This window comes from Phaethon aethereus, assembly GCF_964289735.1.
Source record: "Phaethon aethereus genome assembly, chromosome: 2".
Lineage (NCBI taxonomy): Eukaryota > Metazoa > Chordata > Aves > Phaethontiformes > Phaethontidae > Phaethon > Phaethon aethereus.
In genome coordinates this window covers 152,817,303-153,105,660 of record NC_138582.1, presented here as the reverse complement: position 1 = coordinate 153,105,660, position 288,358 = coordinate 152,817,303, and the positions used below count along the sequence as shown (strand labels likewise).

The window sequence follows — 288,358 nt, the reverse complement described above, 5'->3', positions numbered from 1 at the left end:
TTCCTATGCAGAAAGAATCCCTTGCCTTATGATACCGACATACAAAAGGAACATCTTGTTTATGTGAACATACTCCAGAAAAAAAAGCTTAAACATTTACAACTTTGTGAATATGTTCTTGTCTCATAAAGTGAAGATAGTCTTGCTTGACAACACTGTATACCACTTTTCTTCTATAAGGGTCATATGAAATGAAAAGTGTAATCCTCTTCAACTAAACCCGAAAATTTCCATAGATTTAATCTCTTATGGGCATCTTTTCCCCTAGTAACTCTGGGCCTCACATTCTTCAATGTATCTGCCTCAAATATTTATAGAGGATAAGGAAGCCTGCTCTTTCCTTTAAAGCACAGAAGACTAAAGCAATGGAGAGTGAGGTGAAGGAGCTAAATGAGGGTTTGGAAGACCCGAGTTTGTTTTCTGAGTCTGCCACTGGACATTTGTGACCAGTTTGCTAAAGGCATTTAAAGCCACCTAAAAATGTCAAAAGAGCTAAATATTGCCTTAGATTATAAAAAATATTTGGGTCCCATCAGCTATGTGACTGTGCCTAAATGCCTGGAAATGTGCACCCTAACTGCCTTGAATCAAATCCTTATGGGTGACGAATGGGGAGGTAACACTTCTTTAGGTCTCAGATGTGTTCTGAACGTACCTGCATTGGACTGTGACCTTCTCAGAAACTCTGGACAGGTCAGTACCTCAGCGAGCTAGATAGGTGATTTAACCACAGCATAGAAACTCTAATGCAGTTCCTGAAAATACTGAGCAAACGCAGGATGTAAGTGAAACTAGTGTAGTACATGAGAAGAAAGACATGGATATTTAGCCTGCTCAACAGCCTTTTTCTTTATAGAAACAACATTTTTGCCAGGTTAATATTATTTCTAGAAACAGAGGCCAAAACAAACACTCTTCTTGGACTATCTGATGAAAATATATCTTGAGTAGAATAAACTCAGCTGGGTCTTGATCAATCGGTGTTTGAAACATTTCCAGTTTGACTGTTAGTATGTTTTTTTGCCAAAATCTTAGGCTTTAAATTTATTTTAGAACTACATTGTTGAGGAAAAACCTTTGTAATTGATTCTAGCCTATTTTTAGGATTACCAAAATAAGGTCTTGGGTCTTGATGGTGGGCAAATAGCCATACTGAAAAAAGATCCATAAACATGTCACAGCTTGGAGCAAAGATCAATGTAAACTGTTTACAAAGGGTATTTGAGAGACCACCAGACACTGGAGCATTATGGAGAAGAACCTTGTGAGTTACTGAGCAGAATTCTGCACTAGGAGCCAAGGAAGCTAATTTGCTTTTCTCTTATGCAGCAAGTGTGTAGTTCTTCTCTTAAGGAGAAAACTGAACCCTTCTTATTGGTAGAAAGGCACTAAGATAAGCTAATAGGGGATATTTGTTGCACGAGGTTTTATAATAGGTTGGAAAACACACAGAGCACCTGATTTACATCTGTAGTAAAGCTCCTTCACATGGGGTAGATGAGGTTCAGGTCTACAGTATTTAGTAGCTTAAACAGTCTTAATTTAGTCGTCTTTCCGAGAATAACCTCCCTTTTTAAAAAAAATCTAGGCTTGCATATGGAAATGGACAGGTCTAAATTATCAGCTGCTACAATGCTGCCTATCTTTGCAGAAGACATTCATGGTGATGCCCTTCCCTTGGGCATGTCTGAAAAACTTTTTCCTATGTATGAAAAACCTCAGTTGTTCTTGGATGAATGAAGATAAAGAACTGGAAACCTCTAAATGCTCCATGGTATCACTCCTGTGCTGTTTCTCCTCTTGTTAGTCTGGAAAACTAGAAATTCTCATGAATTAAAAGAAAGGAAAAAAGTGTCTGTAGCAATTATTACAACTGAAGTTTTCTTGCCATTTTCACCCTGGAGGCAAAAAGGCACAAGATGCATTCCCATCTTTCTTGTAATTCTGCTGCCTGGCTTTTTTGAAATTACAGTGTTAAAAGTTGTGTGCAGAAAAATTTTCTGGGATCTATCTGTCTTCTTTTTTTGTTCTCTTTGGCACTCTTGAGACTGAATGGTGATATTTTTCAGCATTAGTGAAATATAGACAACACTCAAGAATTGGTCATTTTGAACTCTAGGTTCAAACCCACGTTTTTAATGGTGATTATACACTTGTCTAAAACGAAGTAGAAACATTATCAGTTTCATACCTGATGTATCTCTATTCTGGAGTGCTCACTGGAAGATTTCACAGCTAACACTTTCATTGGTTAGATTTCATTTCTTCATTGTTGGTCAGTGCTTGACATAGTCATGGTTTCTGACTGTTAGACATAAATTGATAAGAGGGAACGTTGCCAAAAGCTTTTCAAATCATTAAGTATATAATTTCAAATACAGTTGCTTTTTTTTTTTTTTAAAGTTTCAAGAAGATTAATCTTAACAGAATCCAGCAACTGAAGTAAAATATAAATAGGACCATCTTGTCCATATTGACAAGTCCTGGTTCAGAAGTTTTGGAAGTGAATGTTAGATCTCTTAGTCTGTTCTTTTTTATAACACAACTCAAAAACCTCAACAAATATAGTCTGTACTAAGCCAAATATTTTTTGTTTTGGAAAAACATTGTTTTGTGATTTGAAGACTTTTAAAGGTAAAGAATCCAGTCTTGCACCCAGCTAGTTTGAGATTTTCTAGGGGTTTAGGTTTTTTTTCTGCTTTGGTTTTCTGTGTGAAATGCTGACAGTATTTATAGCTCTGGGTGCTTTACCATTGACTTTAGTGCATCCAGGACCTTTTCCTCGTTTTTCACTCATATTAGCTTTTAAAAATATTTTCTTTAACTACCGTCTCTTTTCCCTCAGGGCTCTTTGATGTTCCAGGAGTGGTTGATCTTTTTAGTCCAACCTATACCATACTTACATATGTTTACTTTTGCAGGGGTCATGGAGTTTTGATAGGTGGTAACCTACCAGTAACTTATTTTATACCGAATATTTAACACATAAGCATATACAAAACCAAAGCTTTTATTAAGGCTGCAAAATAAAACTTTCATGACTTAGGAAATGCCAGAATTAAGACTGCTGCTGTAAATGAATTTCTGTCACATTCTTTGCATACAGTATATAGCTTTATATATGGCCTCTACACTTTTTTCCATAGACCACAGTCAGAGGCAAAAACCTACATGAGTATGTATCTGTCCAAACAGTTAAAAACTGGCAAAAGTATAAAAAACTCAAACCAAAACTCTCTTATATTGAGAAAATTTGAGACAGTTTTACTAGTAAGTGATAATTTCTGCTACTCCTGTAATGAAAAAGAGAGACAACAAGTTAGATCTGAGGTTGTCCTCTAGCCATTAGAAACAATATATGAAAGGAGATAGAGCAGATAATATGGAACAGTTATGCATTTCTTGCACTAGATGACACTTATTTAAAAATATTATTTATGTCCAGCAGGGGACCCTGCTCCACAGTTCACAGTAGTCCAAGTGTATGTGAGTGTGATGTACCTCAAGCACACCTTCTTGATCTTCTGTATGAAGGCTTGTGAAAACAATAGGGTCTTCCAAAACTTAACTCTGGAGTTGCTCGAGAGAAATCTTTTCTCATCACTTGCATGCTGTTCCCACTACCATGACATAGGGACGCAGCAGAACAAAACAGACTCCTTGTTAAGGTGGTTTGATCAGGAGAATTTCCGGGCAGCCTGGCAATCTGTATTTAATTATAAGCCTTCAAAGTAGAATGCAAAGATCTCTGTCGAAGAGATCCTCTGCTGAGCTACTAGTGCTCATGTGTGACATTGCTGAAGGAGTGCAATCAGCGATCAGGAGAACAGAAGGTGACCCAAAGGTTGTTATTTTAGGATGCTGAGACTTGTAGAACTGAACTAATGCTGATCAGCTAGTGTAGCCAAGACTGAGATGTTTTTATCATTGTGTCATCTGGCTATGAACGCATCTCTTTGGAAACACCATTCTGCTGGAATGTTTTCTGTCAAAAGTTGCTGGTTCATTGAGAGTGAAACATTTCATGAAAGCTTATCTCAGCAAGCCTTATAATGGAATACAGATAACTTTTGATAGTTCTTTTCTAGGTGGGTCAGCTGCCAGTTTTCCATTCAGTCAGATCCACTCCTGTATGGTGGCCTCTTCCTTGTCTCGGGCATCCAGGGACTACAAGGACCCCCTGGGATTCAGGACTCCAACACTTTAGAAGAAATTGTTGCATTTTGGAAATGCTGTGGATCCTTTGTTTTCCAAATGTAGTTACTGGAATGTCTATTTCCTAGGGAATATTTTAACAATTTTCCTTCTAAATGGGGACAATTTATTATTTCAAAGTGGTTCGATTTCTCAGAAAATGTAAATTCTGAGCCATGACCAATTCTAACCATGAGCAACTTCTAAGTATTCGTAATAATGCTCCAACTGTAAAATCCTAGAATGGACAGAGCCTGAGAGCTTGAAGGCTTATCCACAGGGCAGATGCAGCTCACTTGGAGGAAGCAGTTGCAACACAAAGCACATCTGCAGAGCTGTGTGCAGCCCTGTGAGCCAGTGGCAAGCAAATCAGCACACCGATACAAGACAGCACACTGTTGTGCAGAGAAACCACACTGGGTTGCAGAAACAGTGAAATGGTATCAGTAACCTGCCAGGCTGTGGTGGGTGCATTCTCCTGCTCAGCTAGAGTACAATTAAGAACTGCATTGTGAAAAAGATCTAGTTTTCTCTCAGCAACTGGAGAAAAACATTTGTATTTCCTGTCTTTGTACTATGTTAACCACAGAAGTGTTACTTAAAAAAACTAAACTTGTTTTGCTTAAAAACTACCAGCGTAATTTGATGTGCTTTTTTTATCAACTTACACAAAAATTATTTTAGGTGATTCCTTAAAATTGTTTGGATAATCAGGTCATTCCCAAACTTACTTAGAAAAGGGGATTCCACTGCTGTTTGTAGCCACACTGTGGAATTGTTGCTATTGCTTCTGTGCAGGTTGGGGTTGGCAGTATGGGTCATCTGAGATCTATGTCATCAATCTTCTCACACAGAATAACTCATCTTTTTTCCAAATCTCAGTACCCATATGCCAAGGTAACAACTTCTTATGCGCAACTTAGCAACAGTAAAGTATATCCTTTGAACTAAGTTGTTTCCCTTTTTTATTGTTTGCATGAAAACCTAGCATTTCTGTGGGGCTATTGTTTTATTATTGTCATTACTGAGTGGGGTTTCTGCATCTTCTCCCTTTGGATAGCTGTGAGTTTACATTTCTTTCCGCATACCAACTAGATGGTAAACTGTTACTTGTAAAGGGATGGTGGTCGAGACATATACGGGAGGTTGGCTATCTCATAAGATTTGATGTCAGTTCTTTACGGAGGACATAGCAGAGAGAAGTACTACTTCCGTGACGTGGCTTGCTCTGCTGTTTGTCTAATTGTTCAGTCCTCTAAGGTATAGTTACAGGCAAATTAGTCATCATGGATATCATTGCATGCCTTTTGCATGACATGAAATCATTCAAGGAAAGAAGGAACAGAAGTTTGAGGTCTATCCACTCTGTATCAGCAACCGTAGGTGATGGCGCTTTCAGGAGAAACTTGTCAGTCCCTAGACACGTACTATTAATCAGCTCATCTATACTTTGATTAGGAATCCTTTTATAATGTACAGAATAAATTGCTTGGAAGTCAGTCAAGAAATAAAAACTAAAGGTTAGTAGACATTAAAAAGAATTTCTAAACAGGAGACTTAGCAGTTCTGAAAATACTGAAAACACCTTGGAATTTAAATTTGATAATGCTTTGAAAACCAGTGAAGGATACAAGGCATTGAGCAAAATTAGGGTGTTTCAAGTGCTGGCTGATAGCGAGTTAGATATATTCTAGCAGAATTTGTTTGTCCTTATTGTCTTTTTCTTTCTTTCTTAGTTAATGATCATGCAAAAATCCTAATAGCTTTAATAGAAAAACTCAAAACTATTCCCATGCTTTTCATCTGGTACATAATTATTTTTTTATTTAACTATCAATCTTCTTTGGAAACCAACATTTACTAAAAATGACAGTAATATGTGGAATTTTAACCTGAAAAATAAAGACACGTTAAAAATAATTGAAAACAACCAGACAAAAATATTTATTTTGGTTTGGTTTGGGTATTGATTAAAGAAAAATGCGTATCGTGAAAGAGATGCACTGTAAGCAGTCCTGCTGGATGTAATAGTAATTCAGATTGCTAAGTTAAGCATGTCTGTAAAGCCTGTAGGATCAAGTAATTGTAGTACATTGCTATTGTAAAATACTGTGAAAGGCAGGAAAACAAAATGGGGTTTAGATGGCACCTGGCATGGAATTCTTCCAGAATGGTTAAACTAGAGATTTAAGAAAAATTAATCATATTGAGCAATCATGTTTAGGTATGACTGCTTTAGATGTTTTTTGTTATCCATGCTGCACAATACTGTCCAACTTCAAACATGCTTAATACAGGTTGTTCGGACTTTTGCAAAATACTGGCTCATGCAGAGAACACACAAAAAACCGACATTTTACAGCATCCAGCTGCCTCAACTGATTAGAAACAAGAAAACAGGCAGCAAAAAAATGTGCTGCTCAGGTTTTGACAAAGCAAATGGCCTTTAAGGAAGCGGCGCCACTCAGGGCCCGGTACCAGGGGTCTGGGCCTCGCTGTACGGCATCGCCAGACCCAAACCACCGGCCATGGGGAGCAAAGTCGGAGGGGAAAGGCGGAGAAGTGCGGGGGAAGCGATTTCCTCGCTCGGGACGGGGACGGGGAGGGGGACGGGAGCGGACGGGGACGGAGCCACGGGCAGGCGCGAACTCTGCTGCCCTCTGCTGGCTGCCGCCCCGCCCCGGCCTCGCCCCGCGGGGGCGAAGGGCCCCGCAGGCCCCTCGGCCCCGACGGGCTCCGGCAGGCCTTGAGGAGACGGTGGGCCTCTGCAAAGGGTCTCTTTGGCCTCGGTGAGACGGATTTCCAGGGGAGTGAAAGCCCACCTCCCGCTGTGCAGGATGCACTAGAGCTGCTGCATCTGCTTGAAGGTGATGCTAAGCAAGTGGATTTTGAGTTCTTTCTGGGTTCATGTGCTGGTTTGAAGCAGCACGGTGGTTTTGAAGCAATTATCCCAGTCTTCTTCACCTATCGCATTCAGTTTTGGTGCTTGCAGAGGGGGTCCCTTTTGAGGAACCTAACACATAAGCTCTTTTCTGGACAACCACCAAATGGGCACCAGCACCTGATGGGGGACATGGGCGTCCAGACCAATTCTGTATGAATTTTAATCATTGCAAAGTCTGAAGTTCCCTCCCCAAACCCACATAGTTTAGATGTAGGGGCCTCCTCACCTACTTCTTTGATCTGAGCCACTCCTGTTGTGCTAGTGAACACAGCTGATACGAAAAATGCCACGAAGGGAAAAAAAAAGCCTCGCACCAAACCATCTTGCAAACACGTGAAGTATGGACTCCCTCTGCTTACGCAGAGCCCATGCACGGAAGTAAAGCAACAGTGGGATAGATGTTGCTTTATGTGTATTGACATACAAGTCACAGACTTCAATTTGGATCTTTGGCACATTTGGTGGGTGACTCTGTGGCACCTATGGACCAGTAGACGGTACCTACAATTAGTGTCATTATAGCTTATATGCCATATACTAGACATCAGCAGAACATCTTTTTTTTTTTTCTTTTTTCTTTTTTTTCCATCTGTATTTAATTGATGCACAGTTTTTCAGTCAGAAAGGATAGCATACGCATGTTTATATTGCTTGTCAAACCAATGGCAGCATTTCACACTGCTGCATTCTGCAGCATAGGCATCTCCAAAGTCAAAATGCATGAATCGGTACTCTTGCTTGCACTATCACTGATACGATGTTTGCCTATCCAAAGGCTTTTTTTTCCCTGCAAATATATTGTTATTAAGGTTCAGGTTTTAAGTTAAATTCTGTTCCTATTTTTCCAGTAGTATATAAACAGCTCAATTTTAGTAGAGTTGCTCTCGATTTGTGCTGTAACTGAGAATATCACACATCTCCTGTAATTTCATCAATTATTAGACTGCAGGTGTAGCTATTCTGGGAATCCTCCCCAACCCTACAGCTTTTCTATGTCATTTCTGAAGATGATCCAAAGATGAGTTTGCATCTTAGGTAGCTTTATATGCATTGGCGTGAGTCCCCAAAATAATACAGCTGTGGTAGCAATGTATTGGCTGCAAAACTATCAAGGAACCTGAGAAAATACAGAGGTATTAATTCAGAAGAAAAAATTAGTTCATGCTGAGCTCCATACTACCACAGCTCGGCTGTGGATTCCCTGGAGGGACAGATCCTGGAGGTTTATCTCCATTAATTCCATGTCTTTTTGTGGTAGAGATATTTGAAATCATAGGAAAAACTTGGATCTCTCAGGAGTAGTTGATCATGGAGTCCTACCTCAGTTGAAGGTCAAGGCAGAGAGTCTAGGAACTGTTGGGTGTTTCATGTAGGACTCTGTCTGACAGGTCTTCCAGCTTTCCCTGTCCTGGGAAGCTGGCAGGTCAGCAGCCCTGCAGAATTCAGCTGGGGGTACCACCCCTCTGCGCCTCAAGCCTTTTGCTGCTGCCCGGCATTTCAGTTTTGACAAGCTGGTGTTTTCAAAAGAAATAATGCTTAGTCAAAAAATGGCCATCCAGTTGTTGGTGATGTACTTGGTATGCTTTTTCTGTAGCAAGGGAAACAGTAGATCATCCAGGCTGGATTTAAAAACATGGAGATTCCCAGCAAGTTTCAAATAGAATTTGCAGGGGGAAAAAAAAGAACAACATGCTGTTTCTCCTCTTTCCAGTGTAAGTGATTGCAAAGGGGCTGGGTGAGAGGATTGGAAAGATACTCTGAGGGGGTTTACATGTGCATGAGCCGGTGGATGGAAGGAAGCTGATGATAGTGAATCAATAAATAGCATTTTCTGTAATTGTTCTTCTGTCCATAGCTGTTGTATCCGTGCTGGCCAACTTCCCACAGGCAAAACGCGGCATGGCAGTTCATGCTGAAGTGGACACATACTTGGTGTCACTTTCTCCCAGTAGCATGTGGAAGAGATTAGATATGTGAGGTGGCTCCTGCTGCGGGTAGTTATTCACGCTTCGGAGCACTTGAAAGGTATGCTGCTTCACACACAACGGTGTGAGCGCTGCCAGAAAGACTCTAGGAAAGCTGCTTTATCAAAAAGCAATACACATTACTACTGCTGCGTGGCTGAGGTGAGGTGAAGTCAGAATCAGTCCTCTGCTTCAGTTTATGCTGCAGCTGTAGGTAGCCTCAGAGAAAACGGCAGCTGCCCGTCGTGGTTATCTTTGATGTAGGTTCGTGATCATCAAAGTGAGAACCAAGAAATCCAAACTACCAGTAACTTTTTCCAGTTTATTGGAAATTGCGTCGCGTGTCTACTTTATTCGTGTTGCATTGGGGTAATTTTTTTTTTTTTCAGACGAAATAAAACCACTAGGAACGAAAGCCAACCTTTTAAGACGTGTACATATCCCTGCCGGGCGCCTTGGGATGGCCCTGACCGCCAAGAAGCGCCGGCCGCCCCGCGGGACAGCCGGAGCCCGGCGGGAGCCGCGGGGCTGCCGCCTCCTCCGGGCAGCCGGGAGGGGCTGGAGGAGCGAAGGAGTTAAAGGGAGGCGCTTGGGAAATCTGATGCTAACGAAGCCCCAGGAATGTTGCACATTTCCATTCCCCTCCAGCTTTCGGAGGAGGTCAGTCCCCGCTACGGGCAGCCGCTCCGAGGAGCTCAGCCCCGAGGCCGCACTTGCTCCGGGCGCTGCCCCGCACCTTCCCGCAGGTTACGCCGGGGACGGACGGGACGGGATGGGACGGGGCGGGGGGCAGAGGGTGGGTAGTGTAAAAAGTTTTTCCTGGATTCGAGATGCTCTGGCGGGACCTGCAAAACCGAGGCGGGGAGGGGGGGTGGGTGTCCGCGGCTCTGCGCACCCCAGGCTGGGGCGGAGGGAGCGGCGGGCTCGGGCCGCCCCGCAGAGAGTGGCAGCTCCCCTGACCCGCCGCGGCCTCTCTTCTCTTGCAGGCGCGGCCGGAGATGCCGGGGAGACGGCTGTGGTGGGCGCGCTGCTGGCTCGGCGTCTGCCTCTCGCTGCTGGGCGCGGGGGGCGGCAGCGCCGAGCCCTGCCGCGGTCCCCCCTGCGGCGGCGGCGGCGAGGCGCCCCCGCCGCCCTGCCGCGGGGCCCGCTGCGGCGGCAGGGCCGGCCGCCCGGCGCGCTCCTTCCTCCACACCGCCACGCCGCTTCGGCCGCCGCAGGGCAAGGCGCCGCCCGCCGCCCCTCACGCCGCCCCGCCGCCCCGCCCGCAGGCCGGCGGCGCCCCGCACCCCGCCGCCAGGGGGGGCGCTCCGGAGGCCTGCCCCGGCGGAGACTGCGCCGCCAACGGCACCCGCCGCGACTGCCAGGGCCTGGAATGCCGGCTGCCGCCCCGCCTGCGGCCGCGGCTCCGCGGCCCGGGCTGCGCCGGCCCCGCCGAGGGCTGCCCGGAGCCCGCCCTGCTGCGCGCCGCCGAGAGAGCCGCACAGTTCGCGGGGGACGACTTCGCCTACGCCACCCCCGAGCTGGGCGGCGGCGCCCTGGGGGTGCAGCTCACCTGCGACGTCAAGCCAGGTGCGAGGCGCCCTGAGGGGGCCTGGAGGGCAGGAGGGTCCCCCGGGACGGCGAGCGCCGAGGGCCGGGGCTCTACCGGGGTTCCTGCGAGGCTCGCCGACAGCTGCAGGGGTGGTGGGTCTCCTTATGCCTGGCAGGAGTCTGCCGTCCCGAGGGTCTTGAGCACCTCAGGGAGCCAGGCCACAGGGGCGCCCACACGGGTACATCAGACCTCGTTTTGAGAGAATTAGGAGGCAAATCTGGCACTGGTCTTTGTAATGGAGGGGGGAACTGCTGCCCCGGCTCCCCTCTCTTCTCCCTTCATCTCCGCTCTGCACCCACGTGTGTGCATAGGAGGCCCACAGCATATGAAACGTGGCAAAACCTTTTTTAGTGCTATTTTTGAACAAGTGTAAGACCTCTAACTGTCTCTGTCTTCGCAGTCTTCTATTTCCGGGGTCTTTAATTTATAGCAACGTCGTACAAAGCTTCAGTGGGGTGTGTGCACGTTCCATACCCGCTATGGATTCACTGGTGCCATTGGCAAGAAACTTGCTGTTGCTGGCAAATTGTTTTGCTACAATAGCCAGCAAAATAAAAAAAAGGGAAGAAATTGCAGAGCTACTCTTACTGCACGTCATTCTGAGCATTTGTCTGTTGATGAAAGCACAGCTCTTGGTCAATTCAGGATCCTTGTAGGAAGCCAGGTATGTCCATGGTTATACTCGCAGATCAGCAGAAAGTGTTAAGTAATTGCCAGGGATATGTGGATTTACCCACATAAAAAGCACCAGCAGATCTTTAATGACTGCAAAGCAGTCTGGGTTTTGGTTTAATGCCTTATCTGAAAGATATAAAATGTACAAGGAAGGGTGATTTATTTTATTCCCCATTGATGTTAAAAGCTAATGGAAAGCATGAAGAAGGTCGTTTAAACTTTGTCACATCCATGTGGCTAATCTGAGGGTTGTGGCCGCTTCAGACACCAAAGCGCCTGCCAAGCCTCATTACCAACATCTATTTAGTGAAGTGACATCTCCTCCAAAGCAGACTCCAACACTTAGTGGCGATTCTAGTACAGGGCTGAGATTTAACCTCCCCTGTGCCTAATGCAGTGACACTGTCTGCCTTCATCTTGCCTGACATTGCCCCCAGACAGAACTTACTGCCCACCTTACAGAACCTCTGTAGGCTCTGTGACCAAAGAGATGTTAGTATGGTTAGCCTCCATTTTCACTGCTTCTGTGCATACTCTGTACTGTCAGTGTAACTGCCATGCCTCCCTTTTGCAAAAGGACCCAGCATATTTGCATTTTCTTTGTCCTTACCAAAATACATCTCTGTGTAATACAAGCCCTGGCAAATAATAAGGGCATTCTGCTCAGACAGAAAAGACTAATGCTTCCTGGATTGTGCTGAAACCAGACATGCTGTATCTCCGTGAAGGTGTTACAAAGGGCATCCAGCTCAGCACGACCTCTTTCTCCAAACATCCTGTTATTCTTTGGCCAGCTTTGGAGGACCTGGATCAGTCTTTGCTGCCCAGTCTCCAGTACCATCAGCACTTCCAGCTAACATGGTGAGTTACATGCACCCCTCATCTCCTAGGCCCTAGAGTTAGGTCCTGTGTTCCCTCTGACGTGAGTCAAAGGAAAACAGAATAAAGGAAGTTAAAGCAAAAGGATCAGAGAGTGAATATGCTGGGGATTTTGGAGACTGGATGCAGAGTTCACTGTACTCTTTCAATTTTATGCTCCTTGCAGGCCTGATGCCCGGTGAAGTGTTGGAGGAACAGAAGCATGGTTAGAAGTTTCCCTTCACAAAATCCTTGAATGCATCAAGAATGAATTATACCTTATGATCAGTGGCAGTCATGGATTTGTGCATTCATCTCCTTCCTGAGGCAGAGAAGCATCCTATATGTTGGAGGGAAAGCATGGTACAGCACTGTCCACTAAACCACGTAATCTCATGGAAGGCGCTGTCAGCATGGAAGCACACAGCAAGCAAACCTGTGATAACACATGAGCTTCTGTGTGGGAGAGAGAGTTCTCAGATGAGGACATCTGCATCTCCAGAAGTTCCCCCCTCTCACTGTTTTTGCCTTGTGGCCAGCAAGTGACATTGGTTTGTGCCAGACCACACCCAAGTCCACTGCAGCAATCATGGCTGCAGTTGGTGTGGATGAGACCTGCTGTAGACTGACTTCCGTCCAGACGGGACAAAGGACATATATATATGTTTTGCCCATTCCAAAAACTGGACCTAGGCCTTCACAAGGCAGCTTTCTCGGAGTGGAAGAATAGCATACTTGATTCATACTTGATTCATCACCATCTAGCAGAAATTCCATGTTCTTGGCATCAGGAACAAAAAAATAAGCCAGGCTTTGGTTTTGTTCAAGTCAATGTACAGGCAAGCATGCAGTATTCTGCTCTGTCTGCAACATTTAACATTCTCTGCAGTTGCCTGAGACCTTCTTTTGAACACAGGTCAGTGGGTTTCCTGAATTAGTGCAGAGAATACCTGATTCAATCCCCATTTGCAGCTGAAGTGGTGAGTCTTGGAAATGAGCATGGTTCTGCATAGCAATTCCAGCATGGCTTGTCTACTAGAACAAACAGAACAACAAAATGTGATAAGACAACATTTAATTAGGGGAATTGCACTTACGGTTGTCTGGGGAGAGCTGCTACTCAAACAGCATGCGGTGAACACGACAGGGCAAATGCAGGTAAGGATCATGAAGAGCATACTGCACTTCTAATCTTCTGAAGAGCCCTGCTGTGAGAGACTGAGAGCTCACTCAAGTGCTGTGCCCGGTCTGTGTGGTGGAGATGGTGGCTTCCCTGCCATGAAATTTTGTGGCTAAATCTCATTGTGCAGGTGTGGCTGGAGTATGTCTTACAGATGTGCAGTACAGATGTAACTTCATGGAGAAGAATGAGATTCAGGGAGAATTGCCTGTGGTGGTCAGTAGCGTGTGGGGACCAGCAAGAGTACCTCTGAAGGAAATCTAGGGACCTTTTGAATGCAGCAGTGAATATGCTGCAGACAGGCTTAGCTGAGCTCTGGGAGTCTCTGGGGTTAGTCAGAGTGCACAGAGTTGCCTCTAGTACTTGGAGTGGTTGTCGTGTGTTCCCAGTCCTCTTTGCAGTGTCCTCTAAGATGAGGCTGCTCCATGTGCTCAGCATGTGACTTAAAGTGAGCAGGAGGCAAAGAAAAGACCTCAGTATTTTTTTACTGTACGCAGTACATGTTTTGCATGACTGGAGGGTGATGTCTATACGTTTTATGGACAGCGCAGGTGTATGCCTACAGCGCAGGCAATCGTACATTTATTTTAGCCTCCAGGAACTTGTCACACAGTTGGAAAGAACACAAGTTTATGACAGATTACCTGCCACCTCTACATCCTCACCCATCCTCCTAATTCTTCCTCAGTCACCCCAGAAGAGGAGGTTTCCCTGGCAGCCATGTGCAGAGAATTCATCTTGGGGATTTGTAGTGTTTTTAGAGCAAGCATAAAGGTACAGCTAGTTCCTGGTGGAAGAAAGAAACAGAAGGCTGTCCGGCCCTTCAGTTTCACATCTAAGGTGCTGTAGCTGAAAAGGGAGGAAATTCTGTTCAGGAAGAAACAGGTCAGTGACTGTTCCTGTCTTGCTTTTAGGGGAACATTTCAGTCTGGTTACTGTTTCAGCACATCACTCCAAGGCCAGCCACATGGGGTGTTTCTTTGCCATTGCCCTCTCCTCAGACAGCAGGGGAGCTGGAATACACTGCCTAGGTGACCCTAAAGCCATTTTCCTGCCTGTGTTCACCATCCGTGGGTGGAGGCCTGGTGGCCCACCCCAGCCTATGACTACCAGCTCTGTGACAGTGCATGACTAGATTTGCAATGGCTCCAGTCACTAAGAAAGACCTCCCCTCCAGGTTGCCTGGCAGAGGCAGCTGTGTTTTGCTGAGAAGAATAATCTTTTGTTCAACCTGTTGTGTAGCCCCATTCATGTGAGGTGCAGTTTACTTGAATGCTTGGTAAAGACCATGCCTGATGATACAGGCCAGCATCAGGGGCTCTAGCTGATTCCCAGCACTGTGTCTGTGTTTGCAGGCTCATCTGCATGAGGCAGGTTACTGTTGCTCTCCACCAGCTGCCTGCCAGAACCAGCACAGGCCTGCTGTGGGGATCACACAAATGTCTTCATCATCTTTTGAGCCAGCATCACCAGCACCACAGCTGCTATCTGGAAGGCTCCTGCTGCAACTGCAGCTGAACCACCACTTCTGTTGGCCAGGTGAAGATGCTGGAGTGCAGACTTACACTCTCTTTTCAAATCAGATGAGCCCATTCCTCTGCAAGATTGTCACTGCCATTTCTCAGCAGCACTGAGTACACATTACTTCAGATGAAAGACTGACATCCCAAAAGAAGGAATGCACGGGACCTGTTTTTGTTGTCTTATAATTTTGTATTCCTCTGTGTTTCCTCACTCATTAATTGCCATTAAACCCTTCATTTTTCTTATCAGAACCATCTTTCTGTTGTTTTCTTTTGTGCAGACTTCTCTGCAGCTGCGAACACCTGCATTTGGGCAAAATAGGTGCAGCTGCCATATCATGCCTGCCAAACCTGGTGAACAAGGTTGTAGGTTCTCATGCTGTTGCTATCTGTGCACTGAGCAGTGCCTGCAGCCCACTGCTCTCCTCTCCTGGGGTTGCCAGGACTGACTGGCACCATCAGATAGCCCTGTGCTCTCCGGCCCTAATCAAGATCTCACCTTCTCACCTTCTCACAGTAGGGTGACTGCCCGCTTCTAGCCTCTGCCCCTTGTGCAGTGCCAGATAGTGCCTGAGGGCTACCTTGTCCATGCAGTATGCCCTCAGGATGATGGGTCTTTTCCAGGCACACTAGGGAAATGTAGCAGAGATTTGTGTGTGATACTATGCACCATATATTGATGCTGGAACCTTGGGGCAGGTGTCTGCCGTGGCTGTGTGTGGCGTGCGTGTGCAAGGAAAGTAATACTGCATCTGTGGTCATGGGAACATTGGAGTGTTGCTAGTGGTTGTACCTGTTTGATGCTTGTCTGGGCAATGTGGAAAGGTACTTACCTGGGGTTGCTGGCATCTACTAATGTGTAAACATCACTTGCAGTGGAATTCTTGTCATAATTTTAGATGTCTGTGATAGAGGTCACTCCATCTGGCATGTTCACCATGCCTGACCTTTATATAGTTAAATGGAGAGAAGCAAGGCCACATTTAGGGCACTGCATCTGAGCTATTTCAGACTTCTCCTTTGGAATTCTTTTGGCAAAGAAGATATCCCTTCTGCTTAATTGGATGTAGTTTATTTTTGGTAGAGTCTTCTTTTTTGTGCCGGAGCTTTATTATCCTCTCTCTTGCTCTGGCGTTCTGAACTGCCAGTAGCATCGACTGTACTGTGCAGTGAAGGGCCTCTTGTACTGGTAAGTGTAAGTTTAGTCATAGTACTGCAAAATGGATAAAAATGAGAGAAAAACACAGTCACAAAGGATTTTTTAGGCCTCATATTCTCACCAGCTGAGCTTTAGACAGCCAAAAGGAGCAAAGCTAAATTGACTGACTGGAATGTAGCTGTTCTTACAAAATTCTGTAAGGCCATTTAGGGCAGAGATAATAGAAAGCCGGTCCATCATGTCAGTAAGCTTCACTGCAATCAGCACTTAAAATTATAGCCATTGTTACAACCAGCAAGTCAGACAGTTACTGGTTGAAGACAATGCTCCTTAAGCATGTGCTTAAAAATAAGCTCTATGTGTCTTATTGAATCAGGGTGTTAGTTAACCTTTCTTTGCTGTAGTAGTTTTGCTTGTGTGTGGGAAAAGCCCAGATTCCCAGGATGGGAAGAGCCCAGTAACCCTGTCTTAGAAGAGTCTGTATTCTCTCTGTCTATAAATTTTTGATGGCTGGAATCATTCAAAATGTTACTGTTATTGGTCCCTGAATCTCAGCCACTGAGAACTGGAGGAAAAGTGTTTTATATCCTTGACTATAGGATTCACTCCCTCTCAGAGTTCCCCAGAGGCAGTTCGTGGGCTGACTTTTAAATGGTGCAGTTGGACTTTTCCTCACCTCTGTGAAGGTTATTTCTTTTTTTTTTTTCATTGAGAAGGACAGTCAAAAGGCCTAGAAGAAGGGAGTTTAATGCTGTTATTTTCATCTTCATTTGTTCCTTACAAACCTGGATTTGTTAACATTTCAAGCTTGAAGTCAAAATCATCTCTTTCTGAAGTTATTGATAAAGGCAGATGTATACGCAGCTCATTTGACAGTAAATGTGGTGGCTATTAGTACTATGTAGCAGTTTCCTAGGGGAGTGCATTTAGATTTTAGGTTTTCCGGTATTATAAGAATATTGTGATCATTATTTACTATGTATATATTATTTTTATTGATAACTGTATTGCAGTACTAGCATGGAGCTCTGTTCTTACATGTGATCCCAGTATGTAAGAAATCATATTAATGCAGAATAAGAGGATGAAGGTCCTCTCAGAAAACTTACAGGGAGATCTACCAAGGAACAATTAAGTAGCAGGAGTCAACATGGTAGCCAAAGCCTCAATATGGCAGCTTTCATCAGCTATTTTTCTAGGTGCATATGCTTTATTTGGCCAGGAAAGGGCCACCCTTTTCCTCTCAGACTTTCTGTCTGCTTTGAAGACGTGACTCTTGCTGATACATGGCGTAGTCCTTTTTTGCGCTGTGTTGTGACTTGTACAGCCAAAATACTTGTCAAAGACCTTTGCTCTTCTGTCTGAATTCTGTTGTAAGCCAGACTTCTGAGAGCAAAAGGGAGCCCATGTAGGTTAATGAAGAATCTTGACAGATAATCACAGTGTGCTGGTAACTCTCTTGCTGCCCAGTATCTGTCAAACCTGTGGGTTGATTTCAGGCAAATTTGACAATGGGTAGAGGCAAAGTTGTATAAACTTTGTAAGAGTTGATTAAAGAGAGAAGAGAGTGGAATATGAGCATTTGAAAGTTTGCCTCTAGCTGGTAATCCTTTCAGCTGGTAGGACAAAAACAGCTTGGTTTTTGCTATGTGTTCTGAGGAAGAAAGGTAGTGAAGGTAGCGCTACTTATTTAGCCAGTCACATGGAAGACACCAGTCCACAGAGAATTAGATGACATTGGTTCTGCTCTTCACAGAACTACTTGTTCATGTTAGATGGAAGGAGATCTGAGGGTATAATTTACCAGATATTTCAAAATACGGAATTTCCAACTTGGATGGGGAGTGCAGCCTTTCCTGTATCCTGGTCTTTACTTTCTCAAATCCAAATCCCTGCAAACTACCTTAATATTTAAGTGAATACTGAAAAATAAAAATGAATGTGTGCTTTATGCCATGAATATATGTAACTGAACAGCAAAATATTTTAGGAACCGCAAACAGGAACTGGCTATGGTCTCATCCTTGATGTTCTGCACTTAAAAGAAGAAAATTCAGTGCTGCGTAAGAACAGATGAGTGACCATATTGGATTCAGGATTCTTTCTCAGGCAGTGTCCAGCAGTGGATGCTGTGGAAAGCGTGGCATGGTATTTGCCTAGATCATGTTTGCAGCTCTGACAGTTTGTTGTTCAGATTTCATGAACCTGGTTGATGTCTGTGTATCTTTTAGCCCCAAATTGGTTTTATTTTATATATTTGGCCAGCAACTTTCTAGACCCGGTTAAACTTTTAACATGTATTGAAACTGATGCTTTCATTTAATGTCCCCTTAATTCTTGTATTGGAAGAAAGAGTGAAGAGTCTTTCCATATCCACTTGCTTTATGATACCTCTAATATAGCACAGTTGTTTTGTTTATTTTTTTTTCCCAAGCCTGAAAAGTCCTCCCTACTTTCTTACATTGTAGCAGTATCACAGTTAGATTTTCCTTGCTGCCCTTTTCTGAACTTCTCAAGTTCTTCTGTGCCCCTTTTTGAGATGGGGAACCAGGGCTGCATGCTGTATTAAAGATGCTCTATAGATTAATACAATGTCATAATGATACATTCTCTTCTGTTATGTATTCCTCTTTCAATTAGTCCTCGCATTTTATTTGCCTTTTTGACCTCTGTTGGGCACTGACCTGATGATTACATGGCTCTGTAGCCCAACATCTATATCTAGATATATTACCTCAAGATCATTTCCAAGTGGTAATAGTAATCTACAAGTACAACATCTGATATAAAAGACTTAGATTTTTTTTTTCCAGTGGGTACCTCATTTCACCTTTATCTCCTTTGAGTTTCTTTTTGCCGTTTTATTGCTACTATTCAGTATCATAGACTCCTTTTGCAGCCCTTTGCAATTGACACTTACTTTTACTACCATTTATAGCTTAGTATTCTCAGCAAGTTTTATCACTTCATGTTATTGCCTCTACAGTGAAAATTGACCATTTACTCTTTACTGTATTTGCTCACATACATAGGAATGATTAATCTGTTATTGAACCCCAGTGATGATTAATTTATGACCTGAAGTATGGGGCTTGATTATGACTTTTTTAATGTCTACAACTATAAATCTTGTTGCTTATGAAATGGAAGACCTTGTAGTCCCATGAAGGAGCTACAAAGACAGTAAAGGAACTGGCCTTAAAATCATGACTTGAATTTAGTGAGAATTTTTATTAACTTACTCAAATTTGAATGCCTTTGAAGAGATAATACAGCAAGCTGGAAAATTAATTTTCTTGGACAATAATCGATCATTTGTATTTCAGGAGAAAATGAAGTTCCATCTGAAGATGCCCTAATACTACAGCTGTACCTTGCAAAAGGGCATGAGAAATTTACTGAAATGCTAAAAAGCCAACAGCAGATCATTGTTGATTTGCAGCAAAAACTTGCTGAACAGCAGCACATATTGGTTAGCCAGCAACGGGACATTCTTGAACAGCAAAGAAAAATGTATGAGCAAATGGATCTGATCAAAGTCCAGTATGGCATGCTTTTTGATACGGTGAAAAAAATGTCATTTCAGAGTTTGCAAGAAGATATTCAAAATTATTTTGAAAGTCACCTTCAAGGACTTCAGAACCAGGTCAGAAATCATCTCCAGAAGTCATACTCTGTGCATAAAGTAGAAGTGGATGCAAAAGTGATTAATGTTGGGGAGTCTTTGCTGGACTGTGGCCTTTGTGAAAGTGATGAATTTTGCAATTTCCAAAAGACACCTTCACAATGTGAAAAATGCACATTGTGTCCTGCTGGTTTTTTCCAAATGGCCGAGTGTTCTGCAAACTCTGATCGGATTTGCCAGGTGAAATATAATTCTGTATCTTTCAGTTATTGCTTACGAAGTATTGTGTTGGACATATTGGGATAACATTCTGCAAAGACCTACTTGGAGGGCTAGAGAGATCGAGTTTGAAGCATGTGCTTTACCAAATGGGTCTATGGCACTTCAAAGTCTGCCTCAAGTTTTTTGTGGGTTTTCTCTTTGCCATTTACTGCTCTAAATGGGGCACTGGGTTGTACCTGTTGGGTGTGACACTTTCCCAAACCTGATAGCTGGCAGGACTTTGATTCTTTTCATGATGGTAGGAAAAGACATTCTAAAACATGTGTACTTATGCATGCTGAATTTGTTTATTTAATCACAGTCCACTCTACAGGAACTTCTAGACATCTCTGAAAAGCAGAGGAAAGCTTTACTAGGCTGAACTAGAGGTTAGATATTTATTTATAAATTTGGAAACAAACATTGTCAGTTAAAACAAATGTAAAAGCTAGTTGCAGCTTAAACATAACATACAAACATATAAAAATATAGAACATGATGCTTTTATTATAAAATACATTTTATTATAAAATATATTTTATTATACAGTACATTTTATTGTACAGTACAAAACCAGCATGTAAGCAAAATGAGATGGTTCTTTGGTCACTTTCTGTCATTTAGAAGTCTTAAGAAGTATGGGGGACTTGATATTTAAAGCAGTGTCTTGTTTGCCAAGTGTTTCCCCCGGTTCTTAGCTTAACATGAGCCCGAACATCTGGTGACCTAAGCCCAAGATACTGACAAGAAACCTCAAAGAGTCTGTCCGGTTTGGTCTCTGCTAGTCTCCTGTTATTCTTTCCCCTCTGCCTGCTGTAGGGTGAAATTAGGCTTGTTGACAGGAAATACTACTTTATCATTTACCTTTCTAGTGTGTTTTTCAATTAGCGTCTTCCTCCCAGAAGGTGGAGGAAATCCACCTTGGTGGATTTCTTAAATGTGGAAAAGGTGGACATCTTGAATGTCTTCAAGATCCTTTTCTAACACTCTTGATTGTTACAATGTCCTTAAGACCAATCAAGTGACGCATCGCTCTTAGGGATGTGGTATTGTCTTACAGATCATACATCGTAACAAGTGTTAGTTGTACAAGCAATCCATTTAGCTCATCATCTGCAGAGTACTATCTTTCTGTGGACACCATGAAGTCTTGTTAAAACAGGTGACAAATCCAAAACAAGTTGTATTGCTTCAACATGCTTATGAGATCAGCTCCCTCTCCATCCCCACGTATGCCTTTTACTGACAGATGGGTGTCACAGAGCCTGAAGAAGTGCCTGTTTCAAATTAAGTTGTTGTGTTAAAGTATTTCAGTATGATTCTTGTGATTTACAGGACAGAGATGAATGCACTGAATCTCCAAGCATTTGTGGTGAGAGGATAAAATGCCTGAATACTCCGGGTAAGTTATATTATCTGATAATTAAAGAATGAAGATAATTAGATCTTCAGGAACTGGCCAAAGAGATAGATAAGGATTCAGGCCTGTGTTTGTCAGTAATGACATGCTCAGCTTGCTGGAATCAAAGGGGTTGAAAAACACTCAACTGTAAGTTGATAGCAGTTATTGTGGACAATGGGCTATTTAGGACATAATATCCAGTAGGAGCATTGGATGGTTCCCTTTTTATCGTATTTTTGTGGGGTTTTATATGCTTTGGTTATAATTTTCACTTACGACCTGACTTTCTTCTTGTTTATGTTGGTGCAAATGGGGTCAAAATCAAAGATACTGTTCCTAATGGAGAAAAATAGTTGTCATTTTCATTATGCTGCACTGGGGTAGATTTTTTTATTTGATCTAATGAAGGTTCATATAAGGCCTCCCTCCATCAATCTTATTCTCCTTTAGCAACAATATTGTCAAATACTGAGGAACAGTCAACGGTTTCCATAATTTGTGGGGGCTTGGTGGAATTTTTCAGACGTTTAAGAACAGATTTGACTGGAGTTCTGCACTGCAGACTGCTTTCATTATTTCTCATGGCAGTCAGACACGAAAGAGCAAAATTAATAGACATACTGAGCAAATTATATCCAGGTACTAGGTTTCTTTTTGGTTGTCTAATTTTTGGTCACACAAAAAACTTGAAAGGAACTCTGTGATCAAATAGAGCATTTCACCAGCTGTGACCTCTACCTGAGGGCTCCCAGTCAAATAACTGAGGGAGAGCTTCATTAAGTTTTATGTTTTTCCTCCTCTAGACTTCTTACTCATAAAAAGAGGGTGGCCTTTCTGAGGGGTAAGGGCTGTTTTCAGCTGATTGAGTGATTTTGTACTATTCCTGCCCTGCCACTGGTGGAGAATAAAGTGGGAGGGAATTGGTCCTAGGAGAGGGTTAAAAGAGGACATGGGCTCACTTATATGGTCCTTACTTCCTCTGGGCAGGAACTGTGGTGGTTTGGATGGTATTGCTACAAACACCACAGGAAACTGGAAATGACTAGAGTAAGGGAGCACTTAGTGTTGCCTTATGTGGCAACTGCTGTAGAGGAGGTACCATCAGTCTTACAAAAGAAGAGGCAAATCACTTTTAGACAGTCTTAGTGGTGGGCAGTTAGAGGCAAGACAGCTTAGGGCACAAAATTTGAGACAGAGCGTTGGAAAGGTATAAGGCTTTGTCTCTTCTTTAGTAAGAGACTGGGTTTGGTTGAGTTGGTGGTTTTGTGGAAGGAAGCTCACAAGGCCCCAGCCCTAGAAAAGGAGAGCCACCAATGTGGTAGTCCTTTGGTGTTGCTCTAGTCTGTGGCTTGGAAGAGGGAAGGCTGTGAGGAATTTATCCAGTGGGTTTTGTGGTGGTGGGACCCAGACTAAGACCAGGTCTATACAACTGCTGCAGGAAAGTGGGAGCAAAATACTGCCAAGAAACAGATGGATGATGGTGGTGTGTCAGACCACAAAAAGGCAGTAGCAGTGTATTTAAAAGAAAAGGATTCTTCCCTTGATTCCTCCTCTCCCAGTTTTAATGGTGTCTTGTAAAGATGTGAAAGCAAACTATTTCCTATCACCTGGATCAGGAATCAATGTCCTGTCAATGTCGTCCCCATCTGTTATGGGAGAGAGAGCATTCTTTTTATTTTTTATTAGAGAGGACTGCTACTTTCGGCCTGTCTGTTCATGATAGGTCATTATCTTATACAAGTGCAATTAACTTGTCAAAAGAGAGGCTGAAACTGACTGTCTGCTTTGGGTAATGCAGGGGAGATGGGGATGTGATCTGACATACGAGTTCCAGATGTTGTATGTGGTTTTTTGAGCTGCACGCAAAGGTTGTTGCATCTGTAGCAACTCATGTTCACTGTACAGTGTGAAGGGAGACAGAGCAAATAACAATAAAGAAACATGCAACTGGGAGCCTCTCTTTCTTCACTCTTCCACTTTTCTCTACATCATATGTTCTTCCCCTGCTGCTTTTTCTTGCTTTTATCTGGGATGAGGGTTGATAGACTATTTGATTAAAGGCTAGTCATCAAGGAGCAATGACAGTTGGAGGTACCTAATCAGCAAAAATGGAGTCCAGTGCATTGTTTCCTTCTTAGACAATCAGGGGAGAGTGGTCAGACTGCTGTCTTTGGTGTGAACCCAGCAAGTGGAGTCAACCAAAGACACTCTCTCCAGAATGCCATGCAAGCTAAAGAGGACTTACTGTAGAACTTACTGTGGGATGCAGGGGGAAGAGGAACAAGAACCTAGACAGATAGCCTCAATTTGTAATTAGCTGTGTTGATTTGTGATGTTCTAAATTTGACGTAGGGGGTTCAAAAAGATACGGATTCCCATACTTAATTTGCTTGAATGTCACATTTGCATCAGGCAGTTATGAATAATAACAGCAGAAAAACATATGCATGGCTTACTCTAATTGCCTTGCAATTGCCCGGCCTCCAAGAATGGTGAAAGCTGGTGAATGTGCTGCAGAGATACTTGATTTCACAAAACCAACTTGAAGTACAGCTGGGCTGCTCACTGTTAAACCAGGTGCAGCAGTGCCCAGAGCAGGAGCCGGGAAGAGGTGGGAGAGGTGGTCAGGCAGTAAAGGGAAGTAGGAAGCAGTCACAGCATGCTGCTGTGCTGGCTTTCTGATGTTTGGCTATCATTTGCTGTGTGACCCCTTCTGGGCAAGGGGTAGGATGCTGCTCTTGCCACTGTGTCCACAGTATAAAGTGGCCTGTGTGCTGCTTTGAAGTCACCTGTTTGAAGTACACGCAGGGGGAACACCTGCTGCAGATCTAACCAGCCAAAGACTAGACAGCAAATTGATGGGAGTAGTCACCACACATATTTGTAAAACTTGATGTTTATAAAAATCCTTAAATATTCATCAAAATATTTTAAAGCAGCAAATAGCATAGGAAGTATTTCTGTGCACTACTGAGGATCTTCTCTGCTATGTGAACCAGCTGTATTTGTGTACTCAATAGCAGTTCATCCAGTGTTTCTCAGTGATGGGGGAGCCATGGATATGAGAAATAGAACTGGTTAAGGAGTGCCATGCAAACAATTACACCATGATTAAAACTGATTTCAAAAGGAAGATTTGCCTGGGATCTTTTCTCTGTATTCCCTCTAGAATGTTCTTAGTTGAAAAAACATGATCCTATTTATTTAGCGCTTTTTTCTCATAAAAAAGCCAGGCACTTTCAAGGGGAAAAAAGTGTTAAGGTTCTCTTGACTTTTCAAATGGAAAAAATCTTACTGTTTTGCAGTGAACAATTTTGAGATAATGATACCTGGTCTCAGAAAGAATGTTCTCACATCATAAATTTTGTAGTCCTACATATCAGTGTTAGTAGAGAACCATCGCTTAAGTGAATGAAACATAAATAGGCAAAGAGATATGAGGGTGAATATATAAAGCCTGTATAAATTAACACAGTGTCTGATGTTCTCTGCTGAATAATGTAGAACCGAAAGTGAATTTTAGCCAATATTCTAACCTCCCTTGTGGGCCAGGTGCGTGTATACTGTTCTGTCTTGCATTTTGCAGTATGTGTGGAGTGCTTTTCTGCCTGCATCAGCAGTCTGCATAGCCAGCTCCACCCTGGGGTTAGCAATGGAGAAAAATGGCTTGTTGGGGTCCATGTCAAATGCTTGTATTCCCAGTCTCAGAGCAAATCCCAGCCCAGATAGAGCAACTTTCCAGCTGAAGAATAAAGCAAATGTATGACGCAGTATTTAGATTAGTAAAGGATATTTAGGAAGAGCTATTAGAAAGATGATTATTGAGTTTTGATTATGGTGGTAAAAAAGAAGTGAATGCATTAGTAATTAAGCTTTGAGGAACAAACTGCACGTGGTTATTCTTTAGGGTGCCTCAAATCTTAAGTGTTGATTTAGATCCTGAAGGCTCCGTGCACAAAGGTTTTGGGCACCAGTTGCTACAGCTGGAGGCATTGGCAGCTGGTGGTGCTCTTGGAAAATTACCATGGAAAATTACAGACTGTTTTTAAAACCTGCTCTTTGGGTGTGCATTCTTTGATCCACTGAGGTCATGGTGTACCGTTTAAGAGCACGAAATTGCTTTTTGTCAAATTTCAATCACCTCTAGTTATTCTCTTTACTGTTTGCAGCAGTGTTTTATTTTAACTTTAGACTGTCACAACCACTTATGTCCTGTGTCTTAGTGTATTTTAAAATATATTTAGATATTTAAATATATACTTATTTAAATATTTAATTTAAATATGAAATATTTAAAATATTTAAATATTTTAAAGTCCACCTTTTAAATATGTGGACTTCTGCATAATGACTTTAAGCCTGTTGTTTACAATTCTGTTTTTCCTGCTTGCCTCTTGCAGATTCTTTAAAAACTGTACACAGAATGCCCGGGGTCCACATCCCTTGCATTGAAAAGCACTGCTTTAGCAATCACAGCTACAGCAGTGCTACCCCATAAGATGGCTGGGCAGACAGCGCGCATTTCTCCTTGTATAGGGGAACTCTCCATTAGTGGAAAATATCTTTGCTGCTCAATGCAGCAGTTAGTCACCATGCCTTTCACCTAGGGGAAGGGAGAGAGTGCCTTTCCAGCAACATCATTGTATCTGATCTATTACAGCATTTGGTTAGAATGGCCCCCATGCAGCCCTGTCTTGTTCCTTTCCCACTCTAAACCACTGGATTTGACTTAGACAAGGTGAGTTACCCCTAGTGTTTCCTCTGTTTGCTGTCAAGGATCCAGCACAAAGTGATCTAACATCATAATTGTCTTCTATTTTCTCTCTTATGATTTGATGTGTTATCAAAGATAGTTGATATGTGGAGCTATAGTGTTCTTAGATTTATTGTTTTAAAGGTATGACAATAAAAATTGTCTGTTTCCTGTAAACAGGTGGTTTCCGATGCCTTGGAATTGCTGAGAAAGATGCAGCTTTGGGACTGTGTGGAGAGGAATATTTCTTTAATAAGGAAATGCAGGAATGCCAGGCGTGCTTAAAATGTGAAGATGGAATGGTAGCCATGCCTTGTTCCACTATCAGTGATACAGTTTGTTCAGCAACCAGTGAAAACAAGCTCTCAGAGTCTTGGGCTGCAAACATCTTCCTACCTTCTGTAAAGTCTGGCATCTCTCAGGTCTACTCTGGCTTGAACTTGAAGATAAAGGGAAAGCTTCCCTGTGAAATCCTATCCATTGAAGATAACAGCCTGGTATTCAGGCAGCATGGTCTGTTGTGGACTGACCTAAATTTTGCAGTAAAGCACAACTGCAGGAATTTTTTGCAACTTTCCTTAAAGCTAAATGGCAGTGAGGAAGGCTATGAACTGAGTGGTGTTCGCATTGAACAGCCTGAAGGAAAGTATTTCCAGAGCACGAGTTTAAGCAGTGCTGCTGAAGTGGAGCCCAGCCAAACTCTTTCTGTGTATTTGAGGAGCCCAAATCAATTCTGCAATCAAAGTAAAGATTTAAATATTTATGATCTTAATACCCCACTCAGTTTGTTTTGGTTGTCCCATGACACGGGTGCTGTGGCACTCAGTGCACAGATGTCAACAGCAATGCATTACCAAACTAACTATCGACCTACCTTTAAAATAATATCTGTTTCTGACCCTTACATGCTAAGTTTATCTCATGATGGCAGAGCTATAAAGTTCACTGAAATGGGTGTTGTCAAATTTGTGTTCCACCAAGCATTGTATTCCATGGGTCATGCGTGTGTCCGGGAGGGCTTCTCCTTAATTTCTTATATCAATAGGAATGGTACCAACAGAGAATTAATGAATGTATTTAAATCTGGAGTAAATTACAGAGACACATCAATATCTGCTTCTGGGGCCACAAAAGTTGGTGCTGGAGATCTGATTAGCTTTGAGATACTTTCTGCTGCACAGTGTAATGTTCGGTATTTTGGAGATAGCTCTGGAATTAGTATGTTTAGCCTCATGTGGATCCCTTCAGCGGTTTCTAGTGCCATATCAGCCACAGTTTCTGTTACTGGTCTGCCTACTGGAGCTGTGAGAAACAAATTACTGGATTTCACCCAGGTCTCATCCAATGAGAAACAGATACAGCTGGTTTCTTCTGGACAACTTGCTCAGAAGTATTTCATTTTTACTGAAAAGGGAGTTGCCAGCCTTGCATTTAACTTAAAGCTAATCCACTCATGCAGTGTGCTCAAAATGACTCTTAATCAGTTGACCATGGATCACATGCAACCCACAGCAATTGCTCAGCAGATTGGAGGTCAGATGCCAGAGGGAAGCATATGGACCAGCGTGTCCCTTCGTGCATCTTTTGAAGTACATAACGGAACACTGATATCAGTTTCTCTTGACTGTGTGCGTGGAAGGATCAATCAGATCACTCATGAACATGGAACCAGTATATCTATTTTATGGATTTCATCTTAATTTCTGTACAGTGAAGGTAGCACAGAACTGGGGTTTAAATTACATTTGGATTCTACTCTGATTCTATACATATTTAACACCTTATACTGTGTCGACATGAGCAGATTGTCCCACTAAAACGTTCTCAGTTTTAGGAATATTTAAATATAATCTTAATTGAGTGATCAGTATTTAAAGAAAAAAGAGCTTTCAGTGTTCCAAGATTTTACTTCTTTTAACATCTTCAGGCAGGGGAACTTTGAATTCAGGTCAAACTCTCTTATTTTTAATAAAGCAGTCTCTTAAAATGAGTTATTTATGGACCACAAGAAATTGCAGGCTCGGGTAAATACATACCTTTTAGTACTGCAACTGAAAGGAGCGCAGACAAATAATGGAAACCTGCTTTCATTTTCTTCACTGCAGCAGGCTAATAGCAAGACTAAATGCACTTTGAGGCTAATTTGTCTACATCTTATAAAAGGTTGTGCTTTCTCTAAATGGAACATGCCTCAAACTAGAGGTTGTGCTATGGTGACACTGGAGTATACATGTTTAATATTATAGAAATGGACATGGGTCAAAAATGGAACATTGTTTTTACAAAATATAATAATTGCTCTCAACAAAAACAATAGAACTAATGACTCTTCTAATTTCATTTGGAAATAATCTGCATTTAAGTAATTTGGGAAGTCTCTTTCCCGTTTTTAGGTTTTGCTACTGAAAAGTTGCAGGATGAGAAGGAAGGAATTCTTTTCTAAAATGTAAGAGTATGTAGGAGAAAAGAAACGAGTCTTGAAAATGAGACTTTTGGAAATTAAACAGATTTTTATTCAGTTTCTTATAAATGACAAATTTTTCTGACCAAAAAGGAGCACCATTCACAAACATACTTATTTTGCTGAATAGGTAGTTAACTTAAAAAGGTGGGGGTTTTCTTGTTAAATCACTCAGTTAATTCTAAAAAGAAATTATGTATTCAGTGACACTGATTTTTGTCTTCTTCCAACTCTTCCATCAAACTATTCTTTTTCTAACCTATGTGTAGAGTGGTTTCTCTCATTTTCTCCTTTTTCCTCCACAAATGCTGCTTCACTCTCCTTTCTCATTTCTTGTGTTAGGAGTAAATGGCATGCCCTGTCACGCAGCTCAAGTCTTTCCAGCCTTCTTTCACCATTCCTACTAAAGAACAGATGTATGTATGTCACATGCATCATTACAGGAGAGAGGCGCTAATAAAGCACTCTCGCAGGCTGCCTTACATCAACCTTACCGACAGAAGGAACACTATGCACTATTTAACTTTAATGTAGGTGTCTGCCTGAGTATGTCTATTTAAAATATTGCACTTAACTGTGGTCTTCACCTGTTTTGGAGTTTGTCACGCTGCTTTTGCTGTGTAGTCTCCTCCTATAATTTTCTGTTCTTGTTCATTTTTTCTTCAAGTTTATACTCAAAGGTATGCAGGCTTTGGACAAATGGCTGTCCTGCTCCAAACAGAGAGCAGTAGCTTTTCGTGCTTCCAGCTGCAAAGTCTAAGCAGTCCATCACAAGATACCTCACTGAGTGTTGTGTTGAAGCCAGCATAAGTATGCCGACCACAGTAAATTCAGTTGTGGCATCCCCGAAGTCTGTGACAGAGGTCTCGGTGCCTTTGTGTAGCCAGGCTCATTCGTTCTTGCAAGGACATAAGGAAGGATAGAGTAAAGCTAATATTAAAGGTGGTCAGCATTTGCGAGATACTGTTATTGTTACCGAAGATACTTAGTAGTGGTAGAGGAAGACTTCTGGAACCAGAGCACATGTATCTATTCTATACAGAAGAGCTGCATTACCTAGGAGCAGAGCAGTTTTTCTGGGTACTTCACTCTGGAAGTTTATTGAGACTGAACAAAGGTGAAGTGCCACAGGAGTTAAACTTTTCCGACATATCCATCTGCTTAGTAATGCAAACTAGTGAAATGATTCCTAGGTGATACCAAGGCCATCATACCTTCTCGAACAAACTCCTCTCTACAAAGAGGTCATTTTGCGAGGGAGGGGTCAAAGGGCTTCTTCCTCACAGAAGCAGGTAGCTCATTTCTGTACAAGGATGCACACGACATAAGAGGAGCTCTGCGGAGAGCAGACCTGGGTATTTCTTAGGTAAGATTTCAGGGGAGGACAATGTTGAAATGGTATGCTTATGGTTTTGTTTTAGAGGAGGTTAAGAAATTCACTTTCTCACAGATAAGCCCCCTTATTTTTCTGCGCTGTTTTGCTCTACGCAGTTGTGCTAAAGGCTGCCGCTCCCCAGTATAATGACAACTTAAGAGCCATTCTAGATTTAAACCTGTGTAGCAGATATCAGAATCTGATGTTAGACATGATCTGATACGTCTTCAGCAAAGTGCAGCTGTTACTTGAATCTAATAAGCATTTGCCTGTATATGCCTATTTGCATACATATGCCTATTTGCATATAACAAATCTAATGGCACGATTTGTATGAGTATGCTTTATTTGCGTGAGATTGTGATATCATTGGAATTGCTTGAATATGGAAGAGACTGATGCTGAAATCCTGTGTTATGCACATGTTGGTGTTACTTGCATTTACGTGCACCATTATTAAAGGGTGCAGAAACTACTAGGGAGGTACAAGTTAACACTATTACAGCTAAGAGAGATTTCAGAGAGTGAATTCTTCAGTGTAGCAGATCTTCTCTGAGGATTCAGGGAGAGGGGGAGTGCCCATAATTGGCCTTAAATTCAGAGTAGATTTTTAGATGCACAATGACAGAAATGCAGTATTTTGCACCCATCTGGTGGTCATAATGCATCTAATACTGTTTTGCTAATGTCATCTGTGATAAGGTACTCACATGGTAAAAAAAGTCTTACTAAATACAAAGTAATAATTGCAAGTTACAGCAAGCTTAGCCTTATTTCAAGCAAGAAAAGGCTGATCATTTGAGCCTCTTTTGCATCTCTCCCTTTCAAGAGAAAAAAAAAAGGCTGAACCATAATTCAGGCCACCTGCTGACCTTCGTTATAGTAACATGAATTTGGAGTAAATGTGTTGGAATCAGTGTGGATTTATGGTAGTCTAATTAACAGCACAATATATAGCCTTTGCATCTATGAAAATGATATATATTGCCTCGTACCATGCAACATTAAGTGGTGCACTGTGATCCTAAGTAAGATAAAGTTCAAGAGGAATCAGACAATATACAATGGATGCTAATTTTATGGCACTTATCCCATTTGCTGTAATAAATTGCATGTTTTATTGACAGGTATATCTTATTAATTCTATTTACAACTTTTGAACTTTTTAAACTCATTTTTTCATATGGTTTCTTTCTATTAGTAGCACGATATAATACTGTGAAGTACAGAATTAATTTAAAAACTTCTCTTTTGCATTTTTTGATACCGTGTTCATGACTGTGGTTAAAATAGCTAGAGACAGTCTCTCCAATTCTTTCTGCCAGAGAGCTTTCCAATGGAGGTATTCGTAAAGTAATAGAGTAAGTATGAGGCTGGCAGAACCTGGCTGTACAGAAAGAGTTGGAAGTTAATACATCCAAGAAGGCAGGTAGTTATTTCATTTATGTTATGCAGATAATGGGCAACAAAGTTGTTACAGAAAACATGACCATTACAGGAGGAAAATAATTTAGGTTGTATAGTACTACTTATACAAGAGGAAAAAGGATTTGGCTAACAAAGGCCTGCATCATTTTGTATTGTGAAACATTTTGCAAATTCAAAGATTTACCTGAATATATTTTATGCTTTCTATGAAGTCAAAACTGAACAGAATATGTAAAGTCTATTTTAATATTGTGGATGCTTCCTCTGTTCTGTGGTCTCTGCAGATTGCAATACACTGTGAAAACTACACTAGTTTCAAGTGGTGCTTTTTTATGAAATATCCTACTTTGAAATATTACCTTGTTTTAAAAATACTGTTTAGACACTTGCCTCTGTTAATATTCTATTGTAATATGTTTTAAGAGAACTTTACTGCAATAAATAAACCCATAAGGCTTCATTGGTGTTTGTGCTCTGTTCTGAGGAAGGCTAATTGCAGCTATTGTGATTTTTACCACTGACTCTTTTGGGGCCAGGATTTCACAGATGTTATCTGAATTAGTTACCTGTGTTTGCTGAAGTGGCATTAAACAAGGACAGTAATAGTACACATTTCTAGAGATCATCTAGTCTACCTGTTTTCTGTTCCCACTGTTCTAACTGGATCTGAGAAGACGATGGGTCTTCTCAGAAAATAACTGGGTCAGAAAAGCAGTACAGTTTATCTTGGTTATTGCTGTGGTCACCATAGTAATACACAGAAGAAAAATGAGAATACTTTTTTAGAAGAAGAAATGTGTACTGCCTTGGTGCTTCATAGGCTCTGTCATATGTGGAAACTATAGCAGTGTTGTGAGGGGTTATCCTGGTCAGACCTTTGCAGTCTTTTGTCAGGGTCTGTGCAAGTTGAAGCTCATGTGTTCTCAGTGGAGACCTTTTACAATTATTTTAAATTATACAACTGTTTATTCTTTTTGGAGATGTTATTGTTTATTAAAGCTGAATGAAAGAGAAATGCGACCAAATTACTTCCATTTAGGAATAATGTTGAAACTGGTTCCTCAAAAAAATTTTTTGAGACCAGTTAGTATTTATTTTGGCTTTTTCCACTAAAAGGAAAAAAGAAATTTTACATAGTGTGTTTTTCACCAAGTGCATTTGCACTGATTTGAAGGACTTGAAGAAATAATCACTATAAGAAGGGAATTACAGACATAATTAACATAGCCGAAATTAGCCAAGGATGAAATTAGGAGGAAGGCAAAAAGACGCATTTGTGAATTACTGGTGAAGAGAGCCATCTTCCTCCAGGCTGGATCCAAAGCTGCCCCTTCTGGCCTTCAGCAGTTGATACGGTTTATGCCCTTTCCACAACAGCCCAAACTATCTTGATCTTTGACTGCTACGTACAATGGTGCTCTCAGATTCACCCTATGTTTCTCTTCAGGAGTCTGACCTTCACTTGTGCAACATACATACATGTCTCAAAGCACGCTGTCTGACTGTCGTGGTTTAGCCCCAGCCGGCAACTAAGCACCACGCAGCCGCTCGCTCACTCCCCCTCCCGCAGTGGGACGGGGGAGAGAATTAGGAAAAACCTCGTGGGTTGAGATAAACACGGTTTAATAGGACAGAAAGAAAGAAGGGAACAACAATGATAATACCAACAAAGGAATGTACAAGAACAAGTGATGCCCAATACAGCAATTGCTCACCACCCCGTGATCGACAGCCCGTCCCCGAGCAGCGATTTCCGCCCCCCGGCCAACTCCAGTTTATGTACTGGGCATGACGTCGGATGGTAGGGAATATCTCTTTGGCCAGTCTGGGTCAGCTGTCCCGGCTGTGTCCCCTCCCAGCTCCCCGTGCACCCCCAGCCTGCTCGCTGGCAGGCCAGCACAAGAAGCTGGACTGTCCTTGACGGCTCAGCAACAACCCAAAACATCAGCACATTATCAACAGTTCCTCATCCCAAATCCAAAACACAGTCTCACACTGGCTTCTGTGAAGAAAACCAGCTCTATCCTGGCTGAAACCAGGACAGTGACCAAGTGTGGTGTCCTTTCATCTGCTTGGAGAGTTTGCCATAAAATCAGGCTCAGAAGATATTAGCTGTGGTAGTGGCAGTGCCTTGTGCTGCTGTGGCAGTGCTGCCTGAAAAAATAGGTAGTGAGCATGCCTCAAAACAGCCGAGTTGCCAATTTGCTGGCCTTCAGCACCTCTGTATTAATACACATGTCTCATGGTCTGGCTCTTGATGCCTGAAAGCCAAATGTCTGATATTGGGGGATCCAAGAAACTCTTGTTTGCATTAAATAATTGAATCATTATTGCTAAAACGGTTCCTTGGCCAGCTGCTGTTTGAATAGCCTTCTTCAGTCTTTCCTTGGAGTTCTGCAAGCATGCTGGGACCTGCAGGATTGCATCTTTTGTTTATAGGCTCTTCAGAAGAGAAACTAACTGCTCTCCAGACAGTCTAGTGCAATCCTGTTAAATGGCATCTCTTGAAAGTAGTCTTAAAAGGCTGGATGCAATTTCCTTGCTAGAAGGGTGTTAATGCTTGGCTTTAGCAGAAACTTGAAGTAAAAGCCTGTCATGTTAAAATATGTGTATGTCCTTGGGTTAAACAGCATTGTCTCTGAAAGAAGAACCGTGGAAAAAGGATTTTCAAAATTTTCTACATCTTATGAAAACAATTTCTCTGACTTTCCCCTTTGCCTTTTTTTCCACTGGAAAAGTAGAGGAAAAAAAGGAAAATAAGAAAGTGAAGGTGGGGGGAATGGAGATAGAAGGGGAGAAAAGCTGGAGAAGGAAAAAGCAATTATCTCCAGTGTTTAGGTAATTTAATGTATGAGAATTTAAACTATTTTTCTTCAGAACTTTCTGAAAGAAATTCTTTTTGTCTCAACCAGTTGTAGTTGAAAATTTGTTCTACTGAAAATTAATTCTATCACATTTGACTTAATTTCTGTCTCTTTTCATCAACGCACTTCCTACCTACCAACTTCTGTAAACTTCAGTAACGTTAGAGTATTCTGAATATGCTTAAGTATTTTGCTGAGCTGGAACATTAAGTTGGGTAATTGGGTTAATTAAGTGCCAACTTATATTGAGAAACCTCTGGATACACTTGTGGGTTTTGGCATGCAGACCTCAGTTTTCGCCATTACCTCTTAGCTATGTTTATATTGGGAACTGCTTCTCATTAGATAAATGAGCCTTTTCTGAGCTCTACGTTATCATCACTTGATTGCTAATGGTACCTAATGTTGCTCATTTAAGTCTCCTTTGGGTATTTTTCTATTATATGGCAGTCAATAATGTAGACATGTAGTAAGTGTCTTCAGGACCTCTGTACATGTGGGATGTCAACAGAGTGTCACAGTTATTTTTTCCTGACTTGTTTCATTGTTTTAAATCACAGGTTGAAATCAGTTCAGGAGTCCCGATCATATGATAGATATGGGCTTTCAAAGCAAATGTGACCTGTTGAGCGATTTAGACTGGTAATCACACCGAGTTGCATGATTGCAGCCTTCTCTTGCAGAGTATAAAAAACTTCTGAGAATATTCATAGATTAAATGCAGGTGTCTTGAGTAAAGAGCTGGAGATGCTTTGCATCAAACTCAAATAAAAACCTCATACTCTACTCAGAAGGTCAAAAAAGTAAAAAGATTTAGTATATACTGTAAAATATGGTGTTTGTTGAAGGAGAAGTACATTTGTTGGTTTTATTAGGAGAGGAGAATGAAAATGTGTGCTTTATGCCAAGTAGATAAGACAAATTGCTTAAGATGCCTTTATGCCTGAAAACGCTCTGTACTTCACTTTTTCTTGAACACATACCTGGATTTGTTTAAACCTTTGTTTCAAACTACTGCCATATCAATGATTTAATACAGGCTTTATTCATGCTAAAACCTCTTTGCGGATATTTTTCCCCCCATATGCCAGAAAAACATAATACACTTCAAACACATCTGATCAATCCTTGGAAAATTGTGTCCAATACTGCAAGTCTCCTTAGAGATTTGCGTCCCGTGATTCTGGCTGAAAAAGCAGTTGTTATCCTCAGCTGCTTCAGCCTCCTGAAGCTCTTGTCCCGAGGTGGTCAAGCTTTCCCCCACCTCTAGCATTGCTAGAGGGGTGCAATGACAGCTGTCTTGCCTGGGAAGCTGCAAATACTTGTTTTGGATCAGCCATGACTGGTTTTTTTCCTCTGATGTTGGCCATTCTGCCTTCCACCCTCCTTTCATGGTTAACCATGAGGCTGAATATCCACCATTCCCACATGTCCACCTCTGATGTGCACCTTTACTTCTGCTCTCTCATGTTTCTCTGTGTGACTGTGGTTTGAATTGTTTTGTTGGCTGTAGGCTTCCCTCTCATGCTCACCTGAGAAGCACCACAGACACTTAAGCACCACATACCACTGAGAGGCTTAGACATGTGCATAACCAGAGATGTTTTGTCCCCTTTGGACTTGCCTACACCCTTGGAAGACCGGCGTAGTGGCATTCTGCAGGAATGGTGGGAGTCATAACAGCAGCATTTGTGAAGAGCGTAAGATAGTTAAAAAGCATGCAAAACCCCTCCTCCAGTCAAGACTTGATTTTGATATTCTGTGCTTTGACTGTCATCAGGAGTTCCCTCCTTTGGTTAAAAAAGGAGGTAAAAGCTCTTATAATGCTGAGAACAAATATATATTTTTCTCTGCCCAACTTTTCTCCCTGTTATTTGTGTATCTCAAGCTAAGGCAGCGAACAGCCTGCTTTCCTTTTGTACAGTGTCACTGTGCTTCATGCTGCAAGCTTTGAGAACATCTTGGCAAACCTGATCCTGCTAGCCTGCTCTGAGCCTTGGAGAACCACTTCATAGCCAGAATACGTAAGCCAGAGCCCGAAGTGAAATGGGGAAAAATCAAGTGGACAATTTTATGTTATCTATCAATATCATACAACTCTGCTCCTAAGAACAGTAACTTTTTATGGAAATGACGTTTGGTAAAGTAAGCCGTAAAGATCAATCCAGAGCCTACAATGTGCTTGCTACTGTGACAAAGCACACAGTAATTTATCTTCTATTCCATAGCTTGGAGTAAGATTCAGTGGACTCTGGTGCACCATTCATCCATAGGCCCTGTTCTCAGCAGAGGTTTTCATTTTCTATGTTCCCCCAATTCACTAACAGATTCCCAGAGTTCTGCTTTTCATACCTAGAGATGACCTGTTTCTGTACCAGTGCATTTACAGTGTTTCACACCTCTTGGTACCACCCCTTGCTCTAAGTAAGACTGATGAAACACTGATGTCCTTGAAAACTTCTTTCAGGCCCATGTGTGTGCACGTGAACTTGAGAATTCACTTATATCCTGGGAGAAGAGGGAATACCTCTCTGTTGTTACCAAAGTCAACTATATAGAAAAGATCTGCTTTCATCCAGTCTTCATGGCACTCGATTTCCCAAGGCCAAAACACAAAGCCATGTGTTTCCTATTCTGCGTACAAGATCTTGATAAATACCTGCAATATTATTGGTGTGCTACTGATATAACCTATTTCAGAACTGATAATCAAGGTAATCCAAATCACCAAATACTTCAGCTGGTTTAATTTTCACTATAAGGTTATACTCCAAATCTCCTAATACTAATGTTAATATTCTGACTAATAAGAAATACAAGTTCTTTAAGATTTGCAATACATGGTTGGGGAAATGGACATTTTAGCTCGTGGCACAAATTAGCCACAAATACCTTTTATAAAGGCTGTTTTGGTGAAGACTATCATAAAGATGCTTTTTTTCCCAACCCCACTTATTTAGATATGGTTTCTGCGATTATGGCAACTACATCATGTTGAACAGTTTAGGGCTTTTTTGAAGCTATGCCAGAAACCATTTTATTTCTAGTTGCTCTTAGGGCCATGAAAGTGCACGATTGGATTAAAATTTTCTTTCTACCAACCTGCTCTGCTCTACACAGCTCATCTGGTATAAATCTGGCAGTGTTATCGGCTCTGAGTTGGATTTATACACAGTAAAAGTTCCAGTGGGCAAAATAAATGGAACAATCCTTGATACCTGCTAACAGTGGTTGGACAGTTATTTCACATGAAATATGCCCTTACCAAAGTCCCTTCAAGTGAACTTTATGTGATGAAGAAAATATTAAATGCAGATATTCTGAAAGGAGTATGTTTGTATAAAAGGCATTGGTATATGTAAGTGTAAAAGTGTAAGTCCTAGAAGTAACAGGAATACTCATGTGCACAATGAATGTGGCTGATAGGACCTGAGGGACTCGAACTGTAAATGCATTTAATGTACATAAGGCAAATGCGGGAGGCATATGATACTTAATGACTGGTCTGTGACCCTTGATCTATTGGCTTGACACTGTAATTTGCTAAAAGACACCTTAAGTGTTAAAGCACTCTGTAACTTTGTCTTCGGACACAAGGACTAATGAATTTGGCCAGCTCTGCGGGCAGTATTTAAATCACAGCACAGGTATCAAAGTCTTTGAAGTTTTATTCCTGACCAAGCTGGGCACAGTATTTTTTGACCAGAAACAGGTCAGAAAGCACTTGGAAACACTGAGTAAACAGGCCAGGCTGGCTCTGTGGGAGGGACCCCTTGCTGAAGCTCAGGAGTTGGCATGATGGAGGGTCCTACTGCAGCCTGGCTCTCACAGGAGCAGGAGTACATGGGACCTGACCAGCCTCCAGGAAATGCTAAGCTTTAGGTATGGCTGGGGTATGTTGAGGCTCTTTTGCTGTTGTAGCATTTTTGTTGCCGATTGCTGTACTCCTAAGGGTAAATAATGCTTTGCTTGGAAGGTTGCCCATATTCCATGCTGTATCTAACTGCAACTTCAGGGAAATTTGTTCCAGGAGCCCAACCTGATTTGAATATCTGAGCAAAATGCCTAGAAACTAAAGACACTGTAGCATGGAGATATTCCTGAAGTGTGTTGAATTTTCACATGTCACTAGGGGCACAGGGCATGCCACTTGACAACAGAGACTTAGGCTGGAACTGTAACATATACTCTCAATTTTGTAGTGTAAAAATGCCACCTGGTGGGTTCAGCCTTCAGTTGGTCTTAAGGCCACAGGCACCCTGTACAGCATCCAGATTATACCCAAGGTCAGCTAACATAGCTCTATCATTGTGTGTCTAGTGTGAATACAGCCAGTTCAGCTAGAGAAAGCTGAACTGAAAAGATAAATCTATCTGTCTTGCACCATTTGGTCTTGGTCTCTCTTTTATTTAGCAGTATAGATGCACCCTCTGAGGCTAAACAGGGTGGAGAGGTAACAAGTGGACATTCATCATCCTAACTTTTTATATAGGCACTTATGTAGTGTTGTGCTCGTTTACCTGTGATCTTATTTCAGGTGCCTGAGAGACCATATCTAAAGAAAGACTTGTCCAGCCTCCTGACTGTGCCTTTGAATCTCTGTTTTCTACTGTTCTTCAAGGTGTTTTGCCAAGAGTTTCTAATGCCTTGAGCACAGCAAGCAATGTGGCATGCTAAACTCTGCAAGTATCCAGTCTGAGGTCTGTGTTAGGGCTGGGGGTAACCTTGTGAGTATCCACAACTGATAAGTAAAAACTGGTTCTGGCGTAAGTCAATGAAGAGAGTTCATTCTGTGTGTGCTGCAGTTCTCCATATCTGTAGCATGTGCTGCATACCATAGTTCCTCCCACGAAGCCAGTGGATATAAATTCACTGGACTTCACTCTGATGGCGGAGTGTTGAAGTCTCCTAGTCACGTGCATCTAAATTTATGGAGTGAAACTTATGAAATCTCTTCTGCAATCATTATTTTCCTTCCAACTATCTAAAAGATCCACATGGATCTGCTCTCTTCTAATAAATAACCACTCTGAAATAGGTATTTGAATTACAGAATTTTTGGTAAATTGAAAATCCTTACTTCAGTAGCACTACTGTTACTAACTGACAAGCTACATCACTGAGGTCTGGATCCTTGCGTCAAGTGACAGCTACTCAATCTGTATCCAAGCTCAATGCAGACTTCAAAACTAAAATACCCAGACCCATCACCAAAGTAGCACTGTAGCCCTGTTAATGACAGTGCCTTAGGAGCTGGGCAGTAGCAACGGCTGTCACTAAAACACCAGGAGAGCGAGTAGCTATACATAAGTGGGACCTTGCAAAAAGTAACAACCCCACCCTGACATGTCCCCACTCAGTAGCAGAAGCGCACGCACACGACAGCAGCGTTTCCCCCGCTGCAGCGGCCCCAGCTGTGCACAGGAACTTCTCCCCAGGTTGCATGCCCTTGCAGCCAGCCAGCTGGAGGGGGAAGCCGAGCCAGGCACTGCCTGCAGCGCGTGGCCACCCAGTGCAGTTCCCCCTTGTCCGGGGAAGGCTGCAGATGGAGGGGTTGCAGCAGCCTATTGAGAAACAGAGCCAGGAAAGAAGTTTTCTGGTTTCAGGGCTGTTAAGTGCTAATTGCATTCACGTTGCCCCAGAGGTGTTTCTGTGCCCATCAAAGCTGCCAGTAGTAGGTTTGACTACCAGAGAGGATTTTTTTCCTTCCAATGAAAAGCTCCAAGCAGGGGAAGGTCTTATTTATCACTGCCTCGGCTTAGCAGTCATAAAAGTGGCAATAATATTTAGCTGATAAGAGCAATAAAAAGGCAGGTCTCTAACCCTGGGGAAGGTTTTGACAAATGGCTGCTCACTAGATTGGAGGTGTTGCTGGCTTGGAGACAGATGGGCTCATCATATGAATGTACGTAACGCTACAGGTAAATGATAGAGAAATTACTGTAGGCGTAATTGAGGTAGTTACAACAATCTCTTCATCTACTGTTGGCATCTTTTGCCTTCACAGTTAACTCATTTTTCTTTTGAAGAGGCCTTCAGCGACCAGGGAGTGAGGGATGGCTGAGCTCTTTGGGCACAAAGAAAAGGATATCTTTTGACTTGGGTGCCATACATTAAACAGCCGTGTTTGTTACAAGTCTTTGCCCCAAATTACTTTGTTGTAAGTTACATTGTCTTCTGATTTGCAATCAGTTAATGACAGATTTTCTTTGTAGTCCTTGCTCTTACAAATTTTTGTCCTTTCTCTTTCCTTAAGTGTATCACAATATGAATCAGCTGATATTCACTGTAACCATTTGTTAGATATTTCTGTACAGAATTAGATGAGTGGTAATTGAATGTTAAACCCCCATACACACTCATTTGCTCAAGGAAAGGCATACACAGTCTGAGGTTTGCCTTGTACAAGATTTTGAGCAATGCATATTTTGTTATATTTCTCCTCTCATGTTTCTGAATGATCAAATCATTGTAAAAATAAATGTTGTGTTTCAGGTAGCTCTTCTTTTGGGCTTGAGTTCTGAATGTGAACATCCATAGTGACTTGCTTTAGGTGCCCTGAGGTCAACACTGTATTCTTCAAAGACTGAATTAATCTGACAGGAGAAAATACTGCAGACACTGAGGATGTAAGAATGAAAACAGAGGAGATCACAGTCACTCCGTTCCCTCAATTTCTGTGGGTTCCAGCTAAACCCTTAACCTCATTTGATAGAATGGGATGTGTTGGTCTGCTTTATTAGAAAGAAAAAGCGTGTGTGTAGGAAGAAATCTGGGAATTTCTACATCACAGGCCTTGAAAGTGTTTTGGGGCTTAAACTTTCATGGCAGAATTATTTAAGAGTGTTTCCAAAGGCAAATTAGATGAGATTCTGTACTCTTGACATTTATTTATTTTTATTTGTCATTTTGAAGTTTGTTCATATTTTAAATTTGAGAAAAATATTTCTCACAGGAAGATGAAGAAGTTCCTTAAACAAAAATAGACAGTAGACATCTTCAAAGATGGTTCTAGGACATAGGTATTTTCCCTTTTTGAGGACTATTGAAGTCAGGCCTGTATTAATAATGACAGAAGTGTCATCTTCAACCATCTAAGTGAATTAATGCTCAGTTACCTATTTGTTCAGACAAGACAGTCTAAGAGTTGGTCTTTGACACAGTAACCAAAGACTGGAAGAACAGGACATGCCATTCCATTCCTCCTTTCCATAGCTCACGTTGTGCGATTGTGCCACAGCTTAGAGAACTCCCTTGTTTTGAAGAAGTGATGTTGGCAAGTTTTTGAAACAGGTTTTCAGGACAGGCTCTGACACACCAAGCTTGTAGCAGTGACTCTGAACCCATCGTACACCTTGAAATCACTATAGACTACTCTATTCACTGTGGACTTAGCTTTTTCTGGTACTATTGCTACTTATCTCCAGATTTCTTAAAAGGGAGTGAAAGCTTATTACCAGGGCCTGTGTCTTCAGTGTATTACCTGTCAATCACAGCTTACCCTGAGAGCCTCGTGCGGTTTATTCTTCACTAGGAAGCTAAAAAATGCATGTCTCAGCATAGCAATTTCTACTATAAGAATAATGAAAAATAATTATTGTTCTAATTGTTTCGTTGTTCTAGTAAGAACAAAGTTTGCTGGGCATGTGATACACTAGAAAAGAAAATTATAATAAAGGGCACTGAAAATACAGTCTGACCATTAGGTAAGCATATCAGATAGTCTATTTGCCTATGAATGGGCCATTCCTTCATCTTCCCTCAGCAGAGAAGAGCTCCCACCCTTTCTTCTCTTCCAAGCTTACAGGGAGCTGTGCTGTTTTGAAGGCAGAAGTGAATGGAGCATGATAAAAAGTTTAATCTTGATGGGTAATGTCTGCTCATTTCCTTATCTCTATCCTTCCATGGAATTTTTAATAAAATTGCCAGTATGCTTATGATAAGAGGTTTTTCCTGTACATTTATTTCATTCTGAAGTACAGAGCCCCAAACCACATCCATGTTTCCCTGTTACATTCAGGGAAGGAAGTGTCATATACCTGGAAATGAACCTGGCACCATTCCCTGGCAATGGTCTGGTGGCCAGTATCAGGAGCTGGAGCTTTGTTATCTTTACGCTCTTCCCTAATAGTTTATTGTTGACCCACATCAAAGTCATGACACTGGCTGGAAGACGAGTACAACTGCTGTGTTCTTATTTAGATTTCAGGGGTCTGACCACAGAGTGCTGGTATGGCTGGGCAGGTGGCTCAATCTATTTGCTTTCGCTCCTTTAAAAATTGGATAAAGTGCCACTGTACTACAGGGGTGTCATGAGGGTAAAATTCATTACTAATGACTGTGAGGTATTCAGATGCAGTGGTAATGAGGCTATATGGATGTCTGCTTCACTGCACATCTGAAGCAAAACATGTTGGTTTCCTTGACAACCCCTCTGCACCTGTACCATTGTAGCTGCTCTCCACCACAGGTGGAAATATCAAGCATCATTACTGAAGCTTGCTCACATTTTGCTCCATTCGTATTCTGCTATTAAAAAAATTCTGTTTGTGGCATTAACAGTGTGCTGCTCTGAATGGTGCTGGCCTGTTCCTCCCTGTTCCTTCCTCTCTTCCCCCCTCTCCCTCCCCAGGGATTCAGTCCCCTCTTTTTCTCCACCATCAGGATCCATGCTCACCCCTTTGGGGCGTCAATTTGGTTCAGTTGACTGGTAGCAAACTAACCTTGTGCAAAAATGAAATAAAGGATTAGTTTTCTGCTGAGCTGCCTTTCAGAGGGTCACACAGGCATTTGGTGCTGCGGGGATAGCAGGGGCCAAGCAAGAGCAAGGAGAGGCAGGAGAGAGGGAGCCATGGAGAGGGAGCGCAGCTTAGCCCTCTTCTCTGCTTACAGCAGAAGCCTTCAGGGTCACCCCACCAAAGGAGGGAAGCAGCAGCACTTCTCTAAGTGGTGCACCAATGTGGTAGTAGAGAAACATATCATGTCCATGTCCATGCCATGCCCTTGAGAAAATTAAAACAACATGAACTTTCTGAACAACAATTAGCGCTGCCATCTGTTACTGTCAGCAGATGTACGTGATAACCTTGTGTTCGCTTCCTTGGACAGAGCTGTGCGTATTTCACTTACTTACCCATAAATGTTTTCCTTCTGGCGATGTAGAGATACGTGATACTATCGAACAGCTTTATCTGGACATGTGCCATGGTTGTATGAATGGCTTTACATAAAACAAATATCAAAGAGATCTCCTGCAGTTCTGAGCCGCATACGGTCACTGTTTCTAGACAAGTAAGAGTTTATAGCCCATGGAAGCCCAAGGACTGCTCATGTGAGAAAGTGCTAACTACAGCGTGGAAACTTTGTGCGGCCTCATCCTCCTAATGCAGCCAGTGTCTGTGTCTGCCTTTGAACTCCAGCATGTTAAGATTTATGGCTGCCAAAGATCCAATCCTACATATGGAGAAAAGCAAATATGTTGTGTTTAAATAGTTGTCACCAATTTAAAACCAAAAATTTCAGGTTTCAAGAAGTCAGTTCTTCTCACTGTCAGTCTAGCCTGATTACCGTGTAAAGATATAAGGGAAATACAGGCAACAAAGCGGTGGAAAGGCACCTGAGTTCAAATTCTGATGCTTTGCTTGTCAAGCACCTACGTCTCTGCAGCTTGATTCCCCAGGTGTTCATTGCACCAACCAGTACCTCACTTTGCTTGCACCTCTGTTCATGATCAGGTTTGCAGATCTGTGCATTTGCACTGGGTGATGTCCCAGGAAAATGTGCAAAACAAGAGGGTTAAGGTGTTTTAAAGCTGAATGTGAAAATAAATGTCTGGTTAAAAAATGTTTTATGATTAAAAGGAAAAAGGAAGCACAGAATGTGGGCCACAAAGTCTGTCCTGTAAATCTGCCCATTCATTCAGTGTTTATGTGAGCATGACATTACCACAATTATATCTTTAGTGTGAGTGAGACCTTCATCCACTATCTAAAAGCTGGAATGTGAATAGATGCAAAAGAAAGGAGAACCTTGCTTATTTTTGGCAAGTACTGAAGGCAGGTCAAGGAGACTGTTCTCTGTGAGATCTAGGAAAATTATCCTAATGGTTCCTCCTTACAGTGCATGTTCTACCTCTTTCAAGCTTATACATCTCCTTTTGCCTAACATAGGTTAGTCTCTACTAAAATCTGTTTCTTGGAGTAGTATTTGTTGCAAATTAAGACATAAGAAATTTCGCTACAGTACCCTGGGAGACCATTTTCCATTTAAAAATCAATGCTAATTAAGTGTGCGCACTTTAATGTTAACATAAATCAGTTCCAAATTTACTTGCTACCAATACCTTCTGAAACATCATTTTTCTTGATTCTAATGGGATCTTCCCTCAGCATGTTTTGTGCAAGTTAATTAAGTGCCTTTGTTTTTACCTAGGCATAAACACTCACCCCTACACATATAGTACCTACACATGAAGTAGAGGGAAAAAGCAATGGGGATTTAGCTTTTTTGGGCCCATATGGATTGAAATTCCCCTTAGGTATGGGGCCCCACTGAAACCAAGTCATCTAAAACATCCTAAGTAGGCTGTTGGGAAAAATGACAAATATGCTCATGTGTGTTTGTGAGAAACCACTGACACAGATGTCTAATTCCAGAAAAGGGGTCAGGGTTGCTAATCCAAACTGAATATAGTCACTTTCTGCAATTTTCATGCAGGAGTTAAAATTCCTGGAAGAGATGGAACTTCTCTGCTCCCTGTTTCTTACTGACTGTTTCATGAAAATCCCCGATCTCCAGGCATATTGACTTTTGTTAGGGATGTTCAACTTCTCTGAAAATTATGAAGGGCCTTGAGCATTTTCATGCCCAGCAGGTATTTTAAACAGCTGAGCATGGATGGACACGGCATCAGAGCTGCTCTACAGGAAAAGCATCAGAGCTGCTCTACAGGAAAGCGTACAGAGAACGGCAGAAAGTTCTTTGCATTTGAGGTAGGTACCAAGAAAGGATTGGCTACGTGACAAAGAGATCTTATGGTACACATGTTTACTTTAATGAAGAGCAGGGTAGGAGAACATATATATATATCTCTACAGACAAAAATATACTCCAGAAATATGGGAGACATATGGGGAAACACAGCAATTCCCTGTACTAGGAAAAAGCTTCAAGTGTTACAGAGACCTCAGTGAAAATAAACTTCAGGATTCAGTAGGCACTTCTGCAATGGATTGATGAAGCAAATGTGGACCTGCCTTTAACAAGAAACAGAGTCCTAAATTCAATACAAACCAATTAGCCCATTATATTTAGGTCATGGCAAAACTGTGAGAAGCAGGGAAGCACGCCCCTTTGTATTACAGTTTGCTGTATCTGTGCACCATGTTTCACACTGATTGGACTTTTAGATTGTCTCCAATCAATAAAAAGCTCAGGACTCCCCACCATGCAATGCCTAATGGACTGGATTTCTGTAGGGAATCAAGTTGAGCCTGTGTGCTGGCTCCAGTAGGAAAGCTGGTTTAAGAAGCTCCTTCCTTTCTTCATAACAGCCATGAACAAGTGTTGCAATGCTATACTGAAGTTTACTGCCTCTAAGTTGTGAAGTTATGGCTGGTTTTGACGCCATGTGTAAACCAGGTCACTGAAGTGTTTAAAATAGTCACCAAAGGCTCCAGGGCAGATAATTCTGAAACTAACTTTGTCATCACAGCCAGCACTGCATAGCCGCACAATAAATGTTGTAGCTGAGTGCAAGTCCATGAAAGAAACATGGAAATCCATGAAAGAACATGAAGAATGAAGAATGCAGCCTACATGTGCCTTCCAGCTATATGATAAACAGCTACCGGCCACAGCTGCAAAGAGGAAATGGAGCAGCATCCAGACTTTGGTTTAGTTATTTACAGCACATCTGATCACACCACATTACTGCCAGCTACAGATTTGTTAGCAACCTGCAGTTGTCTCACAATTTCTTCTTGACTTTTAGAACTGTTGGTGGGAAAACACCCATGTGATTATGCTCAGGATGCTCTTTTTTTGGCTATTCCTGTATGAAATTGTTCAATTTTATTAAAATGGTTTATTTAAATTTATTTAAAATTAAGAAGAACCAGCAACCTTAAAATGCCCTTACATCTAAAGAGGTGTTTCATTTCATCCTAGCTCATCCCCACCCTTCTGCTGATAGACTTTGGCAACTGTTTGGAGAAGGAGGGGCTTAAAAACAGATGTAAAGTCCCTCCTGTATGGAGATCAATGATCCTTCTTTCAGAAAACTGCCTTCTTGCAAATCCAGCAGTGATCATTAATACCTTGACTTATATTTCTGACCTATGATTTCATCATCTTCTAAATAATAATCTGGAATAGCAACCTTCTCGTTGCAGACCTCAAATGCTTCTGTAGGATTAAGGAAAGTAGTCATAGTGTCCAGATCTCTGATTTTGCCGGCAACTCTGCCAAGCTCCTAGAAATGTGCACAGAAAGCAGCTCTGGGACACTCACACTTGAGTTCCTGCCCCTACAAGCAGACCTGGAGGAGCACAGAAGTAAAAAATCTCTATCATCCTTCAGAGCAGGAACCACTTAGTACCAACTCAGTGGGGGTATGCCATAAGACATAACCTACAATCTCCAGGTATGGATGTTACCCAGATCAGAATGGGCTGCTTGATACCAAGAACATGGGGACTCTGTGTTGCTCACTAGCAATCCACAACACTCTAAACCTCAGAGGACTCGGTCTGCTTTAATTTAAATGAATGTCTTTTGCTGGGGCTGCAAAACTCTTCATGTCTTAAAGAGATTTCAGTAGGTACAAAGGAAGCAAGGGATGGGCTGTTTAGGTCACTCTCTGTGAGTGTGCTCAGTTACAGTGTTGGGTCATCACAGGAACACCGAAAATAGACATTTAATCATGTACCAAGAGGTATTGCCTTCAGGCTATGTTTTCCTTAAGTTCCTATTCTTTTTAAGTGACTGTCAAGGGTTATAATTAATCAATTTGAAAAGTATTACTTCTTTGACTCTATGCTTAAAGAGGACTCATCCATTCCGGTGGGCTGAAAGAGTTTAACATAATCAGCTGCTCTATTCCTGTATCACTATGCGTGTGTAATTGCCTGGAATCCCTGGCTTTCCCATCTGCTTTCACTGAAGGACAGTGCTTTTCTGCCTTAAAGAGATTAAAACCAGACCTGGTACTTTTTCTGGGCTGTGACCATCAGGCATCAGAAGAACAGGACATTAAAATTTTGTTTGAAACAAATTAGGTGTAACAGGAGCTTTCTTGGGGAGAGTTGCAGTGGCTAACACATAAATGATGTCTTATGCTTCATCAAAGCCAAAAGCCAAAAAGATCCATAGTATTTGCACTGTTTGAAAGTGTCTCTGAGGGCATACCCTAAAAACTTAGCAGGAGGAGAAAATCTTCATCTTCTAGTTTAAGGATAAAGACTGAGCTTTCCTGAGGACACATCTGAAAATATACAGTCATGAAGAATTTCTGTTATGGTGTTTCTTCAATTCCCCTGTCTAAAATCAGCATAGAGCAATAAGGAGGCTAAATGCCCAGTCAGGTAGAGTCCCTACAAATATAGGACATGACATTTCACAGACACACACTGAGCTCTTAAGTGGTAATAGGTAAGCAAAACACACATAACAAATATTAGCTGCATCACTTGATGCACCACTGGAAGATGTTCAAATTCTGTGGTATTATAGGAATGCACAGAAAACAGCATATGATTTTAAGTCTTCTGGTTTTCTTAACGTCTTCTGACTTTCTTAACTTCTTCTGAAGTTACATCTTCTTGTTTTTATGGGTTTGAACTTACCCTCTAATCTAATTTTTCTTGACCTCAGATAGAGGCAACAATGTTCACCTGCCCAAAGAGCAACTGCATTAGGGCACAGATGACACATAGATGAATTATTGAAACCTCTGAGTCTGAAGACTTCTATTGTGGACCAGTCCTGCGTTTCCATTGTCTTTGCTTCTGACTGGTCCTTTTCAGTCAAACCTCCAGGAGATACGCATGCCTTGGAGACACAGCTGTGTGTTTGCCCACCATTCTTCTTGCACTTGCATGCTGCCTCAGGGTATCTTTGTAAAATAGTGGCGATATTCATGATGGCCATAGTTACATAGACTTTTAAAATATTGTGATGAAAGATTGTTTTTATGAAAAAAGATTTTAATTGTCTTCAATAAACTTTGAAAGATGTACTAAAAAAAAAAAATGTAGTGATTCACAAACAAAATAGTGCAACACATGAAAGCTTAATTCTGCTTCCAACAAAATCAACAGCAAAGTCTCCACTGGGGTGGAATCTAATTTTGGGTACTTGATCTTGTGTCTTCTAAAGGATGCCAGAATAAAGGACAGAGCAGTGTCTCTATGGGTACGTGCTGAACCTCGTCTGATGTTGGTACATGAGGGAAATCTGTGGGAGGAGTCTATGGAACGAGATGGTAAGAAATCCAGTTTGTAGTCCGGAAAGGAATACACTGAGCTAAGCACTTACCTGATTAGCTACGCCAATATGTAGGTCTTTCAAGGCATGCCCAGAACACCACCTAGTAGGCTCCTACAGACTGGCCATAATGAGGACATGTGTGCATTCAAAATTTCTTATGTTTCAAGGTGGGACTGCAGATTTTGAGGCTTTATTGGTGCTTAGATCTAGCTGCTTTTGTCCCATGTTTCAGTCCAAAATAACCCTCTAGCTTGCAGTGCTGCATTGGCCACCAAAATATTTCTGGTAACCCATCTACCCATTAGGGATCATACTGGTGTTTTGAGACACGTGGATTTCAAATGCTAATTGTTGTTACAATCCTTAAGTGTACAAATATCACTGTCTCTTTTTCACAAAAAACACTGCTCATATTCCTATCATGCCATAAATATCTGGGTATAAGAGGTTTTGCTTTATAAACAGGAAGACCAATATGGTTCTGCAGTAATGAACTTTCTTGAAGGAAAGTGCTGGTCAAGCAGCTGTTGCTGGCAGAATTGTGCCTACTTTGTGGACACACAGAGCCCCTGGAGAGCCACTTGAATAAGGGTAGCCTAATACAGCTTCTGGTGAGAAAGCAGTTTTTTATATTGCCCTTTCTCATAACCCTACATTCTTTTCATGGGTGAGAATTTCTTGGTGCCCCTCCGACTCCACCTTGCTGTTGAAGAAACACAGGAATGCAAGAAGCAATACCCTCTTTACATGCACCAATAACAACTTACAAGAGAAAAAATCTCAGCCCAAAATGTAATTTTCATACTGGTGTAATTAAGAAGGATTTGCAGTGAATAATCACCTTGGTTTTCTGTATAACTTTGGATTGATTTTTTAAAATGAAGTAATTACTTGCAAAATTTTCCAAAGCAAAAACCATGTTTTTTTCCCCAACCTTATTCTTCCTGTTGGTAGAAATGTATCATTACCTTTTTCAGAGTCTGAGTGTGTTCACACTTGCCCTTGCACAGCTGCTTGAGCTTTCTGCAGCAGTAGCAGGTAAGATGAGGGTCAGTAACCAGAAATTGGGGTCAGTTTTCCACATATCACATTACATATCTCAATCACTAGCTCTTTCTGGAATGTTTCATCTAAAGACATTAAAGTTCAGCTGCCTTTTAAAGCAAGGTCACTCAGTTTCTCTGGATTCGATCTCCATCCTTTGGCTTTTTACACAAAGACCCAAATAAGATTTGCTCACAGCTGTTTCTTAGCACATGAGTAGGCTTAGTTTGCTGGGAGGTGATTTGAATATCAACAGAAAGCTGAAACAATGCTGAGTTAGTGCTCCAGTCCAGTGCCTTCTTAATTTAAAGGAGAGGGAATTGAGCCTGAAAAAAGCTACAATATCACAGTGCTGTTTCTACTGGGAGAATTTTGCATACAAGACGCAATAAATATGTGCAATTCAGAAAGCAGCGTTTCCTGCTGCCAGATGGGAGGGATCAATGCACGAAGTAATTGGATTATGAATAGAGCAATAGCAATGAAACACTTGTTCGCAGTATGTGAAACTACAGAGAAAACAGAACTTTCCCTGCTGTGCCATAATGTTTGACTTTTCTCCCCTGGGGAAATCCTGAGTCCCAGGCCCTGGTCCCCACGGAAGAGCGCAGAAGGCTCCACAGGGAGCCGCTACGCAGGGAGCTTCCACAGCCTGCCAGGAGTGAAGGGCACAGGCAAAGGCAGGGCTGAAATATCTGTCCAACGTGACTCAGAAGAGACCCCATGTAGCCAGCTTCTGTTTGTTTGTATGCTAGTCCTCAAACTAGTCAGTATTTTTCACAAAAGTTATATGATGACAAAGCCTTGAAATATAGTCGTTTGGTGACATCAGAGCGGTGAGATATGGCTCCTTGCCATTGCTGTCCAGATGATTTGTGCTTTTCATTACAACAATATGATAATAAAATCAGAGTCCGGAGAAGGAAAATGACAGACAAAAGCAGACGCTTGCCAGTAGTGTGGTATAACAAAGTCCCTTGCTCTGTCTGGAAATGTAAGCCTTTTACATAAGTAGAAAGCTATTTAGTTCATTTTCATTACATTTATTGGTAGGGTGACTTTATATAGGTTTGACACAATGATTCGGTAAACCTGGCCACTGCATTTCTCTCAATGTCTTTTTTTCAAACACTGAAATGGCCCATCAGGCAGTAAACCTGGCTTTAGCGGTCAACTTCAGCAATTAGTGGGAGAAAATAGCCAGAAGATGCTGAGGTCTGCAAAGCAATTCCTTTGTCTATTTTTAATCACACCTTTCTGGGGTGACACTGAAAATTTGAGAATGTGCTACCAGCGAATTCAAGCTCCAGCACTTTTCTCAGTATGTGTTAGGAACTATACTAGCGAAAAAGAAAAAAACAATACTGTATGATTAACTGGTTTGGGTAGAGGGGAGAGGCTTGACCTTGGTTTAAAGCAGAATAGTAAAAAAATCAAATTAGAAAAGGATTAATTTTTTTTTTGTAGTGGAAAAAAGATGATGTCCAACTCACAGCAATTTGTCACATTCATTTGCAGGAAGGATACAGGAATGAGAATCATAATAAGGGTAAAACTGCAAGGAGGGTCAGATAGTGCTTGGGAGGGATGTTTAATGAAAGAGGGTATCTTCAGAGGCAGAAACAGAAGACAAACATCTTGGGTAAACATTTGTAACACAGTAATGTAATAACCAGGGCTCAGGAGTCTGCCAGGGGCAGGGTGCCCATGGTTTTATACTGCACATGATGGAAACACACCTCAGTATGGCATGAGTATAAGTTACGGTGGGTAGAGTTGTCTGCTTTTGTGCTAAATCTCCTGTGGCTTTTTAAGTGGACAGTAGCAGTTTCTCCCTCCACAAGGGGATCCTCAGGGGATGGGGACCCAAGCCTTTGACACAGAAGATGAAACAAGACCGTGCCGTGCTGCAGCATGGCTGGACCAACAGAGCTGCTCTAACTCCACGGCTCTCCAGTCCCCAGCAAGGCCATGCTCCAGAGAGCAGTGAGATGGTCCAGCCTCACCTCGCCCCAGCCACAAGCTGGAGCTCTTTTTTCATTCAAGCGCTTCCCACTTGTTGCTTTTCTTGCTCACTAGTCCATGGCTGTTCCCAGACCTCGAAGGACTGAGCCTGAAATATATTTCTCAGTAGGGCCTGACTTTTCAAAAAATTGTCAGATGGTATTTTTAGCTCCACATCTGTCACTACACTGCATTTTAGTTGACATGGCATTTTTCAGACTGATTTCAGTAGCTGCCTGACAGCTTTGAAATTATTGACATTTGTTTCAACAGGAAAGCCTGCACTTGTGAGAAGAAATAGCTTTTCCGATTGGTATCCTGAAAAGAGCAACAGAGCTGCCAGCTATGCCATCTGAGAGAGGAAACACGCACCTGAGCGTGGACCACAGCAAGATCTTCTAGAGCTCCCAGAGATACTGCGGCAGTAACCCAGAAGAACCTCCAGGATACTCAGAAGCAATAAGTGAGCTGAATTAATGCTGGACGATTTCTTGCTGAATATTAAATGTCCCATCTAATTTAACGTTCAGCGTGTTGTCATTTTAGGGCTTGACAAAGGAAAGCAGGGAGAAGCATTGTGTTTTGCTGTAAGGTGGGGTATGTTACTGATTTCGTTTAAACAGCTATTTGTACCTTAAGGAAAGCAGAGATTATCTGCTATTAAAGACTATGAAGCACCAGATAGATAGAAAATGAGGACAGGTGAGCGCTCCTAACGTGTTAAGCATTATAGGGCAAATTGCTATACATAGTGTGCCTGCACATTTTCTGTGGGTGTCAATTACATGCACAGAGTATATATTCTCATTAGATAATTGTGGTTAATAAGTGTCCATCTGAATACACTAATGGCCACATGATTGCACAAGTGCTGAGTTTTGCAAGCAGATTTTGCTTCTGGGTCTTTATTCAAATAAGAAGGAGGGAAAAAAGTATACAGTAGACTTTTGTTGTAAAATAGGGGATGAATCTGAAAATAAATATTGCTCATGCATCATTTCTCAATACTTCAGTTTACAAAGCAGATAAACAACCTGAAATCTATTAAAAAAAACCCAAAAACTATGTCCCAGAAAGTAATTTCCCATATTAGAATCAGACTAACACAATAGTTTCCATTTACAACTACATATGCAGTCAAAGCCTTATAATTTTCTTACAATTCTGCAAAATAACTCGTGACTGTTTCAGAAATATCCTTGTCTTCGCTGGATTTACAGAAGACTACAATGAGTTTAAAATCACTATTTAAAAACTGAAACACATGTTTTTTTTCAGAATTCTAGAACTGGGAGGTTGTTAAAACTACAGCATTGGTTTTTGGTTTTTTTTTTTTCTTCATTGCATCTCTGTGTAGTAAGGCCTCTTGCTTATTAAACATCATGACTAAATGCAGCTGTGTTTCTTTTTTTAAACTACAACTCTCACAGTAGCAGCTAGACTAAGACCATGTGAAACTCTTTCATTAGACAAAAAATCCTCGTTTACTTTTAATTCATACTTAGAAAATGTAGCAATTTCTTTGTAGTCTTAGCAGCTCATAAAAAGGAAGAAAACTATAGCATACATTTAGGTATTTTCCAAGTTATTTTTATAAAGATATAGAAAAAGTAGCAGATTAGTTACTGGCCATGAAATGCAGCTGACTGAATGGAGTTTGTGTAAATGCTAACAATCATTAATGCCTGTTGAATGATAGGGCATACATGTATTATCCACTTTTTTATATACAGAAAAGAACAAGCTAACACAACGTAGGCTAATGAGTACTTCAAGTTTTTCATCATCCTAGTTAATCTTGTCTTGATCCTTGTTCTTCTGCTTAAAATGTCCCAGGCACATTCCACCTAAGCTCTTCTAATAGAAAACATCAGCTTAGGGCAGTGAATGAAAGACAATGTCTCATTGGCTCTGGTAGAGTTCCTTTACTTTCATTTTTCAACAAATGCTTGATTTCCATATATATTTTGTGTACAAATATCTTAGACTCTGAGCACAGCTGATAGCTATTCATGATGCATTTTCAACACACTTCTGTTATCCTTGCATTATGGAATTTTACAGAAAGTAAACCACACTGCAGAATTGACAGAGAATGTAATCCCTACCATGGAGGTCTGTAGGATGCTTCAAAAAACACTGGCAGGACCTTGCACTCTCCTTTGAATGCTCCAGTTTCTATTTATTTATATAGCAGTGCAGTGCTTCTGTATACTGTATTCTCTAAGTTTTCCAAATACTCTTTAAAACATTATAGAGTCATCATTTTATAAGTATTTTAAAGTTATTATATGCACTCTGCTCCTTTTCAGATGAAACACAAACTCCTTAATTTTTGGTGAAGAATTCTTTTGTCATGCCACAGTCCACGCAGAATAAGGGCAATGACTCACTACGGTGTTCAAGAGCTGGACAAACTTATACAGTTTAAATCCTTCTTTCTCTTTGACTTTCTTGGGGAGTAAATTAGCATCCATCTTTTTGGAGGGTGACTGGCAGCCCTCTCTCACCCCTAGCCCTGGAGGATGGACCCCAAATATGCCCATCTCTGTGCTAGCCTGCAAGTTTCTGCCCATCACTCTGCCTGGAAGCAGCAGGTTGGGAGCAGTTAATTTTACAGCCTCAGGTCCTTTCTATCATCTGTGCACGCCCAGGGTGGCTTTACAGTTTAGGTCTAAGGCGGCCAAATTGTCAACCTGTGGCAAGCTTGTCTTCTTGAGAAGTGCAGGGTCTGGAGGGGATACCACTTTACCCACTGTCAACATGCAACTCTCAACATGCAACTCCTCTGTCATTAAGGCTTGTCAGCACACAAAAAAAGCACCATCAAACCCAACCAGCTCTGGTGGGAGCAAGCAGCAAAGATGGCCAGTGGGCTCCTGGGACCTCTGGAGTCAGCAGCACTTTTATCTCTGATTTCAGCATGGTCAGGATTTCAGTCACCAACTGAATGAGACAGGCTGTAGGAACTGGAGTTAGCTCCGAAGCACCTCCAATACTTGCAACTTTTTTTTTAACATAATCTTCTGACATACACTCTCTTGACCTAGAGAAAAGCATTATCCAGACAGCCAGCTCTGTGGTGTGCCAGGATGCTCGGAGGTGCTGCAGTCCAGCCCCGCTTTGCTGCATGTATACTTGCAGCAGAAGACTTGGCTGGAGGTGGTAAGACTGCAAGCAAACATCATCTCCTCATCCCAGCGCAGCGTCCACACATCCACTTGCCCGGACTTTTAAAAAACCTCCACAGGCTTAATTTGTATTGGAGCATGATTGAGAAATAAAAGCACCAGGAAGCTCTCTGCTCCTTGTTAGAGCCCACCAAAACTAACCTTCCTCCTATGCTTCAAGCTGATCCTTATTAGTGGCCTATTAATACCTGAAATGTGAAAGCTTGACTTAATGCCCTGCTATAATCTCTCTGACTCTCTTTTCCCCAAACCAGTCCAGGTACCTATGCTTTGAGCTTTTCTTTTTTAAGCTACATTATGTTAAATTATCCTCTACAGAAAAGTAAATATTTCTAGGCAGAAAGTTAACTACAATGTACAACTAAGATTTCTTTATTCACAGCTTAGTAGGTTTAATTCCACATTGCTACTCATCTCTGATGAGTGCCTCATTGATAAAAATATTATCTTTATAGACATATGGCAGTAAAAATTGGATGAAGACAAAGTATGATATAGGTATAAACATGAGAGAAAAAAAAAGAAAATGAGGTACTGAGGAGAGACAGCTTCATGCATTAGAAACACATAAGAAAATAAGATGAGAGGAATGGTTTTATCTAATGAATTTAGAAAAGTTGGTTATTAAAATGCTTAGATGAAAATATGTGACTTGGAAAAAATTAGGAATCACTGTAATCATATAGAAAATGCTGTTTAATTGTATCAGCAGCTTTCTCCAGCTAGCTAGTAATGAAGGGTAAAGTATATCCCAACTGCTACCAATATATTGTTAGTCTGTTTTACAAATTTAACAATTTAATTGCACAGTACTGGGTTAGATTGTCTCTTTTTAAAAATAATGACATCCAAGGTGAGAACAAAACAAAACATTTTAGGTTGTTAAATTAGCCACCGGGGGAAAAATTATAAGGTCTCCCAAATACAACTGAGGTACAGAAAAATTACAGGAAAGACTAACAAAGAAATCCATCTCCTTAATGATGGCAGCCACTTTCACATTCAGTGGCCTCACCGCATGAGTACCACTGCGTCAGGTAAACCCTTCAGCATTTTTAGGTCAGTGGAGCTCAGCGTTATTGATGTCTGATGTCTACAGCAGCTTTCTGTCCCTTCCCCTGTCAAATTCAGGTTTCTATTAAGCATTCAAACCTGCCACTCACTGGAGGTCTGATTCGTGTGAGAACCACCAGATTGCAACTGTGTGATGTTGAAAATAACAACCCACTCTGGAAACACCATCCTTTTCATGGAGAAAACCCAATCAAGTTCAGAATGCCGCAAGGGTATCAGAGAAGTCCTGCAATCCTTACAATAGATGGGAGTTTTATGGCTGACTGCTGCAAGACTGGGATTTCATCTAGCAGCTGGGCTGCAGAATCCCTTCCCATAGCCAGCGTGCCACAACTTGAAATACTGTAATTTCTCATGTAAAAGACAGATCTTAGCTTGGTACCTCTTTTATCCCCTTCTAAATTGAAACTCTTGCAGTCAATAAAACTTGCTCATTTTCCATGTCATAGACCAGCAATTGATCTATAGGTTTAAAATATCCAGCCTACTGTAAGGGCTGCTCCTTCACTCTTTCTGTAAAATGTATGTTGCCGGTAGCTGCAGGAAAGCCAAAGATTTGTATTTGTATGAAATAAATTTCTGTGTACCTAACTCTTCTCTGCCCCTCTAACTTGGCTCCCAGTCTGAAGCAAGGAGGTCTTTTCTGAGGCCTTGAAGAAGCACTTACCTTTCTCCATGAGCTATATGAGGAACTTTGGCATTTAGGTAGCTCAATTAAAAGAAAGCTGGAATTATCAGGGTGGTCAAACCATACTGCAGTTTGGTACTTAGCTGTTTTACCCTGAAAACACTGCTTGCGGGCAGAAGACGTTTGGAAACCACTACATGTATGGTTGGGATAGGGCATCTGGCTCCAAGTTAATGACCCTGTGATGTCTCATGCTGCCCAGAAGCAGAGACAGCATCACGCTGGTCCCTTCGCTGCTTCAGGGCACCGTGAGAGAGGGAAGATGTCCCCACAAAAGGCAACTGCTGGACTCTGTAGCTCATGGTAGGCACCTCGGCCAGCTGAAGAGATTATCACAAACCCCAGTGCCATGTGAAAAACAGGCCAGCTCTAAAATGAGGGTACTTGCCAGAGCCGAAGGGCCAGCACGTGACACCTTTCTTTTCCGTCCGTGCCCAAGTGCTGCAAACATGCTCACATGGCAATTGCTATCATTTGTGCAGAGTTTGAAAACATTTTACAGTCTGCAGTTGTGAGGGGAGGACTTTTTTCTTCCTTGGTAAATGAGTGTTCTCAGCATAATGTGATATTGCAGTGGTTTTTTATGTGATATGAGCTTTTCCTCCTTCTACTCTGTCCAAATTCTTGAAAACATTCTCAGTGGAAGAAACCTGCAGACACCTTCCCCCACCTGCCCTTTCCCCCATTTAGTAGAAAAAAATTACAGTATTTTAAAAACACAGTAACAAGCGGCAGTACCCATGGGAGCGTCTGCTGCCCTCTCAGCTGCCCTGCCTCCTGCCAGCGGCTGTGTCTGCGCTGTGCATCTCAGCTTTTACCTCTGTCTGAGAAGAAGTTTTGACACTAACCAACAGCGTATCGTTAGTTTTCTCTCATTTCTTTTCCACCTCAAGGAGCTGGGTAGAGTCCCCAGTGGTCTGAAGCGGAGGGAAGGCTGCATGGTCACACGGTGCTTCACCGGTTCACAAAATCCACCATTTTGTGTGGGACGGCTGCCAGGCCGCCTCCACCTCTTCAAGGTAATTGCCACGAGGAGTGAGAAACGAATGTATGACTTGACGAGACTGAAATGAGTGAATCTACACACACGGTAACCCTGCTTTGGTGGAGGTTCTTACTGAAGGCCCACGTTTCCAGACTGAGGGTGTGCATGAGGAAAAGCCACGTCCGCCACAGCGTACTCGGGGCTCGCCTCTCGTCACCCGTCAGGTTTAAACTGCTGCTTCTCTCCACACCTTTGCCTTACCCTCACTGCCCTGCCGCAGGCAAAACGATATAGAAAGAGAGAGCTGACTCACTTTACTGGAATTAATGCGGAAATATGGTCCCGTCAGGCGGCAGTGCGAGGCCCCTCAGCCGCCAGCTACCCCACGGCTGGCTGGGGCAGACGCTTTCCCAAGTGTGTGGGGCGAAGGAAAAACTCCAGAAATGAAGTGAGGTCTGGGGGGAGAAAAGGGTCAAGTGGGCTCCAAATGCAACTTGGATCAAGCCAGCTTTGATCAATCACCTAGTTATGCTGGACAGAAGTGTGGTTACAGTCTAAACATGCTTGAGACATGTAATTTCTGCAATTTTAAGCTGAAGACATGACACTAATTTTGAAACGAATTTTTGTTGAAAACCTCACCTGTGTTAAAGAAGTACCCAGTTTAAGAGGCTAAATAATCCCAAAAGAAAGAGTAACATTAGTTTTAACATCATTTGGTTGACAAGAAATTAAATTGTGGAGGGACACATATGTAGTTTTTGATTCCACCGTAATAATTCTTTTCAAGTCAACTTGAATAGATTTTAAAAAATCTTTTTCTTACCATTGAACTGAAAAATCCATTATCCCTCTTCCAAGTCTCTTCATTCTTATTTCTTCACTTTTCTTGCTTCATTTTTGAAGGTAAATATGCTTTCTTAGTCAGACTGCCAGAGTATAGTAGCCGTTACCCAGTTTCTGGTAACTATTTTAATTCCCTCATGCATACAAACTGAATATTTACCTCCAAAAATACATGCGGGTCAGGAATCAGGTTTTTTTTAATCCAGTAGACCTTTATAATGTTTTGGCAACACCTCACCTGTCTAGAAAGCCGATGAACACCCACCACTGGCCACCGCCTGCCATGGGGCGTGAGGACCCGGCGGGGCGATGCGAGGACGGGCAATCAGCCGCTTCCTCCTGCTCCAGCGGAGCCTAAAGCCACCCCCTGCTTGGGTAACCCCCGGCTGGGAGGTGAGGAGCAAGCGCATGAGCTCTGCTCCAGGGACGGCTGCCTGAGCGATGGCCGTGTCCGCAGAGCTGCTTTGCAGCAGCAGTGACGATCCAGGTTTCCATTTGGCGTTTGCCTGTCAGGCTCTATCTAACCCCCGGGCTCAACCGATTTGGTAGGAGTCGTGAATGGCATTGAAACAGATGGACATTAGTTCAGGCAGCCAAGGCATCCTGTAAATTATGTGGCTCATAAACTCGGTCCAAGTCCATTTGCAGTCAGTGGGAATTTTGCCATGGGCTCGGGCAGGGGCTGGATCAAACTCAGCTTGTGCGGGTGTAGAGGAGTGGGGTTTACAGCTACCTTCCTCCAACACGTATCTGTCAATAACTCAGGCTACAGAGATATTTTATCACCTGTTCACCACTGCACTGGGTTAATTTTCAAGGCGAGTCAGGGTGAGAGAGCATCCAAGATCACCCAGCTGGAAAGGTGAATTAAAGAGGAGTGGCCACCAGCCAGGTCTGGCTTCTGTATTTCAGGTGGGACTAGACCAGGACTGTTCTGCGATGTTCAGCAGCAGCACCTGTCCCCCTTCTCCAGCCCCAAGAGAAATCGCACCAGCCACCTTGCTCCTACACCCATCCCTCCCTTTTCCTTCCCCGTGCCCTGAAGGCACAACCCAGCACAGGAGGGCTGTCAGCTCCACACCCTGTTTTATCTACTTAAAATCTTGCAATATCTATATAAACAAATGATTAATGTGCCCATGCATAGCGTGGTGACAGAACATAGGCAACACAAGCTCACAAATTTGAAACGAACACAGAAGACTGAGTTTGTTTCCCCAGTCCTGGTTTTAAGGGGTCAAGATGAGCACCCAGGCTGCTCCTCCAGCAGAGCTGGTGGGAACAAATCCGAACTCACCTCCCTCTCTCTCTTCTCCTGTTTTTACTTCGTTATCAAGATTCAATCGCAAGTGTAATCTGGATTTCTTGTTCTGACCTCTCTCACAGTACATAGATTTGAAAATATTTTTTAGGAATTTTCTGCTGTGTTTTGCAACAGTTAATGATTTATGAGGAGACAGCTAACTGTATGGTTAACATTGAGTGGCAGCGGTCCGGGGAGCTGGCGGTGCAGTGCCTTTGCCTAGGGAGGATAATCAGTACCGTTCCTTACATCTGTAAGGATGTCACTTCCTGACATTGATTGCCTGAGATCTCTACAGCTCCCTTGCTACCATGGATTTCCTAGAAATTAACTTCACGTTGATCCACAACACTGACATGGTCTTGAAGAGAGTCATTGAAAGGAGTTACAGGTAGTCACAGATTAACTCGGGGCTGCTGCCCTGAGTAACAGAAAAATACAGCAGGAAGGACTTAAGGAGGGTCCCTGGTCCATCCCTCTGCTCAGAGCAGCATCTGCTGTTTGTCCTGGTTTCAGCCAGGATAGAGCTGGTTTTCCTCACAGAAGCTAGTGTGAGACTGTGTTTTGGATTTGGGATGAGGAACTGTTGATAATGTGCTGATGTTTTGGGTTGTTGCTGAGCCGTCAAGGACAGTCCAGCTTCTTGTGCTGGCCTGCCAGCGAGCAGGCTGGGGGTGCACGGGGAGCTGGGAGGGGACACAGCCGGGACAGCTGACCCAGACTGGCCAAAGAGATATTCCCTACCATCCGACGTCATGCCCAGTACATAAACTGGAGTTGGCCGGGGGGCGGAAATCGCTGCTCGGGGACGGGCTGTCGATCACGGGGTGGTGAGCAATTGCTGTATTGGGCATCACTTGTTCTTATACATTCCTTTGTTGGTATTATCATTATTGTTCCCTTCTTTCTTTCTGTCCTATTAAACTGTGTTTATCTCAACCCACGAGGTTTTTCCTAATTCTCTCCCCCGTCCCACTGTGGGAGGGAGAGTGAGCGAGCGGCTGCGTGGTGCTTAGTTGCCGGCTGGGGCTAAACCACGACAGTCCTTTTATAAGTTCTCCACCAACTAAGAACGGCCATGCACCACTAGTTACGCGACCCCCGAGCGGTCAGCGTGCGGTGGTGGTGCATGGCCGTTCTTAGTTGGTGGAGCGATTTGTCTGGTTAATTCCGATAACGAACGAGACTCTGGCATGCTAACTAGTTACGCAACCCCCACGGCGGGCACTGTAGCTACTCAGACTGTTGCAGCTGAACCAGAGAACCAGCCCATCCCGGTATCAGTTGCCCCTGTACAAAAGAAGAAATCTTGGAAGCGGAAGTCAGCTCGTTTAGTAAGGGAGGAGGAAGATCCTGCTAAGAAGGAGCCAGAGGAAGAGAGTGAGGAGGCAGAGTGCTCTGAAACGGGGCCATTGGAGGGCAAGTCTGGTGCCAGCAGCCGCGGTAATTCCAGCTCCAATAGCGTATCTTAAAGTTGCTGCAGTTAAAAAGCTCGTAGTTGGATCTTGGGATCGAGCTGGCGGTCCACCGCGAGGTGAGCCACCGCCTGTCCCAGCCCCTGCCTCTCGGCGCCCCCTCGATGCTCTTAGCTGAGTGTCCCGCGGGGTCCGAAGCGTTTACTTTGAGAAAATTAGAGTGTTCAAAGCAGGCCGGCCGCCGGCATACTGCAGCTAGGAATAATGGAATAGGACTCCGGTTCTATTTTGTTGGTTTTCGGAAACGGGGCCCTGCCTCCAGCCAGGCGGAGGAGAGGGACAACCGAGTTTATTGGACTGTGTGGATTAGATGGCCTGGCACGTCAGACCCACAGGAATATAAGGCTTTAGTGGACACCGGTGCACAATGTACCCTGATGCCATCAAGCCATATAGGGGCAGAACCCATCTGTATTTCTGGAGTGACAGGGGGATCCCAACAGCTGACTGTACTGGAGGCTGAAGTGAGCCTAACTGGGAATGAGTGGCAGAAGCACCCCATTGTGACTGGCCCGGAGGCTCCGTGCATCCTGGGCATAGACTACCTCAGCAGAGGGTATTTCAAGGACCCAAAAGGGTACCGGTGGGCTTTTGGTATAGCTGCCTTGGAGACGGAAGAAATTAAACAGCTGTCCACCTTGCCTGGTCTCTCAGAGGACCCTTCTGTGGTGGGGTTGCTCAGGGTCAAAGGACAACAGGTGCCGATCGCTACCACAACAGTGCACCGGCGGCAATATCGCACCAACAGAGACTCCCTGATCCCCATCCATGAGCTGATTCGTCGGCTGGAGAGCCAAGGAGTGATCAGCAAGACTCACTCACCCTTCAACAGCCCCATATGGCCAGTGCGAAAGTCTAATGGAGAGTGGAGACTGACAGTAGACTATCGTGGCCTGAATGAAGTCACGCCGCCACTGAGCGCTGCTGTGCCGGACATGCTAGAACTTCAATATGAACTGGAGTCAAAGGCAGCCAAGTGGTACGCCACCATTGATATTGCTAACGCGTTTTTCTCGATCCCTTTGGCAGCAGAGTGCAGGCCACAGTTTGCTTTCACTTGGAGAGGTGTCCAATACACCTGGAATCGACTTCCCCAGGGGTGGAAACACAGCCCTACCATTTGCCATGGGCTGATACAAACTGCACTGGAACAGGGTGAAGCTCCAGAGCATCTGCAATACATTGATGACATCATCGTATGGGGCAACACAGCAGAAGAAGTTTTCGAGAAAGGGAAGAAAATAATTCAAGTCCTTCTGAAAGCTGGTTTTGCTATAAAGCAAAGTAAAGTCAAGGGACCTGCACAAGAGATCCAGTTTTTAGGAATAAAATGGCAAGATGGACGTCGACAGATCCCAACGGATGTGATCAACAAAATAACAGCTATGTCTCCACCAACTAGCAAAAAAGAACTTGCTTGACATTTGTCCATCTGTTCTGGAGACATCCAACAGCCCATGGTCTCCCAAGGTAGGCTGTTTTGAGGCTTTATTACCTTTACAACTGGAAAGATATTTCTAATCTTGAATTGAGTCTTTTCTGATGGAGTTTGAACACATTATTTCTTGTCTGAGCCTTCATGACCACAAAGAAAATTTCCTTCCTCTCTATAACAAACTTCTAGATATTAGAGGACTTTTCATAATTTTTTACATGTTTTTAGGCACACAGTTCAACTTTCAGTATTTCCTTCCAGATTGTACATTTTCAGATTGCTAGTAATTATTGTTGCTGTTGTCTTAATGTCTTCCTGGAAGTGTGATGCCTAAAACTGAGTATTATGTCCCCATTGAGGCAGTACCAGTCATCACTGGTGACAAGATCAGAGGGATGACTCAGTCTGTGGTGCAGACCATTTTCCCACTCATATATTCCAGAATGACTACATCCTTTTTCTCTTTGATAGGATATTGTTCATTAATAATCGAGCCTCTTTTTTGAAAAGCTGCTGCATAAACCACCACCCCAATCTATGACTGTGATTAGTCCTGCTTGAAGTGACACCCCTCATTTGCCTTTATTGAGCTTTAACCTACTTTTTCAGACTATTTTTTCAGGTTGTCAAGGTTAATTTGAATTCAGCTATCACCCTTCCCCTGTTCTTCCCAGATTTCTGCCCCTCCTTGCACCATACCATCTAGGCACTTGATAGACGTAGTCTGTATTTCACTGTTCAAGTCATTAGTGAGAAGTTGAACAAAACCATGTCTGAGACAGGCTCCTGCAGACCCACTCTCTGTATGACCTACAGAAAACTCTCTGGGCATATTTATGAACCAGTTTTGTACCAACCCCATCATAGTTTCATCAAGACCACAGGTCAGCAGAAGGGATAAAGAGCATTTCTTGCCCCTACAAGCACCAATGAGCACTTCATTGGAGTATGCTGGTGTGGATTCAGGTCTCATCAGACAAAATTATAATTTGGACCTGAGACTTCATGGTGTTGTTTTTGAAGGTCCCAACCACCAAACGACTGAATGAGAGGGGAGACCTCCTTCTCTGTGAGTCTTTCTTGATGTTCAGCCTACTTGGTCTGCTCCTTGTTGCTCTTCCTGTGGCAATTCTTCATGGGAATCAACTTTGAGTTAGTTCATATTCAATGACTATGTAGTAATTGCTGTAGCAAAGGATGATGAATAATAACAGCCAACAAGCTTGTGCATGGTCCTGGGCATTGAATCTAGGGATGGGTGGCCAGAAATGAGAATCCACCCTTTGTTTTCTAAATTTCTGCTTATGGAACTGTGGACAGTAAGGACTTCGAGGTAGGGTTCTATCAGCTGAAACAATAACAGAGGCCTTTGCCTTCTCACTGGAACTTAATGTATAAGGCAGCTAAGAACACAGTTGTTTCCATTCGATTATTTTATGGCACTGAGCTAAATCCTGGAGCCAATGACTATATACATTCATCTTCCCACAGAAGGGGAAAAAGATATCACAAGAAACAAAGTGCTGGAGTCCTTGCTGGGTGGGGAAGCAGGGATGCTGCCGTCGCTGTAATCACTGCAGGGCAGAGTCTGGCTCGCCCTATGCATGAGCAAAGGTCCTGCGACAGGCTGCGTTTTCTCAGGGTTGAGAAGTGCTTGGGTAGCATTAGTTCCCTCTTCCATGATCAAGGGGAGCAGGGAGCATCTTGATTGTGCTAGAAAGCAGGAAAGCACAGAGAAGAGAGCTATTTAGGTGTTGCTCCAAAATGCTGTCCCTTCCGCTCTGCTCTAAATATTCATGTGCCAGGTAACAGAGCACAGCCGCTTGCCAGCTACCCTTGAGGACCCCCTTGAGCAGCAGCACAGCAGCCTCATAAGAAATATGCTATCAGTGACAGCCCTGCAGAGAGACCATTGCCACTCATGAGGACAAGTCATTCTCCATTTCTGAGGATCTCTTTCCCGTCAGCCCCAAGACAGCCAGAGATAAAATGAAACCACTCACCATCTCACTGTAGTGCATTATTGGATACACTTGAACAAAGATATCATGGCATACACTAACCTCTGCTCTAAGGTGTTTGTCTGGAGCAGGAGAGCACTCAGATTCATTTCATGCATTGGTCCTGTCACTATATCTGTCATACCTCTGTGGACTGACCCAAAAGACACCCTGGGCTGGCTGGCTGGGCTGATTTGTATCCACGCTGCTGAAGGCCAGCATGTTTCCCACATCCACACTGCATAACACTTTGACCAGGTCTCTTTGGTGTACCATGGAGTAGTCCTGAGACATAATTATTACTTTTTCACCTCATCTTGAAAGACGTGTAGACGTGGCACTTAGGGACATGGTTTAGTGGTGGACTTGTCAGCATTAAGTTTACAGTTGGACTCAATGATCTTAAATGTCTTTTCCAACCAAAAAGACTCTATGATTTTATTAGTTCTGAGAGGGCTGTTACAGCCTGCAGAATGATATCTTTGTTCATGACACTAGGGTATTTTTTGTGTACCCAAGACAGAGCAGGAGTATTTTTGAAATTGTAATGTCCACTGTGGTGCAGAAGTCAAACTTGGTGTAGTCGGCATCTATACTGTCTGCTTGGATCAGACTCTGTGGTGACCTATCCTGTCAAATGTGCCCGGTTTCCCATAGAAAAGGATTAGTTGGTTCACTCTGAAAACAAGCTAGGAGCAAGAAAGGCTGCCTACAATGTGGACAGAGTCAGACTTTCTGTGTGGGAAATATGAAGGCTAGTGATCAATAGCTACAATTTACTTGAGATTCCTACCAGAGTTACTGCAAGAAAATTGCTTTCAAGAACCGTAATACATCAGTAATTTCAGCTGCATTGCAATTGAGGCATCTACAATCAGATCCAATCACTGGAAGTTTTTTTGAGTTTGATTATTTTTATCTCTTTTTTTCATAATGACTGTAGCTGAACTAGCTGAAGAAAAGGAGAAAAGTGATTGAAAATTGTCATCTGTAGAAGACAAAGTTTATCACAGTGGTAAATAAAAGGCAGACAAAGTAGTGAGATGATCTGTGCATACCTCTTGGGTTGCCAGTGTCATATCAACAATACGTGCTTTGCTTGTAGATTCTCCTGCAGCACCAGCTCATAAAAACATGACACTGTGAATTAAGAGAAATGGCAAAGAAAGGAATCAACGCAAATTGAACCGTATTATGCACAAACAATGCACTATGTGAATCAGCTGACATTTTTGAGCACTACCGTTAATTGTACATATTTTGTATTTCGCTTTAATGTGTTTATTCAAAGTTATTATAGAAAATAACCCAACGATAATCTTGCAGTCTAAAAATTTCTATTGAAGCACAAATTCAGAACTGCCACAAATCTCACTGAGGAGTAGGAGCTTACATATGGCACTTTGCATTTTATTAATATCATCCTCACCAACTCTCTTTAGGACTACCATTAATACAGTTTAATTCTCAACCTCCCAAATTTAATATAGACAGGCTTGTCTGGAGTAGCAGCCCAAACTATTGGTGCAAGAGCCATAGCCATAGAATAAGGGGTGGGGAAGGTATATGTAAATAAATCTGTTGCAGATGATTCACAACTCATCTAGATGTGTTCTGTTCCCAGGTGGGACCTCGGTGTCCACTGCAGGAGGAAGGTGCACTGTCCTGCCTCCCCCAGGAAGGACAGCTTTATTGGGCGGGTCTCTGGGAACCCTCTTTGCAGCCTGTGTGCAGGGGTGTTGTCCTGGTTTCTTTGAGCTTTCTGCAGCCAGGAGGTTTTATCAAACGTGCTGGTGGAAGTCACACATCTGGGAACTGGTGAAAGGAAATGGAGCAGCTTTGAGTACTCTCTGTCCCAAAGTCAAGTTCATTGAATGATGAATCCAAACAGAGAATTACCTGAAAGCTTCATATTTTATTTCCACATTATCTTCTGATCAGAAGGAAAGATTAGTGAAAGAGAAAAATCATCATGTGAGACAAAGTCCTGAGACAAGCTCTGTGCACCAAGTCTCTTCCATGCTTTCAGATCTTGAGCTGACAGTGTTATAGCTTTTACTGCTACAAGGCTTGGGCTTCAGCTGATTGCCAGTGTAATACAAACAGCAGTGGTTCATCTGACTGGGGAAATTGGCTGGATTAGCTTTAGCAGAGCAAGCTGTTTGGCAGGGACTGTTGTGGAGTTGCTACCCATGTGGACATTGCCTCTCAGCACAGGAGCACCTGGGGAGTTCTGCCGGGCAGTCCCGACATGTGCAATCCCCAACCACACTGCCTCATCACTCTTTATAGAATGACTTTAAAAAGCTTTGGTCTGCAGCTAAATAACACAAATAATTTCCTTTTAGTTTCTCAGAGCAGCAAAAGCATGTTTACATCTAGTCCCAAACATCTGTTCTTTGAACCAGAACCACTTGCATTAACAGGACAGAGGAGGATGGGTAGGAAAATAGAAGTCCATCATGCAGGCAGTGCAGAAGTGTGAGAAAATGGAAATTTAGTGATACAGGATTATGTAAAATAATAAAAGTTTCTAGGTGTTTCTAATGGTGCAAATTATGTATACCTATTCTTATACTCCCTGTCCTGCATGTTAGTTTAATGCTTGTGGTGCAGAGCTATCTTTCAGCTGCTATATAATTAAAGTCTTGTATGATTGTGGAGCCCAGTGTAGGTCAGATGCCAGTAGTACTCTAAACCGTGTTACTTGCAATGCAAAATGAAGTGTTTTAGAAAAAAGGTTGCCTAGCTGTGTGATTTTCAATCTCTTTTGAGTCATGAGCCTCTAAAATCGTTCTATGGAAGGTGAGAACCCCTTTAGAAATTTCACATATTGCAGAGCAGTACATGAACTTGTTCTTCCCGGTTATAGGTCACAGATCTCTGGGAAATTATCTGTAGGGATTTACGGGTCACAAGCTGAAAGTGAGTAGTCTAGAGGACTGTGATTAAGCAATCTGGGTTCACATCATGGAAGTTAAGTATCTTTGGAAGACTCGGCACCAGGCATCAGATGGAGTGAGAACATGCAGAGGGGCAGCTGTTGCAGAGCAATGGGAGAACCGGAGGTTTCCATCCTTGTTTGACTTGTGACTTTTCTGTGCCCGGAGAAAATAGCCCTTGCTCTGTTCATGCAACGTGGATTTATAGAAGAGATTTTTTTCGTCTTTCTTTGTAATGGAAGAATTTCAGCAGTTTAGGCTTTTATTCTGATACAAAAAGAGGTACGTATTCCTTTGACTCTAATCTCAGGCTCAATTTCTTTCTCCAAAGTACCGTGTGAAATCTATACACCTGCATCCTACAGTGCTGTAATGAACAGTGCCACGACCTGCAGCCCTTCCGTCTTCTCAGTGAAGAGCACAGTCAGGTCTGCAATTCTTCCAGACGCAGCACTTGGCTTTCCCTTAGTGGCTGAATTACTCCCTTTAGTTAGGCTGGTCAGGTAGAAAGCTGATAGTTCAGACGCTATAAGTCGAAGACATGAGCACATTAAAGACAGTATCCTGTGGCTTTCTGTGGGGCTTGCTTTCTACCTAGAATGATTTTCTACTTGGCAGTTAGCCTGGCTAAGTCAGATAAAAGATATACATTTCCTTGAGCTCTGTCTTGCTTTGTTCCTTCCTTAACCATGCTGGAACATGAGTTTAATACAACTAACTTGATATTTAAACTTGCCTTCCTTGGAGCTGTGGGCTGCAGGGTAGGTGAGGGCTTTTCTCTGGGTCCCTCCTGGAGGCCATTTGTGGAAGAGCAAGCAGTATTCATGAGTAGCCAAAATCTTTGAGACTCAACCACCTCGTTAGCCATGTCTTTGGGTGGTCCATCTTGAGTTGTCAGGCCAGCTGGGCTGAGAACTTCTGCCTCTCACCTGCCCCTCAGTTGCTCCTGTGCTCTGACCAACATGGCCCCACGGCTGAGGATTGCAAGAGCTGCGGGGGAGCCCACCTACACTGTTGTTTCTGCACTAACCTCCCCAGCAGCTGTTAACTACTGACTGCCGAGGCAAATATAATGTCAAGAAATCGCTTTTACATATTGCCTTGCTGTTCTTTATAGCTACGGACTTCAAAATCATGTGCCAGTGTCCTCCTCCCCCGCAAATAACAATCAACAACAAAAGTACCCCCCAGGGTTTGTGTGATTTGAGATGTGGCTCGCTTTGGGGCAGACACAGTTCTGGGTCTTGCAGTTCAGCTGGCACTGGACGGTGTCTGTAATAGCTTTTCCAACAGCTGAATGATACAGTTTTGCATTCTGTCTGTTTGCCGGCACAGCATCCATTTAGGCAAGAATGGGTATCTATCTTCAGTGCAGATACCCATTACGAAGGTACCCACAAAGAAGAGTGCGTCTCTGGATGAAATTACACACCGCAGGGTAAAAGCCCAGAGGATACCACATACCGGTATGTCAAAGCTGCACGAGGCCGTGTACAGGCACCGTTAGGTTTGCTCATTCAGCCAGTCCCTGCTTCACAGAACCTGGTTTATCTAGGCTTTACTATACCATATTTTATTAACCCCAGGTTTAAGAAGTGAACTAGAAAGCAACTTATCAAGAGCACTAAACACGGTGCAGTGTGGTTGTGAGTCAGTTGGGATGACTCCAAGCAGGTTTTGAAGCCTCCCTCCAGGCTCTTCCTCGGCCCTCTGCCTCCGTTCGCAGCAGACCAGCTCCAGGACGGGGTCACGCATTGATACTCTGATACTCTGCTTCTCGTGGAGTTAGCTTGGACCAGAACAACCCTGTGAAAAAGGAAAGAACAGCCACTGCTTGGGTTGAGGGCCCCCATCTTGTTGAGGTGGGGTTTTAATTGAATTTGTAGGCTGCGTTTCAAAGGAACCTTCATCTCTTTAGGAAGAAAAAAAGGTCCCATCGAGTTACGAAGATGGTTCAAATGCTCACATAATACACTTCTTGTGGGGAAGGGGCAAGAAGGAAGAGAGGCATGAAAAGGTGGAGCAGGGGACTGCCGCGAGAGGCGGCAGCAGCACAGCGCGGTGTGGGGGGAGGCGGAGTGTCCCGTGGGGGCAACGGCTCCTGGGAGATTTATGGGACTGTACAGCAGCACAGGAACCCGCCAGCCCCAGGTGCGAGACCGCCATGCCTGTAGTACGCTGCTGAACGAATTAGGTCATCGCCTCTCCTAGATCCATGATTCCAGAACCTGTGCAGGGTGCTCTTCTGGGGGTTTTGTGGTAAGGAGCAGAGAAAAGAGCAAACTAGAGCTTTTGTTCTCCAAGGAGAATGCCAAAGGAACCAGCCCTTGTAAAGAGCAGGCACTCAGGCTGCCGTGTGAATTCCCTCTTGCTCGGCAATTTTATTTTGCCTTCCTTGAGCACAGCCAGGACTCTGTGCTCCACTCAGTTGGGCAAATCCGTTCCATCCCCTGGTCTCTCAGGGAGACTCATGCAGCTCTGGGTACAACAGGTTTACAGCAAAGGCCAAGCTTCATGCGCTCCTATGGGGGTAATACTCAAAAATACTAAACCAGTGCTACCTCTCCCGCTGCCAAACGAAGAGCTTCATCAGGGTGAGGATAGTATCTTATCCCTACACCTTCTCCCTCTCTCTACTTCCTTCCAGAGCTCCTAGCTGGGCTCTGTGCAGGTACTTGGTGCAGGCGTTCATCTCAAACTCTGCTGCAGACTTAAATGGTACAGAAAATCTCATTTCAGGCATAACTTTCTGACCACTGCTATTTCCATGGCATTGTTTTGTTTTCTCTGCTGCTGGCATCACGCTGGGCAGCACTTCAGAGGGTGGAAGGAAAATAGAGCAGACAGGTGGCAGATTTTGGAGGAATGAGGCCCTAGGCCAGCGGAGACATGAGGATTAAATCTTAATTTTTGCATTGGTTTTGTCTTTTTTACTTCGTGGCCCTTTTAAATTGTTGCCGTTGCGTAGTCTGCTTCGTCCTGGAAAGTGCCCCGACAGCTTTCACTGCTGTGCCAGAGGCTGGTCATAGAGTCTATGGTTATTCTGGGGATAAGTGCTTGTAGAATACAAAGACAAAATAAAACATAAAAAATTGTGGAGCCTGTCTGAGGAGAGTAAAGCAACTAAATCCATCTTGTAAAGATAAGGTAAAGGAATACCAGATGGCAGATTTACACTTGTATGCTGGTGCCGAGTATCGCTTCAAAAAAGGTCTGGTAATGGAATTGTTTTTTTTATGTTACAGTAATTAACATAAGGCATCTTGTAATGAAAAAATCCAGCAGGAGACATAGAAAGTTACAATTAAACATTCTCTTTATTTGGGCCTTGCTCTGAAATGGCACAAGTGATAAATGCTCAGAGTGCCCACCAGTGCTGCTAATGAAAAGACCCAAAGACACGTTTTACACTTTTATTTGGATTTAGATCAACACCACAGGTAAGATACTTTGGTCAAACACAAGAACAGATTGCTATGCTGCTCTTTCCTGGCTGCAGTAAGTACAGTAACATGGAAAAAAAAAAAATGCTGGTTCTCCTGGAACACCAAATGTAAATCTTGGATTGGCACATACAGCTAACAAATACATTGTTTGCACTTAGCACTTCAAAACGGAATTGCACATGCAAGATGTAACCAGGCTACTGATCACCTTCAGCATTGTCCCTGTACTATTTTTACTTTTTAAGCTCTTTGCTTGCCTTTCTCCCAGCAAGAAAAAAGAACGTCATCTGCTGCTCTACTCAGTGTTTCAGTGATTAGTCTGCTGATTTTGCCACATTTAGCAAAGGTCACATTGAAGTTCTTCCTGACAGAATCGGTATCATCTCCTCTATAGCTTGACTTGCAACATGATGCATTGCAGGTAGCAATGGAAGTCCACCAAAGTGAGGTGAGAGGTCTGCCCAAAAGCTGACAAGGAGACGTTAATACCAAGCAAAGATACAGCAGAGGGACCGGCATGAATGCAGTTCTTACAATACCAAGGGTCAATACTACTACCACACAAATAATGACATATCAATAATATATTGTACAAGCTTATACAGCAACACATGTTGATTTGCAACATTGTACAGTTTAAATCTAAAGTGCACAGCCTCAATCTGAGGTGACAAAACAGTACTATCAATATAATAAAGGCAACACAATTACAGACACAATTTATTTCCTCTTAGTTCATGTCCTCATGATATTACATTGAATCAATACTCCATTTATCTATTTTAGCTGAAATTAAAACCACATTGCACCTTTTTTTTTCCTCTTCAAGTATTTTAGAGACAGCAAAACAATATTGCTTTACAAACAAAAGCTGGCCCTTTAGACAAAGTTAAAACCAAAACTTTAGTAGGGTTATAAGTAGACAGGCCCGAGCCGCAGAACTCTTACCGACACTTCCAGATGTTGGGGGGTAAAGACGATATATTTCAGTTTCCATGCCAGAGTCACCTCTAATGTTAAAGAATGATGCAGCACATGAATTCTGCAAGAGCTGTGCCCATGGTCTCTGAAAAGGCTGTGAGGCTCCGTGTGGGCTGTTTGAGGCAGATGTAGCCTTATTGTCAATTTTTTCTGCAATTTCAAAAGCCACTGCAGACAAGGATGGAGTCCAGCACTGGGAGAAACCTCTGACAAAGCAGTTTGTTACTTAGACCCCATCCCTGCCACTTAGATTAGAGTCACGTTTAATTTAGGCGGTCTTGCAGACCTGTATATTGGTAAGTCTTTACCCTTTTTACATAGCTGTGAGGTTTCATGCTATTTCTTTAGTAAGAATTTCAGTCAATTTTAATTTTCAATATAGTTTTGGACTGCTCATAGCAGAAACGGTTATGAGAGAAGCATTTATTCAGACATGTGACAATTTTTTAGATAGGCTTTTTTACCACAGAACACAGAAACCATCCAAATACAACCTTATTTCAGTCTTGGTTAGCACTGTATATTGATTGTGCGTCTGCTCAGTTAGGCCAAGTGGGAAATGTAATTAGGAATAATTAGGTATCCCATTGTTGTACTGTAATTGATCTTATTAAGTGGTTTTAAGAGCTGCAGTACTCTTGAGGTTTTTCAGTAATCAACCCTGGAGATGTACAGTCCATATGACATGGAGAAATGAGATATTGGTACCTCTTAAGAATGTAGTATGTGGGCTTGTATTTTAAGATAAGCAGTAATAAATATTTGAGGCATCTCTATCAAAAGAAAAAGAATCCTAGTTAATTTTCAGCTTCTGTCCTTGCAGTTTTATAACCCATATAAAATAAAAATATATAGTTTACAAAATAGGATTTTTTAATATATATATTTCCTTTTGTAAAACTATACCTATTTAAATACATTTGAAATGTTGCTATAGGTAAATTAGAAATTCTGTTCCAATACTACGAACAAGGCAAAATACTTTCACTTTTAAACATACAGCTTGTATATTCTGCTTCTCACTGCCCCCTCCCACTTCCCCCAATTTGATTTTGTCATAATTTTGGGCAAATCTGACATCATTCAGTCTGATTGCTTTTAATTTAAAGTAGTCACTGTGTTAAAATTGGGGATAAAATTTTAAGTGTCTTCTCATCTTCCTTATTTGTTTCAATGCAGCTTTTTGTGCAGCTAATTATTAAGGAGGTATTCTAAAACTCAGGAAAGGACTTTAAAGGAGCCATGTTTCTTGACTTTAAACTGTACTCTACTCCAACGCCACAATATAGAAATAGAGTTACTTTGGAACAAACTACAAATACATTCGCACAGTTTGTGACAACTTAATTGTCTACTTAGAGGTCCTGGAACAGACTTGCACAAGCAATTATTATAAATCTTGTCCCAGGCGTTCAATTTCATCAATCAGGAAATCAATGTCTTGGTGAGTTGCTGCAGGGTTTGAGATGACCATCCGGAAGAAGTTCACTTTGTCTCCCAGGGGCTGATAGCTCACCATGGTCGTGCCATACTCCATCATCCTGGCTTTTATCACTGGTGCCACCTGCAGCGTAACAAAAAGCAGGGGATGATGATGATGATAATGATGATTATTATTATCATCATCATCATCATCACCACCATCATCCTTATTATAACAAAACACAGAATATGTTTGCTTTTTTAAAAAAAGATCAAGAGCTACAGGAAGCAGTTAAAATGAAATGACGTCCAATATTGATAAAAAAGTTAACCTCCATTAAGGAATAAATGTCTCATTGAAAAGACATTGGGTTTATCCTGTTTCTTTGTCCTGCTCTTAAAATCACTGGGGAATTTCCCCCCCTACTTTCTCAATATTGCTCACAGGGACACAGTAGCTGTTTTTTGCAATGCTCAAAACATATTGTTACAATAATTTTCCATCTTCTTTTCATATGCCAAAGTGCCATGCTATTATTGAGCTTCTGTTGCCCTTGCTGGGTTTAGCAATTGCAGTTTACAGTAACTTCAGTAAATATACACAGAGCAAATAAGTGCTCTAGAGATGATGAGGCAAACCCAGGGAATATCAAACCTGGATACCAGAGTAAGGTGGTGCCAGATTAACCTGCAGTAAAATGACCACGGAGGTGACATTTGCCAGAATATCACGAGGTTACCTTGCCCTGTGCCCTGGGAGATCATTTGGGAGGGTTGCCTGCCTGCAAGGGTTTCACTGTTCACTGCATGAATGCTGCTTACCTTCATAAGGCGGCTCATTCTTTCTTCGTTGTCTTCCATACTGCGCAAGCTGGGAGGTATATACCAGAAGCAGACGTTTGTGTGCTGAGGCTAGACACAGAATAATAACAGTAAGAAATGCTCATAATATCTCAATTACAATTAAGTTCATGCCTTCCTTCCCTCTCATACATCATATTGTGACAGCAGTCAATGGCTTTCATTATTGTGGTCCACTGAGAGTCATCATCATTATTAATGCAGAAAAGATAATTTTAGGCAATTTATTCCCAGGGTGTCAGATGCGGAAACACATCATCCAGCTGTGCAAATATTTATGCCCTACTGGGAGGCATCTACATTTTGTAGGTGCTGTCCCCTCCAGAGCCTGAAGGGATTGTGTGGCTAAGGCAAGAGTCTATTACAGATAATTTAGAGGTAAGGACAATGTCGTTTACTTTTATTACATGACAGAATAATTTAGAATCTAGTTCTGTAAACAGGAGTCACAGGTGGTTCATGAGACAGTCTAAGATTTTCTTACATTTAATGAAATTTATTACTTCTCAGTTTGATTCAGCTAGCTGCTGAATACATGCACCACAGCGCCTTCGCTAGTTTAACTTACATGGGAGCACCAAATAGAAAGGCATAAAGTAAGAACTAGTTGACACTTTGAGTGTTTTTGCTATCTCCCAACAGTTGTCTGCCTTGCTATGTTCCTCTTTGCTGGATGCTAAACGTGTGAGTTACAGCAACTCCTACTGCTGCCAATTCCTTTACTCATCATCAGAGCCAGTGGACCAAATTCAGTGATGATGTGTGAGGCGGGGGAAATAAATCACACAGTGGCATGTGACTGGGTAAGAGCCTGTGATCTCCGTTTAAAGAAACACAGTGATGTTTACCCTTGTGCTGCAGAGCACTTAGGCACGCACTGAGCGAGCGCTACCAGGGAGCAACGTTATGAGAAACGAAACCTTGTGGGGCAAGTACAGAGAGCAAAAGCCATCACAACTAGGAGGAAAAAAGGTAAAAACACATCTTTTTTCTCTCTTTTACAGCCAAAACAACAGTTAACTATGTAACAGAGGTCTCTACCAGGTCTGTCCCCAGCCATCACAGCTGGAGAGGGTTGCCCACAAAGAGATGGTCAAACACCGGACAGTCCGGTGCAGTTCAGAGGTACAGCCACACAACCAGGCTGCACTACTTTGCCCTGGGCACTGTGCTGCAGCTGAGCACCTGGCACCCAGGGGACCTGTCTCAGCTGGTCGCCCTCTACAGAAACAACATGCTTAGAGATATTTGCACGGTGGCATCACCTCTGCCACATCAGCCAGCTGGGGTCCCGAGGAACACTAGGCCCTGCCCCGCTGTGCTGCACCCCATCACAGCAGGGACTGCAGCGCAGATGGTCCCTCCAGGTCGCCCCACGTCCCTGCAGGTCCCCTGTGACTGCCCACCTGAAAATGATGATAAAAGCGCTTTGCACAACCATCCTTTCAGAACTGCATGGGGCACTGTAACCTCTGCTCGTAACAGACCCTGCTATTAGGAAACTGCAACTTGTTTTTATTACTTAAGAGCTGGTTCCAGTTGTGGATGTATGCTGTGTTAGCCCAAGATGCCAGTGTTTAGTTTCAGTGGGGTGAAACTGAGCAAACTGAAAACTTACGCACAGCTGCCTCATCTCCCTTGTCGCTGGATCCCATGAGGAAGAGAGATACCAGCACAGCAACAGGTTTTGTTACAAGGGACGCTGCTTTCTGTCACGTGCTATTCAGTTTGACCTGTTGGTAGCATCCCAATTGGCAAGTGCTGTTGACCAACTGGGAAAAAGAATATACATACCTTTCCATCAAACACCATTTCATACCCTTCTCTGTTCTTTATTTTATTGTATAGGTATTCTGCAAGTTCCAAGCACTTATCAATTTGTGCTTCAAATCCCGTGGTTCCCTTTAGAGAGAGAGGGAGAAAAAAAGTTACGTGAGTATCTGTTCTGTGAACCGAAAGAGTGAAAGGACCGTGCAGCACTTCCCAAAGCACCGGCACAAGTCACCTCACAGAAGCCCCTGTGGGACAGATTAAGGATCTGATTCTACGAGATGAAGGACACTTTGCTAAGCAGAGCTCATTTGTCTCTTGGCTTTTGCCACTGAATCCCTTACAGCCACCTCCGCAAAACAAGCACCAGGTACTAGCTTGGTTCTCAGCAAAATATTGCCAACGCTTCCAATGAAGGGTGCCCTCAGCAGATTTTGCAGAGAGGCTGAGCACGTTTCGTCCAGTCTGGACTGGCACAGAGGAAGGTCTCTAGAAGTTGCTGAGTTCCAGACATGGGGACCCTCCTGCTATTTTCAGAATAGGGGTTTTTAATCTTTCAGGCATTATGTGCTGGGGGATTTTCCAAGAATAATTCTCCTTTTTTAGTTAAGCACAGAATGGGCAGATGTGCTTATAGAGCCCAGCCTGATGCCTGTGAAAATGCACATTTTGTTTAGATACTGTCCTGCCTCTGTAATTTTTTTCTCTCTTCTTTTCTAGTAGACACCACGTAAAGTCAGTAGCTGTGTTTTTAAGAGCTGCAGCAAATCCTGCTTTTTCTTCTCTGGCAGAAGTCATAATCCTCCCTCTGTGACATCGTAATTGTTCCTGCAATCACCAGCTGTGATGTCACAAACAAAGGATCCAGCTTGATGAAGGAGGAAGGGGAATAAACAGCTGGAATAGATAAACTGTTTAAGAAACACGCATCCTATTTTGTAACGTTAATATTACAAATGGGGTGTGAGAAGAGAAAAAGCAATACAAGGCACATTGAAAAAATGGGGTTTAGAAGAAGAAATGTCTCTAATAGATGCATGTCCCTGCTAAATCTGTTCTGACAGTGCAGAACTGACTTAAAAGCCCATGTCATTATCCCTCCGTGTATAGAGATTTCAAAACAGGGTAGAGCTAGCACAGCCCCGGGAGAAAGGCTTGGAGTAAAAGAGAGACATGTGGCTAAAATTGCCTGCCACTCTGGAGATCCCAGTTAGCACAACAGCTATTGCGACCACAGAAACTTGCATCCTCCTTTACAGACTCCCACACATCCCGCTGCATTTGATGTCTGTCTCAGAATTGTTTTCAGAGTTTTAATGAAGCACATGAGGATCTTTAAAGCTTTCTGGAAATGAAAACAGTGATGTCATCTCCTCTGAACAAACCTGAGGCAACTTGACATAATAGACTGGATAAATATATGGAAGAACTTAATTTAGTGACATTCTACAAATACAGACGAATTAATCATTAGACCTGGTGATTTCAGATTTTCCCGAGAACTGATTTTGGTGAGTTTTCCCCTACTCCTCCAAAAGATGACTTCGTATCTACTGCATGCAATGAAACTAGGTATTCCAGAATTCATTTGCCATGTTTAATTTCTGAATGTCATTAAAACATCTTTTTATTTCCAGAAATCTTCGTAACAACATTCCTAGGTGTATGATTTATGCTGTTAGACTCCTATAGTTACACAAAGCAAATGCTATGCAAAGCCATGGAGTTCAAGTTTCCAAATCATGTGTGCTGCTTTGAAGCTAAATTGTTAAAAGTATAAAAAAACAGAAAATAATAAAGTTCTTTCTTTCATGTTATATATGGGAAATTCAGGTCAGATTTTCTAAAATTATGATTACCAACCCCCCCCCGTATCTGGTGTGCATTATTTTAATGCAAACAAATATATTGCATGCAGTCCTACCTTTGCCCTCCACATCAGCCATAGCTTGAAGACATCAACATGCCGTCCACATTGCAAAGCCTTGTCTCCCGTGTCATAAGAAAGGTCATAGTGCTTGTCTTGTTGAAAGAGGTAGGAAGCATGCATTTGATTGCAACTCTGCATCAATCCCTTATAGAAACAAAGACACAAAAAAGTGATGTTGGTGCAGATGTGACTACTGTTTTGAGGGTTGCTTTGGGTGAGAAATTACAAACACCCAAATTCAGTGGAATACATGTCCAAGTGCAAAAGGAAGATTAAAAAAAAGGATAAAACCAGACTTAGTTGCTCAGAGGACTAAGTTTTTCATGTCCCATTCAGTGCCCAGGACACGCTGGTACCTGATCCAGCAATATGCAATCCACTCCCAGAGCCAAGGCATTTTAAAAAAAAAAGCTGGGCATTGTGCTTCTTAGCATCATTATGCGTAAGTTCATTTTTGGATCTCTCTTTTTATTCTTTGTTCTGGTTCCTTTTCTTCCTTTCCTTGGATGGCATCTTTTCTGGTTGAGTCACACCAAGCCAATTTGGTGACTAACCTAAATAATATCACACCACTTCTCTAATTGCTTTGGTCTCTAAAATTCAGATTTTCATTGTTTTCTTTCTTTGTAGGCACAATTCTTTTCTGCAAAGCCCTCAGCTGCAGACTGGATGCTTAAGTGGTACAGCAGGATTTGAACAGACAGAAGAGCATATGGCCTTTAAACAGCCAGCTACAGCTATTTCTGTGTTGCAAGATGCCATTCTGAGAGGCAGCTTTGTGGGAGGGCCAGAAGCCAACAAGGTGAAGAAACCTGGCTCATGAAAGCATGAGGTTTCTTGTTTAGCTTTTTAAGTGAAATTCAGAGAGTCATGTTCTGGCTCTAGTTAAGTCCTCAAGCAAGTTTAAGGTATACCTTAGGGCTGTTGCCTAAAATTGCAATTTCCAGTCCAAGAAGAATCAAAACTTGGCTGTTTATCATCAAGTCTAATCTTTATGTGTAACTCAAAACTGAGATAGTAAAATGAGAGGGAAAAAAAATTGACTTTCTCCTAATCTGAGACATCTGTTCTCACTAGAGGTCAAGGATGGTACTGACTTCAGCCAGGCAGGATTTGTCTCAGGGAACTGACCCAGAGGGCAAATAAAAGCCAGCTTCTCTCTTCCTAAGTGCAATCACTTTGTATACAATCTGCTGTACAGCTGTTAGCAAAACAGCAACCAGCTTTTTGATAGCTGATCTAGTACGTGGTGGTTGTATAGCAGCTGTCCCAGTAACTGATGGTTATATGAAAATTACAGGCTTGAAGGGCAATTCAAATTCTAGTACCAAATGAAATGTCTATTTTTTATTCCAAGTGAACTTAGTGTTCCGTTTTCACTTCCATGTGGAAGTGGATATATGGATCAGAGCTGTGTGGAAATATCTATCATAAAAGTCTGGAAAGTGTAATGATGCCTAGATTCTGGACCAAACGTTGTGCTCTATGTATACCATATTATTCATTCCAAGAGGAATAGAGTTTGCCTGCAGTTACATTTTGTGCTACACAGCAATGAGTGGGGTTACACAGCTATGCACCCACAACTTAACTATAGACATTTTGAATGGAAAGCCACAAAACTCTGTAAAAATACTGCCATTGATTGGATTTATCATTTCTGCTAAACAGCTGCTTTAATTCCTTTTGCAGTCACAGCCTGAGCACATAACTAGAGGTCTCTCATTTTCTTTCATAATCTTCATGACATTAGCAAATATTAGCTGTGACACAATTATGAAGAAAACATCCAGGATTTTCAGAAGCAAAATGTCAGAAAGGATCAGAGAAGCAAGTATATTGGGACATACCTCTTCTCTTACTAGCAGGGCTGAACACTGCAGCGGGACACCCATCATCTTGTGAGGGTTCCAGGTCACCGAATTGGCCCTGGGACAGCAAACCACATGAAAGCATGTGAAACTCAGACATTGTACTATGATGGTGAAACCATGGAGACATTTAGAAATAATTAGAATAACAATGAACATGTAGTAATGCACATTTTTTCTTTTCCTGAGCAAAGCAAGCTGAAAATAATAATGGCTGATATTAGGAAAGCAATGCCTTCATAAGGGACCTAATCCACTCTAGTTGGTTTTTGGATGACAATCTTGGCAACTTACCACAGGATAATTGCTCTATCCACTAAACTTAATCAGTATTAAACTTTCTGGGAGTCATCTATACTTTACAAACACAGGGCAAACTTCCTAAAAACACCCACTTGACTGATGAACTTTCTATAGTTACACAGCTGATTAAAGATGCAGATAGGAAGCTGGAAAATGAACAGATTTTCTCCCATTGATTCCAGTTTCAGCAAGATTTTAGTAAGTAGCTCACATAGGCATTTTAAAAAATTCCTTTAAATACTTCTCAGTACCTCTAAAACTCTGAGTAACTTGGAAAACCTGGCCCAAAGTAATTTTTCTCATTGCTCTTCCAATGGTAAATTTTCATAGCTCCTTCATTTTTGCTTGGCTATGGTAATTCACATAACTGGAGGACTGGGTCCAAAATTACCACAGTAATAAACACAGAACTGATCCACGCTTCCACAAGACGGTCTGATCCTGCCTCCCTTCAGGCCACATTCATTGGAAAAATAGCTGTCAGCCTAGATCTTGTGAATGAACAGGGTGCTGTCGCAATACAGCCTAGAAAAGAGGCATTTGGGACTGTGGCAAAGGCTGAAGGGAATATTGTCCAATTGTTTATTATTTTGTCTTATGCTTGACTGTCTATTTTTTAATTACTATTATTACACATGACGATTAGCTGATAGATGTATACAGTTGCATGCTATTTGGCAGGCTGTCAAGGATGCGTAGTGCACAGGATTTCATGTAATGCAGTGATTTGAGTTTTGATGGTATAAATTGGTATAAATCAGTCAACTGGGGCATGTAAAACTTAAAGGATCCAGGACACACTTGCAAGTAACACTTATGTGAAAAGAGGTGAGCATGTTAGAATCTGACAGTATATTCCTTTGTAGGACTTGGAGAGAGCATATAGGTTTATACATGTCCTTATCAGTTCCTGCCAGTTTGCTTCCACTCCTTCAAGGCAAGCAACTCCAAAATTCACATGGACATTGGGCAGCAATGCTGTGCTTTCTTCTTTGCTATTTAAATGGGACTGTGCAAGCGCCTGTATCTGTAGGGAACAGTCTCCCACAGGCAACATCTGGCCACTTGGCTTGGCTTTTCGAGTATTTGGCAGCTTTTAATCAGCTCAGAGTCAGTCATCTGATTACAACACCAAAGCTAATGATTCTGAACATGCATTCAGGTCTATGAATTTCCTTTGATATGATACTTTTAAATTTTTATCTGTGCCTAGGCAGAATCAGGCAGAAATTCTTTAAGAGACTTCCAGGTAACAGTAGCGGTATGGGTTTTCTCAAGCAAAAGTATTATTTACTGACAACACACAGATGTTAATTATGAACCTAAAACATTTAATTTACCCTAAGGTCATTTATTTCCCCAATTACATCCCAATTGCACACAGAAAAAATTAATCACGTAAAATAAAAATCCACTGTTTTTCATTTGTTACCAGTTATTCTGGGCTTCAGTCATCAGTACGTGCTCAAAGAAATTGCTGACTGAGACAAACAGGGAAGTGAAAAAGCTACATGGATCCACAGATGTTTTTTCAAAGCATCTCACGTTTGCCCAAATAACTGAGTACCAAACACCTACATGATTTTTTTGGCTGTGGGTTACAGACAGAAGAAAAAAAAAAGAGGAAAATTTTTCCTTTAGAGATTTCAAATGGATGACAGGAGAGATTCAAGACTGGCAGAATTTGGTCCTCAGCCCTCATTAAAAACTGACTGAGGTGTATTCACTGACCAGCCCCAGCAAGGACGCCCAGACCCTGTATGGGAGCGCTCACCCAGCTGCAAACATGCTTTTCTCACATAGCTGTGACCCCCTGCCCAAGCCTCTGAGAGAGGGACAGCAGACTGAAACCCCTGATGGTGGCCAGACCTATCTGCTCCAGACACCAGAGGACAGACACGCTTCTTTCAGGGTGCCTTGGAGCAGCTTGAAATCTGCCATGTAGGCATTGGAGGGCACGGTAAGGATGGTCCTGCAATTCCTCCTTTGACAGGAGCATTTTTTGCTGGATTGCCAGAAGGATGCGAGTACTCCAGGCAGAGAGTGCTCCATTTAATGCTCTGTCCTTGTACCTTTCTTCCCTATCAAACATGAGTACCACCTCCAGTTCTCTTCTATCCAGAGCTGTAATGAATGACTGGGTTGTACCTGAATATCTACCATGGAACAGGAATGTCCATAAAAGCTGGGTCTAGTAAGTCTGCTCTAAAGGTACCCACATTTGAGATCTGAACAAACTGAAATGAGCCTCTGTGTTAATCAAGCAGAGCAACAGTATTGAAAATGACAAATTTCATTAATTCATTGCCAAACATATGGAGATGGTGCTTATCAAAGTACTATATAAAATACAGTGGAGTTCTGGATCTAAAGCAGATTATTTGGAAAATTCTACAATATAGATTCAACCTGAAATTCTCATTCCAGCAGAACTTGGACAGCAATCTGGGAAGCAATCATAATCTGTCCTCACTTTCTAACTTGCTGGATATTTGGATGTGTCTCCTTTTAATAGATAATACCTAAGTTTGGAGTGCTGGAGGTGGTCTTAACTAAATTGAATTCACAGAACCATTGGCCGCTCTTCAAATTTTGCATGCGAGATGTATGAGAAAGGAACTGAATTATCAAGGTATCCTCTTAATCTTCAGGAACAGGAGGAGGAAGTTGTTGTAATTTTAATTGGCAAGGAACAGCAATTTCATTTTGAGATAAAAAAGGCGGAAGGGAGTAATAATTTACTCTCAACATCACGAGCTTCAGAAAAAACACTAACGTGAGAGTGACTCCATCTAGCCCAGTATACGGTCTCTAGCAAGTGGCCTAAATAGATGCCTGGGAAAAATACAAAACAGGGTAAGCATATATAAACTTGTTCTTAATACTCTTTGAGCTCCCACTCATTTGTAGCTCACAGAAATCCCGAATGGTTTTTGTTTGTCTTTGCTTCAATGCAGGTAAATCTTAACAACCTATGGCAAGGAGTTTCACAGCTTAATTTTAAGTTTCTGAATAAGCAGCTGTTTTTAAGCTCAGTCCTTCCAGACCCTGAACTGGACTGGCATCCCTTAGGTTCACCTGTATGTATCTGTAACGTTCACGAGCTCATGGCTACAACTGTGTATACATCCAGGCACAGATTTACTGAGAAGGTGTCATTATCACAGCCTGGAGGGGGGTATTCTCTCCAGAAATGACAGAGCAGTGGTCAGCGACTGCCAGGACACCCGTCCAAACTGCAAAGGCATCCACCTTTTATACTTCAGCATACAAGATCTCCAGGATTAATTTCTTAGAGAAATGCAATTGCTAATTCACGCTGGACGCTGAATCACAGAACGCTGCAGAAACCACTCTGGACCTGCGAATGTATGCTGGGAGGAACAGAAAAGCAAGCAAGAAATGACTGCTGTCTGTACTGCAAAACAAGGTGCCACTCTACTGTGGCGTTGAACAAAGGCACTTCGCAATGCTACTTCAACTGGAAGGACAGTTTGCATTAATTTCTTCATACTGTATTCTTGGAGATAACATTGATTTTTATTTTTATTTATAGACATTTCTATGGTAATTACAAGTGTATTAAAAGCATTTAATAAATATGTTTAATCAACATTAATATATCATACCTTTCAACGCCATTTAGCTTCCATTTGTGTTTTCTTGACATCAGGAGCCCACCACCCCATGCTCCCTAGAAGGCAAGACACATTATCTTAATGAGAAGAGAACTCTGCTTTTCTCCATGATGACATCTGTCCGTTCACATCAGTTTGGGGCCTTTCTGTTTTTTCTGGCTGATGTGGCACATTTCAAAATGACCAGGCAGATGGGGCCTGAGGCATTAGCTGTACTAACATTTTCTTCCAGTAGCTTGGAAGCAGCAGTTTATAGCCCCTAATCTGAGTACCAACCCTTATCGTCTCCCTAGCCCCCTCACCGCCTCTTCTGACACTGACGCAATGGGCTGCTCCACGCTGTCATTACTGCCTCACACAGCTGCTCCTGGGTAAGCCGCCTGTTCTCTTTTAGTGACGAGGTGATGATAACAAACTGGATGGGGATCTCGGCTGCTCTGGTGAATTTTCATCGTATTTCAGATGACTACTGCTTGCCCCCTACTCATTTGCTCACAGAGATCTGGGGACAAGCAGGCGTTTCATCTGACTGAGAATTAGTTCAAGGTACATACGAATTCTTCCTTTGAACTGGAGTGATTTTGGCTGACACAGTAATCCAAAAGCAAGATACCCAGCCCTACAGAAATTCAATTACCAAGCCTTTTTGGAGAAAGGATTTGCAAAAATGACACATAAGCCATTCTAGGGCTGAAAGATGATCCTTCAGAAAGATTTACTGTCAAGAACCCTGATAAAGTGAAGTGGCCAATCTGCTAAATTTCTCTAGCATTTGCATTAATCTGTTCAGCAATTTGGGGTACTTTACTCCAGACAAATGTAGCCTTTTCCTTATGCATTTATTTTGCAGCTGCTGCAGAAGCTGAGCCAGTGCTCAGTATACTTCTTATGTGTTTCTTGTACTAATGGTGTGTAGAGATAAAGCTGAAGGCCTAGAGCACTCAAACTGGGTCATCTCAAGTGTCCCAGTGGCTAAAAGTACCAGACAGTCACAGCTCTTAAAATGTCCCCCTGACCTGAGCCTTTCAGAGGAGTGGTAAGTCAGCGCTTGGATGTTAGACTCAATTACAGGAACCAAATACAGTTTTGTACATGATGACACTGTCCAAAATGAACAAATTAACGTTAATACACCTTGCAATCCAGCCCCCACATACAATGGTACTTACATCCACGTGCATCCAGATTTTGTACTTCTTGCAGATGTCTGCAATAGCTATGAGAGGATCAAACGCCCCATACACTGTTGTCCCAGCTGTGGCACTCACCAGAAAAGGAACGAATCCCTGCAGGAAAGCACAGAGGCGTTTGGCAAGGTCAGGGTGCTGCAGCCTCCCCAGCCTGCAGCAGCCCCGACTCCTCTTGTGCTGCCTCCACAGTGAGCCCACAAGTGTCTCCTAGAGGACATACCCGCTACATTGCACTGGTTTTTAATTAGTTTAGATGCTAGTGATATTACAATTTCTACCTTAAGGTGGCAGCAAACTTCCAAACCAGCATCCTCCATTTATTAGGATGCACGAGGCAGGTAAGGGCTCAGAAGAACAATCCTGCTCCATGACACCTGCCTCAAACAAAGAGGTCCGCTCTGCACGATGTCGCGTAAAACACACCTCACCCAGCTTTGAGGAGAACCTTCTCAAATTTCACCCAGTGCAAGGAATACCTCTGCTGGACTGTGCCCTGGGCTGCATTGTAATTATCCCAGCAAGTGCCTGAAGGCATGTGGTGGCCCAGCCCCGTCAGCGGGAGCACCTTGTCTGGGGGCATCTCCTGGGGGCCATGCACAGGGGAGGTGTGGGGCTCACCTCCAGCCCCATCCCTCCTGCAGAGGGGAGACAGCAATCTCCACGGAGGCCAGGCACCATCTCCTGGACTCCCTCTGCCAAATGCTGTGCCTCACAGAGGAGCACTCGCTGTCCGACTCATGCCGTAATCCACGCCAGTGCTTCACTTTAAATTCATTTGTAGTTCTGTTGATTCCATAAGCAGTACTCAGAGCAACAGGTACAGAGTGGTTACGGTTTTTGCAGAGCTGGAATTTAAACTATCAAAAAGGTCTAAACTTCTCTCTGCAAAGTGAAATGCACAGTCAGTAGGTTTGGGCGGTACTCTATCGCCATGTTGCCTTTCATTTTTATCCACTATATTGCTTTTCTTAGACAAAGTAAGCTTTCGGTGAAGGTTTGTGTTATTAATGAGCTTTGAATGCTGCATTTCTAATGATTGTTTACATAAATTTTGTTGAAGGCACAGGGCTAAGTTCACTCCATATTTCAATACATTGTTTTAATTCTAGCTTCTATTAATGAACACATACAAAAGTAGGGCATTTTCAGAAATGTGTGGATTTCAGTTTATCTTCCATTGTTTTGGCGACTATGAGGAAAACTTTCAACAGGTTAAAATATATATGCAAATTCCCCAAATGATTACTCTGTTTTTGCCAGTATTCAGCTGAGGAACTGTGTCATAGACTGATAATATGGAGGATGTTATGCAGAGGAACACATTAAAAAAGCCAAATAGTTCACGGAGATTATAAAGTAGCTTTAAACCTATTTTCTCATCAACTCTTGCCTCACTAAATGCTAGGCTACATTTCTCAGAAATAAATCAAAAGTTAACGGTCAAGCCTATTTTGTTGGTTTACCAAGGAAAGCAAAAAATCTAGCTGTATAATTCTTGGGTTTTTTTTTTTTTTTGGAAGCAGAAAAGCTAGTAAACTTACTTTTTGTTTGGCTTCGAGAATTCTTCTTTCAAGGTCTGATGGGATCATTTTCCCTCTGGAGCAAGAGAGAGTTATATTAGAAATTTAATCTTGAAATCAGCTCTTGCTGTTACTTCTTCACTTACTAGGAAACACAAATAAGGAACAAAGCGACTTTTTTGCCCAAGTCTTATGCAGCATTGAAGAGCACGGATAGACTCTGACCATTAGTCTGAGTTTTTACGCTAATTATTTTGTCAACCAGTTTGCATCAATATGGTGATGGTAACTGAGAGAAGTTATCTCGTGGCCACCCCCATTAAAGACTGATGCTGCTCCATGGAGCCTCCGAGTCCTGTTTGACGTTACAGCCTTGGGAATATGCTCCAGGCTCACAGCGAGAGGCTCGGCCCAGGGTCCCAGGAAGCTCGCTGGGTGCCAAACCCCACGGTCCCCTTTCAGCAGGCACAGAAAATGTCCTTGAGCAGTGCAACTCAGCTCTGGCGTAAGCAGCCGTCTCTGTACTTCCATCCCAGGGATGAACTTGTTTCAGGGCGACTGTTCCACGGTTTGGGGCATTACATGTTCGCATTTGCTTGAAGCAGGATAGGAGAAGAAGCTACCAGTCTGGACTCGTATTAAACGCACTGACAAGGCCTCTGTATTGCCTATATACTGTATTTGCAACACATTTAGTATGAACCATTCCCATGACATTCAGACTCGGCAGTACAAGGCTTGAAGGCTAATTTATGAAATCCTGAAAATGAATTAAGCGCAAGGTAAAACAGTGCTGATATTGAATATTGAGGTTAAGTTTTTTCTTTGCTTTAGCCACAAACAAGACTAGCTAAGATGAGAGTATGCATTAACAGCAATACAAACATGACAGCTCCCCACATTACAGGAATAAACTCTTCACTGGATTTTAGTGTTGTCTATTTAGATTTTTATGCGTATATGTACTTTGAAGGACTTTTTCAGTTGTTAGTATAGTTGGACACATTTTTTTCTCACTAAAGCACTGTTTCCTGTTGCTATTTAAAAAAACCCTTTACTGAAGCTCAAAATAGCAGTTTTAGGGAAACAAAATCATGAGTTTCAGTTTTACATAAAAAAAACAACCCTGAAGTGTTTTCATGACATTTGGATGGATGTAAATTAAAAAAAAAAAAAATTACTAACTTCTTGTAATAAGATACTGCAAAGTTTTACAAGTTTTCATCCTTACACAGCTCACAGTAAGTTAGTAATTATTTCAGTAGAAATGGGTTTGCACTACTGCATTTTTTGCAAAACCTGTCTTAAAAATTAGCCCTGATTTTATTCACAGAAGTTCAAGATCTAAAGAGTATTCAACTCGTGAGTTCCCCCCAGTTACATGTACATGTTCAGAGAAAAGCAGTAGTTGTCTTATCTTCGAAACCTGTTTCTGAGATCATTAGAGGAATAAAGGAAAAAAAAAACATGCCAAAGGCAGGCAATGAGTTCCTCCTCCAAACACAGTTTAGATGTTGGTCTTTAATAGTTTATAATTTTTGAGTTTGTGCATACAAACACACACAAAGCTGTGCAGAACTCTTCACTGCCAGTGTTTTTAACCAAGACAAATGATTATGTAGTCCCTGGTCATGCTGAGTATGCCAAGCTTTACCAAGGAGCAAGCAGTAGGTTGGCTTTGGGAGAGGCAGAAAAGACTCAGCAGCAAAAGGACACTAAGAAGAAGTGTTGGTGTCAAAGTCTTCTCATATTACCCACATTTGTACACAGTCTCCACTGCTGCCACACCATACTAAAGTGTTTTGACCCCAAACCTGCAGGTAATATGCTATTGCTACCAATATATCTGCATGGTCGTAAAAGAGGCAATGGAAATACATGGTGGTCCAGCCTGGAGGAACATGATTTTCTGCATGTTCTCCTGGCTTGAAATTCACCACACATTTATATAGTCCATGGTACAGCAAAACAAGGCAAACTTGGCAGGTGTGGGTCAGGATGGGGAAAAGAGAAGCTACCAAGAACTGTGCTTGGTCATGCTGGCAACATGACCAAAAAAGATTTCATGTTGTTCCTTCACCCTCCCACAGGTCCACATCTTCACAGAGGGTCGTCTCCACCACACCAGCCCACAATCTGTGCAAACAGCCTGCTTTATCCCAATGGCATCTGATGGGATTTGGTGAGACATGCAGTAATCCTGCTGTTTACTTCAGGGTGGGCAGGGTAAGCATTGTGGTCTTCATAGAAGACCATCACACTGAATTTGCACAAGAAGAAGAAGGAAAACATGACTTCATTGATCCATGTCTGTCTTTAGTGAATAGAAACAATCGGAGGTTTATTTTGATGTGTGTTGGTTGTGTTGATGCTGTTGTTAATTCTTCTTCAAGGCTTGCTCTTTCTTTCGTTAATAAATTGATAATAAGTCCATAAACCAATATGCAGGCGCTGTGATTAGGACTGTAATTTGCTTAGTTGGTGGCCCGCTTTTAGTGTGGGAGCAGAGTATTTTGATAGCAGTAAAACCTTTCACTTATGCTAGAGCAATAAATAATTCAATACCTTATAACAATGATATTTGGGACTCACAGTAAGAGCATTTTCTATTGAAAAGATTCTCAGTAGAATCAATAAAGACTGTTCTATTAATTTTCATCCCACAGAAAGTCTTCTTCCCTAAAATTGAAAATCTTCAACAAAACATGTTGATTTTGTTAATATCTTTGTTTTCTCAAACAAGGTTTCCATAGGGAATCAAAACCTTTTAGTTGGGTGAGTTAAACAAGAAGTTATCTACCACTGGTTTTGCAGTGCCTATGGGACCTGTAGGTTAGGTGCCTGCTGTGCTCATCCTTTCCATGGGCCATCCTCCTCCTTGCCCTACGCTGCCCACAATGCTGCCAGGAGCTTTCTCTGTATATCCCATTGCAAGGGTGTCCCCATCAAGGGCACCGTGGGAATGTAGTCCAGATGAGAAGGATGGTGGGGGCATGAATTAAAAGAATTACATTAGCAAAAGCGCCTCAGTATTTTATTCCTTTAAATGGCCCACTTCAGCCCATTTTAATGGAGCAAAATGTGAGAGTATCTAAATGCTCCATTTTGACCAAAACAAACTTCTCCCTAATTTCTTAGCAGAACATGTGAAGAATGGTTGTTAGTTAAACATTTTTTTTCAGTTCAGGATGAAAGAAAAAGAAATATAAGAAATCCCTACGGAAGGGAACTTTAAGATTTTTGATGCGCTCCAAAAACCAACTTGTAAAGAAGCTACTGACAGAACCAGCTCCTCAAGTGGGATAAATCAGTGTAAGGTTGCTGAAAATGACAGCACTATGATGAATTATAACAACTGTTGACTGCATCCTATATGCTCTGAGCCGAGTATCTGATTATCCTCTTCTATGTACTGATAAAAAGAGCTGTATTTGGCATCTTTACTTACCTTTCATCACATCTAATCAGAACCACACTATCTGTACCAATACCCAAGGCTGCAGCTCCTTTCTTCACAGAAAAGTGACTCTGAAAAAACACATTTATTCTTATTATTTATTATTTTTATTATTATTTCTTATCTGATTTAATATAAAACACTACACTCTTGCAAGCCCTTCAGCAAGTAGTCCCACACAGGCAGTAATTCTATTCGTAGACTTTTTGGAAACTGATCACTGTAATTTGAGGCTTCACATCAGGTCACTACAGTCAATTAGGGAAACAGCAATCACTCTAATCCAGATTTACTCCTGGAATATTAAATACACAATTGTGGCTGATGAAGGACCCAAATTCTGTCCTTGATGCATACCTGCAGCTTCTATTGCTTGTACGGATTCAGCTATGAAATTGATTTACTGAAACAAAAAATTCTCTCCTAGAGAATTCATTTAGTTAGTGGCGTCCAGAGTGATGTGCTTCTGCTATGTAACTTGTGGCCAAATAATATACTACTGAGAGAAATTAAGATAGGAAGCCTAATTGTGATCTCATGCCAGTGAAAGCTAGTAGTAACTCCCATTAATAAATAGAGCTATTGCAGTTTAAAATCAGAACTGGGCTATCAGTAAGACTATTAGTTAATCTGTACGTACAGAATACAATGTGCAAGTTATATACTGAAGTGCAAGTCAGCCTAATTTTCTCTAGCTCGTAAGACTTAACCCCTGAGCCAGTGTTGGTTTATAATTCTAATTTAAATCCTAGTGATTATGATAATGAAATAGTTTTCTATCAAGTTATACCACCAAGAATCTGATTTTGTATTAACTCAAACACAGCTGTAACAATATTGTCCAAAGTAATTTTAACTACAGATTATTAAATTTAAAAAAAATGGAAATTCCTTATGTATACTAACAGTATCACTAGCTTAGGCTATAAACACTATAAAGAAGATCAAGGAGATAAAAATCTAACAGGGCTTTTTAGGTGTCCACGATGTTAAAGGAGAAAGGAAGACATATAGCCTGCAGAAGACCACAAAGCAGAGAAGTGATCACCATTGCTTTGTCAAGGGAGTATTTGGCTTCAACGGTAAGCAGCAGAGAGCTGTAGGGAAAGAGATGGACACGATGGTCACATGTGTCTGCTTCACTTAAAGGCTATGAAGACAGTGGGATTTCACTGCATACTAAAGGGCTCCATACATAACGAACACTTTGAGAAATGAAAATAAATTCTAAACCAACTTTATGAAAGAGAGAGGAAGAAAAGTAGAACCGCATCATGTACATTCAACTTAATAACTAAAAAAACTCCTGTGTTTTACAAATTCCTCAGGGGGTAGTTTTCATTGAGTCCTGACTGCTATGGTTAAGGTCGCATAAGGGTTTCCACTCCAAACTCCTTTTTTCATATGCCTGTAACTCACCATTTTGGCTGAAATGCTTCAAGTTTTCATGATGCCCACTGACTTTTTCAATATTCAGACATTAGGCAGAAGTTCTTGAGCCGTGACTCAGTGACGATACACGGACAATCTGACAACATTTCTTCAGGTAAATTACATTTTTCATACTACATTAGTTTTTTTTAATGCAGTGGGCTGGTATAGCTTTCCCCCCTGGGGCATGGCTACAGTACACCAACAATGTGTATTGAGAAGCCATTGACCACATTGTCTAGACCTAAAATCAAGTTTTAAGGCCATCGTTCAGCAAACCATCCTAGGCCGTTCTGAAATGTAAACATCTGCATGTCAGACTGACTTTTGCACAAACTGATGATCAAATGAAACGCATACCCATGTGCTTAGATGAGCAACAAGGGATTTGTGCCTGTGCTTAAGTGTGTTGCTGAATTAGACTGGCTTCATTGTAGCTAGTCTAATCAGGCTTAAGTCATTAAGTAGGCTCCCTCTGTGTTCTGGGGGAAACAGGCACCTCTGAGGAAGGATTCATCCCACATGAGGGCTGCTGGTTTGGAGTGGGTGCTGAATGACATCAGGTGAGGAGACTTCCACCCCTTCTCTGCAGACCAAGCCCTGCCGTATCTTCTGTCTGTGAGAATGGGAAGTGCACAGCACCTGCATGCGTCATAACCTGGTAGATGTTTGATCTTAACATACTGTTACCATCTAGGCTATGAAAACCTCAGGTTAGTGGTATGCTCAGATAAGATATGGGGTCTGCCCTACTGTTTTTCTAGTTGGGACTCACAAGGTGCTAGAAGTATTTACTCATTGAACATCATGGGCCTGCTCAGCATCACACTGCTATTTTTCATGGCACGTTCTTTATTTCTTGAAACCGAATTTTTGAACAAACACACTTCCATGAGCTTCATCAGCTTCACTAAAGTGGACTTTTCCCAAGTACAAATGCACTGTAGATTAAGGCTTGGACTATAACCAGTCCAAAAACCTCTGTACGTGGAAGACACTGAAGTCTCTTCGAGCCTGGTGGGTCTCCCCGAGTGCCATGGTGCAGCAGTGCAACTTTATGAGAGCACGGAGCAGGAGGCTACCAGCATCAAGAGGCTTATAAAAAATGCCCAAGTTTAGGAAGATATCTTTGAACTTTGCAAAAATTGAAACAGAGCTAGAATATGCCAGCATAATGACAGTTCATTGATATGCTATGTGAAGCTAGAATTGAATTTATATACTTAAAAAAATTTAATCTGTTCTTTATTCATGTATTATACAAACTCACGTGCACATACTGGGTAGTGCAATATAAATACAGGCAAAGATGTAGGAGTCAAGAGTCACATATATATTTCACTGGTTTTTGAGTCAATGACATTATATTCATGAATTTTGCTCCTTATTCCGTATTAATTAAAATAGATTTACTATCGCAATTTGTTTTTCTAACAGAAAACAGAACTATTCAAAGCGTCTTAAAAAAGAAAATATGGATTTGAATGGTTTACTATGGGAAGAAAATGAAGCCCATGTGCTCAAAGGCATCAACTGGAATAGGGCCAAGCTCAGCTGCCTTATTGAAAAGTCTCATGGCGCTGCTAAAACAGCAATTGGGAAAAAATGAATGTAGTGCTGATAGCTCAGTTGCCTGAAGGCTTTTTATAGACTGAAGGGAATTCAGTGGCCAGGAATCAAAACAAGTTTAGGGATAAATTAGGAAGAAATACAGAAGTCTGTGCACAGAAGGGCAAATGCAATTACAATTTCTAAACAAACTTTGAATATTAAATCCTCAATCTGTATATGCAGTCACAGATATATGATTGCTGTTATGTTTTTGTGTCTCAGGGTAACATCAGAGGAATTACTCTGACTGAGAGGCTCTAAAAGAGCCAGGACGAACTTTTAAGAGCAAAGAAAACTTTCCTAGTGATGATGAATATTAAACTTTGTTTTAATGCTCCTGGGATGGTGCTGAAAATTTGGTTGCCTGTATAATATGAAGGTAAACGTAGAAAAATACAAATATCAGAGAGAAGGAAAGGTTTGCAGAAATAAGCCTGGCTGGACAGAACTACTGACAGATTCAGCTGGGCTAACAGGGGGAAGGAGGACATTAATTGTGACCCCTTTGGGAATATGGGGGCTACTGGCTCTTCGGCCATGCGAGAAAGTGAGCTTGATGACCACCTGTCACCACACAACCATGAAGGAGTTACTCGGATGTGGAGTCCTGTAGTGGGAGAACCAGGGCTAAAAGTGACGACGGGCAGACTGCCTGATGCCAGTCCTGAAGGAAAAAACAGGCAAGGAGAAAGCGGCAGGACCAGAGTTTCACCACTGTCCTGTGCCCACCAGAGACAGGAGGACATGCAGGTGGGAGTGGGCTGTCACTGCGGCTTCCTCCCTCCCTTCATGCGGTGCTGCACTGCCAAAGGGTGCGTGGAAGACTACAAACACATCCCCAGTATGTTTCACTATTTTTCTCTGGCTTCAAATACCACTGATTTGCCTCTGAAAAGAAATGTGGTTAAAATTCAGTGGTGAAGGAGAAGGCATAGAGTATTCATCAACCATCATTACTGGTCAGGGCAAAAAAAGGTGATTTTGAGTCAGGGAAATCTTCCCTTTGTCTAAGTCAAATGCTGTTAGGAGTAAATTTGTTTGCCCGATAGTCATTTTTTCATAGTTAGCTTTGTAAAGTAAAAACACATTGTAAACTTATTACAGGTGCAATAATGAATAGCTCTTTTGGAAAAAGGAAGAATTACATAATTAAAAATGTTATGATGCTGAAAGTATGACATTGTTACCTTAAATAAACAGTCCTTCAATATACAGATGCTTCTATTTTTATAGCTTGTTAAATTAATTGCTCATAATCTGGCATGGCTGGGGCTGTCAGGAAAAGCCACCCTAACGCGGTGAGCCCCAAAGGCCACGGCTGGTTTTTCAGACTGCAGTCTCTCCCTGCTCACCTAAATCCACAGTGGCACAAGCTTTGTGGAGGGACCTCATCAGGAGTGAGTTCCCAAATGCTGAGCAAGCTGAGCCGTCCAGGAGTCGAAACCTCTCCACGGTCCGCAGGTTTGGTCACTGGCACCCCAGTGCTCTGCAGACCTGGCCCCCCAGCCTCACCCCATCAGCCACATGCCAGCAAAGGAGGCGCACGTGCCTTGCTCTCCATCTGCCCTGGGCTTTAAACAATGCGGCATCTCTGGATGCGCAGGCTGGGCTATCTCTCTCTTAATTTTAATAATCTAAAAACGTGTGTCTGCTTTAGGCTTGCTGTCTGGGCTCCCTCAATAGTGGGGAAGAAAAGGTACCTCCAGAAGGCATCTCATCCCCAAGGCCTTGGCACCCATTTTAGACTAGGATGAGTTGTCTTCTGCAGATCTCTCTCTCTTTTTGTTGGCTATAAAAAGTACACAGACTAACTCAGATTAAATGTTTACACTTTAGGTGATTAAAGTTAAGTGACATGAATCCTGTCTTTAACGTCTCATTGTAAGCTATAGCTTTTTCTTCAATTATCTACAAAGACAGTATACTGTGTCCCATCACATTTTTAAATACACTGTAATGATATATATGTTGACTACTGTTTCCTTTAGCTACTGCTATTCACTTTTTGAAGTTATTTCTTAATGTCAGGGGAGAAATTAATATATTGTTTCTGCACAACGTACTAATATTTCCATCATTTGCATTTTTGACATTTATAGCTTCATACTGCTTTTCTAGTCCAGCAAGACTCACAATTTGCTTTTTTCCAGTGCAGAGAGTTTTGCAGCATTACCTGTGGATAAGAAGCGTTGCACTGAGTTCAGGTGGATTCTGTGGCAATGTAAAAGTCACGAGATATCGACCAAATGAAGTATTAGACCCAAGTGATGAATGCCTCCTTTGGGATAGGCTGCCCTAGAGCCTTGCTTTTCTGGAAAATGGTTTTGCTTTGATTTGAATGGAGTTACTTGAATTAAGTTGCTCCTCAAATAAGACCAACTTTTTCACTGTTTTTCTCTGGCTTCAAATACCACCAAGCAATACTTTCCTAGTTATTATGCATGAGGTAATGCAAAGAAAGGATGTGTGAATCCATGAGTTTGATTTTTAGTTTCCTTTGATGGACATGAAAACATGCCCTTCTTACTCTGTATGCTTAGAAGTGTAACTTCCAGCTTCATAATTTATGCCACCAAATGGAAAACATGACCTCCGGGCTCCTCAAATCTTTCCCTGCAAGTCCTACCACACAGGTCACCCCTTGGACTGCTGCTTGCAGCTGCCAGTCCTGGAAACTTCCTCCCAAGTAGCCTGGTTAGAGGGCAACGCTACATGCCATAGAAGTGGTGAGACTAGAGATCAGCTTTTCATTCTGCACAGAAACCAAACCAAAATCTTCCATAGGCTGCGTGAAAGGGAGGTCTGCCGAGCTGTCTTCTTTGAGACAGAAGTCACTTTTTAATTTCCTTCTCCCTCAGCGCCAAGAACCTCCAGATTAGGTTTCAGAAACTATTCAGACAAAAACTGAAAAGCCGCTCTTCTCCCACAGCTACTGGTGTAGTGTGCTATATTCCCTGTGAATAATGGGGCTTGCCCACGAGGGGAAATCAGTGTGCAAGAAGCTGGAGTGGTGATTTACTGCAAACTGCCTCCTCCGATCTAAGCGACGTGTGGATGCTGCATGCGCTATCGCTGTGAGGGTGCTCCCCTACCACCGCAGAAAAGCCACCTCTCACAGATGCTCCCAGAGCTCCTCCAGAGAACGCAGTCCCTCTGAATATGTCTGGCTGTCTACAACGCTGACACCTTATCCCTGAGCTGCCAACAGACTCTCCCTTCACAGTCCGTGGCTGCCAGAGCCGTACTCCCAGTTAAGCTTCGGGCAGGAGCTGTTTCACCCCGAGAGCGGTGCAGAAGGGGGGATGCCAGAGGCAGAGACACCCCCTTTGTGCTCCCTTTGCTCTCTAACTGGGTGAACTGCCAGTTCTTACTCTGTGGTTTCTTTTCCAAAATTAAGACAGGAGTTGTATCGCTACTTCCCTGGTAAGCACCTGACAAGGTGTTCCTCCTTGGAGTGCTGCTAGAGGGGTGGGAAAAGAGGAAAGCTGATGAGGACTACATGAACACAGTCTTGCTGGGTTGGAGAACAGAGGAGATGAAGAAATCTCTGTCCTTCCAATTATGCCCAGCTTTTTTTCATTCCCTGAACTGTGGATTGAGTCTGTTTAGCCTCCAATTAAACATCAAGTCCATGTAAAAGCTGCAAGTCTCATAAGGTATTTTTATACTATCAAATAAAAAGGCCAAGGACTGTATTTTAACCTGAACCCAACTAGTTTTCTACAGCTAAACTTTTCCATTCTGTACCCCTTTCCTCCTCAGAGTACAAGGACTTTGTCCTTTTTGCCTGCTAGGGGCGATCCCTGCTTCACGCTATTCGCAGGTACTGCTGGATGCTGTCTAGAGTGCTAGTTGGCCAGGTCAAAATCACAACTGAGAATGGGGTAAAATCCAGCAGGACTTGCCTTACAGATGAATGGATCAATGAAAATATTGTAAGGCGGCAACTCTCCCTTTCAGCTGCTTTCTCTACACTGAAAAAAGGATGTGCTGAATGCTCACAGCAGCCTAAAGCTGATGCAATGGAACACGGAAGGAGACCTTCATCTTAGGTTTTTCATTGTGTTTGAAATGACAGACTAAAATAAGTTTTTACAACCGGCATCCATCACTTTTACCCCTCTGAGTCAAGGTCTCTTGCATCACGTGCAGTCCAAAACAGCTGTCCTGAAGGACACACTCTGCTTCTGCAGCAGTGCAGATGAAAGAACCACTGATGATGCACTGGTGAATACAGAGGATTGAATTAAGTCCTGAGCACACGTGCATCTCAGTGAAATTATACCTGGGCTAAGACTGGCCCAAGCACTTACAACGCACTCCACCGTCAGTGGTGAAACAGAAATAAACAGAAGCAGAGTGAGAGATAAGTCACGGTCCTCCTGAACAGCTCGGGGAAGATCTGCTTAATGGGAACATGCACGGTTGGAATAGTCACATAACCTATTTTAGGCACCTAATGTAGGCTGGGTATGTCAGGAGGCTGATCTCTCTGTATGGTCAATGCACAGAAGTAGGTAAACCCCTCCCAAAGGTGATCTAGAACATCTAAATTAAGGAATATTTAGGTTTCTAATTTGGATGCTCTGAGTTTCCCTCCAGAGGTGCCTCTCTTCACTGACTGCAGAGTGTGAGGCTCCTAATTTATGAACATGATGCACTCCTAAACTAGGAAGAGAATTACTTAGGAGCTGTGAATTACTCCTCCCTTCCTTTCCCCACCACTGGCAGCTGAACCTCTCATGGCATCAGACCGAGTCCAGATTCTGATTACAGTAATATTGGTGGCAATTCAGGACTAACTTCATTCACTTATAGTAATGGAAGGTCTAGACCAGTAGAAATGAAAACAGAGTCTGGTCTGTGATGCTGAAATTCTTGCCTGAAAATTGTTGATACTGGTATCTTTGCTTCTGACTGAAAATTTTGAGACAAGAATCTCCAAGTTTCTAAACACATACAGTAACTTTAAGATTTGTTTACTATCATGCCACACATGCAGATTATAGGGAAATGATAGTATCTCATTCATAGACTGTTCCATGCTATCGTCTTACAAGACCATCCAACTGTGGCAGAGAAACCAGAATCAGCCCGTGGAGTCTAAAAGTAAATCAGCATGACGTGCTAAATGAGACAAATGACGTTCTTGTATCTTAGTGTCTATTCAGGTTCTGCATGACATTTCCTATCTAAAAAGGGATAGTACTTCTAGGCCTCTGCAGTTCCTGTAACAGCCTCTGCTATTTTGAGGGTTAAACCCCGATCCCATGTCTTTTGGGCAATTAAGGGTTAAAGGGTCCTGTCTTCATGTAGCGTGGTTTCTTAAGTTCCCCAGAAGATGTGCCATTACGTACTTAATAAAAAACCTGACTGAGGAAGGGACAAAACTGCAATTTCAAGACACTTTAAAAATGTAGTGGATTTCAGATGCTGTTCTATGGATTCGTTAGTATATTTGATTTTGGAATGTTTAATTTGCAAAGGGAACTGCTTCTTCCCTGGCATGAAAACACAATTATTAAGGCTTATTTCATTATTTTGAGACTGATAGCACAATTTGGTTCATTGTTTAACATTCCATTGCTATGAATACAATGAAATTCTCTAATGATTAATAGGATTTGTTAAATGATCGTGCTGAACCTTATTTGCAAGGCATTAGGTCTGTAACTTCCACATGAATAATGCATTTCTAGCCGTACAGCCAACTTTGGAGAGTTGCTACTTGTGTAGAATATCCTTCTTTCTGACTGCTTTGGGGAAAATTATTTTGTAATGTGAAGCCTGCAGCTGTGTATCGCATCTCATCCTACTGCCATGAAAGGTAACCTCGGAGGGGTTTCCTCCCAGACGTTTCTGATCAGTTTTTAGGACACTTTGCTCTTCACACTTGCACAGAATCGAAACACATTCTCTGATAAATCAAAGGCGGCAGCCAGGAGGATGCTATCACCTACTATGGAAGGCATCTTGCTGAGCCCCAGCCATGAGAGAGTCCTTTGACCAAGCCCACACAGCTGGAGAGAAATTTAGAAGGGGACCGTGAAGCCCAAAGAGAGCTCACAGCCCCTCCAGGGTATAACCCTTCCATTCCCCCTTTCCCCTGCACATGCATTCTCCACCATAAGCTTCAAGGAGGTTTAAATGGCCATAAAGCAAAAACAACTCCCACAACACAGACAGAAATATGACTTCTGTATGGTTGTTCAAAGAGCAAAACACTCTGTGCTTCCCCCATGAGGACCACTCCCGATTTCTCCCGTGCCCACCGCCCCTCACCTCCTGCACTGCCAGATCCTGTCGGTGCCTGCGACAAACCCCGGCGTGCTGCAGCTTTTGCTCGCGCACAGAATCCCACAGCAAAGCCCAGCTCCCCACCGTACAGCTGCACCGCTGCCCACGCACAGTGTTTCCATACTACTGCCTTCACGCATGTTATCACCCTCTCATCAGATAACAGCAGGAGTGGTTTCAAGCTAGAATCATTCAGCGATTTTCTGTACCCCCAGAGTGACCCAAACAAAAGACACTCCTGGCAAAATGTGCAGAAGCCCGACGCTAAGCTCCCACTGCTTGATGTGGTCCTTACCCTTCACATGGACATTTACACAGACACAGGTGAGAGCAGAACAATGGCAGCAGTTCGTAGGTTCTACTCTGCCTGGGTTTCAGCCACAGAAAAAGCTGTTTTTGAGCACAGATCATCCCTGTACGTATCAAAAAGCCAGCCCCTTCCCATTTTTTTTATTCCCAGTGAAGGAATAACAGAAATGAAGACAGTTGGCTACAAATTCCTGTTCACTTATTTTGTTCATCATAAAATCATACAAGCAGATGTAACAGATAGGAAAAAAACAGAAACACATACATGTTCTGATGTGAAGGCAACCAGTCTGGGAATAGCTGCCATTCCTTTTTCTTTAACTTCTGGGAACATCTTGAAACGTGCAATCAACATAGCATACATGTTAGATATGGCACCACCTGGAGTCCACAGTAATATACTGTTACTTTTTCTATGCATTGTAATACCATTGCAGAACAAACGACAAGTCTTGCTACAGATTTTCTAACTCTTAATGTTTCTGCTTAATGGCAGATTCTTCTTCCTGATGCTCCTCACAGCTGGGTTGTGTAATAACAGGATCTACTACACCCAAATAACAATTTATGCACAAAATACTGCTGCAAAAAACAATGGGGGCTTCTTTTGTCCTCATTTTTGTTATCATTTCTCCCTTAGTCCCCAATATTATCTTCCCGTACGCCATCAATACATAATCCCCACTGTGTTCCACCTCCCACCATCACAAGGCAACTTCCTAAGTGGCTTCCAAGTGCAACCTAAATTATGCTCCCCCCTCCCAAATTTGGGTGGCATTTCACACCCCAGCTCTGGGGAAACACATTAGTGTGTCCCAACAGATACTATCTTCTGGATAACTGGAGTGGGAGGAGGGAAGAGAAAGGGTCATTCTAATAAATATTTTTCTTTTTATTTTTCCTCTGATGACATCAAGGGGAAAAGGTTACATGTCCCTAACGCTAGCCTTAAAATCACTGGTGTTCATTGACTTAAAATACCCATTTCACGATGGGTATTTTACCCACTTCAAGATGGGCATCAGATGACAGGTCCACAGTATCTGCTCCCATATTTCAATTATCTACGTACAAATTAAAACCGAGCACTTCATTTATCCTTTTTGAGACTTTTACAAGCTGAGCCTCTGTGTCTATAGTGGAACAATGTTTGGCTACACATTAATGCTGCATGAGCACTATGGGAATATAATGCAGAACCTGTGGCAGAGTCATGTACGCACACAAATACACACACACTCGCGTACACATAAAATCCATCGGTTTTATCCTGTATATATACTCTATCTATATATATACAGATTGATTATATATTGACATTTATGCACAGGTATTTATATAAAGCAAAGGTGTATATTGATCATGGTTTTAGGCTTTTAAATGAACAGGTCAGAGTGCAGCTGAGGTAGAGTTCAACGAACCCAACTTTCATCCATCTAAAAATGGAGCGAAGAGCACAAGACAGGCAATTCCAGATGGTTCAGCTCATCCTAAGGTAGCTGCTTGTTGCAGGTGGGATGACTAGCCCTGCAAACGCATCCACCCCTCTCCCTTGAATATATGGGAGTTGCTGTAAGTAGCCCAGGGTAGACACCCAGCGCATGGACTGCCAAAGTGAGGTAAGATAAAACCCACCCTTTAAGCAGATCAAGGTAGCTGTGCTAAAAGCAGCATGTTACACCATGTTACAACAGCAAGTTATATGTGCTAGCAAATTTAACATCATTTTGACTTTTGTAAGATGTGTATTTATCCCACTGGAGATACATACACTGTTCCACAGCCCACAGAAACTGTACCCTTCATTTCTAATCAGCGTCCTAGCTCTGCTCTTGCAGTGAGGCTGCCCCTGCCCTGGGCTTTCCCTGACCTCACTGGCCCTCCCGTGAATCCAAGCGAAAATGCCATAAAGGGATGGTATCGCTGGCATGGGGGTCAGCACAGATCAGGCTTTTTCTTACCCTTTCAACTACCTTCAGAGGTATGAACATATTTCTGCACCTCTCTTCAGAAATGACAAAACAAGAAATGGAGAGACCAAGAGGAAAGGCTCAGGTACTTGTTCCTGAAACCTGCAGATGTCATGTCATGGCTGCTGCTGCTGATTTAGGTGACTGAACTGAAGGTGCCCAGGTTGAAGAAATTTGGCCTATCTTGACCAAAGTGATTGGCTCAGTGTCAAAAGAATCAAGACCGAAATGTTAAGTTTCTTCAATACCAGGCTTTCCTATTAGTATTTATTACCTAGCCATTTAACCGTAAGCTTATTAATAAGCCTGTATTCTGCCTTTAATTTTGCAGCTGTGTTTACACCCACCGTTAATTGCAGGCAACAAAACACACCTTCGGAATTTGGAGAACCTAATCAGGCCTTTATGTTTTGCAGGTATTGATACTCTATATTTCATTTCAGAGAATGCAGAGAGCGAGAACCTTTTCTTTGCAACAGTAAGGTCTTCAGCTGAAGCTGTGATGGTTTAAAACACGAAGGCAGCATAGAAATGATTTTGATTATTGCCTAAAAAAGCAGAACCTGCACACTGGCTATCGCCGCTTAAAGAGTGAATTAGAAAGATGCGCTTCGCACAAACCAGAAACTGCAGCGAAAGGAGAGATGAGAGGGGGCAGCAGTGCAAATGGCCAGCACAGGTACAGGCCGGCCAGACAGCCCGTCCCCAAGCAGGCGTCAGCTCGATGAAGTGAGCTCCAGCATCTGACACCAGCAGCACCCTGGCCCCCAGGACAGGCAGAAACGGCCGTTCTTCGCGAGGCATACATGGCTCCTGACTCACGCTACCTCAAGCGCAGTTCGCCACACTGGGGCAGATCTGGTGCTTGCACTGAGCCTTCCACCCCCGCCTGCCACCCGTGCCCAGCCTCTGCCCACGAGACCTGGCCGAGCAGCCCTGCTCTTGCTCTCCTCTCCCCTCTTAGGTCCCTGACCAGCCCGGCGGGGCTGCTGCAGCCCAAGCCTGCAAGGTGAGGAACTGAAGACAGGCTGTCCAGAGTCAGGCCAGGTTGGTTACTGGACTGTAACCAACCACTGTCCAGTTTCCAAAAACTCTGGCTTAGGTCCTGGGCTTGTGATACATGTTTAGATGCTGCCCTGTGTGATGGGAGGCCATGGTTTTGGTCAGGACCTCTAAGCACTACAGTAAAAGCTGCCGGAGCTTTTTAAATAAGGACTCAACACGAAGTAATGTAAATTCTTATCTTTTTCTCCACCTCTGTGGAAAGACCCAGGACAAAACTCCTGCACCGCTTCCCATGTATGCATTCAGATGTGAGAAGTTGAACGTGAGCCTTGCCTGACCTTCTGCACAGCATTAACTTTACCCTTCATGCCCTCGGGGAGCCAAACATCCTAGGCTGTTTTCAGTGAGGCCTTTCCTTTGCTCAATAGTCCAAACACTCTTTCCCTCTCTATTAGGTCAATGAAATTTCTTTCCAGAAGGGCTCCTTCCTCACCAGCTATCAGTCTGTTCTCTTTTGACAAGCCAAGCTGCTATGCCCAATGTTAATTATTTCAGTTTTTTTTTTTTCAATTTGGCAAAATAGATAGGCCAAAATTTTTAGCAATGGAATTCCAGAGTAAGATAGATGACAAAGAGTAAAAATCAAATAAGTGAAATGATTAAAAAAAAACCAAAATTATCTTAATGTAGTGTTTGTCAGAGTCAATGATTTCTCTACAGTTAATCATACTCATTTTTTGCCTTGTTGACCTGCCCTGAAGGAACCAGGTTTCTAAGCCTTTAAGCACTCAAATTAACTAGCCACCCAAGTACTCCCACCGGGTTCAACAGGCCAGCTCACACACGGAAAGCTAACCGCACACTGTAATGTTGGCAAGATCTTTCCGACTCCACTAAAATTACTTAGTCTTTCCCTCTTTGCTCCAATTTCCCCTGTGGTGATGGAGAGCATTGCTGTGTTTCTTCCCTCCATTATTAATACAATAGTCTTTCTATTTCATGTAATCCATAAAAAGTGGGGGCAAAGCAAAACTCCAAGGCAAATGTCTCTTCTGATTATGTTTCCCATGTGCCATTACAGCTGCTCATAATGCAGTGCAATTTGCTCAAACAGACCGTCGCAATCACATCCCTGAAATTCATAAACATGCAATACTTTATCTCAGAGAGGCCACTGGTGGTTACTAGCAAGTGTCCTCTCAAACATGCATATTTAATTATGTTTACTCTTTAACTACGGGGGATGTCATATAGCATAGTCTGAAAAATAAAGAAAGCTTGAAATGTCATGTACCAGGTGAAAATATCCCATCGCCACAGCCCCCTGGCCAGCCAACCATCTCTCTCATTTTCCTTAGTGTGACATATTCCAAAAGTACAAACACTGGAGCAATTTCATAGGTGAACCTGAAATGTAGTAATGTCCATATTTAATGCTTTCATCTACAACACTAACACATCTTTTTCCAATATTACAATACATTATAGCCACAATAAACTCTATCTTGCACTGGGTAGAGTTCTGTTTTACAATACTTTTGATAATCTTCCTTCTGATTTGACATCAAATGTCTAGAAGGAGAAATGCCAAGAGTGCTTGAGACTCCATTTCCACCTATTTCAGTGGAACAAATCTTGCCCACCTCTTCCAGGCTCAAGGCTTTGCCCTATTGCCGGGCAGAGCCAGACCTTCGCCTTGCAAAAACCTGGGCGCATGTCTAGAAGCATACACGTCAGCAGTCCTATTCATGATGACAAGACAGCGCATGAAGCTAAGCAAGCGAACAAAAATGCTTCCTAGTCTCAAAGTGAAAAAAAACCCTACACTTTAAATTCTGCACCTCTTTCTTACAGAAAGCAATGGCTCTAACTGCTCTGAGGTTATGGATTGTACATAACCCTCTACATGAATGTAACTGTTCACTTAGGACACCTTTCATTTTACATATTTATGCATTCAAAATGCTAAAATATTTTTTTCTGTATATTTTTTGGGGGGGTAGCAAAACCAACATCATATTAGTATGATGAAATTTTATAGAAGACAGCCTACAGTACAATATTGAAAGTACTCATGTAAATAGCTGTAGCAACCATTTAAAAAGCAGACAATTGTTTTTCCAGCAACCTTAACATAGAAGTATTCTTTCTTTCATTCAGCTACAGCAGCTATTATGTTAGAGTATAACTGTAACATTATATTAAATATTATTATGGGAAAAAATGTGCTACTTACATATTAGTATTTGCTGCTGATGTCAGCCAGTCTGCTGCCAATCCAACCATGTCCAATCCAGTTGAAAGTTGATTAAAATATCTAGGGTGCCCTGCATAAGATGGAAAATGTTATCAAAAAGCTGATGACTCTGAATGGAACTATTCAGTGCTGTACGGTATCTTTTCCTCGGGATTTCTATAGGGAAGGAAGTGCTTTCAAGGTATGAAACAAAGCAAACAGCAATAAATACATTTCTTGGAAAAGGCAGGATTCCTCTTCTTTCTCATTCCAAACTCAGTAAAATCACAGTAATTACACTGAATGCAGAATAATGAATTCCAACATTCCCTATTATCCTTTCAATATGCCTTGAAAATTAGCACATCGCTGCCTCACAAAAATAGCTGTTTGCTCCCGTTAGTGTGTCACATGTTGTCACTGGATGTGTTTTTGCCTGGCTAGGTTTGAAAGGCACGCACGAGACACCATCTGAAGAGCTCGCCAGTACGTATAACATCAGTGATGAATGGCTAATGATTATAATAGACAGGGCGAAATGAGAAAATGGAACATTTTGGTGACTGCCTTGCACATGACTCAATGGCTGATGATCGTATGAAGATGGCAGGGAAGGTGGCGGTCCTTGTCATTTCTTCCCTGTCAGAGTGCAATTACAAATAGTCTGGCTGCTTGCAATTGTGATTTTAAACAAACGCCACGAAAACCAGCACCGCTGCCCCAGCAGAATCATGCACAAGAATATACTCAATGAGCTGATAGTCTATTTACCTGGTTAATTTAATTGGCTCCTGCTTTTTTTCTAAAATCCTGCTAAAGATTTTTCTTAAAATGTGCCTAGAGCCATTAAACCCAGGAACCATTAAAACGCCTTTTTTACTAGCTGCTCCCTGCATGCACCTGTTAAGTGGCATAATTACCAGTACAAATTACGGATGGTTCACAATTACTTAAATGCCATCCTACTCAAAGCAAGACAGTCTCTGCTTGGAAAACGCCTGTCCTGACCCACCGACGACGCCACCACAGACAACAAAAGACAGAGCAAGGTGACTGAGGAAATGCAAACCCAGCACCAAAAGAGAAACTTATCTTTGGTCTCCGGTGGCCTCTTATCAGGCACGGACACATGGCTGGCAGAGCAGCACGGGGAATTGCTCCCCAGCTCCCACCTCGCGGCACACAAAGGCAGAGACACGGGGCTGCGCGGGCAGACCAGAGCGGGGGATGCGGCCGGGGGGGGGCGGCACACACGCAAAATCCAGCTCCCTGCGCCCTTAGTCTGAGACGAGCCCCACGCTATGGCCGTCCAGACTGACTGTTTTGCACCGAGCCATCCCCATCAGAGGTAGGAACTGCCCTTTCCCCTGGTCCACGCTGCCCAGGACAGGCGGCCAAAGTCCCTCAGGCACAGAGGGACGCTGCTGAGATCCAGCAGGATGAACAGGATCCGGCCCCCGTCCCGCACGCTCTCAAGTCGGGTAGGTGGGCCTGGGGCTCACCTGTACCCCGCCACCATGCCAAAGCCACGGCAATCCCACGCCAGGGGCTGGGCCTGCAGAGGACTGCATCTTCCCTGACGATGGGATTCTGAGCGAGGTTTCAGTATTTATCGCTCGGGTTCAATCCCACAGCCAGGCTCCGAGTGGGCTCCCAAATTCCACCAGAAAGCAACAGAAAATTAGGAGCTGAAAGCCTTTGGTGAACCGGGCCACAGGAAGGCTCAAAGAGGCCAGAAAAACTCCTGCTTTGGAAATAAATCCACACTGAACAGCTGGGGAACAGTAGAATTCGTATTTGCAGCCGCAGTGTCTCGGCCGCTCTCCGTCAGCCCCCGTACCCAGCCCCAGGCAACAGCCCTGCTGTCACTGCTTGTTTCTTCAAGGAAAACTCACAGCACACCTCCCGCCTTGGGAACCGCCGTAGGAACAGGGCCGGCTGCACGCAGGGGTCGGGGCAAGCGAGGTGGGGGGGAACAGCGCTGTGCTCCCACAGAGACCCTAGTACAGGGAGAGCAGGAGCGGCCGCCGCTGGCATGGCTGCTAGCGGAGCCCCAGCACCTACACCTGTAACACGGCCCCTTCACTCAGCGCCCTTCCCGTCTGCAACGTGGCTTTAACAGGCCACGGCAGAGAACGTAATGACCCAATCTGACTCCAACCTCAGCTGCAAGGGTTTGCCCGTCCATGTGACACCCTAATTTGCGAGCGAGCTCTCTTCCTTGGGCTAGATGGCCATGGAAAATTGTGGCTTTGTTTAAAATACCAGCTCCATCCGCCAGGTAAGAAGAGTTTGTGAGAGATGTTCAAAAATCACTACCCGGGTGCCATCCGCCTGAAACGCACATCCTTTGCTGTGGTTGTCACCAAACAAAGAGGTGACTGGAAAAGAGACTGACAGGGTGAGGGCAAGGGAGGGAGATGTGAAAATAGGGGATTACTGCTGACCCGTTGGTTTAGCAGTACACATCATATTTACACATATCCCAGAGTAAACTGGGAGATGATGGGCAAGAACCAGGGCTAAGGCGCTGGGACAGCCAGGGCCGGGCTTTCCCTGCTGAGGACGTGCCTTTGCTCCACACACCCTGCTCTCAAACATGCCTGCACTTGGCCGCAGGCACAGACATCCACGAGCACGCAGCCTCCACAGCCTCGACAGGGAAGCGACAAGAAAGGCCAGGCAAAGCCGGACAGCACGGATACAGGCACGGCCGGCGGCCCTGGGTTTGGCCTTGCTCACAGCCCCACGGCGCGCACGGCCTGCTACCGGCATCAGAGCCTGCCAGGACCAAGGCTGGACGAGCGCCAGCTCCTCGCACCCTTCCTGGGGTTTCCAAGCCATTTTTAAATGCTTGCATTTCAATTCCCCCAGTGAGCATTGCACAGGAACAGAATTTGGCATCCATCTTGCAAACGCTGCCTTTTATATTCTCTCAGACAAAATTCTGGCTGGGGGTGGATGCCGGTAGCTGACAAAGGGGCAGGGAGCCATGTGTGGCTTTCCCTGGGCACCCCTGCGAGCCGCAGCACGCAGGCAACACCTGGGAGCATCCCACACCTGCCCCTCGGCCAAAAAATCAGCCATCCGGCTCTGCGAATTCCAACCGGGGATCAGTGCTGGGACTTGGGGATCCAGCTGTGAGGCTAATCTGAGCAATACAATTTATTTTCCAATCAGCCTCCCAGGCCCCTGCAGCCAAACACAGCCCAGGAGGGGCCGTGTCCGAAGGGCTCCTGCAGCAGGAGCGGAAGCAGACCCCCACCGCCTGAAGCCTCACAGCCTTGCCTTTCTCTGGGGGCAATTCAAGCGTTTTACTCTGAAGCACATGCCGAAGGGCTCAGGGTGTAAATCCCATGCCTTTCACGAGCTGCCCCCCAGGATGCTGAGGAGCGGCAGCGGCCAAGTGAGGAGGTTCTGCATCTCCTGGCCAAACCCCGCCACATCTCACACAGCCCCCCAGCACCAGTCCTCGGACCTTGAAAAGGTTATTTTCATTAAAACAAATAGAAAAACGCCAAGAAAGGGAAAGCCTCACCTATCTACGGGAAGGAAGAGAAATGGTAAAGTTGTTTTAAAGGGTCTTTTTTGGATGCACAAAATAAAACAGGTCCATTAGGTGAAGCAGACAGGCTATAACAATAAAGATTAACGAAAATTGGTTAAAAAAACCGATTCTTTGGTTTCCCAGATTCACAGATCCTGTGTTTTACAGCATTCTGTGAAAATATGTTTCTTATGCCCTACCCAGACACATCACATGGATCACTGGACTGATCGACTTTGCTCCTGTGGACATCATTTATCTAACTATTTATTCCAATATTTTACAGGCGTTTTGACAGCACCCGACTCATGCCTCAAAACCATTCAGCTGGACATTTCCACCTCTAAACGAGAAGGATTACACAGACCCCCCACAGCCTTTATTGGGATCAGCCTGTTCTGTTCCCGAAAGGCGACAAAACCTGTTTTTTTGTTTTCCCCTCAACCTCTAGTAACAAATCAGCCTTTTGTCTCTCTCAGTAATTGCTACACATCTATTTTTAAGCAATTCCTCCGTAATTCAAATTCCCACTAAGAGCTCCCATTATTTCCTCATCACAGCCGTAATCGCAGCCAGGCTCTTCCTGTGCTCCGCCGCAGTTTATTTAAGGTGGCCCCGGGTGCGGAGCCAGGGTCTTCCCCACGCCTGGGTGAGCCCCACGCTGCCCCCCCTGCCACGAAGACCACATGGGGGCACGACTAACCCTCAGACAGCCAGGAGTCAACCCATCCCTACCGCCCCCAGTGAAAAACAACAACAACAAAAGGCTGTTAAAACAACTCCGGCTTTGTTTTTATTGCTTGAGCCTCAAGTCGAAAAAAAACCACCAACCCTCAATACTCCTGTGCACGGTTCTGACAAATTCTCCTATTTTTATGTCCTGCAGGGAAGGGGAGAGACACGGCAAATGGCCGCTCAGAGCTTCCGTTTACAGGATATTTATTGCGATTTTGGCTGATAAATGGGCTGGTCTCTGCCGCCCTCCTGCCCCCGGTCTACCGTGGAGCGACCCCCGGCCGGCACACCTGAAATAGAGGAAAGGTGCAAAGGTGCTGGAGAAGCAGCTCAGGGGCACACTCGGCAACTCCGCTGCACAGGAGCATTAATTTTAAATCGGAAAGGGTGTGCGAGGCTGCGCTGACAGTGACGCGGGGCTGCCGGAGTATTACATCATTTAAGAGAACGATTTCTGTCTCCTCTAGAAATGGCTTGGAAGTGACAAAATACAGTTGCTGCTTCAATCTGTAACGTTTCAAGATAAAATGAAATGACACCTTTAATCAATGGACGAGACTATACAGGGTAGAAAATGAGCACGGCTATTACCTGTTTTAATTGCATACTTCAGAGTCGTTCTGCAGTTCAATAAAATTTCTTCCAAAGTCTGTGGCTGGTCTGCCAGTTCCCAGTTATATTCCTGGAGCAGCTCATTCGGGTAATGGAAATCAATAACTTTTGTCGATCTATCAAAACTTTTCACCACATACTGAAGTAAAATGTCCACAACGTCTTGTAGGAAAGACATAGTTGTTATTTCTCCGTTGCATGCCGGCAGAAGATCTGGGAACGGAGAAAGGAAAAGTTAACTTCGTTTTACGACCACATACGCAGATTTTGGACTAAGGGTTCTCCTATTTACGTTTAGGAAATCTTTTAATTTGTGGTCAATGCAAATGTACTTTGTTTTCATTTAATAAGCAAATTGGTAAGACTGTATTTTAAGGAGTGTTCTGAGAGAGAATGGTTACGTTTTAATATCCTAGTTAAAATAGCAAATTTTGCCCACAGTGTACTGCAGACCAATTTTTAAGACAGTGAGAGCGAGCAGGGAAATAAGAAATGAGGGAAAACGAAATCCCAGGAAAAATAAAGACTAGGAAACAAATGCTACAAGAAGCGCTCCAAAAACTGCCATTCGCCTGGCAATGAAATACCTTTCTTGTGCCTCTCCAATACAAGTAACTTGTTGATAACGTAATGCCTGTTTCTGAGGCGATGCTGCACGGTCTCTCGGTGCACACACCGACATCTTTTGTTTAAGTGCGAAGGCTCAAGCAGAGCCGGGCTGCGGAGGAACCCCCCAGTCCGGGGCAGCGCGGGGGCGGTCAGCCAGGCAGCGGGGCCGGGGGGCAGAGCCTGCCCCGGGCTGCCGGGCAAACGGGGGCGTTTCTGCCCGGCGCATTTCTGCGGGGAGCCGGGATCTGTGTAGTAGGGGCGACGCTACCTCCAAGGTCAGAAAAGATGAAGTGCAAAAACACCTCCAATTAAAATAAACGGGTAAGAGAGCGCTCCTTCTCCCTCCTGCCCGCAAACCCTAATTACATCGCAGGGGCTTCATCGAGAGAAGGTCGCCGCTGTCAGCACCCCTCAGCAAGAGCAGGGTGCTGCAGGCTCCGGCACGCCGGGGTTTTATTCCTTTGTTTTTCATTTTCTTTTTCTTTTTTTTTTAGCGGGTTTGAGAAATGCCCGGCGCCGGCGGGTGCCGGGGTGGTGCAGGAGCGGGCCGGGGGAGCGGAGCCGCCGCGCACCGTCGGGCCCCCCCAACCTCCGCGCACCGCGGGCGGAGGCAATTTCCCGACCGAACCGCTGTCTGGTTTGTTTTGGGGTTTTTTTTGCCGTTTTTAGAGCTGCGGCGCGGCCCGGGAGCGCCGTTACCTGTTGAGTGCAGAAAGGCGTAATTCACCTCCCCTTTTTGGCAGCCGCAGGGTTTTTTGTCGCAGGTGCAGGCCGGCCGCGGCTCCACTGCCCCCGGGGCTGCCCTGGCGCCGGTTTCCACAGGCTTCTCGACATCTCCGTAGAGCAGAGCTTGACAGCGACACGGACACACGGCCTCAGCACCGCGGCATCAGCCCCCGTCCCCCCACCCGCCCGCCCCGGCGCACGGCCCGCGGCCCCCGCCGGCACTCCGCGTCTCCGCCGCGGGCTGCCGGGGCCTCCCTGCCCTTACCGCAGAGTTTGTTCCCGATCCCTCCCGTGAACTTCTGGGCAACCTGACACCAGGCTCTGGCTGCAAGAGAAAAGGGACCAGAGGGCCAGTGGGAACGGGCGCGGGCCGGGGGCGCCTCGTCCGACACCCGGCACTGCTCTGCAGGAACCCCCCGCCCAGCCGCGCCGGGCTAGAGCCGCCGTAGGTCCCCGCTGCGCCGTCCCGCCGGTCGAGCCGCCACAAAGGGGTCTTCGGCGACCGGGCAGCGCGGCCGCGGCGGCTGCGCCGGGCCAGTCCCGCCCGGGCTGCTCGGCGCCCCCCTACCTGTGCCGGGGCTCTCGGCGGCCGCAGAGCCCTCTTCAGCCCCGAAGGGCCAGAAGCCGGAGCCGGGACTTGCCATGGCGGAGGCGAACCGGCGGGGCGGGCGAGGAGCGGCGAGCTGCAGCCCAGGCGGCCTGAGCGAGTGTGCGTGAGTGTGAGCGTGCGGGTGTGTAAGTGCGTGCGTCTGCGCCAGGCGGCGGCAGGCGAAGGGGCGGGGGCGCCCCGGGCACGCGTGGGTGGGAGCGTTTCCCGTGGGCGCCCCCGGGGCGCGCGCCGCCGAGCTGCCGCGGCCGCTACCCGCAAGCGCCGCGCCTGGGACGGGGCGGGCGGCGCGGCGGGGGCCGGTGAGGTGCCCCGCCGAGCCTGGCGGCGGCTGCCGTCAAGGAACCTCACGGACCCGACGCCGACGGGGTGGGGGGGCGCGTGGGACAGCTCCGAGCCCTAGAGGCAGCCTGCGTGGGGGCTGCCTCGGGGGGTGAAGGCGACCGAGGTGCCTTCTGACGCCGCCTCACCGGCGGCCCCTGCGGCGGCGGGCCGGGGATCGGGGGGGCCGAGCCCCCGCGCCGCCGAGCGGAGGGGAAAGGGTGCCTTTTCGGGCCTTTGCGCGGGCGGCCGTGGCGGTTCCCCGAGGGGAGGGCTGGGATACCGGTCCCTGGGGCTACAGGACAGCGTCCTCAATCCCGTGAACTGCGAAGCACCGAGAACTCCACCCCCGCGGCTGCGAGCGGAGCACTCCCGGGCGGCGGCGCCGAGGCCGGGAGAGCCCCTGCCGTAGGCGGCGAGCAGCGGGTCAGTCCCGGGGCGTGGAAGGGACAGCCCTCCCGAGCCCCCGCCACACCCCCGGCCCGGCCCGCTACGACCCGCGGGGGCTTCGTCGGGCCGGGCCGGCGCGGAGAAGGCGCTGGCGGAGGGGCTGGGCGGGGACGGGGGACGGGGGGGGGCCGGGGGGGGGCCGGACGGGGGCCGGGGGTGGGCCGGGCGGGCGCGGCGGCGCCCCGGCTGCGTTCCAGCGGGGGCGGTGGGAGAGAGCACTGTGCGGCGGCCCCGATACCTGGGGGGCGGTGCCCAGCCCCTGCCTGTCCCGGCATCGCTCCCGGCGTCCCCGGGCTGCTGCGGGGGTCTCTCCGCAACCCCCCAGGGCTGAGGCGCCCCAGCGCAGCCGCCCTCCCCGCTCCAGCCCGGCGAGGGGCAGCAGGTTTCGGAGGCGAGACTGGAAGAGGAGGAAAACAGCCGCTCCCCTCCCCGACGTCGTTTCTGAGGGCAACCAAACCCGTCCCCGTTCCAGCTAGCCTCTTCCCCGCGGGAGCGCGGAGCTTGCCGTGGTTGCCTTTCCTCCGCCAGGAGACCTTTCAAGCCCTGACCCTAGGAGGGAGGCCGGCGAGACCATGCCAGGGCAGGATTTGGGGTCACCCAGGCCCCCCACGGCTCTTCGCAGCCAGGCCCTGGGGGCTCCCAGGCGGTGGTCGGCCCAGGGTGTCTCTCTCCGCTTTATATGTGCCCCCACACGGTTACTAGGACTGTGTCCCTCGCCCCAAAATCTTAGGGAATCGTCTTGATAGTTTTCAACACTGCCCTGGTGAGAAAGTAGAAAATGCAGCCCAGGCATCTCTGAAATTGCAGGCCTGTTCCAGTTTCCACATCACGTCAGCTTTAAGGAAACACAGACGGGAGCTCGGGCTTTCTGCAGCGAGGGCTCTTCCTGGCTGGCTCACTCGTGCCCCAGCCCACAGCGTTTCTTCAGTTCTGGGTGTAATTCAGACACAGGCAACCGTATCAAATGCTTTGTGCATTTTTATTTACGTTACCATTTTAATAATACAAGCAACTTTAAAACCGATTTCAAAATTTCAACCATTTATTGCGAATTTTACATTGCAGCAAATTTTAATGCAGTGCACAGCCTTATAACTAGTCACAGATCAGAATGCAATGGTTACCTGTCTCTGGGGAAAGGGCCAAGTGTGTGGGGGGAACAGACAAAAACCCAACCCCTGTGGCTTGCTGCTGCCGCCAATCGTAGTAATTAAGAGCGCTAAGCAAGGGAGCAGGATCGGGCCTTTGTACGGAGACCATGAAATTTGCCTTCTCTTGCTTTGCAGCTGGGAACATGCAATTATGAATCCTGAAAGGAAGCGCAGCAATTATCTGTTTTCTGTGAAATAAGGTCTTGTGAATAAAGAATCGGGGGAAATTTTGAACACAGTGTCTATTGCTTTTATTTCCACTTAATTTCTAGTGGAACTGATGAAGAATGATCATTACACTTAGGCAGCAATCAATCTGAGACCATATTTCTATTCCTTTCTTGGCACCCCAGAGATTAAGATTCCTGAAAAACTAATGCAAAAGAGAACGAAGCAAATGCAATTTGAAAGTTCATCACTTAGTCACAAAGCTGAGAGGCAGAGGAGAGGGCTGGATACACTTCCCACAAATGGACATCTCCAGCATAAAGATTATACACACAATATTAACCTTTAAAACTGGCTACTAGCTTTACAGTAAAGTCAATAATGAAATAAAACTGCCATAATATGCTATCCAATTAATCATTTAGATTTATTTCATTAGAGGGACACTTGCCATACACAGTTCACCCCAAAATTTAGGCATTGTAAACCTAAAATGAGCAGAAATGCCCCTATGGTGTTCTTGTAATTTTTTTTTCCTGTAAAACAATTTATTAGAAACAATAAGGTTTTCTGAAGGTGCATAAGGGAATTTGAAAGCTTAACTAGGGAACTATAACTAAAGGATCTATTTTAATTGGATGAGACTGATGAAATGCAAAAAAGAAAGAAATATATCTTGAGGACAGTAAACTAGATTTAAGCTGCTTAATGTCCAATAATTTTACAATGTAGCAGTAGTATCTGAAAGAAAGCTGATATTTATAATTTTTTTTTAAAGTATATGACATGCAACTGACAGTGTCCCTTTGCGACGGTGTTGGGCTGTAAACCACAGTAATTCATATTCACACGAACACACACGTTGTAAACTTGAAACATTGGAGATTTAAAAAAAAAAAAGGAAGCACATGGTATAAAATGATAAAAAAAGATTATGCTAATAGAAGCCAAATGGCAGCAGGAACAGCAGCAGCAGCTAGAACTGCTGGATAAGGCGCCGGCGCTGTGAGGTCTTCCGCAGCAGTCGTCTGTAGTCATAGGGATTATCTTCGGTTTTACTCTCTTCCAGGGGGCTTTCTGCAACCCTCGACCTAGGGATTAAGTGCAAAAGTGTTTGAGAAATTAATGGCAAAACATTTACATTGGCCGACGCTCTTCATCGACTGCTTAACCTCCATCCTCGGGGGAAAAAATAAAAGGAGAAGAAAAAAAAAAAGCAACTGACTTTGCTAGGCCTCTCCCTGTGCTGCATAAAGCAGGCACCTCGGAACAAACACATTATAAACGAGGAGCGGATGAACACAGAAGAACAACATGTTCTTCTACGAAGGGGACATAATAAAAGGACATAAAAGCGTTGAGAACATGGGGGTGCTTTGCCTGATGGTCACTGAACCAGATTTTCAGTTGGTGTAAATTTGTTTGCTCTGTTTTTAACCTGCCTGTGGAGCTCACTGCAAGTGTCCATCTCATTTTATTTTTTTTTCAGATGGCAGGCTGCATTTTGGAAGCCACCTCTGACAGGCTGGAATGGTGATCTGGCACCAGGTGTTACCGTGGAGCAAGATTAAAAATAAAACTCTGTATTACTCTATGTATTACTATGAAATAACTACAAAAATTTGTAGTGTTCTACGTTAAAGGTGTACCCTACCACTGGTCCTATACTAGCATCGAAGGTAAACTGCCATATAAAAAATATTCAGTGATTCACTTCTGTAGATCGAAATGACTTTATAGTCTTTAGATCCAGGTGACGCCATTCAAGAGATACTGAAGTGCTGAAATGTTTATTAATTGCATTCATCTGCCTTCAGAGGTACCAGTGTAAATTTAAAAGCTACACAGATTTTTTTCACTATGGCTAATTAGGGTGCAATCAGAGCAGCACACACTAAAAGGTAAGAAATTTCTTTTAGGGAGCTCAGTGGCAAGATTCTCATCCATTTAAACCAGACCTCAGCATGAAAGCTTTGCTGTAATTAATGTCCCTAGAAATGCAACTTTTTCCAAGGAATGTAAATGGTAATTCCCCGATACAGTTATTTTTAATCTCATGCCTTCACAACACCTTCCTAAAACTGATTTAGATCCTCCCTGAAAAAATGCCAAAAATAAAATACGCAAGGGGCACAAAACATTCTACAAACATTTTCTTTAATGCTATGGATACATTTTCAAATTGATCAATTATCCCAGACTTTCTGTTTTCCTTAAGCCTTTGACCTAGATATTTTCCAAGTTTTTCTTACATCTATGAAGGCACAAGAAGATACAAATATATAAAGATATATAAATATGTGTTTGCACGTGCAGTGTGTGTGTGGGTGCATTGACAAGAGTGCAAATATGAATTTCTGTAGCCCAGCAGAGGTCACCCCCTCTGAAGTCTATGTGGGAAGAGAGGTGGTAGAGCAAACCCTTTAGGCTTTTCCTCCTGGCTGTCCACCTTGGTGGGGTCCACCGCAGGGGCTATAAACATATATGCTGCTACAGGACAGCAGGAAAAGGAGGCAGTCAGGCTGGTGTCCTATCTGCAGAAAGCAGGCAGAAAGTTTGGCGTGCATCCACCTAATTTAAATTCCAAATGATGAGAAATAAAATTTTTAGGTTCTGCTTTAGTTTAATTTGATTTTAGATCAGAGATTTACAGCAGGATGTCTGTCCATCTCATCTTGCACTAAGGAAGCCAAAAACTAGCAGGTAGGCTGAACACCAATCATACTAGCATTTGTCCCTGCTGCATAAAAATGGGAAATTTTCAGCAATACATTTTACAAGGTAATTTGGCAAGATTCCATGAATAAAAAAATAGATTTATGTCTAATTTGAAAGTGTATCTTTCTTCTTATGACTCTCTTGAATATCTCAACAAAGACAGACAACATTTATTTTTTCCTGTTATTATTTTGTATGAATTACCGCTCAGTAGCTCTTAAAATTGAAGTCCTGCGCTCAGCTGGATGTCTCTTCTTTCTAGTGGTAGAACTGCTGTCCTTTGAGGTGGAATCAGTAGATGAAATTTCTTGGTAGTAGATATCTAAATCTAGCACTTTGCTCAGACTGTCAATAAATAAATACACTAAGTTAACAGTTTCACTTTTCAATATTATATTCAGCATTCAGACATAAGGCAATCAAATATCATTATTAGTTGTGATTTTGTGTTGATATATACATATCCAAGGAAATATGCATATAAGCACAAGAAATCTGTCTTGGAAATGTGACTGCTGTGTGATGCAGATACTGAGAATTTTGAAATACTAAATACTTTTAGATGTTCATAAAGCAGACATATATGACTGAAATTGTTTGTGTTTGCCACTCAATGGAGAGGCATTTTTATGGTATAATTCATGTGACCTATTTTAGATACCTCTTTGAGGAAGAGATGAATCATTTTCCTAAAGATTACTGTTTTTTTTCTCTGAGTACAAGAAGAGAGTCTGAAGCAACTAGTTCAGGTATCAGTGTCAATAATGCAGATCTCTCTTATTTTGTTAGATGAATGCTATCCAGGGTATCATATGTACACAGAAAAACAATCCCACCATCCAGTTTAGAATGCCAAGGAAAAAAATAATATCCTAAAATCAGCCTGAAAAAAGAAGTTCAGAATTCAGTTCTCTCATTGGTAGAAACCAGAAATAACTCACTGATTTCAGTTGGTATGTTCTACAAATACAGAGTCAGCACATGAAAGAAGATGCAGTCACGGAACTGGTTAACTAGATTTAAGGTGAGTGAAACCTAACACAGGCCAAATGAGAGAAAACAGTACATTTGTTTTCTTTTTTTTTGGCTAAACAGGAGACAACAATAGGTGTGAATTTTTTTCAGGATCCAAATGACATCAGAAGAAGAGCTGTAACAGACCAGACAAGGGCGACATGGACATTAAGTGAATCCTTTAAGTAGTGGCACAATCAAGTGCAATTTAAACTGGGATTGAATGAAGCTAGATGCTGTGAGCATATATTATGTGCATATAATGTCATGTAACTTCCTTTAAGATACATATTTTAGATACGGAGTTTGTATTCTGCAACCTCAGCCAAGGATAGTGCTAAGAGCCTATTCATCTTGCATCTATGACCAGGCTACCATAGCATGCGTGCTATAATACCATAGCAATGTCACTGAGGAGCAGCAAAAAAGCTTAAGTATAGAAACACAAATAAAATAAAGCTATGATGTATATCAGGAGCTGTGAATCAGATCTACAGCACACGTCAGGATCTAAGATCCAGACGGGCAGAATATATCTATTGCTTGCTTTATTTCTCTAGAGATCCATCAAAATAGGTTAGTTACACTGTGAAGATGACTTCTGGTTGAAATTTCAAGGGCTACTCTTTACCTGTTATCAATAATTATTGTTTTAATTTTTTATAATTTATTTCCCAACAGCCTCATATTTTTAGGAGACAATTTTAACAGTCTCTGTATTTTTGCTAACAAAAAGAACTGACTGGAGTTTTAAGGACCTTCAATTATTTTCTGTGTCAGAACTCTTTGATGTGGACCTTATCTTAACTTATTATTATGCTTGTGTTGCCATGGTAAAGGGTCATGCTGTAGTACAACTGAACAACTGAATTCTATAATGGATTTTTGTCATTGAAAATTGCACATTTTAAACTTTGTATACAACGCCCTTCCTGTGAATCACTGACTTACCATGCTTTTTTTAATGCTTTATTTTCCTGGTTGAAGTACAGCTAAGAACTATTTCTAGAGTACTAAGATGACAATAGTGAGATAATGAAAAAAATTACCTTTCTTTTCTTGATTTCCGTTTTTCATCTTGTATTGATTTCTAAGAAAATACAAAGTAATTAAAAATACTAAAAGGAAAGCTTATGCAAAGATACAATTCATCAATATGTTAGGTAGGAGAGTGTTGTACATTTTTTGTTAAAAGACAACACAGAGAATCTAATTTGCTGAGAAAGCATCCCAGAAAGAACTCTTTTGAGAATCTTTGAGACTGAGGATGGGATTAACACTGCTACTCCCAAATTTCAGTTGCCATACGGTGGAAAAAAGCTAAAGTAATCGCGATCAGAACAAAAAAGGAGATCTAAAACTTTCAAATATCTGTAGTTGTTTTAATGAAGTTGACAACACGATCTCACTGAGGCAAATTTACTGTGATGCCATGAGAATTTCCATGAATACAGGCATCGCTGTGGGAGCAGGCATAATCCTCTTCTCATTGATGTCAATGCAGTTGTCACAGGTTTTAGTAGAATAAAATGGACATTTAAAAAGCAGTATACTAGGTGGCAAAAGCACTGTTAAGATACAAAACATCCAGAAATGCAGAGGAGAGAGATTTTATAGAGGATGTTAATAATTTCTTATCTCTGATAGATTTCTGTCCCTACAGCCAAAACAATGCTATGCTGCAGCATCTAAAACATCACACTTCAAAAGCAGTATTTTTAAGTGCAGATGGTCTTAATTTTGGTTTTATTTGTGTTTCCTGCAAACGAGTGAAAACTTACTAGAATTAGTGAATTGTACCACTGCAAAGTCATTGAGAACCAGAAATCCCGATGGACAGACACTTCTTATGCAGATAAATGCACAAGACATACAATTTGAAAATGAGAGGCTGATCTAAAGAAATATACCCCAAAATAAACTTCTAATGCCTTGTATGAACAACGGGCTATTGTCAGACTTCATTTATACCTGTGCACCACTTTAGCTCATTTGATATGCAAGTGAGAATGGACAGTGTCTAATCAGTATCTGTAACATCATGTGAGAGAAATACTGTTTTTGCAGAAGACAGAGGAAATTTTTCAAAAAATGCACTCGTTGTGTGCTTTCAGGTGATCTGGGCTTGATAATAATCTGTGAATACCTGCAGAGATCACAGAGATTTTTAATACGGTAGAAAATTCATGATAGCTGGAAAAGCTGACTACCCTCAAGTTAGAGCTCAATGACTTGCCCAAGGTCTAAGAATTTAAGAACTAGCAGGACCCCTTTCTAAGCTTCAGAGTAGTAGATATTTACACTGAACCTTTCCCTTACCAGTCTTAGGAAGACAGGCTTCTCTTTTTCACGCCTTGAAAAATACAGCTAATTGAAGGTAATATTGATTAATACCTTGAAGAACTTCTGCTTAAAATTCATTTAAAAATTCCCCAGCATTACTGCAGTTTTTGTTCACACTGATGCGATGTCTGTTTTCTGATATGGAGCTGGCCATATAACAAATCAGCTTTCAGAAAATACTATGTTCCTGACTGTATAGTCTTGGCTTTCTAAATATGCATTTACTTCAGAATTACGCTTCACCTCAGAAATTTCCTAATACAGAATTCAGCGTCATGCCTTTCATTTCAGCCCTTTATCTCACCAATCTTGCTTTCACAAAACAATTCTTATTCTTACATGCCAATTTGTTTTTAAGAATATGATTTCTTTTCAGAATATCGGTGTTCCAAAGCTGTGTTATTTCAAAGCCCCCCTAATAAAACATAGCCATATTTGTCTTTTTTGGTATGTCAGACACAACTCTCCCTAAAGGCCCTGGTGACACCTTCTGTTGAAAGGAGAAGCAATTGCTACGGTTGTTTATTAGCTGGGCTCTCACCGGCTGTTAAAATAGGTCACTAAGATACAGCCACCTCGAGCAAATGAGTTTAATTGCTTTTTTGTTGGAACTGCTTTCTGAGCTGCTTTTACTTTTTCTCTCTTTCTGCTTACTTTCTTGCTCCCCCCCCCCCTATATTTAAGGGCACTGAAGTCAAGAGTGGAAAGCAGCCCTTGGTATCTGAACTGGGACCAAAGGCTATATATAGAGACACTCAAATCCATTAGTCTCCTGAGCTGTTGGTATTTGCCAATTCCTTCATAATCACAATCTGACACATTTGTACAGGAAGTTACAGTGTGCATACTAATACAGTCTATTTTAATATTTGCTCCCTCTGCAAGATCAAGCATTAATTTAGACACTCAAAATAGTTCTCCAAATGAACCTGCTTCTCTCTTGTGACTAACAACAAAACTACGGAGACTGGGCACTTAATTTGGGTATTGAAAGTGCAAATACTGCTTATGCATATAATGAACGTACAGGTACAAAACAAAAAATTGGCCTGACTTAGGGCCCCAATCAGGGTAACTCTGAGCCTTAATAATTTCAAATCTAGTTTGAGATGTGAAGTTTGTGGCTGGCCTCCTTTCAGCAGGGCACAGCTTTTATGTTGTATTAGAAAGGAATACAGGGAATAGGGCAATTAGAAAGAAAGTTTAGGTGGGAATTATCTGGCAATATTAGCCCACAAAAGCTTGCTAAACTCACATGTATTAGAGTGTAGTAGGTGGAGTCTTCTGGATTATTTAATGTCTTAGGCTTCCGTGGCCTCCTTGGGGGCCTCTGCATTGGGTGACAGTCTTCTACTTTGGCTGCAACTGTAAAAAAGCAGAATATAGCAGTGCTTATTTCTTCACAGAAAGAGAGGCTTTTATGAAAACAGGAGAGAATTTCACCAAGAAGAGCACAAAAATCAACATAGCCACTTTTACTGCTTGCAGTAACTCAAGACAGCAACTGTTTGGGGCATTTCCATGGCCAGACTGGAAAGCGGAATGGGTTTATCCATTTGAGTCCTGACTACCACCACATGGACATACACCATGTGACGAATGTCAGGCTGGAACAGCCCAGCAGTCTGCCTGGCACAGGCTTCTCCTTCTGAAAAGGGATGATGCTCCACATTCAGAAAAGCACTCTGAAGGGTAATGGCTACTGGAAGGCTACCATCTCATAACAGGGACCTGGGTGGTGGGGATGATATTTTTTCAGACTCAAGTCAATCATTAAGGTGCTGAATAAGGGAACTAGCATTAGACCTCTGATTCAGAGGTTAGTCCTCTACATTATCATGGTGTAGGTTTTCCCCAAGGTCTCCTGCTACAGCTGTTCTGTTTCAAGCCACATCATGTACCACTGGGTACATGTTTTCGTTCTAATGGAAACCAAATAAAGATTTTAACACAAAATGGAACTGCTGTCCCCTGTGAGTCTCTGAACTCAGAGTTAGACACTGACTTGTGGGTTACATTGGCTGGCACACGGGGAACTAGACAAATGTCTTGGATATTTGCTTGTTAAAAATCTATGCAATTCTGACAGTGCAAAGATATAGGACTGCTAAGGGTTCATAGGCTCACAGATTCCGAGACCACAGAATTGACTCTGGGGGGCTGAAGAACCACAAATGTACCGTGTGGTAAGCATGATCATGTTACATTCACCTTCAGCTACAGGAAAAGTTAATAGGGGGCTATGGCCATTCCTTCATGATGAAGAGGGTGGGGTTGCAGGGCAGCAGAACACCTGTGATAGAGATGGGTCATTGGGACACATACAGGGTGATGAATGAAGTCACAGCATAAGGTCTAGGCATGGTGAATTGTGTGTCCAGGTATACTGCATTATCCAGTGAGGTTTTTGATTGTCCTTGTCCCATCACAGGAGTATTCAGAGGACAGTCCATGAGAAAAAACATCTTACTCATAAATGAATATAGTGTGAGGGTGGAATGAGGATCTAGCTCTCAATGAGTTACTGAAGTGTGTTCTGCTGATCTAATCCTCTTTCACATGAAGTGACTTTAACTCCATAACCTCAATATGCTAACTACATGAGATTGTCTTAGAAAGAAGAATGTATTTTTTTCTCTAGTGACCATCAGAAACCCTTTTACATGATAAAAATAAAAAGTGTCCCATGTATATCAGACATTGTTTTAATTAAGGAGGTGGCACAATCATTTAAAATGAGAAATGATCAGTAATACATCAGTGCTGACTCCTGCAAAATTAGCTGCGTAAGTTTTTTGTTATGTGTGATAAATAAAGGCTTGTAAAGGTCATGGATATTCAGAGGAGGCAGAATGAATAATGTTAATTTGAATTGCAGTTGGATAATGATTACATTTATTGTTTCAGTTTCTTAGCTGAAATGCAGACTGCTTCTCATGTAATGAATGAAAAAGTATCTTTTAACATTTTGCACTTAAGAGAATAATGGTGTTTTTCTAAGCCAGGGTACTGATAATTCATGCTAAACAATGAAATTTAGAGGCAATAAATTCATTTCAGTAACCTGTATTAAATATAAATTAAATTCTTTGATTTGAATAGGTATAGCAGGCCTGACTGGGCTCTTACGTGGGCTGTTGTTACCCTGCTGCATTTCAAATGGGCCACCTGGAGTTATCTGAGTTTCTATTTGTGACAGAGTAGAGGCATATCTTCCCTGTTTTATTTTTAAACACAACAGGAGCCTAAATTGGAAAAAATACCTTTAAAAAGCCCCTTGAAATTCAGTGTAGTTGAGTAGAAACACCTAACCCCTTGTCTGTAGGGCCTTTTCAAAAATTATGTCAAAGATCATGACTGCATGAAAATCTGGAAAAGAAAATTAAGCCAAATTGAGGGCTTTAGGAAAATCCCAAGGAAAAGCGTCTCATAATCCCTAAAGATTTTTTTATTGTCCCCTAAGAATTCATCACTATGTATGCTGTTACATTTAGTTCATCACTGTAAAACACATAAAGCATTATCATATTCTGCATTACAATTACTCCAACTGAAATTACTTGTATACCTCTTGTGTATGTGCTCTGCAAAGACGACTCCTCTTACATTCAGAAAACATCATTTTGACAATGATGAGGGTTTCAGTAAAAAAGAGCTTTTCATTGTATCTCATGCGTTGTACATATGTATGAACTGTGCAAAAGAACTGAGGGGACAGAAATACCATGTTGGGGCAGGCAGCCTTCTAAGCTTGGACCTCCATCGTTCCTTTTTAAAATTACACAGAGAGATGAAAATGCCACTCTGAGTTTTGTCTCCAAATTACACAGTAAATAAAAACCAGTTTGATGGGTTTAGCTTGCTTTGTTTCACCAGAAAGTGAACCTGTGATTTCCTTCTGCACTTAGATTGTGTGTTCATTGCTACTGAAATCCAGATGATGTGGTAGTTGCTTGTATTGGATAACTCACTGCACAAAGTAAAATTTGCTTTTTTATTAGTTGCTGATAATTCCAGAAATCATTTACTTAGTAGAGTTAAAGGTGGAAGGCAAATTAAATACCCAAGCCTGATAAATGGTGAGTTTGATGTGCTTGTTTTCCAGATGGCCTATACCTTTCTGTGGTAGGCAATGAAGCATAAAGGAGGAGTAAAATCTTTCACTTATTAATAGGCCAATTATGTTGCTTCTAGAGCCCATTACAAAGAAAAGGTTTTTATTGAAGCCCAATGTCTGCATAGTGAAATATCTTATAGTCTACTTTTCCTTAAGACTTCAGGTATCTCTTACAAGACCTGGCCATGTCCTTTATATGTAAAAGGAAAACTGATGCTTTCTATCTAACAAACATTTAAATATATACGTTACAACATTGATACAAAAACCATTCACGACAGTACCTGTCAAAGCATTTTGGAAATGTCAAGTTGGCACCATCATCCCTTTCCTGCTAGCTGGGTAAATGAGATGCACAAAGCAAGACACACCGAGACTTGCTTAAGGTTACGTCCCAGTTAGTCATTAGCACAGCTAAGGAGCTCGACTGAAGGACTGCGCTGAGGCTCCTGGTGGTTGTATCTGCCTGAACAGGTGCTGTCAGGGCTGCGACACATTCCCGTGCCTTAAAAGCAATGCGTAGGAGAAACTGGAAACAAAACCATTTGATGCTACACAGACATTCCTTTTTAAAGGTTTTACCAACCTTTTTTTACAACCAAAGGTAGGCGAGTTGAACAAGTTGAAAGGGAGAAGGATTTTCCTTCAACTGCTTAAGTGCACGCAGTCAGAACTCAATTAGTCAAAAGAAAGAGGTTTTGCTCTCGTGACATGGATGCTTTGCTTTTGAACCTCAACAGTGAATGTCAGCCATGCTGTAGCCCATGCCCAGGAAGTTCCATCTCTCTGCTGCCCAAACCCGAAGCAGACTGTCAAAACATATATTTGATCAAGTGATGATGGAAAGTTTAATAAAAGTTAAGGTCATTCTCCATGAGAATGAATGAATTGCAGAGTTAAGGGTCAGCAGAGGCATGTGAACAGTGTAGCTGCCAGGTAGCATTAACGCAGGTCTAGCAAATCTACGGAAAATTACTTATCCCCATCAGAATCTCAGCTAGCTCATTTATCACTACCTCAAAGGTTCCTACCTAAGTTGTACACACACTCTTTGACTCTACAGTGTTCAGTTACAAGGTATTACTACTTTCATACTCAGTCCTCACTGGAAGCTCCAAATACACTGAAAAAATATGAAAAGGGACAATGAAATTTAGGACCAGCTCCTTTAATGTACGTGTGTGTCTCCTCAACAGCACCACAAACTATGGAAACTGCAGAGAACTGCACGTGCTTGCAACATTCAAGTATGAGCAAGAAATGCTTGCATAAAGATGAGTCAGTATCAACAGCCCTTTAGGTTAAACTGTGCCTGCGTGTTCTGACAAACAATGATAAGCTTGGAAGACACTGATCTCAGGGAATCGGCATCCATGGATGCTAATGTAAATTAATGTATGACTTACAACAGATCTTATACTAAAGACTGGAGAAATAGTGTGATTACAGCCGTGATAAGCATCTAAGTGATGAAAGGTCTGTATTTATTAGGCCACCTGGAGAAACAGATAAACCCTTCTTCAGGTCATTTAAGTGAAATGTTACATGTTTGATTCTGCGCTGTTCCACATCTTACAAGGACAGGAAGTACAGAAACAGGCTCAGAATAAAGCAGGAAGAAAAACAAGAGTAAGAGCAGTAATTGTATGGGTTTTGTAGAGAGGCTTGAAAGTAATCAGAAAAATGCAAATACAGCAACCAGAATTCCAGGACTTGATAATGAGAAGTGAACAGCTATTACTGCTTACAACATTTACATGCATACTTTTTTACTGTCCTAGTTGTACATAGTATGAGGATGTAATTACTCAAGTTTGGGATTTGCAGATAGAAAAGGACTGCTCTTCACCATTCTGTTAGTAATTTTTAGGTATTGTTCATTCATGGGATGTTTACCACAGCCACAGGAAGTTACCAAACTTCCAGATTTGGAAGTTACGACTGATGGGTGCCAATTCTTAGCAATATGGAAAAACCAGAGGGATTGTTCAGGCACAGATCTAAAACTAGGAACTGCGAGAGATTGAGAACTTTCCGATTGCATCCGGCAGGAACTGAGAGTGTTTGATCTCTTGCGCCTAAGTCCCGCCAGCTCCACTGAGGGAAGCAGTTTCAGTCTCTGGCTGACACTAATACTTTAATTTCAGAGAGTCTGACCTGGGATTATTGCTATTTAAGAGAGGATGTTTAAGGAAAATGGCTGTACTCCACTTCTAGAGATCTCCCAGATCTTATGCTCTGCCATGGATCTGACCAGCTCCCAACACAGATCATGCGTGTCCTGGCTGCACGGTGTCCAAAGGGCCACTCCAGTAGCTGAGAACAACCAGACAGCAGAAGCGCTTGACTACCCTGCTTTTCTCCAGTCCCACGCCTCGGTGCTCCCTGGCTGGTCACTCACTTGCAAAGAAGAAAGACCGGCCAGTGAATACTGCTCTGCTCACCCTGTGCTACACAGGCTCCCTTTTCCTTGCAAAGGCTGCCCCTGGAAGCCCCATAAATAGTGCTGCGGCAGCCTACAGCAGGAGGAATCCTGGATGAAAACCCTGCCTGTCTTACTACTTCGTGTAGCTGAAAAGGTCCTCAGCTGCACTGGAGCTCCTTGTACCATGTGAATTTCATTCTAAATATAGAAAATTCTCTTCCTGAGATTTTTGTACTTGAACTATCATTTAACACTTAGCAGGATGGGCATTATTATTCATCTGGAGAAAAAAGAAAAAAATTTGCTCCCATAATGATCAAGTTCCCCTCACTTCAGGCTTTGACCTCAAAAAACTTGACAGCAGCCATTTATGCATCTATTCTGACACCACAGTAACCCAGACTAGCAGTCTGAAGGTGCAGTCCTGGGATGCAGCCATTACATTTAGCTGAAAGCATTTAGCAAGCAAATATAACCTACTCATAAATTCAAGCCATGGGGAATATTGTTTATTCCAGGAACTTGTGCAGTTTGCTTTATGCATTTTTAGAAATACAAATAAATTCACTTAAGAACAACTTAACCTTGTGGATTTAAGATTCATTTAACCTTTTTACCTACATGTTCTTTAAGCTGCAGGCTTTGCATTTTTATTAAACAGTTTTGAAAATCTTAACATTTGTCACAGTATACCATCCAGCTGTCTCAGAATTAGAGATTGCTACCTACAGAAAGTAGAAGCAATGTAATAAAATATTTTATCAGAGGAGCTGGTAAGTTCTCAAACTGAACAATGGCCACATACCCACAGATGAAGGCAGACAAGTATTCCTATCTGGCATACAGCTATAAAATACAATTCATGTGTTATAGCTGTAAAATGACATATAAAACTAGTGAAGCTGAAGAAGAAGTGTAAATAAATGTAAATGACCAAAGTAATTACAAATAGGAAATACTACATGATTTAAAGAACAGGTAAAGCTCAACAATCCTTGCCTTCATAAAGGTAGGACAGCAAAGGTAGCCCTAGAGGGAAACCTGTAGTAAAAGCATATCCTTCTGTAAATGTGTGTGTTTAAATTGTACTGTAACATCTAATGCAGGCAAGACGACAGGAAGGCTCCTCTCTGTTTAATAGACAGTGGATCACTCGCCATGTCTACCTACTTTACTTTAGCATGATAGTCTGCAGCACATTACCTCAAGTCTTTGTTTATGTAATTATCGTACTATATTGCATACAGAAAGAAAGTACGATATCCAGAATGCTGGTAACTCCCGTGTTGTAGACAGTACAACCTAAACAGACTGAACACAGGCATATTTTTACTTAAATATTCTCTATATCTAGTTAGATCATGTTTACTATAATAAACGTCTTCTTAAGCCAGTGCAGCTTTGTGACTGAGTAATGCTTAGGCTCCAACTGGCTCACAGGTAAGCTGGGGAATTACTGCAGTGTATTCTTTTACTTCAGTAACCTGTGCATTGATCATAGCTGGAAAGGAAACAGTTTTCCTGTTGTGTGAACTACATTCAAATGTAGAAAAAGAAAGTTCACATTCCACACCAAGAAAGGTCTTTCAGTGGACTAGTTAGCAGTTATAAACACGACCGCGGGGATGTGAGAAATCAGGGCTCAGGTCACTGCTGCCATCACTCCATACCCTAGATGAGTGGCTGAGCCTGGTGTCCACTGTCAAACCCACCGTGTTGCAGAGAGTGAAACTTCACATCATGGCTTGGAACACTGGCAGAACCCATCTGGCCTTCCTTTGTGCTTCTTTAAAGTCCAATGTCTGGCAAAAGTCACCTTTGTTACATTTATCATGAGTAGCCACACAAGTTGTATGAAGTACTTGGGTCAACAACAGAACACAGCAAACACAAACTATGGCTGCCCAGCTCAGACCAGCTGGGCAAGAAGGGCCAAGAAGCCAGACTCAGCTCAAAGTACAATACTGCCTCTTGCATCAAGGGAAGGTTGGCTACAGAAGGACTGGGGACAAGAGTTCTGTCAAGAACTGGAAGAGGACGGGTTTTGGGGCGGTTTGACTTACTGGAGCAGAGCATTCAGTAAGTGACTAGCTGGACAGCAGTAAATAGGCTGAAAGGGCTAGTTTGGTTTGAGATTGAAGGGGCCAACTCATGCTTTAGAGTGTTTAAAGGCTGGTAAGACAACTTTAGCTGCCCTGTGCTTTAGTGGCACATTTCTTCATCGTGAGTTCAGTCGTTGCTTCTTAGTCAAATAGCATGCACTATTTAATTTTAAATGCATTTGGCTTTGAAAAGAGTAACTCCTGAGGTCTGCACTCACCTTGTCTACATGCCAACTTGCAGCAATTTAATGAAAAACAAAAGCATGTGTCTACCATATTTATCTTGAAAAAAAAATTCTGCACGAGCCATCTAAGCATGCCTAGACTACGAAGTATGTTTTAATCTATATGAATATGAGCATTCAGGACTCTCTTTTTGATGCTTCTTACTGCTTTAAAGTTATGATTGCTATTGCTGACTTTTTTTGAAAGGAATTAGTCAAAATAGCAAACATTCAATTTTTGCACCCATAAGATAAAGAGAAAAAAGGAGGGGCTTGTAATTTATCAGAATTTTCTTACAGATTTTGCTTGATGCACAGAAGAGCTAAGTGCTGTCATGTCACATACAGACATTTGCCAGGAGAAAACATAAAGAAAATAAATCCTCCTTTTGTTAAGGCCACACAGCATTAGCTTGTAAAAAAAACTTATTTCCTTTTATTTATTAAAATGAGACCAAGGACCTGTTCTCTTGTGCAACTCAACAACTGTTTCAGTGTTTTCTTAAAAAGCATTTTGACTTGGTTCAAAGAAATGTATGACATTTTTCATGTCAGTGTTCAAAAGGATGCAACACAGCACTTTCACACACTTTACCACTGGAAAATCACTGTGTTATGACACCACTGAGGTGAAAATAGCAACTGATTTGAGGAAAGTAGAACTTCGATAATCGAGGTGAATGTTGTTCAGGGTAATTATTTCCACTTGGCTATGTTGAACTTCGCATCGGGACATTTTCAGAGATAAAGGGAAGTGGCTGACTGGTCACCACTTTAAGCAGGGTTGCATGCACAGGTGACAAACCCTGGCATCCTTCCGCCTCCTGTAGAGCTACTTAAATTTATCGCCATGTGAAGGGTAGACTTTGCTCCATTTTGCACATAGCATGAACATGCTGGTACATTTTCACCTGGTTCAGTTGTGCAAGCAATGATATCTTTAACTGGTAAAACAAGGATTTGTGTATTCCCTTTCCTTCTATCTACCTCTCTTCTCTAGCTTCTGTAGGAAAATATGTAAGAACCAAGACTTATTTTCCAAAGCATGCATTGTTAATTCCTCAGGTTTATCTTGTCAAAAATCAGCAATATTTAATAGAGAACTCAGTACAAATCCATTAATGACAGTCACAAACATTGCTCTGTCTTTAATGAAAGATCATGGCACTTATTTTTCCATTTCACATTTGTTTTCTCTTGCAGACTTTGGTCTTGGAAACAGGCTGAACTACACTGATTATCTACCAGCAGCCAGTTTACACTTAGACATTTAGCTTTTGTACACACCAAGCCCTCATTTTAGCAGCTTGCCCATGTGAGAGGACTGCAAGGTGGGAGTGAAGTACTTTTAGGATCCCTTCAATGTAGCCGTGGGAACAGAAAGAACTTTCAGCATGCATGACAACTGAATCCACGATGTTATACTGAAAATAGTACAATTAGCTCTGGGCAGCGAGCGACAGTCCTGGATCTGATCCCAGCTGTGCAGAGGCGAGCAGAAATCTTCCCCAGTGCAGTGCAGTGGCATGGGCTGACACAAGCCCCCCAGCAGAAATGGGCACCCACCCAGTCATCTGTCGTGTTTGGCCTCATCTTCCTCCACATCTGTGGCCCAAGACACAGACTGGGGAAATCCCGTTACGTCTATTCCAACCGAAGAGGCTTGAGCAGCTCAGTCAGCTTTTTGCGGACCTCTCCTTAATGACCTGCATGCTCTGAATCCCATGTCTTCCACCTTTATTCTGCCAGTACTCCTCCCCACTGCCACCTAACCTGGTCCAAGCGTGGTTGCATTTTGAGAACCTCCACTACTCATGTTAGCTGGAATATAAATAACTTTCTAGTGTATTTTCAGAGGTAATGTCCTCTTATGTGTGCAAGTTAAATGGATGCCAATTATTAATAAAATTTTACTTGTAATTTTAAGGGCATACCCACCAACATGGGTTGGAGTTACAAGTTTTTATAGCCTCAGTTGCATTTGTGCATAGCTAAAACTTTACTCAGCATGTGACAAACTTTGGTAAATTGTTTGACATACTACCTAAAAAAAAATTTTGTTTTTAAAACATAGTCCCATATCTTACCAATAGCACACACAGTTGAGCAACATATGAATAAAAGAAGAGCCAATGTGGAATTTTTACCAAATAAAAGTATTCCTACAGATGCTAAGTCTAGGTCTCATAATAGTTCATTCACCAATCTTAAGCAGCACTGAAACAAAATACCAAGAAAAATGGTAAATACATAAATCCCAGCCAGGCTTGGATATTTCTCTGGAAACTATGTTCCAGACCTGTACTGATATGGGGCTTAGTATAAAAAGGTACAGCCTGAGTTACAAGAGAAGCCAGAGCTAACTCATGTACTAGTTCCCTGGCCTTTAAAACATGACTAGGAGTCGTTTCTTGACAGTCCTGTTTACAAAGGAAAATTCTGCTAACAGTAATGTTCAACATTACCTGACTGACAAACATGAGAAGAAAGTCGGCCATTAGCTTGCTTATCTTTGGACAGCATCACAGGTCTCAGCTGATGTGACAATATCATTTCATTCAATTTTTGCTGCAATGCTAAGTAGTCTTCAGATAATTTTGATATCTGAAAAATATAACACAGGATTTTACATTATTATATAAATAAACATGCATGTTCCAAGGTAATCAAAGGTAAAATAGTGGACTAGAGAATGAGTTTAAAAGGTATTGCTCCACCTACTGCAGTGTAGACTCCTACTATATCTACCTCCCCATCCTCCTTAAAAAAGAAAAAAGAAAGGGAGGAGAAAAACCCCAAAGGGAGGAGGAGGGGAAAAAAAAGAAATGGAGGAAAAAAAAAAAGAAACACAGAAAACTTCACATCGCAGCCCACTCCTGCAGCTACTTCATATTGGTTCATGCATGTGAGCAGACAGTGCCTTGCTAATGCAAAATAGCTTCTACAGCTATGGGCATACTCTGCACACGTGTGAGTCCCTGACATTGACACAGCAACTTCTAGTTTCAATTACAGACACATTTCACAAGTTTACTGAATTAAGGGCCTTGCCTGGTAAACACACATATCAACAAAGGCAAAGTTTCTGCATTTAACATAAACCAGGTTAAAACGATCTTAATTTTTTGCCAGTACTCTAACTTTGTCTTTCTCTCCTTCCTGAAAAGGGTATTTTCTCTTACAGCCCAATATACACATATTTATAGAACACTCATTACAAAACTCAGTTTTGGTTTACAGAATAAAACCTTGGTGCCACTGAAGCCAGTAAAATAACTTTACCGTTCTGTCATTGCTCAGAGCATTATGCTCAACATAAGTAGCTTACAAGCTTCTTACCTGCCTCGAAAAGGCTGCCAAATCACAAGCCTCTTTCTCTGAGTCTCCCTTCAGCGTCTTAGAGTCTTCAGCCTCTGTACCAGTGCTTTCCCTGTCTTTTGCTATTTGAGGATCATTATTTTGAACATGTACTGCTTCTGTTGGCTCCTTTAGAACTTTCTCTTGACTTTTGCAAGGTAACTTCCCTTCTTTTCTGAGCTGTCCCCTCCTTTTGTAACCCCGGTAACTGCTCTGAATAATCACCACTGCCTTCTCTTTGTCTTCTGAACCTTGTTTTTCTGCCTCAACTTGCTGCTGTGAGCCTTTTAGTGACTCTTTTCTTATAATTCCTTTACACCTTGTAGGCATCACTGCTTCATGTTTCAGGTGGTTTCTTTCCATATCCCTGTCAGTCCTGGGCTGGGCCACAGCAGATTCTTGATTTTGCCCATCTGCACTGACTGTGTTTTGATTATCTTGTTCTTGCTGGAGACTAGGTTCAGCTGTGATTTTGACAGAAGATTTGCTGGACAAGTCTTCCAAAGAGGCCTGTTCTTCACCTTTACCGACAGTTTCTACTGTAGGGTTCTGCTTCACAGAAGCTCCCTCTCCTTCAGTAGATGTTTTCTGTTGCTTCTGTACATTCCTTGTATCACTATACCCAGAGCATTCGCTGTCAGTAACAGCATCAGCTTCATCTTGAGTCTCCTTGTTTGCTGCTTCTTCCAGTGTATCATTTTTTGCTGGCTGCAGTTGTGCTTCAAGGAATTCCACAGCAGATAATTCTTCCTCTGCTATTTTTTTGTGCTGTTCCTTTATTTTTTTACGGACTCTGTAGCCTCTGTAATGGCTCTGAACAATTATAGCTGCTTCTTCTTCTGTTTTAGAAAGGGCACTCTTCACTCCGCCTGGACTTCCCTCATTATCTTGAAGTTCTTCATCCTTTTCCTTTTCGCTAATGGATGCTGCATTTTCAGTTTGTTTCTTTCTAAGCGATTCCCTGAATGGAATAGAGTTTTGGGCAAAAATTATAGCTGAAGGAGATGAAGGACCATGACAACTTTACACCTACCTTTCATGGTGTTTGTGTACTGAATGGCAATTTGATACATTTCAACATGGGAAAGATTTAATGCCTATAGCTGTAATTAAAGATAGCAAACCAAGCTTTGTTTTCCTGGTGATTATTATTTCTTAAAGTGAAAAAGGACATCCCTGTTAAACTCTTCATGGAAAATTGCTAGTGGGACAATCTAGGCTGCATGAGGGCTGATAATATTTAAATTAATTCTCTACTCTTTTAACAAAAACATAAGGCAGAAACTTTTTAGCACCTCAAATATGTATAAATACACACAATCCTAAAGGTATTCATGAAAGAGAACTGCCTCAAGTCACACTAGGAATACAAAAAGAATGATCCTGGGTATAGATCCAGGTCAAATTTAAAAGACCTATTCCCTAAACTGTCTTTGTTACTATCAGTAAAACTTCAGTGCCAGGTGAAATCTGCCATGCTGTTGTTCCTTCCCTCTGAAAGCCTCTAGACTCCTTCACAGCTGTTTTACACCTCTCTGGACTAGCCTCCAACTACTTAAATGCTATCACTGAAAAAACGATGGTCATGAGCAAAGTGCTACTAGCTCCATTTCAGAGATTGGGACTACGACCACATTGCAGAGATATTTAGAATATGATTCACCTCACCTAACTTTTAGCAAGACATCTGGGTTCTTGCTGTCATCACCTGTGCTTAACTCAAACAGTGACTTAAGATGCGAAGAATGGTTCCTTGCAGATGCCTATTTCTCGCTCTTGTCTGAGATTTTTTATAATGAGCTAGCTCCAAAAAAAGACTCATCTACAGATTACATTAACACTACAGGTAAGCACAATATTGTTGATCTTTTCCCTAAATATGCCTTTATTCCCTGGGCTTAAAAATACACGAAAATTGGCTACTGACATTAAAAACCTCAACATAAATGTGCATTACCTTGGCATACGTATCTAGAATAATCCTAATCTGCTTCACTTTTATTTTACATCGCTGTTCTTCAGCAGTGTAGTTACTGAGAAGGGACACATTTCAGTGACATAGGAGATGATATATAGAAAGTAACACTACCTCCTCCTTTTGAAGGTCTTCCTCTCCTTATATCCCCTGTAGTGAGACTGAATTGTTATTGCTGCTTTGTTTCTTGTCTCAATTAGTTCTTTTCTCTTCTTCCTGAGTAAGTATCCTCTGGCAACTGATACAAATTGTAATACAAAACAACCTTAGGCAACAAGCAATGGGTGTCCCACACATTTCAGAGAGTCAAATGCTAACAGCATTAAACAAAAAATGATAAGGAAATACGGATTGGGGTGGTTATTATGATTACGTTTCATCTGAAATTATTCTGTCCCACAAAACTTTGTTGAGATTTCAGAAAGCTGTACCCAATCTACATGAGGATACAAACAAGCTCTTTCTTCATATTTTATTGGACTAAAGAAAATACAGGAAGATGCAGAATGAAGCAGAAGCATAATGCTATAGATGTGCCCCTAGAATACAGTGCTCTCAGCATCATGTACCTGCTTTGCCTGGTTCAGGCAATTGATTTGACTCAGTCTTTCATTTCCCTGTGAAACACCTGATTATCAGGCTATAGAGATTACCAGACTTTCTTCTAGCACAGGCTTGGAATTAGATGAACATTCAATAGATCAGAAAAAAAATGAAAATTTTATAGCTCAACAGTTACAGAAGACTTAGCTCATGCTCCTTTTGCGAAGACTCATTATTCAAAATGAAAAAGCTCAGCATGAAAGATGTGCTAAGCTCCACAGAAACTAGGTGCACTGTGGCAAGGGTACTCACTACTTGTGCTTTGTGGGAGGCACAAGTTCAAGGTCTGAACCAGGATGAATAAGGACTCAAATATGGGTCTTCCCTGAGACATACAGGTGCTGACTAGTCACTAGGGATTTGATGCTGTTGCCGGCACATAGGTATCTAGTGCCATGTGAAGTGCTCCAGGATAGCCAAGGCATCTACATGAAGCTGGCAGAATTAACAAGACAGATGGGACTTTCTGGAGAGAGAAAGTTAGGTATACCACATGAAATAAAGCTGGAGGCCAGGCAAGATAACCTAGGGCATCCCAAAAGACACTAGATACCAATATGGGGGCAAATAAGCTGAGCATTTGGTGGTTTTGAACAACACAAATCGAACTCTAGGCTCTACTGACTATAAGTGGAATTTAGACACCTAGGTCGCTTTTAGACATCTACACTGAAGTGTCTTAATCAGAAGACTGAATTGCATTCAGAATGTTGCTTCAAAAATTTGTGAACTTGCAGATAATTTCCTAATGGGAACTGGCACAGTCTCCACAGTGCTGTAATTTGGACAAGTCTGCAATTCCAGGGATTCAGAACAAATCCACTAATCCCTGGCAAAATAAAAAGAATGTAGTGTTTTGTCAAAATATTTCTGTTGAACTCTTAATTCCAAATGCAGTACCAAGACTATGGGGACAGAGGATTCGGGTGATATAAATACGCTGAGGAGATGGTATATATGGGAGCTCTTACTCCAACTCTGCTGAGTGCTTTGCAACACAGGGAAAGGTCAAGTTCACTTACGGATGGGCAGGGAGCCTAAGCAGTCTATTCTAACACATTCATATAATTTGGTGCTAGGTTTAATTTGCTTTAGCATTCCCTATTAATAATTTAGACCAACTTTAGCTCCACTAGATGCAGTGGTTCAGTGTAAGAAGCACTGTATAAGAGGGACATAAATTACATCTTGATAATTGGATAGGGTAAAGGAACCCAAATACTTATTGGAAGTGGTACATCTGGTTTTTACACTGTAGTCTGACAGAGCCTTAGAAAAGTGCAACTTGTAAGGCACTTGGAATATTTCTAGAGTTTCTTGGACTTCTGAGACAATTCTCATTCCATTTTCATAAATAAGTAACTCAACAGGAGTTATTTTGAAATAAATCAAGTTACATTGTCAATGGACATGCCAATATAAGCTAAGTCTGGTCTTTTTAGATTTATTCTGGTTCACTTTTGAAGTTTCCTGAGAACTTTGTTATGAGATAGTAGCTGTCTAAGCTTTGTTTTCAAACTGGAAGAGGAGTTTTATATTGCTTTAGAAGTAAGTGTGTGAAAAAAACCTGAGAGAGCTAAGTAAAAATGGACTTCCATTTTGTTCTGGCTTCTCGTGCACTGAAAAAAGTTGAAATGAAACTGCACACAGGACAGAGAAGGTGAACAAGAAGAAACATTGGGGAGATCAACAAACAGAGCAAAGTGGTAAATTCATACTTTTGCATTTGCTAAATATCCTAATATAATTGACAACTTTCAGATATGTAATTTTTTTTGGCGCATTACTGGATTTTATTCTGGTTTTAAATTGTTTTCTACACTGATGAAGTTCTACCAACTGCAGTGAAGTGCTCTTCAGTACACACTAACATTGGCTCCGTGCAATTAACACATGCATCTGACAATGATTAAAACCAGCGCTGGCATTGGTATATACTCATGATGGTAGTTTAAATCTAGAGGGCCTGGGTACTGGCAGCACTAGCTTATATTTGGGGTTGCCACCTTTGTAATTACTGAAAGTGCAGATTTGTGGCAGCTGTTTGCAGACCTGTGCCTCTTTAGTTGTACTGCTGCCGATTGAATTCAGAGCTGCCTAGACTACATCTGGCTCAGGGACAACTCTGCAGGGGTGGGGAGACAGAAATATAGGGAGGAAAAAAGGATGTCACATAGCATACATCTGGGGCGAAGGTGATCATTGCTGCAGAAGAGAAGGAATATTTTGCTAGGTTGTACTGAGTGATGGCAAAACAGAATTGGAGATGTGAGTGAAATTACAGGTTTGTAGTCTTCTCAAACATAACTGTTACTGACACGTAACAAAACATATTCCTAACAGAACAGCACACACACACGCATTATATGCAGACAGTGTCATATGGGGCTTCAACAATATCAGCTGTAATACTTAGACATATTGGACCAGGAGTGAAAAGGCTTGCTATGGCGTTTAACCAGCCCAATTCACAGCTGTGGGAAGTGCCTCTAAGCTGCTCTGAGGTACAGGTAACAGAATACATTGACTCATTTCAATCACTGTATATAGACATCTAATAGATAAATTACACCTCAGAATGTGTAAATGAGCATAGTCAATCAGTGTAGCTAGGTAATAGCAAAGAACCTGGATTAACATATTATTTATGGATAGCACATTAAAAGCTGCAAAAGCAAACAATTCTTACGTGCTTGAAGTCTAGTAATATATTCTTCCACTTTTTTATTACGTTTTGCGTTTGTGTATTCTTTACGAGCAACAAAACCCCTGTAAGCTGAAAAGAGATGTCAAAAATTAAATAATCCATTAGGTACACAAAAGACTGTAAGAATAAGAAAAGTCTGGAAGGAATTACAGAGCTCCATTAAAATATTCATAAATATTTTGCTGGCTTTATCTTTCAAAAAAAAGGGCAAACAAGCACAAGCACTGAATCTACATAAAAACTACATTTTCTGGGGAGTAAAGTTATTATGAATGAAATTAATACAAACCATAAGAGAATCAGAATGCAAAATAAGATGATGTTTGAAATGTATTAAAAATTTCAGTTGATGTCTCCATCAACAGTGTAATTGGTCATATCATCTAAGACGGTTAATAGATTTTATTTTCATTATTATGTTATACAACCTTGTCAGAGCACACCAGAATATTATTAATAACAGTATCATCTGTGCAATCATTTCCTTCCATTGTTAAAATTGCCTTTTGAATGTAACATTGATACACATAACTTCAGTAAAGAGATTGTCATAACCTGGTTGAAAGAAATTTTTTTTCGTAAGAACAGATATCAACAAGTATAAGATATTTTGTCAAATCTAACAGCAGGAAAACAGCAAAATCCACATCCACCATGCACATCCATCTATCAAGTGTACACATGCACTAGCTTTAAGCAAAATGTTAAATGTTTTAAAAAAGCTATTACCTGACTGTATTTTAATAGCACTTTGTTCCCTTTGTTCCTTTATCTTTTTGTATCTCCTTGAACCCAGCCACCCTCTGACACAAGCTTGAATCAAAATAATCATGTCAACTGTCTCCTTCCGCATTAAATTTAGCTGCTCCACGTGATAGTATTTGAGGAACACCTTAAAAAGAGTAGGCAGACAAGCAAAAATTTTAATTACCATCCCAGGCCCTGTATTCACTCAATCCATTTAGCATCAACAAGAATTCCAAGCTCGTTTCATATGATGAACAGACTCTTTAGCCGTAGTACCTAAAGGATCATTCTTGTTAAAGATACCATTTTGATTGTTTGGGGTGTTAGTTTACCTTATTCTCCCCGTCAACATCTTTTGCCAGTCCCTGCTTATTCCTGCTTTCATGGGAAGATGTTTTAAAGTCCCAGTGCAAAACTTCAGTTGGTAACTATAAATTGTTTTCAAAACTATGAGGCTGACAGTTTTGCTAACCAGGACAATGTTACATAAATGTGATCCAAATCTGGAACCTTCAACCTCTCTTCTTTCCAATTTTAAATCTAATGCATTGTTTATTTATTAAATTGCTTTTATCAAGCATGAAGCTCATATAACCCCTGAAGAATGGGTCCAGCACAAGGGATACAAAGACATGTTAGGATAAAATAAAATGTGTAGAAAGAGCTTGTGCAATTAAGACAATAATTATGCTTATTTTGCAGAATTCCCCCAATCTTTGATCACTCATTGGTAGAGATACAGGTTAACCCTAACGAAAGTGAGTGTAAGCTATAGATCTCACATCTCAAGATATGCTTCCTTTGGCTGAATGTTGTCCATTAGCCTCACTAAGCAGAGGGGAAATAAAGGTCGAGGGGGACGTAACTTTATGGCTTCTGTCCCACCTATCCAGGAAGATGTCTCAGAACAGTTGTTTCTTCTACACTGAGGTGATTTCAAATAGCTTAGGATCCATATCTCTCTCTATCCATATCCTTCCTGGGCACTTCTGTTACATTAGAAAACAGAGACTTGGTGCAGTACTTGTCTGACTGAGATCTGTCAACTGGAGGTGGGTGCGTGTGGCACACTGGGAAGACTAGTGAGCTAGAACCAAAAGCAAGAGTATGGGAACAGACCTGTGCTTCTCTTATAATAAAGTCTTCCCCCCACTTCATATATGGGATCATCCTGCTATCTCTCTCCCCAGTGCTCAGCAAAGTCTGCCACAGAGGTCTCAGGCTGGAAAGCCAAAACCTTTTCCTCTCCCTTTGTGAGTCCGATTGCTCCAGGGAAGAAGTATAACTTCTTTTCCTTAAGAAAGCTTGGACTAAGCTCACTGGGATCCTTACTACCACATTTTTGGAAAGAAAATGCAAGCAGTGTTGTTGTCACATACTGCTTTGCACTGTGGCCTCAGTAAAGCTGATCAGAATTTTTACACTTTACGCCAGATAGCAGGGAACAGTACCCAGCAAAGGGTACTTAAACCAATAGAGACCAAGAGCTACCCCAAACAAATCAGTGAGAAAGCAAATTGCTTAATAACTTAACAATGACATACTGCAATAATGCAGATAAAGTATATTAGAAAATTACTTTAGTTTTTCCAAGAACCCAGTTGTCAAGGTGGGCTTTTTCCAAGATGGCAGCACAGGTTTCCGGGCTGACTGGAGGATCATCATTTGTTTTGTAACAGATGAGGTAATACCTAAAGACAAATATATGACTCTTTATTCCATTAATAGTGAGCAGTAGATGCAAATACATTGAAACCATTCATTTAAATAATAAAAACAGTTGCATGAAACAAAACATAGCACTGAGAAAACCAAAACAGCATAGGAAAGAAATTGCTGTGATTTATATGCAGTACTGAGAAACTCAATCAAAAGTGGATGAATGACACATTGCACACCCTGGGGGGTTGTTTAACTCTATATCAACACCAGAGGGCTTTTTAGAAGTGTGCAACGAAGTAGAGTTGTGCACCAGTTCTTTGCTGCTCTGGCTCTCTGCATTCTGTAAAAGTGATTTCAGTGGCAAAATATTTTTAAAGCTTTTCTGCCTAAATTATCTTATTTCAAATCTAGAAACATCATGAAAATTTCATCTCTTATATCATGTGATAGACCATCTACCTTTGAGATAGTTAACATGATGTGAGATGCAGCTTGTTACCTCCTTAGATTCAGCTTTGCTCATCCTTTTGGGACAATACGTGCTGATGTTATGACATACCATATGTAAGTATTTAATCTGGCAAACTCATTACTCAGAATTAATTCTGACTAGAAAAGAGGTCAGGATCCTCATGCATAAAAATTACCCATAATGTACCAGCTCAGCTTCTTGGTAGAAAAGTTCTTGTGTGTTCCAGGACTTTCCAAAATGCTTGATAACAAAATGAACCATACCTATCTTGTTTTTTTCTAATTCAGGAAAATGACATGTATTATGTGTGCTTCCTGACAGTACATTCTGCCTTTTTCTTGTTATTCAGCCTTTATACACAAAACTTAGGTTGTACCAGCTTTAAATAACTGTAACAATTTCCTCATGGAATAATAAAGACACAATGTTGATTCCTGCATTATCACCAATTCCTATAGCTCCTTTTTTTTTTTTCTTCTTACTACACAATGAATTGGTTTATTTTTAGTCTAATAAAATAATTTTGCCATTATCCCTGTTCTACCTTTAACTCTCAACTATTGGAAAAAAAAAAGACATGGAGATAGACATTTAATAAAAATCCCTTTTTGATTGAGGGCCATATCCTCAATGTTGGAAATTGGCACAGCCTCACTGCAATCAGGGGCACGTTCTCTGGAGAGCTGCCTCACTATGTTCACTACTTTTCTGTCTTTTACCTGAACAGTAAAGTTTTTGATAAAAAGCAGTGACCAAAAGCCAGAGTATGTCTTGGTGTAGTGATAACTACCTTTTCCCATGCTGCACTCTTCCAAAACAGTAGCAGTCCCAGGATTACTCTTTCCAGAAACAGTACTGTAAAAACATCATTTTGTCCTTCCTCTCTCTGCTTGTGCACCTGCAGCACTCCGCTGCTAGCTCTTTGTTTCTAGTGCACTATTACTTTTAAGTGCTTCTGTCTGAATGGGTGTTACTTGCTTCTTCCCAGTTTTGATCTCCATTCCACACATCTCAGTTCTGACTGAGGCAAATACTCAGGGTCTTTACTTGTAAGAGAGAAGTATAGATCAAGTGCTCAGGATTATTTTTTTGGGGTGGAGGAAGAAAAGATAGTTAAAGGAATTATAAAATCATAGTGAGTTCATTACTCTTCTTCTTAACAAGTGACTAATATTTAAAGAAAACTATGCACTTAATGAACTTCACAGGCCTAGATTAGCAATACCAAATTATCATCCACCCTGCACAAGCAGATGCTGCACAGTGCTGAACATCAGGAGCTAGAGAATCTGTGGTGCTCCTTGGATGCTATTGCTCCAAATTCTGGGCTTTAATTTGAAGCATTACATTTCTAAACCTCAAGTCTTTGAAGAAAACTTGCAGATTATAAACACGGCAATTTTTACCCAAATGCGCAGAGCGCCTGAAACAATCATCTCGAGATGCATCATCTTCCCTTACCAATCCAAAACAGGTCACTAATCTTGTGCCTGAACTACTCTCTGTCATCCAGTCTGTAATCTTCTTTGTCACAGGAAATGTTTCTGTATTTTTTCTTTAAAGACCATGCCAAAGACACTGCTGATACTTAGCAAACACTGGGCAGCAATGATAGGAGAGAAAAAGGCTTCTTCACATCAATGTTACCGTTTTATGAAGTTAGCGAACAGTATGCGGTGTGAATAACCCTGTCTTCGAATTCTTGCTGTCTCCAGAATTCCAGTGTAACGCAGCTGAACCAGCACTTTTTCTTTATCAAACTTGTTTGCCTGTCGGTCGTTGTTTGGCTTGATGCACCTGACAAAATGAGGCTGGCCGACGACCATTTTGGATAACAAATCCATCAGAGAATACTGCAAGAAAGTAAAATGATACCTGCCATCAGCATGTTCATAAAACTTGTATGTAGGTCCATGTATAGCTGAAATTTTATTTCATGTGACCAGGATCATGTCCAAATCCATTTAGATTTCAGTAAGCTAATACTTTAATGGTAGAAGAAGTAAATGACCCAACAACAATTCTAGATTTGATAAGATCTCTAAGTTACTAGCATATATTACTTGAGAGAAACACTGATTCCAAATGGATGTACCAGATTCCACCCAGAACATTCTCACACACTGCCATAATGTCTAACATATGATAGAAACTCTCCTTACACTTATTTGCTTCTCTTGGAGCCTTGTTACGTAATCACAGCCCACTTTTTCTTTTTCCTGTTCCATATTTGAAGATACTTATTTACCCAGAGAGTAAACCATCTGTCTACAGATGGGAAGTGGAAGAGCAGCAAGCCAGTAAACACTGCCATCCCTTCATTAGACTGGAGGAAACTAAGCCCATCCCAAAAGAGGGACTGCTTAAATTGCTCTGATCTAGCATGTCTTGTTCATTGTATAAGCTAGTGGTGATACTATAGCTGCCCTGCCAAGAAGAAACTTTTGAGGAGGGCAAAACCAGAAGTACACAAAATCACAATTCCAAAGTTGCACTCTTCCCACCTCACCAGGGTACCAGGCTAGCAAAGGGGATGCAGTTTGTAGCTCCCCATGCCAACTGAGATGAATCTGGCTGTCAACAACCTTGACTGGTGTTTTGCAAAATTGCTTCATGGGAGGATCTTATTAAAACACAAATGAAGAGGCTCATTCCTCAAGATTCAACCTGACTCAACAGAAAGAGGCAGCTAGGAGGTAATGCAGTTCAGCAGTAGGCTGGATACATGAAACTAGTGTAGGACGTCAAAAGTCATATGTTTCCTACTAAAATGTGCAATTCCATTCTGGACAGACACTGCACCAGGCAGCAAAGTGCTTAATTAGCTTCATCACTAGTGTGTCCATTGAACACAAACAAGTAGGACACGCTAATGGATAATTTTTTTCCCCACTCAGTCTGACGTGGCAGATGCTTTTCTCAATCACTCATAGATTTCTGCATATAAGTAAACCAGTGGGGCTGAAGCTGAATCTTCCTTTAAGAGCATTAGCTAGCAGGATCTGAGCAAGGGTTTCCACTACAGAAAATAATAACAGAAAAGTGTAAATATAATTAACTTATTTGCAGCCTCTGATGCTAGATGTGCTGGTAATGCAGTGAATCACAGACATTAAGTTTGAATGACGTTTAATAATCTTTTCCACCTAGAACTTTAAAACACCCATACAGCTTTGGACCACCATGATACCTGGGCTGAAATTATCATTTGCAGTCCATAAAGCTGTGCAACTTTATTTACTGAACAGAGATCTTATTCCTTACTGTTCTCTGTCATAGATGTAAATGAACTCTCACGGGTCATGAACATCACCTCAGCCATCTTTATGTTTTTGCTGGGAGAGATAAATAAATAACAGTTGGATATTCAGAGCTGAGTCCAAGTGAACCAACTCTGTGCACCACTTTGGAGGAAAGAATGCTCTTCACAGCTATTTTCTGTCGCAGGACCAGCAGCACAGCCAGTGCTTGGGAAGGTCAAGAGCACTGCTGAGGAGTCACAGGGATGGACTCAGGACAGCTTCTGTGCAGTGACCATCAAGATCGTTCTCTGGAGCTCCTGCTTCAAATTAACTTTGCCCTCTTGCTTCTTAAACTCTTCAAGAAACACTATGCTACTAATGTCCAACCTCCCTTTATCTCCCTTGGTGGAAAAACAAGCAAGTGAAAGATTAATATTGATCATCAGGAAAGAAATGTGGCTGTATAATCAAGTACAATTAAAGATGAAACATCACTATCTCCTCTAGATATTTGTACTGCACAGACCACTGCACCATATATGCAGTCACAAACTCTAAATGGGTAACTGTTGACTCTAAGTCAACAGGTGCATTTCAAAAGGTGAAAGAATAAACATTCATTCTACTCTAGAAAAATTAATCAGAAGATCTGATATCTTACTCTAAAATAAGAAGCGACTGTCTGTGTTTTCATGCTGGTTGTCTCTCTTGGATGATGTCCGGTATCTCCTGCTTCATTCTATAAGGATGAAGAAAGAAAATGACACTTTTTTTTCTCTGTTGAGCCTGTAGTGTCCTTTCCAATGCTACAACAAAGCATCCCTCAGAGCACATCATTAATTAAAAAAAGTATTCTAAACAGGAAAAAGTTACAGCATGATCACTAGCACAAATCAGTTACACCAGTACATTACATTACTTTGCTACACAATACACAAACGTTCACACACAGAGAACAGTTTGATAAAGGAGCATCTAAATAACTGCCACAAATAACCTGACAATGTCTGAAGGCCTGTCTGTTACTTCATCATCACTGTTATTTTGGTAGTTCTCTAAGGAACTCGACTATACTCCATACCAATATTTTAATTTCTCTTTTTGCTACAATACAGCTAGGAATTTTTTTTTTCCCCTGAAGTTGTTATAAAACTACAACCACAAAGAAGGGAAATGTTAGGTTTTTACCTCACGGAAGGAATATGAATTGCACAACACAAAGATATCCAGCTAAACAGAAAAGAAAATAGGAGAGGGAGAAAAACCAAGGAAGGGGTTACTTGCTTACTTTTAGTACCAATAACAGTATTGCCTTTCTAGTTTAAATTAAAGTTCAATGCATAATCAGAAAATTAGTTTTCTTACCTTTGTATGACTGATTGATTTCCGGGGGGTCCACATTTGGTAACTGATTGTAGTTTTGCTTTTAGTGTGTGCCAGGTTACCTATGGGAAGATGAAAGAAAGCAACCTACCAAAATGCTTACATTTCATCTAAACTAAAAACTATGCTGAACCACCTTATTCACGCCCCCAGTGTAACCATATGATTATAAAGGGCGTTGACTTTTTCGGAGTATGTCCTCATTTCCCCTTTCACCCTTGAGATGGAACAAGCTCTGAAGAACTTGCATGAAGATGGAACATGGGCTGAATTTTCCTCCTTCAGCACTTACGTCACCTACTAGAGCAAAAAAATAAACAAACAGACTGCTGCAGAAGGTAAGAAAGATAGCTACATCTTAGAGCATCCATGTGGTTTTACCCTAAGGATGTTATTGTACTATACTAGTGCTAAGGCTACATATATATAAGTTAAAAAAAAAAAAAGTGCTAGCACCCTTCTCTGGCTCTGAGGGCAAGTGACATGGCATGACTCAAGTCTATACAGCTAAACTCTATCCTGCACTACTCTTTTAACCTCCTGGCAAAAATAAGGTGGTATCTTTCCACAGAGCTTGTTGGAAACTGTCGCTGGCCTGTGATTTCTCTTGAAGTATGCCTGGGTATTTCTCTGATACTGCTAGCTGTGATGGTCCGAAACTGTTCCAGGGAGGCATGCTAACAATTAATCAGAATGGACAATCCTGTCGGAGTGTTTCAGCTACTGTTCACTGGCCCTGTTTGGTTTACTAGCATCGACATAGTCTTAAGACTCTAACCTTGGTATTCTTAATCAAGTAATACCTTTATCATGATGAGTTGAAGGACTAGCTGCATTGGAGTGGTTTACACAGACACTGGTCTTCTAAAGAAATAATGAAAAGTCTGCTGAGCTTTCCATCATGTCACTCTATGTTGATAAACCCCAGTCATTGCTGCATGCTGCCATTGCTTCTGCTAATAAGATAAGACCTCTGGAATCTCACTCTCCACTGGGAGAGCCTGTAATCTCTCTGTGCTCAGCTACTATCAGTAAGAGATGGATAAGAGTTGGATAAACAGCTGCAAATATACAGCATGTCAAGCTAATGCATCATGTATTACATGATGATATCAAGTACTAAAACCTCCCTTGGGCTTAGCTGCATATCACAGGGTGGGAAGGAAAGAGAGAAGATTACTCACACCTAACTTTTAGCTATCTGAAAGTGATGTGTCTACATGATCCTTGCTGTATTCAGTGGAGAAAGGCACCTTCAGAGGAGATTTATCCCATCCTAAGAGAAACACCTGATATAAGCAAGATGGATTGGACTCTGGCTAAACCTCTATATTTCTACTGATTCTAGATGAATAACTTAGATCAAAAACCTAACTTTTCATTGGCCATAGCTGGATGGTTTGGGTCAGTTTTGAAAGGCTACACTCAGTGTTTCATAATATTTAACAAGAAGACTAAAACAGCCTTCAAAGTTATCTTGCAAAACATTACATAAGACTTGGGATCAGCTCTTTGGACCATTTGGGCCCTGACTTTGGCTCTACAGAAATTATGGTTTAGTATCTTAGCAGATATCAAAAAGTCAAAAAGTTCAGGCAAAGACATTGAGCTCAGTGTTCTCCCAGGAACACTGACTTAAAATAGACCTTCAGGATCAAATTTTGTATTCCACCATTTGTGACAATAGGAGCCTTGCCAAAACCTCAGTTACTGTAAGCTACGATAACACATTTTAGAGAAATTTCCTTTAGGCTCTTCCAATTTAGCTTTTCTCTTCTACTACAAGTATGTTTCCCATGTAGTTGTACAAGAAAATAATGTTGTGAAGCACTTACTGTATGGCATCAATGCCATCACACAGGGTGTAATACAAAACAATAGCAAACTGGTTGTTTGGAGGAGGCTTACCCATCATCCTAAAATGGTAGGACAGTAGGATACTGTACAGCAAAACAGTGGGACACTGTGCAAGGACCTAGTTCAACTAAGGTACAACTCAGGAGTAATTTCTGTAGAGCCAGTTACATTCCTCCACCCCAACTTATGAACTCCCTGAGGAAGGGCTCACTGCTAGAACCCCATCAGTTACCTATTTTAAAGGACTAAAAGACTGAGGAAATTGAGGAGTGTCTTCCCACTCTTTGCAGCAGATGTTAGGAGCCCCAACCTTGGTTCTCTACTACTTTAGAGAAAAACTGCACTGAGACAAAACAGGCAATTTATATATGCCCTGTCCAAAAAAGGCCAGTGACTTACCTGATCCTTTCTGTTCAGTCCTCAACTCAAGAGACGCACTCCACTCCCTGTCTTGCTCCCCTACCCTGAAGAGAGGACCCTGAAAGAAGCCTCTACCACTTCCTTGGCACTTGACCAGACCAATCCCTCCCCTGCAGCTTGAGATGGCTGGGGCTTCATTCTGTATAGTTTCTAGGGTTGGAAAGTTAAGCCACAAAGTGTATAATGTCATCAACAAATGGTCACATGAAACCTAGCAGTGGTCATCACGAAGGCTAGAGAAGAACAAGAAGATTACCACAATAGCAATACCTGTTTTTGTAAGAGGATGGGTTACCAACTGCCGCGTCAGATTATTTTCAGATGATCGCAGTAGCAGCACAATATCAGCTGGCAGAGTATCTCTATTTTTGGCTAGGAATCCGCTTGCATTATATAGAACCTGTTGAAAATGCGCATTTATGCAGCTTCTGGGCTTTTGAAAAGTAATTATAAATTTAAGCACTCTGCCATGTGGGTTTTAATATATCAAGATACACAAATAGTTTTCCAGCCATCAGGCTCACTCTTGCTTACAGTCTTTCTTTTGATCACTGAAAGTTCTAACTTTTCAATACTGAGAACAATTATGATGCAGATCACAGGAAGCAAATCCATAATTCCAAAGTAGCTTGAAACATTTATTTTCCCTAATGCAGATATGTTAATATTAGTTTTAGCCAGTGTAGATTTATCACTAGGACAAGTGTATCATAGTCCTCCTTTACACCAGTACATGTGTAAATGCACAATTAAAAATGCACTTGATTTCAACCATATCACACAGAAGTACCCATATGACTATAAAATCTTTCTGTTCCATTCATATCATGCTGTACTGGATCCAGGACTTACCACTCTTCCTAGAAATCTCTATATTAATTGTAGGGGAAGCTTGCAAAATCACAAACTGCATACTGGCAATTGTAATCTCTCTAAAAATTCCAGGAATGGTGTACCTAACTCAAAATGTTACTCCAGGTATGGATGCATGCTGTAAAGGACCCACAAGAAAATCTGTCCTGTGAAGAAGGGTAGAATATACTTGCATATTTAATTTAGAAAAAAAACCCACAAAACAAGCCAGTAACAGTCTTAAATTACAAAAAAGGCTTGGAAAGGAAGGGGAAATAAATTGTTCTCCAGTTCCACAATAAGGAGGACTAAGAGTAATGAACTTACATCACAGCAATGGAGATGTAAGTTAGACAGTAGGAGAAAATTCCCAATGAAAAAGCTTGTTGAACACTGGAAAGGGCTGATGGGGCACTAGTGGAATCCCCATCTTCAGTGGATAGTATCAGGAATAGTACAGGGAGAGCTGGCTCTCTGCTCCTGCTGAGGATATGCTGTGCTGGTGAAGTGTAATTCAGGTGGAGCTGAGGTTCTGAGGAGTTACTGCAGGTCTTTTGTACCTGGCTGTCTTCTGGAAGGGGCAAGCTATCTTCCATCAGCTCATGGGCAGTATGTTGCCTCTTTCCAGGCCAGCTGCTTTAGCACTGCACAGACCCAACACAGTTTCCTATGTGAGAGAGCAATGTCCACTCCATACTGTTTCAAAAAGCTCAGAAGGAGGTGGGAGCTCCTGCTTTCACAAGGCAAGGTTCAGGTGACCACTGTCATCTTGCTGCAGCGCATCAGCAACTCCTGAGTTTGAAAGGCATGTGCAGCATGTCACCTTGTACAGGAGGGCAAGACGCTGTTCATCAAATGAAGCAGAAAGCAGGGCCTGCACTATCTGTCTTGATGATAAAGTACACAACTAAGTAAGGCTGATGAGGTGTAGGAGCTAGTAGAAAGAATGGAGCTGGATCCTGATTCGAAGCAGAGGGAACAAGCACGGCACAGGACTTGGAGGAGCTAAGGGCAAGAGCACTGAGTTGCATTACATAATGATTATGTTTTGGTTTTTCTATAATACAGTCAGTTCATTTACCTGGTGACATTTAAGAAAAATACACTCCTGCTATCGCTGTTTTTTATGAAGGAAAATAACTTTTCAATTTACGTTTGATGGGTAAAGCACTGCCAACATTTCCACGTCAGGCCTGAATAGAAGAAGGTTGACAACCAATCCAGCTGTCCTGTTTTATTTCCTTCCAGCCCTACCATTCCATAATCCCCAACTAGTATCATTAGGTCTCTTACCTTTCCTGCATAATGATAAATCCCAAAGGTTAGATCTACTCTTTTGGGTCTCCAAAAATATTTTGACTTCAAATTATCTTCAAATTTTTCTGAAAGGAAACACATACCTTATCTTACTGGAGTTACTGTACAATAATTGTCTTCCAAAGCTGTATCCCTCTAAGGATATTGCCTGACTTCTGAGACAATGCAGAGGCACAAAACAGGCTCTGATGTTTTTAAGGACAAAGATATCATAATGGTCTTGTAACAAAAGGCACTGGATAGAGAATATGGGAGCTCTTGGATCAGTTACTTCATACCACTTTTTTTCTGTGACCTCAGAAAATCACCTGCCTTTCTAAGTTTTTGATCTTAATATATGAAACAATGTAGTAATTCTTCCTAAGGATTCCTTGTGGAATTGTGAGGAAACATTTACCGATTGATGGAGGGCCTCTGTACTGTAGACTAAAAAGTATGAGGACAGAAAGACAACAAGCTCATATAATTGCTTTAGCATGGGCTTCGTTACTGGATGTTATTAAGTTTTGTTACTGGGTTTTGGTTAAAATGATCATTGGACACTTTGCACATTCCAAAATGAGTAAAACCAGTGTTTATCTGCACAGCAAGCCCACTGAAATAACTAAATCAACTGTAACTGCAACTACTCAGCAGCACTGAAATATTCAGGATCTGAATTACAACCTATTTAGGTGTTTTAATTTCAGAATAGAAAAAAACAGGTAGCATAATTTGCTGAAAGGCACTGAGGCAGGTTTGCAGCCATTACCCTTAAAAAGTACTAAAATTCTTGTTCAGATACGGCTCATCAAAAATCTTAGAGCTGAACATGAGTCAACTTTGAAAACAGTGTAATTGACATAGGAACCTAGAGTTTTAACTCAGTTTGATCTTTATCTTTCAAGCCTTGCAGCTAAAAATTCCTGAAGGCAGAAGAATTCAAAAGCTGGATCAGCAGTTTAGGTTCATTTGTACTCTTGATATTTCTCTATCAACTTCAAAGACACAGCCATCCCTGCATGCATGCCTCCCTCAAACATACCGTTACATTGGAATGTGGGTTCACTAAATAATAAGTAGCATATAGCCTAAACCGGACACGCCAAACAGAAATCTAACAGGGAGGCACCCTGCAAAACTGTGAAATAAATCATATACTTACCTACAAGTGTCTGATCTGTTGCTTGTGGAAATCGACTTTCCTCATCCAGCAGGGACAATAAACCCATTGGTTTCTGCAGAAACATATCTAAGAGGGGCCTGTTGTCCTCATATTCTATAACTCTTGCATCAACACCTTCGTATAGGTATTCATTCTGTAACAAGCAACAGAAGGCATGTTTTGTCTATGTATACAGAACCATTCCAGAAAATAATTCACAAACTGTCAATTGTAGCAAATTAAAGCTACATTGAAAAAGTATGCCCTGGGGCTAAAGACATAAAGGTTTTGCAGGAACAAATGTCAGTTGGGATGTATCACACTGTTAGGCTATAGATTTTAATTTGCCTTTGGATATGTATGTGCTTCCTACGGCATATTTGGTAAAGTAAGACACTTTCCAGGAATATGCAAAAATTAAAGAAATGGAGTTGAAGAAGATACAGTGTGTGCAGATGGAGACCTCAGTGTCTATTTACTTCCCTCATCTGCAATGTAAAAATATTTCTTAATCATTTAGAGCTACACTTATATTCCAGTTCCTTGCTCCGATCTACGTGATGTACAGTGGCTGAGATTTACAAAAGTGACTACAGATTAGAGGCCTCACTTGTTTGATTCCCCTCCTCAAACACCTGGAAAAGTTCTTATGCGGAAAAGAATGGTGCACACACTTTCTAATAATTAAAGAATGGTGTACATACTTCCTAAAAATTAAATAAATTGTCTCAGGTTGGCCTCTACAACATTTTCACTCCTTTTAAGGAACTAGGGAAAGGTATTCAGCAAGATTAAAAAACAATAGAAAAGTTGGTAGGGTTTTCTTTTTTTCCACTCCTGAAGACTGCAAATATCTTTGGATTCCTACCAGACTGAGAAAAACGTGATAACAAATGTGGTGTCCACACTGTGTTGCAATGGTTTTATCTTGAAAATAATTTAAGATATAGCTGAAGAATACAAGAATTACTTTCTTTAATCCTTCAGCGAGGCAGAGGACAGCTGTAGATTTACCAAGAGAAGGATGCTCAAGGGACTGCCACCCCTCCCTTATTTTCTCCTGCATTACGTAATGCAATAGCAGTTATCCACTGCACAGTGCTCCCACATATACCAGGGCTGCCTTCAGTCCTGTGCATGCTATACTATGAAACACATAATTAAGCCTTTTGATCTACTTTAAATATCATCCCATTTCCAAAGGATAGGACTTTATAGAATTGTATTAATGTATGGTGTTAACATCATAGTTGTGCTAACCTGAATTCATTGTGTCATAAACATGAATGATGGCTATTATTAATGAGTTCAAAGACCTCTAACCCTGAAAGACCTCTCCTTATGTGTCATTCACTTGAGTGTGAATGAGTGAAGAGGGCACTATGTTGAGCGTTTCAAAACAGAGTTAACTGCCATATACAACAGAAAAGCACATGTTATTAGACTTCATACTCTTAATCTCTAAGCCAGAGAGAAACAGCAAAATGAATAAAATCAATAACACTGCCCTGGAAATACAGGCCCAGATAAATAAGTCTGCTGATCCATTTGAGAGAGAACACAGAATATATACCTAAACCCTTCCAGTGTCCATATTGATCTAATTTCCCGGGACACTCTTCACTCTTAGGATAGGTTATGGCTCAGTTTATATGCCCATACAAGGGTGTAAGCAGTAAGAATCTCTCCTACACCCCCATGAGGGCTCCTCATCATGACACATAACATTAACTTCATTCATGTCTCCCCTGCAGCAGTGGATAGGTGAAGTTTTGTTTTGTATTTTAATCAATGACCTGAGTACCAGGACAAGACAGAAGAGTAATAAACGTATCACTGATATAGGCAAAAAGTTAATTATATACTTGTAGGAGCTAGTGGCAGGAAGGGAATGAGTCTGTGTTATCTCCTACTGGAGTAGAGGCAGCTTAACCGAGGGCTACGGCTGTACCGACATGCAGATGTTATGTTCATGAAACCAGCTGTTACTGCTTAGGATTATCAAGTGTGCATTTATCAAGGGGGAAAAGGGAAGAGATTGCTCAGGATGAATCTGTCAGAGAAGTGTGTTTCTGTGACGCTTGCACATCCTCAAACAAGCTCTCACAGACAACCTATCTAATGATTAAGCTTTTCCAACTACAATTGCTGGTTTAGAGAGCTGATAAAAGACTTATCCTCGAAACTGAGAGGAGGTCTGTAATAGCTGTACTACTACACCATAATAGCAACATCTGCTCCCCTCCCTGCGTGGCCGGTGTGCAGTGTCTGACCTCCAAGCCTGCAGCGTATGTGACCGTTTGGTCTTTTGTGTCTGCACCTCGATGACTGAATGAGTGCCAGTGCTGATGGTTTCGGTAATGCTGCCGCTTGCCCAGTAGGATATGGAAGCAGTTCACTCCATCACTTCCCATGGGCTCCTGGAGGATGGCTGATAACCAAGTCTTCCAGGCACCAGTGTGACAGATGGCTCAGAAATAAGATAGCATATTACATTTCCTTATGCAATGCTGGTCTTCAAGCATATGATTAGGATACAAGCAGCAAGGATAAAAGCCTTAACGATGCACATCATAAAACTGTAATGAAATAGATCTTATTTGAATTAATAAGCTGAATCAGCTACAGGATTCTGTAATCCCCCACGATGTTTTATGACAAGAAAGCTCCTTAAAATAGCAGCTGCTCATTGAAATTCTAAAGCATAATCCAACAAAGTATTCCTGTGGATAGGATGTCAAAAGGAATGACTGAGTTACACTAATACTTCGGCTCCTATCTCATCTCAGTATTGCATGGTATCTTTTCTGTGATCAAAACTAGGTAATATTAGCTTGTGTAACCTGGTTTCACTTAATAACAAAAAAAATATTAAATGCATTAGGAAATGGTCTTATGTTTAATAAAAAAAAAGTAATGGCATTTTGTCAAGAAGATGGTATGATGACACTTTGGTTTAAATGGAAACACTGGAGACTTATTCAGAATGAACCTTTTCCAGCTTAAAGTAGAAGATTAAATTGTCATACGAATGTAAAATAAATACTGCATATATCTAATGCAAAAAGTAGCATCCTTCCAACTTGCCACTTTCCAAAATGTTTTAAGTATTTGACATTACACCTTTTAGTCTTTACAGAAGAATCACAAATGCTAAAGAAATGGGAAGGTTGTCTTGCTGGACAATGTTACCTGCAGATCATGGAGCTGACAGGATTAACTTACATCAATACCTTACATGTAAGGGAAACACCTTGATGGACAGGACTGAAGGAGCAAAAGTTGTGCTTTGCTTAATATTAACTTAAAAAAACTTGTGCCAGCATTCATTCCACTTACTTAACTACAAACACATAAAAGAAGTGACTAAGTTGAGAGCCCACATTTCCTCCCCAGTCAGTAGATACAGAGATGTTATCTACTGACTGTTTTGATTCTAAACTATCTTTATCTTGAACTATACTCCCTGCTTCAGCCTTTCTGTTAAGTTAGGGAAAGAAAATTGCATTAAAGCCTAAAAGTCTTTATTCTTAAATGCAAACATTAAGTCAACAATAAAGAAAAAATCCCTTAATTTTGACTTGAGTTCTCCATGTTGGCACACAGACACTCTGCTCTAGCAGACACCCTGAGCTTTTGGGTGGTGGTAGTACCACTGTCACTTCTAAGGCCATAATTTTGTAGGCCACATTTTTGTAGGCGACACTTCTGAGGAAAGCAAAACTGTGAATGCTTTTCAGCTTCAGATACAGAAAAGAAACCAGTGACAATGATAAAAACATGTCACCTGCAACACTGAAAGTACAATTCAGCCTTATGAGTTCGTTTACTATTTGTCTTCATTGCTCAAGTTGCCAAAAAATGATTCACCTTCCCTAGTTATATAATCACTACTTACTGGGTTGATATGGGTTAATTGAGAACTAGACTATAATCAACTGATTTAGGCCTTGACTTTCCACTAGATATGTCAAATTTCATCTAATTGCATGTGGTGTCGAACTGAATAGGGCGAAACAGGGAAAGAAACATAGGAATAATGTACCTATATGTCTGTCTTCTCTTGAGGGAAGTGTGAAAGAAATTAAATTCTGAAGTCTTCCTTGGGTGGATCTACAGGGTGCAACATAGTGTCATGTTAAAGATTTCTGAGATAGCACAGAGCAATCCAACATGTCTGTCTGGCATTGCACAGGGCTGTGGAGAGATACTAGCCTGGGACCCCAGCAACAGGATAGCTCCATCAGCATGACAGTCAGTTTGGGATAATGAAAAGTCAACACAAAGGTCTCGGTGACTGCTGGCATCAGCCTTCCCCTACACATAACTCCTGTCTTTCAGTAGTAAAGACAAAAACCCCTAAATGTGTGTAAAGCCAGACAGACACATCAGCGAAGGGCAGGGGTCATCCTATTGTTTGGCTGTTACGTAAGTGATACTTTGTATCATTAAGAACAATTTCAGTCATATGACTTGGAAAATATTTCCTTTTTTTCCATGTATAGAAAATTTGGTAATTATATTTTATATTTTCCTGTAAATAGCTTTCTCCTATTTGTCTGCAGGGAAGGCCTGTATTTACAGTTAAAGTACATTACTGGTGTTAACACAGGACAGTCATTACAGAGAACAGAAAAGATTCTGAAGCCACCTGCTTTCTCAAAGCTAGTTCTTGTGATGTAAAACTGTGTGCTGGTTTTGGCTGGGATAGAGTTAATTTTCTACATAGTAGCTAGTATGGAGATATGTTTTGGATTTGTGCTGGAAACAGTGTTGATAATATTTTATTTTGAGGATATTTTCATTACTGCTGAGCAGTGCTTACACAGAGTCAAGGCCTTTTCTGCCTCTCACACCGCCCCACCAGCGAGTGGGCTGGGGGTGCACGGGAAGCTGGGAGGGGACACAGCCGGGACAGCTGACCCCAGCTGGCCAAAGGGATGAATATTCCATACCATACGATGTCATGCTCAGCATATAAGCTAGGGGAAGAAAAAGGAAGGGGGGGACTGTTGGAGTGATAGTGTTTGTCTTCCCAAGTAACTGTTACTTGTGTGATGGGGCCCTGCTTTCTTGGAGATGGCTGAACACATGCCTGCACATGGGACACAGTGAATGAATTCCTTGTTTTGCTTTGCTTGCACGTGCGTCTTTTGCTTTACCTATTAAATTGTCTTTATCTCAACTCATGAGTTTTCTTTTTTACCCTTCCTACTCTCTTCCCCATCCCACCGTGGGGGAGTGAGCGAGTAGCTGTGTGGTGCTTAGTTGCCAGCTGGGGTTAAACCATGGCAAACTGGGACAACCATGTCATAAGTAAGTGAAAAGTGATGTCTTATAATGACTATGAATCATTCTGCAAATCATCCCGTGCCATTGGGTTGTATTGCAGAATAATACATTTGTCATTTCCTGGCTCTGAAGGGAGAGGGCGGTATTTACACCCACACTTGCACACACTTAATCTGTATAGCTCATTCTGCACTGTCATAGTAATATCTTTGGAATCTGCTACAAGAGAATATAATTATGTTTATATTTTATATAAATATAATTTTAATATATCATCTAGTGTAGTGGTGTCATGTAAATTAAAGCAGACATCTTACTTGGTTGGTATTACAGGCAGGATATAGACACTTGTAACAGGAATATTAGGACTGGTATAAATGAAATATGAATGGAAATGTGCGTATACACACCAGAAGAGTCTTAGAAGAATGGCCTGTGATTTGAATGATGAACATTTGTTCACAGGAATAAAATTGAGGAAAGCGGTGTTTACATCAAGACCAGAAGGTTTTCACTCACATAAAAACACAGCACAGACAGCTAGCGAGTGGAACACCCTCTAAATCTGACAACAGGAGGATGACTGCAAGGTTACAGCACATCACATATGCCTTTCCTTTTCCTACGAGCCCACCAAGGAAACAGACTGTAGGCATAAAGATTCCAAACAAGCAAAACCAGATAATGACCTTGCCTAAAGATTACGGAGGCCTGAAGTAGAAGAGGGTCCAGAGGAGGGCCACAAAAATGATCAGAGGAACGGAACAGTTCTCTTACGAGGACAGGCTGACAGAGTTGGGGTTGTTCAGCGTGGAGAAAAGGATCCGGGGAGACCTTGTTACAGCCTTCCAGTATTTCAAGGGGACTTATGAGAAAGATGGGGACAGACTTTTAGCAGGACCTGTTGTGACAGGACAAGGGGTAATGGTTTTAAACTAAAAGAGGATAGATTTCAACTACATCTAAGGAAGAAATTTTTGACAATGAGGGTGGTGAAACACTGGCACAGGTTGCCCAGGGAGGTGGTAGATGCCCCATCCCTGGAAACATTCCAGGTCAGGTTGGACGTGGCTCTGAGCAACCTGATCTAGTTGAAGTTGTCCCCGGTCATTGCAGGGGTTTGGACTAGATGATCTTTAAAGGTCCCTTCCAACCCTAGATTCTATGATTCTAAGTAAATAAGGTTCTGAGGCAAAGAAAAGCCCCGTAACAACTGATGATTGCTAAAGGGTGCAAAAGATCTGTCCAAAAACTATTTCAGCAAGAAGAACCTAAAAGACATGATGAAGACTTGCTAGTTGGTGTCCCTTGTTCTCTGTGTCACTCACAAATGATCCTGACCAGACCACTTGAACACACATCCTGATGCTTTCTACATGGGTGTGAGTCAATGAAATCTATGAGAGAATGAGTGGGAGTGGATAAAACTGACATACTTAAAGATTCTGTAAATAAAGATCACCTTCCCCTTGCATAAGGTCTGTAATTGTCATACTCATTTCCTACAGGGAGAAACGGGTAAACTGTATGTTGTCAAAATCAGAAGTTCATTTTTCCTTCATCTGCTCAGTAGCAAAACCACCACTCTGACCTCTCTGCAGCTGGGCATGTGCAGGAGAGCAAACTGTTCCTACTAGGTGGTGACACCACAAACCTCTGCATTAATATAGGTCTGGCCAAAGTGTTCTGTATTAGGATATCTAGAAACAAGTAAAGGCAGATGACACTGAACAGGACCCAAGTCTAATTAAAAAAGAGAAGGAATATTAAGACAATATTTGAGTGTACAGGGGTAGGGTTAGGAAAGCCACAGCAGCTCCATCACCAGCAAAAAGGCAACTAAGGAGAATGTGAGCCTGCTGCTGAAGGGGCGCGGGTGACATGGAAAAGGCTGAGATACTTAATGCTTTCTTTGCCTTGGTCTTGCCTGATAACCCAGGTCCCTGAGACCAGAGGGAAAGTGTGGAGCAAGGAAGACTTACCTTCAGTGGGGGAGGATCAAGTTAGGGAACATTTGAGCAAAGTGGATGTACACAAGTATGTTCATGGGACCTGGTTAATGCCTGGATTTGCCAGGAATAAATAACAGTGCTGCAGTCTGTGTTATTTCAATCTTCCAGCTGTGAGAAACAGCAGTAGCCAAGTGCTCTTTTTGTGTGAATTTATGCACTTTGGAAAGAAGACACGTAAGTAGTCTAATTACAGTAGCTCAGGCTAATTTCTCTCTGATGGTATTAAAGACAAGCAAATACTTATGACTGAGCATCTCCCACATAAATCTACAAAAACAACTACAAGGTCTAAGACTGCAAGACAGCATTTCCTGAAATAATTGGAAACAGGATAAAACATGGATCCATAAAAAAAAAATTTCCATTTTACACATAGATATATACACCTCTACACTGACACATGCATGTACACACTAGCATACAGACATGTTCCAAACTTGTATCTGTCTCATCCTTAAAACAAGCAGTGACTAACACTGACAGAATACTCTTTTTCCAACTAATAATTAAAATTAGTATTCAGGAGGATTTTCATCTATGTATCATAAAACCCAATAATTTCAATAAAACAGAGAAAGTATTATTTCACCTAAAATTTGAGTGTTGACTGTTCTGCTCACACAGAATTCTGGAATATTTCTTTTTTCAGCAAGATTACTATTTGTTTTCCTGGACATGTTATTTCTTCAAATAACAATATTCAATAATGATTTAAAGATGGTTAATTTAATTCTAATGGAATTATTTACAAAGTTGAGATGATCTTTTTTGAGGTTTTTCACTCTGCTCTTCAATTTCATAAACTTCTATAATTACAACTCTATTCCTTTTCTCTGTTTTACACCAAATTACTTAGATTAAATCCATCATTGTTTGGCTTAGATGATCTAGTTCCTGAATAAAAATAAAATAATTGTGAGATGTTCAGTTTTTAATAATGGAATTTCAGTGTTCATTAAGGTTATTAGTAAACTATTATGAACACTGCACTTCAAAAATTATGTTACCACTCATTTATTTTTTTACTGTAGAATCATACATTACATCACTTATGTTATTCCTCAAGAAAACAACATTGCATTTGCATCAAACTGATTATCACTGTGTTATGTTGCTTAGATACTGTAAATTTCAAGTTTAATGCATTTTATGTAGGCATTTTACTTGCAAATAGCAAGCATTGCTTCACAGAATACATACTCGGAAAACATTTGTTATAATCTGCAATTTACAACCTATTATGGAGAAGGAACAATGGAGTTTCTTGAGACAAGGTTTTATATGTTCAGCAATATTAAAGCTTTATCAAAATACTCAACACATACCTGTTCCCAGGCAAAGACATGTTGATTGAAGTAGAACTGAATTTGTTCATTGGCAATGTTGATACAGAGTTGTTCAAAAGAATTTTTTTTGAAATTCTCAAAGCCAAAGATATCAAGAATTCCGATGTTCAAACCATCATCGTTTCCACTGCAAAGATTAAATAAACTTTCTATTGTTGTATCTTTATTTTACACTAACTAGCTTCATTATTATTTCACAAAAGGAAATAATGGGCTGAATCTGTATGCAAGTTAAACAGGATAATTTTTGCTAAAACAGATACCTCTTAAAATAACAATCAATTTTTGTTTGAAATACAATAAATGCACATCAATTCAAAGATTACTGTATTTGCAGACCAGATACACTGAATCACATAATGACCAAGTCAACTGATAAGCATATAAAGGATTTACAATTTTATTTTTAAACTAATATTTGCTAATTATTCTACTGTAAAAAGCTGAATCCAGTACAGAAACAACATACAGTTCTTTTTGTTTCTCTTGTAATAAAACAGGCTTTACTCACCACCATCTCGAAATTAAAGACTGCTGTCATTAAACATTATTTCCTCATATTATTTATTCACAACAATTAAAACAGCTTATTTTAACATGAAAGTCAAAAGAATGAATAGCTAGACCTTTTATGCATCTAAATAACTACTTTAAGCATTGGAGTGTAATATGAATATAAATTACCAATTAAGTTCCAGTGAAGTACTACTACTAAAAACTTCAGTTTCAAATTTTAGCTAAGGCATTCTGAGACATAAGTGGTAATTTCTGCAACTGGAAAAAAGGTCTAATATTTGTATTTATTTGCTGAAACAAAAAATTAAGAAAGTGTAATTTTATATCAAACTGAAGTTGTCATTAGTGTCTTTTCCTAGCTAAATCAAAAAAATAAATCAATTCTATCTATAAAAACCCTTGGAGGGGCTATATGTAACCTATTTTATTTTATTTTATTTTTTTAGGAAATCGGATATGAAGAACTAGCCTCAAGATACTCATGAATAGCACTTGAACCTCTTTGTGAAGCCCATCTCAAAAATGGAAATGTTTCATTGTGGAGGGATCAAAATTATTGACTTTGACCTCAATTTTCTGACTATTTTATTTGGCTGGAAATTACATATTTGGTGAATAGACTGCTGAAATTTGTCTGCCCTGTTCCTTCTCAGAGCTAATTACATAAAAATAGCAAACACAAATTATTTTACTATCACAAAACCAAAGCAGACTTCTGTTTGTTTTGGTTTTTTTTTTTTTTTTGTAAAGTGAACATTTCAGGTCGAACTTTCTCCCTCCTCACCAGCTTAATAAGAATTCAATTTGAAAAGTGTTCAGTAACAGGCACATGAGAGAGGCACACAGGCTAGCAGTGCTGCCCCATCTATTGTGAATTTTATCCTACCACTTACTGGTTAAAGTTCTATTTATTGCTGCTCTGCTGTAACCGAATATGAAAGTTTAGACAAATTTTAGGATTGCAGCCTTGGCTTTCTGCTGATGTTTCAAAAAAAAAAAAATATCCAGAAAATCCAGATTTGCATACCAAAGCTATTTGTTATTGATATTCCTCTTCAGGTAGTTACAAGTTTGCCACTATCCACTGCTATTGTCAGCCAATGAGGGCCCTAATCTATAGGATCTATAATGCAAGCCACATAATTTCTTCTTTGATTAATTTGCAAAATGTGTTATATCCTCATTCCACATATCTTTCTTGTCTCTGTGTTTAAAATGTCATCTTGTAAAGGTAGGGTGGACATTAACCTCAGCAAACGTGTTTGGAAACTACTCTTACACATACATGAAACCACGCTCATAACAACAGCGACAGAAGCAACAGCATCAGTGCAAATAAGAGCAGAATTTGACCTATATAATCAAGAGATGAATGTCAAAAGTTGACCCTGAAAAAGTATAACACAAAAAGTAGTTAGTATGTAATTTACAAAGGGTTAAACGAGTAAAGGTCAAACAAGAAAACACCAGACGCCTGTGCTATCCCTATCTACGGTATTTTCACTGCATACTATGAATAGGATAAAACCTTTTTTTTTAACATGGTGGTGTCATAAACAAAAAGGTAGCAGAGAAAAAGTAAATGAGAACACTAAATGCTCTAGTGTAAACAGTATTATTCCCACAGAAAATCTCTCTTTATTCTGGAAAATCTTCTTTTACCTTAAATGTTTGTCAGGTTTGAGTAAAGTGTTGATGCGATTGACTATCCAGCTAAAGAGGCGCCCATACAGTGCTTTGGCCATGGCATCTCTGACATCAGTGGCTTTTTCCACAGTGTTGGGACGAATAATTGTTTCCCCTCGAGTCACTACACAGTGAGAAGTGAGGGCCTCTTGCAGTTCATCTGCCTGAATACACAGCAAAGATGCACCTAGGAAGCAAGGTCACAGTCAGAGCTCAGAGGCAGATTTTGGAAAGAAAAATACACATTTTTGCAAACAAAGCTGCAAGTGCAACTTATTATGAATAAGGGCCAAATCAAAGTCTCGAACTATGACTAATGAGGGTGTTCACGCCAAATAACTGTAAGTATCTAATTTAGTCACCAACCTTCCTAGCTTCTACTGCAGTCAATGAGTACGTGATTCAAAGCAGAGGCCTTTAGGTTCTAAATTGTTTTATCAAGGAGGCTACTTCTCCAAACTGTCTACTGAGAAATGGTAGGGATCTAGGTGACTATGTCAGAAGTACGTAAGTTGTGAGGTGTGAATATCCCTCTCAGTTATAATCCACCCATATAAGCCACTGCTGTACTCCTTTTGCTCCAAAAAAGGGGTGCTTCTTCCCCGGTTCCACAGTATTTTTCTATCTATGGCAGGAAAACGTGTAAGAAGATAGCGCGAAGGCTTCATTATCTCCCCACCTGTAATTACTGAGAAAGAGTAGCAACTTTCTTGAGAATCTTTGCCCCTTTCCTTCTTCTGCCTCCTGGCAGCCTATAGTGTAAGGTAACCCTTCCAAAGAATCAGTGAGCCATATTTCAACAGGCACATGTGGGGAACAAGTAATGAGTTTCTGAGAAAGAAACTGGGAAAAAACTATTCAACGTGTTAATGAGGTTCTCCATCAAATGTTCAAATAAACTTGGAAAAATTCCAAAGATTTTCTTTTCAGGCATCTGCAGTATTAGTCATGTTTCCTGAATGCCAGTGAACTGATTAGTCAAATAAGGTGCATAACATGGAAATTGTTTTCTTTTTGCATTTGAATTTATGTGGGCTTGGAATTAATCTATCTTCAGCATTTAATTATTCTTGCAAAATTTCCATATGAATACAGTTTTCATTGATAACTCTCTTGCAATAAAAGAAATTCGCTATCAAAACACTAAAAGAAAACAATCTTAAATCAGGAAGAAACACTCACAATTCTCCAGGGCTACTGGATTGGAAATGTTGCTCTTGTCAATCATATGTTCAGATACCACTGCAGAAAATTCAATGTTGCCCACATTTAAAATGGCAGCCAGGACACTGTACACACTTCCAAGTTCCTGAAAAGTATATTAAAAAGAATGCAATAGCCAGATAGATATGTCACTTTGGTTTGTGCGATGCACACGTGTGTTGTTTCCCATTGTCTGCCACACACTATTAGGAATACTGTTCTCAGCAGTTATATTCTGCTCCATACTCAGCATAGTCTTTCAAGCATAAGACAACTGAAGAGGGCAAGACAAACTATAGCCTAATCTCCCTTCCATACTTGTGGACAGGACAGAACTGACATGGAGTAGGGGAAACACAAAACAGTGATGAGCATAATCCCCTTACACAGAAAGAATTTGAAGGCTATTTATATCCACCCTTCACTGTGTCTGTAGGCACAAGCATGTCTAAAAATGTAATACTTAGATCAACAAGAATATAAAAAATCTGCATCTATGTTTCTTGGATCATGGAAACAAAGGTACTCCAAATAATAGGTCTGCAATGGCTGCCACCAATGTCATTGGAAAAAGTTCACTGAGAGAAGAGTGAGACCTCAAATCTCTGATTTGGCAAAGCACTTTACCCTTCAAAATGTCATTTAGGAACTGTGTAGTCACCAAAGCACTTCAGTATGGACTTTACTTAAACATATTTAAATTTCAAATGATTTTGTAGGTTCTGAAGAGGGATTCTGCCTTGAAAGAGGCTAATATTAGTCTGGACAGCAATCTATACAGTAAATGATTTTAAGTACTTATATATGGCAAATACAATCATATTTGCAATTAACGAAATAATGCTTTCATTTAAGGTTTGACTTAGATTTGAACCGTGAATTTTCATCTGAACTGTGAACATTTATCAGCATACTTGATGATCTCTGAGTATTTTCTACTCAGAAATGCTGAGGTACTCCTGTAAAGCAGACTAGGTTTTAAGCTAGGAATCCATGATACTCTATTTTGAGGCACACAGTAATAGTGTATTTTATAATTAGCAGGTTTGTAAGTTTTATAGATGAAACAGTTTTATAAATTTGATTCATATTTTATAATGATGGGCTTTTTATAATTGCATGGCATTTTATCCCTAATATTCAATAGTCTTCTGGTACCACATCAGACACCATTTACTCAGATAAAATCCTTAATTGCTCTAGAATACTTGACCTTGTTTTCAACATTTTTGGAAGTAAATCTAGTAGTTAATAAATTAATTATTCCAGTGACAGCAAGACAAACTAGATAAGCTCACTCTAAAAAATCATGCTTAGAATAATAGGCACATAGTTTACCTAGGTTTACCAGTCACTTTCATTTTAAGCTTAGGGATGCAGATGAAATGCAAAGAAATGGATAGCTTAACTTCTGCCATTATGCTGTAGAGTATGTATAGCTGCTGACATTTTTGTACCCTTTTTCAGTGTGTTTGAAATCTGGCTTGATCTGTCTCATACAGCATGATTATTGTTCACCTCAGGCAGTCCTTTCCTATTAATTTTGCCAAGCAGCCTGAAATAAAACTGTGATTTTAAGACAGGGAGTACTGACAGTAGTTACTATTAAAGCCTGCCAGTCAGTTAAAAACAAATTTCAAAGAAATAAAGCTTTGTTTAGGTCTCAGTTTTAATTGGAGTGGAAAAGATATTCTGTCCAAGGTTTTCTGCTAATAAAACATGGAACATGCTTATATAGAACCTCCTCTGTGCACTGGGATGAATGTCAAAGCTTAAGGCTGCATTACTAAAAAGTGAACTTAGAAAAGGAACTCATTGTCTTTACAGTATCTTTTTCTCACTGAAAACAAATTGTCTCTGCACATGTATCCTATATCAGAACCTCAGTGGGGGAAGAAGACTTCTCTGTTCCTTCACTCTTGCAAACACAGCCTCAGAGAGGCTAATTCATCCTGTGGAGAATGGAAGACAGGCTAACATGGATGGGGCTAACATGTAACCACAGTTGGATTGCCTATGGTACTCAACCTGCTTCTGAAACTGAGGGGCTTCTGCAGGTAGGTAATTCTTTACAGATTCAGCCCACGGTGGCTTGCTGAGTTAATCAAGTGAAGATCCATGCTAGAACTGCACAATGTGGCCAGTGACCTAGTTCTAACTGGATCTTCAGTATGTAAGGAAGGTCTCTTTTGGATGATCAGGATTATTGTTTCCACCCAAATGAACAAAAACAGACTTGCTGCTTTTCATGGTGTAAATTAGGACTTAGCAAGGTCTCTGGTGCTGTGACAAAACTACTATCAGTGCTGAACTGTGCATATCCTTCCACGCTGCTTCTCCAAAGGTGAAAGTACAGGTATGAAAGGATGTGATAGTACAGGTGTGATAATACTAAGTGCAGTTGTGAATTAGCATGTAGAGGAGAAAGAGACTGTGAACTCCACTGCTACTACAACTTAATGCAAAATGAGCATGGAGGAACAGAATATGTGAGTAAACCTGTTCTGCTAGCTATTCAAATATTTACATTGAGGGAAGCCAGGAATATTCAACTGAAGTGACTGTGAAAAGCTCCTTACAACATGCAGTTTTGTCAAAGAAATTCAAACATACATCCATTCTGCAGCACTAGTGCTGTATTTCACAGATACTGTAAGGATCATCATTTGTAATACATAAAGTCAGTGGTAAACTACAGCTGTGATGCAGCACTTCTCCTAAGAAGAGAGAACTAGGGTGCAGGATGGAGTTTTCTTCCCTTGCATCCTACTTCATAAATCCAGAGGCCTGTTTTTATTTTAATTATACCAAAGACAGCCTGAGAAGAGGGGTTTAATGGCCAGCAGAATAACGGTATGAGATCACAAAGAAAGAATAGGCTCAGTTAATGTTTAGTGATGAGATTCACTCCAAAGGGATGTAAAAACTTCATTCAATTTTACCCCTGAAGTTGTGAAAATGTATTGAGTTCATCAAAACTCAGATCAACTCAATGAATTTTTAGAACTCTCACCATGGACTTAATCCTAAAAGAGATGAGGCTCATATTCACAGGCCTAAAATTATAGGCTAATAAATAGTTACAACATCATTTTCCATGCATTTAATTTGCAAGAACCTTCTTTTCCCAAATACTCAGCTGTGCTGTGTTTACTGATTTCAAAGTTTTGTTGACTTTTATTAGTTTATCAATGCCTTGAAACCTTAAAAATTTAAATGTGATAATATAACAGTAAGTTGACCATGCAATATCCTGAAACATAAACACACTACTGTGAAAGGAAGACAATAACAAGGGAGATTATTTGAATGCTTTATATAAGTTTTTCCTTATAAGGTAGCCATTAAAGTTCACCAAAAAAAAGGGTTATCAGCACTCACCTCCAGTGTAAAACCTATGACTTTGAAGCACTGTTCAATTAATTCAAACTGAGACTTATAAAAGCTATTGTTCATGAAATCTTGCACTATTCTGAAATGATCATTTTGCAGATATCTGAAAGAGTTGATGGATATAGAGTTAGAATGTAAACGAGGCTGAGAATTCAACACTGCATTTCTTAGTATCAATTTATGTAAAAATAAACTGCATTACCTGGGAGGTCTATATTCTGGCAGTTTATAATGTGCCAGTTTTTTCTTTTCCGCCAGACCAGCATAAATATAATAAAAAATATGGAAATTTTTCTCTCCTCTGAAACAACAGAAACAACAAACTGGTTTAGTAATGTAACTATGTTACATTTACTGATGACATACATGCTATTATTAAATGTTATTAAAAGAACAGGCAAGGTTCATGCAAACTGACAGCGGACTCTGAAAGAAGCTTTATTACACAAGTTCCTGTGAAGTGAACACCGTTTCTATGTTTGTTGTGTGTTGGTTCTGAAGCTGCCAGGGTGGCTGCTCGGTGCTACAAGCAGCTAAATGCTGCTCTGCCTTTGATGCAATTGGTAGATGCTGGGTGAGATCTTGCACATTGCTCACCCACCCACATTAAATGGGCTGTTTAACCTCCAGTTATTTTAAAAAAATCTTCTGACCATGGGAGAGAAGTCCCGATTCACCGAATCCAGTATGTTTGCTGTGTCCTTTAGCCCTGAACCAAGAAAGCACATAAGCAGACATACAGCAAAGGGCCTTATGACTTGGCGTGCTTTACTTAAAAATTAGGTGCCCAAACCCAGGACAGAACATGCACATCCAAGCTTCCTGTGCACCTTATCAGGAAGAACTGGATGCTTTGGTGGAAATCTGCAACCACCACTGAACATTGAGATGGCCAAGTCAGTCACTATGAAACGGCTAAAAGGAATTGTGTTCAAATTTCTGGTTTCTGCATGAGCTGAGGCGTGTGTCTCAGCAGCACCACTACATTCTTCTGTGAAATGGGATCAGAGCCCAGTGCACGGGACTGCCTAGATCAGAGGCCAGTGCCAACTTAGTTTGCGTATTTAACTGTGGACAGTCAGTAGTAGAAAACAAGATCGATTTAAGGAGCAGGAGCAGATGCCTTATCTTTCGCCTCAGTATCTTAACCACTAGGTTGCATAGCCATGCTTTGCATGGTCTCTGAAACCTCACTGTATCCTGATGGTTTGTGTATTCTCTTGGAAAGGTAGGGGAACCTGTAGGTTCAAAATCTCTTGGCTTGAAGTGGGTCTGGAACTTAGGTCTCCCATTTTCTGGGTAATCAGTCACTGGTTTTCTGTAAAAAGCCATTCCTAGCTCTCCATGTGTTTGGGAGTCATGTTCTCCCAGAAGAGCAGAAGAGACTGCCCTTGCCATGCAGGTACCTGAACACCAGTTCTCTGCGCTGGCACAGCCATATGGACCAGCCACACAGACAGCTCAGTGGAGAACACACTCGACACAAACAGCTTCAGAGAGCCTTGCAAGTTCATGCCTCAAAATTTAACCTCCTACAGTGGCTCTCATGCTAAACAGTTCGGTGGCATTTTCTTATGAATTCAGACATCTGAACACCTCTCTAAATAGCATTTGAGGCACGTAAATGCTTTGCTGACTAGCTGTCTCAGCATGTGGCTAAATATAAATACAAACTGACCGTCACAGAAAAAAAAAACATGAAAAGTTATGAAAAAGTGGTATTTTAAGGAAGAAGTGGATTTCATTCTGAAAAAGCAGTTTCTGTGCTTATGTTCAACTGGGGAAAAAACATAATTTCATAAAATTGCCTCTAACTTTAAATTGTTTACTGAAACATTCCAAGTGATACTTAGATGTTCTTCATGCCACAAAGCTACAACAGGCAACAAGGTCATGCAGAACTACAAAAAAGAATAGAAGTGAGTAAGAGGTCAGCAAGGCGAAACGCTTAAGTCAGTGACAACATTCCTTGTCTCAAACTGTTTATCTCATTGTTATTATGGAAGAAACAGAGTTAACAAAATATTTTTTGTCTGGATGTGCTATATATTAGCATAGAAAATACATGTAAATAATTTAAATTAATTTGAAATGCCATTTAATTTTTCTGTCATTTTATATTGTGAGATACACACATGACAGAGATGGATCTGTTCTTCAGTAATAACCCTTTATAACCAAATGCTACTAGATGCTCCAAACCTGAAAATGAGCACTTTGCAAACAAGGAAACAAAAAACCTACAATAGTACAGGAAACACAGAGGAATTAAATCCAAGTGATATACTTAATACAATACTTCAAACTTTCACAAACAAATTTATAACTGAACTATTAGAAAGTTTTTAATTCTTTACGCATTCTGATACACTTTATATATCACATATGCATTTTTATGAGATTTGTTTAAATAACCCAGGTGGCAATGAAAAAAAAATCAGGAGTAGCTTTCAGCTAGCTTACAGATTTATAAGCAATTAATGTATCATTTATAAGAAAAAAATCTCAGTACCTTATTTATGTTTGTGTTTTGATCCAAGATAATTTCCTGCATTGTAGGCCTACTCTGTAACCTCCAAATCAGGTCAAATATTTTTTTTTATACTTACACTGCCTGGTGGACGACTCTGGATTTTTCAAGGAGATACTCTGAAATCTGAGCTCCTACTACAGTGCCACCACAAGTGAATTTCATTTCCAAGTATTTTCCAAATCTGCTTGAGTTATCGTTGATGATAGTGCCTGCATTCCCAAATGCTTCTACGAGGTTATTCACCTGGAGAATCTTCTCCTGTAAAGTCCTGTTATTAGCCTGGATATGAAAAAGAGATTGCTTAAAATTATCAGTAATCATTCAAATACATTAATTCTTAAGTGTTCCTTTCCTCTTCTAGTTGATAAGTGTGGCATCATCAGGGCTGCCATTCCCATGTGAATCATATGGAAAGATAGGCATTTATGTGCCATGAAACCTGTCAGAATATAGCAACCTGCAGAACTAATGGCTGGCTGGAAGAGATAACACATATAATGATAACGACAACAGCAGAACCAATCGATTTCTGTGGTCCAGCGCTCTGCGATGGCTGGCCTGATTTTAGGATCCTTGTTAGCATCTGCTTACTGCTGCATTCCACCATACCAATAGATCAGTTTGCTTGCACCTCACCTGGGACATAGAAAAATGGCATTTTATTTAGACAACTATGGTGGTCACTTCCCAGAATGACCTTGTCCCACTGACAGCAATCTGGTTGTAGAAGGAGGTGAAAAGCTAGAAGAGGATTTTATTTAGTACAGCTTGGGTAATTTGAAGACCCTCAATTAAACAAGGGACAGACTAAGTCACAGCCCTCACTGCAGTGGGAACTTCCTTGTGGAATCCCCAAAATATTTTCAAGTGACCCTAGTTCAGGAGTGAGGAAGAGGTAGATAGATCAGCATCATGTCCCAATCTGATGTTAGAGAAGTCCTTTGGAAAATGTAGTACAGTCTTGCCCCCCTACCAGTGCTCTGTCTGTAGGTACAATCAGGCCTAAGATAGTGAAGCCTTACAGAGGCATCTGCTTTGAAACATACCTTGCCCAGGACAGTGAGCTGCTGAACCAGAAGATGGGCAGATTGCGTCTTGCCAGCTCCACTTTCTCCAGAAATAACAATACACTGCAGAGAACAAGAGCATGACTCTCAGCTCATTACATATGTCTCAGTCTAGCAAAGTATATAATTAAGACACCTCATCTTTACCTGATCGGAGTTGTATGTCACCATGGACTGATAACCTATGTCAGCAACAGCAAAAATATGAGGAGGGTTGGCAGTCCGTTTGGCTCCAATATACAGTTTGGAATGCTAAGTGTAAGAAAAATGAAAACATTATTAGTGTCCCTTAACAACTTTTTTTGTACTATCTTATCAGAGATTAGTTTTATTTTCAGATTAGTGTACAGCATGCTGAGGTTACCAGCAGTGATGTTTTCTGAGTGAGCTGTTACTGTAATAATGAATCTGTATGTGCTTAGTACTAAAAGAACTGTTAAAAAAGATGAACCACAATTTTGTGTGATGTCAGCCCTGATTATGCTATAAACTATCAGGAGAAAATTTAATGTTGCCAGACATAAAGGACCGACTTATAATTTGATGTTATTTGTACTTCACATCCTCTTAGTATTTATGCATGATATTGGTATCAAAACTTAAGACCTCTTCTGTAGCTGCAGTAACTGATAATTAATAAAGTCAAATTACTGTATGACCAGACTTTCATATCTGTCTCCTTTTGTATAATGGGGAGGCAAATTCACAAAAGTTAAATTTTACTGGGTTACTTTGTGAACTGCCTTATCAATTAAATAACTATGACTTTCCAGCTTTCTTGGGAGGAATTGCCCCCAGCTCCTACCTCCAGCTATCTGCCTCAGTACAGAAGTTTTCCATGGAAAGTGGAGGGGAAAGAAGGCGCCCTCCCACAAAGAGGAGCAAGATTCACCTGCATAAATGCACTTATCTGTACAGATACTACTTCTGAACTAGCTGCTATGGGTAGCTAGTGCCTTTACTCTCAGTGGGGTTCTAGTCAACAAATCTCATGAAGTTTAGCACAATTTATTTCATCCTAGAATGAATGTTGAAAGTCACTAGAAGAACAATGACCTCAAAAATCCTGTTTCTATCCATTGATTAAAAGGGATGACTTGCTCAGGCATAGCTGTTTGCACTTTAGACATGATATAGACATGATCTACACTGTAGATGTAAAGATACTGGAGATAAAATTTTTTTGAGTTGCTCATTTCTGTGCTGAAATTCAGCACATGATAAGGATGTCTGTCAATATGTACCTCAAGGGACAATTTTATTGGTAATTCTGTTTTTCAGAGGGACTGAAGTAAATCTCAAGAATGATCTTACTTTTAAAATGAATATTCATATTTTAACGGAAATCAGTGCTAGTGGAAAAGAACCAAACATAGATTTTCACACCTGTGAAGAATAAATGTCTATGTTCCGAAATGGATTGACAGCAATGAGAATGTCTCCAACATATGTGTAGATCTGATCCTTGGCATAACCCTTCTGCAACTGCTCTGTTACTGTATTCTAATGAAGAAAGAATAGGAACATTGAATAACAGGGGGAAAAAAGAATATTAGGAAAATGTATAAAATATTTATATAGTTACAATGAGTGAACACGCGAGAGAGGGAAGGTATTAATGGTCAGGAGTACAACCAATTTTGATCAGAAAGTGACTAATGCTTTCAAGCACACTAGCATTCATAATTTCTTGTTTCCAAACTCACTTTGAACAATATATACTTACAGATCCCCAAGTGGCTGTAGAAAAATGAATTAATAACTACTGCTTAAATTCACTTAATCAAAGGTTTCCATGAGACAATCCTGTCTTAATTTCTAACACTACAGCTTCCTGTTACTCATCAAGCAAGAGCCATATGCTTGAATTCATAACTGCCATTACAGTTACTCTTACATTACTCTCAGGTATGACAAGACAGATGTTCAGCTCTTTGGATCCTATTAATGTAAACAATCAGGCACCTTTCTCTATTAGCAACCAATCTCTGCTGTGATTGTTCTTTGCTGCTGCAGAGCCAGTCCTTCCCGAACCAAGAAAAAAGAAGGACCCATTAGTGGCATACCCAATTTCTTGACATAATTGCCCTCAACTTCTTCTACATACAGAGCTGGGTAAGTAAAGTGCCTGCTTAGGTTTCCAATCAAAACAGAACGCAGAGCTAGCTGGAGAAATTCAAAGCAGCTTGAGACTATTCTGAGGCACATATGAAAATATTTAGGCCCCTTTCCCACTGAAACAGAAAAACCAGCAGTGGAAGACTACATAAAGAATTGCTTTCCCTCCATATCCAACTGTTCACAGTGGTGTGCACTGTGTTAATGCACTTGAAACCTGAATTCTCAAGAGTTGAAAAGGTTACATTTCCTTCACAGGAAAACATAAGGAGAAACCTCTGGTTTTCCATTACCTTGATAAACTCTTCCTTTTTTGTTTTTGAATGGTACCTTGCTTTTGGCCATAACCAGATTTACATTAACATAATTTTTTACGGGAAGTTCTGCCCTTTTTAAAATTATTGCACAGACAGAAGTTCTCCTGTTTTGCCCTTCTGATAGGTCTATCTAAACTGGAAGAGAACTTTGAATGGAAGAAAGGAGACAGTTTTGAGAAGCTGTCATTCATATGTGAAAGAGGTTTTTAACTGAATTGGCTATAATGAAATATCGCATAGTCAAATGACGCCTTTAGGTGAAAGCTTCCCGAGGACCTTCCTTGAGAACACTCCACTTCTGAGGAGATGGGACATACTTATGGCTCATCTGGGGTTTTTTTTGTCTTCTCTTTAGCTCATATTGTTTATATGCTTCATGGAAAAAGATAAAAACCAGTCTCAATAACATACGGCTATTCCCAATATAAAAAATGCTTAAATCTGAGCTTTGTGCAGTAGATGAAGTCTGTATTAGCTCAATTAGTATTAACTAAACATTAAGCTGCTCTAACCAAGGTCTTGGATGATGGAAGATGTTCTGTGGGCTGTTAGCATTATGTAGTTTACCAGCTCAAGAGCCACACTGAGTATTCTGGACTGATGAAGACACAATATTACCAGAGAAGTTTTACAGATTAGAGAATGTGAATTATAATCTATGCACAGCCTGGTAGAGGAAGACTGACAGTTTGTTTACAACCACTGATGGCCTCTAAGACCTGCAGGTAATGTGCTGTGGCCCAATTCTTCTTTCTGGTTTTGAAGCTTAAAGGTATAAATACAACAGACTTCCCTTCTCCTGTATGCATGTTCCCCTGCTCCTAGTGGACTAATTTTCAAATTTTGACAAACTAGTCAGAATCAATAATTCCATCAAAAGTTCACCAGAAGGCATTGTTAGGTCAGAGCCTCAGCTGACATAAATCTCAACGCATCTCCATACCAAAGTCGGTCAATGAGAGCCCAGCCTAGGAAAGTATGGAAAGCTAATTTACTCTAGATGTAACTCTAGATGTCCAAGCAACAGGGAAGAGGTTATTGTCTGTGTATCTGGACCAATTTCAGGTTAACACATCACTGCAAACTAGATATTTAGCTGTAATAAAATAGAGCAATATAAATCCTGTTAAGCAAATGTTGCCACAATACTGCTCATTCTGAAGCTTTGACTGCAGAGGGTGTTTTAGCATTGAGTTGGAACCATTCCTGACACAGCAAATCTCATGTAAAATATCCTGCAAAAACTGGTAAAAGACCATTGTACACTTACACAATTGAAGTGTGAATATAGCTGAACTTGAAAATCAACAGCACACGATTGTGTTTTAATACCTGATTACTCCTCTTTGGGAAAACAAGAAAAAGGAGATTCTTACCTCATCCAGTACCTCCAAGGTTGCTAAATCATCTACCTCTTCCTGGTTGGAAACTAGTGACTTACTGTAGTTCCCTTTCTTTGTATGAATACGTTCAAATCTAGAAAAGAAAGACATGCAATTTCCTGATGCAAGGAAACACATGGCAGATCTTTCATCTGTAACCACCTTGAAGGCAATTCAGCCAAAACATTCCAGCTTTCCATTGTTCTGAATTCAAACACATGAATAACAGGACAGGATATAATTTTTAGTACAGCACACCTGTACTTGACAACTCAAAACCTATGGTCTGATCTCACAAGTGATACTATGAATAACTTTTTAATTGTACAGATCCCTGCTTGATCACACCGCTACATCAGCTGCAGGACTGGAGCTATGCAGTAAAAGAGAACATTTTTATAAAGTATTTAATATTCAAGTTCTGGCACTTACCTGCAAAAAGAAAAATGACCCAGGTAAACATAAAGGATAGGACAAAACCAGGGATGTATGATGAGATAGTACAGCAAGGATGATACAGACAAAGCATTCAGGATGGAAACATTTCTAGTTTAATAATGACAATGCTTTAAAGTCTGGCTGAGATGGTCACACTGTGGAGTGAAGTGTTACAGAACCACTACGGTATGTGAAATACACTCTGACCAAGAATAATTTTCTTGGACTTTACAGGAAAAAAAATTGTACAAAATAAGGAAACAAATTTTCAAATCTTTTTCTTATCAGATTTAAACTTCAATTAAGTTTGCCTTAAAGTGAAATTTCTTTTGTCTTTTAATCAAACAAAAGAAAACTTTACGCAGTCTTACAGAATTTAGCAAGAAATTCCCAGAGACTTGGATCATTCTCTATCCAAGAGTAAAGGCATTGCTAAACAAAGCAAAACCAGCAGAAAATGCAAGGTTTACAATTCACATTAGTTATACTAGCTTTATGAGATGGGGGAAAGTCAGAGAAAGGGAAACTGGATAAGTAACAGCAGAGTTCACAAACTAAATCAAGCGCAGATGTGCAATATGGCAAAAGCACAGAAAGGCTACCAAGTAAATCAGATCTCCTGGTATGACCTCACTCCTCTTGATACTATAGGTAGGAAGGCATCTCTCAAACATATGGAACGTATACTTTGGTAAATTGAGACAGCAGGGAAACTGTGTTGTATGAAACACAAGCACTCTTTACATTGATTCCAGACAAGACATCCTTTATTTAATTCTGACATTTGGATGTATGGCATGAGTAAAAGCAGACACGTATTTTCTACCCGGGCAAGAGCTTGAATATACAGTGAACAGAGGACAGAAGAAAGAGGGCACTTGCACCAAGACTGAAAGTCAGAATGAATGAACATCATGCTGATGGGGCAAGCTAAGAGTTTTCTGAACTCCCACAGTAAGACTTACTGCAGAGTTTAATGGGCTGTACCTACTCCACAAACATCACCTATTTCAGAGGTGCTAGTTCAGGTCATGCAGGCTGTGGGATGCAGGTGCAGAAAGTCAAGCAGGCACCCACTTGGCATCAGTTACTGATTACCAGGCCTGAAAAGGGGCTGGAAGAAATGGGCAAATTGTGAGTGCAATCAAGATCTGAATGATGCAAGTGCAGGCATGAGTCCACTTCATCTCACACTTCTTTCCATCTCTCTTGTCTATAATGATCCCTGAGGGTGACAGAATGGCTTATCCTCACCCAGGTACCAGTAATGGAGCAGCTTCTTCCTCTCTTAGGCAGGTGCCAGCTACCACTGGAGTCTTTCCATTGTCTATAGTGCAAAGGCAGGAGCTTCACAGCCACCACATCTGACTAATTCTGCAACCTTAATATGAAGACACAAACATGTAAGACTTCATTGTAAAAGCCAGAATAGTTTAATAGTCTCCATGCCAATATTGCACCCCAATACCCAGTGTGGAGGCTAAGTGACCAGGAAGCGCAATGAACAGTGTGGTTGAACAGGATCTACGTTGCCCTGATGGAAGAATAAGACCCAGTCTTGCCAGTTTTACACCCAGATATTTTGCAAATTGCTCTCAAACTGTCATTAGGACTCTGGAGCTGCATGGGAAAGCAACCTGCTTCCGAATCTTTACTTTTTTTTTTTAGTAGTAGTAGTAGTAGCCAGCAGTATTTACTAGAGGCCAAAAAAGACTGCTTGCAGATACAGCTGTAAGGATGATAGTGAGGATGAATTAACAGAAGTGAAAAGCAACATGAATAGTACACAGTGCAGTGCCAGAGCCTTATTACTGCCACACAACACAGAACATGCAACGCGTGGGCCTAATTCCACATGAGCAGTGCAAATAGACAGAGATGTGGGAGGAGAGATGTCTGTGTGGGGGAACAAAGGCAGCTTTTGCTGCAATAAATCCATAACTGGACTGTAATTTGGCATGTATTTAAATATAAGCAGAAAACACACAGGAACACAAGCAGACAGCATCAAAATGGATGGGTCTGGTGTAAAGCAATCCCACCTCTCCTAGGTCCGATCTCTTCTTTTCTTTCTTTTGGAACCCATTTGTACCATGAAAGCTGTCCTAGTAGTGCTGTCCTTGCAATAACACTGTGAGACAATTTTTGGTTGTATGTACCCCCAGGGTTTATTAAAAAGGATGTGGTAATATTAAGATTTAAATTAACTCAGCCTTGCATGGTCTCCTTTGTTCCTGCATGAAGGTCGTTTTGTGTCCAGAGGATGCATCTAACATCAGCATGACTTTCAGAAAGACCTATCAACATGTACAGGTGGGAAAGATGTGGGAACTACAGGACTACGTCAAGCTCTGCTGTTCTACTTTTTCCATTGACGAAGGAAGACCCAAAACAAGACATCTGTCAAGTTATGCTTTCCATTTATGGTGGAATTGCTACACACTGAATACACTTTAAAAAAAAAAAAAGTTACTGCATATCAGTGAGAGAGTGATATTCCCCAAATTTGTTTCAATTACCATTTTTCATTTAATGTAAGAAGTTAACAAGTGCCTTGCAGGAAAGGAGGGGAATGCTCCAGTCATGGAGACTTTTTTTTTTCTTTTAAGGAAACAATCTTTATTTATGCCAGGGAAGTTTAATTACATAAAATTGATTCTCCTGCAATCTTATTCAGCTGACATTATGAGAACACTAGTGCTTGTTAACCAGATTATATTCTCCATTCTCAAGAGTACAGCAGAGTGGCAGATCTGCAGAACACAATATTTTTCTGCTTTGCTGTCAAAGGGCACAAACCCCTCAAGGGCAGTTATAGTGCTTCACTTGCTAAAACTCCAACCACTTAAAAAAACCACATCGGTGCTGTTGACATCAATGCTGAAATTTCATTATTGTCATGCACATAGACATTGTGAACTGAAATAACCATGTTTCTCTGTTCTGTTCAGAAATTAGTTATTGGAGGCATTAGATCTTACAGCCATGCTCAACAAGCAATTCAAGCAGCTAAAGGCCAGAAACATCAAGCCAGTACGGACAAGAAAATAAGTCAAGGCAGCATTGTTTCTGTGCATCCTCCTTCACACCCCCCCCACTTATCTTTCAAGATTCAGTAAATCAAAATGAGACAACTGCAGCTTTTTCTTCTTCAAATTGTCAGAATGTATTTAGAAGATTTCTGATAGTTCCAAAAATACCACGAAAAGGGAAGTGTGACTCATGATGCCCTATTGAACTCTGCCTAAACTGGTTGGAGAATCATCTACAGACTAACAAGTGACAGGAAAAGGGCTGGCCTTAGCCTGGGTGTAAAGCAGAAAAAAAAAAAAATCACATTTTCCGTAAGGTGAAGGTGGCAACAGCTGTACACCTCCCAGCAGTTACAAATAGTATTAAAAGTGACAAACAGAAAAGCAGCAACACAGAAAAACCTGTACAGGATCTGTCATTGCTGCTGATTCTATTTCTCTGGAGGCTGCACAGAGCAATATTAATTCACACTTGAAATCAAAATTTTGTCTTCACCAGATGTATCTGGAGATATGTTTAAATAAAACTATGGTCTTTTATCTATGCAAAACCTGTACCTGAATTTAGAAAAGTCTATCGATAGACTCCAGCTGCATCTGCACAACGTTTTGCAGACAAACCTGTGCTCCCTCTATGTTTAACTGATTGCCCAGCACTGGCTGCAGTCTCAGGAAGCTGTGCTTAACCTTATGAAATGTTGCTGAGAGCAGACTGCTGCCCAACAGAGCTACAGGGCTTTTGATTCAGAGGTGGCCCATGTCCAGCCAGGTGGGTCATGTCCTGCTCTGCATAATCTGTTTGCCAAAGTCTGACAGTTTACGATGCCCTGCAAAAAACTGCACCCCCTGCAGGGCCCTGCAGATTATTGGTTCTTCATAATAGTCTCACGAAATGGCTGTATCCTCTGAAAAATTCCAGGGAAAAATATGTGTTCTTAACTGAGCAAATAAGAGATCTCTAAAAGGACTCATTCGGATTAGTTATTCATTACCCTCATGCATCACGCCCATGCTCTATGGTGAGAACCATAGTGAGAAGATGAAGGAGAAGCTTCAAAAGTGAGCAGTGCATGGTGAGGTATCCCACCTTCAGGAGAAACAAGTTGCTGAGTAAGTGGACTGACACAACACTGAAGTAGCAGTTGCAGAGCATTACATGCAGGGAGTCCAGTTTTGCTTCAGGAGGTAAATTATTCTCCATTCAGGCATTGCTGTTGCCCATTGTATTGTATGGAAGGAGACTAGAACCGCATTCTTATTCTGCTATAGAGATGTGTATTAACTAGAAGCATATGGGACTGGAGAACTGCTTACTCTAAGGTGTGTGTGGCCAGAAACTCTTCAGTGGTTCTACAACCTGAGAGCAGCTTGCAGCATAGCCATCCTACACAGGAGTGTCCTCAATGCAGGAATACACAGGAATACTCCTTGTTGGTACAACAAAGCCCACACTGAGTTACAGGAGAGGAAGAAGTGGCTTGAAGTGCTCAAAATTAGTCTGGAACTCCAAAGCCTCAGGTTTAAGCCCCTACTCTGATACAGATTTCATCTGGAGACCTTGACCAAGTCAGCACTGGACTCTGTGTAAGCTATCTTAATCTGCTCCTTATACTGCCTTTGCCAAGCTAGTCTGCCGATCTCCTACCCTCTGCTACAGCCTGCTCTGCAGAGTTGAACTTGAAGGATTGCTATCAGCTGCTTGCCACGGGCAGGATGAGTCACAGAGAGAGAAAGAACACCCAGAAAATGTGACACAAGTCTGCACAATCAGGGAAAGTCATGGAAGGAAACTATATGGTACTCCCTGCTTTTAATAGGTGTGAATAATTTAACAACCACCTTTGTGCATGTTGTACATGAGCTTCTACGAACTTCTACCTGAACTGTCCAAGTAGTTAAACAGAGCATCTGTTTAGGACCCTGTCACTGGATTTCAGTGCTATCCCTACATCGCCAATACAGAAGGACAAAATCTTAGGAGAGTAATTCAGCTCACCCAAAAGCCCGTGCTCTGAATCACTTTGCAGTAGAATGGGTCTCTCTCCTATATTTATGTAGAGGGCATATAAAGATGAGGCTCTTGGGGACCAGAGTCAGTTGCTGAAATCTAGGTGCGCAGCTCATTCTGGAATGAGTCATAATTCCCAGGAAATACACATTGTACTAATCATTGCATATTTCTGCAGACTTTTGTAAAAGCAGTCAAAATTAAGACAGCCAAACAACTCAAGATAAAAGTCTTACAAGCCTGACTGTCAGGTGTAGATGTGACAGTTCAGAAGGCCGTTTCAAAGACAGCTATTTCTGTTGCAAAGTAAAACACTTTACAATGGAGTTTTTTCCCCTCATTTAGCCTCGCAAGAAGTGCATTTTTAGAAGAGTTTTTGGGTATATGCTGCAGCACTCATTTCTAATAATTACTGTTGTCACTAATTCTAAATTTTAACATCTATAATGTGACTTCCAAGAATGTGATTGAGGGATTGGCTAAAAATGAGGGGAAACTTAAGTAGTGTCCAAAAGTGAATGATCAGGCTCAAATGAAGTTATTGTTTCTCTATTAGAGCATTTGTCTTACTTTCATTAAGGTTTGTGCAATAAATCCCATTATCATGCTTTTTGTGTCACTATCAACACAAAAAGGATTGAAATACTGTATTTAAAGAGCGATGTGGTCCTAAGGACTGGAGTAACAGATACAGGATGAAATTTATTTGTATAAAACCTCAAGATCATACTAGCAGGATGTAACAGAATTATTTCTACTAGTTGAAAGTTCATCAGTTTGAAAGTACTAAGGGAAAAGAAGTATCAACATGATTATGAGTCATCAACCACTCTGAAAAGAGGCAAATACCACCTTATGAAATTGCACAATGAAATAGGCTTTTCTTGCTGCAGCCATGATAAAGACAACTCCTGCAGAAACCCAAGACCTTGTCCTGAAAGCGACTCTGCTCACCAGAAATTCACAGTTCAGTGAGTACACAAATGCTAAACAAAGCCACAAGTTAAATACACTTAGTATGCAACTTGGCCTGCTTCACCTCCTCCTTAATATGAATTTATTCGCCAAAGCTTACTTCATCATTCCAAAAACCAGATTTTAGAGACATTTCAGTCAAGATGCTATGGGAAAATATTAATCTATCAAGGGACATTTTCTTTCATTGCTTTTCCCATCATAATTTCTCCAATGTGAAAGCTGAGCTAGGAAAGATTAAGTTCTAAACAGATTTTTTTTTAGCATAAAGAAGTGATGACTTTAAAGAAAAACATATTGCAGTTGCTCAAAGTCAAAAGTGGAATCTAATGAAGCTCATTGCTTCATGCTTTTTGAGCCTTGAGTAGCACAAGACATGTCTGTGCTATAAGACTGTTCAGAGGCTACTGAAAAAAAAGTACAATCTTCCACCACCTTCATTAAGTCTGGAGCAGATCTATGGCATATTGCTGTTTAAAGTTCTGTCACCGTAAGTTGAGATTTCTCTGGTTACTCAGGAGGTTGGTGGGCTCTGTTTCTCTTGCTAGGTGTTTGGAAAGAATGCAGCACAATGATCTAAAGCTAGGTTCTTCTTCATTAGAATAGCAATAATGGGAAGGATCAGAGAGCTCAGTGCAATGCCCTAATGACTCAGTGGCTTGTGAATGTTAGAAAATACCTCAGGAACAATGGTGATAATGGGAGTGACCGTAGGGTGGCTCCACTCTGTGCCTAGAGATCTCACACCCTTCCTGAGCAGATATGGTACGCAAAGATTAGATCTGAGGACCTGGCCTTCTGCAAAAACCTCTGAGAATGTGACATAACCTAACATGATCTTTTCTTTTTGAACTTTAGCAACAGCACATGCAGCAAACAAGATGACAAGATCACAACTGCAACAACAAGACTACCACTGCAGAATTTGGCAGTTAGCCATATTACACCTCAATACACTGGGCAGAAAGGGTGATTTGATATGGAGTGAACACAAGAACAGTGCACACAGGAAGTCCCAGTGGCCAAACCTCAGCTATTAACTTCCAGACATTTTACTTTTTTCTTTTGAAATACAAAATATTTATTAACAAAGTATAATTTGAAGAGGAGAGGAATCACATACTCAGAACATAACTAGGTTCCTTACTTTCAGCTTTAAGTCAATATTACCAAATTTCTCTAGTTTGTATGGCATAGCCATTTACACAACATGACACAGGTAGGAGGATTTCTTCCCTTGGTGGAAGGAAGGATTCTTTATTCCCTTAAACTATGTGCCTCCCAGTAACAGCAAGCAGGAGAACTACACCTTCAAATTATGGATCAAGAGAGCGTGAGCTGGAGATCAGGAGGGATCTTTACAAGGAGCCAGCAACTGGTGAAAGTTCAGGAATTCCACAGCAGAGCCGTAACACCCCAGTGTAAAAACAGTCCCAGAATAAGATAATCAAGAAAAGAAAGCCAGGAAATTTTAAGATGAGACTCTTCCAGGTGACTTGTCACTACACAGCCTATGCCTTGACTCTGAATCAGATTTACATGGTACTTCTGTACAGGTTTCTATTGACACCATTTGCTGCAGATTGAAGGTCAGAAGATACATATTATTAGTATTTAAAGACTTTAAAAAAGCATGACTACTGAATTCAAAGATCTTTGTATAATGTTTTTATCATTCAACAGAAGAAAAAAACAAATGTCATTCTGTAGCAATGTCCTTTACAGGCCTGGAATTCTAATTTCTTCTAAAGTGAAATGATGTACATACTTTTCTACAATTTCAGCTACTAGAAAATATTCTCTGCTTTTCTTGCTTGTACAGAGATAGCAGTAGATATTAAGATGGGTATTACTGTTTCTAGGAGAATGCTAATCTTTTTATGCATTCACTGATATGAAAGACAATCTTTCAGCAAATGTAGTCAATAAACATGTTAAAGACGAAGTGATTACATGTACAGTGACTGTAAAATGTGATTTTTACTTGCAGTCTGCCTTCACTGATCTCGGGTATGAAAAGACTTCGTAAAACCAATGCAAATGAAATTTAAACTAGTATCAGCCTACTTGTTAGTATTTTAAACTGCTAAACTGAAACATGGACATTACTTACCAAGCTACTAGCTTGAACATGCCTTTTAAATTACACCCTTATTTAAGTAAGTAATTTTTTTGGCACAGATTCAGATAATCTATTATTATTATTATCAGAGAGAAAATTCCAACTTCCTTCAGGAACATTTATGTAGAAGTTACACTTGATTAACTGTAAAAGCATGGGTAGCTTCATCACGTGGTAATACATTCCGTTAAACTCTGGTTCATATGAAGAATGATCAGTTAATAAAACACAGTCTAAACAGGACAGAGAAAGTGCCAACAGATTGTCCTGTTCCTGTGCCATTTGACTGCTCTATGCACATGAAATTAGGTCACTTTCTTTAAGTTTGTATTGTATAGAAAACAAGGTTCATGTGATTTGCTTTATGCAACATTTACATGAAAAAATGAAATGATTTTGAAAAAAGAACAGGACTTGATAGAAAAAAACATGAGAGTTCTATGAGATGGGTAAAAAAGCTCACAATACTTAATTGGCTTACAAGCTTGATTTTCAAAAATTATTTAGGCTTTGAAAGTGTCACAAGTGTTATCAGGATTTAAATTAATATTATTTAGTGTTTTGGACGTATTTTACCACATATTGTTTCCCTGTGTTTTATAAATAAAGACTTTTTAAAGTCTGGAGTACGTTGCTGTTTTAGTGCTCAGCACTGACATCTGATAAGCTTATTTCAATTCCAGAACGTTTCTGGATTAAGCAAATATCAAGTTTGCACCATATAGAACATACAAATCCAGCCTGAGACTTAAATTTAAGCCAAATGCATAGGTTTTTACTGAAATGCCAGAAAAGAGAAACTACTATTCATCCCACATCCACTTACACAAAGTCCAAGAAAACAGAAATTATTTAGAAATATATTTTTAATTATTATCTTCAAAGATTAAATAGAAAATTCTTGAAAATCAGAACTGAAGACTGCTGCATATATTGTTACTATAAATATGTGTGAAAGGAAACGTGGCAAATTTTAGTAAGCTTTTTCTATATGGATGATAATGCCAAAATGGCTTTTAAATTTTATGTTCCATTAAAAAAAAAAAATTGTCGCACTAGTAGTACATCAATACTAAACTTCTACTACATTTCACATCTGATACATTACTTCAGTGTACTGGGTGAGGTTTTTTTAAATTGTAAAATTGAGCCAAGCCATTTTCAGCTGTTTTAAATAAAAGCCTTCAGGTGCTATGTGATTTATGCAGAATTGGTATTACTAAATACTAGTGGAAGAGAGAAAGTATTCAGTAAGACATAGGATTTGAAATTTGCAAAACAGTGTCTGGTACCATTATCACTTCTTTCAGTTGGCAGCATCCAATTCTTGCAAGAACCTAACGAGTTATTTTTAGCATACTTGCTTAAACTAAACATTAGCTGACCACACAAATGTAAGAAAATGCCAAAGATTAATTTCACCTAATCTTGGTTTTCTGAAAGCTGGGATCCTCATCTGCATCTTCAGTCACAGGAGAATCTAAAGATTGTTTCATCTACTGTGTGAATCATGATGCCTCTCTATTTCCATTAGCTCTATAGGGCAACCCAAAGATTAAGCTATTTTTTGGCCAGCTAATGTTATGAGAAGTGAATCTTTCTGTGAGTGCTAGCCATTCTTAAACAGTGAAAGTATCAAAATTGTCCCAACTGGTCTATTTTTTAGCTACTTTTACCTTGCCTTTTCAGTGACTCCCATTTGTTGATGAACATCAATAAATTCCATGAGCTGCCTTTGTAGCACGTTTTCTTTTCCTTCGATTTGCTTAATAAAATCATGCTGCAAAAGACTAGATACTGTCGGACGCTTCTCATAATCTTTAGTCAAGCACCTGTGCTGGCAGAAAAAGCATATGATCACTGAAGGATCCCTGTTAACTTCTAAAACACTTGTCTGTACTTCATTCATACCTCCATGATAAATACATCCATCTTAATTGCAACAGCTCTGTACTGAAAATTGTTAAGAATAGATGAGTCCAAGAAGTTAAATTATTGCATTTTAAAACAAAATATTCTTTAAATTAAGAAAAACAGAAACATCAAGTGTGTTAAAATGTTGTTATTTCATGTTTTAAATCTGGAGCCTCACTTTGAAGTAAAACTGGATTTACAAATTAGGTTTTTAAGGAAAAATATTAGTAGCAACAGATTTCCTGAGAGAATACTAAGATATTTTACACATGACATTTACACATGTTCCATATTCAGCTACAGTGGTCTCAGTTGTTACTCACTTGTTAATGAAGTCATTGAATTCAGGTGACCACAGTTCAGGCTGCTGTAGGGTTGGAGGAGGATTCCTGCAAAGGTCAGTGTGATAATAATAAGCTACTCACTTGAGAAAAACAATGTGTGAAGGCAGGCTAAGTAATGAGTTTTAGAAGGCCACTGAAAACAGATATTGATTTCCACTGGTAAAAGGAGCATGGGTAGATGATACAATGCCTCACTGGTTCTCCTACTTTACATAACTAACAAGGAGAAATAGCATGAAGATGATCCGCCAAGCAAAGTTAAGAATCACTATGATTTTTTCAATCAAATCAATAAACGGAAATGAAACCAACAACCCATTAATCACTATCCACTTGTAATGGCAAGTTTTTCTTTTCAAGCCTGAAACAATATACTTTCTTAAGAGAATTTTTAAAAAGACATTCTATTTTAAGTTTTCCCAGAAGGACTGAATTAACCAACCTGCTGAACAAAGTGTCAGAAGGAACTAGCTCTTTATTAACTACTTCTCATTCATCAGAAGATAATCAGAAGTAAAATGAAGGACTAAATACAGAGCTACTGTAAATAAATACTACTACTTTCATTTGTGTTGAGTTAGAGCTCTTTATTCTAGGTGCTAATTTACTTGGTTCAAATTGTTTTAACAGTTGTCTTCCATTCAAACAGAGGTGCCATTTTCACTGAGTGTAGTCATGAAGACAAAAGGAATCACCTACGGACGAGGTGACTTTTCTATTTTCACTCAGTCGTCATAACTGCTTTTCTTTGTGCAGCTTAATGTTTACTCTATCACTTTCAGCTTTGACTTAATGGAATGAAAGAGTATTGATCTTATATTTGCTCCAGGGCAGAAAGGTGCCTGGTATTTGTAAGGGTATAAGCCAGATTTTTTTTTAAATGACTGACCACAGCAGTTTGTAACTGCTTTTCCCATAACAAGTAAAGGTGAGAAGAGCATTAATGCTCTGCTTCAGTGCCATATCAGCCAAGGTTTCTTAAACCTGAAGGTAATTTAAACTAATTTGGGTGACTTGGCTGAAAAGGACTTGAAGCACTCATGTATACTATGTGGTCTCAACTGTTGTGGTATTGCTCCAACTGTTAGAGTGAAATCCACAAACTGCTGTATGATTATCCCCTACAGACTTTGAGATTGATGTTCTTTGAAACGCTGTAAGTGGCGCTTTTGGTACTTTCATCTCCAGCTTCAAAGAAAACACAAAAGAAGTTGCTATTTGCCGTGTCTGAAGACAGCAGTACTGGAACAGCCAGGAGAAGCACAAGCTAATGAAAGGTGGCAGCCTAAATGTATGTGAGTGGCGGAACAACACTTTGCTTCAAAGGACATGAGATAACTCTTGAGGAGAGATATGGGGCCTGTTCACCACAATGGCATACTCCGACTCTCTATTTCTATGATAAGTCATTCTCTGTAACAGAATATACAGGACTCAGCTAAGTCCTGTGCTCATGTATATTGGGCAGCAGTCCACACAGGAGAAGGCCTTATGGCTTTTTCTCACTGTAGCCACAGTCAGCTCTGAACTTCTCAATGTGCGCACATGGTTGAAGCAGAGCCTGCAGAAAATACAGCTGGATAAAGTATTTTGGTTGACAGCTGGCTGAACAGGAGCCAGCAGTGTCCTGAGGTCACCAAGAAGGCCAACAGAATCCTGGCCTGTATCAGAAACACCGTGGCCAGCAGGAGTAGGGAAGTGATTGTCCTCCTGTACTTGGCACTGGTGAGGCCGCACCTCCAATACTGTGTTCAGTTTTGGGCCCCTCACCATAAGAAAGACGTTGAGGTGCTGGAGTGTGTCCAAAGAAGGGCAACGAAGCTGGTGAAAGGTCTAGAGCACAAGTCCTACAAGGAACAGCTGAGGGAACTGGGGTTGTTTAGCCTGGAGGAAAGAAGGCTCAGGGGAGACCTTACTGCCCTCTACAACTACCTGAAAGGAGGCTGTAGCAAGGTGGTGTCAGTCTCTTCTCACAAGTAACAAGCAGGACAAGAAAAAATGGCCTCAGGTTGCACCAGGGAAGGTTTAGATTGGATATTAGGAAAAATTTCTTCACCAAAAGGGTTGTCAAGCATTGGAAGAGGCTGCCCAGGAAAGTGGTTGAGTGACCATCCCTGGAGTTATTTAAAAGACGTGTAGATGTGGAGCTTAGAGACATGGTTTAGTGATGGACTTGGCAGTGTTAGGTTTACATGATGATCTTAAAGGTCTTTTCCAACCTAAATGATTCTATGATTCTATGATTTCTAACCTCCTCCTAGTATAAATAATAGCAGAAACACCACATACTTATACAGGCTAAGTTTGAAGAAAGTAACATTTAAGGAAAAAGTTAGCCTAACCCAGCAAGAAATAAACACATCAAGATATTACCTTGGTATTTTGAAGAGTGCCCTCATAGGGTGCAAATCAGCAAGGGGTGGATCTCCATCTCCCAATTCTATTGCAGTAATACCCAGTGACCATGCATCACATCTGGCATCATAGGAGCTATCTAGCTGCTGCTCACAAGCAATCACCTGTTGGTGTAAAAGACTGATCACGGGATGGCCAAATGTCCGAATTTAAGAGTACACCCACAGTTGGGGGAATCTCTTACAGGATGGAGATACTGGGTGAAATAAACAGACTTGTACACATTTAGCAAGCTAAAGCATCTTGTTGCTGAAAAAAAGCAATACTTAAACTAGAGAAAGCAGGTGTGTCTGAACACCAGGTTCTCTGACCAGATGTTCCCTGATCCGACAAGAGGGTGCAAATCCTTGGCTTTTCCAGCTGAAGGTGGTAGACTGCATCCCATGGATGAGGGAAGTAGAAAGAAGCTCAACAACCCTAAACCTCTTCCCTATAGATTATTCCTGCAGAATAACTAATGGAGCTATACTGCTCTCTCTATGAAGTGAAACAAGCAGGGAAGCAGGAGTTGGATTCACTGTCTCCTTCTGGGTCCTTATTCAGCCAAATCAGCCAATTTCAAGATCAAGCTAATTTCTCTGCATTTGCCACTGGATTACAGTATGTAAAATGTATTTAATTTCATACATGTTTCAGCTCATCCACAATGCTGGATGAATCTAGAATTTTTTAGCTCATTAGCTACAGGTCTAAACCAATATGTATCCTGTTAGCTACCTGGCTAGACCAGTATGTATAAACAGAGTAGTTTCATATGCTATAAATAGGTGTATATGCATGTGTTTGTGTGCGCACAAATAGTGTAAGTACATAGGCTTATTTATAATTAAATATTTTTCCTGCCTCAGCTTAAAATGTATCTTTTTATGCTTTAACTTCAAGATGGAAAAATCTCCAAAGATACAGCGTACATCTTATTTATTCATAATAACCTCTTTCATTTCTTGCTGTCAGCTATGAATATATAGTATTAAAAACTTCCCAGGTATAGAAATTCAAAACCAAAAGCTATAATGTATCACAATACCACCCTGGGCTCCTTCCATCCATGGGGAGATGAGATACCTATAGTTTCAGAGCTTGGAAGGCTGGGAAGGATCAATGGTAGTACTCTCTCCTCTTTATCATTTTAGTAAGCAATTCAGCATCTTAATCTCTGGCTCTAACCTTGTAATTCCAAAAATAAACACCATTTTAACTTAATCCTTGCAAACATGTAAGAAAAAAGGGTTTAAAACACTTTTTTAAAGGACATTGCTATTTCATTTGGTGAAAGGACCAGTGGTCAGGAAGAAAGACAAAGAAAGAGCAGAGATGCAGAATGCGGCAGCTCAAATACCAGTGACAAAATGTTTTGAAACATGAATCTAACCTCTGGAGCCATCCAGAACGGGGTGCCCACGGAGGTGTTCCGACGGAGACGAGTGCTGGTCAGCTGAGCAGACACACCTGGAAGAGCGAAGGGAAGCTATCATCGGAGCAACTGCTATTTCCATCCAAGACAGCCCTTCTGAACGGTGATATCCTCGTCTTGTCATGCTACGACTTCCTCTGCAGGCAAATCTCAAATACATCTTTCCAGTTCTCTGGAAACAGAGGCCCAGTCCTCAAAGGTACTCAGCACTTTAGCCGAGGTTCTCCGCATCCTTTGTTTCCAGTGACTTCAGCAGGACCGGGATTTAGTCCCAGATGGGTGTTTCATTAGTAACCCGACTCCATGTGTTTTGACTGGCTAATTACAGTTTCTATATACTGTTTTAGGAGAATGGTAAAGCACTTTAGGGGGATGAAAAAAAATGTACCGTACCTTCCACAGGTTCTTTTTTTCTTTTAATGCTCACTACTGATGCTAGACCTCTATTTCATTCTTTATATATTTCAGCTTGAACACTATAAAAGATACTTATCCTCATCTCTTAGCTGCTCTGCCATAAAAAAGAAACAACAAAACAGTGAAACCTCAAAAATTCTTACAAAACCCGAAGTCTTTCCACGCTCAAAGCACACTCTCAAAGCAACAACAAATGCCTGCAAATCAGCTTTGTAACATGAGCTGTAGTTTAAGGAATTAACCATTTCAGGCCATGAGCTGGAAAGTGAACTCTGAAGTCTAAATATTTCTTACAGTTTTAATTAAGAGACACCAAAATACTAGGAAATTGAGTGGGCTGCAGCACACTTCTGACCAGCCTGCAAACAATTTCCTTCCTTACGAAACAAGAATGTATTGGTTGGAAATATCTCTAGTGTGTGCAAAGGGGAAGAGTACAACACATGGAGAAGAACAGCCCCTCAGGTAGCATGTTCTGAACTATTATGGATTTATGAATCACAATCAACCGTGAGGTCCACGCATGGAGGAAAACAGCCCCTCTGCTAGCAAGTCCTGAACTATTATGGATTTGAGTCATACCCAACTGTGAGGACTACCAGATGCATGTTGTGAAGTGCCAATATCAAGGATGGCAAGAAGCGTGGTGTGTTCTACTCTTGTTTGAACCTCACTCTGATTGACACTGAAGCTCACTTATTTTGCCTTCATACATCCATCTGCTTTCTCTTTAAAAAAATAAAGAGACTCAGTTTCACTGTGAGCGCAATTTCATCATTCTGAAATACACAAAGCACCAGTGAGCAGCACTGGCCAGTTTCAACTCTTGTATTGTCTAGTTTGAACACATTTGACCTTATTTTCGTGAAAACCCTGCAGATGGTTCATAACAGGAGCAATTCACAATAACTGCCCAGTAGAAATACTAACTAAACCTCTGCCTAGATAGAATTTGATTATTTGGGGTTTTTTTCAGTGGTGGTCAAGAAACCATGGAGGGCTTGATCTGTTTTTTCACTCTAAAGCTATGTGATCAGCTCTGATTCACAAAATATCTGCATTTGTCCATCACAGAAATGTATATAACTGCTGAAAATAAGGCAGCAAGAAAGATCCCGCCTGTTCCTTTGAGACAAACACAACCATTGCTTTTGTGGCTGCTTCCCTCTAGTCTACTCCAGGCTTGAGAGAGTTGAATCTCTTTCTCTCTCTGTGCCTGCAGAAAGTCCAATACACAGTGTCTGCAGGATGGAAAGCAGGACAATGTGAGCCTTAGCACAAAGTCCATCAATCCTGCTTTGGCTCAGCTATGCAGGGGCTTTGTTTTTGCTGCCTCAAGGAGTTGTCTGAGGTCCAGCTTCCGGCTCGCAAAGTCTGTGGCTGTCCCAAGCCCTCAGCAAAACATGTCATTCAGAAAGCAAGGAGTAAGCACACATCACCACAGGTCTGTCACCATTGCAGTGATGCCAACGGACATCATTACGTGATACTTGGTTTTGGAAGTGCGAGGAAGCTACTCTCCCCTCTCCCTTTCTACGTGTTGTGGGAGTCCCCTGTGCTAAGCTTTTTTTTGCAGTCTTGGATGAGGAAACGGGATTTAGATCTGCAGGCAAAGGCAGGCACTAACCAATTTTTTATGATTCCATTGTCAGATTTTGTAAATAATCATAACTTTCTGTAGAAATAAGAAACAAAATATAAAAGGAACATTAATGTGCACAATATTCCCTGTCTATGCACTGTTGTTTTTTTCTCTCTGAACTGTAATTATTAAATAAACTGAAGGATTTTTTCCTCCTCCCCTTTTTTTTTACTTCAGTAAAAAGCTGATTTAATTTGAATTATTCACCACTACTTTCTTTAGGTTCTTGGGGTTTTTGTGTGCTTTTTGTTTGTTTGTTTGTTTTTTTATTCTTTTGCTCTTGGCAGTAAAGTGGCATTTCAGATTATGGAGCGTAGGTCTTATGACAAATGATATTTCCTTGGGCTTTTTCTGTGTATAGAGGAAAGATGATGTAATTCCACACTTAGTAACATTTCTTCCAGCATTTCAGTAACCAGTCAAGCATATAGCTGGCCAGTTTTTTTTACTTGTATGTTTTCTAACAAAAACATCTTGCTCCTCCCCCTTCCCCTTTACTACTGTTTTGTTGCAAAATGAGTCAAATATTCTCCTAAGAAGATCTGAAAATATATCATAAACTGGTGTTTTATTACACACAAGCTGTAATTCTTATGAAAGTGAAGAACTTAATAAATAAGTGCATTTTTAATGCACTTATTTTAAATAAGTACCAATGCACACCACACCCAAAAGAAAATATTGTGCATATAGTAAGAAAAAGGCTTATTTTTTTTTCTTTTTTCAGGCATTAGTTTACTAAAAAAACCTGGAAATTAGCAGACTTAGACCATGAGTATTATCCAAGCTTTTCATTGCAAAAACTGGCATAATGGAATAACATTGAAAGTATAGCCACCTACTTATAACCTTAGCATTCAATAAAAGAAAAACAGTGCAGAAATGAGCTCTCCATTATTAGGAAAGATTTGTCTCATAGTAGTGCCCTATCTGAGCAGACACTGTTCTGACCTAAACTGGGAGGCTGTACAACATCGTTTTATGATTATGTCCTGTGACAGAAGTATGCACATTTTACTGGTTGATGCTAATGGGGGAATGGCAAGGCCTAGCAAATTCTACTAAATTCACATCTGGCACTGCATTCCCAACATACTGGCCACTGTATTCATGCATAGGAACACAGACCCTACCCCAAAGGGCTTACATGCTAGCTATCACACTGCCTCAGGCTACCTCTTCCATAACCCTTGTGCCTTCAGTGTCCACTTCCCTACCAAAGCACCCTCTTTGTGACTTTCTTTAGATTAAAAACCTGCAACTCGATCACTCCTCAGGCTAGTCTCTGGACCAAAAACGGCTCACACTGTTATTCTTGCAGATCTAAGCAGGCTGAAATGCTTTGAATTATTTCCCAACTTTTTTTAATCTCCTAGAGAAACAGATGTAAACCAGCAGCTGCCTCTTACACTGCATTCCCCTTAAGCCTGCTGACCGATATGTTTGAACATTTCTGTTCCATTCTGTTTGCTGCAAAAAGTGGCCTCTCCTTCCTTGCCTCTCTGTCCAGTGGTGTGAAAGCAGTCCCTCATAAATCACTCAATGCCACCTTTTTACTCGATCCGGAGGCAACAGGTCCTAATGATTTAAGGTTTTCCTTTAACACCCTAATCTTCACTTTGAGAAGTCACCATTCTTGTCGGGATGCAGACAGGGAAGTAGCTACTTCCCATGCAACAATGGCAGGGTCATAACTCCTCTGTAATTGCTGTTATCTTTGCCATTGTCTCATTTCTTTGTTTCCCTTTCAGGTTGTATTTGTGTAATGTTACATATCCAGACACGATAATTTCAGACAGATAGCTGAAATGCATACAAAATGCTAAAAAAAGAATACACGTAATTCCTTCATATACCATAATGGCAAAAGACAACAGGGAAAGAAAAAGATTAAAAACAAAGCAATTCTGATAGTCCAAATGGCAAACGTCACAACACACCAGGTGTGTAACCACATGCAACCGTATTGCAAGTATGGCGGCACCCCCACTAAGACTGTAGAGAGATATCAGGGAGCTTCTCCCTGGTTTAATTACTTAGCATGGAGAGAAAGCATAAAGATAGTTAATACAAAATGTTACTAGCAGACCATAAGGACACAAGTTGTTGGTTCGATGACTTTACAAGAGATGTTTCAGAACCTTTTTGAAACAATGTCAATACTCAGAATTCCTTATAGACTATCAACTGACCTCAAAAGCAAACTTTTAAATGAAAAAACACAGAGGCAATATTGGTTCCTTGGGTGAGCTGTTGACAGAAAAGCATGCTTGAGAACTTCTGCTCAGTGAAAGAGTTCAAATTAAACATAGAACTAAAATCGGGTTCTGACCAAGAAGATGGAAATCAAGAAATAGAAAACAAAGTTGAAATGAGGAGCCAAAAATTTAGAATTTTCAGCAGCATTTTATGTTGAAAGGTGTTACATTATGTTATGCTGAAGCATGACTTCCTTTTCATAAATCCATGCTGCCTATTCCCAATCACCTTCCTGTCCTTCATATGTTTGGAAATGATTGCCAGGATTATTTGTTCTATCACCTTCCCAAGGATCAAAGTAGGGCTGACCAGCCTCCTTCTTGCCCTTCTTGAAGATAGGGGTGACAGTAGATTTCTTTCAGTCACAGAATCACCTCAGGAACGTCCCCCAGTCTCCAAGATCTTTTAAAGATTATAAACAATGGCCTTGCAATGACATCGGCCAGCTCCCTCAGCACTCTTGGGTGCATCCCATCAGGTCCCATGGACTTGTCCAATTCGTTTCAATGCTCCCTAACCTGATTCTCCTCTACCGAGGGTAAGTTTTCCTTGCTCCAGAATTTCCCACTGGTCTCAGGGATCTGGGGTTCCTGAAGGCCAGTCTTACAAGTAAAGACCATGGCAAAGAACACATTGAGTGCCTCAGCCTTTTCCATGTCCTTTGTCACCACATCGCCTGTCTTTATGTATTACATAATGTTTTATTACATAAAACACTTACATAGTGTTTTAACGGTGAAAACTAGAGTTTCTCAAACTCTCAGGAACACACACACCTCAGATGCAAATCTTTCTTTAACTGAAATAGGGCATATCCAAAAGATAACCAAATGGTCCTTTACAACTGCAGAAAGATCAAAAGCTTAGTATCCAAGAAGACCATGTACATGAACTGCCTGGGAGATGAAAAATCCATGGTGTTTACTACAAAACCAAGAGGCATGAGTAAAAGGGGGATAAAAAAGTGAATCCATACTATAAAATATAAGGTGACAGAAATGGAAACAAACAGAATCAAAGTCCAGTGGCTTTCACAGTAAAGTCACCATGAGGGTTAAAGGCAAAGAAAAGGCATTTTTAGGCAATAAGGAACAAAATGAAAATCCTACATCAGATACAGAATCATTACAAGCTACATACTGATAATAAAATGGCAAACAGTGACCTAAAAAAAAAGCAGAACGTTCACTACATCTGTGACATATATCATCTTTTTTAAACAAAAAGTTTTAATACAGTTTCCTTTAAGAAATCCGAGAACTTTTGTATTACAGGAGATTGGGCAGTGTGGCAGCTTACTCTAGCTTCCTTTAGTCTACGGTTCGGATTGCACCCTTTCCCCATGGCCCCCAGTAAAGCAGGTGACCACAGGCTGCCCTCCACCTGTCCCTGACAGTTCAGTGCGGTACCAGGCCAATGATTCTTATCAAATCTCATGCTTCAGGGCTTCAGCTGGTTTCCTGAAAGGGATGCACAGGAGCATTTGTTTTCCTGATGCACAATTGGCCAGATGTATTTAGAGACGAGAATGAGTCTTCTCTGGAGCCTCAGGGATTTGTGCAGCCATACCCAATCTGGTGCAGTATGCTGGTAAGGAAAGTCCCCCTTCTTAGATGCTCCTTTCCTTACATATTAGATTTCAAACTGATTGCCACTTTTGAGACCCAAAAAGGATTTTCCCTGTATGACTGAGAAAACCCTGGAGATTTTTCTCCTTATTATATGATATGGCTTTCCTGGTAAGATTATCTGGGTTATTGGCAACATTTATGCTGATGGGACAAAATATTTAAAATACCTAAGAACTAGGATACTTCAGTACAAATGAGTCACTGAGTTCAACCTTCAGGTAAAAATTAATGGATTTTAGTATACACAGGTGAGACCAGAGCATTTCTAGTAACCTCAAGAGATGACTATTTTGTGACCCAAGAGAAAACCAAGAGGAATACTTTGCTGGCCAGAAAAGGCTATTTTCTCGCCTCATGTGTCTCTGGCATATGACATCAGCTTTCTGTGTCAAGCTTCTTTAATCTTTAAGCCATCAGTGACATCTTTCCATGACTTAGTAGAAGAAAATATTTGAAAGACCAAGTGAACAGCTTAACCTGGATACAGCATTTGGCCACACGATTTGTTTTTTTGTCACTGAATAGCACAAAGGTTTTCATTCACACATGGCCCAAAAAATAAATTTTTAAGGACTAAGCCTTCAACAAAGAATTAAACATTCAACAATGAAAATGCTCCACAGCTCAAGTCAATGCAATCCATCTTATCCCTGCTAACCCTGATTTGAAAAATTTGGAATTATTACTTTGATTGGGTTCAAAGCAGTTTGACAAGCTGCTCGTGAAGAAAGCTTTCTTCAAAGACTTTTACTTTTTTTGGCTTCTGCCATAGTCCACTAGTAAATTCTTTTTAAAAGCAACATGTGAATGTCATGCTATATGGTATGCAGAAATGAGAACACAATAATAGTCTGGTTTTGATCTGAATCAGTGAAGCAGACAGCTTTATTATGGATGCATGCTAGAATGACTAAGGCAAATACAAGTCTTGCTATGATTCATTGCTTAAAGTAAGCTAAGGGCAAAAAGAATATTATTTTATTTTTTAATACTTTCAAATTAAATTATTTTAATTAATTGTTTCATTTTTGCATAATGATTCAGGCAGCATTTATAGCTAATGCAGGGCAAGAAGAAAGAGACGCAATAGGATATTCTCACTACTCCAGAATAAGTAATCTACAAGTTTGGAAAAATACTCAAGGTCATGCTGAGCTCCTCTTCAATGTCAGCAGGATATGCAAGGCTGGGAACCATGATATATATTAAAAGGGACAGACATTAAAATGTCCTTCCCCAAAATGCCCCAACACTCAAACTTGGATCACTCACAGCTGGTTTCTCAACATGTTCACTGAGCACAAGGTGGCTCTAGACTCCTAGTCCATTGCAGCACGACCTATACTGCGTGCATTTGCAGCACAGTGCTGTGAGCCTTCTTCCCCTCTGTAATGCCGTGTGCCACACAAGGCTTGCTAAACTGATCTGTCATCAGTCAACAAACCGCTTCTATCAAGCCTGGTCGTGGTAGGGAAGGGGCTATAGCACCGTGACACAGCAAGGGAACAGGAGAGTTAGTGGAGTGTCATGATGAAAGGATGAAGCTCAGTGCTGTGGTTCCCTCACCAACCTCTCACCCAAGATTTCAGATGCTTTCCCCACAAGACCACCAGAAAGCTCCTTCATGCATCAGAAAACTAGGAGAGGTGAGCAACTAAGCAAATGGAACTATTAAGATGGAGTCTTACCATGGACTCATTAATTACTTCGAGATTGTCCCTATTATTTTGGACATACTGTCCAGTGTAACTGATTTTACTACTCTCACTTTGTCATTATAGCAGCTTCTGGCTCATCTACACTTCAAAAGCTCAACCTGTTTAGTACAGTCATAGAATTTTTAATATTGTGGTCGGTATTTCTGTATTGGAATAGGCAAGAATATAATGCATAATAAACGTAATAAAAACATAATGAAACATAATAAAAGAAACATAATAAAAATACCTATGCAGTCTAATTTATATTGATCAATTGTTACCAATCACTAATAGTGGTAAAGCTTTACTAACATTCCATAATTTGTAAGGAAGAAGTAGGACACCACTACTAAGTCACAACAGAGAATATTGGCAGAATTACTACGCACTCTTTCTAGGGAAAAAAACTCCAAGAAATTTAATTTATGCACTCAAATGTATTATGAAATGAACTTAATAAATTCATTTAGTATTACCTAAATGAAATTATGTATGCATTTTAAAGTAAAACCAGAGGTGATATAAAAATACACTACCAAAAAGAATGTCTTACAAATGGCCTGTTTCACCAAATTCCAGTTTTGAATAATAAGGCCATCCAGAAATGCCAGCATTAAGATTTCCTTGGCTCTTCACTTTGGGTGACTTCAAATACCTTCAAAGGAAGAATGATAATTCTCTCCATAAAAAAACAATAACGCTTTTCCATTCCAAACACAAAAGCTGACCTCTGTCTACCTGTAGTTTCCAAACTACATGGAAGAAATAGTTCAAATCTTAAACAAAGTAATGTCAGTTTTCAGTATGTCTAAATAACAGTGCAGTATTCCCTCGCCCAATCCATTTTTTCCCCAATGGGTCATATTCAGGTTAAATCTCTAGTTGAGTCAGGCTACTATACATCCATGATAAAACTGTGCTAGCTACATGCAAAGCATGATATCTGAAACTGCAACTGGAATTCAAAGACAATAGTCACATGCAACTTTTAAGTCTAACTCTCCTAACATTTGAAACAAAAGCAGAAAAATGCTAACTAAGCATGTTTGAAGTACAAAAATCACATTACCTTCACTATATATTCCATTAATGTTACAATACGTGTTTTAATTATGCAATCTCTTTATCCACAGCTCTGAAGGAACCCTTGAAGTCATTATTCTATTAACTGCATGCAGAACAGCTTGTAATTTTCCACCAGCAGCCGTGAGATGGCATTACCTTCTTTCCATGTCTTCCACTGGAACCTGCTTTACCTATAAAAAAACTCAGATCTTTCCTATGTATTGCTTACCCAGAGACCCTAATGATGGAATGTTTTAGATACCATTAATGGAATGCCTAAGAAGAAACTGAAAATGGACAGGACCAATCCTTTTCAATATCCCTTTCCCACAGAGACAGTACTAGGCAAACTGGGGAGAATCATGGTACCTCCTGCAGTTAGAAACAGGCTTGAATTCCAAAGATTTAATGAGTCCTCCAACATTTTATTTTTGTTATGGGAACATGAATATTTCTAGCACCCATCTAGATGTCTGACACTTTTTTTTTCCCCTATGACCTTTCATGTTTATAACGTCAACAGTCTAATTACATGTGGTACGAAAGTATGTTTACATTTGATGCATAGCAGGACATGGCCTTCAGCAAGGAACAGTGCTGCTGGAAAAATATGCATTTGCCTAAGTGGTGGAGTACAATTTATATGTACATTTTTTCTGGACATTTCCAAGGCAGCAGCTGCTCATCCTGAGATATTTCTAGTCTGTGACAGCAGGCTTCAGCAGTCCCAGAGAAGTATGAGCTACCCGTGCTCTTGTTCAAGACTATAAGCCTACAAGGTCAACCCTCAAAAACATAGCTGAAGAGGAATTTTCCATCAGCATTACATTCTCCTCCTTTTCGCTAAAAGAATCACTTGCCACATGACTGCAGATGTTTCAGAACTTTTAGTGGAAAAATGGCTCTTTCCTCCATGACCCTCCACATGTCAGCAACCTGTCTAGTTTGCTGATAGGGAGTTGTGCCCTCTAGGATCCTCTTCTTTCAATAACATATAAGTGTGAAAAGCTCTGGCTTTCAAGCTCCCAGACTCACTGCAATGGAAGGGGATTTCAGAAACACCTCAAATCTTTCAAAATGAAATGTCACTCGGACTTCTTCAAACCAAAGTTAAAATAATAACAATAATAATACAGCTAAGTTTCTTCTCTCCCATTTTGGAACAGCACATTATTTGACATCTCAGAATTTCCAAAAGGGAATTGTGTCTTAGACTAACATTTTTTAATACATGAAAGGCCCTGTGCAGCACCCTGATTTCAAGAAAAGAAATTGAATTGAGAGGGACTGCTCAAAGAAGCAAGTATTTGTCAGCATAAGCAGATGTTATACACTCATGTCCCTATGAAATTGGTTACACATTGTAAGATGCAGATGAATATATGAATTTTTATTACAGATGAGGTGTGTTATGTGTGAAAGTGACTTCAGGCCAGTTTTTTAACTGATGAAACAAGGTCAGACACTGAAAGATATTTAGGCAGTAAAAGAAGCAGATAAATTTGTCACAAGACTTTCAAAAGGTATCTAGCATTAAATTAATTTGGACTTACATGTGAGAAGTTTTTCTAAATGTTATTAGGTGCTTTTCTGCACCGTTAGTGGCTATTTTTTTTTTCAAACTCTGGCTCTTTAACATCAATACACTGCATACAACCAGAAATCTGAGAAACAGATAAAAAAGATCTGCTTCCCAGAACACTAATAAGCAACTGTGAATATAATTAAGAATATTTATAAAAAGGGAATTTGGTTCACACCTTGCTTGCCTCCAACTCTTTTTGTATGTTGTGTTATATAGCTGTCACCCTTTAAAATGCTGCAGGGCACTTACTTTAATGTAAATGTGTATTTTTCTATCAAATTTCTATACTATACTGAAAACATGGCAGCTACACTTGAATATAGCGGAGCTATTTATTATTTGTATTGATGTGGTAGAGGACGCTACTTACTTGGAGCATAATTGCTATGATTCTCAGGTGTGACATCCCTCCTCGAAGGTTTTCCACCAGAAGAGCAAAACAGCTAATTCCCACAAATATTCAGGTAGCAAAACTGCCTTCAGTCAACCTTCTTCTCTTACAAGGAAAACATGGACTTTGTAATGTATCTAGAAGTTTAATGAATTCCAGGACTGAATCTGTGATCATGGGATGTGCTTAGAGTAGGTCCCCTTAGCTGCTATTCATTATCTGTAGTAAAAAAGAATAATTTTGTTTATCTCTGCTGATCTAAATTATCATACTGGGTGGATGTGAGGAAAGAGTATGCTTCCCTGGTAACAGTATTTCAAATTTCTTATGGCTTGGACAGTTTAAACTAAAACTTCTATCTGGCAGCTCCTTGATAAGCAATTGAGCTCCAGAAGCATTGGTGTGGAGATGCTATAAACTAATTTACTTGATTTGATCATTAATCTATCAACTGGAATTGGGTTTATCTTAGACATGAGAATATTACTGGGGTGACTAAGCAATATTACAGCAGAATTTTAAGAGAAAGCAAAAATTTCACTCTTCATAGCAATCTGGGTGAGGCACTGCCATGGTATTCTTTCTCATCTCTTTAATTATCAATACCTCTACAAAGGCGAACAGTTCTGACTGTTAGCCTGGATTTTGGGAGAGCTTTTTCACAGACTTTCTGTGTCACCTCAAGCAACTCAGCCTCTCAAAGTTTCAGATTCCCAGCTGCTAACTGGGAATTATAGTAATTTACTTCCTCATAAGAGTGTTGTGAAGGTCATCCATTACAGACTGTGCAGTATTCAGAAACAATGGTCACAGCATACATAAATGCCTATGACACAACAACCATAAGGCAACGTATATAAATTGTGTCACAAAATGAAGCTTCTGGAAAGTCAGTACTGCTGTGCAAGAAAGGACTCACAGTGGTGGTACACTATACACCAAGTTCAGAGTACAAAAAGAACAAAGGAAAGAAAAGCCATTCTCAAAGGTGATTTAATTCATTGAAGTTTAACTGTTTTTTCACTTATTGCTCTTAAAAAGTTCCTAACTGTACTTCAAAAAAAAAAAGACAAAAAAAAAGACACAAGTTCAAGTTATATGACCACACAACACATACAGACTGAGAATAGGTCCTTTTCTAGTATTGTGCCCCATAAGGCACTCCACAGGTCCATCTTTCAGATACAGGTTTTATGCACCTGTTTAAATGAAAACCACCATAAAGAATATCAGGGGAGGAGAGCAAAGGGTTCTTCAGGAACATCTCATCATCAGCCAGCATGCAAGAGAATGGTGCAGAAAAAATTATCTTGGGAAGGGCTTCCTTCCTCTGCCAAGTGTGTTCAGTGGTTGAAGGAGTTCTTGATCCACTGTCTCTGCTCCCTTCTCCACAATGGAAAAGCTGTGTGCAGGCTAGAAAGGGCTGTGTGATTATCTGGGTAGTTTTATTGTTTGGCCTCATGTAATAATTGGTTCAACTTAAAAATTTTGCTTCCACTGAGTACTTACTGGGAGAAAAGGAGACTGTCTCCTGAATGTATAGCCCATTCTGTAGCCTGCAGACTCACAGGCTTATATAGTAAAAAGATGGCTATGAGTTTCAGTCCCTGATCCAATAAATGTTTATGCACAACGGTCTGTAGCAGTGTTAGCATGAGATATTTTGATCAACTCACATACCTGGCTAAAAAATACTCTTGGAATCTGATTAATGTGCGTTTAAATCCTCTTAAGTAGAAGACATACATCTCACAAATCCCAGCTGAATACCTTAAACATCAGCCTGAAGGGTGATTGGTATGTCTTCCATGATGGTTTTGTGAAGACTGTATAAATTTTTCCCATTTGAAACTACTCATTATTGGCTTCAGAATGGTTTTGGGGGAAAACAAGAAAAAAAAAAGCAAGATAAAATTTCTATTTATTCCTAAGTTAAGGTGCAGTTCCTATATTCCTTTGAGAGGAAAGACTGCAGATATTATAAGCCCCTCTTCAACCCACATAAATGTGTGTGTACATATGTTTGTTTCTTGTGCACGTTCTCATCTGTGCTTTGGCATCACAATTTTTCCCACAAGATTTTAAGATTATTTTTCAATTACAGCCTTAGCAGTAGATTGAAGTAACTGGGGAATAAAGAATTCACGTCCTCATCCCTACAGCTTGTATGTTTTTACATCTGCATAAGTGAATTAATTTTCAGAAACATCGATCCTCCACAGCTCTAATTGCCTCCAGCACCTTAAAAAAATTAGTATCCACAAAACGTTAAAAACCTGTGGACAAAAATGTTGATTTCCACTCACATTAAACTTCCAGACTATCAGAAAATACTAGTAAGTGTATGGCAGATAATTTAGGAAGTCTGAAGGCTTTTCAACTGAAGATTTTATCTAAGGAATAAAATAATGAATGTAAACACATGAATTTTCAGAAGAATTAGTAACCCTAATAGTTGTGGGGGTTTTGTGTGTGAAGTAATGAGAGTTGCATAAATACAATCTACTGGCGGGAAGACACTACACTAATGGGATTTAAAGCCCCATGATTAGTTTAAACAATTATTATGTACCAATTGAGTAAATCTCATTAACAAAATAGGAGGTTAAAGGAAAAAGTAAGATTGTCCATCTGTGAAATAGAATCATGGTATTTACCACAGGATAACAGTTCATAATAACAACCATTGCAAATTTGTATACCCCCTTAAATAAAACACTGTCAATACACTTTTAAGGCATATCACTGTGGTATGGCTGATAAATAACAGGTCGCATCCACTTACCTGTGTCTCTGCTTTTGCCTTCTGGTGGTAAAACCAGTTGACCGCATTCAGTTTAGGCCTAACAGACTTGAAAAGACGCTTTTCATTTAATGCCAAGTCTTAGGTTTAGACTTGCCAAAAGTAATCTGTTAGTCTTCCCAGACTTTGGGAAGTGGAATATTATTATATAATAACTCCCCCTGTACTGAATTCAGGTAGTATTTCTTGTTTTGTTTTAAATCAAAGTAATGAGTATATGTGACTGAGGTGGAGCTCTCCCATTCTTCACAATATCTAGTAAGTTCTAAGTCCTCTCATATACAACATGAAGCTTTTGCCTATCAGCTCCTAATCTCACTGAACCAGAGCACGGTCCTGGAGGAACTAAGCACCAATCTTACTTTGAACCCTATTAACTTGCTTTGCCACTTCACTTAGTGTATCTGCCCCAAAACATTTGTCACTTACACCATATTGTAACTTCTACGTGTTAACCATGCTATCTAAACAGCATTAGCAAAATGGCTGGAAAACCTGAAGTTGTACAAACACCGAGTCTGTGAATATTTTATTTCTATCAAGTTAAAAGGTATCTTTGGTTATCCATGTGATTTTTAATGAAAAACTCAAAGTCTTAATAAAAGATTAATTAATCTTTTCTGACTTGTTTCCTGTGTTTTATTTTCAATGCTTCAGAGGTACAACACCGATTTTATATATAAGTAAACATAACATACCAAAATCCACAAGCTTGACTCCTCCTTCAGTGGTCAAAAGGATATTATTTCCCTTAATATCACGGTGGATAGTTTTGTTTTCATGCAAATGTTGAAGTCCCTGGAAGGTGAGATGTAAACATGAACTTTTTACTAACAGCACTGTTCTCTGTATTACATTTGCAGAAACAAAAAGTAGGAGAAAAGTATGAAAAAACTTAAAACTGATTTTATTTTAATCCAAAACTACAGAGATGTCATTCTTACTGGAAAAGCACTTGGCACACCATAAGGAATAGACATCTTTTAATTGTCCCACTTTATGTCAAACAGAATTTAAAGATAAAAGCAGAAAAAAGCACTATAAACGTACATTATATATTACATCTTTAGAGTATAAACTCAAAGAAAACTCCCAAGGCCTAAATTCCACTGCAGAAAGTAAAATTCTCTTTAAAAGAAAATGAAAAAAAACCCCCACTTGATCCTGATTAGCAAAAGAAGAATTCCCCATAGCAGTGTTGGAATTCACTAGATCTGTTGATCATTTTGCTATTAAAATATTTTGGATCCAGATACAAGAAGTTGAACAGTATTTTGGGTATATTTCTGCTATTTCTCACAAGAAAAGTGATTTCGATGCAGAACTGTATTTACTAAGGAAAGGAATCAATGGTCAGAAATAATTTTCATTCCCCTAATAATGAAAGAAACGGATTAATTGTTCTTTACCTTGCTTGTTCAGAAAGAACCATCTGAATTACACATTATCTTGATTTCATTAAACACTGCTATAAGATAGTGTGCTGTGTTAGTGAGGACATGATCTTCATTCATTCAAAGAAAAAATTATGAGCTGAATATTGACTGTCCTTTCACTGAAAGCTTATCTTACCATCAGAGCTTCACGTAAAATGTAAGCAATTATAAGTTCATTCATCCTTTCGCCTCTCTTCAGAAATCCTTTCACAAGATCAGTCACAGATCCACCATTACACAGCTGCAAAACATGAGGAGAATACAGAAAGGAATTAAAAAGTGTTGGAGTCGCCACCTGGTTTCAGTTTTCAGTAGTTTTCGTATTTGTAGACAAATAAGCTCCTATTAAACTGGCAAACCACAAATTTGTCCTTATGTCTACCATTCATACGAACAACACACATAGCACTTTTGCCAATTTTTTCACTGCTTTCCGCATTTAATTCTTCTTGCCCAAACACAAGTACAGCTGTCTATCTCTTTGCTCTTCTATATACATGATTGCTTTTCACTGAAACAGAGGTAGCTTATAGTGCAATAAATTTGCTGTGAAGGCATGTTCTGTGGGGCATTCATCATGTGCAGATTATTACAGCATCAATTCTCAGCTACAAAAGCCACATACAACATGAACTGCATTTAAGGCACCAGAAGACAGGCAGTAGAGAAATTCCCTCAGCAAGAGAATCTTCCAGGGGGAAAGCTGCCCTCTTTGCCAGGCAGCACTTAATTCCTAGTGGAGAAGGATGTTACACTCAAGGAATGGGCATCATGGGGGATGATGAAAGCACCATGGAAAGAAAGGTCTCATCACCCACTGAAACAAGGTGGCCCATAGGTGTAAGACTAATTATAGCCCTCGTAGCATCAACCCTGTCAGCTTCTTGTTCAAGATGCAGAGCCACAATCTACTCTGGACAATCCTTTCTCCTAAGGTCCAGTTAAGACTCCTAACTGCAGTTTGACTCCTGAAAAGCCCTGTCCTGTCCTGTATATATGGGAAGCAGAGGTGTGGCCTTGCTCTCTAAAAGATTAGTGAGCACACATTACTAGCAGGTTAGTTTAGACCTGCAATATTTCATATGTTCATTTTTATCACACTTTTTTCTGCAGGAAGAAGCAACAAGGTAGCTTTAGTGACTAAGTACATCCGGTTTGTGTGGCAAGGTTTTCGTAGCGGGGGGGCTGCGGGGGTGGCTTCTGTGAGAAGCTGCCAGAAGCTTCCCCTGTGTCCGACAGAGCCAATGCCAGCCGGCTCCGACAGACCCGCCGCTGGCCAAGGCCGAGCCAGTCAGTGACTATGGTAGCGTCTCTGGGAGAACAGAATTAAGAAGGGGGGGAAAACGGCGCAGCAATTTGCTGCCAGAAAGGAGTGAGAAGATGTGAAAGAACTCTGCAGACCCCAGGTCAGAGCAGCAGGAGGGGCAGGAGGAGCTCCAGGCGCCGGAGCAGAGGTTCCCTGGCAGCCCCTGGGGAAGCCCACGGTGAGGCCAGCTGTGCCCCTGCAGCCATGGAGCTCCACGCTGGAGCAGATCTCCACCTGCACCCCGGGAGGGCCCCACACCAGAGCAGGGGGATGCCCGAAGGAGGCCGTGACCCCGTGGGCAGCCCGCGCTGGGGCCGGCTCCAGGCAGGGCCTGTGGTCCCGTGGAGAGACGAGCCCAGGCTGGAGCAGGTTTGCTGGCAGGACTTGTGACCCCCTGGGGGACCTGGGCTGGAGCAGCCTGTTCCTGAAGGACGGCACCCGTGGCAGGGCCCAGGCTGGAACAGTTTGTGAAGAACTGCAGTCCATGGGAAGGACTCATGTTGAAGTCCATGGACGACTGTCTCCTCTCTCCCCACGCTGGAGCAGGGGCAGAGTGTGAGGAGTCCTCCCCCTGAGGAGGAAGAAGCAGCAAAGACAGCGAGTGATGAACTGACCACAGCCCCCATTCCCCATTCCCCACTCCCCTGGGAGGAGGTAGAAAAATCAGGAGCCAATAAAAGCCTGGGAAGGGAGGGGTGGGGGGAAGGTGTTTTAAGATTTGATTTTAGTTCTTATTACCCTACTCCGATTTGACTGGCAATAAATTAAACTAATTTCCCCAAGTTGAGTCTGTTTTGCCCATGATGGTAATTGGTGAATGATCTCTCCCTGTCCTTATCTTGACCCACGAGCCTTTCATTATGTTTTCTCTCCCCTGTCCAGCTGAGAAGGGGAGTGAAAGAGTAGCTTTGGTGGGCACCTGTCATCAAGCCACACTAAGTCTGTAGCAGTTACATCTCCACAAAGATGAAATCGGTACTTAAGTCCTTAAACTATCCATAATGCACCTAACAATACTCATTGATTGAAGAGCCATTGCCTTTGTAAAGGAGTAGCTGCTTCCAATAAAACAGTGAAACAAATTGTAAGTTTATTCTGTATCATCCAGTAGCGTTTCACATGAAAATAAATACCCACACAAGACATTTTACCAATGTAGCACAAAACATTCATTCCTTTTGACTAGATTTTGAAGTTTATTCAGATTGAGGACATAATTTATCAATAAAACCTTTCAACTGCAGAACTCCAGATATCAGACACTTGTGTAAATTATTTTATCTCTCCTTCTATACCTCCACATTTTTTCTGTGCTGCAATTATAAAAAGACTTTCACCTTACAGTAGAAAACATTTTAGAGCCCTTTGTAGCCAAACATAACAATAATTTTCTGACTACCTTTGGAACCCCTGGGTTGCACTGAACTTGCACCACATGAACGCCTACACAAATACCATTCAATACATAAGTCTTGTTGCAAGATGTGTCCCCCTCATCAGGTCAATGAAGGCTCTGGTCTGATAGATGCTGAGCTCTATGGCAACATCTTGGAACTCACTTAATCTCACCCTTACTTCAGTGGGACAATATGCATGCTTAGAGAGGGAAGAACTCATATGCTTAAATGATGAGATTACGTGCTTTGCTGGATCAAGGTCAGATTCCCAAGCAGGATTTAATTTGCTGTCTTTAGCCATGCTGGTCTGCCTTCTCCATTGACTGTTTCTAGTTACTTTTTTTTTTTCACAATGACATTATCCTTCCATGGTCTCTATTGTAATTTTACCACATCACTGACACATTTAGTCAAACCAAATGGATGATGACAATTCTGGTTAATTTAATGCACTTGCATGTCTGGGCAGTGAAACTGTCTGACAAGTGACAAACCAATTGTGAAACAAATTACACATATCATATTCTTCAAACTATTTTTCTTTGTTATCTAGTATTAAAATTTTGCTTCTTAGAGACAGATCTTCTGTTTTTGTTACAGAGCTGGATATCACAGAATCACAGAATCACAGAATCACTAGGTTGGAAAGGACCTTTAAGATCATCAAGTCCAACCATTAATCCAGCGCCACCATGTCCCCTAAACCATGTCCTGAAGCACCACATCCACACGTTTTTTGAACACTTCCAGAGATGGCGACTCCACCACCTCCCTGGGCAGCCTGTTCCAATGCCTGACCACCCTCTCAGTGAAGAATTTTTTGCCTAATATCCAATCTAAACCTCCCCTGGTGCAACTTGAGGCCATTTCCTCTTGTCCTATCACTAGTTACTTGGGAGAAGAGACCAACACCCTCGTCGCCACAACCCCCTTTCAGGTAGTTGTAGAGAGCGATAAGGTCTCCTCTCAGCCTCCTCTTCTCCAGACTAAACAACCCCCGTTCCCTCAGCCGCTCCTCATAAGACTTGTGCTCCAGACCCCTCACCAGCTTCGTTGCCCTTCTCTGGACACGCTCCAGCACCTCAACATCCTTCTTGTAGTGAGGGGCCCAAAACTGAACACAGTATTCAAGGTGCGGCCTCACCAGTGCCGAGTACAGGGGCACAATCACTTCCCTACTCCTGCTGGCCACATTATTCCTGATACAGGCCAGGAATATCTGTTAGTCTTTCTGTTTAAGGTAAAGAAAACTAACTCAGAAATGAATATAGTAGGTGGGAAAAGGAAGAAACTATACCTCAGAAATCACCTTCTTCAACATTTAGGCAGTAAAGCCAAGACTGAATTTATTTGCTTGGGTGAGCAATGTTAATTTTACTTTCTTAAACATGTTGCTTTAACTAATTTTTCTACCCCTTTCATAAGATATAAATCCCTATGACAAGATAAATATCTGTAATATAAGATAAAACTTATCTAAAATATTAGGTAAAGTAAGATACTAAAACTGTGATGATTTGAGACCAAACCAAACCTGAACCTGGGTGGGTAAAACGTCAGCTGAGGTGGTCTTGAAGAACAAAACAGAAGTCACTCACACCACCATGGAAATCCTCCACCGACTCCCAAGGCAGGGCAGCTGCTTAGGCAAAGATCAGCTGAGGATCTCATATACACAGGTTCTTGCATGCACAGGGCAACTTTTCTATTGAAACTTCTGTCTCAAAGAATTGTACTTTTACTTACGTCAGACTATTTGTGTTTTTCTGAACACTAGAATAGGAGGAAGAGGGGGCAAAAGGGCTAGGTATTAGAATGCAAGCAGCTATAAGGGGGAAAAGGGATTATTAGAATACAAAGCACAATTAGAAAAGGAGATTATGGCAGACACTGTGTGTGTGCACTCTGAGCTCTGTGGGGCAGGAGGGGGGGAACAATGACGACAACGATGACACAGGTTAGTATTAACCTTGTTCTATTTTTCTACAGGCCAAACAAGTCCTCATGGGTAAAACATTGCATCCGATCTCATTTCCTATTTCTACTGTCTATTTTTTGCAGGTGAAGATGCCACATGTCCCTGTAGCCATGCACATAACTGAAGTTCAAAAGATGATTCCTTCTCCTGACTCAGGCTATCAAATTGCATGTGTGTTCAATGCAAGCTTATCATAAACACATCAAAAAGTCCCTCTCAAAACAAGTCAGGCTCTTCTCTCTCAAAAGAAGCATCTACAGAAAATACAATACTCCTGCGCGATGCGGTGCTGGACCATGCTTGCTTGGGAATCTGAGTAGACAGGAGATAAATTATCCTTAGGAATGTTGACCAGGATCTACTCCATGACATAAAAATGTAAAAGGGGAAAAAAACCTAAATCAGTAAAAAAAAAAAAAATCACATTTCCTTAACTCATACAGTCCTCCAATGAGAGATTATGGGATAAACATTACTTAGCAGTACTGCTGGACTGGAAGTTTCCTGGGGTGTTGTTAAATATTGCAGTTTATAATTATGATCTCTGCTGTTTCTTAGTAGCATGCTGTCCACAGTAAAACCTGTGTAGGCTCTTACCAAAGTTATTGTGTTTGAGTGAAACTAACTGTAATGCTTGGATGACAGGAAATCATGAAGGCAACAGAGGAAATTTTTAAAAAATATCTTCCTATTTCCCAGTGAAGCACCTAGAGAAGAGAGGTGCTGGTAGCTATTATTTTGTTGCAAGCATTGTGAATGCACATGGCCAAATAGCTAATCAGTCTGTGTCATGACTCCACATCATCTGGTAAAATCTCCTCAAAATACCTTGTGAAGGACACTATAAGCAGAAAACAAGAAGCTCATAGAGAACTTGGGACACAGACATACCGTAGAAGCTACGTGTCTGTCTGAGCTGTGCCACCAGGGATGCTTCCTACCCTAAAGGTCAAAGCAACTCACCAAATGCAAATGTCCTTCAACCTGTCGTGACACATGGGCTCTTCTGGGAGGAGAGAGTAATAATTCTATTTCTCTCTCGCACACTCCCAAAAACACAGAGACACGCATTCTCTCTTGCATGCACAGACACATTTCTTGTGGTTCGTATCAGTTTTATAATACCTATTTTAAGCAACTGGTAATCCCAGGAGGAGAACTGGGTATGGGAGAAGAGGTGGTGGCATCTGTTAGCTCAGGTTTGGCAGCATAGGTAGTAGAAGATGCAAACTGAATGAACTTTCTCAGTTTGGTTCTCAGATACCACATACTCTGGTACATGAAACGCATGCAAAAACAAAGCCCTTCAGTTTGAACTGTTGTTAGGAATTCTCCGAAGGCTGCATTTTCCCAAGGAAGGCTAGAAATCCTCTTTTAAGCTTTGAATAAGCTTAAAGAGAGTGACTCTTACAAATGTCCAGCTTATGAGACACGGTAAGGGAAGATATTAGTGATCCTCCCACAAGGATGCTATTTAGAAATGTCATCCTGATAACTTTGTACATGAGCAATATTCATCAATTTAATATTAGTCACTTCTTCTATTGCTCCCTTGTGATTTACAGGTGTTTTCTTTACCAGCACTATTTTCAGTGCCTGCACTGATAGAATGCAAATATTACCTGCAAACACAAGCAACTAAAAGGGGAGGTAAACTGAACCCTTCAGGCTAACTAAAAGGGGGTGGAGAAGACAGAGACAGATGCTTCCCAGAGGTACACAGCAAAGGATGACAGGCAATAATCCCCAACTGCAAGACAGTAGATTCCTACTGGACATAAAGGAAAAATTATTGCACTAAGAGTAGTTAAGCAATGGAACAGATTACCCAGCAAGTCTGTTATCTCCATCCTTGGAGATATTCAAAACTTGAATGGAAAAGACCCTGCACAAGCCTGTAACATTGACGTTAATAATGTCTGAGCATGGGGCTGGACCCAATAACCTCCAAAGGTCCCTTCCAAGCTATGATCTTCTATGATTCATAATATTTGTATTTCAAAATATTCAGTCCCTAGTTTTGATATTTAGACAGCAGAAACAGGGGGAAAGGACTAAGGACATCTTGCACACTCAGACCAAATGAAAGAATAATTTGATAGAAGGCTTGATCCACGTGAAAACCTGCCTGAAAGGGCTCTAGCTCTGATGGCCATACATAGCTGTATCAGAAGAGGTGCTTATGACTCTTCCACAGTGGTAGCAAAGGGCTCCTCCCTTAGGATTTTCTGGCACTGAGATGGCAAAGACTCATACTGGGATGACATACAGTCCTCCACCCACTCATCTGCGACAACCCTGTGCTACTGTAATTGAGCTATTAGTATGCAAAGCTATCTTCAGCAATAGATTTATAAAATAGCATGATCCTAACACATGAAATGTCAGTTAAAATTGCCATCACATCACAGTCACACAGGTGTTCTTTGTAGGTCTTACTCACTCTTCATCTGACCCAGCCTATACATTTCTCTCTGTCCAGCTCTTCTTGATTCTGATGCCCACTGAAGGATTCAATATCAGGTCGTTTTTGAGAAAACTATCAGTTGCACTTTTGTTAGGGCTGTTATAGCCTTTAATCATCCAACTGCTCCTCATTTATGCATCTGTACTAAGCTGTCAGGTAACATTTGCTTGCATCCCGCAGTTGTCAAGGTGCTTTCATCTTATTTCAGTAGCTTGGATGCGAATCGCAGGGCAACCACAATTACTACCTTCCCTATCTTTACTGGCTGCACAGACATAAGTGACTGGGTAGCATATGACATAGGCACAACATATGGCATGCACGAATGATAGTTATGAAAAAGTCGCATTGTCCAACCTTGCTTTAATGTTATCACACATAAGAATGCTAAAAGCGTCTCATGCACTAATCTCTATTTTTTTCTGTTCTTAGAATAGATCAATAATCCGTCCTGTTCCACTGAGCATGCAGTACAGCCGTGCTGACAGCCTCTCAGCTAACTATACCTTCCTTTTAGTACTGACTGCTGTAAGAACAAAGATTCTGATTTGTTGCTGTTTTGTTGTCATAAAATTAGAGAAACTTAGGAGGTAAAAGGGACCTCAAGAAATCATTTAGTCCACTGCATTTGCACTCTGTAGAGATCTGGTACTTTCAGGCAGTCCTTGACAGATATTTGTCTAACCTGCTCCTAAAAATCTCACACTGAGGAAGACTCCAGTCTTTCTAAGTAGCCTGTTCCTGTGTTTCAACTAGCCTGATAGAGCATTTTTCCTACTATCCAACCTGGATCTTTTTTGCTTCCAAGAAAACTGCTTTATTTTTGCCCCTCCCTCCAGTAGTCTTTGATAATAAATTATCATTATTCTCTATTTAACATAATTTCTGTCAGACTACTGTCATGATAGGTCATTTTTCTCGTTTTTAGGCTGTACCAAGTTAGCTGCTGTAACCTTTGAAATCATCCATGTTTTCTAAATTTAGACTGCCTGCAATTTGCCACTGATGTCTGTGACACTTTTTGCCCCAAACTGCATACAGAATTCCTCTCAAAGTCTTGTTTTAGCTGAGGAAAGCTGAACAGAACAGAACAATCTCCACCTTGCAAAGAATCCCTTTCTGCAGACCCATTGTCTAGTTAGGTGTGTCCCATTTCTTCTTCCTATGGACAGCAGTACTTTGCATGTGTCTACTGATTTTTATTCCTGTAGTTCAAAAAAATCCCTCTGGTATTCACAACTGTGAATCTGATGTTATTCTGCAATGTGCCTGTAATTAAACTAGGTGCCCACTCCCAACTTTTTATGCGGACTTCGTTCCATCACCTAAATTATTAATGAACAGAAACAGACAAAAAGCAGCTGCCCACTTGAGATTCTCCTAGCCCAAAAGTGAACTACTGAGTCCAGTTTTATGAAAAAGAGGTTATCTGCTTTATTGTTTATCTGAAGTTTCTGTATTTCCACATTTTCCTCAGAAGAATGTCACACAGGACCATATCAAAACTTTACAAAAGACACATCTCATCTATAGCTTTCCCCTTGCTACACTGGTGATCCTGTTAAAATAAGAGATTTTATTAATATGATTTGTACTGGCCCAATCCAAGTCGACTGCTTATCGTGTTACTGGGTTCTGGGTATATCTACATTGGTTTCTATTAATTTGTTGTGGAATCATTGTGGGTATGAAAGTTAAACAAACTGGTCTGTATTTCCCTATTTCATTACTTCAGTATTCATTCCCTCTATTTCATTATTTTTCCTCACTTTGTAAAGAGATATATTAAACATTCTTGTATTTAATTTCTCTCGTCTCAGTAATGTAATCTTGTCTTCACCACTCTCCACAGTAGCCTCTCCAAGCTTATCCTTAAATGCCTGTACCTTAAGCTGTGCATTTTTGTTTCTCCTACTTGAAGGCATTCTGAAGTATTAAAAGAAGCAAAACCTGACGCATTCTTACTCGTCTCTTACTGTGCATTTATCTTTTCTCTGCACCAGCTAGTTTGCTATTGTGTGTTTAACGTCTTTTAATAACTCCCAGCTATCCTGCTTTTCCTTCATTTTTACACTACTTTTCCTAAGCACAGGTACCTACCAGTTCCCCAACCTGGGTGAAGCATACTCTCCTAAAGCTCATTATCCTCACCTTGCTGCTCCGCCATCCTTCCTTTCCTCAGGAAAGTGAGCACAATTATTTGGGGGCCTTTTTCACTCAAATTTCCTTCCATCTTCAACTTTTCAAAAGAGATCTCTATTAGAACAGAATCAACCTGATGCAGCCATTTGCAGAGTCACTTTCTTTGTCTTCTGTCTCGAGGACAGAACTTGATGGACTGTCCATCTCACAACCCTGGCTGTTACACAGGGTCAGCTGTGACCAGATTAATTCCTATTCTCTGCCTGCGGTGTGACATGACTTGACAACTATTACCACCAAAAAGCACATTCCACTGACAGCACCTAACACTGACCACAACTACCTGAAGGTCCTTGTGAAGACTTACAGAGAACTAAATCAGTTTCTTCAATGGGCCAAGTGGTTCAATACACAGCTCCTGTCTGTGCAGCGTAGTTTTCATTTCACCTCAAATGGAAGAAAGATGTGCACTGTGGCGCCTGTTTTTCCTAACAACAGTACAAGATAACCTACGACCAAAGAAACCACAGCGATGCTCTATGCTTTTAGGTGAAGTTGATTGCTTTCAATTTAGCATGAATGAAATGTATCACTGAAACAGACATCTTTCCTGAGTTATTTAGCTTCAGTGATCACAAACCATGTGGTATTTATAATTTTGCTCTCTTAGATCATCCAGCACCTCCGGGGCTGTGTTAGTCACAGCCTCATGGGTGTTTTTTTGTTGCTTCTGATTTCTTCACTTTCAGTTTGGCTTTTGACTTATTTTCTTTGTCACACACATGCACTGACAATACATCCAGCCAGAGGAAAAGTTGTCCTATTCCATCTTATGCAATGCTGGCCTTCACAGCTTCTTATCTTTCTCAGTCAGGACATAGACATGTCTACCTCACACCATGGCCAAAATGGAAAAGGCCATATGTATCCCAATACTTTGTTTTGCTAAATTTCTTCTTTCAAACTCAGCATAATTGAATGAAGCTACCAGGCTTTACATAAACAAGAAGAAAAAGAAGTAATCCTGTCAAAGGAGGATATTTTCTGTTCGAATACATTTATAGTACTGTTTTGTCTCTAACAGACTGAAAAAAAGCAAGTGGGTGACAGTGCTGTACCAAAGGTTTACCTGGCATAGCTCAGATGAATTCCCCTAATAGCTCTTCTGGATGCAAACTTCAAATTGCCCCATCCCATAATTCACATACTTTATGTTATAATACATTTACATCCCCATGAAGTTGTGTCCTCGTTTCAGCTGGGATAGAGTTAATTTTCTTCCTAATAACTGGTATAGTGCTGTGTTTTTGATTTAGTATGAGAATAACTGATGGTTTTAGTTGTTGCTAAGTAGTTGTAGTACTTATACTAAGTCAAGGACTTTTCAGCTTATCATAGAATCATAGAATCTTTGGGTTGGAAGGGACCTTTAGATGTCATCTAGTCCAACCCCCCTGCAATGAGCAGGGACATCTTCAACTAGACAAAGTTGGTCAGAGCCCCATCCAACCTGACCCTGAATGCTTCCAGGGATGGGGCATCTACCACCTCTCTGGGCAACCTGTGCCAGTGTTTCACCACTCTCATTGTCAAAAATTTCTTCCTCAGATCTAGTCTAAATCTATCCTCCTTTAGTTTAAAACCATTACCCTTTGTCCTGTTGCTACAGGCTCTGCTAAAAAGTCTGTCCCCATCTTTCTTATAAGCCCCCTTGAAGTACTGGAAGGCTGCAATAAGGTCTGTCCAGAGCCTTCTCTTCTCCAGGCTGAACAAGCCCAATTCTCAGCCTGGCCTCATCGAAGCAGTGTTCCATCCCTCTGATCATTTTTCTGGCCCTCCTCTGGACCTGCTCCAACAGGTCCACGTCTTTCCTGTGCTGAGGGCTCCAGAGCTGGACACAGGACTCCAGGTGGGGTCTCACCAGAGCATAGTAGAGGGGCAGAATCCTATCCCTCGACCTGCTGGCCACACTTCTTTGGATGCAGCCCAGGATACAGTTGACCTTCTGGGCTGCGAGCGCACATTGGCGGCTCACATCCAGCTTTTCATGCGCCAGTACCCCTAACCCTTTCTCAGAAGGGCTGCTCTCAGTCCTTTCATTCCCCAACCTGTGTTGATACCAGGGTTTGTCCTGTCCCAGGTGCAGGACCCTGCACTTGGCCTTGTTGAACCTCAGGAGGTTCACACAGGCCCATTCCTCAAGCTTGTCAAGGTCCCTCTGGATGGCTTCCCGACCCTCAGGCATGTCAACCGCACCACTCAGCTTGGTGTCACTTGCAAACTTGCTGAGGGTGCACTTGATTCCACTGTCTACGTCATTGATGAAGATATTAAACAGTACTGGTCCCAACATAGACCCCTGAGGGACACCACTCGTCACCGATCTCCAGCTGGACATTGAGCCATTGACCACTAAGCATCACATGCTCTGCAGCAGGGAGGTGCATAAGAACCTGCAAGGGGGCATAGCCAGGACAGCTAACCCAGACTGGCCAAAAGGGTATTGCCTACCATATGTCATGCTCAGTATATAAACTGGAGTTGGGCATGGGGCGGGAATCACTGCTCCGGGACAGGCTATCAGTCACCAGGTGGTGAACAATTGTTGAATTGTGTATCACTTGTTTTTTTATATTCTTTTATCAGTAATGTTATTATTATAATTATTATTTCCTCTTCCTTTGCTATCTTATTAAACTGGTTTTATCTCACAAGGTTGGGTTTTTTTCTGATTTTCTCCCCCATCTCACCTAGGCAGGGGGGAGGCAAACGAGTGGCTGGATGGTGCTTAGTTGTCAGCTGGGGCTAAACCACAACAAGTTGCTAAAGAAGAAATTAATGTATCACCTGTTCACATCTCCTCCCCAAAAGAATATACAGCTGAAGTGGTATCAAGCTATGATTTGGAACAGTGCTGTGTAAAGCAACTGAGACCTAAATCTCCAGATAATATATTACAACAGGAATTCTGAAGGATCTTCAACTACAGCTTCACAGCCTGGCAACAGCATAACACAGCTGTAGTTTTTAAAAAATCACATAAATGGAAGGATCATTTTGCAAAATCAGAGCTAACCTAACCACAAAACTGAAAGGCACTGGTCAGTAAAGAGACCAGGACTTTCTGAGCAAATGCAAGAGGGAGCTTACCATGACAGAAGATTTTGATACAGAAAAGTTAGTGCAATTCATCATTTTACTATACACAAGGAGCAGTGGTAAAAATAACATTTAGAGTGCACAGCAATTCACTTGGCTAGGGAGAAAAAGCATGGTCTAAGCTTGGGATTAATAATGCCAACAGAAGTATTTCTACTGACTGCTGCAAACAGCTGAAGCTCTGGAAAACACAGAGTTTCATAAGCAAATAGGCCAGCCTGTGGTAACAGTGAGCACTTCACAGCCTTTATTGCCTGCTCAGAACTATGCTGCTTTTGTTCACTCTTCACCAATTAGGCAAAGTTGCAAAGCACCTTCCTCTTTTGTAGCATCATTTATTTCTATACGATTCAGGGTTCAGACAGTAGTTCCAACTACTACCTTGTCCACACTACACATAATTTATTTTATGTCTGTGTTCCTACATGAAGACGATAATTTAGTATAATTCACTGTAATTTAAATGACTGCAATAGAAATCTTCCCTATTGAATCTGAAAGCATGGCTGGGGAAGCACAGACGCAAACAATGGGGCTTGTCTAAATGCTCCTTTTACAAAAGGAGTGAAGCGGAAATGGACTCAGCAAAAAGGCAATTCCTTTCCTTGCAGGAGTGTGTAGGACAGGTCAGCTTAACTGCTCTAGATGTTGCCTGCCTCTCTCTGGTGACCACAAAGGGAGCTATGGCGACCTGTAACTGTCATGGGACCCTAGCAGCAAGAACATCCTGAAGGATGCTCCAAGACACTCTTAAAGAGAATTTTCTAAGAATCAAAAGGATGCTAAACTCAAAAGACTTCTTTTTTTCTCTTTTTTCTTCTTTAAATAAACTACTGGAATGATTAACTCAGAGAGACTATATCAGACAGAATTGAAATTAAAGTGCTCTGTAAACCACTCTCTCCCTGCTCACTGTGTCTGTGCAAGGCAGTTTCTTGCTTCCAGGGTTTGGTTTCAGCGAAGTCAGTATCTTTACTGAACTGCAACAAACGCTGACATCCTTTCTGGAGTCTGGGAAACTTCTTTTTGTCACCACTGACACCTGGCTCTCTGCTTTCTGCATATCTCAGCTCCTTGTTCCTTGCTATAGTACTCTTCTCCCATCGTCTACAGCCTCCAGACCTCTCTGCCCAACAAAGAACAAGGATGATGAGACCTCTTTCCCAATAGACAAGTCCATTTGCTCCAGTCATTGTCTTTATAAAGGGACCCAATATGTAAACTGAGAACAAACACAGCAAAATTATATTGTCTATCACACTTGAATGTAAGCATTTAACCCACAGGTGTCTGAAGCAAAAAAAGACAAGCGTTAGCCCAAGCCTTCTTATGATGATCGATGCCATCTCCCACTAAAGCTAAAGGAGGTTTGGTAATCTGGGATTTAACCAAAAGCTACACAAATGTGGGTATTGGTTTAGGTGTGGGTTTGGTTTTTTTTTTAAATAACCTCACATCTTCACTAAAGATGTGATCAAAAATAAAATGTACAGAAAGTGATGTTAATATTAGAATGGTGACAGGCATAGTATTCACATGCTATTCAATTACATAGTGGAACGGTAAAACTCCGGGGTTGTCTTCCGGGCTTTTGCTTTACTCCATGGTGGCAGAAATTGTTACAGGTTACTCAGAAACACCTTTCTGTATGTCCAGTATTCTCCAGCAAGGTGGGCCATAACATATGCTCACCAGCTGTTTAAAAGATCTGGACTGTGCAAACCGCAATGTAATCTGAAATACTCATTATGCAGAGAAATTATGAGTATTTACTATAACTTTGAAGCATCAAATGATAGTTGTAGCCAGACATCTTTGATCTTGAGAAAATAAGATATAATTCAAGAGTGAAAAATTGCTGTAATTGGGAAGCAGAGAGGGACACGTTAGAAATGGAGGAATCAAGGCTGATTCAGACATGTAATGGATCAAAATATCCAGTGTTGGTCTGAACGGAGCAATTATAACCAAAGACATTACTGAAAAATGACCCAAGTTAAGAAAGATGAAAAAGCAATTTTCAATTGTTTAATTTTTCTTCTATATCTGTCATTTGGAAATACTTGATAATATTTAGGCAAATGACAACTCCCTTCCCCCCCACCTCCATAAAACCCAAATGGAACAGTTATTTTCCACTATGTTAATTTCCTGAAAGACTATTGTTTTATAGTAATTCTCCCATATCAAAAAGATGCATATCTGCTTTCTTATTATAACTCTTACTATATATTTCATTATACAGAACAACATCCATCCAAAGCTTTTTTTAAACTCCACAAACTTGCCTTTATTCCCTTAGATGGAAACATATCTGCATGTAGTATCTGCTGTATCTACCAAAGACATACCGTAAACATGCCAAAGGAAAATCCTAAATAAACTATTAATATGTACATACCACAAGGTCCTCTATTTCATGTAACAGAGAAGTAACCGATATAATGATGTCTAGTTTATCTCAGGTAGGCTCATCTCTCTGAAAACAAAATGAGACCGTTGGGCCCTGCTTCTAGGCATTCCCACAGATTCCTATGGGACTCACTCCAGCCAGCGCTTGTTACTCAGAGAGGCCTCGCAGAAAAATGCGTGTCACTGAATACAGATTTTCCCACTCTTGCCAAAACTATCACAGCATTAAGAACAACTCCAGTTTCCATACTCCTACCCATTCCTTACAATTGTATTATTTTTTAAGACAAAACCTTCATTCAAATGGAGTTCAATAACTGAAGCCCCAATTTCATGTCATTGAAGCTTCAATGACATGAAATTCCCGCTAAACTTTAGATAAATGAGTCTAAGTCACTTCCACCACGCAATGTCCCGAAAGGAGATGATCAGTGCACGATCAGCATCTCCCCAGGCTCTGAGCCTTCCTGCAGGCTGCAGGCTCTGAGGCTGCAGATTTTTTCAGTCAAATGTCTTTCCACATCAAGAACAAGCATTAGCTGCTTTGCAACACTGACAGCAGCTCCTCTCTCCCTCTTCCACACACCAAGAGGTGCCATGAAGAGTGACAACACCATTAGCTGAGAAAGGAAAGAGATCAAGCTAATGGAGAGAAAAATGCTTTACTGCTGGCCATCAGGACTCTTACACGGCACTGGAAAGCTCAGCAAGAGACAAGGACAAAACTACCTGCCTTGCTCTGAGCTTTCCTTTTCCGTGCCCAGCCTGCTTTGGCACAAACAGCACAGTGAAGTGGTAGTCTATGCCTGGATGCAGAAAAGGAGCAGTCCCTTGTGAAGAGTCTTGTTGTGCTGCCCATGTGGGGGTGACAGCCTGCCCCATATACGTTACATGACTCCTTGCCCTTTTAGACTGGGATATGGACTGAAGTAAAGGAATTGCAACCCTGGTAAAGGAAGATTATCTGCTTTTGATGCAGCCGAGGATCCGGTTGGCCCAGAATACATTGTTGGCTCTTGTCTGGCTTTTTGTCTGCTGGTGCCCCCTTTCTCAGAAGGGCTGCTCTCAGTCCTTTCATCCCCCAGCCTGTATTGATACCAGGAGTTGCCCCAGCCCAGGTGCAGGACCCTGCACTTGGCCTTGCTGAACCTCAGGAGGTTCACACAGGCCCATTCCTCAAGCTTGTCCAGGTCCCTCTGGATGGCATCCCATCCCTCAGGCGTGTCAACCGCACCTCTCAGCTTGGTGTCACCTGCAAACTTGCTGAGGGTACACTTGATCCCACTACGTCATTGATGAAGATATTAAACAGTACTGGTCCCAACACAGACACCTGAGGGACACCACTTGTCACTGATCTCCGTCTGGACATTGAACCGTTGACCACTACCCTCTGCATGCAACGATCCAACCAACTCCTCATCCACCCATCAAATGCATATCTCTTCAATTTAGAGAGAAGGAAAAGAGAAGGCAGCCTTCCAGTACTTCAAGGGGGCTTACAAGAAAGATGGGGACAGACTTTTTAGCAGAGCCTTGTTGCAATAGGACAAGGTGTAATGGTTTTAAACTAAAAGAGGGTAGATTTAGACTAGATCTAAGGAAGAATTTTTTCACAATGAGGGTGGTGAAACACTGGCACAGGTTGCCCAGAGAGGTGGTAGATGCCCCATCCCTGGAAGCATTCAGGGTCAGGTTGGACAGGGCTCTGAGCAACCTGATCTAGCGGAAGGTGTCCCTGCTCACTGTGGGGGCGTTGGACTAGATGACATCTAAAGGTCCCTTCCAACCCGAAGATTCTATGGTAAACAGATTTTTTAAAATATTGATCTATTTACCTAGCACACAGAACTTACCAGTCCCCCTACAGAGCTCATAAAATAAAAATTAATGAGTCAGAAGTTAATATATTGTCACCTACTGCAAAATTTGAGGCAAGTGTAAAAGCTGAAGAATTTCTCTTGGTTGTTTGTGGGTTTTCTTGGGGAGGAGGGTGCATTTGGTTGAGATTTTTTTAGTTTCTTGTCTCTTTTCATGTTTTACATCACTTAGTCTCCCAGCTCTCAAACAGCTGAAGCGTCACCCATGTGAGCCACACAACAGCAGCAGAAATATTTGGATGATATATCTCTGCCTTTCTTTGTGTGTATGGAGGTAGGAAAGGGATCTGAATTTCATAATACAGTGTTATGGTTGTCCTGATCTTAGAAGTTCATATTATGCTTCTGGCTATTTTAGCCTCAATTTTTTAAAAATACCAATACCTAGATCTTACTTTGGACAATGGTGGCTCTTTTGTAGCAAACCACTCTGCAACCTATAATTACACTGTTAGTATCTCAAGTCCTCAGCTGAAAAAACCTCCCTTCTCCCATGCAGCTGGACCTGCCGAGACTGACATTTCTTTAGATGCATAACTATACTTCACAGATAGGTCATTATATAACAGAGCAGAGGATTTCTTCTTATGTAAAAAAAAAAAAAGAAAAAAAGGATGCACTTCAGTGAATTACACCATCTATTAGAATTACATGCGATGTCAAAAAAGCAATATGATCAGAAACTCTTCCATGTATAGTAGGTCAGTGACAGATCCAAAATCACTAGCCGCACAAGGTTTGGGCAATAGTTATACATATTTTTCTCTATCTGACACATATGTAAATTGTGCTGTCACAGTTCATTTATGAGTCTGTGAGGAAAATTTATACATATTTAATGAATTCTAGGGCTCTCTCTGTGACGACAGTTAGCATTTGAAAACATCTGGAAGCATCTGATTTGCTAAACTTCTCTCTCCAAACACCAGATACAACAGTGCAACAGCACAGCAGACTCACTCCAGGCCAGATGCAGCAGTGCAGCTGTATTGTTCAGCATTCTTCATTTTACCCGGGAGTTGCTGCAACACCTTCTTCTCTTGGCCTTGCTGATGTTCTTATCCCTAATCGGCCACCTCTGACCATGCCACTCTTCCCTTGAACCCTCATGCTGGCTGCCCCTTCTCAATCACATCAGATATGAGCTAGTTGCTTTTACTGTCAGGATCTGTAGCAGTCCTAATACCTTTCCTTAGGCAGCAACAGATCTACTCCCATCCTTGATCAATTCACAGAGCTGGCATCCATCACCAGCTAACTGTAGGCATAACATGTTTTCCTTTCTGCTTTGAAGGAGCAGCCAAAACAAACAGAAAACCACATCACTATCCTCCTTCAAATCCTCCTTAATAACTCTCCCATGCTGCAATGCTGACAAATGCTTGCAGCTGCTTGAGATCACAACTATCTTCTGTTATCCCCTTAGTTCTCCATTTCCAAATCCATTTGTTCTGTTTGGCTTAAAGATTTGATATAAGCTCCCTGCTATGAAGGCTCACTTTTAGGATTGGAAAGGAGTGAGTAACTGGTACTCTATTCATTCTGGGCAAATTCAAGAATGGAAATTCTTCTAAAGGATCTGCACAAAACCAGAAAGGACTTATATCAGAGCATCTCAGCTAACATATTCCCCCTTTTCAAATGAACAGGATTCTAAATTTCTTACCACATTGAAAAATATTTTGATTTGGAAATGTTTTCATAAGATTGAAAACATTATATCCTAGTGCATGGAATATTATATGTAGTAATAAGTACATAATAATGACACAAATACTAAAATTGCATGCTCTAAGAGGAGACTGTATAGCACGACAGTATCCTCATCAGGTTTACTGTGTCCATAAATGGGTACTAAATAGAATACAGAGACATCCTTAATACAACAATCATGGTTGCTGGAGAGCATGAGGGAAATGGACTGCAAAAATTGGACAGACTCTTCCTAAATAGCATCTTCTAGTGCCACCACAGGAGACAGAAGGCTGTGCTACATGGACCATTGGTCTAACTCAGCAGGGCACGGCAAATATTCTTGAAATGTTCACGTACAAACTAGGAGAACCAAAACACCTAGAAAGAATGCTTTGACAGTTGTCTTGACATTCAGCACAAAGGTATTTATTTCTATGACTTCCTGGCACTTCCATCCACCTCTCCAGAAATGGACATACACCTCTCCAAAAATAGAGAGGTTTCCACAAAATCCATTGATATTACAAAACTGTAGTTTTAGGTGGGAAGTTGCTCCATCCAAACTTTTTTCCCCTCTACCAAGCTAAGTTTTAACTCATGAAAACAAAATTTTTTTTTTTTTTTTACTATAAAAATAATGTAAGTTTCCTCTATTTCTTAGGTATAAAAATATACTGAGAATGATAAAATATACCAGCTTACTTATGTGACTCACAAACCCAAATCCATCTCAAATATGGCATGCGTAACTATGTGGCTTTTGAAAATGGACTGAGATGCATCTTAAAGTTGTACCTGATCTGTGTTGGAAATTAACTGTAGAAATATGTTGCTCTATGATTCTTGGCCTCTGGCTTACAGTAGCAAGTAAAAGCTGTGTAAGACCTACCATGTACCTTGCTGTGGTATTTTCAGCCTTCGTTCAGTCTTGAATAGGTTGTTCTTTGCACCAGATGTTAGGTAAGGGCTGTGCCACTTGTTCTCCCCACCTGCCCTTGACCTACATGCTCATCTGTAGGGCCTGGTATGATTTACCTCTCTGCTTCATCTTCCATCAGCCAATTTCCAACTATCTCAGATCTATTAGCTTCTAAACTAACACCCAGAGCAGAAAGAAATGGGCTATAGCATACTCTGCCTTAGCTGTGTCATCATGCTGATGTCTGCTAACATGAGACTGCTAAGCTGATTCATTGCAAGTATAATACTCAAGTGGTTTCTTTTCAACACAGACTCAATAGGCCAATTTCTTCTGCCTGCATCTCTGGGCACATGTGACAAAGCTTAATACACTTGGCAAGAATCCTCCCTCCAGCAACATTCTTTGTTATAAACATTATGAGAACAGCATCCACACAGGGCAGATGTTCAGTGTTTCTGAGTGCAGTCTACAGAGAGAAGGGCATTTCTGAGCTGAGAGTCAATAGTACTGTTATTCTGTAGAGATGTATTCCTGTTCCACATTAATTCCTGGAGGTGATGTCCTTAAAAATGCTGGACTGAGAAAGTTAGGTTACTTATTACAAAAAAATGCTAATGACACTAACAGCTCTCATATTATTGGTTTTCCTCTAGTTTTTAATTATTTCTTAAAATTAATATTCTATACTAGTCTCAGCTTTAGGTCCTTATGTGTTATGATGAACTCAACATAGTAACTACACTTCTTCTACAAATATTGTACTAGGGCGTCACAGGCAGAAGTGTGTTATGCAAAAAGGTTGTTTATTTTTCCAAGAAAACATTATGTACGTGTTTTAATTGATTAGATCTACACTGAAAGGTTAAATCAAAGTATGAGATTGACTACGTCTCTCTTGATACTTTATAATATCAAAAAGGTATTTGTTTATTTTAACAGAAAAAAATTAATGAACAATAGCTGCTACTCTCTCAGAAGCTCACAGCGCTGCAACTTCAAAACACCTTACAAGATCAGTTAGGTAATCTGCACATTAACTCAGAGTCGGAGAAATACAACAGAGAAAATGAAATCCAAGTGTTCAGTAGAAAATTAGGAATTCCACTTCAAAATATAAGATATCTTCATTCTTACAAACTGTAGGACACCTAAAGAGCTACTGTGAAAAACAAACTGCAATGGTCCTGTAAAGTTCCATACAAGCTGAAAGGAAGGTGACACTTCAACAGAGGAATCTACTCCATGCCAATTTTCTTTCACATCTATTTTTAGTAAAAGGAAAGCTGCAAAGTCACCATTAGAATTTATTTTTCTACTTATGCATATCTTGCATACACACACCATCTGAAATCCATCGCGTTCGTCGATCTACATGTGCAGTGACAGAAAGTATCCGAGACTATTCCACACACTTCATACTAGCACATGTACAGCTTGGCATGCAAAGAGTAAATATAAAACTTATACTCCAGATGTAGGCTTGTGTTTTTCACATTAAGAAAATAAATGCACGTGAAATATAAAAGTTAAAATATAAACACTTGACTGTTTCCTCACAGTTTGTTCCATGTTGGCTGTTTGGCATCCATCCTTTACAGGCCAGAAGTTTCACAGATGGAGTTTCAAATGCCCAGCAGACACAACAGAACTAGATTTTCAAAGATGGTGACTGCACAAAGAGCTGACATCTTTTGATGTCAGTCTAACCTTCTCATTTATTACGATTTCCAATGCAAACTATTCTTAAAAACATCTTCCCAATGCAAGTCAGAAGAATTTGGAAAAGCTTTTAGAACTTAAGCATTTTGTAGAGCTTGTTTCCAAGATTAGATACCATTGTATCATTGAGATATTTAGCAGATTCGTATTCACTTAGCTGACAAATCATGAAATACAAACAATTCTTCAATTTCAACCTTATCAAACACTGATCAAACATCAGAAAGAGCCTTGATTGTTATGAAAGGCACACTATTCCCATTAGAAACATTCTTCATCTGGAGAGAGGAGGAAGTTTTTGCAGAATAGGTTATAGTGAGTCTATGAAAACTGTAATGATCAAGTTTGCTCCTAGATTAATCAAAACTAAAGACTGAAACAAACAAATTGCAGGCCTTACCTTGCTCTTACTTGATTTGAGGAAATCCTGCTGCTTTTAACAGTATTTGGGCAGTAACCTGTTTTTATTGGCTTATTTATCTATTTGTGCATTTACTTACACAAAACAAAAGCCATTCAATTAAGTAATTTCTATCATTTCATTTAGAAAAAAAATAATCATAGTGATTTCTTTAACTGTTATGTCATATCTTAGTCATATTTAAAGAAAAGCTACTGGAGGAAGATTCCTTTCAAGGAAAGCTTTTCACCAAAGAAAGATTTTAGGCAGCAAATCCTATGAAGTCCTACTAAAATGTATACCCTAATTCTGAAGGCACAGCACTATCAGTATAATATCAAAATAAGAATGCTGAACTCAAAGCAGACCATTAATTCAGAACACTGAAAAGACTAAACATTAGCATTTCACTTCACATGCAACTACTCTAAAGAAAAACATCAGACAAGTGACTTGCATCTCATTCATTGAGTTTATACTCAACATAGAATGCCAACTGGAAGAAAACTCTTATTTTTCTGAATTATTTACCTCAAGAACTAGCCAAAGCTGGTCTCCATTTTTCACATCTTTCTTATAGTACATGCCGTAGAATTTGACTACATTGGGATGATCAGAGAGAGCTTTCAAAATGTTGTACTCAGCTTCAATTTCTTCATCAATATCCTAGTGTCACAAATGAGAAATGCAGTTAATAAATAACAACAGCCATTTAAAAAACCCAACACATAGCATTTTCTGGCTATTCAAATGTAGTTTGAAATAATGCAAAGAAAAAAACCCAAACAGAACATTTGCAGGGCTACAAAGCTTGGTTCTCTTTACTCAACACAAGAGAGTCATCTGTTTTTTTTACTCAGTCTTGATCAGTTTCAACTAATGAACACACAGGGTATGACAGAGCAGCCCTCAGGAGAATGGGGAAGGAGTATTTCAAGGCAAAGCCAGTGAAATCCACAAGTGGGTAGGTATGCAGATGCCTTGGGAAGTCACATGTTACTTCTCTAGTCTCAAGGGTATCCCCAGCTAGAGATGGTGCAGCTGGAATTACCTCTCTACCCCTCTGTGTACAAACAAGTATGACTGCAGCTACATCTTCCTCATTTATCATCCCACTTTCTAAAATCATCTAGGAATTTTTCTCATTTTCTACTATCATAGAAATTGGTGACATCCATGAGCTCTCCAGCTTCTCCCACTGAGCTATAAGAGTTGTAGCTTTTTGTCAGTCTTTCATTACAGACCTTAGGTTTTTTACACAGCAAAGGAAATCCATTTTGGAGGCAAGAGATGAGGACAAGTTTTTCTAACACATGTACCAGGAGCTGTGCAAGCTATTTCAGACCAAACGTGGATGCTAGCAACGGTGGGCACTGGATGACTCGGGTAACCCCTTCCACCTCTGCACTGGAATTGCTCATTGAGGCATGCTATCAGACTGTGTTTCAGTCATGCTGAAAATATTCAATCCATCCTGGCCACAAGTAGAGGCAGAATAGCTGCAGTCATTTTCCCCCATAGTTTAAATCTCAAGAAAACGTTAACCTAACTTGTTTCCAGATTTAAAACATTTTTAATACAATTTGCTATTTACACGCACCCAAAAAGAAATATAGAGATGAAAAATCAATTCTAGAGGAAGGCTACCTATGAACCCCACTATGCATATGAATGGGTTTCATATCAGTGAAAAGCCCCTACTCCGTGCCAAAAACTTGTCTCACCACTGCCAAATAGAAGTGACCATGGTAGAGAAAAGGGATGCTTTGCAGTCACATGAATGACACTCCTCCTTGTTTTGTTCACCACCAGAGGCATCTGCCACTAAGAGGATTTTGCTCACTTGTTTCTTACAGAGGTCTCTCCAATGCTAAATGCAACTCAATTTCCTCATACTAGCCTTTGGCTGTTTCTTGACTGGTATCAAAGAACTTTGCCCGTCACCGGTATCTTCAGGACTTGGGCAGTTAAACTTTCTTATTGAGATTATAAGAATAAGTCTTCTCAGAAGGAGGGGATTTAAGAATTTTTTTTTATTGGAGCAGCCAAAAAACAGCAGAAATTTTCCTGTCGCAAAAAAAAAAAGAGGAGGAAATTGCTTTAAGTTAATTTTCCCATAAGCACAACATAGAATGCAGCCAATTAAAAAAAAAAAAAAAAAGAGAGAGAGAAGCAAGGAAGGAAGAAAGAACCAAGGCACTGAAGGTGGCAGAGGAAGGAAAGGGAAAGAGTAGATGATAAGAGGGGATGAAGAGAGAGAACACATCTGGTAAAAACAAAAGGACAGATCATAGATTAAAAAAACAACAGAAAACAACACACCAAAGACCCAAAGAATCCAAAGCCAAAAAACTACACGCAAAACATACAATAGCCCTGGCTACCTTGGGAAAATTGGAAGAAAATTAGCCGACTGTTCTACTGTGATTTAAGAGAGGTTTCTGTCTTCTGAGGGATACTTAGATTTTAAGAGATTTTTATATTATGAGGACAAATTAAAAGAGAGAGAATTAAATTAATAGAATATTAATTCTGTGCATACTAGAACGGAGAATCTTTGCCTGCATTTTATGAGGGAAGAGAACTTGAAATATTTGATTGAATTTAACATATTTACCCACATAAAACATAGCCAGAGGGAATACCTCTTTTAGAAACAGTAGAAGGAATATTTTCACATGAACTTAGACGTAGGATAATTTGGCTAAGAGCCTTAAAGTACAATGGTATTTACTCGTAGCCCTGAGGACAAGACTAAGAGCATTCTCGGTTCCATCTTCATACATTCTCATTTCAACACCTTCAATTTCCTGTTTCAGTTTCAAAAATCTGAGCTGTTATTCAACACAAATAATCTAAGTGCTCTAAAGGATTAAACATAAAATGCTTATTTCAGTCTCACATCACCCATGATAACGTAGTTTCCTAGTTTAATTTGGAAATATCAGTTAAACCAAATGACATAAAAGCACATTTCTTCTGCCCTTTTTTTAGTCTGCCTCTCAAGAGGCACAATTCTGAAACCATCTTCAAAGAAAAAAAACCCTATAAAATTTAAAGAAAATACAGAAAGTACTTTTTTCTTCATTGCAATGGCTCCCTCTGCAGCCATTAATAATACTTTCAGTTTAAACAGAACTAGTTTATTTCTTTCACCCTATTTCTAAGATAGGATTGCCATTTTAACAGTAACATGGAGGTACAGCAGCTACTCCAGACCTCCTGTAAATAGGAGGGGGAAAAGAAGAATAGTATTCTTAGAATAAAAAGAATATTCAGTTAAAAAATTCAAGTCTTGGCCTCTTCCCTTCTTCAGTTTCTTATGTTGTATCTTTATCCATTGTGTTTCTGGATTCTTCACAGAATCACAGAATGGTAGGGGTTGGAAGGGACCTCTGAAGATCATCTGTCCCAACCCCCCTGCCAAGGCAGGATCACCTAGGGCAGGTTGCACAGGAACGAGTCCACTCAGGACTTTCAAAAGTCTCCAGAGAAGACTACTCCACAGCCTCTGGGCAGCCTGTTCCAGCGCTCCATCACCCTCACAGTGAAGAAGTTTTTCCTCATGTGGAGGTGGAACTTCCTGTGCTGCAGTTTATGCCCATTGCCCCTCGTCTTATCACTGAGCACTACTGAAAAGAGACTGGCTCCATCCTCCTGACAGCCACCCTTCAGATATTTATAGATATTTATAAGGTCGCCTCTCAGCCTTCCCTCCTCCAGACTAAACAGCCCCAGGTCTCTCAGCCTTTCCTCATACAAGAGATGTTCCAATCCCCTAATCATCCTTGTAGCCCTCCGTTGAACTCTCTCCAAAAGTTCCCTGTCTCTCTTGAACTGGGGAGCCCAGAACTGGTCACAATACTCCAGATGAGGCCTCACCAGCACAGAGTAGAAGGGGAGGATAACCCCTCTCGACCTGCTGGTCACACTCTTCTTAATGCACCCCAGGATACCATCGGCCCTCTTGGCCACCAGGGCACATTGCTGTCCCATGGATAACTTTTTGTCTACCAGGACTCTAAGGTCCTTCTCCACAGAGCTGCTTTCCAGCAGGTCAACCCCTAGCCTGTACTGGTGCATGGGGTGGTTCCTCCCCAGGTGCAGAACTCTACACTTGTCCTTGTTAAATGTCATGAGGTTCCCCGCCGCCCAACTCTCCAGTCTTGAATGGCAGCACAGCCTTCTGGTGTATAGCCACTACTCCCAGTTTTGTATCATCAGCAAACTTGTTGAGGGTGCATTCCAACCCTTCATCTAGGTCATTGATGAAAATGTTGAACAAAACTGGACCCAGTACTGATCCCTGGGGAACACCACTAGCTACAGGCCTCCAACTGGACTCTGCGCCACTGACCACAACCCTTTGAGCTCTGTTGCTTAGCCAGTTCTCGATCCATCTCAGAGTCTACTCATCCAATCCATATTTCCAGAGCTTCACTATGAGGATGTTATGGGAGACAGTGTCAAAAGCCTTACTGAAGTCAAGGTAAACCACATACTAGCTGGGTAGATGAAGGGAGAGCAGTGTCACTCCATCATAGAAGGCTATCAGATTGGTCAAGCATGATCTCCCCTTGGCGAATCCATGCTGACTACTCCTGATAACTTTCTTTTCATCCATGTGCCTAGAGATGGCCTCCCTAAGGAGCTGTTCCATCACCTTCCCAGGGATGGAGGTGAGGCTGACCAGTCTGTAATTTCCCAGGTCTTCCTTCTTGCCCCTTTTGAAGACTGGGGTGACACTGGCTTTCCTCCAGTCCTCAGGTACCTCTCCCATTCTCCCTGATTTTTCAAAAATGATGGAGAGAGGTGTTGCAACAACATCAGCCAGCTCCCTTAGCACTCGCAGGTGCATCCCATGAGGTCCCATGGATTTGTGAGTGTTCAGTTCAGCCAAATGATCTCTAACCCAAACCTCGTTGACCAGTGGAGCATCTTCCTCCCTCCAGGCTTTTTTGCTTACCTCCAGGGTCTGGGATTCCTGAGGAGTAGTCTTAGCAGTAAATTCACATTCTACTCCCTTATCACCTACTTAATCTATTTCTCTTTCCCCTAGCATCAGCTTTACTTCCTCTTCTTTCTTCCTGTCTTCATCCTTTACCCTTTTCTTACAGCCTCCAAAGTGTACACGACATTGAAAGTTTCCCTCATGCCTCAGTAAGCCCTGCCATAGCCAGTTGCCACTTAAAAATCATTCCTCAACACTTGTGTAATAGATGAAAGCAGAAGCATTGCCTGCCATACAGGCATTAGATGAACACCAGCTGCAACAAAGTCCTGCCTATTCATTGTAAGCCCAAGAACCTTGTTTACAGAAAGCAACAAATGCATTTGAATTCTTCAAGATCCTTATCACTTGGCTGCAAATCATGTTTACTTTGGGAGAGGTACATGATATTGAATTGAGATGAGTCTCCTTTTATTGCTTGAAGGCATGCTGAAATGAAAAGCATATCAACAAGAAACACAGCAAAGACAATGCAAGACGGTATGTTTTCACACATTTCATGGACTTAAAGGCCATGGGATCATAATTGGACACTTTGTGATACGTAGGGGTTGACAGAGCCCTGTCTGTCAACTGTGTGGCTACATGCTGTGTGGCTGTGCAGCTCCAGACCTGCAGCGTTTCACACAGCATGACCAGCTCATTCCTTCCTGCCCAGAGGTTGTGCAATGGAAGCACATGCCTCAACTCTGAACTGGGTGTGCAAACGATGAGTTCAAACAGGCCACCTGAAACATGAACAGCTCCTTGTCCATGTTTTGCAGGTTACTGTTCTCAAGAAAAATCCCAAGCCACCTGCAGCACCACTGAAGTCAATCAGGTCTGCCTTTACAAACCAGACTAATGTTCTTCCTTAGCATTAATCTGCCACCCAACAGATGTCAGTTATTGAGAACAAGAACATACTCTACATAGCATAGTAATTCCACCTCCCAGTCACCTGGTGCTTTGTGTATAGGAGCAACTGCCTTTTTATTTTCCATTTGAAAAGATAGATCCCTCAGATATCTACGTATTTTGGCACATTCTGAAACGCAGAACCAACAATAACAATAAAAATAAAGTATGCTATTTTATTTTTAAAGTATCACTCATAGCATGTAACTGAGCTAAAAGTATGTACTCAAAACAGATGCTTGAAGGTACATCTAAAGCACTTAAAAGTACGTAACTTCCTTACTGGCTAGTATGAAGAAAACAGGGAAAGGGAAAGGGAAAAGGAAACATTAAAAATAGAAGAAGCTAGGACTCCTGGTACTGAAAAGGAAAATAATCAGCTCTGCTTCTGAAAGTAAGAGATAAACAAGAGGGAACCAAAAGTAAAAGTAACAAAGTTTAGGTATACTTCTGACTTCTACCATATGCAACCACTTCCAAGATCACCTAGGATGTGAAAAATAGATTGATAGCTAGCCTGATACTTAGCAGGTTGAAGCAGTTTATTTCACTATCACTTCTAAGGCAAATGATCTACCAAGATTAAAAGAAAAAAAAAAAAGACATAAATTCACTTACAATTAAATAGGCACAAACCAAGTAATTTAAGTAGCTTACGTGAACAGGATCCAAAATTTTGACTGCTGCTTTGCTGCCATTTTTCTTATTTAACACCTTGAAAACTTTCCCATATGTTCCTTTGCCAATAGTCTCAACTATTTCCCAGGTATCTGAAGGATCAGGAAAGTTATCAAATATTATTGTTTTCCCAGTCAACGGAAGCATCTCAAATGATGGCTCCTAGGAAAAAAGAGAATTCAATGTTCACTCAACAAATGATTAATAGCAATTGGTTTCCTACAAATGCAAAGAGAAATACACATTCCAGTCTCAAACACTAGAAATGTTTTTGCATGTAGTGTGCATGCACTGAAAACATAATGAACAAGAAATGCTGCACTTAATACAGATACGTGCAGTCAACACAATATCAAAGTGAAATTCAAATAATAATTTGAATTAATTTTAGGCTTAAGTGAAGTCAGTAGAAGCTCGCCCATGCACTTCAACGAAACTATAATGTCACGCTGGGATTTTTTGAGGGGCAGGGAAATGGGAGTCAAGTTCATAAAATCCAAAAGAATTTGGCCCCACTACCAAGAATCAGGCAAGAAGAAAAAAAAACCACAAAACAAAACATGTTGAATAGTAGCACAAGGTTCATTCAAATTTTTACAGCAAACAGTCAGTTTTATAAGCCTACTGAGACCATTTGAATTTTTATATAGATCTCATGACGCCAAGCAGATTAAAGTGGCAGCTCTTTTCACAATATTATGGTTTTCTGAGAGCCAGGCATTCACAGTCATGGAAAATATGTTTACTGATGTACATTCATTAACAACTGTTTTACATACTGTAAAGGAAACACCTTTTACAATGATGGAATTGTAACCATCACTGACCAAGTTACACCTATTCCCTGGTCAATGATGAATACAATTCACTTACACATGCCTTCATAGTGACTAACTATCCAACAGCTACAGGTAAAAACAAAGTACAAACACCCTCCCACCCTCCGACAAACAACAACAAAAAACCTCACCTTCACCCATTGTTAAAAATGCCAAAAAACTCAGTAGAAATGTGTTAAAAATTACATTCTCCTATTCTTAATTGTAGAACCAAGACTAAAAAAGAGAAGGGGCAGAGAAGAGGACACACTCAAGCCCTTACTAAGTAAGGAGGCAAGAAATAAGTGAGCCAGCTACTGAGTGCCAAGTCCTTCCTAAGCACAATATGCCATAAATGAGCCAGGTTTGGAGAGTTGTTTTCATATACCCATTTTTAAAATTTTTTATATAATACTTTATAAACAGACTACAATGTCTGGATATATTCATGGATTTTTCTTATGTCAACAGCACAAATCTACACACATAAAGCATTTTATATGATATTACTCCAGTGACAGAAATTGCACCATGATACCATACTATTTCTTTTGATAATGAAGAGAATGGCTTCAATTTCAGGTTTACCCATGACTTCTAGCATACTAGCCGTACTTTCTTTATTCATCTACTTATTCATATAACCACGTATATCCCACTACACATGCAGCATGTATATCCACCATACATACAGTAAGTATACCAACTAGAAGCAACTGAAATGGACTACTATACAAACATACATTGTACCAGTTCTTTCAATTATCTGATACTGCATACTGGCACATCACATGTGTTCAGACTAATTTTCTACTGGATAATACAAGCTCACCTAGGGAACACAGGGCTCAGGATTCTTCCCATCAGTCTGCTCTTGGTTTATTAGCTCACTGATGAGTGAGAACACGGGTTTCTTCTATCTTCTCCTCTCCCCTACTTTTTTTTTTTTTTTTTTAACATATATGTGACTATTACCAATTTCTATACCCGCTCAAGCAGCAAAGTGGTGAAATATCCTCTTAACACCAGGAAAACTGCAGTGGTCTGTTGCGTACCGAGGAGTGCAATCAGTATTGGCCCAGCACCTTAATTTCAAGGGCTGTGGGAACAAAATGACCCAATTTTATATGTTACAATGAAATCTCCCTTAACACAAATCCTGGTTAAGGTCAAAGTAAGATAGAGGATCGAGATCCAGAGACATGTAGCTGTAATACACATAGCCTCAAATTTCCATTCCAGGTTCAAAATTTGCTTTTTCCTTCCATCCAACCCTACCCCTGGGACTCATATAGACACAAGTCAGCCAGGACATTGTTTGCAGTCTTTTACTAAGGCATTACCTTTTCGCCTCAGGCCTACTATTTACCCATGCCTTGGGAGCTTCACCACTTCCAGGCAAAGCCATCCCTTCCCCAGAAAATGAACACAAATGAGTTACAACTTTTTTTTTTTAACTTTTTTGCCTATAAAATAACACTCAAATACAATTGTTCTGTTTGGTTTGTTTTTAAATCACTTTATACATATGTATAAATGCTTTGTAATTAGCTTATAATTGGGACTACATAAAATAATAACCACATTGGAGACGATAAAGGGATTAGGATGCATAATCCCAAACCTTTGCTTTGAGGGATTCAACAATGATGGCATTTCAAAATTCCTCTGTCTGAGCTTTAGTTTTTAGAATTGAGGTTAGCTATTTGTTTTAAATTTTTATCAGATATTCAATCTATAACTAGTGATTTTTGTGGAGAAAAAAAGGTAGAGAGCTATCAATGGGCATCTTCATAAGAATAGAGATGTCCAAATCCATTACAGCCTACCTACATACAAATTGTCTTCTACACAATATGTAGTTTTCCATCAAAATCTAGGGCCTGCTATGTCCCACGTTACAAGAATGCGAGCCTCTGACCCAGGCAGCTTACAGTAGGAGATACGCAGAAGTTGAAGAAAGGAAGACTCCTTTCTTCCCCTTCAATGAGGAATGCAAAGACCAGCTTCACATATTTAGCTCATGCCAGAACCAAGCAGGGAACTCTGATACCTTGAATCTCCAAATACACCCTTAAACAAAGGCCCACCGCTCTGTGCAGCGATTTTACACCTAGTAGAACATTCTAAGAAAAAAACATGTATATCAGAACCTGCAGCTTCAAACAGCTTCCCAGGCTTCATTAACTTCCTATACATTAACAGAATGCAGATGAAATTTATTGACTCCCAGTATTGATTGCTTATTTGTCTGTGGAGACTGGCATAAGGAGAACTGTTAAAGGGCTGAGGAAACATGATCCTGCAGGTGCTATTTGGCTACCAGAGAAGAGTGCTAGAGATACCGTCATATGCTTGCATTTTCCTCTGCAAATCATGCCAGTTGCACATCATCTTGTCTTAAGAAAAGTCACCATGTACTTAACAACAATGCATTCAATAGCTGTCATACTTAGTTCAATAAGTTGAGTGTTATTCCAGAAAGAATTATTCACCCTAATCCTTTGATTTACAGCTTCAAACCGTAACTTGAATAAGTTATATTGAACATCGTATTTCCTCACTTCCACCATGTTTAAGAACAAGCCCCTGAAGATAAATTGTTTAGCTTCCACTTCTATTATTAAAAATATATTAAATAGAATGATTTCAAGTGTTCTGTTCTGGGTGATGAATAATGTTTTATTATATCTCAGTGGAGTTGAGAAAGCTGATAATGATTTAACCTTATATTTCAGCAATAAATTGGACTGTCTCTGGAATACATCTGGATGCCCCAACAACTGGGTAATTTATCATACCCCTCACCATTAAAAATTTACTTTAAAAAACACAACTTACAACTTGATCCAAACTTCTGAGCTAGGAATGTACCCTTGAATCTCTGTAAAAACCCTTTAAAATACTTCTGGTATGCTTATCGTGACAGTTCACTTAATTTCTGCTCAGAGTTTGGCTAACCCAGCTCCTGCGAAGGCCTGATGTATGCTGGGAGCAGTGCTATTAGGTCAAAGCAAGAGCACCACGTAGGCAGGACAGGTGGCCAGAAAGAGCTAAAGGGCCATTATGTGCCATTACACCTGCAAATTTCTGTCTCCTGCAGCCAGGATCTTCCGCCTGGCAGTTTCCTCAGTATCTGCTAACTTAGGAAAATGGCATAGACCAAACCTCCAAAGCTGGAAGGTATAAAGCATCAGCTTACCCAAAAATCTTTCCAAGTGGAGCCAACAGCAGCTGGACTGCTAAGGTTCTCCTACTTTCTGGTGTGATACAGGGGATGCCCACCACCATGATGGAGGAGGAAGGATGAGCACTCTCACCTTCAGCTAGGTAACTAAGTTGGGGTTGTTTCAGTTTTTTTTTTTTCTCATAGGTGCACAAATTAAGACTTACGGGTTCTAAGTTATGAAACATTACGACACACAATGGAGCCTGAATTTCACACAGAACATTACATGTTAATCCAGTATTTTTACTACTGTTTCATACCACCTAAGTTTTCTTTCTAAATCTTCCCCTCCATCCCAATAGTTTCTGAATGGACCTTCATCTCACTTGTATGAAAGCATATCCATTTCCTCCATAAGGAGCTGATAAAACAAGCGAGGCACCTTGCCTCATGTCATTCATCCTTCTCCATAAAGGCAGCCTACATGATTAGCAAAGCAGATACCTATTATTTATACACGTCCAAAATGAATCCAGCCTTTAGGTTCTCATCAGCATCTTGTCTCCTGGCTACCACAATCTTCTAGTCTTGAAAATTAGAACCAGGACCTCATTGATTCAGTTCAAAACACACCTACTGAGGTCTTCTTTGATCTCTTTTTTTTAATTTGTCCACATCACTCCCCCCTTCCCATTGCAAACACTACTTGTGTTTAACCAGACAGCTCCTCCACATATCCTACCCTGTGATTTGCCAGACACCTTCACATGTGTCATGGGCAATGGATGTCAGGAGCCAGCAACACCAGCTTACATTGCCTACTGGGTCTGTTACCTCTGTGGAAGTAACACTTGCACTCCTTCAGATTCTGAAACTTAAATCTCTTGCTTAATGGATGCCAGAAAAATAAGCACCCTAAAAAAAAAAAATATTGTAGGCAGTGTTCATGTAGAAACTGTTAAGGCTTGTTATATCAAAGAAAAATCCCTTCTCACCTCACTGTTTCACCACCTGATGCCTTTATCCAATATCTAGTTTATAAGCTGATATATATATAGGTACTGATCACAAGGCACAGTAAGGCCTTGAAATACTTAATGCAATAATAAAAAAAAAGCACAATAACATTCCACAACACATTTCCTCTTCTTTCATGAGTTTATGCCACACTGAAAAGTACTTAAGAAAAAAGTTAAAGGTTGCTGCATGGCATTCTTAAGAAAAGCCAAGAGCATGAGGCTACAATATGCTATTCATCACACTAACACCTAGCACTTCCTAGATAAATGTCCAAATAATTTGATTGTTCAACCATGGAGATGGATTGCAGCTCAGATACAGAGCTAGTATAACTGTAATTGTAATGAGCCATTTATGCAGCATACCATCTCATCCATCCTTCAAAGAGCAAGTTTTGCTTTGGAAATTCCAATACCATTCCCACGTAATTCTGGGGGATATTTGGTCTCTGATTTTGATGATGATACAATCTATATCTGAATAGGAACTGTAGTCAAATCTAAGATCAGTGTGAGCAGATTATCTAGTTTGGTCACTAGTTAAATCAAGTGTTTAGAACACAACTGTTTTTTTCGGTTTTTACTTCAGTTGTCAAAAGCTGAGTACACTTAGCTTTATAATTTCACTCTAAAACAACAACAAAAATATAATTTTTCACGATTACATAATTTTTGTACTATCCATACGTCTATCTGAATTAGCTTCTTTGATCGTACATCAGTTTGCTTACTACTTTCCACTCTATACATCCCTCAGTGTTTTCCCAGAACTGAACAATTGTCTTTCCCATTTGTGAGAAGCTTTCCAGAGAGAAAAAAAACCCCAAACACCTCTTTAGCCCCAGCTACGGTAGATGAAAAATAAATATCAATAACCTTCTCTAACAGTCAGCCCACTTCTTTCACTGTTGTGTGCTTACGCTAGAAAGAAAGACACAAGAGCTGGAAGTCACCTAACTTGGCGTGTGTACAATATACCTACTGGAACCTAAGCTAGATACTATAATCCCATTTTAGTCAGTCAAAACAATCAAAAATTGTTTCACCTGACCTGGTTAGCATCTACCTTAGAATAAGAAGACTTGTTCTGCAGACTCTATTGCTGGCTAAGTTTCCATTTACTACAACAGGAACCCAGTAACAGAGACATGGTAAGTGAAATGAATCCTTTCCTACTTAACTGCTGAAAACAAAGAGTTATAGTTTGATAAATGACAAAATGAGTATCAGCTCCATGCTACAATCGGGGAAATGCAAGGCAGCTACATCTCATCACCTGAAAGTTGGCACGCAACTTGGGCATTGTCTGATAATGCACAGAAAAGGCAAGAACTATGGAATGACATTGCCAAGCAAACTTTGAACCCAACAACCAAACCCTAAACTAATGCAAATGCAGAAATAAATGGTTACTTTAAAGCATTTGGAGGCAAGGAGTGGTGATAAATTTAGGTTAATCTCAGTCAATACATGTCCTGGGCACAATTCAAAGTATGTATGTTCATTTTAAGGCTGCTCAAGGAAAAATTTGATCCATTTCTGATGGCACTTTTTAGCGTTCACTCTCCGAAGGGGTGGCTAGCTGCTGCTTCTGTTTCTAAGAACACTTTGCCTCTTTGCTGACCGTTATCCAGGGACAACTTTCCCAATAAAGCAAGACACCTTTCAGAAAAACTTGATGCTTCTGGACTCCTTGACCTTTGTAAAACTTCTACATGTAGTAGAGAAACAGTACTGTGTAGTATTGGTACCTGATCTCCTTCTATTGATAAATGCATATTGGGTATCCACACTGACATTTCATCTGCTGATTATTATTCAGCTGATCTTGACATTTCGACTTGCTGCAGACCGAACTGTCCAGCCCCACTCATGGGAGACTCCGGCTCTTCACTCTCTGAAGGTTCTCAGAGGGCACTGCTGGAAGAGTTCTATACCAGTGTTAGGTTCCACCTTGGCTTTCTTCCACTCCCCCCATGCCTCACAATAGTAAAAGTCCTACTGCATGCTGACGTTTACAGTTCTCGGGAAACTCCATGAGAGGAGGGGTGTTTTTTAAGCAACAGGTTAAAGAATCAGCAAGGGCTGTAAGCATTTAATCTAATCTCATGCATAGGGGCTGCCCACTGCATGGCAATCCTTCAGAGCTCAAACATGGTATCACTACAGGATCCCAATTTTTTGAAGCCAACTTTTAGTTATAGGAAGCAGATATGAAAAAAACATGGAAACAAAATGCTAAATTTAATTACTGTAGTAAATTCTAAAAGCTCTGATATTTTGAAAACAAATGAGAGCTGAAGATTTTTGTCATCCAACAGAAAATATTTATACAGGGACATTACAATCACGAAAACAAGATTAATAACGGAAGGGGGAATGGTGTCATTATCAAACTGTATTTGGACCTTATGCCACCAGAAGTAATTAACTTATATTAACAATCCATGAACTGCATCATATCCAGATCATTTTGTGGCTCCCAGAAGAGAGGCACTGTAAGTGATGAGAATAATTTTTCAATGACTGCACACTACATCAATATATTAGCAAAGAACTTCGCTTTCAAAGCCAAAGCATCACTTAATTTTCCTATTTTAACACAGTAAAACTTTATAAGGCCATAAAAATCAATATGCTGCAATCCTGCTCACTCCTATTTCTCAGAACATCTAACAGCAGTGAAGTGGCAACTCAAAATTTATTTAGCAGCTGTATCAACGAGCTTTGGCAGGGCTTGAAATTAAGGTGATATAGTTGTTTGATAGCAAGGTAAGGAAGGCATTAAGGACAACAAGCAAATATGCTAGCACTTGACACTAGCAGGCAAGAAATTCCAAGGTAGCAGCACACACTGGGATGCTGTGGGCACGGCCAGATTTCACACGTGTCTGCCCAAGGCCCACGGTCACGCTACAGGTCTGTGTGTCACTCGGCTGGGCCCGGGCAACACCCTGACTGGTTTCACCACAAGCACCAAGCGGTCCAGAGTACTCTACACGCTTCCTTACCCAGAAACTCACTCACAGGAAAAAAAAAAAAAAAAGCAGGATTTACCCACGGGCCTGAACGAGAGCGCCCAGGGGACAGTGCCTGCCCGCACCCGCCATACGCCCCCCAGGGCCGAGATCACTCTGACCCCGAGCAACCCCGCTCGCAGGCCGCGCACCCCGGTCGCGCCTGCCCTCCCGCAGCGCCCGTCCCGACGCGGCAGCGGGAGGCAGCGGCCCGGCCCGGCCCGGCCCGACCCGCCAGCCGCGCCACCCTCAGGGGGCCGGTCCGCCCCGAAGCCCCTTGGCGGGGCGGGGCGCCGGGCAGCGCGGCTGCCGCCGCGGCGGCTCTCTGGGGAGCGGCGGAGCTGCCAGTCAGTCACCGGCTCCGCGACCCGCCCTCCTGCCCTGCCCGGCGCTCCCGGGCCGGGGGTTACCCGCAGCGAAACCTCCGGTCCCCGCAGAGCCAGCCCCGCTGCGGGGGCTGGGGCCGCGCCACCTCCGGCGGCCCTGGCTCGGATTCGCCCTCCTCCTCGGGACGGCCCCGGCCCCGGCTCGGCCACAGTCCCGCCTCGGGGTCAGCGGCGGATGAGCGGTTTGCGCCGCTAATCCCCCGCAAGCGCCGGCAAAGCCGGGAGGGCTTGGCCCGCCCAGGGCAGGGCGCGGCGGGGGGCGCCGGGGCGGCCCGGCCTCCCCTCCCGGCGGGGCAACGGGCGGCCGAGCGGGCAGCCGGGACGCCCCGGATGGGCCAAACCGACCCAGGGTCGCGGGCCGGCCGCGGCCAGAGCCGGATCGCATCCTCGGGGGCCTGATCCACCCGATGGGGGATTACGCCGCACCTGTCGGCCGTGGAGGACCGAGGGAGGCCACGGGCTCGGCACGGGAGAGCCGCGACTCGTGGCCCTGGGGCTGCCCGCGGCCGCGCTGCCCCGCGTAAACCTGATGGGCTTAACCTGGGCCGCTAAAAATAATTGAGATCTGGTGCATGCACAAGGCTTACGTTATTAACCATTGCAGAGAGGTCACTACACAGCAGCAGCCCAACAACAGTGTAATACATGATTATCAGGGTGAAGTTGCAAGACAAAGTGCTCAAAAGTTGTGAAATGAGTGAATTTTATCAGTAGAGCTTCTATGTGATACATGAACCAATCTTTAATTATGCTTCTCAGGTTTTCCTTGGAGGACCCCTGCCATATCCACTGCAAAGCAGCAGCCAAAGTTAATCAGCACTAGGGAACGTGTGCTGCCATTAGAGACTTCTGCTGACATATTGAGTTTGTCTCCTTCCATTTTTCTGGTAACATTTGAACTTGGATTTTGGTTTCAGACAGGTCTGACAGCAGGGGTGTTGATTCAGGGCTGTCTATGTTCTATGTCTTTCATGAAAGCAGAGTGGAGTCCAGGCAGTTCATGGATGGCCTTTCCATGTGAATACATCCATGATAGGAAAGGCTGCTTATCCCATCCCAGACATCAAAGAAATCACATGGACAAGAAGCCTTATAAAATTCCTCACTGTAGAAAAATCATCAGTAGAAACTTACATACTCTTAAACCCCAAAGCTAAACAGCCATGAACCAGATATTTGTAAGGACAAGAGGCCTCCTTAATTCCCTTCATTAAAGCAATACTTCTTTACTGTATAAAAATTGTAAACATTTTTAGACTGCGCATGGCATTATGCACATAGGAATTTATGAGGGAAAGTTTAAGGTGCCATACAGTCTTCATTAACTCCTTTCATTGCTGGCTGCTCTGTCCCTTCATAACGTTTCCCCCTCCCCTGGTTGAGACTCTTCCAAAATTATCTTCCTAGTTTTATAATCCCATTTTACTAATTGGGGTTGGAAGCACTGGCAGTCTCAGTTGTAAAAACATCCTTTATCTTTTAGGCTTGATTCGCTACATGAGCAGCATTTGTGCAAAGCTTCCCCCTCTCCAAGCAAAGCTCTCATTGATTTTAGTTGTGCCTATGAGTACCTAGCACCCACTGCCTTTAGGCTGTGTGTCTGGCTGGATGGCAGGTCACATGCAGAGGCATGACAGTCTAATCCTCCGATCATGCAGAAGCTTGATCTGAGTGCACCACGAAAAAAGGCTGGAAGTCTCTTCGTGGAAACCCAGGTACAAGGAGGGGATGGTACACACTCACACCTCTCCTCCCAGACAGCTGGCGTGCATCCAAGGCCTGGAGCAAAGAGCTGAGAACTGCTTAGACACAATCTTAGGAGCCAGAAAAGATAAAAACTTCAGCGATTAGTTCATATGTCCCCTTCCACTCCTAGCAGTGCTGTCTGAAAACAAAACCACTGCTGCCCACCTTGCATGCTTCTCAACATCTGTGTGCCGAAGTCACTGTCCCTTAGCTCTGAAGACCTGAAATTCCCTGTGAGCACCCCCTCTTCTGTGACTCGGCTGAGTCCATTTGGAGTGAAATGGTGTACACACTTTGGTCTTCTGCATTAATTTATTCAGGTGAACTGGTCTGTGAAACTCCCCAAAACTAGCATCCGTTTCATTTAGATGATCCAGAATGATGTGTAAGTAATTACAGCCCGCTGCTGCAGAAGGGGTGCTAGTTTAAACCAGTGAAAGTCACAGCCAAACTCCGAGGCCTGTAGAGGTGAGCACCGTTCAAACAAACAGGGAGTTTCAGCCCTCAGTGAATGACAATCTATGCGTCGAATAGACACTGATTGTGCTGGAAAACTTAGGCATGAGGTGAGTAAGTGGCATTCAGTGTCATGCAGCCTAGCCACACTTCTCCTTTCCTTTTATTTTCACTCTTTCTTGTCCTTTTTTCTCCATCGCAACATGCATTGGCTTTTGCCCCCTCTTCCCCAAACATTTATGGCTTTGCTTTTCTCTAGGAAACCTTCCAGATGATATTTCAAAGCCCACGAGTGAGTGTGGGTATATGCTCCCTCTCCCCCAAAATAAATTTTACATAATTAGGGACAAGTATTAGATATTGAAAATATCTAGATATATAAGATAAATGAAGTGTGATCATCTCCAGCTGTACCTAGTATGAAGTTAAGTTGTGCTTAATGCCACAAAATAGCATCTATACTACGCTATTTAACAGATTGCAATTAGATTGGTTTCAGACTCTCTCCTTGCCTTTCAACATAGTTTTTAACTTCATTAGAAATATTGTGGGTGTAAGTCTGGAAACTATTATTAAATTACTATGTGAGAAGTATGAAAGCAGCATCAACAGACCCCCTTTCAGAGCATCTTCAACATTAGATCACACTAGACAATAGCTTATAGATTAAGTCTTACTCTTCATTGTAATACAATGAACCAGAAGCATACGTAAGTGGAAGAGACCTCTCTTACTTCAGAACTGGTAAACTCAGGCTTTTACGTTCCTAGAACCTTCTAATGACAAAAAGAAAAAAAGATGTTCTTGTGATTAAGGCACCAAATTAAGACTATAATTTATTTAATAAAATATTTCCTGTATCATGAAAGTCCTTACTACATCCAAATAAAGTCAGGATCCTGCTGTGCTGGACACTGTGGACCCCTCTACAAAAGGAGGTCCTCCTGCTGTTGGGCTCTGAATCCTGGGCAGAGCTCAGCTGTAGAGGGCTTGTGGGACTTAAGGCACGTTTCCTCTTTTCATCTATTTCCTTTTCTTTATAGTTGAGCTTTTTAATACTATTCTACTCATGAAACAGTGTTTTGATGGCTAATTATGTACATATGCAAATAACAAGTGACACAAAAATATCAGCAGTTACATAAATGATAACTTAAGAAAACAAACAAGCACATTTAACTAGCAGAAGAGGGACCACCACTGTAAGAGTTAAAAGAACTTACCTCTCTCTCTGCTTAACTGAGCACAGCCTGTAGCAAATATGAGGAACTCCTCCCCTTTTGGTGTTTATTACAGAGAAACAATACTTCCTGTGACACCTGAGTAAATATCCTCTAGGAAAACCACCACGGAGTTTGTCTACAGCTAGCTTATTGCTCCTTTGATCATAAATACCATCCACCATAATGAATCTCCAAGCACGCCCGAAAGCATGAGTTATTTATTGAATGCATAGATTTCTCTGAAGGAACCTTGAGCTTTGCCAGATATTTTCTTCAGTTGATCAAAAGGGCTCTGTAACCCCTTTTGAAGGTGTTAGATGTGTGATCCTTGTAATCACATTTAAGGGGCTGGTTAGCTCAGGAGATTGTTAATAGGATACAAAACCTTTCACATCCAACCCAGATCAGTGCAGATGAAAAGTTGTGACTATTTAACAGCGCTCTCATGTCCTATGACCTAACCCAGTTCCTAAAGGAGAAATGTTTGTATCACTTTAAATTTACAGAATGTGGTTTTTCAGGCTTTCTAACTGCATGTGTAATACAGAACATTTGACAACCAGGAAAATAATTATAAAGCTCAGTGGTAATTAATGAATCCAATTAAAACTGCAATCAAAAGAATTTTGAAAATACCCACTCCAAAACTATCTCCACAGTCTCAACAAGCCCATAAGCACAGGTGAGGGTTATAGTAATCAAAAAGCAGGAATTGCTGGAAAGTAGAAGTGATTTAGAAAACTGACAGTTCTTCACTAAAATTTTATTGTATCAGCCCCTGTCATTAGACCCAGGAGCTGCACATCTAGCGCAGAAGTATTTCCTTTGAACGGTGATAACTGACTCTCACTTACTGATTCATATGCAGTAGGGAAAAAAAATAGAAGCAAATATGTGCAAGGTATTGTGTTGAAATTTCACAGCTGTTTCTACTTCACAGGGTTTGACGTAGCAAAGTTTTAGGGTTTTGCAGGTATTGTTTTCCATCTAAGAAAGTCCTAAGCCAGACCCAATTCAAACTCATGTCTTAATGTAAAAAAAATGCTCTTAATTTTTTTTTTTTTTTAAGAAACTATCTGGAAAAGAGGTATTGGAAAATTTGGAATATAAAACCTTCCACAGTTCTAAAAAAATCACAGGAGAAAAGGTCAGGGGCCAAATGATAACTGCAGAGAAGATTTATGCTACAAAATGGCTTCTAGTGTCAGCAGTTACTTAGAGAGTACACCTATCCCTTCCTTGGAACGCACCGATCACTGAAATAACCTTAAAGGATTTTGCTTACGTGCAGTGATGTGAACTGGTAAGAAGGCGATGGGACATCTGAGGATTGCTGCTTTCTGCATACCTGGGTGTAACGTGAAGTACCAATCCTGAAAACGTGCAGGTAAAGATTTGAGGTAGTAGTACTGCCATTTCCAAGTGTGCACCACAGATCCCTCAGAGTCATGAAGCTGGCTTGAAAATTGTGGGATTAAAAAACTAAATTAAGCAATAAACATCAGTCATGTGGTAGTATTGGTCATGTCAATGCAGCAGTTCCCCTACTAACTGCTTAGAAATTTCATTTACAATTTTTTGTAAAATATTTTTGAATCAGTTGTACAGAGGGTCTCATCTATATCCTGGAGTAGCAGCACCTATGTTATACACAATCCAAGTGAACAAAAATATATCATATATAAACTGTATATTTCTTTACAGCTGTATTTCTCCATAGCCCCCGAAGGTTTACATAATCAGCAGTCTGGCATTAAGAAAAATACCCATTAAACAAATATCACCATTAACATTACTAAACACAAATGTGCTTTGTTATATAAATAGGACTGTGAACTAATGAAGTATAGGCAGCATCAACGCATTGATAATTCAAGCAGTTAAATTGATATTTAGTATATACATCTAGTTATCATCTGTGCTGTTCTGGGTATATTCTTATGGGAGAGTTGAAAAGACTAAAAAAAATCCTAGCAGAATCTTTCTGTAACATTATTTATACTTTTTTTCCTACCCTGAATTAAATAAGACCTAAAATCCAGAAGCTGTTCAGTGTAGAGTTGCCTACATAATATATACCTGTACAGCATCAAGCATCCAGTCTCTGACTTCAGTGCGCTCTAGGTGCTGCCATTTAGCCATGTTTGTTAATGGGGCAAATAGAGGTTTCTTCATTTCGGGTGATGAAAGAAGGGTCAGTTTTGAGCAAGTGTGTCTTTTTCTTCTGTTTCTCAAGAGGTCACAGTGCACAAATGGAAGTGTCAGCCAGGAATGATAGATGGCATTTTGTATGAGTGAAAAGGAGAGGGAATCTCTTTTGATCAGTAGCCAGAGCACATATATTTCTGTACAGAAAGTGGCATCTGGGATCTGCCTGATGAGTAGGTCTCCAAATCACTTGCTCACTTTTCTTCTACCTGACATGATTTTTTCAATCAGCCTTGGCTAGTGATAAAAGATTCCCCATTTTCACAGTTCCCACAAACACCCATCGCAATTCTTAAAAGTTTCAGGCACTAAGACATTATGGTTTACGTAAAACCAACTTCTCTCAAAACTGAATCAGTTCCAGTAGTCTTTGCAACAGTCACAGGGCAGCAGCGCCTTAATCTGTGGATTAACTGGACGTTGAGGTTACCATTTGGAAAAATTAAGCTTCTAATCCTCATAATGTGTAAGGAACTGTAAAATTTAATCTAACTATTCAGGAACAAGATGGAAAAGAATTATAACCTAAGAAAATTCATTAGCTTTATTTTGCTATGCCTTCTTTTTTGTTACCATATTTTTTAAAACCAATACCATGATTTTGAAGGGTTGGGTTTGCAAATTTGAGGCTGGAAGTATTCAGATTACTATTCTTGGACAATTTCAAGTTTGGAATATCACATAATATGCAGAATACTTCCAATGGATACACAGAATGTCTCAAGTGTTCTTTGTTCTGCTTATTTTTTTCCTATTTTACACTCTTCCAGACACACCAGGAGCTTGCTGTCAGTCTAGATCATCGTCCCCTTGGAGCCAGAGGTAGCAACTACATTGCCAGATTTCACAGAATTCACAAATCCACAGTTCATTAATCCCAAACAGTTGCAAAATAACAAATACATAAAACCTAGAAAATGCTCTTTTTCTTTCAGGCACAATAAAAAAGAGGCAGGTTGGTTGTGTCACACTAGCCCTGAATGAAGAATGACGGCATAATCAGAGAATAACCTGAAAAGTTTGTTTTGAAGTTTTTGTCCATTATTCTGCTATAATTATTATACTATTGTGAATTCCTCAGCCTCCCAATCCAGAGGCACACCACAAATGCGTCTTATAAACAGTTTCCTATTTGTGAGAGTGTCATTAATCTCTGAGGATGTTCTGAAGATAGCCCTCGGAGGATTTGGATTTGTTGTCTTCTTTTTCTTTTTAATCCAGTTAGAGAGTATAGCAAACAGTGACACAAACAGGATTATATTTTGAAGGGGCCCACGCCTGGTTATGCGAGCAGCACACAGACGTGCTCAGCTCCGGTTTCCTGCACTGCGGTTTGCTCTCCTCCCAACTGCTCCTTTTCTTCCTTTCTGGATGATTGTAAAATTTGAAAAAAAATTAACCCCACCCCCCCATTTGAAAAAACTTATTTATTTTGCAAAAATTGCAAATTAAAAAAAAAAAAAGCCCAGAAGAAAAAGGAGGGAAGCTGTGTGCCATCCTGATTTTTAGCCTCTTCTCTGTCTTTATTACCATACTTGTGTCCCAGTGCTCTACCAGTTAACCGTATGTAGCATTTCCAACACATAATTCTCCTGAATGATAGGACAGCCTTGTCATCTCAGATGCTAGCAGGAAAGGAGGCAGTTCTTCTCTGCTCCCGCACAGTACTTCCAGCATTTCTGTGATGATGATTTCTATAGAGTCAAATTGTCGTTAGGACTTTTCCAGGTAAGAAACGCTCTTTGAAATAAACCCACTGATTTTTAAACAGTGAGGGTAATTTAAACAGTGAAGTGTAGTATGAAAGGCACCAGTATATTATCCATCTCAGAATACCTTCAAATCAAGCCAAAGAATTTAAAACAATGAAAGGCTATTAAAATATGAAGAATTCTGTGTTCCTGGAAGTATTCATTGCATATTGATTATGGCAGTGGGTGTGCTAAATGGTCCCAGTTGCTCTATCCATGACCATCTCTCTCCATTATTTATTTGTAACTCCTCCAATTTCTCCCATTAGCTAGAAACTTTATCAGAAAATAGTTTTGCTTTCCAGCTATTGTCAGGAAAAAATTCTTTAGGACCAAGACCAATTGATACAGACTTTCATTAGAAACATACCTGATGTAGAATGGTTTTTAATTTCATATTACATTTTGAGACCGGCAAGTAGCCAGTTTCCAATCTGTCCAATGGTGATGGACTGATTTTGTAGATTCTTAGGAATAATATAAGCTATCTAGAATGACTGGCTTTGGTATTTCATATAAGCTGCTATAGTTAGCAAGGGTCCATGTTTAAGAAGATACCTGATAACATATATACTGTCAAAAACATTCACAAGGCAAACAAGATAAACTTAATAACCCCCCCATGTTTTTCCGACTAGAGTCCCAGTTCTCAAATGTATCTTATCTGTGCTATATTATGGTTGGCATTATAAAAAAATTAAAATTCATGTAACAGAATGCATTTTATAAGTTTATATATAATTTCTACATCAGGTGGTACTGTTTTTGTTGCTCATATACACTTACGCCTCAGATGGTATCTGACATCGTTCAATATGATCTGTAAGTCACAACAACATGGCAATGTAAATTGTCTGGAGTAAAGAAAATTATTGAATAAGCTCTGAAGGTTTCGATAAACAAGATTTAAATTAAATCAAAAAGCCAACGTTCAAAACCCCAAAGCCAACAGTCAAAAAAAGCTTGTTTTCTCCTTTACATTATCTAATAGCAAAGAAGACTGTACTCTGTGTGTTTGTTAAATAATGTACCTTCGCAAAGCTGAGGTAAACTTATCTGGCTGTTCCTTAAAACATTTAAGTTGCAATTAGTGTAATGGTCCAGCAGTTACTCTGTCTAGCTGCTCTTCAATGCCAGAATTAGATCTTCAGTTTGCCTTTTAAAATTGCTTGTTAAAAAGGATTGCTAAGCAAACCTGCAGAGGAGCCATAAAGGACCTATGGAAGTTTTCAGAGCTGGAGATGAAAATGGTCATAATGAAGGTGCTCTAATGTGCAGGTTGAAGTGGCATAAACTTTGCTCCTCGAACTCAGCAGCCTCTGCAGCTGCTAATGCTGAACTGTCTCTGAGGAATGGATCATGCAAAGTGAAATTTAATTTCAGTCCGCTGCAAATTATGAGCATCATGTAGGTGACGGGTTTTGCCTTACCTGGTCCTGTGTGAACTGGACTCTGAACTGATTTTCACACCAGAGCACAGCGTCTCAAGGGATAAGAGAACGGGGGTGGAAATGTAGAGCAGAGGTAGGGCTGTTTCTCCTGCTGCTACAAAGCTTCGCGCCGGGAAGGACAGCTCTTCCCAAGATGTGATCTGGCCTCGCTCCTGGGCAGTCTTAAGCATAGCCTGTCCTAATGACTGTTCTTGACTTTGCAACCATCTTCATCTAAGCTGTGTGTACTATATATAATCATTTATAATAATTAATGCTATTTCCACCTCCCTCACCTGTCCTTACACAATTGTGAGCCCACAAACATGCTATTTGGAAAGACCAAGTGAATTCTCATTTCAGGTGTCAAGCCAGTCCCAAACGAAGAATTAGGACGAGGCATTTTATATGGGCTTGGATTATCCCACCCTTACCTGTTACAGGGTTTCCTGTACCTTTCTTTGAGGGAGCTGAAATTGCCTACTGCTGGAGACCCGATGCTGGCCTTAGGTAGCCCACAGGTTTGGTTCACAGCTATGGAAATTCTGTGTTCCCACTGCAGCCACTTGGCCTCAGGATTAGGGTGTTTTCCCACCCTGTTGTTGTTGCCTGCCACAGTGTGCTGTGGAGAACATCCTCAGTACAAGCCAAGACCATCTCCTTTTTCCCTTTTTACTAAAACACACTAGTTAGTCATTGCTTTCACACCCAGCTGAGGCAACAATGCAATTTTTTATTGTTTTGCTAAACCACACGGAGGTCAAGGCTGCTGCTGCTATCCTGTGTGCACCGCCAGCCTCAATCAGCCTGTCTAGTACAGAAGAGGTCATTTTTCCCTGGAGATGGTTTTGTGTCCTGAGGTTCTAGCTTTGATTGTGGCAGCTGCCTTACTTAGCCGGCACCACGGGAAGCAAATGGAGAGAGAAATCAGAAGAGCGCGGGGAGGCTCGCACTCGCCGCAGAGGCACACAAAGAGCAGGGCCACCCGCCGCCTCCCCTGCTTGCATCTGGCAGTTCAGCTCGGATTCCTACCGTCAGTTCTGCCTGAATCCAAAGAAAGGAGCTGCGTGTAGCGAGCAGACAATTGCCTGCAAACTTTCCACAAACACAAGCAATTTTAATGTTTTTTTTAAAAGGGACTTCTGCTTACGAGAGGTTCAAAATCTCATCCCTGCATCTTGCCACTCAATGCAAACCTCCTGACTGCTCCGTTTGTAAAGTGCTCAAAGGATTCTCTGCTACCAGTACCTGTCTGACTCGGGAAGGAACTCCCAGATTCATTAGGTGAAAGCTGCCTCATCTGGCCTAACGTTACTGCATAGAAGTATCGAACGGCTAATTACTATATCTGTATGAGGTAGTTCGATATGATTCTGTGATATGGCACTATTTTCTAGTTGTGGAGCAGATTGGGGTTTCTGATTATCAGATGCACATATTAAAGTTTATATTCCTAACTTTGATCTCATTCAAGGTAACAGTAAGACGTGTGTTGGTTCGGAACGAGCTAGGGACTGAACCAGCAAGATTTTTTTTAATGAAATCCATTTTTTTCACTTACTGCCTTTTGGGATACAGGACAACAATAAGGAGAAATACTTTACATTTTCAGACACTTTTTATTCCTAGGATTTCTGAATGCCACAGTCAACACACACATCATCGCCTACTGCGCAACGTGTTGCAGTATGCAGTAGAGGTGTCCATGCTCTCAGACAGCAGGCAAGGTTTCCATTTTGAAATCTGATGCAGAAGACCCTCTGCGCAGAAAGCAACAGGGCACCTCAGATGGCTGTCTCAGAAGGAGCAAGGAGCAGGATATGATGTGTTTTGCACCTGTTATGCAATGGAGAACAATTTGCCAATTAATTCAGGTAGTGTTAGGGAGAAGAGATAACTTGTCTTGGATTTCCTGCTCTTAATTTATTGAACAGATAGGCCCTTGGGACTAATAAAAAGTATTCCATCAGCCTGCAAAGGGTCTACAGTTTCTGATATAAGAGAAAAACACCATCTTTCAGAAGTATTGGCATCCAGAAGAATGGCAAAGTGTCGTTAACTGATGCAGGCCTTGCATAAAGAGCACCTCTGATGGACTATTCAAATAAATGTTCTATTTTACCTTTAAACTATACTCCCTGATGGGCAGAATGATAAACAACAAGGTACATGAGGTGAGTATTTACTCATTTCTTATCCCTCTGTTTCTTTACAGCGACCAGCTGTGAGAAAACAAGGTGGGAAATAACCTTTCCATCACTTTCTCCTGGCACATAGGTGATGGGAGACTTTCATTTCCCAGGGACGTCTTACATGGGACTGTGTCTTAGGACCTAGGTGACAACCTGAAGTGACTTAGGCCCTAAACCACTACTGAGGAAATATGAATATAAAGGACTCCATTACTTCGTCTGTTAACTTAGGAAATAACTGAGGTAATAAGTCATAAGAGACTAACTCTGTTGTTAGCTTCTTTCTCTCTGCAGCTTCATTAATACAAATTGGAAGAACGAGTAACACAATAGAAAGTCTTTTGGCTTGACAGCAAATTCCCAGAATCTTCTCACTTTCAAACTAATAAATAAATCAAATGTTCCTTATTCATGAAGATGGCAGTACCATCTTACAATGCTTGCTCTGATGCCAGGTGCAGTTTAACTAAGACAGAGGGTCTTTTGTTTCACTTAGAGGCAGAGGGCTTATACCGGCTGCTCTAAAAGTGATAACATTTCTCTGAAAAGAGCATTTAAAAACGAATCAGTGCTGAGTTAATATTCTTCAAAGAACTGTTTTTTTTAACTCGTTCTCGTTTATACCACGTTTACCAAGCCTGTCAGTTAGAAGGCCTGTACCTAAGCTTGGGCGATTAAGCATCTCCTGATTTGTAGTCATCTTGTGCAGGTATGGACTTATGATCAGTTAGAACAATAAACTACTGTCCTGCCTCTTCTTATTAAATGCATTATCTCTTTTCCTTTCTTTTCAAAATAGGCAGCTCTGTCTTCTGCTATTTTAGGGACCCATCCCCAGTCTGTAAAGATTGTTTCACAACATGCTGAGCTGAGGCTCAACCTCAGTTTTATCATGAGATTCAGAACTGAAATCTTCAAATCAAACTACAGACATGTTTTCTAGTTGAAGTAGTCATGCTTTCTTCCACAGAGAGGAGGCTGTATCCTCTGAGATGAGAGATGTGTAATTCATCCTATAGAAAACTGAGACCTAAACAAAACATGTTTAGTTTGCGAAGTGGATGATGTGGCAGTCTGTAAAAACCTTTGGTGCAGAAGAAGAAACCTTTGGCGGTGAAGTCCCCCAATGCAGAGTGAAGTGCTTATAGTCAAAGACTCACTGACAAATTAGAATTATGTCCGACCTCCAGCCTTCAAACAGCTTATGGGCAGTCAACGTGATTCGTGTGGCTTCCAGGCAAACCTCGCCAGCAGTAGCTTTCTTAAGACTCCTGCTGGAGCTGCTTAAAAAATTCATTCCAGTCTCTGTCAGGCTTCTCTGGGACTCCTTCACATTTGTCACCCTGGGTCAGAGTCTCAGGTTTGTTGTAATCTGGATCGGTTGCTTTGGGTTTCCTCACCAGCACCTCACAGGCTGCTAGCAGGATCAGGACCTGTGCTTTTGTTCTCTAGCTAGCTCAAAATACTTTTTCTTCTCATGTATCATATGTTCTGCAGTTTCTAAGTCCAACTAGGTAAATTGGGATGCTCAGTTACATTAATTATTATTTATAACTTTGCCTCTACAACTTAGTTTGAGCAGGTTCTTCTTCAGGAAGAGAAACAAGAAAGTTATGTTAGAAAGGCAGCAGAAAACTTTGTCCATTTATATATATAACACTGAGATTTTTTTGTTTTGTTTTGCTGTCTTTTTATGTTCCATGAAATCTTTCTTAAAGGAGAAAGTTTCACTGAAGTGGTAATGGAATACTTTTATTTATTATTTTCTCCATGTTTACTATTTATTCTAATAGTATTTACTAATTTACTAATTACTAATTAATAATTTACTAATATTCTCTGTATTTACTATTTTTCCATATCCTTGTGTTGGGGTTTTTTTGCTATAAAACCAGTAGAATGAAGAAAAAAACGTTGAGAACAAAATTCAAGGCCCATTATTTTAGAGAACGCTCCTCAATGCCAAGACAGCTTCATTCTCGGCTCTCCTCTTCAGTGAGATTTGCAGAGACAGCACACTGAGTCCACAACACCATTTTTATTCCTTTCACACAGGTCTGTAGACAGCGTACAGCTGCTTCCGGAGCAGAATTAGGTCTGCGTTGCTATTGAATGGCCTGGCTTACAGTCGTCAAGAGATTTTTGCAAGTAGCTCCTATTAATGCTAATGGGAATGTGGCAAATTAACTTCTCATGTACAGATGAGAGAACAAATCCATTCGGTTGCAGACTAAAAATATTGTCATTGTTTGAGGAACTACAGAAACCTGAACCATATAACAACAACAGCAACAACCAACAGAATAATACTTTTGGCTTGTTAGTACCATGCAGTCTGAAATCTGCACAGGTACAAAGACAACGCAGTGTACCCCTCCACCCTTCCACTTCTGCTGGGATTTTTCTTTGTTGTATCATATTAGTAAATTACAACGGCATTATTCCAGCTTCTAAGATAACCTGGGGATAACATAAATATTTAGCCTGAAATCCACATAGTAAGGCAGAACTGAAAAGAAGACAATATAAAAACAAAAATTCAGCCAAAAAAATAAAAGCATTGATTACATTTGCTTTAGTAAAACAAGTAAATTTTATATTCACTTGTTTACACTTTAAATAAAGTATAAGCAGATATCTTCATCACAAATGCATGCATGGCATGCTTATTTGTAGTACTCAACGAGTTACTCTTCAGCTATTTTCTGTTTTTATAGTGTGATTTCATAGCTTCTGCCCAAAGAATATTACTTGTTTACAGTTGCACTCCTTCAGTCCAAATAAAGCAAAAGTTCTTCTGAAATCCTGCATATTTACTGTTATCTGGGAACCAGTCCTACAGTATGACTTTCAAATTTCTTGCTCCACTGTTTAGAAATGGTAACACTAAAAGGGAACATCATAGGGACAACTGTGAGAAAGATTCAAATCTCTTAACTGGTTAGTACAGGATACATAGCTATCTAAACCAGGAAAAAGACAGTAAAATCAAATGGTGGAAGACATCTGAATATCCTGCAAGGATAGATGAGATTCTGGGTCATGGACGTTTAAATGTTTCATATCTGCCCTTAAGAGGCAAAAGGTGTATTGTCCTGTTCTGCCACTTGTATTTTCATGAGTAAATTAGCCTAATTCAAAGCCAATCAAAAAGACACTACAAAAGACAGCAGCTAAGAAAAAGCCTCCTGTGGTGCATTGAAATAAAAGTCACCCCGGTGGAAATCAGTGGGTGCCTTGGTGGTCTGCTTTGATGCTGGCATGGTGTTGAGTCATGAAGCGTCTGAAGAGTTCTGTCCTGCTGTCTGAACTGAGAACGATGCCAATGGGGGTGAAGCTCAGAGTGGCTCCTCAATGTTTGAGGACCTACCTCATGCAGCCTGTGGATGCCTTGGAGGTCTTTCAAAATGCTGAGGATCCCAGACAGCAAAATCAAGGCATTTCTTGAGGAAATGAAAGCAGAGACAGGGCAGAAAGGAAGAGCTGGCCAACCACACTTGAAACAGCTCTTCAGGCACTAGAATAAGCTAGCAATCATCCATTTCTTGTCACTGCTACACTGCATGAAATTTATTTCTGTTTAAACATTTTAACATACAAACCCAAAAAAGTCCAGTTTGGCCCCACTGAAGGAACTGGAAACACTTGTGAACTCTTTCCAAAAAACAGTTTGAAAATGACAGTTCATCTGTCATCTTTCCTACATCCAGTTCATTTGCTATGGTCTTCAAACCTGTAAAATATTTTTTTCTTCTGATTCGTACTGAACTTTTTGTTTGGCTCCAGTTTGACTCCCCCAATTTCTCTTCTGGCTAGCAATTCAAGTAGCATCCATCATGCAGTTCTTTTGCTAGACTTTAATCTTTCTCCTTCTTGCAAGGTAAAATCTCAGGACTCTAGGAGTTTTGTGGTTTACAATAATCCTGCTGTGCTTGCCCATTCCAGAGCCAAGAGCAGGGCAGCTTCTGGGGCTAAATTCATAGGCTACCTTCTTAGTTTAAAAGAACCAAAATGGGATTTCTAGATTTTAGCTACATAAAGCTACGCATGACCTACCACCTGTCTTCCTGGAGCTGATCTGATGCCCCATGGTGAGTTTTTTCACTATAAAAAATGACTGGTCTTGCACATGGATTCAATACCCTGTCCACGGGTTAGCTACATTAGTCTGGTTTGCCTTACTAACTCCTCTCATAAAGGTCTAAGTTCCTTTCATGTGCACAGAAGGTGCTGGCGTGCGCAGCCAGCTAGAGGCTGCAACTAGGTGCTTCATCTGTAGCTTTGGATTTCCTCGCCAGCACCTCGCAGACTGCTGGCAGGACCAGGGCCTGTGCTCTTGGAAGGAGGAAGGAGGCTGCTGCGATGTGCTTCGTCTGTCACTTAGCCTTGAAGTTTAGTAATTTATTTTCTTGCCCTGTAATCTATGTCCTATAGAGGGTCTAGAATTTAAGCACCACCTAGGTAAGAAACTTCACCTTCTCACTTCTGGCTCAGAGCTGCACAGCATGAGCTGCTAAGATAATTTTTTTCAATCTGCAGAAATGGGAAGAGGACTTCGTAATTGTCTCAGATCTATTTTGTCACATTAGCCTTGGCCCTAAACTTGCATGTGAGACCAACCTCTCCATTCATCCTGCTGCCCCAGTTTTGGCACGCTGTCTTGAGTATGAAGTGAGCCAGGTAAGTCAAGAAACAGGAAAACATTGGAGGATACACCTGGCTGAAGCTTAGCCCCTGTCATGACAGGCACCATGGCCATAACCATCTTCAACAATATCCTGTGGAGAGCTCTATTCAATGCTGGCCTAAAAGGAAATAGCAACTTATGCACTTAAGAATACCAAAATGAAGTGAATGGAAAACTTGATATTCTAGATGAAAAATGTTGTATTTGGGAGTCCCAAGGCAGTGCAGCATTGCATCCAGGGACCTGGCCCAGCGGATGAGTCTAGAATGTTCATGGGGTGTGTGTCACCAGGTAAGAAAAGTAGCTGCCAGAGGTGGAGATATCCATAAATGAAAGCCAGAAGGCAAAGTGTATAAGAATTGTCCAAACATATCTACATTTTTGTTTGAATTACCAGAAACAACTTCTGAGTAGAGACTAACTAGTCACATAGGTTTAGACAGTCACACACCACAGACCGGCAGTGCCGTGGTGGAGCTTGAACTGCAGCGTGCTCACTCAGCGTGGCTTTCCAGATGAATGAAAACCACATAATGGCTGTGGCTCCTCGTTACCACAGTTTCCTTTGCTACATCAGCTGAAAACATGTATCTACGCCTGCCCGTGTGCAGTCATACAGGACTGCAGAAAGTCAAGACCAAAGCGGTAAAGTGTATTTTACAGCCAAGGCAGACCAACTGTTATGAGAGATACGTGTATTGAATAATGTCAGAGATACACATGGCAATTTTTAATTTAAATCATCACAGGCCAAGGGCCAACTTTCACATGCTTTTTGGGTGAGGGACAATGGGACCTGGCGTAGTTAAAAACAGCCACGATACGTCAGGAAGCTAAAGACAGCAAGGACTGCTGTGAGGCTGCCTAGCAGACATCCCGCCGCAAACGGGAGAAGGAGTTGGGCTGTGGAGACAAGACGGAGAGCTGCACCAAAGCTACAAACAGGAGAGAGCGATGGGCCTGCAGAAGAGACAGAAAACAGCTGCTAGTTCCTGCCTGGCGATCTTGTACCCTCACAGGAGCAGGTAACCGGAGCTCACCCAGCCAGTCTATGACCGCGAAACAGCCACCGGAGTAACAGGCTCTGTGTGGCAGAACGAGCTCTGTGGTCTTTCTGTTTTGTGAATAAAAACAAGCATTTAAAATCGAACTCGAGCCCCAGTGTTAGTACCTAATATGCTCAGTATCCCCCTCTTTACAGTACTTAATATACACAGTGTCCCCCCTTTACTCAGCGTTGTTGGATTCTTGGACGATGGGATGAATGGTTTTTAAGCAATTGACTTTTACCAAATTTTTTAAATTTTCAGGAGCTGAGTTAATGAGTGGCCAGGCTACTAATAAACATTCAATACAAATACAGAACAGTCTCTCACTTATTAGGGATAAAACCATCTACAGTCTCCATTCCCACATCCCTCCAGCTAACTAACTAGCAAACAAAACTTGGGGGTTTGCCAGCACTTGTGTGTACATTGTGCTTTCTCTGCAGGCAGCATTCCAAGTATTATTTATTTTAACATCCCAAGCATAACAATAGATTTTTTTTTAAACTAAACTTTGCATTTAAATGCACGTGTGTGTACATATAATGCAGGTGCTAGGAGGTGGTTTATAGCTCTGGATGATATGAACAAAAGCAGTACCTTCTGTTTAGCAAAAATCATACATAAGAAGAAATATTCCAGAGCAACAGAATACCACAGAGTGCTTTGAGCAAGCCAAATCTCTCCGGGATACCAAAGGACAGAAAAGCCAAATATCAGCTATTCAACAAGGATTTAATATGTTGTCAAAGGTCTGACCACTGCTAACATGTCTTTGTATCCAAGAAGAACCACAATAGCTTTCCTCTCACTCTTGTCTTCATGGATCATTTTTTCTGCCTACATTAAATATCCACTGAACTAATCTACACGTCTCTCTTCCTTAAAAGAATGGGGTTTTCTACATTAGTTCTGGTTGCATTTTTATGAACCAAGACAAATGTGAGTTGCTAACATACTCTTAAAACGCTTCTTCACGTTTCCAGGCCTGAAGAAACGAGCTAAGTATGTCAGTAAGAAGTCTGCATACAGCACACACACCATCTCTATCAATGGATCCTAATTCCTCCACTCTGGGATTAAATTCCTGATGAACCTTGTCGTGCAAGTGTTGCAGAAAGTAATTCACAAAGAGAGGCTATATGAAAGGGTGTCATAATTTGGCATAAGGATGAAAGATCCCATGTAAGGGACCAACCTATCTCTTGATTCCTGTCATACTTAGCTTGTAATTATTTGCTGAAGCATTAGGATACAAAAGGAAGAAGTCATGGGGGTCTGTTAGCTCTGCCCTTTCTCTGAGTACCCAGCTAAACCATTGCTTCAGCCTGCTCAAACCCTATCCTGGAATCAGAAGTCTACAACTCTAAGCAACTTTCTAATTCATCAAAACTTCTTTTTAATTAATGCTTATAAATAAAATAATAATTCTCATATGAGTAAGAGATGCATTTTTCCAAATTATATCTCCATATACAAATATAGATGTTTTCTGATTTGTATGCAGGCTGTCCTTCAAAATCAGAACATTCACTGGGTTGGTTTGGACATTGTTTGGCTACCTGGAGTTTTGTGGTTCATATCTGGGACAGTGTACACACTTGTTCAGTGATTCATTTTCCCCTACTAAGACTCAACTTGAAATTCCAATCAATAATAAAATAAAGAACTGCAAACACTCTGATCAGCTCTATCAGATCACCCACTGCACAAACATTTGAGGAGAGTATCCCAAGGGACTTAACTGTAAAGCTCTATGCAGTAAACTGCTCCAGTAAAATGTTCTGCATTAGGGACAAGGTTACAGCTAACACCTGGCAAATGATGCGAAACAGGCTGAGAAACTACAGCGATCATATGCTAGCATGTGTCTTGTATTTCAAGAAATTACATCTAGCCACCCACAATATTTTTTAAGTGAAGTACTAAATGAGCTCATCGTTCAATAGACCTATGTGAAATACTTTAACAATCTGAACGTTCCAGATGAGGCAAGGGTAACAGCAAGTTACAATGCACATACGTGCAAGAGAAATTGCTTTAGCCAACATCTGAAATAGAGTTCACCAGTGTAATTCGTGGCAGCTGATTAGTAATGTAGCCCACATCTTACAGTTCACACTGAGATACGCAGAGGATTATCACGTCAGCTGAAATCGCAGGGGGCATTTCACTACAATAGGGCATAATTATGCAAAGGGAAAATGGGAAGTTGAGCCTAATGATCCTTTCTTATGCCAAATGTATATGTGGTAGGAAATCACAGACAGACACACGGTTCTCCTGGGCTTTTCCTCTAGGTGCACGGAGAGTGCCCAGATACCTCTCATTGTTTTATAAAACTAAAGGGACAGTAACATAATGTCCCTAAATCATTCTGAGATGCTTCATCAGACACAGGGAAGAAGGAACACTACCTGCTGCCTCTTTGCAGGATACAGATGTCCTTCACTCAGTCACTAAGCCAGCCTTGCTGTATTTAGGTTAGAACTGATACAGTCACAGCCTATGCAGGTGGGTCTGGAGATCCAGCATGCACAGCACAGCTGACGCCACAGTTCATAAATAATATTATTATTTATACAAAGTCTCTGAAAGTACCTTCTTCTTAGGTACACGTAAGTAAAAAGTGGCTATGAGCATTTAGGTTTTATGGTCACTAGGGGCTTATAATTTTCTCTGTATATTTGCTGTTTTCTTTTGTAGCTGTATTATTCTTCAGAACTGTGAGATACTTACTGATCACACAATGTATATATCATCGTTTCTAGAAAATAATTTCTGACATGTTGGTCTCAAGTCACTTTTCACTTTCTGTTTCCTGCAAGTTACATCCCATAACGTCCACACACAGTGAAAGCAAAGAAGGATTTTATGTATCCAGGACAGGAATTATCAGCCTGAGCATCTGAGCCCTTAAACTGAAAGCGTCAGACAGCACTTGGCTTAGTTCTCGCAGGAGGAAGCTCTCTCAACCTCAAACGTGTGGGCAGTAGTGGACACTGAAGCACTGGGTCTGACACATAGCGGCTCACTCTCCGTCTAACACCCTTTCATTGCTTTCTGCAGTGTAGCAAATGCTACACAAAACACTTTTGTGTTTGAATTCTACTTTTCTCAATACTCAACTTCCTCACGGGGCTTTTGCATTCTCCTCAACCTTTATGCTCCCATGCCCTGCCTTTCAGATACCTCCATCCCCTCAGCTGGCTACGTGGCTCCAAGGGATGGCATGGTCTACTGTCCTCTAAAGCGTTTCCTTGGACCAGGAGGGGAGCCAACAGGAAGAGGCCAAAGAGCAGCCTTCCACCCTGCTGCCCTCTCTCTCACTCCCTTTCACAAGAACATACTAACAGATGGTAGCCAAGGAAGCATTTTAAATAGCTGTGCCACCCATTCCCCTAGTTAAGCTGGAGTTTCTAGCTGGGCGTCCACCCTGGCTGGTGTGAGGTGCGCTGAAAGGGCTGTGGTGACAGATGGCTATTAGAAGACATTATCGGCTGAATCGGTAGCATTTCCAGACCCATGAGAAAAGGGAGCAGCCTCAACCTGGAGCCTCTAAATGAAGAGAACAAAACTTTGCAGGGGGCATGGCAGGCTGCAATGTGACTGGGCTTCCTCTACATCAAACTCTCCTCTCTTTGCTCTTTTCGTCATGACTGGGAGAGCAAGGAGCCAAGACCTAAGGAGCATTTCCTACAGAGAAAGACAGACTTCCTTTAGAAATTACTGGTGGCATTAGGAATCACTTTTCAGACAGGGACCATCAAGACAGCCAGGGAGGTAGTGGCCAGCAGTGAGTAGGGAGCAGTGATTTTGTCGGCTCGTTGGTGCCTGCCCTGCCTGCAGCACTGTGACAGGAGCCCAGCTTGTGCTGGCCCAGCAGGGGCCAATCCCAGCAAATAGCTCAGGAAATCGGTGCTGGTGCTGGCTTTTAATCCCCCGGCAAAAAGGAAAGGTTTAAAAAGTAATAGAGCCACAGCCACCCGGCTGCTTGCACCTCCCTGTGACCCCTGCTGCCTGCAGCAGCCCTGCGGGTGATTGGGGGGGCGGGAGTTGGGAGCAAGGAACCTGGGGGAATGTCCCTCTTTCTACCCATTTTGGGTCATCTTGTGACCTCAGAAGCTCTGCCCGTTTCCAGAAGTTCCTTTCAGAGTTTTGTAGGGGTTATGAGGGTCAATGGGATCAATTCCTGCTGGAAAGAAGAGTCCTGGAAAGCCGCCAGATTCTGCAGACATGGGGATACAGAAAGACTCATCCTGGGAGGACCGTAAGTTAAACCTTGTTAATGTCTCTCTTTTTTTGCACACATCACTTGTACAGCTTCAAATCTTTTCAAGGCCTGCCTGGAAGAATCTTTGCAAGTAAAAGAAAATGAGAGCAGCTTAGTAAGCAGACAGTTGCTGGATACTTATTTTCTCTCTGAAATGAAGTGACTCACTTCTAAGCTTCCAAGTACACTGAGTATACATTTCCCGCACACTCTGGTATCAGCAAACATTTTTACCATAAAGCATATTAGCTAGTCATAGGCCCTTTTTGTTTATAATTCAATGGAATGTGTGCAGACCCCGGCTCATCTATATAGGTATTTGTTTTTCTAGGCAGTTGATTAGCATTGAAAGGCAGAGATAACACCGAAATCATGTAATACCAAATCTCACTATATGACTTTTCTATATAGAAGGGAAATAAATTGTTCTTAGCAGTATAATATACATGACAAATCGCTGAAAAAAAACATACCTATTTGAGGTAATATTGCAAGAAGGCATTTGATGTTCCCTCCATCAGCAGCACTGCTCAGCAGATGACTTAAAATAGTTGCTCTACAGTAGGCAAACCTGGCGGAGACAGAGTCATGGATGAATGCTGTCAGGTTTGCAGTCTCTTGGCCAGCCAAAGGTGATTAACAGCCACACAGATTTGTGTGCTGCTCCTTAAAAGCTGCTACAGAAGGGCAGGCTGGACAGGGCAGAGATGATTCCAGGAAGCACCATTAAGTGGAGATCTATAGCGTAAGGACAGGGCTCTCTTCTTGTGACGTCCCTTGTTCCGTGTGAGAGGGAAGCGATTGCCTGTGATGGCTTGTCATGGTTATATAGGCCATCACTTATCCCACAGCACCAATGCATTCAGGAGGGAATATTCAATGTTCTTTGAGGTACATCTGATATTCTATCTCTGACCTACAGTGACAAGATAGGATCCACAAGAGCCCTCAAGGAAGGAGTGCAATTGCTGAACTCTTCTCCCCACTCCATCTTAAGAGCAAATCTACCACAATACAAGTCTTCAAGTAATGATCCACCCAGCCCTTCTACAAATATGTATGTGTGTATATATTTTTTAAAATGTAAAAATATGTATTTATATATAAAAACATTTTAATTATGAAATTATAATTGTAAATATGAACATTATATAAATAATATATTGTATTTTACAATAATTTTGAAAATATGAATATTATACCAACATGTCTTTTTGAGTTATTTGTAGTTAGGCACTGTGTATGCATTTTGCTGTGTACAGTGACTCTTGCTGAAGGCTTTGGACTGTAGCAAGAGAGTATTTTGGCTACATCTTTAGTCATGGAAATTTATACCAATATTTCGGTACTTTCTATCATGCTCTGCTGAAAGAACAAGGAAGAAAAATACTGTCATTTTCTCATTGGAAGGAAAGGGATAGAAAGACCGGATCAGAAGCACACAGATTATTGGAAATGCCATGATGGAAAGATTCACAGAGGACTGCAGAAGTGGATTATTTCTACTGTTAGAGTTGCAGTTACAAATCAGGTATTAAAAATATAACTGTGTAAATAATTGTTGTTATTCTGATACCACTGCAAATGTGAAGAACTGAAAAAAAAGTTTTGGGTCAATATGGAGTGGGCTTTTTGCGATGATGTTTGTTTTCCAGAGAAATGTACAACTGTTCTGGGTTGCATCCAGCCGTTAAATACTCATGGAACTGAAGACTGGCACCTGCATGCCCCAACTTCATGTGGAATTGCCCTGTCCTCAGGCCAGCGTATTCATAGTGCTCTTGTTGCCTGACATGTTCTCAGCTTCTTCATATTAATCACAGTGGGGTATGTGACAGTGGATCTTGGCATGCCAGGCCAGGAGAAACTCCATACCCTCAAGTCATGTATGTCTTGTGCAACACACAGGTCTGGTGGATGTGCCGAGGCTCGGACATGGGCTGTGTCTGGTGCTGTGTCAGCGGAGAAGTCAGCTGCTTTAGTACAGATGGACACCTAGGGTTGAGGGGTTGGCCCTGAAGTGCTTCATGTTGTTGCACGAAATACTCATTAGAAGAAAAAAATTATTGAATCGACATTTATGCCTGCCTTTGCTTTCTCAACTTGCCACTCTGTACTTCCTTTTGCCAGACCAGCCAGGATAGGGCTGTGGCCCACGCAGCATGGATGGAGAGACTGCCCCTGCAGCAAATATGGCCTGAAGCAATAGCCCACACTGTTGACAAAGTGTGTAAGATGTGGCAGAGCACCAAGAATGAAGTTAATTTATGGGCTGTGGTAGCAATCTGCTCGGTTCTCTGAAAGTATCTTCTCATAGCGTTTGCAATTCAAAGATATCCTGGCTTCTGAGAGATTTTCTTTTTACACTGTTGAGTGTCCTCTCCTTCCACAAACTTTGGTCATTACCCTCTATTTTGTCTTCTTCCTCTGAAGGGGCAAATTGCCTTCAAACAAAGAAACATCTCTGATGCTTCTCTCAAAAGCCCCTCAAGAGGGTTCAGCCCCTTGTATCTAGGACAGAAAGTGTCAGCCCCAGCACTTCCATCATCCTCTGTAGTCTTCCTGTGGTCCATCTTAAAGCCTTTCCCCCATGGGGTGTCTACCAGGGTACTTACTGGTGCTGAGAGGGTGATCATTACGCTTTATTTCCAAGTATGACTTCTTCTGGTGGACGTACCTCCTCAAAATCCAGGCAATCAGGTCCTCCACCCCAGTTCAACTGGGATCACACCCAATGGGGAGTGGGAATGCCTCCTCCACACAAGCTACCTCTGCCTTCAGGGCAGTCCCTGGCCGAGCAAGAGAGTCATGCCACAGTTCAGGGCCATCTGCACTGGAGCAGAGGTACCTGGCATCAGGGAGGAAAGGTCCAAATCTGGTGAGGTGGGGCTGTATAATGCCTGCTCAGACAGGAGACTGCAGACAACCAGGAATAGTGAGCTTGGGCAATTGTGGGGAGAAAGGAGGGGTAAAAAAGGTAAGTAAAATGACATAAATGAAAACACTGACTTTCCCATCTAGTGCAGAAATACGCTATCTGATCCAGATAAAAGTTAGAATTAATTAAAAAAATTTTGGGTAAAGTAGTTCAATGCTTTGAACCAGGTGGTGATGTTGCTTTTGTTGTGGTACCACCTCCCTTAAACTGGAGAGTAAAATGAATGTCTCTTTTCATTGAAAGGAAACACACAGGGTAATTCATACTGCTGCTAAGCCTGGGAACAGTTATTGCAGTACACTGGACTAAGCACAGAAAAGGGTAGGCAGAAACCCCAGTTTTATACAGTCAAATACTTAAAGTCTCTTCTAGAAGCTGCTTGACTCCCCATTTTTCACACGGGACCTACCCACACGCAATGAATCGGGCTCAGTGTTTCGCGGTTGCGTTCTACCTTTGAACTCAGTAATTCTCTCATCTCTTCATCTCCTTTTCTGTAGGAACTGGCAGCCTGCCTGGCTTTAAGCAGAAGCAATGCCAGTGATTTTTTATTTTTGGCTTTTGTTTTTTTTGTTTGGGGGGGGGGGTTCATTTTTTTAATTTTTAGGGCACTGTTCAATCTTGAATTTCAGATCTCCCTATCTGATATTCAGCTGCAATGACAGAAACAGAGAAGAAAGCAAGTTACAGTCAATCCAGTCTGTCTTGCAATATGAGAAGCAGTTATTCCTCAGTCTCCTATGAATCCCAAGATTTCCTTGATTGGCATTTGGGAAAAACAACAGTGACAGCTATATATCACAGCTGCTCTATTGTGGCATATAAATAAACAGGTATTTCCAAGTATCACAGCTGATCCCTGCAGACATTGTATAGAAGATTGGAGGTATCTTTCTTCTGATTAGATGTTGCTTTCTCCTGCGTAGACATGGCAGACACAGCAGTCTTCCTGCCCGTGCCAGTGTACTTCCAGGTCAGATACATTCACTTCCCATTTGGGCTTTCTGTCCTTCAGGTTCTTGTTCCATGTAACTACTTAAGTTTTTGCCAACAGGTTTAGAAGTATATGTTTTGAGACATAAGAGAAAATCTGGAACATCCAAAAGTTAAATCAGCATTGAGGTCTTCCTTCCTGAAGCCACAAGTGTTCGAACACTAAAACTGTGGGGTTTATTACAGGACTTCATTTCTTTTCCCTTAGCCATCTAGGCTCAGAATACTTTCCCCAGACTATTAAAAAAAAGAAGAAGAAATCTTTTATCACTCTTCCAGCGTGGCCTCTGAAGGGCTTTGGCATATTGCTCCTGGCTCAAACCTGTCTCTGCTTTCTGAGACGCATTCTGACTCTGATGCGGCTCCCGACTCCATCCATCCAGTAAGGTACCTGATCCTCTTCCGAGAAGCGCAGGGCAGGATTTTCAAGGGTATGAAGAACATCTACACCACTCCTGCAGCATGACATGAACTGCATTCTCACCAGAAACATTGTGAATGAAAATAACATTGTATGATGACAACAGTGCTTTTGACCTTGAGAGTTACTTTCCTATTCTTTAATGTTCCTGCTCCTTTAAGGAGATAAAGACTGTACAAAATCTTTCACTATTTTATTTATTCCTTTTTTTTAAAACAGAATCAGCCACATCTCATCCTCACAGAAACTGGAACATCAGCATCATTGGAAATTCTTTTACTGTTAACTCTTCATTATACGAGATATTGATGAACAGCTTGGGGGAATACATTGGAGAGATACTGAAATGGCTCAGCAAGAATTAGGTGGGATCCAAGGTCTGTTTAGATATGAACATGCTCTGCCTGTGCCAGAAAGGACTTGGTTGTGTGGAAAAAAAAAAAAAATTGCTGTCATACATCTCTGGATAACAGAAATTCAAAACAGACAGATCTGAGCATCTATCTTCTCTTTGCCAGGGTATATCAGTGCATGCAGATCGCATGGAAGGTAAGCTATGCTTGCTCTTGCTCTACAAGCAGGGCTGCCTCGCCGTGTCTCGCACAGGGCGATGCGGGGATCAGAACTGCAGGCGGGTGGGACAGGAGGGGCCCGGCCTCGGCTGCCCTGCTGCATCGGAGACGTGCAGGTGTCGGGACAGAAGAGGAGCCCAGCCAAACGACCAGCGCTCTGCCTCTGCCAGCGTCAGCCACCTCTGCCGTCTGGGGAGCGCACATGAGCCTCAACACTTTCTGCGGTCCATCCTCTCACACCTCCCCAGCATCCATGACTGTTGGATTAAGCATGTTAGAAGGACTATCCCACCCTAAACCTTTTAAGAACTCCTTATGCACTTGTCCAAAAATTGGTGTAAGTGCTTTTGGACCTACTGACACTGTTTGCCTCTGAAACCTTGCATGGCATCACGTTCCTGCAGCTGGTCGCTACCTGCTGTGTAAGGAAGTGCTTGCTTTCATCTGCTTTAAATTCACCTCCTAGTCATTTCATGAAGCCCCACAGCTCTTGGATTGTGGGATTTTGTGAATAACAGGCTTGCATTCATTTCTCCCATGACCTTCACAATCTTGTAATGAGCACACCTTCAGTGGGGGACTTACAGTGGCCTTACGAGGACAGACCAAAAGGCTGGGCTGTCCTCCAGTGCCCCATTCAAAGAGTGGCGGTGTTCTCACCTCTTCTTGTAGGGCAGCTGTCCCACCCCTGCGATCCCTGGGCTGCCCCTGCCCCTTCCACATGTCTCTTCTGAGATGTGCACACCAGAACCACACGTGTTGCTGAAGATGTGGGTGTGCCAACACGCAAAACGCGTAGCACCGGAACTCCGTCTTCTTCTCAGTATTGTTCCTGTTGATGTGCAACATTTTGTCTGCTTTCTTGCTTGCCTTGAGCATTGAGCCAATGACTTCAGAGCACCTGAAGATCAAAGATCTCCTTCCTGTGCTGGGCCTGCAAATTCCATTCACGAGCATCTGGCATGGTTTAGATTGTATATCACTACCCAGTAAAGCTTTGTCTGTCTGCAAACCTGGTGATTTCACTGTGATTGATGAAGACGTTGAACAGAACTCATCCCAGGATTGGTCCACACTGATGACTTGTCCTCATCCTGAAAAGTGATTGTTAAATACTACCACTTGCTTCTTGCTTCTTACTCAGCTTTCAACCTGTAAAAGGACCTTTACTCCAATCCTATGAAAATTGCATTTCTTTAATAATTTTGGGGAAGAAATAGAGATGGTCAAGGCACTGGGGGACTGACAGGTGGAAGCCTATGCCCTGGTGTGGCTGGTTCTTCAAGCAAGTTTGTATCACCTGGTGATGCAGGTCTTGCCAAGTGGCATGTAACACCAGCACAGCAGGTACAGTAAAAGCTGATATCACAGTGCAGATGATAGATAGATAATAGGTCTGAATGAGCAAAATTGGTAACAGGCAAGTCACACAACAGAGGAGACCATCACTGAGAAGAAGAAAATTTTAGCTACCATCTAGAAAAGGAAGGAAATAGACACAGAAAACTGTAGAGATGGAAGATGCAGCATGTAAAGCAGCTGCCATCAGTTACCAGTGACTGAGGCAGAAGTACCTTATAGTCAGCTGTAAGGTTTGAGAGACACCTAATCAGCCTCCCTGACATTGTTTGAAGAAGCCATAAACACCAGTGTGTCAGCAGGATATAAATGCAGTGAGGATTTGTGCACTCAGTAATAAACACAGAGAGTTATTTAGAGCTTTTTTCCACTGAAATTTTCCAAACTCAATGCTGTGTCAGCTGTAATGGCACTTCACCTTCAATTTGAGACATATCCTACCAACAAAGCAAGCAATCCCCCCAAACCCCAAATTCTAGATTTTAGATTTTTTTGCTACACAAATTACAACCAACATAAAACAGGGTGTCAGTGAGAGGCAGCCTGAGTACCCCATCTCTGAAAGGGGCAAGCAGTGATCCAGCCAAATAGAGTGATCTTTGGAAAGAAACAGATACAGGATGATGCTGACATTGATGAGTCTTTATCACACACATCTACATGCATCATAAAATATGAAAAATGGTGAAAAAAGAAACCAAAGGCAAAAGTCTATGAGAATCATTAATCAATGATAAGGAACAGAAGGATATAAGACAAATCAAAAAGCACAGAATAATGACTTTGATACTTTATCACATAAGACTGGTATATAATTTAATAGAAAAAAGGAAAAAAAAAGAAAGAACGAAGAAAAGGACCATACTAGCACAGTTGACTCCTTCTGTCATAAACTGTGAGGGGTGAACAACTGTTCCTCCAACAGGAAAATGGGGCTGTTACAGCTGTCTGGGTAGGCAACAGCGGAAAGCTCTCGGCATGTGCGGGTTTCATCAGTGGTGTTATACCCATGGCAAATGGTGATATAGAAACCTATAATAGTAACTATTATTCTATATTTTCCATAGTGTAATTATTGCCAGCCTAGAGATCAAACTGAAATGATGTGTGGCTCAAGAGATTAGTGCTTCAAGAAGAAATATCAGTCAAGGCTTTGCAAAGTTGTGCAAGGGAATTAAAATGAATGAAAGGTGTATGCCAGAATCCCCCAACACCTCTGAAGAAGTTTCCAACAAATTGATATTTCTGCCTAGATGGCAGGTTGCTAATAGAGTTATGTGTTTCAAAGGCAGAAAGGGACCATTATCTTCTTTTGGTTTTGACTTGCTGCATAATATAGCTGCAAACCTTCATCCAAGAGAATATTTTTTAGAAAAACATGCAGTCTTAAGACTTCAAGTAATGAAGAAACCACTACCTTTCTTAATGCATTAATTTTAATCATTAACTGCCACATACCATGAAGGATACATACCGTATCAAGTTGATATTTTCCAGTTTTAATTTCTCACTATTAGATTGTATTGCCTGTCTGTAAAGTGACATTTTGACTAAATACCTTTATTTCCTGAAAAAAAGAATTTTGTGCTGTGAGAACTATCCATTCCCTCCAGATGCTTACAGACGGCAGTCAAGTCACAGTCAGTGGTCTATAAAAGGTTACAGATAACACACCTAATATATTACTGTTCCACATTGTTGTATCTGACAATTTAATTGACAATGTTCAACTCCCAGAGATAAAACAGCTTTTCTCTCTTATTTCTTCTTTCTCTCTTATAAAAGTTCCCTTTTTGCCTCCCATACAGAATTTCCCTATAGAAAAAAAGGTAAAGCTAGATTATTAGCACATCATCGTGTCAGCAGACATTGAAAATTGCCTTTTGTCAAGATGTTTCTGGGTGATATTTCTGTCTCAGTCTGTAACAGTGCACTAGCAAAACCTTCCTACCTATGAAAGTGTTATGAGAACACTTTCTATGCAGAGAGGGTAAAGGGGAGGATGTCTTCATAAAGTGAACGAGTATGTTCTCTAATACTATTCTTTTTGTTTTTCCTAGAAACATCCCCTTCTCCCCAGCTTGTTGCATCCATCAGAGACACAAACAAGCCAGCAAGCATCTTTGCTCAATGATTACCTTGTTCTTAAATCATCTTTGAAATAGATTCTCTGTCTTAAGTTGTCTCTGTCTCCTTAAAAGCATCAACCACAGAAACTTATTTAATTACATTATATAGAAGGACCCTATGCCAACCTCCCCCACTGCCCTTGTCTCACATGGGGCACAAGTGTGTCCCTGCCACGCCTCTCAAATGTACCTGCCTTGCCATCACACCCTCCCACTGGTACCTGCGTGCTGGGACATCCCTTCACAGCCAGCACCACCCTTCTCCTTCCCACTTTCTCTCCCATCTCCCGGTGTCCTGCACCAACAGCCCAGCCCCAGCCCCTGTCACACCTTGGCACAGGCTGCTCCTGGGCCACTTGCTGCTGAAATCTCTCTTGAAAGTACTGGTTCTGCAACTGAAGCGGAATTTGGTTGATTAATAATAGGTACAAACATAAATAAGTGGGTTAAAATAATATCTTCTCCCTACTAATTTTGTCTTATTTATGTTTGGAAAATACCTAGGAAAACCAGAAAAGAAAACCTGCCAGTGATATACCCTTAGCTGGCAAGGCTACCCCCTCTGTGTATCCTCAAGGACAGAAGGCAATTCCATAAAGGAGGAGGTCAGACCAAACCTGTCCTTCAAACAGGAGTTACCTTGGGCGTTGGACTAGATGACCTTTAAAGGTCCCTTCCAACCCAAACTATTCTATGATTCTGTGATTCTTTAGCAGACAGTCTCAGATTGAATCTCAAAATACCTAAGGAAAACCTTTCAAAAAGTGTATGAGAAACTAAATGTCTGCATTTGGATTACAAGTTAAGAATGTGGTTTATTCTTCAGAGCAATTTAATTGCTTTGTTACTAGGGGAGACCCAGTCATACAAATTCCATAAAGCAGCTCTTTAGAGGAGGAAGGAGTAAATATGATTATGCAGCTGAACTTCTCCATTTGCTGCTGGATGCCCAGAAACTAAGAAAGAGAACAGCAAACCCTACATGACATACAAGCCCCTTTCCATAAAGGAAAGCCCTTGTTTATGTAAATACCCATTTCTAGCAATTTAGAAGCAGCTGCTAACCACAAGTGTTTTAATTGCCACTGCATTATTTCAATTACTAATCTTTGCTTTGTTCCTACCTCTCTATGGACATGCTGTGAATTATTATAATTTGTTATGATGGACAGCATTAGAACGGCATATATTAGCACTTCTATAGTTGAGAGACCCTCATAATGTCTATTAGCAACCCTTGCAGGTGATGGCAATGATGGGGGGGAGAGACACCATCATATATCTACCATAAGTGGAATTTCAGGCAACTGAGTTCTGAATAATTACTCCTTTTGTGTGTGTGGGTCTGTCTTTTTCCCTTTTTCTTTGTCTCTCTTCCAGACATAAATATTGAAATATGTAAGTAAACTCAGTCGTGCTAAAATCCCTATAATAAGGCTCTGCAATATTTTATTACATTCAAAACTATTTAAAAATCTAGTATTTTACAGACAATGAGTTCCTTATATGCTGCATGCTGATTTTTGGTACTTTGTTTCAAATACTGAAAGAGAGTAAGTTAGCATTTTAAAAGGTAGCAAGAGGCTTTATACAGTGGGTGCAAAACACAGAGTGGGCTAAGGAGAGAGATAGCTTCTCTGTGACCTTGCTGACCCCTGCAAGCTATAAAAATCAACAAAAGAGTCAAACCAATTAAGGGGTACCAAGAAGTTTACACAGGCTGAAAATGGAATTGAGGGACACAGTCATTGATTTATTGTCATGGGGTGATCCCAAATAATAGATTTATAATTCCATTGTTTGCCATTGGATTCTTTATCTTCTCTGAAGTAATCAAATACAAAGACTTCTGATGCAGGTGTGTTAGGTAATTATACTTGTGAAAGGTGCTTTTGTCCTCCTTGCTCTTTAAATACTTGAAGATTCACTGAGGCAAAAAACAAATGACTGAAAATGGTTTTGGCTCAGTAGGTGAGAGCATCATTCTCACTTTTCTGTGTGGACGACAGGAAATGTAAATGTCAGGAAAGGAAGGCAAGAGATCAACACGGATGAGCCCGAGACCCACTGGGCAAACTAAAGGGCAAGAAGGAAATGCACAGGCGGTGGAAGCAGGGACAGGTATCCTGGGAAGAGCACAGGGACACTGCCCCGTTGTGTAGGGATGGGCTCAGGAAGGCCAGGGCATGGCTGGAGCTGAACTTGGCAAGGGATAAAAAGAATAATAAGAAGGGCTTCTACAGGTGTGTCAGCCAGAAAAGGAAGGTCAAAGAAAGCGTACCCCCTCGATGAGCACGACTGGCAAACTGGTAACAGTAATCTAAGGAAGAAATTTTTTCATAATGAGGGTGGTGAAACCCTGTCACAGGTTGCCCAGAGAGTGGGAGATGCCCCATCCCTGGCAACATTCAAGGTCAGGTTGGATGGGGCTCTGAGCAACATGGTCTAGTTGAAGATGTCCCTGCTTATTGCAGGGGGGTTGGATTAGATGAGCTTTAAAGGTCCCTTCCAACCTAAACTATTCTATGATTCTATGTTAAAAACCAAAAACCATAAGAAATGTGCTTCTGGTGTCACTATAGCTATCTGAGAGAGCAGTGTCCTGAGAGATGTCTTGGTCTTGAATCCATGCAGAGGAGAGCACCAAACCTTGCTCACCACCACTGCGTGTCCAATCCTCCTAACAGCTCAGCAAGGTGTCACGCCTCTTCCCTCAGCTGCTCTGTGCTGCTGCCCCTTCACAAGGCTCCTTTTTTCTCATATGTACCCAAACAAGATGGTTTCACTCTAAACCAAAGGGAACATTTTGCAGCAAAGCAGGTGCGAGGTTTGCAGACACTGGCTGGCTGGTGTTCAGTTCAATAGCACTGGTACAGGGTGCTTCCCTTCTCTGCATGTTTGAACTGGCTTCACACTGCAGAAATTTAACCTCTTGAATTTTGATGTTAGATAGATACACCCTTGAGTGAAAAGGTCCTTCCCCTCGTTTCACAGCTAGCTGTGCAGGAGTGATAGCTGCTTGCAGCCATGATATCACAGTCATTACACAAGGCAGCTGCCTAAGTTTGTTCTGAAATATCTCCAGATTTTGGGGAAATTTTCCAGAATTATCTCATGTTCCAGCCTCTCTGGCATCCCTCCTGTGTAATGTACTGGCTGCCCTTTCTCATTTCTTGGAAAATGGAACACTCCAGCCCAGTGCAGGTACTCGCCCTTGATGTGGATTGTGTGTAGTCCTCCTCAGACTTCCAAACTTGGAGCTGCTGTGGGATACAGCTGAGCAATTCAGGAGCACTTTGGGAACTGAATAGCTCTATCCTTTGCAAAAAGCCCTTTTCTCACCTTGGATTACATTAAAAATGTATAGTTCTACCAAAAAGGTAAGACACAAATGTGTGATCCATGTCTCACTGCCCTTATAGCTCCAGTATGTGACCAGGGGACTCTGTAGATGGAGTCCTACACCAAAATGCAATTTCTCTGTGCTCCACTCCTGCTGCTGCCCTGCTGGTGTCCCTTTTCTTCGCAGACAAGATCTATTTCTGGTATGCAATTTCTCTGTCTTGTTAACATAAGCACAGGGGGTGTATAAGGTAAAATACAGCATAGCTGACAATTGCAGTACAGACAAATTTAATTATTTAATAGCCCTCTAAGGAAGAGGGGCTAGTCAAGGTGTTGGAGAAGCAGCTGAACTGGGATGAAGGTGTGGCTGCATTTGGGAATGAGGAAAGAGGAACAGTGAAACGTCAGTAGTGCAATTGCTCTGCTGCTGCTGGCATGTGAAAGAGGGTAGCCAGAGCTTTTGGGAAAATGTATCAAAACTCTTTTGAAAGCAATGGCTTCTCTGCCAGTCTTTACATCTTCCTTCCTCAGTGCCAGCAGTTACCAGGTTGGGTCCTCGGGCTCTGCAGGGGCAGAGCAGGCAGCAGGGCCGTGGCTGGCTGGCAGCCTCACAGCGACTGAGGCGATTACTTAGCTTGTCTTAAGGGGTCCTGAAAGTTACTCGTAAGAACACAGACAGTCCACAAGATCAAACTGGAACTTGTGTGTACAGAGAAATCCCTCATCTTAATAGTTTTTTCTAAAAATCCGTCTGAGCTGCTTGCAGAGACCTGAAATCATGCCAAAATACAGGAAAATTCTGCCTTAAAGGTCTAGAAAACACTTTAAAATTACTTTGGCTATGCATGATGAGAAGTTCTTAATATTATTTAGTTGATCTTTGCAAACACTTTAAAGATAAAAAGTGTCAATTATATGTTACTAGTAGCAGCAGTTATACTCCTATGTTGTTCTCTTTAGTAGAGGAACAGGTACTTTGGTTAAAGATACGAGGAGGGAAGTAAGCACCGATGGACGGATTGCTATTGATCGTACCTCACCACTTTACATTTACAGTCAGATGAGATTCATTTTCTCATCTGTTCGGTGATTAAACTGTGTGACTCCCCCAAAGCCATACATCATCACAATAAAATTCCAGTGCATTTCCCTGGCAAACTTCTCCTTAAATAACTTCTTTACCATTTACTAAAATACAGCCATTCATAAAGAGTCAGTTCATTGATCCCAGAGACACTGTGCAGCTTCAGCCTCGCTAGCAGCTAAGTGTCACTAATGTTATACTGAATTTGGGAAGCAGCTTATTTGCACGGAAGAGCCTCATTGCTCAGCTATATTCTGCAGACTGTGGAAATAAAGCAGCAGTTACTGGATGTGGAGACCTATGAGCTTCACATTTTGTAAAGCTTTTGCTCTAAATGTGCTAGGGCAATACAAGAGCTAAAAGAGATGCCATATAGCAGGTGGTTTCACAGAGCCCTTGTCCAGTAATTGGCACCATCCTGCTTGTAAAAAGACAAATATATTTGGTCTTTTGTAACATACAAATGAACTAAAGAAAGTAAAATATCCCTCATTCTCCCAAACACACAAAAAGGATTAAAACCACCTCTTGAAAATAAATATCTTACAAAAATGGGGTTATGTCTTCTTAAAACAGTTCAGTTACGACATCATTCAGTGACATTATACAAAATCAATAGGCATAGCATATTCCCAGTGATGAACTATTTACGGTTTCCTGCTAGATACCAATAATGGTATGCATTTTATTCTAATTAAAATGACAATAGCTATTACTTTAAAACTATCTTAACATGACTGATGCAGTTTCATATTGGCTAATAATATTCCTCCATTTGTTTCCCACCCATTTATATGCTATGACTTAGTGTTAGTGAAGCGTGACACTGCCAGATGTGCCTGCAGAACCGAAATGAGGGCACACAGGCAGTGAAAGCCTCGCAAGGCCTTCAGCTAACTGACATTATTGTGTGTCCAGGAGGACGGAGGGGGAACAACAGGACGGTGGTTTGTTTCCTGGCCAGACTTCCACTGCAAAGACACAGTCGCAGCATCCTGCTGAACTGGAGGGCCTTTGTCAGCAGACATTCCCTCTGGTTTAGTGTGAACTTTTAAAGATTCAAGTTCTTTATTGACAGGAGGATTTTAATCTTTACTATATTTACATGCTTTATTAGAATCCAAGTAATTGTCCTGGGTGAGATTATTAAATTTTATCTTATCTGAATACAAGTTTTTTGAAAGAGAGAGCATAAGAAAGACACTTTCCTCCCTCCGCACCTGGAAAACCACTTTCGTGACTACACGCACTGCTGGGCATCTACCCAGACGATGCCACAAGGATGCCCCGCTGGCGAACCAGCCGGGAAACCATCTCGTCACCTGCAGAGATAACACGCTGCCTTTGCTCTTGCTGTGGTACTCAGGGAAAGGAGCTTGCTCCTCAGACTACTTCCTTCCTCTCCAAAAACTTCATGTGTTGCACGTGGCAGGGATGGCAAAAGCGTGAGCCGATGGCCCGTGCGTGAGCCGTACAGACAGGGCTGGGGGCCGTGGGGAGGAGATGGATGGGGCAGCAGGAGTGGGACATGGATGGACACCCTCACCAAGACAGCCCTGCAGCGATCCAGCACTAGCTGGGTGCTACAGGGATGCAAAGGTGAGCAGAGGAACCTCAGCAAGCTGAGCAGATTTGAAATGAGGGCTTTTTTAAATAGGGCGAGTAATAAACCATGGGAACAAATCATTACGGCTGAAGTGTCCTTGCTGCCACCACTTGCAAATGTAAACAAATCTTGGGTTTCTTTTCAAATATTCGCCCTGCTCCCTCCTGCTATTATGACTGGGTAGTACAGATATTAATGATGAGGCGGATCTTTCTCCTTTTCAATCTCCACAGTCATACAACAGTACGCACAGCAGCCTCTTTCTGCCCTTACAACAGACTGATCTGTCAGTCCCGTGACACCCGTCAGTTACCAGCCATGTCTTGACCCGTCAGTTGCTCATCTAATGCAATTTTTCCTGACACGAGGAACGAGTGGATAAGAGCTGTCTGTGCTGGCAGGAAGAGCGGCACAGCAGTGGCAGAGCTGATGAGCGAAGCTGTTGGTGCTGAGGGCCAGATGTCTATGCTGCCCGTAGCTGGGGCCCGCTTTGGGCCACCTCCAAACGCCCAGGGCTGGCCGAAGCACCCAAGGTGTGCCTGCAGAGCCCAGCTTCTGCTTGGCTTCACCCAAAGGGGAGACACTTGGCAGGCTCTCGGATTACACCGCACGATACACAGTGATGGTTTGCTTAACCGGCGCTCTCCTGATCAGAACCATGGTGGTGGTGTGGACAAACACCCACTAACGTGGCACAGGAATGCCCCAGTCGAGGAGAAGCCCTGCCTATGAAAATAATTGGCTCTGGGTCGTCAAGAAGCAGGAAAAATCGCACCTTATGATTCCCATGGCCAATAGTGTCACACTTTAATACAGTCTTGGGCTTAGTCAGCCTTGACATGCTAGCAGGATCTGGCTATCTGAATGAGGGACATGTGTCTTTTTGGATCTCTAGGACATATGGTTTAAGTCAGTTACGTAAAAAGAAAAATATTTATATCAGCAAAGCTAGAAATGCTGAAACATTTGGAACATTATTTCTAACAACCTGAGAGAAAATGTTGCCTAATAGCAGTTCTTGTCTTCTCTTTAGCAAGGCTAATCTTAGTCTTCATTTGTTTTCCAAATTACATTATTATTCAGTAAATAGAATATGAAGCCAAGGAGCAGAAATTGCTCAGTTCCTGGCAAATTTTCTTCTCATCTTGCTCAATAATCATGATTATAGTGATTTTATTCATAAGTCACATTAAGTTTTTCCCTATGGTAAAATTAAATGCGATGGGAGGTGAATGATCTGTTCACTAAATGTGAAGCTAAAAGCAATACATCTTGCTCCTACATAAAACAACCGTATTTATGCTCCAGATAGTCAATGACTGAATCAGAAATAACTGTTCTGATGAGCCCTGGCATTCAACTATTCCTTTTCTTTTTATTTAATAGCAGAACAAAATGTCAGTCTAATAAATTAAAACATTGAGATCTCTATCTATGTAGACCTCAGAACACCGGAAAGGCTGATACTAAATTGCTGGATACAGAGTAATCAATGTCATCTGAGAGATCAGGATCCAAGAGTCAAACATGACACATGGATTTGTGCCCTGTTTTATTCTAGAACATGTGCCATCGACTCTTTACATTTCTGTCAGACTGAAGGGGACCACCTTTAGGACTAAAAAGATACTTTGGTGTGAACATTTTGCTGACTTGGAGTATCCTATAAAAGCAGAAGCCGAACATAATTTGCTGAGATTCTGTTTGAGTAGAAGCTAAGTTCTTACAGGGGAAGGGAATACTCTGAAACCCAGACACCCAAGGCAAGTACCTGGGGTCTGAATTTGGCAAGTAAAATGTGAAAAAAAAGGCACCCTCTTAGTTCACTATTGCCTAGTGAAGGTATGTTGGGCTGCACCATCCTTCTGAGGGAAGCAGGATAGCCGCACTAAAGCCAGATAAGCTTTTCCCTTTGGAAGTGAACCAGTTGATTTTTGGAGGAGAAGGCCAAGCAGCAGCACGCTCACTTGGGGCTTGACACAATCCCAGACCTGACAAAGGACGCAGAGAACAAGAAGTAAGAAATGCTGCAATGACTCAGATCAAAAACGTGCAGCCTTGGGAGGTGAGTGACTGATGTGCTGAGAGATGAGTGGCTGATGTGTTTGTAAAAGGCACTGCAATTGTTTTATATTTGCTTGGCATTTGTGGAGGGTCAGTCGTCTTGGTTTATACCCGTCACCTACAGCAGCCTGAGGAGATTTGAGGAAAAAAAACCTTTATCTGCTGAGGCTGTATAAGTATAAAAGGTTCTGTAATAACAATGGCAGCATTTACCTGAGGTATCTGCATTATTTTGGAGAAGTGTTCACATACAATTTATGATTGTGATGTTCAGCAACTCACCAAACCTAAAACATGTTTGATTACGCTTGAATAATGTATATTGCTTTAATCAAAGCTATGGCATGTCCATGACACAACTCTTGCAGAACGAATGTCCCCACCAGTATTTTGAAGGCAAAATTAGTTAAATGCATGGTATCGTTAAGCATAAAGAGGACGCGTAGTCCATTCCGGTTACCATAATACAATAATAAAAGGAGTCTATTGAAGAGCAAAGCAATACCGCTAGGCGTACTACATTGTGTCTGTCTCACCAAGCATATTTTCTGTAGTATGCTGAATTTTCCGGAGGTTTTGCCAGTGAGGTCCTTTTTAGGGTTACAGAATCACAGAATCACAGAATCACTAGGTTGGAAAGGACCTTCAAGATCATCAAGTTCAACCATTAATCCAACGCCACCATGTCCCCTAAACCGTGTCCTGAAGCACCACATCCACACCTTTTTTGAACACGTCCAGAGATGGCGACTCCACCACCTCCCTGGGCAGCCTGTTCCAATGCTTGACCACTCTCTCGGTGAAGAAATTTTTCCTAATATCCAATGTAAACCTCCCCTGGTGCAACTTGAGGCCATTTCCTCTTGTCCTATCACTGGTTACTTGGGAGAAGAGGCCAACACCCTCGTCGCCACAACCCCCTTTCAGGTAGTTGTAGAGAGCGATAAGGTCTCCCCTCAGTCTCCTCTTCTCCAGACTAAACAACCCCAGTTCCCTCAGCTGCTCCTCATAAGACTTGTGCTCCAGCCCCCTCACCAGCTTCGTTGCCCTTCTCTGGACAAGAAGAAGGGCAACCTTCTTTTGTTAGCTTGGGAAAATTGATGGTAATCCCCTGGGGTAGTGTGAGACAGGGAGACTTCGCAAGACAGCGCAGGAGCACGCCGCCATGTCAGCCTACCCTCCTGCTAGTGAACACGGTGGACAAAAGCAGCTCTGGTGAGGTAGATGTAGGCTAGCCTGATCCAAAATGCGTGGGGCTGGGAAGACACGCTTAGCCCCTCAGGGCTGAAATGCTTTAGGTAAGCAAAAGGAAATTAGAGACCGAAACCATGAAAACTGTGCTGGGCCCTGAGCACTACTGCAAAAATGATCACTTGGCTTGCTCAGGACTCTGCTGCCTGAGAACAAACCTAACCAAATGATCACATCGACTTCTTTGTTCATTTCTCTCTCTTGTTTCCAGCTGCCTAGACGTCAGGAATACATGGCTGTCTAGTTTATGCTGAATTATTTCATTTTTATTGGTGGTGGCTGAAGGAAAATGTGATCAATATTGAAGCCACATTCCCCCAAACAAAGGAGTTAGTTAATCACCCAGTTCAAGATAGAGCACCATGGAAGCAGCACGTTTAAAAGAAGTAAAAGGTTTTGAATAACTTACTTTCATGTATATGTATATGTATATGTATATGTATATGTATATGTATATGTATATGTATATGTGTGTGTAGTATGTGTAAGAGCTTATGTTTATTTATACCTGGTATGCCTGTGGAGTACAGGATACTTCCTTGAAGGAAAGAATATGTCCTCTTTTTGTGCCATGAATTTACCTCTTGAACTACACATGGAAGAACATTAAGATTTACAAAGCTATTATAATTGACAGATTAAATTTCATGGGGATATGTATTTTATTTGATAACCATAAAGGCAATGCAGTAAAGGTTATCTTGCAACTATATTTGGAAATCGCTTTCATAACATCACTTAATTCCTGTAGGAGTTATCTTTAATCAAAGAAACTCTTTGCTGATATTATTATATATATTTTATCTGAAAGTGACCTTATTTTGTCTTGCTATGACCTTATCTTATGCATCCCAGGAAGAACGGGAACTCATTTACTTCCCACAGATCCTTTTACTTCATATAACTTGTGTAGATTTTCTATCCACAAATAAACTAACCCAACCATATAACCACTTGCTATGATATACTGAAATCCCTGCTCAGAAAATGGCTGGTATGTAATGGTGTCCTCAAGCAGCTGACTCAAAAACATTATAAAACTGTGACAGAAAGCTGATTTTTTTCCTCCTATTTTTGGAAAATTAGGATTTTGCCAGGAGGGGAGGTGTATTGACGGAAAACCAAAGTACTATTGTAGTGTCACTTACTACATATAACAGTGAATCATTTTCATCATTAAAAATAGAAGAAAATAAAGACTCCAGTTTTTGTCTTGCAACACCAGGTCATGTCTCTCCCCAGCCGCAGGTGGACAAGCCCACGTTCCTCCACCAGCAGCACAGTTTGTCTCCCCTTGCACTACCGGGTATCCGCAACCTGAATGATGGTATTGTGAGACACAGCAATTTAAAAACCTTCCTAGGCTGTGTAAGGGCATCACCATTTCAGGGGAACACAACATCTTGGAAGGCGATTTGACTGGTAGCTTCGGCGTTTCAGTCTCTGTATTAAAATGTACCGGCTGTTCAGCTGTGCGGGGCTGCGGAGAGGCAGGAGTGTAGGAAGGCTGTAGGGGTGGCTGTAGGGGTGGCTGTAGGGGTGGCTGTAGGGGTGACTGCAGGGATGACTATAGGGATGACTATAGGGGTGACTATAGGGGTGGCTGTAGGGGTGGCTGTAAAGATGGCTGTAGGGGTGGCTGTAAGGATGGCTGTAGGGGTGGCTGTAGGGATGGCTGTGTGAGCACCAGGGAAGTCAGGGGGAGTGTGTTTCCAGCTACAGGACAGACAGAGGATGCTGTGGGTTGCCTTCACTGGGGCTGTTGTTATCACACAGCTCCTGCTCTGACGTGCCACACTGAAGAAGGGCAGTGAGCAATAAAGATGGAGGGCCAGCAATAAAGATGAAGGGCCAACATCCTCTTGTAATGCTGCTGAAGAGGGGGCAGAGAGGCAGACACCAGGGGTTGTCAGAGGCATGGTGGGCAAGAAGACTGTGGAAGAGGTCTCCAAACCAGGAGTAAGACATGCAGTCTGTGGCCCCAGTGTCCATGGGACATATGTAATGGTGTCTCAGCAGCTGGTGGGGTTCAGCCTGGTTGGTCTCAGCAGGAGCCAGAAGACCACCAGCCTCAGCTAAGGCACTGCCAACCTTCACGTTGGCACCTCACAGCTTTTGAATGGTTTTTCCATCCCACCAATGTTCTGTCAAAATTATTGATTTTTGTGAGGTATCAGCAGACACACAGCATTGTTGGACCTTTTTCTACCCTGTCTGAAGCAGGACAGGAGGATTTTTACCATTTTCCTCACACTATTTTTTTTCTTTTTTTCAACATGACAATTACTGTATTCTTTAAACAACATATCTAATTGTTAACTAAGAACAAGTGTGTGTTAGGGAGTGTATCCATACTGTGCATGAAAGGACAAGTGTTAGAATTACTTTCGGAAGTGAGAAGATGTGAGATGAGAGCCCTGGTAATGCTCAGGTTGTTTTACCTTCAGTGCTTCTGTACAGCATGTGCCCCATACAGTCCGCACTCCAGGTGTTGGTTATGAACCATCAGACTATACTAGAGACTTGTAGTACCAAATACATGTGGAAAAAACATCATGAAACATCAGTGGGAAAAGTTACGGAGCAAATACGGGCAAACTGAACTGCAACAACTTGCTGAGGCCAGATGATTTCCAGCCAGCATCAATAGATCTAGACATCAACATACATGATGCCATGTATTTAGATATCCACAAGTTATTTGACAAGGTCCCTTGTCAAGTAGTTCAGCTGTCAGGGAGGAAGAGAGATGGCCCTGGCCTGAATAAATTAATTGGTTAAAAGATGGGAAAAAGGGGATGAAAATAAATGTTCAGTTGTAACAGTAGAGGTGGTTACCAGTGGGGCCTGAGTGGTGCAGCATAGTCATAGATGATCTGGAAAAGGGGTGAACAGGGAGGTGACATGGCCTGCTGGTGACACAAAGTTATTCAGGGAGAAAAAGAGAAGGGCTGATTGTTAAGAGCAGCAGAAGAACCTGTAAGTGCTGAGGGACTGCGCAAAAAAATAGGAAATAAATTTGAATGTAGATAAATGTAAAGCACAATGAAGAAAGTTTGGACTTACTTGAGCAAAAACTTGGGCTATAAGTATCCCATTAAAACTGCCAGCTCAAAGTTCAACAGCAGTCAAAGAAATGCACCAACCATGAGGAGTTACAGGAAAGGAACAGAGAACAAACCTGAGAACACAGTTGCGCCTCTGCATAAACGCATGATGTGTTTGCATCTTGACTTGCTGATGGAGTTCTGGTCCTCAGAGTCCAGCACACAGGGGACATGCTGGAATTGGAAGAAGTTCAGAGAAAGGGAGTAGGATGGTTATTGGTATAGTACAGCTTCCATTTAAGCACTGATTACCTACACTAGGATGCTTTTGCTTGGAGTAGCAATAACTGGAAACTCTATAAAAGCATGAGTGACCTGGACAGCATGAATGTAACAGTGAGCAAAGAGTAGATGGACTTCAGATGAAAAAAACTGTAGGATCAAAGCAAATCAAGTAAGGTTGTTTTTCCCATGACGTACAGTAACACAGTAAAACTGTGTTACTCCTTGCTGCAGAATTGTGGCTTCTGAAAGTTGTTTCCACAGGAGCAAGGAGACAAATTCCAGGAAGAAAAATCCACCGACAGATATTAAATATAAAGTTATTTCTGTCTCAAGAAGTTTCTGAGGTGCAAATTTTCAGAGGCTGGAATGGTAAAGCCAGGATGCTTCCTTCCAAGCTTGCACTATGGTTTTACTGTTCTCTAGCTGCTGGCAAAGTCCTGGGCTGCCTGTGGTTGTGGTCTGGCCACTGCTACCACTCTTGTGAGAAAACGTATCAAACAATAAATACACTTTTCCACATTTTACAATTATTATTTAAATACAAATATAAGAAAATAATTGAAAAAGTGGCAAACTGAAAAATATCTTACAGTGCAGTAATGGATCCCATGGTAGTTGCTGTCCTGCTAGGGTCTATCTGGGAGATACATTCCTATATGTCTCGTCCATCTACGGTAGGCTTGAACATTTTCATCAATGATCGGACTGAAAAAGCAGGGACTTTCTGTGGAGTAAATCTGCACTGTTCAGCCTGAAAAAGGAGTTGGAACTGGTATTTTATAAACTGACCCAGCTTCACGACTTTGCTCTGCTGGTACAGAGCTGATCGGAGGCTGGAGGACCACCGTGCTCATATTAATTTACCAGCTAGGGTAAATAAAATTTTTTTGCTTATATAACATTACCAAGTTAAATAATTACTGGCCTTTATGCTAGTGTTTGTAGAAAGTACGCTGGGGCTTCTTTATTCTTCTGTTATTTCTTAGGATTGATTCAGATTAATCAGAAAGCTCCTGAAACCTTTACATAGTGTTAGAGAGATTATGGCAGTTCATCAGCATCTTTAGTCCGAGTTTTTTGACTGTATAACAAGTATATATCCTTTCCCTTTCCCTGCTGGGAACTGCACTTTCAGTGAATTAAACACATGGAGACTGAAAATTCAGAAAAGTAGAGCTGTATTAGGGGGAAAAAAGAAAACAAACATAAATGAGTACTTGCTAAATGACTTCAGAAGCATATAACCTCCCTTTAGTCCCTGGTTAAAGACCAGGCAGCCTTGGTGAAAACACATTTGACTTGAAAGAGGAACCTGTACGCTCAGAAAAATCTGTTGTAAAGAAAGTAAGGAGGCATTATAACATGCCTTTTTGGGGAAAAGATGTGTGTTTTAGATAGAAAGAAACAAGTGTTCTCCCGAGGCTGATATTTTTACTCATCTTTTGGCACCATATACCATATGATATATTCAGCATATATCTCATCTCACAATTGTTGTGGGTTCAAAAACCCTATAGAAACACATCTGACTAAATTCTGAAGAGCTTTACCATAAAATAAATATCTTCCTTTCCCAGTTGTTTTTTTTGTATATGTCTTCTTTAAAGGTTTATGCTTGACTTTAAAGCTTTCTCCTTCAAAACCCAGGCATTGAGAAAACAGCATTTCCAAGAAATCCTAACCGAGATTTAGAAGAGCCTGTTGCTATGGAAATAACTGTGGCATCGCGTATTCAATACAACCTCTGCTGCGCTAAAAAGCAGGTTGAAAAAACCAGAAAACTCTGGTCTGAGTAAAATAAATCAACAGACTAAACCAATCGGGTGAATTTTATCAACAATACATTAATGGTGAAGGTGTAGCCTTTATTAATTATTCTTTCATTGGCTCTTTTTACCTGCAGGCAGAGGGACTGCCTCCCCCCAGGTGGGGGGGTGCAGCAGAGAGGAATTACTTGCATCCAAGCACCTAAAATGAATTGATATTTTGCTGAGTATATGTTTAGTTGGGGTGGTTGTATCTGCTCTCATTCAGCAGTGCTAACACCAAGGGTTGAGAAATCATGACTTAACTGCAAAAATTGAGTAGTTTTTGGAGAGCAAAGGCACCCTGCTCCAGGGGAGTGGGTGCATGTGGGCTGCAGTCAGGGCTGTCAATAGTTCTTATGAACTGGCAGGGCCCCACAAAATCTCAGCCCCATAGAATCGCAGCCCCACAGAAAGCCTATAGCAGGTTTTTCTACATCCCAAATTAATCTGGATGCACTGTCCAGGTATAATGTCTATCCCATCAAAGTCCAAGACACAGTAGCCTGCACCTCCAGCCTGCATGTCTGACAAGCCCCCTGCACCAGATTTGTCCTTTTGGCTACCCCACATCCCATCCATTCACTTAATTTTGGCCTTCTAATTGCCACTTAAAATGAGGCAAAAGCATGATGCTGTACTGCAAAAATTGACCACAAGTTCAGGAGTAACAGGGTCAAATCCCAAGTCTATTGCAACATCAATGCTTGAGACTATAACAGCCCTCCTTTTGATTAGTTTGATCCCTAGTTAAAAGATTACTGAAGTTGAAGATATAAATCATCATTTGTGCCTGGAGAGTTAAAGGCCTTGGAGATGAATCAGGTTGATTTGCACCTCTCTCTGGTCCTGGCTCAGGATGTTTTCTGTTCCAGGTAGAACTCACCACTTTGGCGATGCTCAAGAATGTGGAGTCAATCTAAAAATGAAAGCTCAGGTTGTGGAACAAGAGCTGAGTGGCTTCTGCCAAGCAAGATGAATAGATGCACATCCATTTTAGGGCTGTTCATGGACATATGGAGATTGTGGGTACAACGGTAACCAAGTTCTTTACAGAAGTGGCTTTACAGCACTTCCACATGTTATGCAGGATTGCCCTGTGCATGTTTAGCTCAACTGTATGTACAATGTGCAAACGTTGCTTTTCTGGATACACTGCACCTGAATATCTGCTTTTAGATCTGGGCAATCATCTGACTGCTGCAAAACCTTCTGGCAAAACTATATATTTTTGGAGAAGGATGTGGTATTTGATGTACAACATGGAAAAGCCCATATTATACAGGATGCCTAAATGTAGTGCAGATAGATCTTGAAAGCCTTTGAGCTGTGTGCTATGAATCCACACCTTAACACAAAGCTGATCCAATGCAGCTCCTTGTAAGCTGTCTTATGCCAGCAATGACTGCAGTAAAACTACTTTTAAAAACTAGAACAAAATTGTCTAGTTATCTCAATGGAAATTCTGCACCTTTTGATTTAACCTGATAAGGCCTCAGGAGGAAAAAAGAAACAGGAAGAGTTAAGTCCAATGTTGGTAGAAGGACATGCTCTAAAAGCCTGATTATCCAGATGGAACAGATAAATCTGTTACTCTTTCTCTAAATATCAACACTGCATAATTAGCAGCTGCTAAAATAATGGAAGCCAATTGAAGAAAAACATCGTATGCTCTACATTCATTTATTAAATACCTTATGTTTCCAAACAGAGCTTTCCATATTTGCTGCAAAACTATGTAGCTTCATGCTCTACACAACCGAGCAAAGATGACAGCACTGAAATGAGCTATTACTATTTCCATCAGGAAGATATGGGGAACTAGTCTGTGTTTTTGAGGCAAAAATATATATTCATCAAATGGAAAAGCTTTAAAAAGCAGCACTATCTAAGATATCAGCATCCTGTCTCCCTTGGAGACAGCTAAACCCCACATTTATCTAAATTATCTTGGTAATATGACAGAGTGATTGCTCACTAATGGTCAGTAACAGTTTTCTTTGTCATTTTCCTAGTCATTACCTCCTCAGAATGAACTCCAGAATAAACTGCTGATGCATCGTGACTAGAATATAAAGCGTACCGTTATAACAGAGACCATTTCTATTAAACTCACGAACCCATACATTGGACTTCTGACATTTTCATTTACGAAAAATAATACCGCTCTATTACAAACCCTGATGAGCTTAGAGATATTTTATGCTTAAAACAGGACCAAAGTAATATTTATTTTGCACAGCTGTCATGTATTTTCTTCCTTTTCTCCCCACAGCTACTCATACACAGGAGCCGCATTCTCTGCAAAGCAAAGAGCACTGTTCAAAGAAGGCTAGTTTTGCAGATACTGTATTTTATGGCCCATTCAGCTGCATTTTTTAATTTGGATGTTTAAGTCTATTTGCCCTTTTTCAGGAGCTGGAGAGAATCACTGATTACACAGTCTGCCTGAATCTCATTTCCCCTGCTAAGTCTGAGAAAAGCCCCCACAGAAGGCTTGTGCACGTGGCAGCTGCTTATTGACTCCTTCTTCCCTCTCAAAGAGTGGAAATTTTCAGTGCTGAGATCCATTGTCTTTATTTAAAACTAAATGAAGCTGATCTGTTGTGCTGCAAAGATGGAGGAAACAAAAACCTCGTGCAGAAGTAGTAAAGGAGCCAAAGTGCTGCCATGTGAAGCTGCCTGATTTTGAAATACTGCATCAGCCTAGAAAAACAGCATTAGAGTGACCATAAAGGAGGATTGTATCTTCCCCAGTGTCACACCAAACAGATGCATACTTCAGGGAGTCCTAAAGGCTGAAGGGCTGGGGAAATGAAGGACTTGAAGGGCTGTGGTAAAGCATTGGAACAGGCTGCCCAGGGAGGTGGTGGAGTCACCATCTCTGGAAGTGTTCAAAAAATGTGTGGATGTGGTGCTTCAGGACATGGTTTAGGGAACATGGTGGCATTGGGTTAATGATTGGACTTGATGATCTTGAAGGTCCCTTCCAACCTTAGTGATTCTGTGATTCTGTGATTCTGTGAAATGCCATGGAGCTTCTACGCTTTTCTACGTCTTTTCTATAAGAGAGGATCCTGCCTGTTTGCTGTGCAAATGGGCGTTGACAACATGGGCAGCCATAGAGTGACAGAGGTGCTTCATCCTGTGAACTGTCAAATGCTCTTCCAACCTTGCAAAAAACACATGCATAAATAAGTTATACATATGTTATCAATACTTTTTTTTTTAACCTCTGTTGTAATTAGGAGGGAGGAGAGGATCACAGCATGCTCTGACTCTGAAGAAAGAGGGGCCCACCTGAAAAGGCTGATATTTCTAAATCATTAGGGCATGAGGACTCGAACAGTTGGATCAAATTTCTCCTTCTCTTAAAACAGGCCACCAAGCCACATAATCTCCCTTCTTTTACAGAAAGTGCCATGTATCTTTGCTAGCCTAGCTTGACCATGGAGTTCAGGTCAGGACCATGGCGTTCATGACCGTGGAGTTCAGGTCAAGTCCTCAGTTCAGCTAATCCAGAGGTGCACAGCTTACAAAAGAAAAACGGGGCACAGGTTATGTAAAACAGTGCAGAGCCTTGTGAGGTGCCTTTCATAACTGACACCCAAGAGTAGGCGGTGGTTATCCACATGCATTCAAGTTCTTCCAAGAAGTGCCATCCAGCAGCATCAGCAACACCCCTACCCCTGGAGAACCGGGGCAGAGCGCCGGGGAGGAGAAGCCCCGAGCTGGGCTTCTGTGCTGAGCCACATCCCAGGGCTGCGCAATGCTCCCCTCCCCAAGGTTTTGGCTTGCTTGTAGCAGTGGATGATACAAAAATCTTGTTGCCAGCAGCTTTCAGGCACAGCTTTCCAAGCAATACAGACATACTCTTTCTCTTTCAAAGGGAGGGAAAAAGACATGGAGCTGAAGTCTGACCATGATTAGACTTTTTGAGTCCAAGCTACCCCGTTCCTATTGCCTTCCTTGAAACAGTGTTGAAGAATTGCATATTTCTGTGTATATGGAAACAGTACGTCTCCTTGGCAGGCAATGTATTTACCTGAGAGGACAATGAAGGTCTGGCATAGAAAGGAAACATTTTTCCCTGCCAAAGTATCGGTGCATCATGGCTTGTCATGTCTATTCAAATTCTGTTTTCTTATTTTCAAAAAGCCATCTACCATCTGAATGTGATCAGTCTTGTTGAGGGCTAAGAAACAAAACGGTGCATTTGTTCCACATGCTGAATGGGCCATGAAGGCTAGGGCTGGGAAGTCATCCTAACCATATCAGTCGTGCCCCTGGGACGTGAAGGAGTTATGCCTTCAGCATATACAGTAAGAATTCCCACTACATTCATGGTTTTAGCATGGACTCACTTGTTATCTAACATACTGAAAGTAGATGAATTTCTAAATTTTCTAGATGCAGGGTAAGAAACAGAACAAGAACCTGAGAGTGTAAGACCCAACAGGCGGAGCTGGACAAAAGCTCAGGTTAGCTCGTTATTGTATCTCCAGTGCCCAGTGTTGTTTGGGTACCCGCATTTGGCATTTTGTGGCTGCCACCGAGTTCCACAGTTTAATTATGCATTCTGTGTAAGATTGCTTCATTTTTTCAGACTTGCTAGAGATGTCATTTAATGCCCTTTAGTTGCTGCATGTGAGAAACGGTCACTAATTTTTCACTTTCTCTATACTTCTCTATCTTCTCTCTCCCAAGTCGAGTTTTTTTTTAAGATGATCTTATATGGAACGTATTCCCATAGACAAGATTTGAATGTTAAATGACTGATTTGTAAATCAATTAACTTAATGAAATGTTTTAAACAAAGCTAATATGCCTAAGAAGAATAACTATTTGAAGATGGAGATTAGTTCAGATAGAGCTGAGATAGGTAATATTATTTTCACTGTTTAGTCCTCTGCTCAAACAAATTCAGGCACTC

General features: G+C 41.4%; 3 protein-coding genes across 3 annotated transcripts; all 3 read right to left on the bottom strand.

The window, feature by feature from the left end:
* Positions 1 to 73,548: 73,548 nt before the first annotated feature.
* Positions 73,549 to 111,852, bottom strand: GAD2 (glutamate decarboxylase 2; the record flags this gene model as incomplete). The annotated part of the gene is made up of 16 exons (XM_082015034.1): positions 73,549 to 73,722; positions 74,403 to 74,492; positions 76,236 to 76,343; positions 78,136 to 78,285; positions 79,992 to 80,070; positions 83,945 to 84,009; positions 85,123 to 85,239; positions 86,685 to 86,739; positions 90,112 to 90,191; positions 100,034 to 100,149; positions 104,038 to 104,150; positions 104,980 to 105,070; positions 109,853 to 110,086; positions 111,182 to 111,331; positions 111,474 to 111,533; positions 111,777 to 111,852. The coding sequence occupies 16 exons, from the start codon at positions 111,850 to 111,852 to the stop codon at positions 73,549 to 73,551; spliced, it is 1,758 nt and encodes a 585-aa protein (XP_081871160.1).
* Positions 111,853 to 114,881: 3,029 nt separating this feature from the next.
* Positions 114,882 to 183,935, bottom strand: LOC309402659 (myosin-IIIa-like; the record flags this gene model as incomplete). The annotated part of the gene is made up of 22 exons (XM_081996520.1): positions 114,882 to 114,996; positions 116,828 to 116,968; positions 118,687 to 118,727; positions 121,236 to 121,345; positions 131,314 to 131,452; positions 132,188 to 133,200; positions 137,473 to 137,559; positions 138,220 to 138,382; positions 139,817 to 139,928; positions 142,019 to 142,224; positions 144,979 to 145,058; positions 150,587 to 150,740; positions 159,216 to 159,363; positions 161,415 to 161,625; positions 162,621 to 162,747; positions 166,023 to 166,137; positions 168,644 to 168,846; positions 169,614 to 169,697; positions 169,782 to 169,886; positions 171,021 to 171,137; positions 173,446 to 173,545; positions 183,703 to 183,935. 22 exons carry the CDS (start codon positions 183,933 to 183,935, stop codon positions 114,882 to 114,884), a joined length of 3,804 nt encoding a protein of 1,267 aa, XP_081852646.1.
* Positions 183,936 to 186,653: 2,718 nt separating this feature from the next.
* On the bottom strand, positions 186,654 to 231,283 carry LOC309417253 (myosin-IIIa-like; the record flags this gene model as incomplete). Its single annotated transcript, XM_082014724.1, has 6 exons — positions 231,085 to 231,283; positions 225,051 to 225,185; positions 203,179 to 203,283; positions 202,305 to 202,404; positions 188,072 to 188,148; positions 186,654 to 186,803 (listed from the first exon to the last, which is right to left on the bottom strand). Exons 1-6 carry the CDS (start codon positions 231,250 to 231,252, stop codon positions 186,654 to 186,656), a joined length of 735 nt encoding a protein of 244 aa, XP_081870850.1. The 5' UTR covers positions 231,253 to 231,283.
* Positions 231,284 to 288,358: the final 57,075 nt, after the last annotated feature.